Consider the following 288,358-nt stretch of genomic DNA (forward strand, 5'->3'; position numbering starts at 1 on the left):
TGTGACCAAAGTGGAGGGAGCCCTATGTCCAATACATATGCAAATAACTGAAATTGCTCATGGAAGATGTAGCAGAAGACCTTCAGAGAGTACGATGCCTCATTCTTCTTGAAGGCACTAACCTAGTACCAAATATCTTTCAAAGTGTGTCATGTAGGGGCTGATTATTGACACAAATCGGAACATGGAGATTCCATTGGCTTGGTAAATCTAAAAATATGGCCACATATCTGTGTCTGCACTAGCAATTTGAACATACCGAGGGAGTCACCCATACTGTTAAATTTTTTAAATGATCCCTTTGTTTCAGACCATGGCAGGGCTGCACTTTTGCAATCAGTTGCTGTGCGTGACGCAGAACCTAGTATAGTCCAGGGATCACTTTCAACAGCAGTTTGTGTGTGGTAACCCTGCTATGAAGACTAAGAGAGCTTAACGGTATGGGAAGATGTTGCTCCATGCCAGATGACTTTAATGTCAGAGGACAGGCATGTTTAAAAGATGAATCCATTTAAGGATGAATCTTAGACTTTGTCTGTGTCCTCTTCTGCAACCTCTGCTGTATTGCAAACAGACTTGAAGCAAGGCACTCCTAAAAGCCAAGCCAGTTTTTATATAGTATGTCCCTCATTAGGGTGGGTGAAAAGATGTAATAGCCAATACTAACTGGTTTTCAATTGACTCAAAGCTTAGGCATCTGCCTGAAAAAGACCAGTGAACATCCCCCAAGGTTTCTCAGGATAATAATTTCTATGGCCTCTTACATGTGAACAACTGTTTCATTCCCCTCTTCACCATGTGCAGTACTGGAATACTCACAGATGTTTCCCATTATTATTTATTGTCTCATAGCTGCTATCGGTTCAGTGCAGCCTCCTGTTGTCTCTCCACCAACGCTTAACACATAAACTCTTTGGACAAGCACATCTCTTTGTCTCTAGGATGTTCACCCTAAAATCTCTGTGGCAATACACATAAAATAATAATAGTAATTGCAATAGTATAAAGGCAGACTTCAGCTGTTGGAGGCAGGAAGCAGAAAATGCACCTTAAATGCATGAATGTGTTTGTGTGTAATACAATATGCAATATTGTATTATATAAAATACATAGCATACAGCTACATATTATCTAACTCATATACAGTAAAATAGTACTTTTGACGGAGAATTTTTGACAAGTCAAAACATATTACAGGATTTTCTTAAAAGGAAGGAAAAGCAGAGAACAAACCATCAGATGAATGGTTTGAATGAACCAAAATTCTTCATAAAATCATAACCTTCTCAAGTTTAACAGAGCAAAGCAAATCAACTGCTCCCTCACATCATTCAAAATATAATCGAAACCCCACAAAACAGTCAAAAAGAAATGTGAAAAAATAACATTTACTTATAAACATATGTATTTTTCTAATGATACCATTTATTACTCCAGTACAGATGACATTACTAGTATTGTTTCAGGGAAATCACAATCTTAATTTCTTGACAAAATGTATGCACATTTTAATCGTAAAATCTATAAATAAAGTGAATTGCAAAAGAAGTTTGGGAAGAAAAAAGGTCAATGAGACTATACTTCATGTTAGCTTTAAAAAAAGGAATATTTAAAAGACCTATCCATCTGATCAATCAAATGATTTACTTGGACAGTCAAGGACTGTGAAAGATGCCAACTGACCTTACGCAATTCTTTAGTAAGTCAAGGGCTGAATGGTACATCATAAATGTTTTTACATGCTGGGACAAAGCTGTATTGCTCTGGAGAAGGCTGTATGAAAAATCAGACAGTGCCTTTGTGTGCTCCTGGTGGGATGCAGGAGTGTGTCCAATAGTGAAGGACTGGCACAGGATGCCCAGAGAAGCGGTGGATCCTCCATCCCTGGGAACATTCAAGGTCAGTCTGGACAGAGCTCTGGCAGCCTGATCTAGATAAAGATGTCCTTGCTCACTGCACGGGTTTGGACCAGATGACCTTTAAAAGTCCCAACCCAAACTATTCTATGGTTCTAATGCACTGCATGTCTGCAGGACATCTGCACATCTTCTAGCCAGTCCTGGTGAGTAATGTGAAGAGGAGACAGAGCAGTAGCCCCACAGCCTCTGGACAGCTGGTGTGTGTGACTTGTGTTATGCTTGCCAACCCTTCATGCTAAATGGAAAGGACACAGTGAGCATAGGGATCTACTGGCTGAAAATCTGAAGCCACCAGCATTCCCCTGAGCCTGCTTTACAGATACACATTCACAAAGACATGTGCATGTGGGCTGAGCACAGTCTAACCCTAAACCTACATTAGAATGCAAAGCTGGAGGTCAACTCATAGTCCTTAAATACTCAAAAAGTCCACTGAAATCAATGTTATTAATTTCTGGGATAGTGAAATGCATGTAGAGAGGAGGCAGTAAGTGCAACCCCTTCTCCTAGAGCTGGTGGAAGCTGGTCCTGCCTTGTACACTAGCTTAACTCCTACCATGTGAAGACCAGCCAGGGATCACAAGTAAAAAAACACAGTATTTTCTCCACTCAGGTTTTCAGAGAAGAGATGAAAGGGTATGCTAAGTGACTTTATAATACAGAGGAGCCACAGGGCAACCATGAACTGGGCCTTCAAGGAGCTACTTCTGCATGAAGGCTGAAGGGAAAAAACTCCAGGACCTACTCTGGAAGATGCTATGTCAATGATGCCTTTTTGAACTGCTCTGGGTCACTGTGGTCAGCTCCTGTTGGGTGGCTCACAGGGAACTGCCATCAGGTTGTACTTCCCTTTTTTTTCTTCAGGGATCCCTTCAGTTTCTGCCACAGACTATCTTTCCTCCTTATCCTCTTCTCCACCAGTGAGCACTCTTTCCTTCGTATTTCCCTCACTAGTCCATGAAAGACATCATCAATGTAGAAGCGGAGGGCAGCTGAAGTCTCGAAAAAGGAGCAGGAGTACTCTCTGGCTAAGCTCATTCCTTCTTCAGTCGAGACCTAGAGAGAAAAGTCCATAAGTATTGCCTAATGCACACAGCATGAAGCAACATGAGAACGTTACAGTAGACATAGTCTGACTTTCTGGATTTGCAAATCACAAGCCTTTAATTTTAAAGGAAAATATTCCAAGAGAGAAGATTCAAGACTGAAAGGATCAGAATGACATGAAATGTTTGAACAGAATATATTGACAATATTCATGTGCTCAGGTATATTATTCCCCTAATTCTAAGGCATCATTTTCTTCATGTATTTCCTCTTTTTAATGCAGATCCTATAGTTTGATAATGCTGGTACCTTTATTCCACAGACTGGAACAGGTGGCCAGAAAGACTTACATAGACAATACCTATTCAGTATTAACCTAATCCTGAAGGCAACTTGACTCAAACACACTAGCTTTCATACCTCAAGATTTCTCAGTCACATTAATTTCTGACCACACCTTTAAGTGTTTTGGTTTTGGTAAACCTGTAATCCTGTCACTGAGCTAATGCTTGGTCTGTAAGAAGATCCAAAACCTATTTGTTTTTCAGTTCATCTTCCTTAAGTGACCTCATGTACTTACTGTTCTCAGAGAACATGAAGAAATATGTCTGTATTTTGACAAACTGTAGGGGGTGGAATCATCACCAATCTAGAGGGAACCAAAGCAGATCTTTCTCTAATTTGCTTGGATTTTGAAACAGGGATCTTTCTCCTAAAATTTCTATACTGATTACCTCTTGGCATTTGACCTACCACCTTGCTAAATGGAAGGCTGTTCAGCATACTGACCAATGTGTGGTTCAAACAGACGTTAAATGTTTACTGTAAGGACTGCCACCACCTACAATTTAGAGTACTTTTTGCACTTTGGGAGCTCTTCCAGTAACATGTAACAAGTCAGCAGGAAGACAATGAGCAAACCCTATGAGCTTCTAAATGTTAAGCTATCTTTCCAGCCAATAGACTATCATTTGTTTTCAGTATTTAAACAACACTGGAATGTGGTCATGGATGGCTATGTCCTTTTTAGGAAAGATAGGTCAGCAAAGCGAGGTGGTGGAGTTGCTCTTTACGTGAGAGAGCAACTAGAATGTGTTGAGTTCTGTCCGGGGTCGGATGAGGAGCAAGTGGAATGTCTGTGGGTACGAATTAAGGGACAGACTGGCACGGGTGATACAGTTGTGGGGGTCTATTACAGACCTCCTGATCAGGACGAAGGAGTTGATGAGGCTTTCTACAGCCAACTGGAAGTAGCCTCGCGACTACATGCCTTAGTCGTCGTGGGGGACTTTAACTACCCCGATATTTGCTGGAAGACTCACACAGCCAGTCATTCACAGTCTAGGAGGTTCCTCAAGTGCATTGATGATAATTTCTTAATGCAAATGGTGGACGTACCAACTAGGAGAGCAGCGCTGCTAGATTTAGTACTTGCCAACAAGGAGGGTTTGGTCGAAGTGGTGACGGTCAACGGCAGCCTTGGCTGCAGTGACCATGAGATGGTGGAGTTTAGGATCCTGTGTGGGAGGAATAGAATACCTAGCAAAGCCACAGTTCTGGATTTCCGAAGGGCCAACTTTGGCCTCTTCAGTCAACTGCTAAGGGAAGTCTCATGGGAAAGGGTACTAGGCGGTAAAGGGGCTCAAGATAGTTGGTTAGCATTCAAGGACCGCTGCTTCCAAGCTCAGGATCGGAGCGTCCCAATGAGTAGGAAATCAAGTAAGGGATCTAGGAGACCGGCGTGGTTAAACAAGGAGCTGCTGGGCAAACTCAAGTGGAAAAGGAGAATCTATGGATTATGTAAGGAGGGGCTGGCCACTTGGGAGGAATATAGGACAGTTGTTAGAGGATGTAGGGAGGCAATTAGGACAGCTAAGGCCTCCTTGGAACTCAATCTTGCTAGTCGGGTTAATGACAATAGAAAGGGCTTCTTCAAATACATAGCAAATAAAACTAACACAAGAGGCAATATAGGCCCACTGCTGAACGAAGTGGGTGCCCTGGAGACAGAGGATATAAAGAAGGCAGAGGTGCTGAATGCCTTCTTTGCCTCTGTCTTTACTCCTGCAGACTCTCCCCGAGGGCCCCGGATTTCTATAGCCCCAGAAGGAGTCAGGACAAAGGAGGAGTTTGATTTGGTAGATGAGGATTGGGTTAGGGATCAGCTATGCAAACTGGACATCTGTAAATCGATGGGTCCGGATGGAATGCACCCACGGGTGCTGAGGGAGCTGGCGGAGGTCATTGCTAGGCCACTCTCCATCATCTTTGGTAAGTCGTGGGAAACGGGAGAGGTGCCTGAGGATTGGCGGATGGCAAAGGTCACACCAGTCTATAAGATGGGCAAGAAGGAGGACCCGGCTAATTATAGACCGGTCAGCCTTACCTCCATCCCTGGAAAGATGATGGAACAACTTATTCTTGACTCCATCACTAGGCATATCAAGGATGAGGGGGTCATTAAGAACAGCCAACATGGTTTTATGAGGGGGAAGTCATGTATGACCAACCTTATAGCCTTCTATGAGGAAGTGACTAGGTGGAGGGATGATGGTAGAGTGGTAGATGTAGTTTTTCTTGATTTCAGTAAGGCATTTGATACTGTCTCCCACAGCATCCTCATAGATAAGCTAAGGAAGTGTGGGCTTGACGATCAAGTAGTGAGGTGGATCGAGAACTGGTTGAAAGGAAGAAGGCAGAGAGTTGTGGTCAATGGCGCAGAATCTAGCTGGAGGTCTGTGACTAGTGGAGTTCCTCAGGGGTCGGTGCTGGGACCGGTGCTGTTTAATATTTTCATCAATGACCTGGATGAGGGAACTGAGTGCACCCTCAGCAAGTTTGCTGATGACACAAAACTGGGAGGAGTGGCTGACACACCAGAGGACTGAGCTGCCATTCAGCGAGACCTGGACAGGCTGGAGAGTTGGGCGGGGAGAAACTTGATGAAATTTAACAAGGGCAAGTGTAGAGTCTTGCATCTGGGGAAGAACAACCCCATGTACCAGTACAGGTTGGGGGTTGACCTGATGGAAAGTAGCGAAGGGGAAAGGGACCTGGGGGTCCTGGTGGATAGGAGGATGACCATGAGCCAGCAATGTGCTCGTGCGGCCAAGAAGGCAAATGGCATCTTAGGGTGCATTAGAAAGGGAGTGGTTAGTAGGTCAAGAGAGGTTCTCCTCCCCCTCTACTCAGCCTTGGTGAGGCCGCATCTGGAATATTGCGTCCAGTTCTGGGCCCCTCTGTTCAAGAAGGACAGGGAATTGCTTGAAGGAGTCCAGCGCAGAGCCGCAAAGATGATTAAGGGAGTGGAACATCTCCCTTATGAGGAGAGGCTGAGGGAGCTGGGTCTCTTTAGCTTGCAAAAGAGGAGACTGAGGGGTGACCTCATCAATGTTTACAAATATGTGAAGGGTAGGTGTCAGGATGATGGAGCTAGGCTTTTTTCAGTGATATCCAGTGATAGGACAAGGGGCAATGGGTGTAAACTGGAGCATAGGAAGTTCCATGTTAACATCAGGAAGAACTTCTTTACTGTAAGAGTGACAGAGCACTGGAACAGGTTGCCCAGGGGAGTTGTGGAGTCTCCTACACTGGAGATATTCAAGGCCCGCCTGGACAAGTTCCTGTGTGATGTACTGTAGGTTACCCTGCTCTTGCAGGGGGGTTGGACTAGATGATCTTTTGAGGTCCCTTCCAACCCTTGGGATTCTGTGATTCTGTGAACAAGCTAAGTGAATGAACCATATGAATGACAGGTATGGTGTATATTCAAGTTCTAGGTCAGAAATTCCAGCCCTTATTTTCACTTGTATTTGGATATCATGATTTATTCAAGTAACTTTCCAACCATTGGGTAAAAAGGCAAAAAAGTTACTTTTAGACAGCCTTGCGAAAGGCTACAAAATCAGCTATGAAAAGTCTTAATTTCTACTACCACAAGACTGATCTTGGTTGTTTTTCATATTTCTACCTTCATGCACCCAAAGTGCCATTTACATTTATTAGGGAAACAAACACTGGTATTAAAATACAAACATGAGCAAAATGCCCTTTATATTAAAGTTGTGACATCACCTCACTGCATTTTTTGGCATCTACATATAAAGCTGGACACAGTGATAAACAGGACTTGGGATGAAACAGAAAGTCACTTCGTTCCAGCCTGGAGATAAATCTGCACCAAGAAAGTACCTGCATAACACAGACCACAAAACCCCTCCCCATCACCTTTGCATTGAGTCACGAATGTTGTAACATTACTAGGATTATTCCTCTACGTTACAGCTATAATCTTAATTAAGAATATTGTAAGGGTAAGCAGGGAGGTTGTACGCCAACCTGAACAATACTCTCTGACACAATGAAAAATTGTTACTACTTTCCAACTGCTATAATTGCCAACCTTTAGCAAAAAGGAGAAGGGTAGCAATATGGTCCATGTTTGTCTCTGGGCAGCTGTGTAAGCAAAATGTGTGATTCAATATGTCTATAGGGCACCATTGAGAAATTGATTGTCTGGATAGAAGACTATTTTGGTCTATTTTGGACTTTATAATATTTTTTTCTTTGCTATGCCTTGTTTGAGTTGAAGGAGGATTTTTTTTTTTATTTTATTTTGCTAAAGACACTGCAGTTCTGTGCAAATGGTTACACAGAGCTGCAGTTTCAGCGAAGATTTCATACATTCATTACCTAAAGCAAAAAAACCCCTGAAACACATAAATTCAAATATCCTTATGTTAAAGAATTGTAAGTTCATAAATGGAATTAGGGTGCAAACACAGCAATACTCAAATATAAAATACTACCATTCCTTTTGCTCAATGACTATCTAGTCTATGGCCATCTAATTCCTCCTTTATTCCACTTTTTATTTTATTTTTTGTCTTTTTTAGGATCAAAACTATGTTTTATTCCACCTGCAAGGAAGAACAACTGCAGGGAAGACATGCTACACTTCGTAATGAAACAAGACTGCAAAGAGCTGTGAGAAGTGGAGAATACTCAGGGGAAATAAATTGTTCAGTAAAACTTCCTCCCAGCTTCTGTGTGGCTGGAGGCTTGTAACGTGGCCAAAATTGGCTGGGTTTCCATAAAAAGCAGCAAAAAGTTTGGGTTTGGACTCCAGATTCCTTCCATATTACGGAGACAACATTAAAGTTATTAATGGAAATAGCTTGTTTAAAAGGATGGTATTGTTCTTAAATCTTACCCTGAGGAACTGATTAACTGCTTTGGGGAAATTTTATTAACTAATTCAGCACTTGGAGGACACCTGGCACAAACAATTTCAGGATGTTTAGCTGAAGCTTTTCAGCTTCAAGGCTGAAAACAGGCTTCTCTGAAATCTAATGTTGTCATAATTACCATTACTGCTTCCAGCACCAATGAATATATAGCTATGGTAATTTAATTAATCTTCATGCTGAAGGAACTCTAAATACAGAGGAATGTCTTGAGGAAAAATACACATTTTTTTTTGCTCATAATCTGGTCAAAAGGCTAGACACCTATGGAATGAGAAACAAGGGATAAAACCCTTGATGAGGTCGCTGACACCCACATAATTCCAGGGATTTACCTTGTTCCCATCTTATTGCCAGAAGAGAAACTCTATCACAGAAATCCATCCCAGATCCGCAGAGCTCAGGGAAGTGTTGACAAATTGCAGCTTCCATGGGTCTGTATCAGCAGAAGATATGATCTGTCTGTCAGCATGACATGGACAGACAGGTCAAGCAGCAAAGTCATTCTATTGAATATATATCTAGGAAGCAGAGCTTTATATCTCATCTTCAGAGTAACTCTCCATGATTGAACCTGGCATTGTTTCTCAGAGTATAATTCTGGATATATTGATTGCAATTTAGCTCGTTCCTTTTCAGGTAAAGCTTAAGAAAGGAATGAAGGTGGAAGACTGGTGTAGAGAAGATAATGAAAAATGAAAATTTGAGAGCTGGCAGAAGCTTCCTGAGTTTGATCCAAGCTTTAAAAACTCTGATTGTCTCGGCAGAGTTTGGATCAGGGCTTACAGAAGCAGGGCATGAAGCTTGCTGTATAACAAAAGAGCAAGAGAAGTCCATAAAATGGGCAATGAAACTTCATGGACATGATATGTGAGCACCAGGAAAACAGTCTCTTCACATCTTCCTTGCAAAATGCATGGTTCTGAGGGCCCATTTAAGCACATATGAGTTGAGAGGAAAGACATACCAGTTAGAACAGTATGTGGACCATGGGACTTCAGGCTGAATTTGGGAGTTTTTCATCTCAGGATATTTCAGTGCAGCTGGAATGCAGCAAAGCTTCATACAGACAGGAAGTATCCACTGTCTACAAACTGCATTTTATAGCATTAAGATTCTGTTTGTGGCTTTTGCAAACCTCCCTTGGAAAATTACAACTGAGATTAAATGCAATGCTGACAGCCTGTGAAAGCCGTGATGAATGAGCTGTCATCTTTAAGACAGCCAGTTCTCTACTAAGGTCAGTTCCTGTACAACCAAAAGGAGAGCACAAAACTAGTGGTGCTGGATGGTGGGAGGCGGGGGGGCACTGGCAATCACTGGACCCTATAGGCAGAACATAAAAATTTCTGTATCTGAGAAACAAAGTGCAAAGAAAGTAAACAGATCAATAGCCTACCTCTGTCCTTGGACTGTCATTAGCTGGAAAATCTCCATCAAGATCAGACTATTTTCTATACAGCTTTGTCTCTCCTTTGGTCTAGGCAGCAACAGAAGCATCCCAAAGTAGACTTCATCTACAGAGATGATACTAGCAGACTGGGTAGTCCTGGGGCCCTCACTACAAGGGGGGTTGGACTAGATGATCTTTTTAGGTCCCTTCCAACCCTTGGGATTCTGTGATTCTGTGATTCTGTGCTTGAGAGGGTCCAGAGAAGGGCAGCAGAGCTGGTGAAGGTTCTGGAGCACAAGTGTGATGAGAAACGGGTGAGGGACCTGTGGGGGGGTTTAGTCTGGAGAAGAGAAGGCTCAGGGGGGACCTTATCACTCTCTACAACTGCCTGACAGGAGGCTGTACTGAGGTCAGGTCAGACTCTTTTCCCAAGTAACAAGTGATAAAAAAGAGAAAACAGCCTTAAGCTGTGCCAGGGAGATTTACACTGAAATAATTCCTTCCCCAAAGGGTGCTCAGGCATTGGAACAGGTTGCCCAGGGCAGTGGTGGAGTTACTGTCCCTGGAAGTGTTCACTAACAGTGTAGATGGGGCCCTTAGTGACATGGGTTAATGGTGGTCTTGGCAGTGTTGGGTAATGTTTGGACTTGATGATCTTAAAAGGTGTTCTCCAAACTAGTTGATTCTATGATTCTGACTCGACAGCATGATCTCAGGTGAGTAGCGGTGGTCCTCGTGCAGGAAAGCAATGCATTTACTCTTGTGCCTCTCCTCCCTGCAACAGCATGGTCTATCTGAGATGGCTTTTTGCAGTTTCTCCCCTGTGATTGGGAGCTGCAGTTTGCCATGAAGAGTCCTGGAGCCTGCAGGCAGAGTGCAAGGTTGCAAAGATTCTCCCAAATTTATGATAAGAGATTTCTACCCTGGCAGTCGTCATTAATTTTGAAATGGCAAACAGAGTGATAATTATAGATCCAAAAGCTTCATTTTGTGAATTATCTTTGTTGAAGACATGGATCTTGATCACTAATCAGAGACAGAAGGGGACACATGTTGTTCTACAGAGTGCTCATCTAAAACCTACTGAGGCTAACAGGAGGAATTCCAGTGGTTTTTGATCAAGCTTTATATTTTTGACAGGCAATAATTTATGTCAGCTGTAAACAAAGGATAACTCTTTAAGAACACAGGGAGGCAAGCAGCACTTTGAGCAGCCTTGTCTGAGCAGCACCACAGCAAATAATAAAAGGAGTAGGAAAAGCCATGAGTACTCTGAATAATGTGTAGGAAAGTTCCATGTCCTTTCCCTCCAGCTCTGCTGGGGTTTTGATGTTTCCCAACAGGCCCCATTCAGAAAACAAGAACCAGATGCCAGGTTGTGTATTAACACCTGGATATCAGTTTAGAGACACGCAGACAATCCATAAGAATCCACACAAACATTTGGGTCTCTTCCCATCACAGTCCATTACCTGAGGATATCAGAACAAACATAATAAGCTCTTGGTACAGAAGCAACCCTATAATATACTACAGGAAAAAGCTAAAGAGATCAAAGGTATTCATAACTTCCTCATTCTCTTATAATCAAATCTGCCAAGTGAAAAAGAGAAAAGTTATCTTATGGGTAAAGAAAGTGAATGCCATTCTGGAAAACAGCAAGCCAAAAATAGCTACTGTCTATATGAAATGAACGATATTTATTTTTAATCACAGCTCTGACCACTGGATTTATGCTGAATGCATTCCTTCACAGCACCTGTGAGTTTTCTTATTCATGAATAACAACCTGGACTGGCCAACTGTCACTAGTCTTAGTTCATCACTCCATGTCTAAGGTACCAGAAATAAACTAGGTGGTCCCTGGCCACCCAGCACTGACAAACATCAGGGACCTATACAGTAATCTGGACAAGGACAAGCTCTGTATTTTGATAGATGGGACTAGGGCTACTGAACACTGAGCTCTGTTCCTATATTGCCACCTGCCTTTCTTAGAGCCAAAGGCTCTCACTGTAAGCATTTGATTCCCATGTTGAGAAGTATGCAATCCAATCCACTAAACTGAAAACAGGTCTATTATACCCATGTCATTTTTGACAGTTATTAATTTTTTCCTTGGGCAAGTGTTGTATCAACAGGCATGGTGGCAGAGACTTTTTAGAGGCTGGTATAAAGATCTTTCCAAGCGTGAAATTCCATTGTTCAGGTCAAAGCTCAAATACTTGGATATTACAGCTCAAATACTTGGATATTACATCAGTGGCTGGGGTTAAAAGCCTGAGCAGAACCAGATAAAACAGAAAAATCAATCTTTCTGTCTTTTTAAGACAAGCACCACTGTTCTTATTTGTTCACATTATACTTGTCATGAAATATTTTTTTAAAAGAAGAGAAAAACATTCTAAGTCCATCTACCCTTTCTCTCTTTCCTCAGATATTTACATTTATAAACTGCCCATCATGGTCTTGCCACTGAGCAATGACATCCCTGAAAGGAGGAGAAAAAACAAGATTAAGTGGAAATCAATTCAGGTGGAAAGAAATGTTGAATACTAGCCTTTGTGAGGAACCAGTGTTTCCTCTATGGCCAGACATTCAATATGACTATGCTTTAAGTCTAAACAAATGCATAGTAAATGCCAAAGTAAAACAAAAATCCTTGGTGTTAAAATCTCGTTTCCATCTCTTTCAACACAAATATTCTGCTTTGTTTCAGAATTTTAAATTAATTTTGAAGTAAATTATTTCTTAAAAACATAATGTTGAAACTTTTCTTTCTGCAAGCACAAATATTTTAGCCATTATGTATTATCCCATTCTCAAATGTACACATTACAGCTACCAATTCAATCTGGCCAAGATTCCACTAGAATTCACAACTGGTTTCCGCTGACACAAACCAGCATTTTTCATTCAACCAAACATGTACACCTTATTTTTTTTCCTCAGCCCCTGGTGAAGCAGACACCTCTTTTCAGCAGCCTGAGCAGTAAATGAGCAACGTGCTGCAGAAATGTGAGAAGAGAATTTCATGTCAGCACCATTACTCTTAAAACCATTTGGAAGTCTTCAGAAATAATTAGTTGAACAAACCTTACTCTGACTTCATGGCAAGCAATTTTGCAGGCTCAGCTTTGCTGGCTTTCCAAATTACAAGGCTAGATGAGATAAAAGCTGCCATACAATTAATCACTGTTGTGAGGGTATTGCAATCAGTTTTGTTCCTTCCCCTTCCCAGAGTTACATGAAAGCTAGTGTCTTATAAGGTTTTTCCATGTTTTCCTTCCTGCCTTGCCACTCTGCAGTGCTTTTTGCTGGGTTCACACTTAAGAATTATTGGTGACCAGGATGGAGTCTAGCCATGGGTGTAGATAGGATTAGAAGACTGGGCCATGGAGAAGATGTGGTTTTGCTGTGTGAATTTACACCCTGACAGACTGGTTGTCATGAAAATGTCATGGCCCAGTACTATGCTCCTCATGTCCTCAGCTGTTCCAACCTCTGCATTACAGAGGCTAAGATATTCTTTCCCTTCCCCTCATAACCTGGCCTTTGCATTTGGACAGGAAGGAAAATGTAGTTTTAGCAATGCAGAAAATAATAGGCTTGCCTGGGGCTTCTGTGATGAGCTTTATATATTATTTTTAGGGGATGGAGAATGGAGATTGTGGAATTGTAAAACTAATTTGCTATTTTTTAAAGGAAACTTTACAATAGTCTCGAGAAAAAAAATTCCAGGAAAATAAAAGAGATTTTTCTGTCCCAAATTATGCAGTTCTTGCCTGGTTAATCAGTGAGGCAGGATACAAAACACAGCTTAAACTTTCTGTTCTGAGCCAGGAAGAATCATACTCTCATTTGATCCTAGGGAACTGCAAATTGTTAGGGACTGAGAAAGTAAACTCATGAAGCATCAACAAACACTTCTTATGCTTTTCACCATTGACCACTGTTAGACTAGAGTGACATTTTCTCTGACCTGCTAAGGTCATTGCTACACTCTTATATAAAAACTCTAAACTATTACTAGCTATTTTGTGAAATATATCTGTCTCACTTTTTTTCTTGTGAAAAAAAATCTTAATGCAAGGCTAATTCATACTTGCATAATAATTACTGGAGGTTTTTAGCATCTTTTGTGATAGATATTACTGCTCAGCACTGATGTCTGCCTAGTCTTTTTCTGCCTTTTGTTTTTTTTTATTTTCCTCAAACTTTGGATCCACAATATCCTTGTAACACAGGATCTATGCCTCCAGGAAATTTCATTTCTGCTTGTATAAAATGTTTTGAATAAAGCGAAACATTCTCCATGCAGTTGCTAGTTGCAAAGCAAGCAAAACACATGATGCTCCTAGATTTATTGTTTTCAACTTCTGCTAATGTTACTTCATTGTTTCACAGATGTAATGCTAAATACTTAATGTCTCATTTAATGCAAAAATCACTATGGAGTCAGGGTGCTGTCTGCAGGTTAGACTCTGAAGTTGTTCTTCTCTACTACAGACTGCACTCGGCTTTACCTTGTCAAAAGCAAGACTGATGAGTGGGTAAAAGCATCTTTATACCAGGAAATGTTCCTAGAGTGATGGCCTCAGGATCTGACTGAATTGGATACTCGGAGCCACATGATCTTGCATCTGTCAGCAATAGCTCTAGGTCTAATTTGAAGAGAATGTGGAAGTGTTAAATCCTTAGCATCAGTCTTCAAGATGAACAAGTATGGGTCAATTGCTCAAAGCATTTTTTAGAGATCTGACAATTTTCTAAATTGTCCATCATCTTTAAAGGTACTTTGATTGCAACGCTCTGCTGTAGATGGCCATAAGATAGTTGCAAAAAGCAGTTTCTGCGTCAGTTCAGGTTGGAATACCTAAATGAAGAGTATGGATTTTTGTATGGAAAAAAAAAAAAGAATTGCAATTTTAGGTTCACAAGAAAGGAAAATCTTTTCAATCTTTTGTAAGCAACAGCAACAACAACAAAAAAAAAAACAATTATAACCTGCTAATGACAGATGCTTATTAAAGGGTTTCCATGTGAAAGAAGCTGCAAATGTGCCTTTCAGTCTTTTTTTTAAGCAAATAAAAAGTTAGTAGGTTGAACTCTTAACAATGCAAGTGATTTCTATGGTTTTGTGAGCACAAGTTAACTATCAGTACAGCACAGCCACCCCCATATCTTTTATCTATATGTGGACCAATGTAGCCTATTTTGATTTATGTGTTAGAAATTAAAATTCTAATCGTCAATTGAATTAAGTTCTTCATTAGGACTCAGGCACTATGCAGACGGGGTACTAAGTAAATCCACTTAATACCTGGTAACCTATTCAATTATCTGTGTCATTATATTACTTTGAAGATGTAACACAGCCTCTTAACAGCAATATTTTGTCCTGAAAACACTCCACTGACATGAGGAGATAAGAAAAGAGGGCAGGAGTCAGTGAGGAGGAGACCAGGACTCTGCTTTCAGTGTCCTATTTTCCAGTTGTCTGCTGAACACTGGAAAATGTCATTCAAGAAATCTGAAGGAAAACAGAAAGAAATCCGAAGAGCTAAACAGAAAACAAGAAAGAGGCAGAAACAGCTGTACATTTATTTGTGTATGTTTTTATGTATAGTCACAAAGAACTACAAATGTAAATAAAAAACTCACACACAACCAAATAAAAATACTGGTGATTCACAGAACTGAAATAGTCTTTTGAGCCTAAGTTTGTGTTCAGTTAAATGTCTCATTTTTATCCATATAATAAATAGACTACTGGAATTAAGCTCTGGAAGTTCAACCTTTGCTTAAGCTGAATGCGAGTTTCCAACACTGGAATAAAAAGGTCACAAAAAATGTCTGTTCCAAATTCAACAGTCCTGTGTGTCCTGACACCACACACTGCTTCACACCATGAGGAGTGCAATACACATTTATTCTAGCATACAGTTTTCACATTTAAACATATTCCCAGACAAAGCTTACAGACAGACAGAGAACACCATGCTAGACTCCTGGCAGTAAAAAGAAAATTGCAACAAATCTCTCCCTCCTCCCTTCATCTTCACGCATTTATCATCTGCAGGGATTCAGGGATTCTGTCCATGCTGCTGAACTGGGTATTCAAAAGGAGTGAGATAGAGGGAGAATTTATAATGGATTTACAGAGATTTGGACTGCAATGGAATAATTTAGGTTTTGGATTCTTTTTCAGAAGTTTACTGAAGCAAGCACGTGTTGAAGTGTATGAGGCACCAAAGCACTTTATGAACAATTTACAGAATGTTTCACTTTTCCACTTATTACTTGGGTTGCTTTTGAAACAAAAAGTTTCTCAATGCAACGAGACAGGGATGTTATACCAGGAAATGGGAGTGGTGAGCTGGGTTGTTTGTTGTTTTTTTTTTTTTTCCTGGAAAATGTAATTAATTTTGAGCATTTAGTAATTTTGAAGTTTATTGGGAAAGTTTGTCAAACAGTCTCATTATGGGAAATACTTACATACTATCTTTATTAAACTAATGGCATTGATCTTCCCCATGTCAATATCACTTCAGGCAGAATGTTACACTTTTATAGAACATGAATTGACTAAAAAAATCATGGGATCTTCACTGAAGTTTTCCTTTTCAGCTCCTCTCTAACGTGCTGAAAGGAGAGCTCATGGGTGAGCAAAGAGTCTTTTCTTTGTCAGAGGAGCGCTGAAAGAGAGAGGTCCACGACATAGGAAACTTAAAACAGGAATGATGGTTGCATAAGGAGCATATACTTAGCTCCATTGTGTATTGTCATCCACCAGTGTGGACACTGTATAATAAAATACTGAGTCTGAAGAACTGCATGTGAAGGGGATAACAATGAGAAATGAATGTGCTGAGGGAGAAAAATTAAAAATCTTAAATGGCCGGTGGGTAGGAAGAGCTGTAAGAATGCATTTAGCTAATTAGCCATAACAAGCTCTTCATTGCCTGCTAACCTCACTCAAATTACCTCACTTCTGCTGCAGGCTAAGAACATGCACTTGGATAGTTTCCGTGGTAACTTGCTCATACATCTGTGGTTAGCATGCCCTGTTGGCAAAGCTCCCTGTTTGGCAGGCAGTATCTTTGGATAACCCTTCTGCATTTGCTGCCTGTGGGCTCTGATTTTTACTCAGAAGACTGAGCACCTTAAAGTAAGCAAAAGCAATAGCAAGCAGCTGGCAGAATCTTAACTTTGTTGCATACATCCCCAAACTCTCTTGCATACATCTCCAAGACATTTTGGATACTGTGCTAACAGAAACTTAAGCAATGATGATGCTCAAGGATTAATTAGTAGGCTTTTTAACAGAATCTGAATTTTTTACTAAGGACAGAGAGCTTAGCTGGGATGCTCATTCTTGTTTATTGTCACAAAGGAAAGGGTATAGCGAAGAGAAAGGAAGAAGAAGCAGAAGGGTGAAAGTGGAAGGAAAGAGGAGGGGAGGAAGGTAGATTAGATCTTTATTCTGCTAGCTTGGGGACAGAATGAGACAACAGACTTTAAGCAAACAGAATGGCAGAAACTCCTTGCTGGAAGCATCTGTTTAACCTCCTCTGTCCACCATGTATCCATCCAATTATGCAGATATTCTTTTGATGTGCACAACATGCTGTATTAATACACCCTGGGAGCCCAAGTCATAACTATGGCTGATAAATTTATATTCTAATCCAGGGTAATAAACTTTTCAGTCCACCACTGATAAAGCTGTGGCTCATTTTACCTAGGGCATGTGTGAATGTGCATTTCTTAAATACATAAATAAGCCTAGGTCTGAGGAATAAAATTGCTGGTAATAAAAGCAACATCTGGTGAAAAGCAGTAAGTGCTTGAAGCCTTAACAGTTACTGTCACTAACAATTCAGGACATGTTATCACCCCATTATTTTTTTACCCTCGGAAATAAAAAGAGTGTTATTAAATGGTTTAGAAAATGACAGCTGCCTGTGGTAAAGTTTTGTTGTACTCGATGGAAGGAATATTAACAAGAGGGTAAGTATGGTACCTTTGAGAAAAGGATTTGGAAAAATAAATGTAGATCACATTTCAGAGAGAAGAGGGAGTTGTTATGGCTGACAATTTTTTTCAGGCTGGAATTCAATATATTCTACTAAGAGATACATAGAAATCAGACATTCATAGCATGCTTTAGGATGGAAGAGTGGGTCCACCTACAGCAGATTACTAATATGTTCAGTAGAGTTTTGACCACTTCCAAGGAAGGAAATCTCACAGCCTCCCTAGGCATTTGTTCCACAGTTAAACCACTCTTATGGTGCAAAAAATCCCTCATTGTTAATATGACTTTCTTGTGCTGCAATATTTTTTTCTTTTCTCCTCATCCTTTCATTGTACACCTCCAAGAAAAATCTGGTTTTCTCTTCAATCTATTGATTATTAGGTGGCTGAAGACAGCAAGAGGATTCATCAGGCTGAAAAAAAATCACCTTTTGAGGTCTCTCAACCTCTCCTGTTACTTTTTGTCCTCTACCCTCAAGACTTTCTTGGGGATTTCTGCTGAATTCCCTTCAGCACAGCAAGTTATTTCTTGAACTGTGAAGCCCAAAATAGCCTCAAAATTCCAGATAAATTCCCAAAAGTGCCGAATAAAGGTCCAAGGATCACTTTCTTGGACCTGCTAGCTACACTTTTACTAATACAACTCAGAACATGTCTGGCCACCTTCGCTGTAAAGGCACATTGTTGGTTCAAGGTCAGCTCATCCACAACTTCCCTGTCCTCTTCTTTTCTCTCAAGTGGTACTGCCTGCATGATGCTGTCCATCCCAGGTGCAGGCGTAGCGTTTGCTTTTGATGAACTTCATGCAGTGTCTGTTAGACCATTTCCCCTGTCTGACAATGTCCTCCCTGCCAGTGTATCAACCACACCATTCAAGTAGGTACCTCTCATGAAGGTACTTTCCATCCCAGAGTCTACTTGTTAGTGGATATTCAGAATGCTGCCTTGCAATCGACATCTGAGGAATGTTACTAGTAATTCGCTGTTAGGTGGACTTCGTACTTCTCATCACAGCCCTTTGACCTTGGTGGTCCAGCTAATTCCCCTCCACTTTGTAATCTATTTATCCAAACCATGTCTCAGTTGTTTGGCTACAAGTACAGTACGAGAGACTGAGCTGAAAGTTTTTTAAGAGTCAAGGTAAACATAATTATCCACAGAGTCAGTCTTCTGAAAGACACTACAGAACTCAGTCATCTTGTGAGGCATTATTTGCCATTGGTAAATCTATGCTAGCTGTTCCTGGGCACGTTCTTATCCTCCATGTGCCAGGGCATGGCTTTTTGGGATCATTTGCTTCATAAACAAATCATCAATTTCTTTTAAGGCAACTGAGATTTAAAAAATTCAGTGACACAATTGATTTAACTTTGAATTTCTTATCTCAGGTGTTGATACTTACAAATACAGACATCAGCAAAGGCTGTGTACTGTCCTATCCAGGAACTGGAGTGTACGCTCACCAACTGAGCCGCCTTTTATTTTGGCCTCACTGAAGCTTCTTCTGAAGCTATTCAAAGAACCTAAATGAAAATGTAACTGCTGAATTGAGATAAACATAATAAAACATAACTCTGTCCCACGTAAGTAAAGATAAGTGGAGCTTTTTTGATAATTACAGATTTTGGGTCACAACAATTTTTCTGCCTTTGCCTCTTTTTGGTTTTTGTTTCATGTTTGAAAAGCTTGATTAGATACTTCTGACCATTTTTCTTTCTCTTACTAATATTTGAAAAAAGTGCAGAATGAAAGTACACCACATATTATCAAAGAGAGCAGCATACAGCCTCACAGGCTATGCAGTGAAAAAGGGAGTAGAACTATTCAATTCTCATGCCATATGGGCAAGAGGGTTGAGCAAATGAAACAGAATTACTGAAGTAAATGAAAAAAAATCCTATTACACCTTGTTTCAGGCCTTAATGAAAGAGTCTGGAAAAAAGCAGTCATCCATCTCTGACCAGGTGGTATACCTGAGTACACAAAAACTGGGGGAAAGAGGGCAGCGAGAGAAGGGAACAGCTTAAACCACAGATGGCTTAAAATGATCCAAGAGGATATTTGTCTTTAATCCAGAATTGCTGCATCTTTTCATATACAGCTGGACACCGAGACCTATCCGTGAAAAAAATGGTTTGTTTCCTTATGTAGATTTGATATTTATGGCAATGGTTATTTTTCTATGATGTTTCTAGTGACAGATGAGCTTTTTTGATCTATATCTGCTATTCAATACTGCTTTCAATCTGGAACACATGCTGAACTTTGCACTTCGTAATCTGATGGTGGGGCACACTGCAGACTGCATAAAAGCCGTACCGATGGGATGAGTAAATAGCTTAAATGAATATTACACTATAGCTCATCCACAATAGGGTTTAACAGTTTTCAATTTCTTTGGTCTTTTAGGGATTAAGTGTACAATATTGACTCACTTTCTTTTCTGTTACTAGTGTTTGGTGCATTGGTAAATCATGTAATCCTGTGAAATCAACAAGGTTACTCTTAGAAAATACAATTATTTAACTGTCTATGAGTTGTAACAGTTCTCTTGGCTTGCGTAAGGATCTCTGTCCTTCTGTATTTCTTGGGTACAACCAAAAAAGTTTGCTGATCTGGGTGTCATCAGGTTGAGTGCACTGGTAACAGGAGACCACAAGATGTATCTCAGTGACATTCCACCTGCCTGAATGTACTGGCCTCTTGCGTGAGCAAACAGATGGACTGGAGACATTACAGTTGGGTAGCACATAGCGACAGATAAAATATTAACACTCCAGAATTTATAGGTATTTTCAATGCCCAGTTAAAGTATTCAAGTATAGTATGCCAAATATAGCATCTTTTCCTACCTTTCTCTTCCTCTGTTACTTAAGTTTGTAGCTTAATTGTTCTAGAGCAACAATTTCAAATGTTTTAGAAGTTTTTCTCAAAGTTAGCCAAAAAAATTAGAAGACAAACCAGAAAATAACAAGAATAAACCCCAAATATACTTACTGAAGGTAATTATTCTTTTGAAGATAACCCTACAAGGGCTGGTGGTTACGGGCATATGAAAAGCTATATTTAGAACTCTATTTTAACACTCACTGGTACAGTCCAAGAAGCAATCGAGATGTAGGAATTTATCTGCCAAATCAATTAATATAACTGGGAAAAAAAACCCAAAAAAACAAAACATAGGGAAACATTAAGCTGTACAATCTGGGTTGTGGGTCTGAAGCTGATTAAGGGCAATTGCTCTAATTTTAACTTAATGAAATCAATTATTCACACTCTACAGATAAATAAGTACCATAGCACCTGCGGAGGATGCTCAGAAGAATGACACAGACCCTTAAGTGATCCTGGTGATTATATCAGTTCTCAGTATTTCTGGCAATGACACTGTGTACCCCATTCAAAAGAGGAAGGGAGGGGAGGAGAAAGGAGAAGAAGAAAGGGGGATGGAGGGGAAGGGAGGGGAGGTAGCTTTTGCACTGTCAAGAAATGATCAGTAACAATCGCCTAACTTCTAGGCAGAAAGTGTTCCATGCCACTTAATAATACCCATTAGATATTTTCACATAATTTTTCTTTACTTTAAATGGCCCTTCCTCACAATTTCTCACAATGTCCATTTGTTCCTTATCGATATAGCCTGGTACTTATCTACTTTCATTTACTCAGGCTAGCACAATTAAGCTGCCTTTAATTTCCTCTTGATAGGACCAAACTGATACACATTGTCTGCACCTATCCAAATTTGGATTTGTCATCATCATCCATAAACAAGTACAGGTAATCTTTACAAAGATTTACTTATACTTTTATAATACCTTCGATGTTTCCATGCCATTGATAAACATATTACTCTGAATACCTCTTGAAGTGACATTTATTTTATGCACAGTTGCATGACATTTGTGGCTTATAATCACCCTGCAAGTGGCTGATATATCCAAGATTTTCTCTCCTGCCTTCCTGCTGATGTGTTATAGTAAACTGTCTTGGTATTAGTCCTTAAGGGCATGGCCTTGCACTTTTTACAATTTCATTTAATTCCACTTCTATCACTCCTCTGGGTCATACAGCTTTTCCTCTACAATAATCCTGTCTCTTGTAGGTAGAAAATGCTCCCACTTTGTGTTATCAGCAAACTGTGTTAGTATACTCCTGCATTTTTATGCCTAGGTCATTAATGAAAATGTTAAAGATCAGCACATGGAAAGGTAATACCTAATATTCTTAGGTAGTTGATGCTGTTCCAACTGCTATTCCCTGGTGGGGTCAGAACCAAACCCTTCCTTTCTGAAAAGGTACTTAAATTTAACAGTGTGTGTGGTTGTATGTGTGGGCAATCCAGCTGTCATAATTTTTTTGCCAGTAAATCACCCATCTCTGTTGGCCCATCTCAACTAACCCATCTGTTACGGGTATAGAGAACACAGTGGAGAAAAGGCTGATTTATGAAATGCTGGATGATTGTCCTTATTTTTATTAATGTATGATTATGACTTCTCAGCTATATTGGGTGAAAACTGTCAATTTCCATGCGAAAATACTGGGCTGGCAGACACTAAACACTCCATGGCAAGGAGCCATGAAGCTGTGCTGCTCCAGACATCCCACTCTGCAAATAGCCCTTTGTGCAGCTCCAAGCGCAATGAGGGAGGCCTGGTTCATGACCCACGATGGTCGGCGACACAGTTTTAATTCCAATAATCCAACGCCTCAAGGCTTCTGTATGAATTAACTGCACAGGCTTGCTTCTAAGTGCCATTTTTTGGAGACAGGGATAGAGCAGATGGGGATTTGTACAGGCCAAACTGTTGAAATCCAGTGATAAGGAGGGGGAAAAAGAGGAAAACAAAAAAAAAAAAAGAGAAAAGCCGTGAAAGACAACCCTTTCGTTTGTGTGCTTTGCATTGCCACCTGCCAACCTCAGGCCTTCTGATCTTGTCTCAGTGAACCGTGGAGACAGCAGTTGGAAAGATCAGATATATGCTCAGGGCAATCTGTCAGAAACTGCTTTATCACATTCCCCAACACTAAAACCTGAGGAACAAAAATCTATGTGTTTAAAACTGTAACTGTCCCATATATGGGAGAACTCTTCTTTTAACACAGAAATAAAGCACTGAACATGGATCCTGCCCTGACATTATTGGTGTTCTTTTATCATCAGTAAAATATTATCTTTTTTTTTTTTTAACTCCCTTAAGTACCTGTACCTTGTTTGTTAGCCTCTGGCAACACAGTTGTAATGTCATTCTCAAGAGAGTATGTTGAATTCCATTATACAACAAACAAAAGAGAAAATGGCAGAAGAAAAAAAACAGATACAACTAACAATAATTAATTTTAAAATATTTTCTATTTCTATTTATCATCTGCATCAGCCCTATTCAATCCCCTACTGGGGTATACACTTTTTCTAAGAGATGAGACACATAAACGATGTGTGATTTTAATTTTTTTTTTAACAAAGTGCTCACTGTTTTTTTTTAATTAAAAAAGTAAAATTAAGTATGCATAGACTGCTTTTGCTTGAAGAGACAAGAATTTGTGAGTAAATCTGTACTTTTTCTTTCATCCTATAATACTTCTATATACCGTCTAGTATATGCTATATAGCATACCTTCTTTCAAGTTCAAAGCACTCTGCAGATATCCAATTAACTTTTATATCAATCTGCTACATGGTATAATCTTACAATACCTGTCAAATCCAGTGCTAGGTATCCAAAGCAGATTTGGATAATGAGGAATAGATGGAAGGAAATAAAATATTTTTCGATCTGTACTGTCATCCTTAAAATAATTAATAAGCTGTATTGAATTGAATATAAAGCACAGTATAATGTCATACCTGTTTACCTGTAGAGTGAATAGATTTCCCATTATTTTTATTTAGTCTATGGGGTGGATAGTTTATCTACCATACCATGTACTAAGGGGGCTGTTGGAGTATTGTCTTTTCATTCAAACTTCATTTCATATGGGTGCCACACAGGAATAAGCTTGGCATCTTCTCTGAGTCTGTACAGTGAAAAACCCATGTACTGGCAGAATCTGGCAGACTTGGACAGTTTTTGCTGGAAAAAAAGCTAGATGTTATAATGACAATGGGTCTGAATTGCACTGGCAAGACTCTATGTTGGGATGTTTTCACAGCTTTTCTTCAAACAGTTCTTCAGTACAGACATTCCAGTGAGTTTCAGTACCTCCATGATGCCTAAACGTGCTCACATCTTTTGAAAGATAAGTTTAAAAACAATTAAGCACTTACCCAGGCAATATAATTTCTTTGGCAGTCCTTGTTATACAGTGTTCTTCCACAGTGCTGACAGGTACTGACTGACCAGTCTGCCCAATACAGTCTCATTAACAGAATTTCTTTAATTTTGTGCTAGAAAATAGCAGGTTGTTTAAACACTTATCAAGTCTAGCCATCCTTGAGAATACCATAGCCTACTTTCACTCACATTTATGAAAGGTGAATTCAGATCTGTGAACATATAGCTGCAATGCCCATTCATTACTGAAGCAAAATTTAGCATATATTTTGAGAGTGTTATCTTCCTTTTTCTTTGATCTCCATGTCTTATCAAAGCTTTCAAAATTAGATACCTATTTTGAGGAAACTTTTGTTTGGTTTATGGTTGGAGAACTGCTGACTTGTCCTAATTTTCAAAGCTCAGGTTATACAGTCTTTTCTAAATAAGAGATGCTTTCTAAATATCCCCTGAAAAAAAATATCCCCAAATCTACTGTACATGTACTTTTTTTCTTTCATTTACTCATCAGTAGCTTAACTTTGCTCTCACTACAATTGTATTACTGACCTATAATACTTACAGTGAGGCCAAGAAGAAGTGCTTTTGAAAATCAAGCCACATATCACTCATACATCATCATCAGAGTCACTTTAAAATCAATGACAGTCATCAGTCACCCAAAGAAAACCTAATCAACCAAACAAAGGTCAAAAATACACTCACTTGTATCTGGCCATTTCCATGTGGTGTCATGCATATTGTTAAAAAAAAAACTAACACAAAACCTGACAGAGGCAATTAGGTAGCATGATTAAATCTTTTATCAGAAAAGATTTAATCTTTGCCATATTTTCTTTTCATTTGGTGCATTGTTTGTAATGCATTCTGCAGAAGAGTGTTTTCAACCGCCCATTCTCCCTCCCCCCATCTTTTCAGAGAGAAGCATGTAGCACAAGAAAAGAAAGAAAAGTAGCTTATTTTAGAGGTAATGTAAATCATCTCTGGATCTGGTGAACTGTCTTAACATAAAAAAATGTCTCCCTCCATTTCCCATTATAAGTAATTGTGGTTTTAGGATAACACAGTCATCAAAAGGTGTTTTATGAACCATTCTGCTTCTACAAAGCAAGCTGCTGCTTTGTCACTGGAAGAAATTCACAATCACCCATTTTACAAAACCAGTCAGAATAAGTTTCTTCACAGCCTGTAGATCTGCTTTCTAAGACTTGCAGACAGCTCCCTCAAAGCAAAAGCCTCTTTCCCACAAAGCAAATATGGTGAATTTTGACTTCTAGGACTGCAATTGCGTCAACAGCTATAATGATACCAGTAAGCAGCTTCTTCCACTGCACACTTCACACAGTTTTGGCCTCATTAAGCCTCAGATTGTAGCTATTTATTTATTGTGGATGCCTCTATTTGAAGATTAAGGAATAAAGGTGCCAAGAGGCATATAACCTGCTTCTGTATTTTTCTCATTACCACCGTCTAAAGTGCATATAATACGTAGACATAATATACAATATTTATAGACTTCAAGGTACAATTAATTAATTAGACCTCCTCAAGAGTAACAAAGGCTATAGAGTTTCAGTTGTATTAGTACCTTGTGTTAAAAATCATCTGAAATGGGAGGCATCTAACCTTGCTAGGAAGGAGACAAGAAGGAGAAGCTTTTGGGGTGGCATGCTGTAATGGTGAAGCATTGCTGAAAATATATACAGACTTTAACTGAAATTGAATTTAGCTACCAGCCATGGCTGCTTGTTTCAATGTGGGCTACAGTGAATTTTGCCCCCATCTCTATCTCCTCTGGGGTATTTAAACTCTACAATCAAGTTGCTTCTCAACATCCTGTTACTAAGGCAAACAGACTGAGCTCTTTAAGTCTTTCACAGTAATGACTGTCCTGAAGGCCTCGTCCCTGCAATAATATATATATTTTATGAAATGAAAAAAAGTTGTTTTCCTTACCCACTCTGGTTCAATAGCAGTGTAATACAGAAGTCGTTCTAACAGTCAAAAAAATAGGGACGGAGTAGTACAGGAAAACTGGACTCAAGACAGCTTGATTCTAAAGTAAACCACAATGTGAAAATTGGTGGATTTTTTATTATAGCAGTATCTAGAGACTGTAGCCAGTGTTGAGCTAGATTTCATACTCCACAATCAGACACAGCCTAGGGATTGGTGAACTTAGTCTACAGAGACCCATGAAAAGAGAGGTGAGCTGTAATAACACACAAAGTCTTTTGTGTGATCTTGCTTACTCACAGGAAAGGTCTAAAAATGGGCTGACTCCTGATTCCTTGTAGATTGTCTCTCTTGCTTCCCTTTTGCTTTAAATAAATTTATGAATGTGTTCTATAAACACTGATACCTGAGAACGTGATCTCTTTTGCTCAGTCAGTCTGCTGGTGTATAGCCTTTTGGCTTTTTCTAGTGGATATGTCTGATTTTACCCTGAGAGCTGCACCCTTTGACTGGTATTGAACACATTCATGATACCTTTCTGAAGCACAAATAAGGACAGCACAGAAAGAGCAGTGCTGGTTGAATCTCCTTACTCAAAAAGGTCAGGATCTTCTCTCCAGGAGTAGCCAGCTGCTATCAGAAAAGGGCTTGGAATCCCTACATTGAACAGGCTTGATGCATTAAATCATGCTGATGGAGGGGCTTTTTTGTTCTTTTTTCTATGTACTACATAGAATCATAGAATCATAGAATAGTTAGGGTTGGAAAGGACCTCAAGATCATCTAGTCCCAACCCCCCTGCCATCGGCAGGGACACCTCACACTAAACCATCCCACACAAGGCTTCATCCAACCTGGCTTTGAACACCGACAGGGATGGAGCACTCACAACCGATTCCAGTGTCTCACCACCCTAACAGGAAAGAATTTCCTCCTTATATCCAATCTAACTTCCCCTGGTTAACTTTTAACCTGTTCCCCCTTGTCCTGTCACTACAGTCCCTGATGAAGAGTCCCTCCCCAGCATCCCTATAGGCCCCCTTCAGGTACTGGAAGGCTGCTATTAGGTCCCCACGCAGCCTTCTCTTCTCCAGGCTGAACAGCCCCAACTTCCTCAGCCTGTCTTCATACGGGAGGTGCTCCAGTCCCCTGATCATCCTCGTGGCCCTCCTCTGGACTTGTTCCAGCAGTTCCATGTCCTTTTTATGTTGAGGACACCAGAACTGCACACAGTACTCCAGGTGAGGTCTCACAAGAGCAGAGCAGAGGGGCAGGATCACCTCCTTCAACCTGCTGGTCACGCTCCTTTTGATGCAGCCCAGGATACGGTTGGTTTTCTGGGCTGCGAGCGCACACTGCCGGCTCATGTTCATTTTCTCATCGATCAGCACCCCCAAGTCCTTCTCCGCAGGGCTGCTCTGAATCTCTTCTTTGCCCAGTCTGTAGCTGTGCCTGGGATTGCTCCGATCCAGGTGTAGGACCTTGCACTTGTCGTGGTTGAACTTTATAAGGTTGGTATCAGCCCACCTCACAAGCGTATCAAGGTCCCTCTGGATGGCATCCCTTCCTTCCAGCGTATCAACCGGACTACACAGCTTGGTGTCATTGGCAAACTTGCTGAGGGCGCACTCAATCCCACTGTCCATGTCAGCGATGAAGATGTTAAACAAGACCAGTCCCAACACTGATCCCGATATACAGATTGCTCTTGACACCTATACTGGTGCTTTACTGCCTTTAATCTCCTCTCCAAATTAGGCCCTACTTTATGGGTGTGGAAAAACAGCTGGAAGGCAAAAGAGTAGTTCACTTTTTCCCAGCAAACATAATTAAGAGTAATATTTGTTTTGCAAACTAACTGTCAACATACTCTTTCTAAGGATGATTAGCAAGCGAATCTATACAGCTAAACTCTGTATCCCAAGGAAAAGTCCCCTTCCCTATACTGCCTAGCAAAAATAGCTTGTAGCCTTACCACCCTCCAAATCACCTGTGGACATCATACAGGGAGCTGCTACTTCCTATAAACCAGTACCTCTGAGTGAGCATCCTGACTATTAAACAGCAGAAATAACTATGGATCAGTGCTTGAGACCACTCCTTGGCCCTAACTGTAGTCGGAAGAGATCTTAGACCAATCTCTGCATCATTAGGCTTATCTGAGACACACTTTGTTTATAAAGAGGGCTCACACAAACTTGGATACAGAGACACCTGAAATATTTACTTAATTACTCCAGGATTGTGCTACAATTAGTAGACACAGTGTTAAACCACCCTCTGGAGATGCCTTCCCCAAGTGTGAAGAGTCTGAGGCTGCCTCCCAGCCTCAGTTATCTCACTAAACATAGAACGAATGACCAAGTGTGATGTGTGCCATGGAACACCTTGGATTGTTGTGGCAGGTGTCTCGGTGGACCTTCTTTAGTTACTATACTTGTTGTTCAGGACTGCTACTAGGGGAGAGAGGGCAAATGAGAGATGCAGACACAGGGATGATACATCGTGGTGTGCAAACTCACTTGTTAGTCCATGCAGAGATCTCTGAGCATTTCCCAAGAGTGTCTTCCACTCCAGAGACCTAGTGCTAGTATTTATTGCTATTATTGCTATTACTGTCATTATTGCTACTCATTTACTCTAGTTAAAAGCAGACTGGCATTCACTGTTGTGGACTTAATTGTGGACACTACCATGGACTTTTGTTTCTGTAAAGGCGGTTTTTGTTCCTGGTATTTGCAATTCTAAAGCACATCCTTGCTTTAGGTCTAGAGCATTTTTCCTCATTCTTCTCTGCTGTATCAGCTGTTGCCCCTGCTTGGTCTTCTCACAATTCAATTCTGTCTTATTCTTACCTTCTCACATAAAAACAGGTGCTGAGGGCTTAGGGATGTGTATTTTACAGCTATACTGGATTGGATGGGTGCTGTAAGATATCTGCTTAACATACGAGTCTGAGCAACTCTAGTAACAACCAATATCCAATAAAGCTGATAGAATTATTATTTGTTGCTCTTTTACTACAGTAAAATCTTTCACAATGTGTGATATACCCTGATTCATATCCTGTCATTTATCAAGAGACATCTTCTTATTAGACCTTGTTAACCAGAAAATAAACCTTTTTTTCCACTTTATGAGGTCTAAAAGATGATAAATAATAATGGGAGAAATAACTGTCAAGCACTTCACAAATTATATGTTGTGAAAATATGGCACCTTGATGTTTTCTCCTAGGAAAACATATGCTAAAGCAATACCATGATTCAGAAGGTGCTTTGCTTGTTATGGATAAATTGAATGTGGATGGACAAATACCAGCTTCAAGTTCAAGTTCAAGGTGAATGTGTCTAATGTCAAACGTGGTATTAAAATCTTGTGCTAGATAGCCAAGAAAGGTTAGGCAGAGATGAGTCAGCAGATGACTGTTGGCAGCATTGAGCTGGATAAAGCAAGTACCTGTGTAGCCTAAAGATATCTGAATGCTTCAGTATGCAAAAGCCACCTCAGACTCTTCTGTGTGCCACAAAACTGCCCCCCATTTCAATGTATTCTCACTGACTGACTGGTGCTTGCCCAGTCCCTTTGGGTTTGCACAGTGCTCGGGAAGCAATATTAAACATTTTCCTCAAGATCAGAAAAGAAATGTTTTGGTTCACGCAAGCTTTTTTTTTTTTTTTTTTTTTATAACACATCCATCCTTACTTTTACCCCTAAGAGCTATAGTGAGCCAGAATAAGAACCTTTTTTCAGACACCTAATCAAACTGTACAGTTTTTATTAGCTAAATAATAGTGAGGAAAATAATTAAAATAACTAAATCACATGAAGAATGTCAAGAAAGATGTAAATTTAGGCTCTGTTTTGGATTATAGGGACAATGATTCAAATATTAAAAGTCTTAGATAGGTCATTTAAATATAACCTGCAGCATTCTCTAAGAATTCTTCAAACATCCTTACTACAAAAAGGCAATCTGCTGGTGTTATTCAAACTTTTATATACAAACACACAATTTTATAAGGATTTCCCTTCTTTTTTGGAGAGAGGGAGGGAAGGAGAATAAAAAGATGAAAAGCAAGGCAAGGAAAAAATAAATTTGTGAAAAATTAACCAAAAAGAAAGCAATTTGGACCTTGCTAAAATGTGGGAGGTTTGTATCTCTTGATTAGTTCCATAGTATCTAAGTAGAATATAAAAAATAGCTTTTCTTTTATCTTGTTTAGTGGTAATTTTCAAGCCACACTGAAGAAAACTTGAGTTTCCCAAAGTACAGGATGATGCTGACAATTTACCCTTACAAGAAAACTCTATGACCTGAAAGCATAACAACAGAATTAGAATCTTATTACAGGCTTGGGACCAGTTTGGGGTGTAATGCTATTATACCAATTCTCTTCTCTGCAGGATAAGATTGATCTAAGAACATATTATCTATTGTCTTCAAGACTGCAGTACAGTAGAAAGGAGAAAAAATTAGCAAAAAAATATGGCTACAGCTTTACTAGAAAGTAAGAGTTCATGTAGCTCTGATTACCTGTAATTTAACATATAGAGTAAAAAATACTTAGATGGTAAAGAAAAAAAAAAACATTCCAATATCTGAATCATCAGCCTTGTATTTAAGTTTTAATTTTAATTGATGCAATTGCTTTGTTTTCCTCTGTTTTTTCATAGGATGTCGTTTTCATTTTATGTTTGAACTTCAGTATTTCTGTCTTAGAGTATGCGAGTTTTTTTCTATGATTTAGAGTTCATCACAAATTGAACCTCAGAGATCTTCTGAAAAAGAGAATGTTTATATTAAGTCTTAGCGGGGGACCCAAAACTGAGAATATGTTTGATTCAGAATACATACTGAATACAAAAAGCTGTTCTGACTCTATGACCTTTAAGCGCTTAACTAGGTTAATGGCATAATCACCTCTTGCTGCCTGTACAGCTGAAAACAGGCAACAGTCAGTTCTTCTAACATCTGAACAGCTCTTCAAAGAAGATAGGCTTTCCCTCTAGTGGTGAGGAAACCACAATGACTTCATCCTTAAACAATATTTTAATTATCTAAAAAAATGATCTATTCTAGACTGAAGCTCATCTTTATTTACACCTTTCTGAACACTCATGAAAATAGCTACTGTGATGAGATTATCATGAAGTTTGGACACACAGCCTCTGAATTACTATCATAAATCCTGAATATCAGATGATACATACAGATGGTTTTCTGTGGACTTTGGGGAACAAATTATGATGGTTTTAAAGAGATTTCAGTAGAATTTCTTTACTTTCATGGTGTGTGAAAAAGTCACCTTCTAAAGTATTCCTCTAATTCTTTTCTAAAATTGCTCGAAACATTGTGACCAGGTATTTGGAATTTTTTTTACAAATGAGCTAATCAGTAGTGAGAAATAGAAAGCTTGAGTCATAAGCCAAAATCAAGTGTCTTCATTTAGGTCATAAGTAAGTGGCTATACATTTCTTAGATCATTATCTGAAAAGGGGAATTCCTATGTTCTACTGGAGTAAGTTGCCCACAAAACTGTGGACTCTGCCCTTGGAGACATTCAAAACTGGACACGACCCCACACAAACTGCTCTGCTTGACTCTGCTTTGAAGAGGATGTTGGATTTGGCCATTTCCAGAGGTGCCTCCAAGCCTCAAGTAGTCTCTATCTGTGATTTTATGATTCTATGACTAAAATTTCTTTTAATTAAATTGGTCAGTTGTTTAGAAAAAGATATTTTATAGCAGCTCATAGTGCTGCAATAAAATTTCACATACATAAGTCATAATGGTAAGTCATAATGGTAAATCACTGCAAGGCTAATGTGGAAAAGGACAAACTTCTCCATAACAATTTCAGCTGAGAACAACTTGTTTAAGTTGTATCTGGACACAGAGAAGTCAAATGTTTTTTTCACAGTAACAAGACTCAAACCTCCTGGACTACAGTGATTCCCATGTTCTGAGTTTATCTGCGTGGGGATTTTTTGCACCATGTAAATTTGCTTTGATTCTGAAGACAAAAGTTAAGTACAGACAGAACGAGAGACCAATACGTATTTGGATGAAGACAGCTCTTCAAGTCTCAAGGTAGACTTGAAAACAAAATCCCAGAGGACATCCCACTGATCTGCTGCCTTGGAAATCTACAGCCTGGAATTATTCATAATTTCAAAGAATGTAAAATTAGGAATGAGCTACTTGCAAAGGGTAAAATTTGGACTATCTGGAGCTCAGATAGTCTTTTCGTCAATTGTCCAGGACACAGGGGAGGACATAAAAAAAAGCTAGGAGGATTGGCCAGTTTAATAAATGGTTAAAAGGGTGGTGTCATAGTCAGGGGTTTGGGTGTCTTGAACATGGGACTGAAGTTTGTAGGCCAGGTCTATAAGGGGGCTGGCCTGATAAAGAAGGGGAAGAACAGTTTTGGTAGGAGGCTTGCCAGACTGGTCAAGGAGGCTTTAAACTAGATGTGTTGGGGGAGGGGTGCATCATTACATCCCAACACACCCAGTCAGTTGCCAACACCTATAATAAATGCTCGGAACAATGTAGATATATTCCAGCTGCTCCAGCCAACGAGCCAGCTTCATTTGGAGCTTGGCTCAGATGCCTCTATACAAACGCCCGTAGCATGGGGAACAAACAAGAGGATTTAGAGATGTGTGCATGTCTACGTCACAGAAACATGGTGGGATGGCTCCTATGACTGCAGTGTTGGAATGGAAGGTTACAGGCTCTTTAAAAAAGACAGGCCCGGCAGGTGGGGAGGGGGAGTTGCCCTTTATGTTAGGGATAAGCTGGAGAGTATGGAACTCTGTCTGGTGAAACAAGGGGGACAGAAAATCACAAAATGGAATATATCAACCTTTAGAATCAGTTTTAAGTAATGTTAAGTTTGATGGCTTTGTAACATTAGCAATGGAAAATTACTAAAGTGCATGATACATAGAAAAAAAAAATAGAGTGCAGCTAGAGAATACACTGAGCATTTTTGTACAAGATAAATTGTTATAGTTGACAGAGTTTTAAGAAAAACAGTCTAGAGGAACAGGACACAGGGATAAGGAGTATCTGGGAATGGCAGGTGTCCAGGATGGGCTACAGTTAAACTAACTGATAAGTAGGAGGATAGGAGGATTATTATGTCTCCGGTGCTAACAAACCAATTAAATTGGTATGAGCATCTACCGCGCGTGCTCAAAAGGCTGCCAGAAGTGATGAAGATTGTTGGAAGAAGTAAACGACCCTCAGAGACCACCACCACAATTCTGTACGCATGCGGGGAACTTTCTGGAAAATGACATAATGTACGTATGACCAGGGATTATATAAGGACAGCTTGTGGAGCGACAGAGAGACACAAGTTAGGAGGAGCTATCCCCCGTGTCTCCCGGCGCCACAATAAAGAATACCTGCTTGTCAGCTTGAAAACTTTGTTGGCAAGTTTGTTCCTGGAGTTTTCTCCGAATCACTGGGGACAGGTGAGCAGTTTACGGAGACTTTGTGAGTCAGGGTTAAAGGGAAAACAGCCATGGGAGACATTACTGTGGGGATCTGTTACAGACTGCCTGATCAAGGAGAACCTGTGGATGAAGCACTCTACAGACAGATAGGAAAAGCCTCACGCTCGCAGGCCCTTGTTCTCATGGGGGACTTCAACCACCCTGACATCCATTGGAACGATGGTACTGCACGGCACAAGCAATCCAGGAGGTTCCTCGATTGTGTGGAAGACAGTTTCCTTCTGCAAGTAATAGAGGAGCCGATAAGTAGAGGTGCCATGCTTGACCCTGTCCTCTCCAACAAGGGAAGGGCTTGTTGAGAATGTGGTACTCCAGGGCAGCCTTGGATGCAGCGATCACGAGATGGTCGAATTTGAGATCCCCAGGACAGTGAGAAGAGTGTGCAGCAAGCTCACTGCCCTGGACTTCAAAAGAGCAGACTTTGGCCTCTTCAGGAACCTGCTTAGTCAGGTTCCATGGGATATAGCCCTGGAGGGCAGGGGGCCCCAAGACTGTTGGTTGATATTCAAGGATCACCTGCTACAAGCTCAGGAGTGCTGCATCCCAACTAGAAGGAAGTGCAGCAGGAGGGACCAGGAGACCTCCTTTGATGGATAAGGAATTGCTGAGGAAAATTCAAAGGAAAAAAGAGGCTTATAAAAAGTGGAAGCAAGGACAGGTGGCCTGGGAAGAATACAGGGATGTTGTTCGGGAAGCTAGGGACCAGGTTAGGAAGGCTAAGGCCCAGTTAGAATTAAACTTGGCTAGGGATGTTAAGGATAACAGAAGGGATTCTACAGGTACATAGCAAACAAAAAACAGACTAGGGACAACATAGGCCCCCTGAGGAAGCTTTCGGGAGAACTGGGTACGCAGGATTTGGAGAAGGCTGAGGTTCTGAATGACTTCTTTGCCTCGGTCTTCACTGACAAAGTCTCTGACTGCACCACCCAAGTCTTAGAAGGTAGATGCAGGGACTGTGAGAATGAAGACCTTGGGCCCACTGTAGGAGAGGATCTGGTTTGAGATCATCTTAAAAATCTGAACATGCAGAAGTCCATGGGACCTGATGGAATCCATCCGCGGGTCCTGAAGGAGCTGGCAAATGAAATTGCTAAGCCACTGGCCATCATATTTGAAAAATCATGGCAGTCAGGTGAAGTTCCCTATGACTGGAAAAAGGGAAATATAACCCCCATTTTCAAGAAGGGGAAAATGGAAGACCCGGGGAATTACAGACCAGTCAGTCTCACCTCTGTGCCTGGCAAAATCTTGGAGCACATTCTCCTGGAAGCATGTTAAGGCACATGAAAAACAACAAGGTGGTTGGTGACAGCCAGCATGGCTTCACTAAGGGGAAGTCCTGCCTGACCAATTTGGTGGCCTTCTATGATGGGGCTGCAGAACTGATGGACAAGGGTAAAGCAGTTGATGTCATCTACCTGGACTTGTGCAAAGCGTTTGACACTGTCCTACACGACATCCTTCTCTCTAAATTGGAGAGATATCAATTTGATGGATGGACCACCCGGTGGATAAAGACCTGGCTGGGTGGCCGCACACAAAGAGTTGTGGTCAGTGGCTCAATGTCCAGCTGGAGACCGGTAACGAGTGGTGTCCCTCAGGGATCGGTGTTGGGACCGGTCTTAACATTTTCATCACTGACATGGACAGTGAGATTAAGTTAGCCCTCAGCAAGTTTGTCGATGACGCCAAGCTGTGTGGTCCAGTTGATATGCTGGAGGGAAGGGATGCCATCCAGAGGGACCTTGACATGCTTGTGAGGTGGGCTGATGCCAACCTTATGAAGTTCAACCATGCCAAGTGCAAGGTCCTACACCTGGGTCAGAGCAATCCCAGGCACAGCTACAGACTGGGCAAAGAAGAGATTCAGAGCGGCCCTGCAGAGAAGGACTTGGGGGTGTTGCTCAATGAGAAAATGAACATGAGCCGGCAGTGTGCACTCCCAGCCCAGAAAGCCAACTGTATCCTGGGCTGCATCAAAAGGAGTGTGACCATCAGGTTGAAAGAGGTGATCCTGCCCCTCTACTCTGCTCTTGTGAGACCTCACCTGGAGTATTGTGTGCAGTTCTGGTGTCCTCAACATAAAAAGGACATGGAACTGTTGGAACAAGTCCAGAGGAGGGCCACGAGGATGATCAGGGGACTGGAGCACCTCCCGTATGAAGATAGGCTGAGGAAGTTGGGGCTGTTCAGCCTGGAGAAGAGAAGGCTGCATGGAGACCTCACAGCAGCCTTCCAGTACCTGAAGGGGGCCTATAGGGATGCTGGGGAGGGACTCTTCGTCAGGGACTGTAGTGACAGGACAAGGGGTAACGCGTTCAAACTTCAACAGGGGAAGTTTAGATTGGATATAAGGAGGAAGTTCTTTCCTGTTAGGGTGGTGAGACACTGGAATGGGTTGCCCAGGGAGGTTGTGAGTGCTCCATCCCTGGCAGTGTTCAAGGCCAGGTTGGATGAAGCCTTGTGTGGGATGGTTTAGTGTGAAGTGTCCCTGCCGATGGCAGGGGGGTTGGAGCTAGATGATCTTGAGGTCCTTTCCAACCCTAACTATTCTATGATTCCATAATTCTAAATTAACCTGGTGTGAAAAAAGAGATGGATTTCTTGGGTTCACAAGGTAAGAAGAAATCTCCCACTAATCTTGTTAATTTACTGCAGTAGCAATCATCATGCATCTCAGTTCATTTCTACAGAGATTATGGGTATGTATGGCTTTGACATATCCAATTTAATTTGCCTGTATAAAACAAAAAATGTAGTTCAGATATAAACAGTGAGTTAAACATGGCAGTCACACAAGTACACAAATTACAGATAAATCAAATTATACAAGACCTGAAGAGCTGTGTCCTGGTTTCCAGCAACAGATGTGCAACATTGCAGAAAAAGCCTAGTGACCTCAATTCAAGTAACAGAACAAGAATATACCAAAAAAGAAATCTCTGACATCAAAAGGTTTATCTTTCAAATCTTTCAAATGGCTATAATTATTGACAATGTATAACACAACAGTTAACAGTGATGTGCAGATGCACGATTTGACCGAATTTTCTACCCTGTGCGGGCCACATAGAGAATTTACACAGAGCGAATGAAGGAATGAAACAGAAAGTAAGGAAATGAGATTAAGGAAATGCTCTACTAAGTGACTTTTTAAAAGGTCTACTGCATAAGCTTTCCTGTTCTTGTTATTGTCATCGAGTGGAAAAATACCAAGGTGAACACAGAAAATTTATTCAATAAGAATATCTTTGTTATTGCTTTTCTCTTAGATAATCCATTTCCCTGTGTAATACCACAATTTATCTCGTTCAGGTCAATTCTGAAACCTGTTTTCTCTTATATGTTGCTTCTGAGTTCATTCACTAAATCTCTCTTCATCCTTTATTTTATGTAAATGAGGGGTTTACATTAGCTCAGTTGTCTTCAGCACTGTTCGCTAGCAACCCCACTTTTCTTGTCATTTGTTTTCTGTGAAGCAAAACAGAGCTGTCAGGATATTACAAGTACTGTTGCAAGCCTTATTTTGTATAATTACCACAGTTTAGTGTTTTTAAGTACTTACAAAGTAGCTGGTACTACACGAGCTACATATAGAAGAGAAAAATAAATAAGTCTGTCAACTATTTCTTAGAACTATCTGAAAAGTACATTTAGTTATCAACTATAATAAATCAAAACAGGAGTGTATCTCCTTTATGAAAAAAAAATAATATGTATTTTGGTCAAAAAACATTTACAAAAAAGTACACCTATTTAGCTGTAAAAAATGTGGTTTTATTTATGATTCCCCTCCCTGTTCCCCTAAAAGTTGCAAGTGCTAATATCAATGGTCAGCCTGGCTCTATGCAGGCACCTTAAGTTACACAGTCCCTGTCAGTGTTCAAGGCCAGGTTGGACGAAGCCTTGGGTGGCATGGTTTCGTGTGAGGTGTCCCTGCCCATGGCAGGGGGGTTGGAACTAGATGATATTAAGGTCCTTTCCAACCCTAACTATTCTATGATTGTATGATTCTAAGTGGAGATGCTTAGTGATGGACGATACTAACATAAATTATTTGATTCTAAGCTCAAATTTCAAGTCCAACATGTGCTTTTGTTGCAAGATTTAATTGGCTGGCACCACCTTTGTGAATAAGCCCCATTTTCTGAAATAAGATGCTTTGGCCTATGCTATTTCAGTGAGCACCATTTTCATGCCGTGAAGATAGAACTCAAGTAACTTCTCATTAACAGTTATTATCACTCTTCCATCTCCTATGTTGTACATTTCCTGCTGTTCTTTTTGTTCTACAAATACTTCAGACTTTTCTCTTTGCACACACACACCCAAGCCTTACAATCTGTTTTCCTCTTATACTGTACTACTCTTTTCGTTCTGTGAAACCATTGGCTCCTTTTTCTAATGTTTTCTACTAACAACCAGTCACATTATTTAATGCAATTTAAGTGTTTGATGCACGTAGCCCGGCAAGCACATGCCGAGCACAGTCATAATTTGCCACTGTACACCAGCAATCTGCAGCTGTCAATTTGAGAGGTAAGTTTTGCTGCTGAATTGTTTATCTCAGCAGTTGCATACTTCAAATTCAAGAAGTGTAATTTCTAACTCAAAGGAAAGCAACTGAGTTCCAGGAGGAAAAGTTGTGGGGCCTTGGCCTAGGAATCTGATTCTCAGGTCTCTTTCTAGGATAAGGGGAGATTTTGCTGCTGCTATGTACCTTTCTCCTTAGTCAAATCAGCTTGGCTGAGCATCTTTTATACTGAATATTGTTTGAGACAAGGTATCAGTGATTTTTATTTGAGCAGTGTCAGGAGAATTAACAGTACCTGGTTTTCTATGTTTGTGTGAACTATCTGTAGAAAAAAAAACTAAAAATTGGGTTTTGAACATTAATGTTTTTCTTTTTGAACTTAAAAGCTTTTAAAGCCTAAAATTGGAATTGAAATTCCTAAGCCAGGAATTCATATACCTGGAGTTCAGACCACCATTTAATACGAGCGGCTCCTGTGACTGAAATAGTGTTAAATTCTGACCATACTCCTATCAAGTAATTTTCTGTAAAGAAGGCCTGTTTGGAGAGCATGTAGATATGATGAAAATGGTATCAACTTTCTCTTTCCAACCCTAACTGTTCTGTTATCCAATGATTCTATTCTGTTTTCTTCCCCTTTTTGTAGGACACATTGCGAGAAGAAAAGATACACCAAAAACCCCAAACAACCAAATCTGTAAGTCAATAAATCATCTGGCAAAAAATAAAACCTTATCAAAATGATTTAAATTGTTTTTAATTTTTGTTCCAATAAAATAATTCACAGTATTATTTTGTTACATGACTAAAGGTCAACCTTGAGCAGTTAAAAGTCATGAGGTATGTAAGCTGTATACCCAAAGCATATGTTAATTGTGCTATAAAAGAAAATCTTGTCTCAAAGCTCAAAGACTTGCTACCATCAAAATTTTTGAGTCAAATCACTCATGAACTATAGTCTGTGGTGGGATTATTTTGATCAAAAGTTATTCTCTCTAATGAGGACCTCAACATCAAAACGTGCTTATAGGACTCCCCTGTCTATTAGAAGAGAGAAATAAGCCCTTCTAAGATGGGTTTTAACCCATCATAAGATAAATGTCTAAAACAGTAAAATAAAAGGATGTGCAATACCATCCCTTTTTTTGCCAATAAACTACTTTAAAAATTCCCCCTAACCTTTTAAACCCCTAAGTTATGTGGGTTATGTAATCGGCAATGCTTGGTTGTACAGCAATTTTGATATGTAGTCAAATAAGATTATTGCTCATTCCTATTGCAAACAGAGATAAAGTTATCATCTCACTTTTCCTTTCTTTGCTGTATAGTACTATTCGTTATGGCACTACATTGAACTGAAGTTTTTAGCCTTGTTTCAGTTCTCTAATTTTGGGTTTGGTTTTGGTTTCTGGGGGGGTTTTATTGGTTGCTTGGGGTTCCTTAAGAAATACCAAGTAACTAAAATTTCAGAAGCTCCCTCCTGCACAAAGGGGTTCTGACACAATTTGACACAAAACCTGTGGTGAAAACAAATATGTTAACAAACAGATCTGGATCAGACTTTATGCAGAAACTGTTTTTTGGTTTCGTTTTTTTTTTTAGTATCATACTGTAATAAAAATGGTGGTAAATAAAAATCATGTATTTCATGTTCAGACCCATATATATACACACCCCTTATATATTTACATTTTATCTCTCAATTACTCATGTAAACAGTACTTAGTAGAACAATCAGATGTGTCCTGACAGGAAAAAAAAAGAGAGATTTTAGTTCTACAATGCTATCAGGCTTCTCTGATGAACTTCTAAAGTAATCTAGGAAAGACATGTTCATTAGAGTCTCATTACTTGCCTGGGTAATTGCTGTTCTTATCAGAAACACAAATCACAAGAAAGGCTTATTAAAACAACCTATTAAAAATCTCAGACAGACTTACTGATCTGCAGTATCTGCAACTAAGTCATGTAAACTGTACCAAGGAAGTTACAAAATTGAAAGCCGTGTTAAGGTTACTTTGTCGTGTTTCTGCTTGTGAGAGCAGGATTTTTTTCTCCTACTATTGTCTGCTTGTGAATACCTTATCCCATCTAGTGTGCAGCGAGTCAAGAAACAGAGTATCATTCACTACAGCAGATAATTTCATATACTAATAGACTTTAGTTCTAGGAACTTTATTCTTTCTGTCGAGTCTTGCTTTTTACCTGTTTCATCCTCCCACTTATTAACTCTTTTTATTCTTTCCTATCTGCTTGCTTTAAATGCATCATTCATGACCACAGCTGATCACTGCCCAACACCTGTCCTCCTACTGACCTAACCAATTCTCCTTCCTTATGCTTCTAATATGTGCATAGATAACAACTATTGTTCTGCTTCAGCAAAGCAGATAAACAGTGCTGAATATTAAGGAATACTCATTATATTCCTTAATATTAAGAGATGTTAGGTATTGTGATGCTTGCTTTAATATTAATGACATACTTTTGTCATTGTCATATCATCATCATTGGAGTACTAAAGCAAGTGTCAGTAATCATACAACGCAAACAATCCTCCTAACCAGTAGTCCCCAGCAACACCCCAATACGCAATAGTGGGCGGAGAAGAGACCTGGTACTTGTGAAATTGTTGAATTTTTATTTCAACAACCCAGAATACCTGTCCAGACAAAGCCAGAAGGACCTTTGCCTCTTTTTCTCTTGCATAGGAATGGGTTTTGCTGAATGGCAAGATTTGTACGCAATGTAAGGACTTTGCAGTCAAACTTATAAATATACCACTGTTGACAGCTTTTAAATGTTTGATCAGTTACATACTAAGATGATGTAGAAGGACACAGTTGGTAAATATTTAATGAATGTCATCAAGGGCAGAGTTACATCTCTAAGAACTTTAAAATTAATAAAAGAAACCTGTAGGATTTTTTTTTCTTTCCTAAGCACCAAGCTTCTATTTCTTAAAATGTCCTTAGGAGTACCCTAACTCATGCTTTTAATTTAGGAAAGAAAATGCTGTTATTTTTACCTCACTGGACACTTTAATGCAATTTAAAATGGATGAAGTAATAGATACTCTTCATAATTTTAGGATAAAAGGTTTGCATGGCATTATGCTTTTCAGAAGTGAAGAGGCAGAATTATACTAACAGACTGTTACTGTCCTGGTGAAAAACAGTAATAGCCAAAAATTCAGAACTTTTTTGTCATTTAAAAAGAACCTTTTCCCTCTGCAACAAATTAGGGCTCTGATATGTAAATAATAGATCTTTGCACTTGCTAACAACAATCATTATTTGTAGATAAAAATAATTTTTAAAATTGCTATAAGATTACAATAAATCAGTAAAATAATAATAATAAAAAAGAGTAAATACAGTAAAATCCAAATAAAGTTAAGGATCAATAAAATAAAAGATACAAATTGCTATCCTTACTTTATAGCTTATATTCATATATTCCACCAGGCTTACAGTCCTCTTTCCCACCATCTCTGACCATAAATTAAGTTCGATTTTATGCATATAATACAAAGAAATTACAAAGGATATTCTTATCTAAAAAATTGTCACTGATAAAAACCTTGTTCTCATACGTTCACTTTTGATTATATTTATATATAATCAATAATTTATAATGAAATAATTATAAAATAATTAAAATAATTTATATATAATCAATATTTATATTTATATTTATATTTATATATATCATATTCTCCATGCAATCTTAATTATGACCATCTGTGCAATCTCACTATAGAAATCAGCAGTATTTTCTTAGCTAGACCATCTAAACTTTTACTAAGCATACTTGACTTGGCTTTAATGATGCCTGTACTTGTGTTCAATTACTCTTCTTTTAGCTTTACATTCCCAATACTTGTGGCATTGAATAGAATAGGGTTCTCCATCTAACAGTCAAGACAGAAGATCTCCTCTGTCATCCTTACTTGTCTGATCCTTTCTCCCATCATCCATAAAAAACAGAGAGGGTGGCTACTGACAGTGATCCTTATTCTGTATGAAGAAAGGAAACCTGCCCAAGAAAATGTTATGCCGTTCATTTTGACTCCTCTACCTGCTTTCAACAGTGAGCAAGCTAGGAAAGGGAACATGCCCAGGAGATTCATCACAACTGACAGAGGTATGGTTTCTGCTTTTGAAGACAGGCAGATTGGTCTCCAGGGTAGAGGAAAATAGGGCCATGGCTGTGGGAAGTTAGGTTGTTGGAGGGAGACATATCTCCTCGAGAATCATCTCTATCAATGCAGTCATAAAAGGACAGCTTTAAACTTTACTTCTTCAGTCCCTGACTTGGAAGAGGATCGAAGGATCTTTGCACTGCACTTTGAACCCATGACTAAAATGGAAGAGCACTTGAAAGGTATCACAGCAAAAGACACACAAAATGTTAGGAAGGATGAATGCTCTGTGACACTACACGGATCTGCTTTGGGCAATTTTTGAAGAAAGTTCATTTGAATTGTCTCTGTATCTGACTGCAGAGAAAAAAAACCCCTGTTATCTGTAAGTTGTTTTTTAGTAGCTAGACATTAAATTTCACCACAAATGGTATTTTGCAATAATTATTTGACTAACTTGAGCAGTTACTGCATATAGTGCCCAGGGTTGAAATTAAAAAGAGAAAAATTGAAATGAAAAGCTGACTCTTAGCCAAAGCTGAAGGGATGCTGCTGATACCATCTGCTAGTACAGCCCACAGGAACCAGGAAACCACAGAATTAGCTTTATGTGAGGAATTATGTTTCATCTACTTTTTAGGGAAGATTAACTGGAGCCTGTTGTCCAATTGCAATATTAGTACCCGTTTAATATGGCTTCTAAGTTTGCTACGAGTTATTCTAAATCTCTGTTGAGAAGTGTAAATGCTTTAGCCAAATAACACAACTTTTGCTGCATTGAAAAACCAGGTGAAATCATAGCCATAACTGGTTTTCTTGTGCATTTTCCAGATGTGTAACTAACAAACCAGTCCTAAGATACCAAAACATGCATTTTAAAAATTATTTTTATTTTGCAGTTACAAAAGCGGCTCTTTCTTTAGTAAGCAGCATCCTTATGCGGAGAGAAGTCTTGAGTATTCTGAAGACTGTTACATATGAGAATGAATGAGTGAAAGTTCTGAGGGATTTTTTTATGTCCTAGTCCAAATTATTTTGTTAGATATGAGACTATTAAAACATTCAAAAGACAAATTTAAATATTTTTTCATAGACTTCATTCAGCAGTGAAGAAACCTAAATCCCAGAAAAGTTCCAGTATAAAGAAAATCACAAAACCACAGAAACACCTAGGTTGGAAAAGACCTTTAAGATCAGTGAGTCCAGCTGATAATCAAGCACTGTTCAGGCCACCACTGAAGCACCACATCTACACAACTTTTAAATGGTTCCAGGGATGGTGACTCCACCACTGCCCTGGCCAGCCTGATCCAAGCCTGTTTACCATTTTGGTGAAGAAATTTTTCCCAATATCCAATCTAACCCCTGTCCCGCAGCACATTTCTTCTTGTCCTCTCATTTGTTATGCAGAATAGACCAGCCACCTCCTGGCTCCTGTCAGGTAGCTGTAGAGAGCGATAAGGTCCCCCCTGAGCCTTCTCTTCTCCAGGGTAAATCCCCCAGATCCCTCAGATGTTCCTCATCACACTTGGGCTCCAGGCCCTGCACCAGTTCCATTGCCCTTCTCTGGACCCGCTCCAGCACCTCAATGTCTCTCTTACAGTGTGGGGCCCAGAGCTGAACACAGGATTTGAGGTGCAGCCTCACCATTGCCTAGCACAGGGGGGTGATCACTGCCCTGGTCCTGCTCTCATGCTAGTGTTGATACAGGCCAGGATGATGTTGGCTTCTTGGCCACCTGGGCACAAACTCCTCACGTTCAACTCCATCAATCAGCACCCCCAGGTCTTTTTCCGTGAGCAGCTTTCCAGCCACTCTTCCCCAAGCCTGGAGCATTCATCAGGGTTGTTGTGATCCAAGTTAAAGGACTGGTACTTTGCCTTGTTCGAACTTCATGTAATCAGCCTCAGGCCATCAATCCAGCCTGTCCAGATCCCTCTGTAGATTCTTACTACCCTGAAGCAAGAAGATGCACTCCCAGTGCCCAACTTAGTGTTGTCTGCAATCTGAGGGTGCGCTTAATCCCCTCATCCAGATTACTGATGAACAGAATCAGCCCTAGTACTGTGCTGGAACACCACTTGTGACCAGCTGCCAACTGGATTTAATTCCATTCGCCACCACTCTTTGGGCTTGGACATCCGAACAGTTTTTTATGGCTCAACTCCAAGATTTGGGGGTTCAGATGTGGCACCCTGTGCTGGATGCAGACAGAGTAACAATATTCTGAGAGGGAATAGAAGATACTCTCCAGCAGAATATTAATATAAAAAGGATATCAAAAGGAGTGTGACCAATAGGTCAAAGGAGGGGATCCTGCCCCTCTACTCTGCTCTTGTGAGACCTCACTTGGAGTATTGTGTGCAGTTCTGGTGTCCTCAACATCAAAAGGACATGGAACTGCTGGAACAAGTCCAGAGGAGGGCCACAAGGATGATCAGGGGACTGGAGCATCTCCTGTATGAAGATAGGCTGAGGAAGTTGGGGCTGTTCACCCTGGAGAAGAGAAGGCTGCATGGAGACCTCATAGCAGCCTTCCAGTACCTGAAGGGGGCCTATAGGGATGCTGGGGAGGGACTCTTCATCAGGGACTGTAGTGACAGGACAAGGGGTAATGGGTTAAAACTTAAACAGGGGAAGTTTAAATTGGATATAAGGAGGAAATTCTTTCCTGTTAGGGTGGTGAGACACTGGAATTGGTTGCCCAGGGAGGTTGTGAGTGCTCCATCCCTGGCGGTGTTCAAGGCCAGGTTGGATGAAGCCTTGTGTTGGATGGTTTAGTGAGAGGTGTCCCTGTCCATGGCAGGGGGGCTGGAACTAGATGATCTTGAGGTCCTTTCCAACCCTAACGATTCTATGATTCTATGATTCTATGATTCTATGATTCTATGATTCTATGATTCTATGATTCTATGATATGATATAAATCAGAGCCTTGGGTGACATGGTCTTGTGTGAGGCATCCCAGCCAATGGCAGGGGGCCTTTAACTACGTGATCTTAAGGTCTTTTCCAACCCTAACTGTTCTGTGATTCTATGATTCTGTGATTCTAAATAGAACGAAAATAGCTCTAGCCATATCTGAGAAAAGAGTAGTAGCAGTAACTGGAAAAGTTTTTTTTTAGTGTTATTGTTGAAGATGTAAAATGAACTGTGTATGAGCAGAACATTTCCAGTTACATACCTTATGTTGAGCTTGAACTCCATATTGGATTCTCTGTTTGATGGCTCAGTGATCTAAAATGGATCCTGAATAAGGAGCAAAGTTAGCTATTGTCCCTGGGCTTAACAGCTACAGAGAAGCTTCTATGTAGTTTGACTCTACTGATGTGCATGGAGTGAGGGAGGTATGTAACATTCAGCACTGAGATTTATGTTTTCCTAACTGTGTTAATACCATGCAGTTACCAAAAAAAGCAAAAGCAACTGACACAATGTAAAGTGAGGGCTAGGCTTTTTTTATCAGTTATTGCCAGATGCGGGCTTCTCAGCTAAATATGAGTTCTTGCTAGCTCCACAGCTGATTTTGCTAACTGCAACAGCACTATGCACGTGCTCTCCTTCCAGAGATAGTCTTATTTTGATAATAAGCTTTTTCTTCAAAATTAAAATCCCTATTTAAAGGTAACCTTACTTCTTTGTGTGTAAGGTGGGAAAGGTTTTAAAAAACATATTTCATGGTGTTTTCCACCAGGTTATGCCCTGTGTCCTTAAGCACTATAGGATAAAGAAGCCACATCCGCTCTGTGCTATTCATCTCGAACTGGATGTAAAAAAAAACAGTGGTGTTGGTATGGGAGAAAATAGTTTTCAGCAGTGAACACTGTCATGGTTTGCAGAATCATTTTCTGCTTATCTAATAAATTTTACACATAGAAATCCCATTAGGAATTAATGAATTTTATACACAAGGGCTGTTTTCCCAGCAGACTATATTTTAGAGCAAAGCAGGACAGGTATTGAATGAGAATATCTTCACTAAAGGAAATGAGGTTTAAAAGAAAGTGTTATGTCAAGAATAGGATAAATTCAGAGCTCCAATGAAGTCAGTTGTCAAATTTTTTAAATTATGAATTAACCAGCAGAGCAGAGATTTCTCTGCTCATTCTCAGTATCAAAGAATTTCTAGGAATAAGAGGCAGGCTTCCTGACTTTCATGTTGCATGAAGATTCTCATGCTGTATGCTCCAGTAATTACTAACCCCATCATCCATCACTACAAAAAAAAACACTGCCAGTGATTTTGTTCTCATTGCCCAGCATCAGGTCAAGATTTTGTTGCTATCCACAATGTATTTTTACTTACTGTACAGCCTTTAGGATTAGCATCTTTGTGCTTTTATATGGACAATAGGTAGTTTTCAATTCATTTATTAGAAGAATACGCACTACAATGACTAAAACTCCTGCTGAAATAAAGTCTTTGTATTATAAACTATTTCTGATGTACCCAGTTCCTGGATTTCCATTAAACAAGAAATTACTCTTGTAAATGAAATTATTTACCATACCAATCACTAACTAACACTATGATATCTTCTTTTAGATTATGTTAATCAGAGAAAATTTAACCTTGAGTGTTATTCTCTGGTCTGAAAATGTAATTGAAATGGTGTCTAGAAAATCTTTATTTCTGTTCCTTTTGCTCCTATTATAGAAGCTGCATAAAATTCTATAACAATCTAAGCATTAAGTAGGCAGATAATAACTGGCATTTCAGATCTACTAATACATAGATATAAATCAGATAATTTTATATCTCAGCAGATTTATTAATCTGAAAAAATATCTTTTGAAGCAGTGGAATTTTAATAATTACATTCATGTTAAATTACTTTCTGAGGTTAACCTCTTGCTAACTCTGCTCTTCATCTTTTTTATTTTTTTTAGTAAGTACAAAAGCTACACAGGACTTTTATTCCACCCCCCCCAAAAAATAACCTCTTTAAGAACATCACATAATTACAATGTCACCATTTTTATGAATAAGGTACATCTTTGCTTTGATAGGCTGTCAGTGTTATTTTAAGCCATGAAATATTTGGAACAGATACTTCACGTCACACTGTGCAAATGCCAGGTGTGAAATATAAGTTCAATTTGAGTCAGTGAGACTCTTCACTGACTTCAGTGGGGCTAGGATTTCTCCCTATGAATTCAGCTTTCGGTATCTTGTTGTTCTCACTTCATATACAGCCAAAAGCAAGGGTTGATGTACGAGTGGAAGTTAGCTAGGAGTAGCCCTAGGAAGTACCATACCATATCTAAATCATATCACCTTTTCTATTTCTTCTTTGCTTTCAGGGGCTGTAATTTGCTGGTCATCTACAACAATATCAAATTGCTTTACGTTTCCCACACACGCACTGCAGCTCCAGTTGTTTAGCTTGAATTGCGGAGACATAGACTAGTTTTAAACTTATTTCTAACCTATTCCATATGAGTCTTTGTGCTGTCTGGAAAAAGCATAATTGAGCTCTACTTGCTTTGTGCTGTAGAGACATAAACGAAATTCCTACTGTTTCTCAGTGAATGCCTTGATAAGACATGGAGCCTGATCAGTCTCCCTCAACAAAGCTGGAAGTGTGAAGTACCCTTTACCATAAAAAAAGCAGTATGACTTACAAGTAAAAATATTTTGCCTTTTAATTCTTGCTGAAATTTTTCACTCAGGCTCTTTTTCCGACTTTTTTTTTTTCTTTTCTCCTGATATGTTTTACAGGTATAGAGAAAGGATGGAAGATAACAGGATTTCTAATCAAACTTTGGGTTTAAGGGTTCATATTAAATTTCTTAGTGTTTGTTTTCTTCAAATTGTTATTGCTGAAAATAGCCAGGTTAGCATCCCTAGAGCTAAATTTGGTAAGGAATCTGACTAAAAGGGAGCTGGAATTCCCTTCAAAAGCTTTTTTTTTTTTTTTTTTCCCTGATACACTAAGATGAAAAATTATCAGTTTCAGAATATCAGGTTCCTAATTTAGTGTCTGAATCTAAGGTAGGTAATTAGGATCAATAGGACTTATCAAGGCTGATGAACATGAAGGGGTCTGTCTTATTTCAATCTTTTTGAATCTGAAACCTTTCAAATTTTGAGGAATCATGATAGGGCTTAACACATTACCTACACTTATGTGTTTTGTTCAATATTGTAACAGCCAAAGCCACATTGCAGAGAAATATTTTATTTAATTTTGAAGAGAGGGAGCTTATTTTAGTGTTGTATTTATTGAATACAATGAGCTAAAGAGTAGAGTAGCAAACACACAACCTGAAGCCAGCGTTGAAGGTACCCATCCATTCAACAGAAAAGTAGCTAGAAGAGCATATGATTTTGGAGAATGATGTGGTGCTTCAAACATAAGGAAAGTCTTAGAGGCATTGCCCTACAAACTGACCTAGCATTCCTCAAACTGCTTTCAATGGCATGGTTTTATTACATGCTTTGGTACCTAGGACTACACTGACAATAAATTCTTCTATTGTTTTATGAAGGTATCAGGATAGCTGAAAAGATAAACTTCATCTTCTTCATCCCCTGTATTATGGAAATGATCCTTCCATTGTCAGTGAGAGGTAGACATGCATCTTGGTGTGAACTGAGCACCTAACACAATCTGATATTTTAAACAATATGCATTTTTGATACTTTTAAATAACTGCTATACTTGGCAAAAACCTCTGGGCTGGGAGCCTGAATCTTGCTGTATGGTAAGTTTTTACAAATAATGCTGAGCATTTAGGTCCCTTCAGTGTTCTTGCAAATATTTACAATGTCTAAAAATCCAGGGACAGCCTGAGTGAAATAATTCACACCTGAGTAATTAACACCTTATTGGGATACAACACCAAACTTCTTGACAATGATCACAACATTATAAATGCCACATGAATTATCCTATAAATGCCACACATTCTTTTTATGCTAGATTACAAATTCTCACTGGGTTTTGTCTTCTCCCTACTGGAATGGGACAAGAAAATTAAGTTATATGGCTTTGCCCATAAGATAAAACTGAGATGAGGGATGCTGAAAAACAGGAAATTATAGCAAGTTCTCAAGAAAATCCAGTTTGTACATTGAAGTCCTGCATGTCTTTCCTGCTGGTGGATTTTCTTAGTAAGAATGCCTCAGGCCTCATAGATACGTTTACTACTTTGCTCACTTAGGTATGCAGCTGCGTATTGAACAGCAACTATCTGATGCCATACTGGATGCAGTACATCTGAAAAAACACTCTTGACATGTTTGACATAAATTACTCATATAAAAGGCATCATTGCTAAACTGTCTGAACATAAAACAAAGTTCACTTAATATTGCTGAATGAGCTGATCACGTAAGAGTCCTCTAGCTGTCCTTATTCCATCAGTAAACACAACCAGAAGAAGAATTATAGGGCGAGATCAGGCAAAATGCCTTTCAGCTAAGCAGGACTTAGTGGCCCTAATGTAGGGTATGATGCTTCATTTTTAAGAATGCTTAAAATCAATGGCAGTTTTATCAGACTCCTTAGTATTTAACTGTACAAAATTCACAGTTAGGCTGAACAGATATATTTACTAATCAAAATCTAGATTTTCAGAAGTGTGATTATTGTAGTCTGATAGAAAATCCTAAAAGGAACAGGACTCTATTTCACACCTGCAATAAGAGATAACATGAAATCAGTTCAACTGGGGAAAAAAACGGATGAGTATTTAAAAAATACATCACAGATTGAATAATGTCTCTTAAGTCTAGCCACCTGCAAGTTACGAATCAATTCTCAACTCATTCTCTAGCCTTTTTTTTTATACTCAAGAAAAGACGAAAATGCTGCTGGGCTACTACTTGCCTTGGATTTCTACTTTGGGAATGGTTGGGCTGTTCTCCGAATACGCTTATTGACTACAGAAAAGGTCTGAAAACAACAAATTTGTTTAGAAACTTATTTTTAACATTCTTATGTGTAGCAGAATGAATCCCACCTCGAGCATTTTAAAATTGCTTTCCTGATATCGCAGAAGTGTAAACTAATTTGCCTAATGAAATCCATGTGGTGAAACTGCATTTTGCAAATACCCAAAGAGCTGGTCACCACTGCAAGCTGGTTTGGGTTTTTTTTTCAAAACCACTTAAAGAGCTGAGACACATTCCACTTTGTAGCTCAGCCCTAATCCTAAGAGAAGTTACTAACCGCTGACCTCAGCCACATTGGGTGATTCTCAGCACTTTTCAAAAATTCCTAGTCAGGATGTCAGCTGACATCATATACAAGCACAGTAACTGGAAGACATTTTCAGTGTAATAAACTCTCTTTTATTTTATAGTAGACATTTTCTTCTCCTGAGTAGCCCTGTTAGCATGCACTCATTCATCTATGTCCAATTTTTACACTTTTTTAACTACATTTCTGAAATTTCTGCTTTTGTCCTTTCTTTTGAGGACTCATATCACCTTCCTTAGAGCTCGTCAAGGCCTTAAAACTCAAGTAGCAGCACCTGACTATTGGGCAAAATCGAAAAGTCTCATCCTGCCATGCCACATTAAACCGTGTGTTATCTCTGGCCCATGTATTTAATACCAGAAATAATTCTATTTTCTGCAAAACATTCCACAGGCATGTTTGGATTGTCTTCACAGGACAATGTTATGTGACAACAGACAGGGCATATTCAGACAGATAGTTAATGAAAGGAGTCATACCCTTTCTTTGAAATACCAAGGCTCACATCAGTTCTGGTCTGGAAAACCTAGCTGTGGGCAAAATTTCAAGTTAATGTGCTCTTTGAAGAGGAGCTGGGCTGTTCTTTACTAGCAAAAATCACCTGCCTGTCTCTGGTACTATACCTACCACCCAGGGGATCAGGAAAGTGCCTCCTCATGCATAGCTGTTTCATGGCACAACTATTTGTAGATAAGTAAATCATAGGCAGATCAAATAGCGCAGTTTCATCTTAGGACTAGAAGAACTCATCTATATGAGACTCTAATGCATCATGATTTGTTTTTCTTGTTTTGTACATAGTACCAGCAGTAAACACTTGAAGTCACTTTCATAGCTTTTCTAAGAGACTAAAAGACATTCTGGCCTTCCTGAAGAAATGGCTTCTCCTGTGATTTGTCATGTCCAAAAGATTCACATAAGTCATGACATGGTCTTAAAGGACAAATTAGAAAGAGCTCAGTTTGATGGACAAGAGGAAAGCAGCTTTTGTCTGCCTGATCCATGTCAAGTATGGACAACAAGCCAGTGTAAAGGTCAGTGTGAACAACAGCCATGGGGAATTTCAGAATTCCAAAGACAAAGCAGCATAGCCAGTAGCTGTGAAGTCTGTAAAGCCCGAAATGAACAAAACACTTTCTGAAACTCATTTTACACTTAGCAAAGAATCAGGTGTCTGACATGTTTCAACTCATTTTCTACAAACCTTCTGAGTTTGCATCACTAACAACATTTTAGATCAAAGTATACTTACTAACAAAATTATATGCTTCATTTTCCTCTACGTGGCAGGCAGATATATTTTACAATGGATAATTATAGAAGTGTATCTCCTAATTTACAGAGATGGATTCAATGTTCCACAAACATGTCCTAACTGCTTAGTCACTCATTAAGCCATCAATATTATTGCTATGAACTGCCTGGGGAAGGAGACAATTAAAATTCCATTTGTTTCAGAACTTACGTGAACAGATTCAGAGCATACATCTAAAGGCAATCCAGAGAAGAAAAAAGAAAAAAAAAAGAGGAAAAAAAAAAGTTTGGGGTGATGCAAGCAGGTTTGGGTGAATTTTCAGATATGTATGTGTCATGAAATGCTAAGGTCTTTTGTATGTGTAAGCATGAAAATAGACTTAAACACACAAGTCTATAAAAAACCAAAATACTAGCTGATTAGCTTTACTGCCTCCAAAACTGTCTGCTTGAATGTCACTCACATTTGTTGCAATTTGATGACCGAATAAACTCTATTACTGCTTATCGTAACTTCTGAGGCTGTGTCATCTCAAAGACAAACTCTGTGATGATCAGACCCTTGGGGTGCTAGGTTCTGTGAAAGTGGATTGGGAGATATGACCTCTCCATGGAACAACTCAAGATTTGATTTCAGACATAGCAGACAAGTGTATCAAACAACAGCCCCATCTCACAGATTTATCTCTAATTATCTGCTAGCAGAGTGCAATAATTCCTTGTGGATCCACACTTCAGTAGTAAAGTAATACTCCCACTCCCTGTGCTGGCTCAGCTATTGTGACTGTAAGACCAGAATTAAAGTTCTGTGACACATTTTCAGACGTACTTCCACACTACTCACACGCCAGTAACTTCTACAAGAAGGTAAATTCATTATGCATTCTGAAGAGGAGATGCAATCCAAGTAACAGTCCACCAGTGTCCCAAAGAAAAAACAAATAAAACCAATCTTTCTGAGTATGTTGCATTTTTTTACACTAATTATTCCCACTTTACATTTTATGCAGAAAATGCGTATCATATTCTTAAAGACTAGCATATAGTAGCAGCAGAAATAAATATTCCTTAGACAACTGATAAAGTTGAAGGTTCTTTGCAGCTCGTAAACAACCTATATATTGCATGGCCTGTAAAAAGGCACAAAAAAAGGAAATCGATTCCAAAACTGAAAATGAGAAAAACAAAATCCCAATAAACTAGATTAACAAAAATCAAGAAGGGCAAGTTTGTACCAGTGACCTTAGGTGACCTACATTAGAGAGCAATTACTACCCAATCAATAGTCCTTATGAATAACTACAGACACAAATGGTCAATGGAAAGTGATAAAAGAATGATAATCAATAAACATTATGGTCCAGCATAACATCGTCCAAGAAGTGGGGGAAAATACATTACCTTTTGACTTTGAAAAACCAGTATACAAACTGTGATTCACAGAAGTTTGGGATTTAAGTAGTTTCCACAATATACTACATCACTATTCTCTTTTAAATCCTTGGTATACAACTGAGTTTAATGACCTGGATATAATGTGTTTGCTTAATGACCAGCTTCCGTATAATTCCATTTTGTTGGTATATGGATTGCCACCATTCCTGAAGAACCCCTACGAAACTTGCATGGTGCTTGAGAAAATAAACATGCTCCACTGAGCTATTTGGGATCAGAATCAAATCACAATTTTGTTTCTTTGCCAGGACTACGGAAAAGAGGAAAGCAAGGCCCTAAGCTTGAGAGCTTTTGCTGAGATGCTGTACCTCCTGATGATGGATATACAATTCTAGGGGACTAAACAAGAGTACAGTGAAATATCTGATGACGGGAAGAAAGGAACTCTTTTACTGAATCCAAGCAGTCTTGAATCTAGCCCTTAATGAAGACCCAACTGCAAAAAATAATTTAGCTTTATCCTCTGATTACTGCTAGTAAATCAGTCATGAGCAGACTTTCAGAGTTGTACTTTGTCTTACAGAAAATGTTCCTGATTTCTAATTTTTGCAGTTTAATTTGCATTCACTGAGACAGCAGTCAGTCAGCTGTATAATACAAACCGCATTTACTGAAGCTTCACACGTACACATTCCTCCTCTTGCAGTCAAAGAATGATAATGAAAATTATCCCTGGGACATGGTTTCTACAGGCAGCACACGGATTTTTATACAGGCAATATTCAACTACTCCTTGTGATCCTGGCTAGGATCCACTCCTAAGTGTGTGGATGGTCAGAATAAAAAATAGAATCCAAAAGTAATCATGCAAAAGGACTATGTTTTCAGTAATATAAAATTGGATTAAGAATCTCTTCCCCACAAAGACAACAGACTTACTGTTGTAGGAATATGGCAATAGATGTGACAGATCTTCCTAACATCAGTTCATGTACACTGTCTTGAAAGGTGCTTAGATGTTTTCAAAGTAAATTAAAAGAATGTGCAAGTTCTTGATTCCCTCAAAAATTAATTTTTAGACTTTTACCTATTCTAATATTAACCACAAACAGCAGAATAAATTAAGTTACAATTCTATTGCTAATATTGCTTTAGAGCTCATCCTTCTGGATGCCAAGAGCATATTACCCTGATTCTTTAGGTATATACCAATCACATATTCCTTGTTCAATTTGGTAAGTGCTTATAACCCATTGTGGTTTGAAAAACTTAATCAAGATCAGTTGCCCGAATAAAAGTTATGAACTAAAGGTTACAATGTCCAATATCAAAAAAGGCTATTATGAATAGTCAGTTTACCTCTGGACATGAAGCTTGGAGTGACACCAGTTTGAATCATTTTACCCTGTGGTAGTGCTATCGTCTGTTCCAGCATTACCCACATTACCTAAATTGATTGAACATGTTTATGCGCAGCTAATGGATTGTATTGTAAGGAATAATGTTTTGGCTAGACATAAATCTGGTATTAGACCTCATTTAATGATAAATATGCTAATAGACTTTACATATGATTTGTTTGTACCTCTACACAGCGCTCAGAGGCAGGCAGTATTGATGGTGAATGATAGCATCTTCGTAACATTAGATTCAGATGACTATGGCCTTTGAATAAAATGCATTAAACTTTCTGCCTGCGCTGTTTCCTTGTTGGGGATTGATTAAAGAGATTATGATGTGCTTTATTGGGTAGGGCTGCATGACTAGTTGCTGGTGGTTCTCTTTCGAACAGCCATATTCATGAAACTGACTGACCACAGTTTATGGACCTCAGTCCTTCAACTTTTACTCAGTAAAGCAGAAATTAGTCCCACAAAGCCTACAGAACTACTCCCATGAGCAGCTTCTGATAGCTCATCCATCAATTTACTCTCTGCAGTTAAAAACTAACAAAGTTTTGTGTCCGAGCAATATATGCATTTCATGTCCTTTAAATACTTCAACAAAGGATCTGCAACTCTTTAAGGAAAAAATCCTCTTTGTTTGCTACTCCTCATGAAGGTAAACAGTCCTTATAGTGCCTGCAAGATTCTTCACTGCATTAGCTCAGTCAGGACCTATCAATTCTTCAGATGAAGTCCTTCTTGAGTAAAAGGAACAAGTTTGTATGAACCATGCCAGCTGGCCTCAAAGCCAGCGATCAGAGCATGACCTCCACTAAATTTATTAATTAAAATTACATATGCATATATTTATGTATATACATTCCACTATATATTTACTTCACCTTGAATTTCACATCTGTGTTATGTTGGAATAGCAGCTGAAACCTCTTGCAGTTCCTCAGACAGACAGGGAGCTTACGCATTGTCTTTCACATGGACTTGCAAAGCCATGTTAAGGTGATATTACCTGCTACCCTCCAAGCATTGGTAGATTCTACATAAATAACTGTCGTGGTTTAAACCCAACCACAAACCTCGTCCATTCACTCCCCCCCCCTTCTTGCCCTCCCCCTGCTCCTGGAGGGACGGAGAGGAGAATCGAAAAGAATGCAACTCCCACGGGTTGAGATAAGAACAGTTTAGTAACTAAGGTATAACACAAATTACCGCTGCTACCACCAATAATAATAGTGCTAAAGGAAATAACAAGAGGAAAGAATACAACACCTCAATACCAGCTGACCAATAACTCGCCCCCACTCCCCCCAGCCGAGCACCGACCAATACCTCGTCCAACCCTGTCGACCCAACCCTTCCGGGTCACTCCAAGTTACATCCTGGGCATGACGTGCTGTGGTATGGAATACCTCTTTGGCTAGTTTGGGTCAGGTGTCCTGTCTCTGCTTCCTCCCGGCCTCCCCTCCTCCCTGGCAGAGCATGAGGCTCAGAAAGTCCTTGGCCAGACCAAACATTCGAGCAGCAACTGAAAACATCGGCGTTATCAGCACTGTTCCAAGGCCAAAAGATCAAAACACAGCACTGTACTAGCTCCTAAGAAGGAGAAAAATGACTGCTGCTGCTCAAAACCAGGACAATAACAAAGTTCCAGATCTTCCTAGAACAGCTTGCCCTAGGAAGCTGTGGATGCTCCATCCCTGGCAGTGTTCAAGGCCAGGTTGGATGGGGTTTGGAGCAACCTGGTCTAGCAGAAGGTGTCCCTGCCTCTGGCAGGGGGGTGGAACTGGATGAGCTTTAAGGTCCCTTCCAACACAAACCATTCTATGATGCTATGTGGGTTTACTGAGGAGCCAACACGGCTTCAACTTCCTCTGTTAGCACTGACTGGTATAGTGCACTTCTATTACACTTCTAAGACTTTGCAACTTTACAGTGTCTTCATTCATATCAGGACAGCTTGCTTCCCATCTGTCCTGTAACTTGGTTATGAGCAATATATATCTATGACTTACATGTATATCAAGTGGAGAACCTTAATGTAATGGCCATTACTATCATTAGTGGTAGTATCACAGGAAGGAATTTCCTGTAATATGACTGTATGTGTAATGTGTGACATAAAGAACTGTGTGTTCCCTGAATATCTATAAGGTAAAATCAATCCTTCTTTCCCCACTCCTCACATATTAAATATAGTAATCCTAGCTGCCGGCAAATGATAGGAGAAAATCATAATCTACAGGTTGTTAAAATGTTCTGCTTTCTGTTGACCTTCTTTCCCAGTTATTGTAATTGGGAAAGGTTCTGAGATGTATCCTGGTAATATCAGAAAAATAGAACATAATGGTCCTCTTGACATATGATCTCATTAACAAGTATTATTCTTGTTGAGAAACAGTGTCATTTGATGGTCTTCTAATATTTTCAACACAGAGATAAAGGACCAAATGCACTGCAGAGAAACAACATCCTGGAGCTCAGAACTCAGGCAACATAAAAGCAAATGATTTCATAGGCAAAAGTTTTAACTATGCTAAGCCCTTCTGCTACCATGGCTTGTGGCCTTAGTTTTTCTTTAATTTTACAAGATTGCTGCACAGGGATAACATTGCCTGATCCTGATGTGCTCTTAAATGTGATCCAATTTTATTCCTTGCTCTGTTGAAAAGAGTCAGCTTTGACTTTGTATGCAAAGAATAAGGCACTGAATTCCCATGTACTACTTTCTATGCCCAAGAACAGTCAGTCAATCAAGCCATACAATACTAAAAGAGGGTAAATGTCCTCTGCACACTGTCATAATTCACCAAATACATCAGGCAATAAAATCCCGTGATAACTCACTTTTCATGACAAGCCTTGTAATGAGAAGTGAAAATGGGACAAATTCATCTATTCGTTTGACATAGATTGCAACTAGAAGAAGAAAAACTAGCTGAGAATTAACCCATTCAAGTATCAAGTATTCAAGATCACACAGCTGAAAACAGATATTTCTCCTTGGCATTGTTCTTGGTGGTGGTTCTTGATTTTGTTTACCTTCTTTTCTCTCAAGTACCTCTCCAGCAGCTTGACTAGAGACCAGAAGCTACAAATGAGCAAAAAGAAACTTTTCGAAGTGTCTACGCAGCTCATACCTATTTCCATGGAAGAGAAGAATAATAATCCACACTTCCATTGAATTTGGATGCATAATTGAACAACTGCCTAATAGCTATTTCTCCTTTAAAGAAACCTGACTTCCCATTTTAGAATTTTTAACTCACTAAATTCATATATGCTCAGCTGTCACAAACAGATAACTCCTCCCCATTATGGAAACATTATAGGTACAAAACACGACACATTTAGTGATGAACTGCAAGGTAATAAGAAAATGAAGGGAATTAATCCCATTTTCAAAAAGATGGTGCCACGATCCAAGTGCCTATACACACATCCAAAGATTAATTCAGTTTTACTTCTTGGGCAGATGATGGGATAGAAAGCTGGAAATCAAGAGATATGAGTAATGCAAATTCTCTGCATATTTGCAAGAAGCTATGCAGGATACTGTTGAAAGAAGGCCGATTCTGAAACCTTTGCTGTTTCCAGTATTTAAAGACTCTCTTGCAGAGTCTCAAGTGAAAGGAGGGGCTTCTGTACCTTGATTTTTATAAATAAGAAGCCTAAATATCTTAGAAATCAGGAGAATAGTGTGGAATGGTGGCTCAACTACATAAAAAATATATATAAAAGCAGACAGCTTTTAATAAAAAGCCTAATAAAAATATTAAGAATATGACATTGCTGACATGTTCTGGAAAACTACATCATGTAGTATCAAAGTGACCTCTGCCCATCTTGTCACACTACATCAGCTTTTCTTTTGTTACTGTGTCTGTTGACAGCACATGGTGTGATGAAGTACGACATAATATGAAGGACAATACGAAATGAAAAGGGAACCTTTTGTGACATGTATTGCATTAAAATGCCAATAATACAAGGAACCAATAACATTTTGATCTCTGTGGAATTCTAGAATGAATGCCTCGTATTGTTACACAGAAACATGTGTTTACAGATTTGAGTTAAAATGCGTTTTCAAGTAAATGGACCAGTATCGTATTATTCTGAATGAAAGTGAGATTGTCTTACATTGAGGATCATTTTCTCTCACAATATATGTCATTCTGTTCTCTTGTATGGTGTCAGTAGTGAGATCTATTCCCTGGTTAGGCCCTTGTCAGGAGAGAATGAAAGTGATTCGATATCTATTGTGATACGTACAAGAAACTTCTGAGAGAAAACCACAGGAAAAAGTCTCCCACTCTCTGGGGAGCTGGAGTTCTCAGAGGAGGAAAGCAAGCCACTTTCACATACAGTTTAACAGGAGTCCTTAGTTGGGAAGGAGTATGGACATAAGAATAAAAATAAAGAAGAAAAGAAGATGGCAGAGGAAGCAGTACGTAAAAAAGGGAAGGAAAAGGTAGACGGCAAAGCAGCAATAAGAAGAATGAAAAAAGATTAAGATATACTAGTAAAAATCATAAATAATAATGAAAGAATATATGATGGAGGTGGGAAACCATGGGAAACGTGGTTGGAAGCAGAAAGTTCACACAAAAGCACTTATGAATTAAAAATAAAGAAGAAAAAGGTGGAAAACAAAGAGGAACTGGAAAGATGGAATATTCATAAGATAAAAAAGGACTCTGGTGACATACAGCCCAGTGGTTACTATTTCAGCTGATACAATTCATCACATCTCTGTAACAGCAAGGAATACATGATTTTTAATTTCTGTGTTTCTTGACTATGAAACAGAACACTGGGACAGAATATTCTGTCATTAAATACTACATTTATTACTAGTAGAATTTTTTTTCTAGATTTTCCTGACACAGTCCACCAGAAAACTGGGGGGTTTGTTTATTTTGTTGGGGTGGGGGGTGTTTGTTTGGTTTATTTTTTTCTTTATATAACATCTCTTCTAGATATGGCCATCTAACTTTTATTCCTAATGTTACACTATAAAATAAACAACGATACTTACTATGTGGCACAACTGAACATCAAGTGTTAAAAAGCTTACTTTAGCCTATAAAGACACTGAGTAAGTTCCTAGGAGAAAAATTCACTCAGGACTAGTAAGCACAAAAATGTCACCTCTGGCTCAAGAAGCTTTTAGGCCAGAAGCTGCTTGAGGCTTAGACTGCGTCCTAAAGAAAAGGTCATTATCTGTTTTCCTGACCTCCCTTGGCTGTCCTGGTGGGCACTGTCAAAGACCAAATGCTGGAGGAACGTGATCTGCCTCACAAAGCCACATCACTGGGGCTCTGTCACAGGAAGAAACAGCTGACACTGTTTAAAACTAAGACACGTGCCTCACAATGAAAACACCCATCACAGATCCTAGGAGCTAGCTCCAGAACTGGAAACAGTATGGCTGTATCAATGCAGTTAAGAATGAAGTCTAAATAATCAAGGCTACTCAGTGCTTTGAACTGCTTAGTCTTAGAGGAGAGACTAAACTTTTTCTGGCCTACAAATTATCTCTGTATTTCTCATCTGCACAGTTTTGTTTATTTTATGTCAGGTCTGAGATCTCTATATTATGATATGTAGAGATACCCACAGTATCCTTCTTATGACTTCTATTTTTTATATTTTTCCACCACTGTTTGAAAAAAATGAAGAAGGAATTAATTTAAAATTGTATTTCTCTCTATTTTACTTTATATGTGCACTTAACATTATCTTGCATATATTCCTCTTCAGGCAACTTTCCAACTGCATTAACTAAAACTGTCATCTTTATATATAAAACATTTTTCAGAAGTTCTTTCATATTTGCAGCATCAGTCAAACTATTTATCAAACCAAGAATGGATCCCTTTCATGTCAATGAAATTGGCATTAATTTCTTTTTAACAGACTTGCTGAGCAACCAAAGTAATAATTTTTCAGAAAATGGATTTTCTGTAAATTGTTTTCTAAGTTTCAGTTTCAGGCAATAGACTTATTCATGTGATATTTTTTCATTTCCTTTGTTGAAAGATTTCTTTTTATCAATCAATTATTATTTATTTAATAATTCATTTGACCTAGGCAGGCATGATCTAAAAATCATTCCTCTTCCAATTAAGCAACTAGTTATGATTTGGAAGTACACTCACTTTTACTTTCTGGATTCTTTAATTCTTCATAAAGGAAACAAAGATGTTACTAATAGGGCATTTCATAATGAATTTGGCAATATCTTTTGACAAGTCGTAACTGTAGTTCTGTAGTTTTATTTTTGCTTTGTGAATCAATCTTCTCTAGATGAACAAGAAGTGAAGGTGACGAAAATATATCAGTCACGGAAAAGGTACTATGGAGAAGTAGAACATGCTTTTGCTGCGATGTTTCCTTAGAGGAAGGCACCTTTATTTTGCACTTCAAAGCAAAATGATGTGGACTATTGTAACTTCACACTTTGAAGAAAAAAGAAATGGTTCTGGAGAAGAGGAAAGAACATATTTATTCTTGTGAGTTCTGCTCCTCAAATGTTTAAAAGGTATCCTGAGCAGTGTGATAGATCTCTACTCCTACTTTCCCTAAAAAGTCAGACTTTCCCTGCAGCTGTAGTTTTCAAACCAAAGCATTGGTAGCTTTCTTAGCATGCACAAATCCCCTCCAATGACTGAGAATTATGTTTCTACCAAATACACTGAGTTAAAAGCACCCAGAAGCAAATAAACTCACACTGAATGAAAGAACTGGAGAACAGCCAGTCTATTCAACTTCTAATAAGGAAACAGCACTGCACTAGCATCTGCTGGGCCCAACCCAAGCCAAAGGGTTTTTTTCACCTTAGGTCCTTTAAGCACATATTGTATGCTAACCTGTGTATGTTATTTCAATTCTTATTGTTTAACGTGCAGTGAAATAATGAATTATTATACACACTTTCAAAGTTGTATGATGGAGAAAAACAAATTACCTATGGCTGCTGAACAGGTTAAGTGGTAGAAAGGAGAATAAATAATGCTCCCTAATCATGTAATCAAAATATTACAGTTTTTACTTTAATACTTTCCTCTAATGCTTATCTTCACTGAATTGCCTGTACAGTCTCTTTCTCTAAATACAGCAGGAATAGTTTCTTGTTTTTCTCTCTCTTCTTTCCTTCATATTACAATAATGAAGCAACATTATTGCTGGCCTCAAGCTGCAAAAAGACAGGGATATATACAGGCCCTATGAGCACAATGATTTTTAAAAATACAATTTAGTTTTGTGGCTCCCATTTTGCATCATTAAGAACTAGCGCTTGGGTGGCATCATCTAATCAATGTCCCTCTCCAAATTGTAATTAGTGTTATAACTGAAAGAAGCAAACTCAAGTGATCATAAAACTCAATCATCCAAGATCCCATTTTTGTAAAGCTACAAAATAGATGGTTGTTTTTCTTCTATATGAAGGTTTCAGATGAAACTTCAGTAAGAGCCTTTAGGTACTTTGAGCAGCTCATTTTCCTCTTTTTAAAGGAGCCTTTTGTTTTTGCACTTTTTCAAAATTAGAGTGACAATGAAGGCTGTCAGGTCGACCAGCCTGGAATCTGATTTTCCTTCTGTAATTGCCCCCCATCAGCAGTTCTTCCACAGAAGGCAACAGAAGTGCTCCCAAGTCTTTACAGGGGAAGAATCAGGCCTTTCATTTTTTGTGCCATTATAGCATATCCAGTGAAATTTCCTCTTGCTGCCTCAAATCACTGTTTCAGAGCTATGAGGTAGTGAATGGCTGCCCTGACTTTGCTGTTTACTTCCCTCTTTGTTTATCTGGCCTTTTGGATTCTCTGAGGACAAGTGAGCTTGCAAGAATGATTTCTATACAGCCAATCTGTTAAAAGGGACTCCCTTAAAACTTTGATGGTACTATCATCCCATTTCAGATTAGTTAATGATGCACCATCAAATTCTTTTCTGTGGCATTACAGAGTTCAGTGATCTCGAAGCATCCTATCCTATTTTCTTTTAATTCTTTTTTGATTAAGTGGGATATAATTTCAAATTTTTAAATGCTATTTTTGTGGACTTTAGGGTATTTTGTTTTTTTTATATTTTGGTTTTTGCGGGGGTTTTTTTGTTTTTGTTTTTTTGCTGTAGTTACACACAGACACAAGCATTATACCTATTAAAGTATATACAGCTAATAGCATATCAAAATCTGTGAGATCTCATCTGATGTCCATTGTACACAGAGGAAATGTTCTCTGCTACTGCAGCAGCAGATAAGCAAAAATGTGTTGATTAGAAAAGCCTACATATATTGAAGCACTTTGAAAGGACATTATAGATTTCAATCTAAACCGGGGATGGTGAAAAAAAAAACAGCTAATCACAACAAGTTTCATAGCTCAACCAGACATGGAAACAGCAAACTTGACCATGGTATAATTAACTAATTGTTGTAACATATTTGAGCTTGACTGTGAAGCTGTTTACTACGAGACACAGGGTATGACGAAAGTCAGTGTAATTCCTTTCATTTACTTTGATGAGCTTTCTGTCAAGTTCATAATATTTAGAGTGTTTGAAATTACATGATGTAGACATAACTATAGCCAATCAGAAAATATGACTTTGTTTCCGAGTAAATGTCAAGAGCAATGTTTTTTGGTAAAAGCTGTTTGTGGAAAATTCAATTTATCAAAATAATAGAATTGTTTTCACATTTTGATGTACAATTTTGTAAGTAACAATATTGTGAAAGGAAATGAGCAGTTTAAAAGAAGCTATTTGAAACCTCAGTGAAAGTAAAATAATTCAGCTCAAGTAGGAATATATCAATGATACTTGCTCATTGTAACAGGCAGCAAACTATCAAATAAGCATATTGGCAGGACATGGTCCCAAACGAACTATTAATATCCAAGGGAACATTTGTTATGGGGTTAGATAGCTTTTAAAATGATCTCTGAGCTTTTCACTTATTCTCTGGCCTATACTGTGTGAATAGATATTGCTTCTTCTCAAACCAATTGTGTTTTTCTGGCTGTCACTCCCTAAAGACACCCTTTGTCTTAAACCATCTGCAGTTGCAAAGGGAAACAGACGTGTCTGTGTAGGTGCACAGCTAGTAGGAGCTGTTAATGGGATTTTCAATTTCCTTTTCAATTTTTTCTTTTTCCACTTTAGGAATATAAATAATTGAAAAACTTTTGTGAATTACAAATCCCATTGAAATCCCTGTATACAATAATCATTTAATTATTCAAGCCTTTCTACTGTTATCATTAATGTAGTAGCTGGAATTTATTTTGCACTGTGTATACTGATTATATTCCTAAGAGAAGGAAAATACTTTTTTTTTTTCACATTTTTGCTGCACTTTTCTATTATGTTTTTTCAAACAGAAGAGTAGTTAGATTCTTCCTCCTCAAGATTTCAGAAGAGCTAACCCGTATCATTATCCATAAAGCTAAGCCTACTCAGCAAAGTTCAGTTATTTAGAAATGTGGCAGTTAGGGGTGCTGTTAGTGCTTGCTTTCTGAGGATCAGGGAATAGAGTGTCACAGGGTGCAGTTTTTCAACTGATACAACTTCTTCAGTTGGCAAATGTTGTCCACATATGGCAAAAAAGTGACAACGAAGGAAAAGGCGTCCTCTGAGTCAGAGGGTATGTTTGTACTTCTTAGGACAGTGTTTTTTCACATCTTTGTCACATCACAGCTTTGCTCAGTGGTAGTATGTGGGCAGGTCTGTCATAGCTGTGAGCAGAGGGAAGAGGCCTTGGACAGAACTTGTGCTCCTTTGATTGAAATAAAGAGAGCTTGGGCCTTAACATAACCAGAGCGTCTGGGGAGGCATATTAGGGAAGTAAGATTGCTGACACTGTATAGTCTTACAGCTAGAAACAGGATGCGAAACCGCAGAATTAAGATGTTGAAAAGTTGTGGTCAGCAAGCAATGTTTAGCAAGTCAATATTGTTAACTTTTGAATGTTAAAACGTTAGCCAATGGAATTGTTGTTGCTAGGCTTGTATCATAGAATCATAGAATCATAGAATCATAGAATCATAGAATCATAGAATAGTTAGGGTTGGAAAGGACCTCAAGATCATCTAGTTCCAACCCCCCTGCAATCAGCAGGGACACCTCACACTAAACCATCCCACACAAGGCTTCATCCAACCTGGCCTTGAACAATGCCAGGGATGCAGCACTCACAACCTCCCTCGGCAACCGATTCCAGTGTCTCACCACCCTAACAGGAAAGAATTTCCTCCTTATATCCAATCTAAACTTCCCCTGTTTAAGTTTTAACCCGTTACCCCTTGTGCTGTCACTACAGTCCCTGATGAAGAGTCCCTCCCCAGCATCCCTATAGGCCCCCTTCAGGTACCGGAAGGCTGCTATGAGGTATCCATGCAGCCTTCTCTTCTCCAGGCTGAACAGCCCCAACTTCCTCAGCCTGTATTCATACAGGAGGTGCTCCAGTCCCCTGGTTATCCTCGTGGTCCTCCTCTGGACTTGTTCCAGCAGTTCCATGTCCTTTTTATGTTGAGGACACCAGAACTGCACACAATGCTCCAGGTGAGGTCTCACAAGAGCAGAGTACAGGGGCAGGATCACCTCCTTCGACCTGTTGGTCACACTCCTTTTGATGCAGCCCAGGATACGGTTGGCTTTCTGGGCTGCGAGCGCACACTGCCGGCTCATGTTCATTTTCTCATGGACCAGCACCCCCAAGTCCTTCCCCGCAGGGCCGCTCTGAATCTCTTCTTTGCCCAATCTGTAGCTGCGCCTGAGAGTTAGCCTTTGAATGTTAGACAATGGAATTGCTGTATCTAAGGATATGACGCAAGCTGGAAGAACGAGATTGATATATAACCCAGTGTATGGGCAATAAACTTTGGAAATTGCTTGATCACATTGATCGTTTCTGCATTGTCCGTGACTCTCGCGTCAACAGTAGTATCATAGCCAATGAGGTTAATCTGAGACTTGATTACTGCTAATTGAGAACTTACCCATTTTGGGTTCAAACGTAAACAGGAGAAGTTTAGATTGGATGTAAGGAGGAGGTTCTTTACTGTAAGGGTGGTGATGCACTGGAATGGGCAGCCCAAGGAAGTTGTGAATGCTCCATCCCTGGCGGTGTTCAAGGCCAGGCTGGATGGAGTCTTGGGTGATGTGGTTTAGTGTGAAGTGTCCCTGCCTATGGCACGGGGGTTGGAACTAGATGATCTTACGGTCCTTTCCAACCCTACATATTCTGTGATTCTATGATTGTATGATTTTATCTTTCCAGCGATGTATTTCCCCTTACACTTGATTCCATAAGAGGTCTGGAACCTGTAAACAACTACAGATGAGAAAGGAATTCAAAAAGCACATTTGCAATGTGAAATGTTTTTTTCTCTAAAACACTAGATGCATACCATGCTACTGAGCTCCCTGAACTGGCATTTTAATTAGCCATTTGTATTTACATATAGTCATCTTCCATTTACATGGGAGTCCTGTAGCACAGTGATCAATGAAGCAAAAGTTGATTGTAAAATGAGAAAGACAGGGAAAGGCTATATACACACAAAAGATGATATTGTGCTAATTTGATTATTGTTACATAGTAATACCATTGGCACTGACTGTCTGCATGGAAACATCTGCCATACGCAATGGAGCCCAGAATGTATTTACCATTTATCACAAAACCAAAAAACAGTTGGGTTACATGTCCATGGTCTCTGCCTGATTTAGTCATCCCATTCACTGAAAACTAAGCAACATGCTCTGCAAAACCCAGGTAATTATCTTGGTTCCATGTTGCACCAAGTCCATGGTTATGCTAGCTTAAACTCATGCACTTACAGAGACCTCTGACCAACATGTAAGTGTACAGTGGACACAGCATGTTCTGGAAGCATCATTCTGTAGTTACAACAAACAATATTCACAGTGGTGACACACAGCAGATAATTTTATTATGACTAGCTAACTGAATGTGAGTGGGGTTTTAAGAAAGTAGTTCTTTTGTGAGAAATATTAACTTCATGAGCTGGTTGAGGGGGGAAAAGCTTTAAAATTAAACTCTATCTATAGGACTGACTGATAAAACCTGAAATACTTTACATTCTAAATAGAAAGAGTATCCAGCTGAGGGTGGATATTAAATTAGGGACTGTAGTGGTAGGACAAGGGGTAACAGGTTAAAACTTCAACAAAGGAAGTTTAGACTGGATATAAGGAGGAAGTTCTTTATTGTAAGGGTGGTGAGGCATTGGAACGGGTTGCCCAGGGAACCTGTGAATGATCCATCCCTGGCGATGTTCAAGGCCAAGTTGGATGGCTTCTTGTGTGACACAGTTTAGTGTGAGGTGGCCCTAGCAATGAGGGGGTTGTAACTGGATGATCTTAAGGTCCTTTCCAACCCTAACTGTTCTATGATTCTATGATTAAATGATGGTGAATTAAAACCACTTAAAACATTGCAAGATTCTATTCATTTGTGAAAAGTAAAACCTTAGTGAAAGAATAAGGAAATCCCATTGCCAGAACTACATGACATGTTCTTCATCTCCCAGTGGTCCTGGAGAGAGGTTTACGTAAAGAACCAAAACCAAAGGAAAACAGAAAAGGCACCTTGCTTCTTTGATACATAAAACATCTAAGATACTTAGTTTTACAAAACAGAAAAAAATTGAAGCCAACTGTGTTTTCCAGATCATCAAATTATGTATCTTCAGTCAATTCACTTATAGAACTTCTCATTCAAAATACTGTTTTCTTTTATATAGTATTATTCTTCAAGCATACAGAACCTACTCCTTTGTCTTTTTTCTTAAGCACAGACACCATGCTTGTTATCCTTTTCAAGATATTTACTAAAACCCCCTTTGCACCAGACCTGCAGTTCTTCCATTTCATTCTGAATTCTAGGATGTACTTTGTCCAATTCTCCTGATTTAAGCATATTTTAGTTTTTAAGATTTAAGACTATGACAACTTTCACTTCTACTCCATCACCTCCTGCAAACATCTTGCTATGGCTCATTTTCAACACAATCTCCTTTAAAACATAAACAAGACCTAAGTTTAACTTCAGGGCCACAATTCAACAGCATATTGTGTCAGACACAGCCTCTGTGAATGGCTGATCCCCTTCATCCTTTCACATTCTCCTGTCATCTATCTTGGGTTTGTATTTTTTTTTCCTATTTGATTTCTTTTTTTAAGATCTAACAAATACAGCTTTTGGTGATTCTCCTGCTATTTGCTTCTTGGCCTCTTCTTGCTGATTCCAGAATAGATTCTCATTTCTGAATTAGTTTTGTAATTAGGAATGTCTCTCTTTCCCTCTGAGCAACCTCTGTTGCTCCTTTTTGAGCCTGCAGAAATCCCAAGCTTTCCCCATGTCTTTTAGGCAGCTAGGTTTGATGTTTGGCTCTCTCAGTATTAAGCTTTTTCTGACAAACCTGGTAAATACATATGGCTGATGTCAAAACTTCACAGAGACAGTATGGATGCAGAAGCATTATGGTTATTTAGACTCCTACTGATACATGCGTGCACCTCATTTTTCAACACTCACGTAACCAGATGTTCAAGAATAACTATCTACAGATAAAATAACTATCTACAGCTAAAACCTAAGGGACTTGTCTATTCAAGACTTAGGTGATGACCCACTAAGTGTACAGTCATCTGTAACAGCTGCCCATCAAAGGCTTCAGAGCCCATCTCAGATGCTAAATTTAAAAGATCAGGCTACCTGTTAAACAAACCTGTGCAATTTCTGATGGGCCATGCACAGTGTTCATTGAGGAAACCAGAGATGGGTTTTTATACCTGAAACTCATGTCCCCACTTCCTGCTTATGATGCGGTAAACTCTGGCATGAAGTCATCCAACATCATGCTCTGATAGGTATGCATCTTGTTCCAGGATTACATTAGATCTGGTTCCTAGCACATGACATCACCTTGTCAGAGATACTCACAATCTCTGATATTATACTCAAGGTGTTTAATGACACAGATTAAACACATTGGAATATCTAAATTAAATACAATAAACACTTTGGGTATAATATCTGAAGCATTACCTGAAGTGCCTGAATAAAGACTATGATAGATAACTTTACTTTTCAAATGAAATAAGGATTTTTGAACCACCATTAAGATCTTCTCTAGCAACAATGAAGCTTTATCCAAAGCTTTCTTAAAACCAGCTATAGAAATAACTTTTTTTTTAAGGATCTAAAACTGAAATCTCATGTTTCATCCAAGACCAAGATTAGTTTTCTTTAAACTACTTTTTCTAAGATAAATATACAGCAGAATGTATTTAAAAAATCAAACAAAACAGAACATTGACAAAACAAAACAGAACACTTAGCTGATCATATATCACTCCTCCTATGCTAAGCATGAGCCACGTGTGACAGATGGTGAACATTTTGCTTATTGTACTACAGGAAACCACTCAGACAATACATCAGTAACTCATGTAAATATGTACTTGGAAAGGAGCAAAATGAAATAATATATTAAATAAATAAATTATTATGGAATAACCCTTTTCCTATGATTATTAAAGAGTACATGTAGCTTCAGATTCCTACAATAATTACTCTGAGCCTCATCTCAAGGCTCACAATGTATCTTGGTAGTAGATCAAACCCTGTAACCATTTTGTCCTGTAGAAACTGAAATTTTTAGGTCTTCTGAATTGAGAGTTAAAAAAAAAGAAACTGCATATAGATCATCCGTATTTCATATAGTAATCCTACAAGGATGGCTAGCAACAAAGGGGTAAGTGGGAGGTTCATACAATTCCGATATGTCTGTACCTTCAAAGTTTTTGGAAGTGCCGTAAAACACTTTTCACTTTGGTCAGAATGTGTCATTTGATGTACACTTTCAGTTGTATATAATCTTTAATAAATGCATTGATTTGAAGTCATTCTAAATAATTTATTCACCTTTGCTTTGGACACTGAATAAAAGGACATCTTGCACAACATCAAAAGCAGTTCAGAGAAGAGCAAACTCTCCCTTGGATCAAGGTTCTCTCTCACTAGACCCATCTGATTAGAATCCCATGGAAAACTCAGACAGTTCAAGGGTCACTTTAAGTACGAACAGAGAAGTATAATGTTTTTTCTGCTTGACCCACAGGATTTCCTAGTTCTATAAGACAACTACCTTACTATAGTTTTGAGAATCTTCACTGTATTTACAAAATGCTCCTGAGTTCCAAATGTTAGACTCAGTGTAAGTATGCAAAGTTCTTATTAATAGAATCATTGAATCAACTAGGTTGGAAAAGATCTTTAAGATCATCAGTTACCCCAGGACTGATAATTACCCAACTGTTACCCCAGCACAGCCAATTCCACCACTAAACCACATTACTGAGGGCCTCATCTACATGTTTCTTTTAATACTTCCAGGGATGGTGACTCCACCACTGCCCTGGGCAGCCTGTTCCAATGCCTGACCACCCTTTCAGTGAAGAAATTTTTCCTACTATCCAGTCTAAACCTCACCTGTCACAACGTCAGGCCATTTCCCCTGCACATGTACTTGCTACATGGGAGAAGATACCAGACACCTCTTTGCTCTGTCCTTCTCAAGGGGGACCTTATCGCTCTCTACAGCTACCTGAAAAGAGGTGTAGTGAGATGGAGGTTGCTTGTCTGGTTGCCCACTAGACCAAGACTGCTGATAGATGATGGAGAGTGGCTTGGCAAGCTCCTCTCTGCCAGCTCCTCTCTGCCAGCTCCTGCAGCACTTTTGGGTGGAACCCATCCAGCTCCATAAACCTGTGTATGTCTAAGTGGAGCAGGAGTTCGCTAACTATTTCTTCCTGAATTATGGTTACTTCAATCAGCTCCCCATCTCTGCCATCCAGCTCAGGGAGCTGAGTACCCTGAGGATGGCTGGTGTGACTATCAGAGACTGAGGCAAAGGCAGCATTAAGTACCTCAGTCTTTTCTTCATCCTTGGTTACTAAGTTTCCTGTAGTATCCAGTAAAGGATGAAGGCTCCCTTTGGCCCTCCTTTTATTGCTAATATATTTGTAAAAATATTATTCATTGTACGTTATAGCAGTGGCCAGGTTAAGTTCCAGGTGTGCCTTCACCTTTCTAATTTTCTCCCTGCTTAGCCTAACAATTAATATTACCAACATCTGTGGAACTTCTCCTGAAACCTAACTGTGTCTCCAGATGACAAAAGACTCTTCAAGAAAGTTCTGTAGGAAACAATTAATGAACAGCATTTTCATCACTGTCCTTCTTTAACCACAGGTGCACGTGGCAGGAAATGAGCAACAAAGGATTTCCACTTTATCATTTTATTATTTCTGATCACATTTAACAGATTGTTTCTGTATACCACTCAGACTCTCCCTAATGTATCTCTATTACAGATGCTCCTGATTAAACACTTACTGTGCTGTGTTCTTACAATTGCTTTGTTTAAACACTCCATACACTCTCCAAAAATGGTGTGTATGGACAACAAACACAAAACCTCATGAGGAATAACAGAGCAGTTTCTACCTGTAGACTCTGACAGAGGGGCTGCTGTGAATTTCGTTTTCACTGGGATGTTGAAAACAAGATCCAGCACAGCACCTCTCCTTATTGGTCTTTCCTTGCAGAAAGAAGTTATCATCAACTCATTCCAGATTGCTTGTGCCCTATTGTGTTGTCCCTCCAACAGATATTTGGGTGGCTGAAGTCCCCTATGAGGAACAAGGCTTGTGAATGCAAGGCTGCTCCTGTCTGTAGAGGGCCTCATCCACTCGGTCTTACTGGCTGTGAAGCTCAAAGGCAGCCTTGGCTGCAGTGACCATGAAATGGTGCAGCTCAAGAGATCCTGAAGGCAGCAAGGACCATCTTTAAAGTCCCTTCCAATCCATAATTCCATATGATATTATGATTAGTCCAAACCCTAATGAGGTTACTGATGTGAATTTAAGATTTAATTGTGAGCACAGTATCGGGGATATGGCTACTTGGGTAGGCATCAGCTTCTTTCTGTATGCTGCCAGATGCATGTAGTCAGGGAATAATAAAGATTCACCTGGAATCTAAATACAGGCGTTAACAAAGCAGGACACAGTGTCATACAGACGAAACTATACAATTCCCACACAAGAGCTTGCAAATAGGCAAAGTCAGATAAGTTTCTTGGAACCACACAGCTAGACATGTTCTGTTAATGTATTAGCATTCAAAAGAAGAGAGGGGAAACCCTCATTCAGTAAATGGTACGAACACTTGTTATATACATGCATACATAAATAGATTACTCTAGCTGATTATAGCCTTACAGATTATCACTTCTACAGAAGATATATAAAAAAGAGAGAAGACTATACAGCAGACCCAGACCTCTCCTGTTGAAAAAGCAAAGATCTTCTGTGTCTTTAATAAAAGTAAATGGCTCCTTGTTACTAATTTCCTGGTGGAAGATCTATAATACTAATTTCACAAACCTGAACTGAATTTTATGGAACAAACTACTAGTTCTACTGGGGTGAAAAACCCTTAATCTGCAATACAGACTGCAGGATTTTCTTCATACTTTTTGTCCTTTGTTTTAATTCTTAAATGATATGAGAAGTGACTTTCCTCTGGAAAAAAAAAACTGTATTCCTCTGAGCCTATGTCATACCGGATGTACCTACAAGTCTAATGGACTCCCTTCTAAGGTAATTGCAATGAGCCAGCAATGTGCTCTTGTGGCCAAGAAGGCAAATGGCATCTTAGGGTGCATTAGAAAGGGAGTGGTTAGTAGGTCAAGAGAGGTTCTCCTCCCCCTCTACTCAGCCTTGGTGAGGCCGCATCTGGAATATTGCGTCCAGTTCTGGGCCCCTCTGTTCAAGAAGGACAGGGAATTGCTTGAAGGAGTCCAGCGCAGAGCCGCAAAGATGATTAAGGGAGTGGAACATCTCCCTTATGAGGAGAGGCTGAGGGAGCTGGGTCTCTTTAGCTTGGAGAAGAGGAGACTGAGGGGTGACCTCATCAATGTTTACAAATATGTGAAGGGTAGGTGTCAGGATGATGGAGCTAGGCTTTTTTCAGTGATATCCAGTGATAGGACAAGGGGCAATGGGTGTAAACTGGAGCATAGGAAGTTCCACGTTAACATCAGGAAGAACTTCTTTACTGTAAGAGTGACAGAGCACTGGAACAGGTTGCCCAGGGGGGTTGTGGAGTCTCCTACACTGGAGATATTCAAGGCCCGCCTGGACAAGTTCCTGTGTGATGTACTGTAGGTTACCCTGCTCTTGCAGGGGGGTTGGACTAGATGATCTTTTGAGGTCCCTTCCAACCCTTGGGATTCTGTGATTCTGTGATTCTGTAATAGTTATTAATTCAGATCTGTTTCTAAATTCCATTTCTACTGTCCTAAAAAAAACCCAGAATCTACATATTATTGAGCCACAGACACATCGATCTCAATAGCTGTCTTTAAAATATAAATATTGATGATGTTTGTATTGTGTTAATCAACAGGACAGAACTGTGAAGGAAACTTGAAGCGAAGAAGAGGAAAAAATCCCTCTGAATGTTTTTTCATAGTTCCAGCAAAGTATCACTCTCACAGTATATAGCAGAATTAAAATAAGATCATCATGATATACATAACAGAAGCTACAGCTTCTTTGCACAGATTTTGATTCAGATGTAGGTTTTAATTGCCATTAAAAATGGAAGCAATCAAACCCCCTACAAATGTGCAAAACATAACCCTAAACAAATGTCTGTCTTCCACAGACTTGCTTAGCATTCAACCCAGTGCCTCACAGGCACAGTCTAGATGGCAGTTTATTGTAACTGTAATGTAACAACTTGTATCATTCACATTCTAGTATATCAAATAATTTTGAAAACAGAGGAGAAAAAGATAATTTAACTTCACATGTCCAAGATCCTTCTCCCAGCTTCTATAACATTTTATGACATCTGACGGCAACCCTGCTGGTTACAAAGGGCTCTGAGAAGTTTACTCACTAACACCACCTACACATTAGAAACTTTCGTAAACTGAATGCAGATATGTTAAGGTTCTAAGATCTACTACAAAGTTCGGATTCTTCAAAGAGCTGGAAAATTTAAAGAATTGATCAGAATGAAAGGGTCGAAATATTCCTCATCTGAACACGGTTTTATCTATAACTTATCCATAAGATGTTGATGCAAGTTTTGTTAGATAATTTCATATATGAAAAGGCCTCATCTTTATGGACTTGCCTCATCACAGAATCCCAGACTGGTCTGGGTTGGGAGGGACCTTAATGCTCATCCAGTTCCAACCCCCTGCCACAGGCAGGGACACCTTCCACTAGATCAGGCTGCTCCAAGTCCCATCCAACCTGGGCTTGAACTCTGCCAGGATGGGGCAGCCACAGCTTCTCTGGGCACCCTGTGCCACTGCCTCACCACCTTCACAGGGAAGAATTTCTTCCTAATATCCAATCTGTATATCTATATCTAATATATCCAGTCTATATCCCATATCTTAGCTGATGATCCCTGAGGCTGTGGCTGATGCCAGCTGTCATCACCAGACTTCATCCTGACCCTGACTTTGCAGTTCCTATTCCTGGCTTTTTCTCCTTGGCTTTGCCTCTTCGCCACAACTCATTTCAGGATCTGTATCCAGCCAACCCTCATTCCCATATCTGGATAGGCTCTGCTCACTTCACTCAGGTGCTGTGTGAGTTGTACGTGTTGACAAAGCCAGGTGCCATGTTTACAATGCTCCTGATTCCTAACTCCTGGCTCCCCTGCCCTTACAGAGCAGCCAGCCCATCCTGCCCTCCAGCAGTTACACCAGTTAACTAGCCCAGTGCTGCTTTTTACACTGAACTCAGAGATGCATGTAATGATTTTTCATTTACTTCAACAACAAGAATTTCTGCATGGATGAATAGTTTCCTTGCTTGTAGAAAACTTATTATCTGGATCCTCATCAGCTTAGGAAAATGGTGGGAATTTACTGGTAATCTCCACTGTGAGACTTCTCAAAATGAGATAGGAGCCCAGAAGGACAGTATCTCCCTAGCTCCCAGAAGTGAGGACATGTACGTCTGATTCTGCTTCAGCTCATTCTTATAGGTCTCTTAATGGGGAAATAAATAAGAAGCACAACCAGAAACTTGTGAATGATGCAATCCATTAAGCAGCATGAATTGAAAATTATGATGAGCCAGTATTCATTGTAATAGTCTTGGAGCAAAATTGATGGACAATCTTTAAAATAAACAGTATTCTTAACTTTATAAAGATTTTTAATAATAAAGAGATTCATGCAAGGAAAAGCATGTTCACTGGTAAATAACAATGAGAAAGAGCGATAAATTTGCTGAAAACTCCACTGTTGATAAAAACTCCTTGAGAAAGTTTTTTGTTGTAAAAATTATATGGGAAATAAATTTACATGCTCAGTCAAAGCCACAATTAAACTACAAAGACAGGTTCTGTTAGTTTCTGCCTGTGGATGGGGCAGAGATCTTTGCACAATGGTCCTTTTAGGAACCATTTCCTTTGGGCAAAATTTTCCCCAAAACAAACTGTTTTGTCCACTAAACCTATATAATTTGCAGAACATACAATGCTCTCAAGTATCAGAAGCCCTCCACAGCTAATAAACACCAGAACAGACTTGTGTTCCATAAATATTTTTAGTTTGATTTAATTTTCCCTCCACTGATTACGTTAGATTCAGAGCAGCCCAGCGGAGAAGGACTTGGTGGTGCTGGTTGATGAGAAAACGAACGTGAGCCGGCAGTGTGCGCTCACAGCCCAGAAAGCCAACCATACTCTGGGCTGCATCAAAAGAAGCATGACCAGCAGGTCAAAGGAGGTGATCCTGCCGCTCTACTCTGCTCTTGTGAGACCTCACCTGGAGTATTGTGTGCAGTTCTGGTGTCCTCAACATAAAAAGGACATGGAACTGCTGGAACAAGTCCAGAGGAGGGCCACAAGGATGATCAGGGGACTGGAGCACCTCCCGTATGAAGATAGGCTGAGGAAGTTGGGGCTGTTCAGCCTGGAGAAGAGAAGGTTGCTTGGACACCTCATAGCAGCCTTCCAGTATCTGAAGGGGGCCTATAGGGATGCTGGGGATGGACTCTTCATTAGGGACTGTAGTGACAGGACAAGGAGTAACAGGTTAAAACTTAAACAGGGGAAGTTTAGATTGGATATAAGGAAGAAATTCTTTACTGTTAGGGTGGTGAGACACTGGAATCGGTTGCCCAGGGAGGCTGCGAATGCTCCATCCCTGGCAGTGTTCAAGAACAGGCTGAACAAAGCCTTGTGTGGGATGGTTTAGTGTGAGGTGTCCCTGCTGATTGCAGGGGGGTTGGAACTAGATGATCTTAAGTTCCTTTCCAACCCTAACTATTCTATGATTCTATTTCCAGCATCATAAGCCAGAAAGAAAACTGAGGTCCAGTATACCTTGCCAGCCTGTTTTTTTTTTTTTTATATTCGGATGCCAAATGCAGGCTCCTTATAGCTTGGTGTAATCTGGATGTTCTCACATAAAGAGCCATATGAACAAGTCTTCCTACTAATTCTTTTGACTCCTCTAACCCACGATTTTGGCTTACACCAGTGATGAACTGAGTGGGTAACCTTTCTGCCTCCTCTTAAACATGTGATATTCCATACAGGAAGATGTATTGCATAAAGTGTTTAAAAGCCTTTGAAACAAAACCAGTCATAAATGGTTTAGAATCATCAGAACGAAATTATTAGTACCAGATAGGCATTTACCACATCCCACAGAAAGATGATTAACTGATTGCACAGAACATTTGTTTCTCCTCTTGAACAACATGGGAATGAGTGACCAGATGAGGAGAATCCTACCCAATAATGGTATACTCATAATGGTGCCTTTTATGTTGGTGTTGATGTGCTAATGTAACAAATCCCAGCTCTTTCCCCGTTGTTTCTTGCGTGTGCCTGGAAATTTTCCTAAAGTTCACAGCTGAGAATAAGCTTGCATTCAAACAGCTTGCAAATGAAGTAAGTAAGTTTGCACTGAAGACTAGTGTCAAGTTTGCGCTCAGAATATAATTGTATCCATCCACTGCTTCTCCCTGGTAATGTCTAGTTTCATAGGGATCATTTTTTCAGTCATTCTTGCATTATGAGATACACGGAATACAAATTTGCTTAACATTACTCACACTATAAAACCTAGAATAAATGCAGGGACTTTGTGCCATTGCTTTTCATAATCTAGCAACATTTTTTTTTTATTTCTAAATAAAACTTAACTAACTGCCTCTTTGAGGGGTATGGTCTTTTACTGAAATACAAATGATCTTATTGCTTCATGGAAGCACAATGACAATGTAGCAGTTAGTCTATACTAAAAGTCCACCAGAACAAATAATTTTGGTTTCAGCCAATCATCTCTGTATTACTAGCTATAGGATAATTAGAATACAACCAATCTTAGTATTATAATTACTTGCCTCTTAATTCTCACATTGACCTGATATTGCACACCACTATGGCTCATTACACTTGTTTTATTAATGCCGTGTATAAAAATTATGTTAACATTCTTGCTAGGTACAACATAATCTTCTTGTTCACTCACACACAAAATAGCCTTCATTAAATGTGAAATAGTAATAATAAAAATACCACATTAGAACTTAAATGCTTGGTAGACTCTGCTTTCCAAGAATCACAACAATTTTACATAATTGTTCAGACATTTTTCACTGCATATTCCTAACCATTCTATTTGGTGTAGAAAATTATATTTATATATGCTTCTGCAACATGCAAAGATACTGTATTGTATGACAGCAGGAATTGAAATAAAATGAGTTCATAAAATCAGTGATGCCAGTGTATTAGCAGTTTGCCCTCAATATTCTGCTATAATAGTTATCAAAACTGCATTAATCTTTCTTACTGAAAACTATTTATATACCCCTGATTATCATTAAAATGTTATTTTGTCTTCAGCACAACAAATTAATCTTCTTTGCTATTGCAGATAAATAATCAGATTTTTTCCAGGCTTTGCCTGTTAATGATGCTTCTGTGAAGCAAACACATGAGAAATCTCAAAGTAGAAGAATTAAATGAAAAAAAATGAAAGGAAGAACTAGAAACTTGTTAACAGAAATTACAGACTAGTTTTATCAGTTTCCACATTAATGGTTTACTGTTGCTGAAGGCTTTTTTAAGTGTATCTTTTCAAGTGAAACACCCACAGTTATTTATTGATTCTTAACAGAATTTATTAGAATGCAGGCCACAAAACCAAAATCTGTGGCTCAGTCATGGAAAAATCCACACTACCCACATGTCTGAGTAAACCAGGACTCAGGCAACAGCCATGCAAGAGACTCCAACACAACCAGTCTAAAAGAGCATGTATTAGTTATTACTGACATCTGACAGTTTCCAGTTCATCATTTTGGCAAGAATTAAGAGACTGAAATAAAGTAACCCTCCAAAAAACCTGGCCTAACCTGGAGTGACACCTAAGACTTGAGAGAAACACCTTCTTAGGAAGGAAGGCTTTCTGGAGTTGTATGAATGGTGTATCTCATGATTTCTTTTGAACAAAGTTGTATAGATTTCTGCTTTTTCCAAAACATGTGAGATCTAGAAAACGGGGTTATAGGTGCAGTTCTCACATGGGATCCAAAATATGAGTGAATTCAAAGAAAACCAATTCACTTGTGAGATATTTGGAGGAGAAGGGAATGTTACAAACAGTTATTGCTGCTGCCAGTTCATAGGCACCTCATTTGTATTGACCAGAAGACCATTCTGATATAGATACCACAGAAACACTTCATGAAAGACTGATCTCAGAACACAGAGTCTCAGAAACAGCATTAAATTCAGTGATACTAGATTAGACTTATTTTTTAGGCCTAAATCATCATTCTTAATCTAGATTTCAAGCCTTTATTTTGAACAGGTAAAGCTAAAACAGTGAGACAGAATATCATATATATGACAGTACATCTTGTGAATGCCTGCAATTATTTAGCATAGCTAGCAACTTCCAAAATTTTGTGTTGGATTTCAATAACCAAATAAATACTGCAATATACATCTGGATTTTATCTGACAAAAAGTTTACAGGATTATAAGTATTAGGAACAGAAACTACATAGAAAAACAGGTAGCCACAGTAGAATAACCATCTCAGCTTTGCCTGAAATATTAGTATTGATTCAGCAAAACTACTCTGCTTTTAAAAATGCAGTATTTCATATCAGATTAATGACTCAAATCATACAGACTCTTCATGAAAAATCAAATTCAGTGGTGCTGTTTGCAGCTTTGGGAAATGAGAACAAAGTGACAATATGTCTCTGTAGTTGAAGGTGCAGCTCAAAGGCAATAGAACATTAATGTCTTTTAATCTGATGACTAGGTAGAGACTGCTATGCATTACAATACTGAAGATTCAGTTCTTGTGATTTTGAATTATTCCTCCAGACTGAAGGAGCAAACAACTGGTGCTGTAGCAAACAACTCAAACCACTTCTGACTTGATGAAGCTCCGCCTTTAAGTATACTGAAGCAAAAGGAAAGCCCTGCATGAATTTCACTGTCTTTGAAGAATGACCTCCAGAAAGTAGCAATATTAAAAATACTATACAGACTATGAATAGACCATACAATTTATTAGAAAGAAAATCTGATCATAGCAGGATACTGTTCTTCATTTATTTCTAGCTGTGCACAATGGTCAAGTACTTCACATTAAGGGGAGTATAAGCTTGAACTTACAAGGTTTTCCATTCAAGAATGTTGGCTCTGAAAGCTCCGATCACTTCTTCACACCCAACAGAAATTAAGGGTTTAAGGTTATTTAGTTTGGACCAGATGATCCTTGAGGTCCCTTCCAACCTGGTGTTCTATGATTCTATGATTTTTTCCTTAAAGTAAACACAAGCCTAATCTTTTAAGAATGTCATCGAATAGAATCATAGAATAGTTAGGGTTGGAAAGGACCTCAAGATCATCTAGTTCCAATCCCCCTGCCATGGGCAGGGACACCTCACATTAAACTATTTCACCCAAAGCTATGTCCAACCTGGCCTTGAACACTGCCAGGAATGGAGCATTCACAACCCCCCTGGGCAATCTATTCCAGTGCCTCACCACCCTAACAGGAAAGAACTTCTTCCTTATATGCAATCTAAACTTCCCCTGTTTAAGTTTTAACCCATTACCCCTTGTCCTGTCACTACAGTCCCTGATGAAAAGTCCCTCCCCAGCATCCCTATAGGGATCATCCCATCCCTAAACATCCAGTTTCAAAGGCAGTCTTATTCTTCTTGGGAGAAAGGTGAATGTAATACTAAGAGCATAGAAAATATGTTTGATTTGTCTTTCCTGGCACACCAGATAATTGGGATAACAGCTCTGCCCATGGACCTACTGCTTTCCCCACACTGCTATAAATGTCTTATGTCTGTGCTATAGAAAAACACTTTCTATGTTTCCTTGGATTAGCCCTTGGATTCCAATTTGTCCCCCACTTTATTAGACAAATGGGGTCATGCAGATCCTTCGCCTTCTATTTGACTAGTCTTAATTATTTATTTTCTGTCATTCAGGTTTATGACTATGCAATAAAAGACAGGTTTAATGGGCCAGTAATCCAGGATGGGAAATCATCCAGCTACTAAGGCACTGAGGACATCAAATTAGTGGCACTGTTGATCAGTTTTTTCCCCAGCTTGACATCTGTTTGCAAGCACTCATAGCCAAAATTGTTTTGAAAGGCAATGTAAGCCTTAGGCTTCTAGCTTGCCTCCTCAGATGCATCAGTGAATCTCTCTACCCCTTACTACTTGTTACTTTCTGCCGTGAAATGACACAAAGCATGCACAAGGGAGACAACATTTTCCTGTGTTTGAGCTGATGAGTAGAAGTCAGGATGCCTGGGCTCTGCCTCTGACACCATTCCTGATTCTCTTGTGACTCTTGTCTTATGTGCATAGTTAATATGTACATTACATTAAAATAGAGGACACGTCTACACATGTGAGAAAAGTTTCTGGAAACCTTTAGTTTGAATTGAATTTCCTGTCATCATGTGATCATTCTTTGATTTTCCTTTCCAGAAACTATTCTAGTAAATGTGACTACTGTTCAGAATCTCCCTACATTTAAAGATAAAAGAATATTAAAAGATGCATAGACTCCTGGGGAAAAAAAAAAAAAAAAAAAAAAAAAGGGACTCTTGAGACTATTGTTCTGGACTGTTTTATAATATAGACAAAACATCTTTATCCAGTGATTTCTGCTTTAGGCTAACATTTCCTTGGAAAAATAGAGTACCTTAGAAAAAGAAACAAACTAAAAATAAAAAGAGCCCCAGTGGAAACCAAATACCAATCATCATTATCAGTAATCATCACATCATATCAATGCTTACATAATAAGCATACGATCACAAGTACAGTGATTATATTAACACTATGCTAATATTGCTGTACACATTAATGTATAATATTTGAGTGTATGCAAATGTAAATATTTATGTAAATGAATGCTTTCATAAGACCTTTGTGTGTTTGTCTTATCATATTTAATTATTATGGTCCATTTTTTTAATATACATTACAGTAGATGGGCCGTGACACCAAGTAAACCAGCCCATAGTCTGTCTTGCCCCCCATGCTACCTCCAACAGCAGCAACTTGCTTACGGACAAGACCTCAAAGTAGTCCAAGCATAGAGAATCTTCTTCTGCTATATCCTCACAACTTTTAGAAACCCAAGGCTCAGGCACTTCCTAAGCTAGAAATGTCATGTTTTATTTTAACAGTCATTGCATGGCTGGTTGAATTACTATTTTAATATATAAGAAAAAAGCTTTTATATTTAAAATCCTGCAGCAGTGAGTTCCGTAATTCACTTATGCACTGTGTGGTAAAGCACTTGCATTTGTTTACCACATAATGTGGTTAATCAAGTCTAATTTAATTCTTCCCAATTCTTGCATTGTTGAGATCAATGAATATTCTTTATTTTTTTCATCTTTTCTATGACTTTTTCTCCCCATGTTTAAATTCTCCCAGTTTCCTGACTAAAACATCAACATTTGTTTGATATAGCCACATATGGAAGCTGTTTAGTGCCCCAATTCTCTCTGGCTACCAACTTTTATATTTTCAAATTCTACTAGACCACTTTTCAGAAGAATGGACGACAGTACCACTTTTTATGGTATTTAAGAGCAAATGCTATTTTTATGGTATTTAAGCAATGCTTAAATACCATAAAAATAGCATTTGCTCTGTTCTGCTCTGCTCTATATTCCCTCGATAACATTCCAGTTTGGTTTTTTGTTCCTACAAAGCACTGAGCTGACAGAATCAGTGAACTCTAATTCTCAGCTGGCAATTTTCAGTGGTGATTTTTCTACAGACATTTGCCATGTATTTGTTATCATGGCTGTCCCTTTACTACTTTACAACATTCTGCACTGAATTTAATCTTGTGATCCAGATTTTTAATACATTAAGAATTAATCTTAAACCTCACCATGGTCAGCTGTCATTTTTACTACCCAAATACTTAAACAGCATTGAAAATGTTTCATCTTATTGCCCAGTTGCAGGTGGATATATTTAAACCAAGAAAATCAGTATCTACATGAAGTAACAATGATAATCTCTGTTCATCACTGACCATGTTTTCCTGCGTTTGCTTCTGCTTTTGACACTTACTAACAATTGACAAACCTTCCTTCCATTTTATTTTTGTTAGGCACATAACCACTTTGCAAATTTAAAGAAAATATGTATCAACTGGAAACTGTTCCTTGTATGTTTGTTGCCTTCATCAAAGAAATCTAGAAGACCTTCTAGGCATGAGTAACCTCTGTGAAAACCATAATGGTTTTTGCCTGTAAACACATAATTATTCATGTACCTGTTATTTCTGTTCTTAAGGTAACTATCAATTTGCTCAGCAAACCTCAGATTTACTGGTCTGTAGCTCTCTGGTCCGTTATGAACTTGTCATCTTCCATTTCTGTGGTGCTGATTCCATTTTAACCACAGTTAATAGTTCAGTGATTTTATACTTAAATTCTTTGGAATTCTTGGGTGAATACCAACTGTTCCTGATGATTTGTTACCATTAATATTATTAGCAAGTTCTAAACCCTTCCATTTCTAGCATTTTATAAACAGCCCAAGTATCGAATTCAGTCATCTGAGAAACCCTCTAGACTGAAGTCCTAATTCTTAAAATTTGTGAAGCTTATGTTCAGACTGCAGATAGTCTATAACCATCAGTCTGATATAAATAATGAATGAAAGTAAATGTCATCATGCCATTTTTCAGTTTTAGGTACCCACATTTCTATCATTCAGCATTCTCCATTTTTCCTGTAATTGTTCAAAATATAAGTATCACAAAACCCTTTCATTTAGGTACACTATTCATCAAGATAAAACCACAAATATGGAGGCATATAAAGGCAGAACATAACTTACTTTGTTTAGAGCTTAGAATTCCCATAAGAATCATGAACAGGGGAAAAAAAAAAAAAGAAAAAGAAAGATATGACACAGGCACCACTGATACTCTCAGCAATGTAGAAAATGAGATATCCTAAATTATCTATTTTCAATACTTGACAAACATAATAAACACTATGACAAATACTAGACAAATAAAACCATACACTGCAGAAGCAGAAGGCTTAATACGTTTTAATGGATAATGGCATTGTGGAGTTTCTGAAAAACAGCTATTACTTAATTTCAGGTAACATGGGACTTCTTTTTCATTACTGCATTGTGTTAATTTTCTCTCTGAATATCACTGTTTTTTTACAAAACTATTTTCTGCCAGATATGTCAACTATGAAGCTTTCTGCTTCTTGTTTCTGGTTTTACTTTTTGAAGGAAAATAGTCATTCCAATCCTATTTTTCTTTGATGAGTCTTCCAAAGAACAGCAGACTTTCTAGTCACAAGGTTAAGGAAATTGCTAATTACAAAAGTAAAGATTTTTATACTAATGTTTAAGTTTGGCATAACAGTAAGCCTTTAATTTATGTGCACAAAATAGGAAATACAAAATTCCTATCAGAACTATTCTATCATTCTTAATTTTTTTTTTTATTAATTATCTTCTTTTTCCCTTATGGCCTTTTAAACTTGTGTTCCATAAAAAAGCAATTTCTCTTTTACAGATGACCCTTATCGGAAATGTCATGTAATCAGGATAAATACAAAATTATTTTTATGTGCTATAGTTCCAAAATTGGTAAAAGCAGTTTTTTATTTCTTTTTTTTTTCTTTTTAATTTAAATGACATGATGCTATGATGACAGCCCTGGAGAATGAAACACTCTTCCTGTCCACTCTTTCTTTCCACAAAACAGTGGTTTCTTTAGCAGTGGGATTTCTCCAGCAGGTTCTGAAAAACTAAATGCACCTCAGATAGACCAACCATGGGCACAGATGAAAATTCAATTATTACCTTTAAGCTTTTCACCCCTGTTACTATGAAAATGACAGGACAGATTTTCAGAAGAGACTACAAGGGCATTTTTACTATTGTGCCGTCTAACCACGGTTTCATACTCCAGATCCCACAGAGTTTGAAGAATAAAATACAACTGACTCCCCTGGATTTTTGACTACTTATATGAACACTCTTCATCTGGGAATTATCCTTACACATAATTCTCTGGGACTGGTTCCCACCCAGTAAAACACAAAGGACTGAAGCATATGCTGTCAGCAAGGAAGTCAGTAATTAACTGAGACATCTGAGTCTTCCCCACATTTCACTGTTTCCTTCTCACAGGCTCAAATGGTTATCAAATGAGGTATGAAACCTAGGAAGAGCAAAGACATCAGATGAAGCAGTATGATACTCATCTCAAAATTCACAAGTATAGCAACATTATATATTTTTAAAGTTTTATACTGCAATTTTTCAGGAGCTCAAGAATTTCTTTTTTTTTTTTTTTTTTTGAGCCACCAGTGCATCTGAAGTCCTGCCTGATATTTCCCAAAGGACTTTCAGTCTCACTGATGACAAAGCGTTACACACTCATCCTTGATCTCTATAACTCTCCTGTTCCTCCTTTTTTCCTGAGAGATGTCAAAGATTCTCACAATTGCAGATCCTCATTATCAAATTAAACTAATTCTCAAGTTCTAATCCCCTCCTGGTTTTGAGAGCATTATAATCCCGAAAAGGTTTACTGGCATGACCAGTCGTCCTGTGGCTGCAGACAATCATGAAGGAAGTCATCTCCTTGATGATTAAAAAGGAGTACAGCTTCTTCATAAGCAACATTTCTTTAGTGTGGTACACTGAGAAATAAGCTACATAGGTCTGCAGCCCAAATGAACTCAGATGCAGCTAGGTCTGATGAGTGCTCAATGCATATTTTACTTGAATGAATCTATAGATCATCTTCTCTACTCCCTCTTCCTACCTCCAGCTCTCCCACCTTCTCCTCTGACTCCAGCAAACACACAGCCACCTGGAATCCCTTCCCAACTTATAAGAAACAAACTATTAACAAAAACTACCAAAAAAAAAAAAAATCAACCCTCCATTTTTAATTAAATATGGAAAATCCATACAATTTTCTTCTTACTATATGTTAAGAAATAGATCAAAAGAGATCAGGAATACCACCTCAAGCCCACATTACTGCATCAATTCAGAATTAAGCAAAAATACCTAGATAATTCTGAGACTCTGGCTATACCTCCTAGCCTGATCATCTGCAGCCAGCATAAACCTCCTTTTTGACTTAGATGGAAATAAACCTATGTGGCAATAGCTCATGTGTGGCTTGAAGCAACTTCTACGGTTTGACACAATGACAGGAAGGTGACTAGGTTTGGTATCAGTGGGATAGGACTAAGCACATCTAGGGTAATATCACTCAGATTTCAAAGGGTGAAAAAACCCAACAAAACTTCTGTCTCTCATCTCATGCATTCCTCAGGTTTAAAAATATATAAAAAAAAATTGTGTGCTGCAGAAATGGAGTCTCAGAAACAAAGGCAAGTTCTACTGCTTTAATAATGACAGAGTGTATGATTCCTAGCTAGGAAAATAAAGAATTATCCATGGTTTTGGTAATGATAAATGTCACTGGATGTAAAGATGTAAAAGATGTAAAGCTATTGTCTCCCCCACCACCTCAGAGGAGGTATAACGCCAATTCAAAATTTCAGTGGGTGACTGTATTTGACAGGAATACCCAAAAGGTGGCCTGTGGTGCTAATAAATATCCTACAATGTGCACATTGCTGGTGTTTGATTACACTGTTAAAGCATGCAGATAGACACAAGCATGCACAACCCCCCCATGCATTTATGAGCCAAACATGGAAAGTGCTTGTACCAAACGCTTTAAAAAAGATGACAAGACAGATTGTTTTTCTCCTTATTAACCTTTCTGGATTGTAGGAGGTGGTAAAAATGACATAGATGGGGAAAAAAAGGAAAGAACATTCCTTGAGCAACACAGGAAATAAATGCAGCAGTAACAAAGGGGAAAACCATCCTTTTTTCTTTTTGAAATAGTAGGCATCAGGACAAGGTAGATGAAGATACTAACCTGTATTAACTCCAACACTGACAAATTTCAAATAAAAAACATACCATACTGTCGTGGTTTAAACCCAACCACAAACCTCGTCCACTCACTCCCCCCCCCTTCTTGCCCTCCCCCTGCTCCTGGAGGGACAGAGAGGAGAATCGAAAAGAATGCAACTCCCACGGGTTGAGATAAGAACAGTTTAGTAACTGAGGTATAACACAGATCACTACTGCTACCACCCATTGGTAATAATGCTAAAGGAAATAACAAGGGAAGAGAATACAACGCCTCAGCACCAGCCGACCAATAACTCGCTCCACTCCCCACAGCCGAGCACCGACCGATACCTCGTCCAACCCTACCGTTCCCACCCTTCCGGGCTAACTCCCCGTTACCTCCTGGGCATGACGTGCTATGGTATGGAATACCTCTTTTGCTAGCTTGGGTCAGGGGTCCTGTCTCTGCTTCCGCCCAGCCTCCCCTCCTCCCTGGCAGAGCAGGAGGCTCAGAAAGTCCTTGGCCAGGCCAAACATTCAAGCAGCAACTGAAAACATCAGCATTATCAGCACTGTTCCCAGGCCAAAAGATCAAAACACAGCACTGCACTAGCTCCTAAGAAGGATAAAAATGACTGCTGCTGCTGAACCCAGGACACATACCCTGACTCCAAGACTGGCTCTGGGCTTCTGATCAGTAAAACTGTGTGATTAATACTGTAAATAGCTAGCACTGAAGGCTGAATTGTGACATTTTATAGACACTTAACATGTTGAGTTTCAGCTGTGGCAATGTGCTTTGATGTCGTTTTATCACAGGTAACTTTCAGGATATTCTGAATTAACTATGCTATATCAAACAATTTGCTCAGAGATTTAAAAGCGGCCATTATAGAAAGATTTCATAGTGTAAAATTTGGACACGTATAGATGACAGATAGGAAGTTTCCAGAATGGATATAACACACAGATATTTCCCCCTTCAATTTATTTTTCAGATTTTCAGATTGGTTTGTTTGGGTAAAGTTTTTTTGGGAATTCTTGTTATCATTACTGCACTGCTTAAACAGCACTGCAGTGTGTGAAGCTGATACGCTGCTATCCTTAGCCAAGTTAAATCTGGATGAAAGGAAATCTCTGTAACTTTCTAATTCACCAGGAAGGGGAAAAAAAATAAAGTCATCAAAACAAGCATACAATCAAATCTTCAAAACCCAAAAATTATTAAACTGATTAATCTTCTTTTCTTTAAATGTTAGGTGCTGCTCTTATTGTTTGTGACACCATGATGAGTTGTAATTAAATTGTGGCAACATGTCTTTCAATTTGAGCTGCTTATGAAAAAAACACACAGAAACTATCTTTTCTACCAGGAACTCACATTTTATATAAACATTTTTTTTTATACTCACAGTTTATATAAACATTGTATGTTGTCTCCAATACTAATCTGCTACTTCGCCGAGGTACTTTTGTTTTTACAAAGTTGATCATTACTGCCTCACTTTCAGGACAGCTTTTTTGCTCAAGTGCAGGCCCCTCTGTTCAAGAAGGACAGGGAATTGCTTGAAGGAGTCCAGCGCAGAGCCACAAAGATGATTAAGGGAGTGGAACATCTCCCTTATGAGGAGAGGCTGAGGGAGCTGGGTCTCTTTAGCTTGGAGAAGAGGAGACTGAGGGGTGACCTCATCAATGTTTACAAATATGTAAAGGGTAAGTGTCAGGATGATGGAGCTAGGCTTTTTTCAGTGATATCCAGTGATAGGACAAGGGGCAATGGGTGTAAACTGGAGCATAGGAAGTTCCACGTTAACATCAGGAAGAACTTCTTTACTGTAAGAGTGACAGAGCACTGGAACAGGTTGCCCAGGGGGGTTGTGGAGTCTCCTACACTGGAGATATTCAAGGCCCGCCTGGACAAGTTCCTGTGTGATGTACTGTAGGTTACTCTGCTCTTGCAGGGGGGTTGGACTAGATGATCTTTTTAGGTCCCTTCCAACCCTTGGGATTCTGTGATTCTGTAATGTGAAGAACATGTATTAGTTCCACTCTAATTTAGCACACACTTGAATAGTTTCTGGAACTGGAACTGTGGTAAATAATATATAAGAGTTAGCCTGAAACCTTGATTCTGCTGATACAAAAATAGCTGCATGCATATAAGAAAATATGTTCCCATTGCACACTATTCTATTTCACATACATGTGCCCCAGTGGAGAAAATGAGAGAATAAATCTTGAGAGATGGGAGGTCATACTGCTTCAGGCATAAAGGTGGAGAGGCAGAACTGTGCCCCAGTTAGTACTGCCTGATGTGGTACTTTCATGCCTCTCTCCTCTCTGCCTGGCTTGTGCCCAGTGGGTAAAGTAAAAGATTCACAGACAGGACAACGAAGATTTCAGCAACTAAGTTCAAAAATGATAAAATGGAATTTTGCAACCAGATTTTTTGGAGCAATGACTCATGAGAAGGGCAGGAACCGTAGTGAAAGTCACACACAGCTCCTTCCTTATACCTTTCTTTGCTGGCAAAAAAAGTGAACTATGGAAGTCCTTCAGAGATAGCTTTCTTGAAAATTTTGCTTTCCAGTACAGGAATCAGGCTGCTGACTAAGCCCTAGTCACTCAATGAATTATACCACTGTGCTTTTCTTAGCAAACTGTACCTCTTTGTGTGGTCACTGTGTAACCAATGGGTTTCTCTCTGAGAATCTTCGAGGAAAGCAACAGCATCGTGAACTTACAAACAAGTCCTACATGAGGCTATTTTGCAGACAGCATGTGTGGGTAGTTTTGCTACAGGACTTGCTAGCTTTAATAAAGAAGAAAGATCCTGCTGGCACAGCTGACAAATGAGAAGTGCTTTAAAGTCTTCTTTAGTGTCTAATCTCCCAGTTTGCAGGCCAAACAGACAAATCTCAGAGTCCAAGTTCAACTTGAGAAGCAATCTAGATCAAGAAAAGAGGTGACAGAGTATCTCTGCCTCTTCTCCAAAGCACTGAAGAGAGTATCTCTTCACACCTCTTCTCCAAAGCATTCTCCTGCTGAAGTCAAACACAGAATCATAGAATCATAGAATAGTTAGGCTTGGAAAGAACCTTTCAAGATCATCCAGTTCCAACACCCCTGCCATAGGCAGGGACACCTCACACTAAACCATCCCACCCAAGGCTCTGTCCAACCTGGCCTTGAACGCCACCAGGGATGGACCATTCACAACTTCCCTGTGCAACCGATTCTAGTGCCTCACCACCCTCACAGTAAAGAACATTCTCCTTGTATTCAATCTAAACTTCCTTTGCTTAAGTTTTAACCCAATACCCCTTGTGCTAGCACTACAGTCCCTAATAAATAGTCCTTCCCCAGCATTCTCTGATAGGCTGCTATGAGGTCTCCATGCAGCCTTCTCTTCTCCAGGCTTAACAGCCTCAACTTTCTCAGCCTGTCTTCATACAAGAGGTGCTCTGGTCCGCTGATCATCCTTGTGGCCCTCCTCTGGACTTGTTCCAACAGTTCCATGTCCTTTTTATGTTGAGGACACCAGAACTGCACACAATACTCCAAGTGAGGCCTCCCAACAGCAGAGTAGAGCAGCAGGATCACCTCCTTCAAGCTGCTGGTCACGGTTCTTTTGATGCAGCCCAGAATACAGTTGGCCACACCAGATTAGGACCCTGGCACATGGGGAGGAGAAAGCCTCTGCAGGGGAGGGTGAAGATAAAGCAGGTAGACATCAGGAACCTTTCAAAACAATATGAAGTGTGTTGCTGGTTAATTTCCCCAGCTATGAAATGACCTTTTAGCAACCATTCCTAGTGTATACTCCTTGCTGCATTGTCCTGCTTTAACTACATGCAATTAGCTGTCTTTATTTATATCTCTGAGTATCCAGCTTTTCTGTTAGAAACATTTTTGATCTGCACTTCAGCTACTCTTTCTCTGTTGTTTCTTCTCTTAAAGAACAGCTTGTTTTCTGCATCTTAGTTCCCTTTAAAAGTCTTCTGCTCTCTGTCAGGGTTTACTGGATGGTTCACTGCAGGTTAACACAATTATAAAATGAGAAATACACCAACAATTTCATTACATTTGTCTGTGTGTCTGATTACGTTTACAGAGCCTGAGTAATATGAACTTGTGGTGTGGGCAGTTTTGTGGAAATATGAAAGCTTTGTAAAAACAAAGAGGTTGCTGAGGTGAGTAGCTCGAGAGAGGACGCCTTTAACACCGGAGTGGGGGAGAGATCAGCATCCAGGAGCCGCAACTCAGAGCGGCCAGAGCTACCGAGGGAGCTTCAAGTCCTCGACAGGACCTGCCCAGGAGCCGGCAGCTCCGCGGACGCGAGCAGGGACTCACAGGGGGCGGAGCCAGGAGCAGCGGCACCAGCCCTGAGCGGTTAAAAACCTGCCCCTGGGAGCGAGAGCGACCAGGAGCGCGGCAAACAGAGCGGGACGAGGCAGTTCGCGCGGGCAGGCGAGCGGGATGGTGAGCACCCGTCGTATGGGCAGGGCCCGCGCTGGGAGCTCTGCTCTGGCTGCCCCGGCGGTGGCCAGCGTAGGCACCCAGACAGAGCCGATGAGAGGGGAGGCTGCAGTGCAGAGCTTGGAGTGTAGAGGGTGCCTGCACTGGGCTTGTGAGGGAAAGGTGCACGATGGGCAGGGCTGCACTCGGTGCTCCCTGGTGGAGGTCCTCCTGCAGCAGGGGCTGAGCTGTGGAACGCTATTAGCGGGCTTCAAGATGTCAGGATAGCTGAGAGGAAGCAGGGCTGCTTGCTCCAGCCCCATACTGTGCGGGGGCTTCAAGCTTCCCCTCCAGCTCATGAGGGAAAGAAGGAGACCACCAACCCGGGAAGTTGGGAATTAGTGACAAAATAAAATAACAAAAGAAGGAGGAAAGGGACAATTAAAAGCAAGGAGCTTCCTCCTAAATCTGTTGTCCCCACGCAGAACCGCTTTGCTGTCCTACAGGAGGCTGATGAGGAAACGCACTTGCACCACAAACAGCCGGATTATGCATGGGTAAAGATCTCTACTGGCGCTACAAAGTGGCAGGTCATAGTAATAGGGGACTCTACTTTGAAAGGGATGGAAGCACTCGTCTGTCGGCCTGACCCCGTCTTGAGGGAGGTGTGCTGCCTACCAGGGGCACGGATCAGGGATGTTACAGAGAGGCTACCTGCTCTAATAAGTTCCACGGACTATTACCCGCTCCTGGTGATCTATGTGGGTGCTAGGGATATAGGTAGTAGTAGACTGGGGACCATAAAGAAAGACTACAGAGCCCTGGGAGAGGTGGTTAGGGGCTCCGGTGCTCACATAGTCTCTTTGTCAATTCTCCAGGACACAGGGGAGGACCAAGAAAAAGCTAGGAGGATTGGCCAGGTCAATAAATGGTTAAAAGGGTGGTGTCATAGTCAGGGCTTTGGGTGTCTTGAACATAGGACTGAAGTTAGTAGGCCAGGTCTACTGGGGGCTGGTGGAGCTGCTCTGGTAAAGAAGGGGAAGAACAGTTTTGGTAGGCTCATGGTCATCCTCCTATCCACTAGGACCCCCAGGTCCCTTTCCCCTTCACTACTTTCCAGCAGGTCAACCCCCAACCTGTACTGGTACATGGGGTTGTTCTTCCCCAGATGCAAGACTCTACACTTGCCCTTGTTAAATTTCATCAAGTTTCTCCCCGCCCAACTCTCCAGCCTGTCCAGGTCTCGCTGAATGGCAGCACAGTCCTCTGGTGTGTCAGCCACTCCTCCCAGTTTTGTGTCATCAGCAAACTTGCTGAGGGTGCACTCAGTTCCCCCATCCAGGTCATTGATGATAATATTAAACAGCACCGGTCCCAGCACCGACCCCTGAGGAACTCCACTAGTCACAGACCTCCAGCTAGATTCTGCGCCATTGACCACAACTCTCTGCCTTCTTCCTTTCAACCAGTTCTCGATCCACCTTACTACTTGATCGTCAAGCCCACACTTCTTTAGCTTATCTATGAGGATGCTGTGGGAGACAGTATCAAATGCCTTACTGAAATCAAGAAAAACTACATCTACCGCTCTACCATCATCCCTCCACCTAGTCACTTCCTCATAGAAGGCTATAAGGTTGGTCATACATGACTTCCCCCTCATAAAACCATGTTGGCTGTTCTTAATGACCCCCTCATCCTTGATATGCCTAGTGATGGAGTCAAGAATAAGTTGTTCCATCATCTTTCCAGGGATGGAGGTAAGGCTGACCGGTCTATAATTACCCGGGTCCTCCTTCTTGCCCTTCTTATAGATTGGTGTGACCTTTGCCATCCGCCAATCCTCAGGCACCTCACCCGTTTCCCACGACTTACCAAAGATAATGGAAAGTGGCCTAGCAATGAGCTAGCTCCCTCAGCACCCGTGGGTGCATTCCATCCGGACCCATCGATTTACAGATGTCCAGTTTGCATAGCTGATCCCTAACCCAATCCTCATCTACCAAAGCAAACTCCTCCTTTGTCCTGACTCCTTCTGGGGCTATAGAAATCCAGGGCCCTCGGGGAGAGTCTGCAGGAGTAAAGACAGAGGCAAAGAAGGCATTCAGCACCTCTGCCTTCTTTATATCCTCTGTCTCCAGGGTACCCACTTCGTTCAGCAGTGGGCCTATATTGCCTCTTGTGTTAGTTTTATTTGCTATGTATTTGAAGAAGCCCTTTCTATTGTCTTTAACCCGACTAGCAAGATTGAGTTCCAATAGGAGGATGACCATGAGCCAGCAATGTGCTCTTGTGGCCAAGAAGGCAAATGGCATCTTAGGGTGCATTAGAAAGGGAGTGGTTAGTAGGTCAAGAGAGGTTCTCCTCCCCCTCTACTCAGCCTTGGTGAGGCCGCATCTGGAATATTGCGTCCAGTTCTGGGCCCCTCTGTTCAAGAAGGACAGGGAATTGCTTGAAGGAGTCCAGCGCAGAGCCACAAAGATGATTAAGGGAGTGGAACATCTCCCTTATGAGGAGAGGCTGAGGGAGCTGGGTCTCTTTAGCTTGGAGAAGAGGAGACTGAGGGGTGACCTCATCAATGTTTACAAATATGTAAAGGGTAGTTGTCAGGATGATGGAGCTAGGCTTTTTTCAGTGATATCCAGTGATAGGACAAGGGGCAATGGGTGTAAACTGGAGCATAGGAGGTTCCACGTTAACGTTAACATCAGGAGGCTTGCCAGACTGGTCAAGGAGGCTTTAAACTAGATGTGTTGGGGGAGGGGGGCATCATTCCATCCCAACACACCCAGTCAGTTGCCAACACCTATAATAAATGCTCAGAACAATGTAGAGTTATTCCAGCCGCTCCAGCCAACGAGCCGGCTTCAATTGGATCTCGTCTCAGATGCCTCTATACAAACGCCCGTAGCATGGGGAACAAACGAGGAATTAGAGATGTGTGCACATCTATGGGGGTATGATATAATAGGCATCACAGAAACATGGTGGGATGGCTCCTATGACTGGAGTGTTGGAATGGAAGGTTACAGGCTCTTTAGAAAGGACAGGCCTGGCAGGTGAGGAGGGAGAGTTGCCCTTTATGTTAGGGATAGGCTGGAGAGTATGGAACTCTGTCTGGGGACAGATGAGCAGTTTACAGAGAGTTTGTGGGTCAGGGTTAAAGGGAAAACAGCTGTGGGAGACACTACTGTGGGAATCTGTTACAGGCCCTCTGATCAAGGAGAACCTGTGGATGAAGCGCTCTACAGACAGATAGGAAAAGTCTCACGCTCACAGGCCCTTGTTCTCATGGGGGATTTCAACCACCCTGACATCTGTTGGAACGATGGCACTGCATGGCACAAGCAATCCAGGAGGTTCCTCGATTGTGTGGAAGACAACTTCCTTCTGCAAGTAATAGATGAGCCGACAAGGAGAGGTGCCATGCTTGACCTTGTGCTCACCAACAGGGAAGGGCTTGTTGAGAATGTGGTACTCCAGGGCAGCCTTGGATGCAGCGATCACGAGATGGTCAAATTTGAGATCCCCAGGACAGTGAGAAGAGCGTGCAGCAAGCTCACTGCCCTGGACTTCAAAACAGCAGTTTGGCCTCTTCAGGAGCCTGCTTAGTAAGGTTCCATGGGATATAGCCCTGGAGGGCAGGGGGCCCCAAGACTGTTGGTTGATATTCAAGGATCACCTGCTACAAGCTCAGGAGTGCTGCATCCCAACTAGAAGGAAGTGCAGCAGGAGGGCCAGGAGACCTCCTTGGATGGATAAGGAGCTGCTGAGGAAAATTCAAAGGAAAAAAGAGGCTTATAAAAAATGGAAGCAAGGACAGGCGGCCTGGGTACAGTACAGGGATGTTGTCCAGGAAGCTAGGGACCAGGTTAGGAAGGCTAAGGCCCAGTTAGAATTAAAATTGGCTAGGGATGTTAAGGATAATAGGAAAGGATTCTACAGGTACATAGCAAACAAAAAACAGACTAGGGTCAAAATAGGCCCCCTGAGGAAGCTTTCGGGAGAACTGGCTATTTGGAGAAGGCTGAGGTTCTAAATGACTTCTTTGCCTCGGTCTTCACTGGCAAAGGCTCTGACTGCACCACCCAGTTCTTAGAAGGTAGACGCAGGGACTGTGAGAATGAAGACCTTGGGTCCACTGTAGGAGAGGATCTGGTTCGAGACCATCTTCAAAATCTGAACGTGCAGAAGTCCATGGGACCTGATGGAATCCATCCGTGGGTCCTGAAGGAGCTGGCAAATGAAGTTGCTAAGCCACTGGCCATCGTATTTGAAAAATCATGGCAGTCAGGTGAAGTTCCCGACAACTGGAAAAAGGGAAATATAACCCTCATTTTCAAGAAGGGGAAAATGGAAGACCTGGGGAATTACAGACCAGTCAGTCTCACCTCTGTGCCTGGTAAAATCTTGGAGCACATTCTCCTGGATGGCATGCTAAAGCACATGAAAAACAACAAGGTGGTTGGTGACAGCCAGCATGGCTTCACTAAGGGGAAATCCTGCCTGACCCATTTGGTGGCCTTCTATGATGGGGCTACAGAATTGATGGACAAGGGTAAAGAAGCTGATGTCATCTACCTGGACTTATGCAAAGCGTTTGACACTGTCCCACACGACATCCTTCTCTCTAAATTGGAGAGATATCAATTTGATGGATGGACCACTTGGTGGATAAAGAACTGGCTGGATGGCCGCACACAAAGAGTTGTGGTCAATGGCTCGATATCCGGCTGGAGACCGGTAATGAGTGGTGTCCCTCAGGGATTGGTGTTGGGACCGGTCTTGTTTAACATCTTCGTCGCTGACATGGACAGTGGGATTGAGTGCGCCCTCAGCAAGTTTGCCGATGACACCAAGCTGTGTGGTCCGGTTGATATGCTGGAGGGAAGGGATGCCATCCAGAGGGACCTTGACATGCATTGTGAGGTGGGCTGATGCCAACCTTATGAAGTTCAACCACGACAAGTGCAAGGTCCTACACCTGGGTCAGAGCAATCCCAGGCACAGCTACAGACTAGGCAAAGAAGAGATTCAGAGCGGCCCTGCAGAGAAGGACTTGGGGGTGCTGATCGATGAGAAAATGAACATGAGCCGGCAGTGTGCACTCCCAGCCCAGAAAGCCAACCGTATCCTGGGCTGCATCAAAAGGAGCAAGACCAGCAGGTCGAAGGAGGTGATCCTGCCCCCTACTCTGCTCTTGTGAGACCTCACCTGGACTATTGTGTGCAGTTCTGGTGTCCTCAACATAAAAAGGACATGGAACTGCTGGAACAAGTCCAGAGGAGGGCCATGAGGATGATCAGGGGACTGGAGCACCTCCCGTATGAAGATAGGCTGAGGAAGTTGGGGCTGTTCAGCCTGGAGAAGAGAAGGCTGCGTGGAGACCTAATAGCAGCCTTTCAGTATCTGAAGGGGGCCTATAGGGATGCTGGGGAGGGACTCTTCATCAGGGACTGTAGTGACAGGACGAGGGGTAACGGGTTAAAACTTAAGCAGGGGAAGTTTAAATTGGATATAAAGAGGAAATTCTTTGCTGTTAGGGTGGTGAGACACTGGAATGGGTTGCCCAGGGAGGTTGTGAGTGCTCCATCCCTGGCAGTGTTCAAGGCCAGGTTGGATGAAGCCTTGTGTGGGATGGTTTAGTGTGAGGTGACCCTGCTGATGGCAGAGGGGTTGTAACTAGATGATCTTGAGGTCCTTTCCAACCCTAACTATTCTATGATTCTATGATGATTCTACGATTCTTGGTAAACTAGATAGAAATGTGCGTTTGCTAGAAAAAGTTAATAGAATTTCCTTTCAAGAGACTACAACTGCCAAATTGAGTCTTATAATGCCATTGGCATAAAATGGCACACATTGGGGGCGGGGGGGGGGAGCAGGGAAGCAAATACTAATATACTAAATACTAAGCAAATGTTTATTTTATTTAAAATATAGTAAGAAGAATTCTGAGTATGGTGAACAGTGTGGAAGAAAGGTTGAAAATTCAAAATAAATTAAAAATAAATAGAAATTAGAGGTGTAAATGAACATGACAGAATCCAGACATGTATTTTGGTAATGTAGGAAAGTGATTATCAAAGGTTTGACAGTTTTCTAAGATAATAAAGCATCATGACAACTTTCACTAGATTCTCTTCCAAATATTCAATCAACTGTCATAGCTCCATCAAAAAAGTAAAAATGGCTTATTTTATTCAGAATTTGAAGAGCTAACAAAGAGTATGATGTGGGATAGGCAATACGTAGGCAAGTAAATATAAATTATGATGGCAACTCCTTGCAAGTATAATTCGTTTTCTGCAAGCATTCATGCTAGCAAAGCGGAACTGCATGGATGTCCATGGAAAATGAACAGCTGAGCTGACATCAAGATGTGTGAATGAATCAATTTAAAAAATCAGTGCAACACTCAAATCAACAGTTTTAAATAATTTGTTCTTCTGCACCATGTTCTCCTTTGGCTTTTTTTTATTATGGATACCATTATGCTTTTTGTAGTTATTATTAGGTTAAGCCTGCCTGAATGCATCAGAAGTATTTTAAGATCACAGCTCACACTAATACTTGGAAGGGATTACCACCTAGGAATGGCTATTTAACAGATTTTATTAGTTCAAAACCCAAAGGCAAGCTGAGCATTTTTCAGAAGTTGTCTGTAGTTAGCAGCAACAATAACGGAATGAATCAGTAAGTACAGATTCTCAGCTGAAAGGACTTCATAAACAATTTTGTTAGCATTCATCTCACTCAAGTATTGCTGCATAAAGGCTGGGAACTTAGTTGTCTGTGTCTTCCTCTACAGTCAACAAAAAGCCAGATATCCTTATAGGCATCCTTATACAGATATCTTTATAGGTACATCTCATTTTATGATACACCTCAATGATATGTGATATATCCTGTTTTTCTGGATGGATTTTATAGAGAATCTCTCCAACAAATTGTGTCTAATCACCTTACCAGGTCTACAGTTAATTCAAATGTATACTATTTGTCATAAATGGCAGAAAAAGCATTTCCTTTGAGATGCAGTTAGAAAGTTCAGAGCAATGAAATCTTTTCATTCTGTGTGTATGGCACTGTCCTGATAAGTGGGGAATAAGAGTCTTCAGTAGACAAATTCTTCCACCCAAATATTTTTAAAAGAAAATGGAACTGGTGCATCTAGTAAATAGCACTTCATAGTCATGCACTGGAAAATGAAAATAAAATAATGTCATATTCTTTAAGTATTTTCGTGCCTCAGACAGTCACCAGAAGGTATAGACTGACAACATTTGAAATATACTAAACAGTCATACATACAAAAGAAACTCAAACAAGGGCTCCTGGTTTTTGTGTTTGTTGGGTTTTTTTTTTTAAAGAAGAAGAAAAAAAAATCAAACAAAAAACATTAACTTTCTCAAACTCGACAGACACTTCAAGGTTTTAGAAGCCAGAATGAAAACAGTGCAACTGTCAAAATGAGAAATATGAAAGTTGGTGCTCACAACATCTGATAACCAATCAGCTCATCTTGAATGAATGCCAGAGAAAAAAAAAAAAACAGAAAAATCTCATCAAAGTGAGAATGTTAAGTGGGCAGCTGGTTCAGATCATGAGAAAGCATTAAACCATTGTAATCTTGGTCTGAGAATTATTTTATGGCATAATAAGACTTTAGAAAGCAAATATAATGAAGCCCCTGTAATTAATTTGCACTCCAAGTAAGATACTATCCTATGTTAAAGACAAATTTCATATTGATTTTGCATTTCCTACTGAAGGAGGAAGGCTGTACAGGGAGAGAGAAGCAAGGAAATGTTTTCAAAAGCACTGCTTGTGCTCAGATTTCTGCTTGAAGCCAATAAGACAACTCATGTGTGGAAGGGTAAACAACTGCATAATTCTTTGTAAGACCAAAACTGTACTGGCAAAACTTACAACTTCGATGACAGGCTTCCCAGAGAGGCCAAGAGCTGAACGAAGCGTGAGCTGACCTCATAACCTTGGACTCAATGGACATCAACCTGTTATCCATGGACTCAGCCAAGCCTGTAGCTTATTCCTCTGGGGTCAAACAAAAATGTATAGGAAAAACTGCCTCATGCTAGATAGGAAGAATTTCCAGTGGGCTTCTCACATGTGAATTAAAAGTTTGAAAAACCTGCTAGAAAGTATCTATTCTTTCCAACTCAGAGCTACAGCACATTGTTCAAAGGAACTTACATAGCCAGTTCACCTCTGAACTGCTGAATATAATCTATTGTAATGATCAATAGGCAAAGTCTTATGGGTATTTTTTTCAAACAATATTTCAGCAGTGCCACATGTCTTTAGTATGAAATACCTTAATTTAAAGATGCATTTAGAATGGTACAAGCTCAAACAGAATTAGTTTTTTATTGTATTTTTAAAGATTAATATGTTTTAATCAGATATTTCTCTTTCATGAAGATTTTAAACTTCAGTAAGAACCAGACATTCATCTGGGGAAAAGATGCAAAGCTTACCTGAGGTAAAAGTATCTACTGTACTTCATGTCATCTGGTTCTAGAAGTTTCTGAAACTCTAATTACATTAAAAATTACATTAAAATGGCATGATAGCTTTATTAATCTAATGACTTTAATGTTCAAAAATACTGAAATTAAAAAGGTATCTAATCAAACACATAGGGATCTGGTTTTCACATCAAACAGTTGTGTGATAAAATACATGTAATACTTGAATATTTCTTTAGGTCAATGGCTAAAAATCAAGGAGCAGACACAGATGCATAAACCACGCATGCCCACTCACCTTCACAGTTAATCTTTGAACACAAAACAGAACAATGTCAGAAAGGATCGGGCACAGCTGCAGTAAAAATGGGTAGAAGGGAATGGAGGATATAGGAGGCCTTGCCACTAGAGTGGATATGCACATTCAGATAATGAGTTATTGTTTTTTTTTTCCCTACAGTTTTTTACACAGTTGTTCCCCCACATTGTTTCAGAGAAAATGGAAAGTGTTTATTCTTTAGGCTCATGAATATAATTAAAATTTGTTTTAAGGAGAGCAGACAAACCCATTTCTTAAGACATTAAAAATGAGAGGAATATTTAAAGACAACAATAATTTCACTGAAGCCATCAGAAAATAAAACCATTATTTAAAAAATAATAAGCTTGTTGGTTTTGTTTTTTAGTAATGTGTCTCCTAGCACAAAATTTTAATTGCAGATTAGTTTTATTTTTGCAGTCTTCTTGATAAATTTGAGGCAAGCCACATATATCATTAATTGTATTATGTAGGGGACCACATTTCAAACAACAGTTTTGTCTGACCGAGCTACTATAGCCTGTCTGATTGTTGCAGAATTGTCATTAAAGGGAAATGATGCTCACGAATGTTGAACTAAATGTTATGTTTCTAAATACAATGAATAACATTACAGTAGCTTTAATGAATTTCATAGGGGAAAATTGTTGTTAAACAGAGCAACAATATTAGCCCTGCTGCCCTGGCCAAATTCCAATCCAGATAATTGCATTCTGACACCTATTCTTTCTCAGTTGTTTAAATTGGGTATATTTGTGTACCTCAATGTCTGGATTGAAGCATATTTGAGAAAGCACTTTGGACATTGCTATACCTGTTGACAGCTGTAGAGGGTTAATGGAGGAAAAAATTCTGAAGACCTAAATCCTGGCTCATGGAAAGCTTCTAAAAAAACTATAGGATCATAATTTGGAATTGCCTTGATCCACATTCAAGGCAGAATCTTCAGTGACAACCTTGTTTAACACTTTTTCATGCGTCTGTTGCATCTCAAAGACATAATTTCTATCATTTCCAGAGCCTCACCATGCCCTTTGAACTTGAGTACTCTTGGTGGTATCCAATTCACACACTGTTGCATACTAATTATCCTGCTTGGGAGACCAGACGAGATCATCAAGGAGCATGTAAAACACTTAAATCAGGCATATATTTTCATATGCACTGACAGCGATTAAAATAGAAAAGCCTGACAAAACATAAGATCAGAAAGAGGTAGTGCCAAATATCACTTACTGAATAGAATATTCGTGGAAACCTCATCTATAGGTAACTGCAGGTAATCAATCATATCCTGTTTCTGTTGGGATTAGATGAAATGTCCTGTTCTCTCAGCAGAACAACTGAATCCACATTCCTCCTCTCTGGTATGTAAGTATCCCAGAAGCTGTACAGATTGTACTGCATGATACACACGGCGTTGTTGTTTGAAGGCTCAAGCTGCATGTTAAACTGCAGCTGGATTGTTACCATTAAGGTTTTGTCACAGTGATTTAGGGAGAAAGTCAATGATCTGGAAACAGATGTGATGTTTTAAATGTATATCATCACATCTTCTGGGCTAATTTCAGTCTTAACATTGCAATGGATTTTCTTCAGAAGAAAAGAAGACAAAGAAATGGTGAGAAGTGTGACAGGATAAGTGGAAAAGAGTAGACAGGATCATGTGAGCACAGATGCTAATGAACTGAAAAACATAATTTGCTTTAACTGTTACATATATCTGCACAGAAGTCAGTCATTTGAAAGAAATCATAGTGTGTATAAAGAACCTCTTAAGAGACCCATATAGGAAAATTGGGTCTTTCACTTTTTTAAAGCTTAAGGATATTTTCCATACAGTACTGGCTCACAGACCAACCCATTCAAAGATGGTGTCTCTCCAACTCATTCCCTTGCACACACATACACATAAGTACAAACAGCAAGGAAGAAGCAGAGAGGAAGCAAAAGGAAAAGAGTGAGTAAAGACTGCTAAAGACCGTGAGAGAGCCACAGTCAGTGCTCTCATGGTGAAAGAAATCTATTGCTCTATGGGTGGTAGTAGCTCAAATCTTGTATGCAAATCAAAGTGAATTCAAGGCTTGTGTTTTCCCATCTTATCTGCAAATCCTGATGGTTTTTCAGGCAAAGATAATTCCATAGATTATAATTTCTCTATTTTAACTAGAATTCTTTTCAATCTGAGATTGAAAAAGCTTTAATTCAAACTAGTAATTTCCAAAGAAAACATTTTTTTTTTTTGCCACAAAGATCCTGATTGAATCTTTTTCCACTTTGAACATACATATAGCTTCCAACAAAAATAACAGGATTTTTTTCAAAGTAAAAACAAAGAACGTCTGAATGCTATGAAAGCTACTTTAACATCCATACCATATAATTGAAGTACTGATAAGTTCATCATTTATTACCAATCCTACTGTGTTGCCCTTTGATTAAACCTCATCTTGTGCTAATAATTCTCAGTTGCACTCTTCAACATATGCTACAGAAACCTCTGAGGTAGCCAAGGAAAACCAAGACAAAAGCAACAGGAAAGTTGCTTACCTGCCTGAATTCTTCAAGATCTATTTTGTTTCCCACCAGCACCAGGGGGATGTCATAGGTGTGCCGGACACGATAAATGAGTTCCTTAAACTCAGCAGCTTCTTGAAAGGACTGGCGGTCTGTGATGGAATAGCAGATAATGAAGCCTTCTCCACCTCGCATGTACTGGTCCCTCATGGCTGTGAATTCTGCCTGTAGAATAGGAAGAAGAAACTCAATAATTCAGCCGACAAAATGACCCATTTGCAAACAACAAGCTTGTTGAAAACTTCCCTCATTCCCCATATAATTTCACATTGTTTGTTTTACTGTTTTAAATACTGCTATCTGAAACTTGTGCATCCTTCTGGGGTCATCATCATGGATAATACACCACCAGGATGTCTCTTAGGATCCTTTTCTTTCCTTTTCTCATCAAGGGAACTTTGTCCTTGAAGAATATGAACTTCGTATGCCAGTGCCTGCATACAGAAAATACTGTCTCACATATTTCTAAAACCTTCTGTAGCACTTTCGGTACATACTTGCCATTGAATGAATACTAACAGGTGTAAGAGAAAAGCTCTATTGTTATCTAGAGATTGAAGACAGGTACAAATTCCTTATTATGAGCTCAATTCAAAAGCTCAGTAATATCAAAAAGACATTTATTGTCTCCCACCAGCTTTGGAATATGCCTCATAAAACAGGAATACAATCTGCAAAAAATTCTGCTTTTTCAAATGTCATGAAAGAAATCAGGGTGTTCAGTTCAGTGTGTGATAACACCATTAAATGAAAATGGACAATTTCAAATAGTTCAAGAATTGGCCCAACCTTCTCCTCCTGCATTTTTCTCTGTTTATGTATGTATATATTGAAGCAGCAACATTTCTGGTCACAGGTATGGGGTTTTTTAGAAGTATTTAACAACTGCCAAATTGTATAAAAAAATTAAGATTTAGTTTTCAAAAACTAGTCTCAGGCACTGTGGCTTGAGAATATGCTTTAAAGTCAGTTTCTTTTTCAAGTTTGTTTGCTCTTCTTGATCACAGCCCAGAATAACCCAATACCATGGCAACAGTCAAGATCAGAATCCTCCAGTCAGAATCAGTTCTCCAGAGATATTAAGATTCAGGAAGGTCTGATAAAGTAAGGAATACACATATCAACATCTGACCATTTCTATAAGCAGCAGGATGCAATATCAAGTCTTCTATTTTTTAGTCTGCTGAGAATTTAGGCTAGGATTTTAAAACAGATTAGGCTATATATATATATATCCTCAGTTCTTGCTGAAAATTCGAGGGAAATGGATTGCTTATGCTCTTTTAAAAGTCTCAGCCTTAAATCTCTCTCAGTAGTCACTCATATTGATTGATAATACTTCCTGTGAATAGACTTTCGTGTTGACCATTATCATTTATTCATGATGTATCTTTTACCCAAGGGCTTTCTTATATATCACTCAAAATATTTCACCTGCTACATGAAAAAGTTCATAGACTAAGCTCCAAAATAGCAGACTAATAGGCAATTTAAGGGTAGGATTCTGCTATGAGACTTACTCAGAATTTCATAATCTCTAAACTATCACCACTGGCATACCAAGAGTTTATTAACTATCAAACTACAGCATAGAGTGGATCAAGCTTCTATCCCACCCTCTCTCAACTGGATGTGTACGAAGTACGCCAGTGGTAGGGAGAAACACAGATGTCAAACAAAAGGGATTTTACACTCCGCTGGTTTGGGCAAGACAGTGAGGGGAGTTCTGTCTCTGCTCCCAGGTCTTTGCCTGCCATCTGCATGAGAGTCACTGGATTAATAACCAGTGCAATACCAAGGTCTCCAAGTTGTGAGCGGGAGTATTAATAACTAAACACACAGACATAATCCTTCTCCCTTACTGACCCTCAGATCCCAGGCTTTCCTGACAGAACAACGATCTTTCCAAGCCCCTCATCCTTTGTGCCCCTGATTTTCTTCTCTTTGCATTGTTCACCTAGAACTACCCATGATTAGAAGAGTAGCCTCCTTTGTAGAAGGAGCTGAACAAGGCCTTCATCCCTTCAGGCTGAGCAGAAAATGGAAACCTTATGCAGAGTTAAACTGAATTTAGCTGCCTGTGCAGCTGCAGGCCACTATCTAAGCCCCCATTATAGATAATAGTAAGCTAGTCAATGCAATTAATGGACTACAGATTGAGTCTGTTCATGAAAAATAGTTATTCCCTTAGGTCCCTAATTACCTATTTTTTGTTTATATATTTTAGAACCAGCTGAATGTTTACACAACTGAATGAACCTGTTAGCTCCTATTCAAACTCCCAAAAGTAGAGGTTTTTGGTATGGAACTAAAATCTCAGCCCAGACAACCTGTCTTCCTGGGTTAAAGATTTCATAAATCTGGTACTGTAACACTGTATGATTATTTTACACAGACTTTTACAAAGAATGAGCTCCGCTTAAGTGAGATGGTTCACTTCCAGGAAGTGCTCAGAACATTCTTGTACAGTCATTTATGGCAAACTAAGAAGGAATTAGGTCACATAGCCCTGTTTAAGTTACTCACAGTAAGTGACGTTCTTCAATGTGAGGACTCCCAGAACCAGTCCCCTGGAATGCTTAACAGCTCTTCTTGACGGCCAGGATACTCTGGGTTCCTAATTTTACATTGAATCATTCCAAAGGGATGAAGTATTCAGCTTTTAGGCACTGCCGTTCTTGAGGCTGAGTCATCTACCTACACATTCTGGTTCATGCCTGGGCATAGACATGACTTTAAGGATTTGAATGAACCTACTTCTGCAATATTTTATTATGACGTGTTATTGCTGCTGATTTATTCGACTAAACAGCCAAAATACTTCAGTGTCAAGTTTGCAGTGATCCATCTTCAGAGGCATTAATTATTCTGTGTAAACCAGACTGGGCACATCCACTTGGTTTTCTGTTGTTAACTCAGTCATTTCCATTCTTATTTTTCTGATGTTGACTTTCACTTCTCAGCTTTTTTCCCTTGGCATAATTGCTCATTACAGAGTCAAGGACTCCAAGGTCAAACATGAAAAAGACTTTTCTTGGATTTCAACAAAAATGTGTTTACTTCTCTGTTCACCAGGAAACACAATATAATACTAATATACACTAAGACAAGGAATTAGAACCATTTCCAATAAACATACTATACCCCTTCCCATAATGTATGGATATTACATATAGATGAGGAAGGACTAACATGCAATTGAATTCTTTAGGGTTTTTTTGAGTCCTACTCCTATTTCACAGTCTTCATGTATCTCTACAGCAAGCAGAACAAAAATCTAATTTGACCTGGGTTTTTTTGATGTTCAGAGGTATATGGAGATAGACCCAAAATTTTCACAGACTTTTCAGTGCTTTTTTCATATTTGGGTTGGTTCTCTTATAAAATACGCAACGGTATATCTGTGCAGCTGGCAAACTAATTGTTTCCTGCTGTAAAAGTGGCTTTTTAAAATAATATTCAGGAATAATACTTGATGTAACTCAGTAAGGGGGCAATATGAAACGTTCCCAAGTCAGTAAGTACCAAAGGGAAGAGACAGAAGGAGATCACACCTCCTCAAAAGGAAATCAATCCTGAGACTTAAAGTGAAGATTTGTCATGCTTATAGCACTTTGCAGCTTGACATCAGTCTCTGATACTCTCTTGTGTATTATGACTAAGACTTTAACTGAAAAGCGTGGTAAGAAATCTTTCGAAACAAAATCACCATTCATCTTGGGAGATGTTATATTTGAGAATAAGCATCAAGTCTGGATAGAAACAAAATAAAAGTTTTCTAAAAGTTGAAAGAATGCAGAATAACTTTTTCCTTTACTTTTCCATTATAAATGAGTGCTGCAAAAACCCTGATTATAATTCTCATGTGATTATATATGTCTACCTGTCGTTGAAGAAAGTTAGCAAGAAAATATCTCAATGACTGTTCTAAACAGATGTCACATTTGCCTTTTATCAGTTATCAGGCATATGCCATGATTTCTCAAAGACAGAATGGGCCTACAATGACATAAAGCAGCTCCATCAGCATGGTCAAATACATCAAATCCTCTTGTATCAAACTTATAGAATCATAGAATAGCTAGGGTTGGAAAGGACTTTAAGATCATCTAGTTCCAACCCCCCTGCCATGGGCAGGGACACCTCACACTAAACCATCCCACACAAGGCTCTTTCCAAACCTGCCTTGAACACTGCCAGGAATGGAGCATTCACAAACTCCCTGGGCAACCCATTCCAGTGTCCCACCACCCTTACAGTAAAGAACTTCTTCCTTATATCCAATCTGAACTTCCCCTCTTTAAGTTTTAAACCAATACCACTTGTGCTAGCACTATAGTCCCTGATGGAGAGTCCCTCCCCAGCATCCTTATAGGCCCCCTTCAGGTACTGGAAGGCTGCTATGAGGTCTCCACACAGCCTTCCCTTCTCCAGGCTGAATAGCCCCAACTTTCTCAGCCTGTCTTCATATGTAGGTGCTCCAGTCCCCTGATCATACTCGTGGCCCTCCTCTGGACTTGTTCCAACAGTTCCATGTCCTTTTTATGTTGAGGACACCAAAACTGCACACAATACTCCAAGTTAGGTCTCACAAGAGCAGAGCAGGGGGTAGGATCACCTCCTTCGACCTGCTGGTCATGCTGCTTTTGATGCAGCCCAGGATACGGTTGGCTTTCTGGGCTGTGAGCGCACACTGAAGCCAGATCATGTTCATTTTCTCATCGACCAGCACCTCCAAGTCCTTCTCCACAGGGATGCACTGAATCTCTTCTCCGCCCAACCTGTAGCTGTGCCTGGGATTGCTCCGACCCAGGTGTAGGACCTTGCACTTGTCATGGTTGAACTTTATAAGGTTGGCATCAGCCCACCTCACAAGCATGTCAAGGTCCCTCTGGATGGCATTCTTTCCCTGCAGTGTATCAACCGAACCACACAGCTTGGTGTCATCGGCAAACTTGCTGAGAGCGCACCCCATCCCATTGTCCATGTCACCAACAAAGATGTTGAATAAGACCACTCCCAACATCGATCCCTGAGGGACACCACTCATTACTGGTCTCCAGCCAGATGTTGAGCCATTGACCACATGTCTTTTGCTTGTGACCATCCAGCCAGTTCTTTATGCACCGAGTGGTCCACCTATCAAATTGATGTCTCTCCAACTTAGAGACAAGGATGTCATGTGGGACAGTGTCAAATGCCTTGCGTAAATCCAGGTAGATGACATCAACTGCTCTAGCCCCGTCCAACAGTTCCGTATCCCCATCATAGAAGGCCACCAAATTGGTCAGGAAGGACTCCCCCTTAGTGAAGCCATGCTGGCTGTCACCAACCAGCTCATTGGTTTTCATGTGCCTTAGCATGTCTTCCAGGAGAATCTGCTCCAAGATTTTGCCAGGCACAGAGGTGAGACTGACTGGTCTGTAATTCCCTGTGTCACCCATTTTCCCCTTCTTGAAAATAGGGGTTATATTTCCCTTTTTCCAGTTGTTGGGATCTTCACATGACTGCCATGATTTATCAAATATGATGAACAGTGGCTTAGCAAGTTTATTTGCCAGCTCCTTCAGGATCCGTGGATGGATTTCATCAGGTTCAATGGGCCTGTGTACGTTCAGATTCTTAAGATTGTCTCAGACCAGGTCCTCTCCTACAATGGGCCTAGGGTCTTCATTCTCACAGTCCCTGCATCTACATTCCAAGACTTGGGGGGGGGGGGGGGGGGGGGGGTGTCATCAGAACATTTGAACATTTGCAAGTGAAGCCCTCTCATTGGCTGGAGTGGCTGCAATACCTCTACATTGCTCCAAGCATTTATTATAGGTGCTGTCAACTGACTGGGTGTGTTGAAATGTAATGATGCCCCCCTCCCCCAACACATCTAGTTTAAAGCCTCCTTGACCAGTCTGGCAAGCCTCCTATCACAATCCCTCTTGCCCTTGTCAAATCTGCTCCACCACCCTGCAGCAGACCTGGCCTCCCAAATTGAGTCCCATATTCTAGATACCCAAACCCCTGACTATGGCACCACCCTTCTAACCATTTATTAACCTGCCCAATCCTCCTAGCTTTTTTAAGGTCCTTCCCTGTATTCTGGAGAATTGACGAAAAGACTTTCTGACCTCCAGAGCCCCTAATCACCTCTCCCAGTGCTCTGTAGTCCTTCTTTATGTTCTCCGGGCTTCTGCTATCTATATCACTAGCACCCCCGTTGTCACCAGAAGTGTGTAATAGTCCGTGGGACTTACTAGAGCAGGCAGCCTCTCTGCACCATCCCTGATCCATGCCCCTGTTAGCAACACACCTCCCTCAAGACTGGGTCAGGCCGACAGATGGGTGCCTCTGTTCCTTTCAAAGTAGAGTCCCCTACTACTGTGACCCGCTGCTTTTTCCTGGCAGCACCCATAGTGACCTTCTTTACCAGTGCATCAGCCAGTCATGCATGGTATGAGTGTGTTTCCTCATCAGCCCCCTGTAGGACAGCAAAGCGGTTCTGGGTGGGGACAACAGATTTAGGAGGAAGCCCCTTGCTTTTAATTGTCCTCTTCCTCCTTTATTGTTGTTGGTTTTTGTTACTCGTTCCCAGCTTCCTGCGTTAACGGCCTCCCTTCCTCTATGAGCTACAATGGACGCTCGAGGCCCCTGCACAGTTTGGGCCTGGAGCAAGCAGCCCTGCTTCCTCTCAGCTTCCCTGACACCTTGCAGCCCATTGACAGCGTCCCGCGGCTCAGCCCCTGCTGCAGGAGGACCTCCACCAGGGAGCACCGAGTGCAGCCCTGCCCATTGTGCCTCTCTGTGCCCCTCACCAGACCAGTGCAGGCACCCTCTACACTCCGAGCTCTGTGCTGCAGCCTCCTCTCTCATTGGCTCTGTCTGGGTGCCTACGCTGGCCACCGTGGGGGCAGCCAGAGCAGAGCTCCCAGACTGGACCCTGGTTATAAAGTGAGTGCTCACCATCCTATTCGCCTGCCCATGCAAAGTGCCTCAACCCATCCTCTTTGCCTGCCCTGGTCACATTCGCTCCCTGGGGCAGGTTTTTAACCTCTCAGGGCTGGTGCCGCCCCTCCTGGCTCCGCCCCCTGTGAGTCCCTGCTCGCGTCAGCGGAGCTGCCGGCTCCTGGGCAGGTCCTGTCGAGGACTTGAGGCTCCCTCAGTGGCTCTCGCCGCTCTGTGTTGGGGCTCCTGGACACTGAGCTTCCCCTGCTCTGGTGTTGAAGGCGTCCTGTTTCGAGGTACTCAACTCAGCAATTGACCCAAGCTTACTAACACAGTTTACTTAACTTGTTTACACCCAGTTTAGCTAACTTGTCCCTTGTTGATCCCCCTCTACTAAACACAGCTTGTCTGTAAAGGCTGGGATAAAGTCCTAAGAGTGTTAGCCTGTCCTGGGTTCAGCAGTAGCAGTCATTTTTCCGGGCCTTCTTAGTAGCTGGTGCAGTGCTTTGGTTTTGACTTTCAGCTGGGGAAGAGTGCTAATAACACTGATGTTTGTAGTTACTGGTCAAATGTTTGGTCTGACCAAGGACTTTGTGAGTCTCATGATCTGCCAGGGAGGAGGGGAAGCCGGGAGGAAGCAGAGATGGGACACCTGACCCAAACTAGCCAAAGAGGTATTCCGTACCACAGCAAGTCATGCCCAGGATGTAACAGAGAGTTACCTGGAAGGGCTAGTTCACTGTGGGGTGGGGTGAGTTATCGGTCAGCAGGTGGTGAGCAGTTGTATTCTCTTCCCTTGTTATTTCTTTTATCATTATTATTATTGGGGGTAGCAGTAGTGATTTGTGTTATACCTTAGTTACTAAACTGTTCTTATCTCAACCCGTGGGAGTTGAATTCTTTTGATTCTCCTCCCCCCCCCACTCCGGGAGCAGGGCGAGGGCAAGATAGGGTGGGGAGAGAAACTGCGTGGCTGACTTGCCAACAGGGCTTAAATCACGACATAGTCCTTTCCGTGTTCTTCATCATTATGCCACTCAGCAGCAGCCCTACATTTTTCCTGGCCTTCAATTAGTTACCAGTGTGCCTGCAGAAACCTCTCCTTGTCTTTTATATCTCTCAAAAGTTTCAACTCAAGCAGCACTTCAGCTTTCACAATCCAATCCACTCATGCCCAAGAAATACTTCCATACTTATCCTTCGGAGACTGTCCCCAGATTTCATCATACTGTACATGTTAGCTTTTCTATTAGCTTTCAGGAGGGCAGCTTAGCAATGAAGAAAATATTTAACCTCTGTTTTCCTGCTTTCATCTTCATTCATTCTCCTTTATCCCGCTTTTCATAATGAGCAGAGGAAAGCTTTTCATAAAGATCAATATTTTTAATTAATTTTAAATTATTTTTTTAAATATAAATAGGATGTGCATGTCTTCTTTTCTGTTGTTGTTGTTGGACATTAGGATCCTTTCCAAATAAGATCAGTAACTTAATGTCTTCAGAACACAAAACAAAAGCATTGAGCAGCAAATTCAAAGCACGCTTAGATACCTAAATCTTTATGAAGGATTAGTTTATGGGCTGCTATCAGACATAACATTCTGGATCTAATGTTCAGCTCAGGACAACCATACCTTGCTGACTGAAAGATCTTAGGAAAGTGTATCACAAAGTTCACTGAAGCCAAGCCTGGTTCTTTGCTGTTTCCTAAGTATTTTCTCCTGAACAATGACGGAGAAAGAGTGCTGGGCTAGAAAAGCTTCTATTACCCAACTCAGAATAGAAATTGTTAAGAAGCAACCTCTTCCCCATCACCATTTTACATCAGCAAAACTCAAATCTGAAGCCATTTTTCCTATGTTACACATTGCTAATAGACAACCATGGCATCCTCCAAAAGAGAAAAAGGGAGAGGGGAAAGGGGGAAAGAAGAACAACAAAAAATTACACAGGCAATGAGCAGCGGGTCACCATATCTTTTTCATTGTGTGGTGATGTGTTTGAGGAGTAAACACAGTGCAAAGCTTAGAAGTGTGGTCCTCCTCCACACTCCTCAGATGTGTAGTGCTTAGAAATTTAAAGATGCAGCACCCCAGAAACAAAGGTGTCATGTTTTCAAACTAAATACACACACCACACATTTTGATGTCTCTTCTTTTTTATGATCTCGGCTTGTATCTCTGGAAGAGGTCAGAGTCTCCCCAGGGAGACCAGCCTCACAGTTTGAAAATGCCATTTTCTATATCTTCTTGTCTTCTGCTTGACTTTAAAACAGGGAATCTGCTAACAGATGTTCTTAATCAAAGCTGTCTCCCTGATTACCACAGCGGTCATTCTTATTATAAAAGGGTTTTTTACATTTCTAGTGAACACTTGGGGTGTGTATAGTATATGTTCTCGGAAATGGGCAGGTTATTGTTCATCTATGACAACGAACAAACAAGGGTAAAATGAACAAAAAGGACGGGGGGGGGAATCTTTCAAATAGTGAATGAGAGAATCGAAAGCAAAGACTACACTACCTAAAAGATATGAAAATGCACTGTTCACTTAAAATAAAAAAAATTCAGTTGTCAACAAAAAAGTTGAGAATTTCTTCTGTCCTAGGAAAGCTTTTTCCAATATGGTCAAAGATTATTTTTTAGCAACAGGTTATTTTTAAAGCCAAAGTGCAACCCTCCAATATCTCTCTGTTAATAAATTATCTTACACACATAAACACCAGAGTTAACTCCACTGAGATTATGTATCATTCACCTGGCACTGCTTGTCATAAAGTGCACTTTGCTTTTCTTTTACTACCTGAAATAGATTTCCCTAAGAAAGTAGACTGGTGAGAAGTACTGTGGTAATTATTTGATTTTTCACTATTTTTTTTATCTTTGGGGTAGTGTATGTGTGTGTAAAAGCAAGTAGCTTTTAAAAGCTTATTCACAGTGTGAGCAGCAAGAAATCTGCAGCAGTTACATTTCAAATGAGAAAGCATGCAGATAGGAAGTTGGCTGGATATTATATCTTATAGCCACCATAATACTGTTAATCTAGAAGCACAGGATGTGACTCATTTAATCTCAGTTTTCCCACTAAAAAAGTATTCACCTACTCTACATTATTCTTCAAGTCTCTCTACAGTCAGGAGAGAGACACGATCCTCAGAGAAATGCTTCTCTGAGTGTACCTCTCTCACTACTTCAACAGATACTAAATACCAGTCCCAGCCTCTGAAGTTCACAATATCAACCACAGTCCCCGCCTGCTCATATCCTTCATGCATTTGGATGATAAGGCTTGTCCTCATCTCCATTTTAAGCTTTAATTTATTTTCTACAAGGCTGTTTTATTTCCAGTGGAGTTCAGAAGGTCAAGAGGATGTAACATCTAGTTGTCTAAAACCAATAGAGTGTTTTTCAATTCACAGCACTCAGCAGTAGGAAATGTTATCCCTCAGCATGGGTTAAGTTACAGTAGGAGATAATAAACAGATAGATTTTTTCCATCACAGAAGTCAAAGTTCCAAAACTGCTCGCAGCACTCCAGCAGGCACCAGTTAGAGGTTCCCAGTAATGACACAACAGAAAACAAGAAAGCACTGAACAATATCAGCATCACTTTCATGCTCTCTTTTTGCTTCTTTCCTGTCTCTAGTCTTCCTTTGCAAACAGCAACAACAAAAGGCGTTATACAGCAAAAGATATGGAAAAAGCTGCAGCAGGTGGTACTCAGCCACCTGTGCCAGCCTAAACCATCTGCCACATCACTGGGAGGAAGGAAGAGAGCTGCGTATCAGCTCAGACACAGACCAAAGAAAATGCAGGAGCTCTGGCTTAAATACCGGAGGACAGGGATTGATTCTTCTCTGCACCAAGTCTCTACACCATTCTGGTTGTACATCAAACCCCTGTCTGATGACCCTTTTTGCCTACTCTAATAATGATCCAGCAGCAGCTCAAAATGGGATTAATATAAATGAGAATTAGTCTGTAAACCTGCAGTGGAAGTGGATTATTATTCTAATGAGTCCCTTGATTAATGATCAGCCAGTGTCTCACGCCTTATAATTACAGGAAGAAATCCTTGCTTCTGTTATAAAACAGCAATATCCCTTTCCTTCTTTGAATTTGTACTGGGGACAAAATGCACATCAGTGATGATGGGAACGGTATAAAGATAACATAAGTATGCATGCCATGTTTCTAGCAGATTAATGTCTTTCTGAACTTAATCTGACTGCTTTCTGAGGCAATATTATGAACTCCACATTGTACAAAATCAATAGCATTTTCTTAACTCTGGGAATGTACAAGTAAAAAGCTGAAACAGATACAGAACTTAATCCATAACATAGAAGACAACCAGGCAACAATATCAACCCTATTGAAATCAGTGCCTATTTGACTGTCCACTCCTCCCCCGTTTAAGCTAATTCATTTACCTGGAAAGAGAAACGTTTAGGAAGGAGGAGAATATTCGTGACAAGTCATCTTTGCCAGGAGACACAGGTATGATTTTCACTTTTGTGACAAACAGCAGCATTACTTCTTACATGCCAATTTCCAGGGTCAGCGTACACTCTGGAAATGGAGGAGATAAGCTCAGCTTGGTTGAAGTGAATGCCAGGGAGTGCCACAAAACCTTGCCTATGGGCAAGAAGATGGTCCAAGATGAGTGAGTCAACTAAATGGATGGCTGGCAATTTAAGAAACATGGTAAGACTCACACTGGACAGGAAACTCAAGCACAGTCTTATATCCATAATTTTCACAAAATTTTGGCTGAAAACTCTCTAAGATAATTTCCCTATCCTACACTTATGTTCTTCAACATCAACCTGTTTCCTCCAGAAACAGGTCTGCAGTCCCAGACAGGATTTGGTATATCACTAGACCCCAGTTCAGGATTCTTTCTGAAGACTAATGTATGTTCATGAAAAAAAAAGGATTATTTCATATCAGTTAATACATCTTTAAATCTCTGATTACTGGAGATACTTCGTGAAACTCTGAAGTCAATATAGAGAATGAAATAATGAAAAATAAAGACTTTTGTTTCTTAACCTATTATATCAGGTTAATTCATGAAGACATTAGTCTCATCTTCATTCAGGTGAGTCTGAGACTTTGAACTGGTATGTCTAAATTTTCACCCTTTCTGAAAATCACTGGTTTGTGAGGTTAGTGTGGTTACTGACTTATTTAAATCAATATGTGACACAATCTGTTTTTCCTCATCTGTGAATTCATGTGATTTCCCACATGTGGGCTTAAAGATTCAGGCTCCCCTTCTTGTTTCAGCAATGATACGTCTTTCCATCGTATCTGGTATTGCTCACAGTCACAGACAGTGCAGGATTAATTCTCACGGAAAGTAGGTGTAGGTGTTCCTTCACACCCTGAACACTGATTGATCACTTGCACTGGCCCATTCCCTGACTGCAGAACATTTTGTATGAGGTTGCTACTCTGTTATTCACATGATACTTTGCATCACTGCTGGCTTTTGAAGTAAGACTGAACCACATCAGGCTGGTAGAAAAAAAATAAGTAAAGAAAAATAAATAAGGGAAAAAAGACAAATGAGAACAACTTCCAGCAAAATAACTCAGGACTTCAAGGAATAACATCACATAGTGACCCTTCTTTCCCACTTGGGAATTACCAAATAACCTGCACTGGCACTCCAACCCTCCCTGCAGAAGCAGCTTCTCTGCAGTGATGTTCCAAATGTTCCCACTCTAATTGCCCTCTGCCTTCAGGTGATAATGTGTTTGCCAGTTTGCTGCAACTGTGCTTTTGTTAACTTTATTAATCTTGCTCTTCCAAAGATGGTCTGTCATATACAGTAATGAAAATATGTAGTCTATCATCTGGGAGATGATATCTACTTTTCATTCACCCCACAATATGGATGAAATCACTGTATCAATTCTCCAAAACACCACTAAAAATTGCCTCTGTGCCATACTTCCTAACTCAGAGAACTTTTTCTTTCATATTAATGCTAATGGTTTCTCTCTTAGGGATAAACACCTTCATAATTTTCTCCTAAATGCAGGCACTGAAGCAATCTTCACTGTTAACTACCTCTAAACCCACCAGCTGCATTTGGTTCCTCATGCGCCATATAATGCTTCCTCCCCACCCCCCCCACCCCCCCCCATTGACATGCAAGAAAGAATAACACCGATTTTCATCTTTTATCACAAATGCATCATAAATGGTAAAGGGAAAGAATAGTTTAGTAATTACATTTTAGTAAACAATGGTGTAAAAAAATGAAGACAATGACCTACTAGTGAAGAGGTAATGACTGCAGCTGCAAGCAAGGGCTCAACAGGGATTCAGACAAACTCTTGTCAGCTTACATGAGCATGGCAGAGTTGCCATCTTCCCCAGTGAGGCTTGTGCAGCCTTGCAGAAGTGAAGCTGTGAGGCTGTGGAGTCAGACACCTCATTGCTCTGATAAATGACTGCAAATGATATTCTGGCTTGCATATTCTCTCACGATGGCTTCCATAACAAGCATGCTTATCTTAAAAATTACATAACATAGGTACTTTTCTCCCCTATGCCCTACTCATCACCAGAGATATAATTTGAGCTAAGAATCTGCGAAGGGGGGAGAAGCAAACAATCTGCAGTGTAGCTATTTTATCCTTTCGTATTATTTAATCAATTGTGCCCTCATTTCTGCCACTGAAATTTAGCTCAGTGTTTATCTGAGGGATGTGCTCCTTGGGGACTGCATAAATCATCACCAATGTGAATGCAAAATAGCTATGTTATAGCTGCACTGATTTTCTGTTTCTCAGAATATTAAAATCTGCAACATAAAAAGACTGTTGCTATGTCCCTGTGACATTCAGCATTAAGGGCATCCTACCATTCTGTTTTCTTTGCATTTGCACAAGTGTTTCTAGAGTAAGTGATGTGGCTAGGTAACATTATGTGCACAGTAATGGTCACTGGAGTGGCATCTATATAGAGAGTCCTGCAACGCTGATCCTAATGACCTTCTGAGGACATGTGGGAATAGAAAGAGCAGGAACTTCTGTTACTTCCACTGTGAGCAGCTCACAGAATGTCTCTAAGGTACCTTCACAAACAATGCAGCCATCCCACACTAAGGGATAATCACTGGGACCAATTCTTCTCTGACATTTCAAACAGATGTCTAACTTTTTAAGGAGCTGATCATCACTTCGTACCTTTAACATACAACGAAGATTTCATCCAGATGCATTATTGCATTGTCTAGGCTTTCAAGAAAATCAGGAATAGTTTGACTGAAGCTAATTGACTTCTGGTCGGGTAAATGACACCCATTGTCAGATCCACAGCCTTTGTGTCTGCCTATAAAATGGGGATAGTTTTCATTTCTTTAGAAAAAAGCTGTGAGGACAGACAGAGCTCCAAAACTTAGGTCATAAGGTATATATGTTAGATCAATAGATCCTAGAAAGATGCTGAGTAGCTTCTGAGATATGCCAAGACTGTCCAACACAAGGACACAAATCATCTACAATTCTGAAAGTTAGTGGAGTGTGACTTCTTCAGCTTGCTTCACAATTGTTAGTCAGTTACATCTATGTAAGCTATGCAGTCTTCCTCCAATGGAAGTCAGAAAAGTATATACCTGAAATATTTTCACTTTGAAAAAGAAAACAGAAAACTTTCCATATATGTGCTAATTATTTTCTTGAATTTCTACTTTGCTTTCTATTTCCTTTTTAAAAATTCTGGATAAATGACCTAATATTCCTCAGATTATAAAGAAGCAGTGACAATGAATGCAAGTAAAATTTACTGATGCTTACTTTTTCTGTTCTGTTTTGGGCTTTTTTGATGGAAGGAGATGCCACTTCTTGGGGGAGAACTATGGAACTTCAGCTGTGAAAGATGTCTTATGCTTTGAGGCTTTTCCATACCCTCTTGCTAGTGTGGAATGAAAATAACATTAGAAAGCATCTCCAAGACAAAAATCTTATGCAGTTTTGTAATTCAAAGGTTTGGGTGATTCAGGTAAGACCGTGCAACTTTTTGCAGTCTTGTTTTTGTCTCTAGCCACTACCATTTGATACATTGATATAATATCCAGCATCTATAGAATAGCATAAAAAACAAGTAAGTTTTGAAAATTATGGTTCTCTGGGACAATCCACTTCTTCTGAGAAGCATTAACACCCTGCTCTGCAAAAGACCCTTCTCCTGGTCATTTGTTACTGTTAGGTCAACTGGCAGCAGGAGATGCTTTTGCACATTATTGTTTTCTTAGCACGCAAAACAAGTTTTCAGTCCTGAAAATACTTTTTTGATGTGCATTTTGTGAAAATGCATACAGGTAGAAAACACTTTTCTGCCCACTGGTCCCTGGTCTGTGTGCAGCTGCTTGGTAACAAGTAGCTTATGATTGACAAACCTCTGTAAAATGGAATTCCGGGTGAGATTATCTAGGACAGTTGCATATATATAAGGAAATACGGACACACTTAGAACATATCTAATGTCTGCTGGAAGTAACTTCAAAGGGCTTAAGTGCCATTCAGTACTGGAAAGAAGAAGTGCACAATACAGTTTGTAATGATAGAAGAAAAGACAAACTTACATAATCAGAGTCTTCAGAGACCTGGATACAGTTTTATCATACAGCATATGTTTATATAGTTGTTTTTCATAGAGTGTATATCAGAACAGAAAAAAAAAAAAAAAAAGAAAAATCAAAACTAAACCCAAAAACATAACCCAAGGAATACTGCCAGGAAAGATTTGGAAAAAATGAAAAAGAATTTTGCTACATTATCAGAATTCATAATAAGGTATTTTCTTCTTTTAAATGTTCTCACTTGATTTCAAAACATCATAAATCATTCAGCAGTATCACTGTATATTTATTTTTGGAAGTTATTCATCAAAGAAAGACAAAGAACAGCAAAAGAGAAAGCATTTCAAGATTAAAAAAAAGAAGGATTTATTGAAAAAGAACAGACAACACCAGAAAATTTTCCTCCATTTGCAGTATGGAACCACTAACACTGACTTTACTAAGCAGAATGGTGGCAAGGGGCAGGAAATCAGTCTCACTATACTCAATAACCTTCGACGTCCATCCTAAATGTCTGCTCCCTGCAACGTCTTATTGCACCTGTTTGTCAGAAAGATAAATGCAGACCTAGAAACACAAACTGTTCTATCCTTTATTGCATCATGATTCACTTGTTGACAGGGACACAAAAAGAAGCTGGGAATTTTAGTTGCTAGTTGCCTGTTCTTGCTAAACTAATATATTCCTTTTTTGACAATATGTGCCTACACCTTTCCCCACTGAAGCCAAAGAATGTTTTGCCTATAATATGAAGGAAACTGGAATCAGGTCTGCAATTTCATCTGTGATTCACTGGAACATTTTTATTCACTGAAACTTTTTTTCACTCATTATCTGTGCCAAATAAATGTTTCTTCAAAATCTGTCCACTCCCAAATAAAATGACTTGGTCATGGGAGAGATTTTAGTTCTTCCTAGAAAGTGCAGAACAAGCTGTCTTAAGAACCCATCAAATTTTCAGTGCTATGGTTTGATTAAGTATGTCATCATCAGCCTGTGAAACAACATATGAAGAAAATGAAATTAATGGTCTTCACTTAATATACTGTGTTAATGGTTGCTACTTATTTCGTTACCACTATGCTTTAGAAACAAGGAGGATTTCATTTACTGACTGCAGCAAGTAGCAGAAAGTGCACTAAAATTATTTTCCCCTTAAAAGAACATGCGGTAAAGGCCCATTAAAATATAATTACTGACAAAAGGCATTTTAAATTTCCTTGAGATAAGCTGCAGTAGTGTAGTTTGAAATTCCACTTCCATTGATTCAGGATTAGAGCAGCATGTTTAGATAATAAACCGAAGAATCTCAGTTAACAGCCTGAGTGAATCATTGGATGATAGTGTTTAGTCTGAGAAAGTGAGTTTATCTCAAGGGCTCTTGGGACTAATATGGTTCCTCTTCAAAGCCTGAAGAAGGGGGCAAAAATCACAGTACTGGAGGTTGGCAGGATAAACATGCCCTGTGATTTGCTAGCAATCTGAGAGATGGATTTCACTGGAGAGACCACTGTTGTCAGGTTGAAAAGTGTGTGCCTGGAAATGAATTCATGTGCATACAGCTCCAGACAAAGGAAAATCTCCCCTAAAATGGCTTGCCATCACATTTAAGGCCAATTCTTCAAGTCTCCAACTCACACCTGAGAAATATACTAGTGCACTAAGTTTATCACAAAAATCTCACATTTTAACAAGCAAAAATGGGTGCAATAATCTTGAAATGTACTCTCACTGACAGGCACAGAAATCCATTTTCCTGCATATTTCCCTCCTTGTCTGAAAAAACAATTTAGCCTTTTCTACATAGGGTCATCTCAGATTTGTTCTTTCAGTGAAGGGAAATCTGATGCTCTTTTAACGTTCAGCATGAGGTCTAAACAACGAGGTTCAGCAATGTGTCACCAGGAGGAAAACTGTGGCAAGAATAAAACCTCCTGTGTCAGCCAACAGTTTGCAAATACAGCAGGAGAGATAACTGCTGTGTATGCTCCACGAGGAGGAACTCAAACTGGGCTCCAGAAGTAGCAACGAATTCTTAAGTCAGAAAACAGAGCAAGAAATCACAAATGAGTAAGCAGAAGGTTTCTGTATCTCTGTGTGGAAGCTATTTTTGCACGGCTGGAGTAGTTAGTGGTTGTCACTCAGAATAATTGTGTAGAGAACTGAATACAGAATAAAGAAATTTCTCCCCTATATCCATATATAGAATTTCATATATCCATATAAAGAATTTCTCCCCTATATCCAACCTAAATCTACCCTGTTTAACTTTGAAACCATTGCCCCTTATCCAATGTACTTTTGGCTTTGTTTTAATTGAAATGTAGATGAAAAATAAAACTTTAGATTTAAGAAGAGAACTTTTAGTTAAAGAATAGCCAAAGGCGCACCATTGATAGCTTCTTCTAACAGCAAATGCAAGTCTAAGGGTACACTGAGTCTTAGATTCAGTTGTGCCATTGAAAGAGAAAGCCAACATCAATTTTTTATCAATTTCTTGCTGCACACCACGTTTTCCAGCCTAACGGTAGGAACTGCTCAAATAAGAACTATTTATGACAGTTCTGCTACAAGCAGCTACTCCAGCAATACCTGCTCTTAAAACTCTCTGAGGTAAACGTAACCTTATTCTGTCTGAAGTTGATTGTGGTGAGCAAAGACAGGCCACCCTGCTGGCAGGTGGTGGGAAGCAGGGGTAGTGAGTTCAGTGAAGCGTAACTCCTTATGCTAGCCCTACATACTTTACGAATGTGCCTCCCATTGTATCTTCTGCAGGAAAACAGCATTGAAAGAGCACTAGAGGAGAAATGATGATGTAGAAAATATGTATCCAGAGCTCATGAAACATTAGTCTCCTTCCTGATAGAAGCAAGCTGTTGCATTTAATAGTGTCTACATATACACATGGGAAGAGGATGAGCAATATTACCAGTTTATACATGTTTTTGGTTTTCAATTCGTTTGACTGGTTTTTTCAACTTCAGAAAGTCGAGAACCAGAAATATATTTCTGAAGAACACCTATGCTTTTGGTGCTCCAAACTGTATCTATGAGTTAAAATAGAAAAGAGTTTTATCCAGTTTCAGGTATGAAATTAGATGTGGATTTTTAACTCTGGGCTTGACAGTAATGATCTGTATTAAGTATTACTAAATCACAGTATTTGGCCAATGTTGAAGTGTTCAATCATTACATAGGTACAGCAGGGAACACAGAAGCATATTTGGTGAAATATATTCTCCAGAACAATAAAATACATTAACTTCAGTCTGTTTCTCTATTGATATCCTTTGTTTCCCAAATATTGAAAAAATACAATTTTAGCTCCTTGATCTTCTGAAGTGATTAAAGACATTATTCGAAGTTGATGGTGAAGTATTTATGACTGTGAGGCCACCCGGGGAGAAACGATATTTCCACTACATGATTTAGATGTAACACCATCTCTGCTTGGACATGAAACTCGTGGGTCACCATCAGAGCACACCATCATCAGCATGACTGGGTGCTTTCAATTTTTATCCTTAGTCACCAAAGACACACCAGGATTCCAGTCTCAACTTCATCAAGTACCTTCAAGCCTTCTCTGAGGAGGGAGGCTATTTTAGCTGTTGATTTCAGTGGGAGTTGGGTTCGGTCTTGATTTACTCTGGAGCTATGAAGTGCAGGTAGAATCACAGAATCATAGAACTGTTTAGGTTGGAAATGATCTTTGAGTTCATCTAGTTCCAATCTCCTGCTATGGCCAGGGATACCTTGCATTTGATCAGGCTGCTTGAGCACTGCCAGGGATGGGGCAGCCACAGCTTCTCTGGGCAACCTATGCCAGCGCCTCAGGACCCTCACAGGGAAGAATTTCTCCCTTATATCCAATCTACATCTACCCTATTTAACTTTGAATCCATTGCCCCTTATCCAATGTACTTTTGGCTTTAATTGAAATGTAGATGCAAAAATAAAACTTTAGATTTGAGAAAAGAACTTTTAGTTAAAAAATAGCCAACAACATATTCATAGAATCATAGAATCATAGAATAATTAGGGCTGGAAAGGACCTCAAGATCATCTAGTTCCAACCCCCCTGACATGGACAGGGATACCTCACACTAAACCATCCAACACAAGGCTTCATCCAACCTGGCCTTGAACACTGCCAGGGATGGAACACTCACAACCTCCCTGGGCAACCGATTCCAGTGTCTCACCACCCTAACAGCAAAGAATTTCCTCCTTATATCCAATCTAAACTTCCCCTGTTGAAGTTTTAACCCATTACCCCTTGTCACTACAGTCCCTGATAAAGAGACCCTCCCCAGCATCCCTATAGGCCCCCTTCAGGTACTGGAAGGCTGCTATTAGGTCCCCACGCAGCCTTCTCTTCTCCAGGCTGAACAGACACAACTTCCTCAGCCTGTCTTCATATGGGAGGTGCTCCAGTCCCCTGATCATCCTTGTGGCCCTCCTCTGGACTTGTTCCAGCAGTTCCATGTCCTTTTTATGTTGAGGACACCAGAACTGCACACAATACTCCAGGTGAGGTCTCACAAGAGCAGAGTAGAGGGGCAGGATCACCTCCTTCGACCTGTTGGTCACGCTCCTTTTGATGCAGCCCAGGATACGGTTGGCTTTCTGGGCTGCAAGTGCACACTGCCGGCTCATGTTCATTTTCTCATCGACCAGCACCCCCAAGTCCTTCTCTGCAGGGCTGCTCTGAATCTCTTCTTTGCCCAGTCTGTAGCTGTGCCTGGGATTGCTCTGACCCAGGTGTAGGACCTTGCACTTGTCATGGTTGATCGAGTCCAGCCACTAATCCAGCACTGCCAAATCCACCACTAAACCATTGTTGAGGTTTTGTTCTACTTTTTTTGTATGATCAAAAATAAAAACAAATAATGTAAAAATTGTACAGTTTTGTGGGGATTTTTTTTCCTAAAAAGTGAACATTGTTGACAAAAGATGAGGTTTCTTTAATTTGGAAAACCTCTTTTCAGATACTTAGAAGTTCAGTACATAGGAAAATTTTTTCCTTTAATAAAAAAAAATCTTTCAATGAGATTGAAAATTGGGCTTAATTTTCTTTTTTTATTTTCATTTTAAAAGACATTAACAGAACATAAAACCTCATTTAAAAATATTTGTTCTATTAAAAAAAAAAAAAGGAGGCTTTGGTTTTGGTATTGGTTAGGAAGATAAATATATTTCCAATACCTGATTGTATCTTTCATTTATCAGCACCAAAACCTTTAATTTTTATAATAAAAAAAATGCAAAAAAGAAATGAAAAAGCAAAATACATTTTTCTTCTTGGGTTTTTTACATCATATTAAAAGAAATCCTGTATAGCATTTTGCCCCTATTTGCATTAGCAAAAATCAGGACACGCAAACTCTAATGCATCATTCATCTTTAGCTCTGGTTAAGAAAGTGTTTTACTTCATAGCATAAATCTACAAAATAGGACTAAAGTAAATTTAAAGTCAATTAAATTCACAGCTTTGGAGACATGCCTTGAAATTCAGCTTACATTTTCTGGGGAATCAAACACTTTGACAGGAGACTCAGCAGCAAGTCACTGGTTAACTGCTGAGACTGTATAGTTTTGGGTCAAGGAAGAATAATTCAGGGCATCTTTTGATTCCTAAAACTGGGTTGAGCTCTCTTTGAAATTGGCCTATATTTAATTCCCATGTAAAACTCACACCACAATCCCCCTGAACTACATTAAACTTATACAACCTGATGCCATTTTAATTCCCGGCATCAGACCATTTCCCACCATTTGCAATGCCCAGCTAAGGTGCATTTAGATGTTTGGGGAACCTGAGATCAAGGTTTCCAGGCTTATACTTCCTAAATCTTTTTGTTTGTTTGTTTATTTTAGGAATTTACTGTTCTTGCTGACTGACTCAGTACAAGGTGTGCACGCACTATGGAAACTCGCAAAGCTACCAAAGCCTTCAAACAGGACCTGACTTATGCCTCAGGAAAAGACCAACCAGCTGCAATATTTTGATTAAATAATAAATACGTTTTGAGATGGAAGGGGAATGAACTGAGTCACGTTCTTGCATTTAAACTCCTCCTTTTGCCTTGCTGGATATGAAACTTAATTCCCTGACAGATGCTTACACATGCATAAACATATTACATGTACACTGTTTTACACTTTCAGCATTAAGATCTTTTCTATATGGGTGAGCATTTGATGCTTAAATATAATGGGGCAATGAGAAGAATGGTAACAAAATACTTGAACTACAAGCAGATTTCTGTAATATATAGAAAAACAGAAATGATGAACACCTAAGACAAATCAACAACAGTATTTTTTCATTCCATGATTGTGACAGATCTTTCTGCATACAGAGGAAAAAAAAAAAACAAACAGCTTTTCATCTTCTACTCAATTACATTTTTCTGTCTCTTCTGGTCAGATTTCGAAGTTATAGTATACCACTGAAGCACTCCTTTAATCTTCTCCTTTGTTAATTCCTCTGTGCTATTCTGCCACTGCTCCTTTTATGTTTAAATAGCAAGGATTGTTTCTAGCTTTGTGATCCATATACCTGAGGTTAAACTGTTTGGTTTAGTCTCTGATTGAACGATTCACATTGGAAAACTACTCACCTGTCCAGCAGTGTCCAGAATGTCCAAATAGGCTGGTTCATCATCAATTCGGACTTGAGTTTTATAGGCATCCTCTGAAAAACACAGTGCAGTATGGCTTAAGCACAGGAGTGGCTCAGAGAATGGAAAATGACATAGTTTTGCTTGTTTGGAGTAGGCTTTTCAAAAGGTCTCCAGTCTGACATAATTTTGCTTTCTTTCAAGTTAAAAAGACATGTTTTAAAATCACTGCAAAGTATTAGCAAAAGGGAGGGATCTAGTATTTTCTATTACACTACCTCAAAAACCTAAAGTAAATATGCTTCTCTTTAAAAGTATAGCAGACCATAGGTGTTGTTTAAGTCACAATGATTCAGAGGTGGTGTGTTGGTACTATGCAGCAGAATGGTTTTACTTGCCACAGTGACACTTCCTCACTAGAAAAGCTAGAGCTTTTCTAGCAAATAGTTGCAAGCTGAAGATTGACTAAACTACTGCGATAGTCTCCCTGTGGCTGAAGTGGGCTGCTGGCTCAGATATGTCAGAGCAATTAATCAGAGCACTCTGTATCTCCGGAGAGGATGCAAATGGATTGTTATAATTAATTCTGTAATCAGGGTCCTCACATTCATCATGGCTGGGGTGGAGGAGGAAAAACCTGTGCTTGGTGGACTGTTCCCTTAGCTCGTGATTTTGTCAACCTAAATTTGTAAGATAAAGAAAAAACAGGTGAACTACTATTTGCATGAATAATTTTCCTCACATGTTGACTTCATTCCCCTCTCAATACTTGCACATTCTTTCTAAAATTAAACAAAGCTTTGATACCAGGCCATGTTTATACTTGAAACAGTATTTGAAATTTTCTGTGTTGTTTAATTAAACTATGATGCGTAGCGGCCTGAACGATTTTCGTGACTGATAACATGCTTTGGCTGTGCATTTAGACAAGATGTGTGAAGACAAGAGAAAAGCATTTAATGCATCTGAGAAGTGTCATTAACCATACAATGGTTTTGGGTTGGAAGGGACCTTAAAGCTCATCCAGTTCCAACCCCTGCCACGTGCAGAGGCACCTTTTACTAGACCAGGTTGCTCAAATTATCATGGCCATATGGTTGTCCCTGTCCAAAGACTCAATCTTGCTAGCCCTGGCTGTCAAAGACCCTCAGGACTATGCTCTCAATGATTACTGAGATAATACTGGAATCATGAGTTTATATTGCACGTAGCTGGAATTCTCAGGATAATTGAATTTCTGTGATAATATATATATGACATCATATGACACTTCATAATAGCATGTAAAAAACTACCTTCTGCCAACACAATGAAAATCTAAAGCATTTGTCTGTGAAGGATTTTGGATGGCTTTACCTCAGGCCACTCCTACACAGTCAGCGGCAAACTGGTTTTAATGACATAATCACATAGAGTAATTTCCATGAATCCTGCTTCTTTTAGGCCTCGGTTCAGCAAATTACTTAGCCACACGCCTTGTTTTAAACAAATACCTAATCCCATTGATATTAGGATGACCCAGAGGCTTAATTAATTGTATGATACATTGCCTTGCTTAGAAAGCCAGAACACTCCAACCAACACGTTTCTGTCAATAGATCTCTTTCTAGGGATTGCTAAATAAAAAATTCATCTCCAAAGAGGGATCATAGAGTGAATTAGGCTACTCACAGTATAAGTAATCTATTCTGGCACAACAATACTATCTGCAGCAGAATTTTTTTAATTTTTATTTTTTCTCTTTTTTATTAACTAAAAATGAAAAGCAAGATATGCAAATATGTAAATTAAACATATTTCCATCATATTAATACTATTAATAATATGAAGCATTATTAATATATTTCCATGCAGGTGGGTGCCCATTTGCATTACATTCATGCAGATATATTAACTTTGGGCCTGCATAAATTTAGCTTGCACTCTTGACTTTGCAGCTGGATACTCTAAAGACAGTATATTGTGGTCCTGTTTTTCTCTTCACTTAGACTAATGTGAGTTTTAAGGCACTAGCTTTAAAACAGTTAATGCAGAAACATTTGCGTACTTGAATTCAACTTGGATAAACATGAAGCTGAAACCTAGATAAATCCTACTCTGTCTGCTAAAAATGCATTAGGTTTTCAGAGTTAGTTATAACTAAAAGACCTACCGGCCTTTGGACATGTCATAGCTTTCAGTAAGCAAATGTAAAATATTTACAACTAATATCCTGCTGAGCTACTCCAGGTGAACTCCAATATCCTGTCCCTGTAATCAGTAAAGTTTCAACTGTTAAAAACTATGTTTATAACCCTTGTACTTTTTAAAGATAACACTGAACATGCAAATCCATTCCATTTAATTTTTTTTTTTTCTCAAACTATTAACCTTAAAACACTTCACAAAGATGTGCCAGAATCACTGAGCCATTTTCATTCTTAATATACGCTAAAATCTTCTGTTGGTGGTATTTAAACATACTCTGTGAGCACTGACCAAGCACATGAATCTAAATGCTTTTCTAGGCAATTGTATTTGTAGGATTTGCCTTTGCACCAAGAAATGTAGACATGAAACATGAAGGAGATATGACTTGTCTTTGTAATATTCTCTCCCTGCATATCTGAAAAAAAAAAAAAAAAAAAAGGAAAAAAAAAAAAAAAGCATAGAGTAGATAATTGAGAAAAGCTTAAAAATACCCTTACTTGAGGTGTGATAAGAGATACCTGGGGTATTATCAACACATATTTGAATAAAAAATAAATGGGAGACTTAATGCCAGCGTTTCTTAGGACATTTATTTTAGAGGAAGTCCTGAAGCCCACACTATCAAGGGAATTGCTATCTTGAGCTGACGCCCTCACATCAGAGGTGAGAGCATAGCATCCACTTATGAACTATCAGCTTCTTAATGTTCAAGCACAACCAGTCCGTTGAGAGGTACTATCTTCCACTTACCCTTTGTACCTACTGATCTCCTGGGCTACCAGGGAAATGAATTTTTCCAGCACAGGAGGTAGAAGGAAGTTGCATAAATTGAAAACCCTATTTCCCATCTCATGACATTTGGACCAAGAAGACAAACTAAGAGTGGAGAAGCTGTATCACTTAGCTCTGACCTACAGTTAACACTTTCAAACTGTGATTTCATCTCACGAAGTAATAGAAATAGAGCTGAGTGAGGGATTACATAGACAAACATCTTCATTTTACTCAGTAGGGCTACAAGATAGAGGCATTAACCTGTAAAGAAACAACCTCCTACAGGTCAAGAGTTTGATGTCTGTTACGTTAGACCCAAGTAAACTCTTTATTTTTATTAGTAGCTATGATGCTAAGCAGAAACCCTGGTGTCTTTGCATGCTTCCTAAAGGATTTCGGAAGGGACTACTCTGTGGCTAATCTCTTTAGTCCAGGCAACGTAATATGCATTATCATCACATAAAGGAAACAGAAACCCTGAGATCTGAGAGGAACATGCTGTTTATATGTGGACTGAGAAGAGCAGAAGTGAAGATGTTCCACGGAAATAGCATCTGAGTATATATATAAAACAAAGCTGGAAATTCTTCATCAGGAGCACTAGCAAACTCACTGCCTAATCTCCTTTCTTTGAAAATTATTCACATTATTACAAATGTTGTCTGGTATATTTACTATTCACCATGTTTCGGTATATTACATTTTATTTCACCTAATTAATATAACGTAATGGTCCCTTCAAAGTTAATTGGGAGCTGCCAAACCACATTCTTCTGGACTTCACATCCGACAGCCCTAAGGAGTGATATTTATTAAAAGACCAAACTCCAGCCACTGTTTCAGTAAATCATTAAGATAACATACAAAAAAGAGACAAGAATAATAGTCAGACACAAGACAATAAAGCAGATAATAACTGTATTTCTTATTTTAAGATCAGTATTAGCCTTTTTCTGTGAGGTTAACTGTAAAGTCCCAGGTTTTGGTTTAGGTAAAATGCAGCAGAAAGATAGGGTATTATAAGTGAAAAACCTGTGGATGAAGTTTGATATTGCTTTGAGATAAAACCATGATTCAAACAGAAACTGAAAGATTAAAAATTTTGTAGGGCACCAAATTGAAAAATTAAATAAAAAAAATCCTCATTCTTATAATCTATATAATACGTGAGTATATGACTATATGAACTGGATAGATAAAATATCTGGTAAACTTACTTTTTAAAGAGAATTATTCTCTTTTTTTCTTCCATATAGAATATAAACTTCTTTAAGAATTTTATTTTTAACAAACATTAAAAATAAAAATTAAAATAGATACAAATTGCAGCTAAAAAATAATATACAACTTTGTTCGAATTATTACTGAACATTTACTCTTTTCCTGGTTGGGGAAAAAAAATAAAAATAGAGCTTCAGTTGTTTTCTGAATGCCACTTATTCTTTTTTATTCTTAATTCTTTGCTCCTTTACTGAGTAGTTCATCTAAACAAGGAAAACATATTTTCTCAAAAGATGTTTTTAACATCTTTTTTCTTAATTGTTCAATTGTCCTTTGCAGTACTATGAAAGAAAAAATATATTCTTCCTTAAGCTTTTTGTTTTTCTTGCAAAATGAGCACATCCTCTTTTTTCAGATTTCCTTTTTTATAGGACATCATCCTGGAGACAGAATTACAATAATTAATGCAAGGCTGTGTTGCCATCAGTTATCTTAGCACCAGAGAAGCTAGATTCATAAAAAATATATCAAAGCAATTTTTTAACTATGAGCAGGTAACTGCTTCGTGCCAAATAGATTTGGATGGCGTACAACTTAAAGGCGAGTTGGAATGTGTTTTTCATCTGCATTACAGACATGTTCCAGTCCCTGAAATATTCCATTTTGTTAATTCTGATGATATTTCTTCTAAACAAATAGGCTCTCTTCTTCTTTGATTTATATACTATAAATTGCAGTTAAAAGCAACCAGATTCAGATGTATAGATGAGCCAAAAGATATTTTGATGTATAGATGAGCCAAAAGATATTTTATCTGTCTAAGTAGATGACAATGCAACAGAAGGAAGTCCAAGCTCCATCAGCCACACCTGGAGTTCTGCCTCTTGTTGTTCTGCCTGCGTGCCAAAAAGACAGCAGGATAACCAGCTCTTGGCGTGCTTAATTATCTACTACATATGCGTTTTAATCCAGAGATGCTCCTAAATGCAGGATGATCTTGAGCCCTTGGCTGGATGGGTGCTGTCTATATTTACACCAAGGCATTTTTAAATAAAAAGAGAGTGGATGAACAGGCACTTAAACCACTGTACAACTACTACACATAACCTCCTTCTATGGAAGATAAAAATATGCATGTCATAGGAATTGCCCATCAAAATACATCAGTCTCACAATTTCCCTTAGCATGCAATTATTTTACTGGAGTATGAGTTTTATAATTTGGGTGAGCATTGTTATGAGTATTTTGCAGACAAGGACACCAAGTTACAGAGGCTGCCTTCTTATGAGCTATGCACACGTGATAAGCAATGAATGGCCTAGAATAGTAGAACTGACAGATTTGATTGCTTTGTATTCTGTAAATACTCATGTAGGTAGAATCCTTTAAGACAAGGCAAGCAGGAAAATTAATACTAGACTAGTATCTAGGATACTTAAATATCCCACTTCCAGTTCTGTCTAGTGCTACATAATTCTACATTATACCAGCAATTAAGAATACTTCAGATTATTACTTACAGGGCTGCTGCTTTTGATTTCTTAGCATTGAACTGACTTTGTCATTGCGCCATCATTTTTTTGGATTTGTCAGGTCTTTGCCAGCTCTTTCAGGTTTTGCTCAATTTTATGTTAACAGCATAAGTCGCCTGCTCCTGCCTGTATAATGCTAGTAACAGACAGCATCATTCCAGGCAGAATAATCTTGATGTTGTTTTGCAGAGCAGAGAAAAAATGACTGCTGCCTTCCAAACCCACAGGAAAAAAAAACTTCTTTCAGTAAACACACACTTTGAATATCTCTGCTGTTTCTATGAAAAAGCAGGTAAGTAATTCAGCGTTTAATGCAGACAGAATCTCTCTGCTAGCTTTATTCGTATATAAAGGCTATATTGTAGGCCTTGAGAAAATTAAAATAATCTGAGAAAAAACAAAAGCATTAGTCATCTTAAGTACTTATCATAAAAGGAATTCATACATTTATTCATTGTACGTTCAGTAGTACAACTAGAAACACAGCACTTTTTATCTTACAGTTTTCATTTTAGCATTCAAATTACCATACACATATTTTCAGGCAAGATACTAAACTGTGGTCTTTGCCACATAAGTCTTTAGAAAAGATTCTGCAATGTTTTCAAATGGCCTTGCTAAATTTGAATGCATACTACTGTTGTGCATTCTAGCTTTCCTTACTCTAGAATCATAGAATCACAGAATCATAGGATAGTTAGGGATGGAAAGGACCTTAAGATCAAGTTCCAACCCCCCTGCCATGGGCAGGGACACCTCACACTAAACCATCTCAACCAAGGCTCTGTCCAACCCGGCCTTGAGCACCACCAGGTATGGAGCATTCACAACTTCCTTAGGCAACCCATTCCAGTGCCTCACCACCCTCACAGTAAATTTCTTCCTTATATCCAATCTAAACTTCCCCTGGTTAAGTTTGAACCCATTACCCCTTGTCCTATCACTACAGTCCCTAATGAATAGTCCCTCCCCAGCATCCTATAAGGCCCCCTTCAGACACTGGAAGGCTGCTGTGAGGTCTCCACGCAGCCTTCTCTTCTCAAGGCTGAAAAGCCCCAACTTTCTCAGCCTGTCAAATTAAGCCTGTATTAATTTCAATTCAGGATGCAATTCCTTGTTTCTTTTATTTAGCTTTTGTTCAGCGTTACGACATGCTCTTAACTAACTAGTGCTCTGGTTCCTGTGTCTACAGTGGCACATAAAACCAAATCCTGTTGTGTTCATAAGATAATCCACAATTTCAAGGAGTAAAGATGCAAACAGACATACAACAATGTATTTCTAAGTCTGAAAACAAGAACAGAACAACTCATAACTATTAGTTGATTTCATCCTTCTGAAATAAGCACTGTTAATATCTTCAGTGGAAAGCAGCAGCATAGCTAGACTATACTCAAATAAACCTCTCTGCTTAATCCTGCTACCATTAATGAAAAGTGGTGCCTAAATACCTGGAGGGGGACAGGGCCTAAATTACCTGCTAAGCATCCAGAATTGCAGCAGAATAAAGATTTGAGTTTAGGTCCAGTCAGCCCCATGCAGTCTGACCATTTGTCATTAGTAGTTTTTAATTGAGCCATCTCCATTGTCATATTCTCATCTCCCTCTTTTAACTTTGGCTCTGGCTGACATTGACTGTACGCTGCCTGCACCTGGTTACAGTAATCAAACTAAAAGCCTCCTCAGCCTAATGGGCATTCTGCTGGTTCTCACCTCACCACAGAGCTCCTCTTTCAATGCCATTATGTATCTGTCTTAAAACAGCTGCTCCCAAATTAACTTTCTCCCCCTTGTTGGGCTGCCTAGTATTTCAGATTTGTGCTCTGCAGGGCAAGCCCAGTAACACACAGCTGCTGAAGGAGCCTGATTGATTTTCCGCTTTAGGTACTCACATGGCAGCTGTCATGGTGACCTGAAATGCACTCAGTGCCTTCCAAATTGGAAAATGGGCTATCCATTGCACTGTCTTTTGTATTTTCCTTCCTCCCCCCATTTTACCTATAGATACATACAAGCACCTCTTCTTCAATGATGTCAGCTTGCAGTTTCATTGTTGTGTTACCCTTTTATTCTCTGCTGAAAAGCAAGGGAAGGAAAGGCAACTTCATCTCACTTTGTGGTAAGCGCAAGAAAAGAAGCATTATCTGTGCTCTAAAAGGTTTTGTGTGAACAGAAATCTGAGTGAATTGAACTCTTAGTGAGTTAAATATGGTTCGTCTTCTCCTTTTGGGCCCTCATGAACATGATGTTTACTAACAAAACTGTTGGAAAAGGAGACAATGGTCTGGGTAGCTTTCAAGAAGAACCAAAATTATAAGCAATTTTGTTGAACAATGTACAACAGAAAATTTAAAGCAAGATACCATTTTCAGGCAAAGTAGGTCAAAAAAAGTAAAAGCTAAGCAGCCAGCAAGGCAAATTCCCTTCTGTGTTCCCTGGTTATGCAGCACCTTGCACAGAGTCAGATCTCTACCATCCTGGCTTTAAGTATTTATACAGTGCAAATAAATGGTAACAGTTTATGTGCACTTAACACCTTCAGTCTGCATCCATGGTAAGCAAATTCTCCACAGAAATCAATCCAAGCCACCCACCATTCATAACCATACTGACTAAAAAAACCCCACTTTCTCCACTACTTGCCCTTCACACAGTGAACACTTTAACACTGATTTGGAAGCATTGTGGTTCTTTTACTTCAGTTCTGACTCAATATCCTGATGCAACAAGTCAAAAGAACCTTCTAAACTGAAGTTTACACTGAGTATTGACATTTATCCATTCCCTGTGCAATAACTATCAGTCCTGATCCAAATGCTGGTATCCACAAAGACACCATTTATGACTCTATCTGCAAACATGTACAGATACGACTGATTTGTATAAGCAGTTATACAGGATAGGGCCTGATGCCAAAAAATCTCACTCAGCTCTTCTTCTTGTACTGCAGCCCTTCATCAGGAGAAATTTTGCTTATACAGTGTCCCACCCATGTGAATAAGACTATTTGGGTGACAAATATTTACCTCAGAAGCAGCTCTCAGAGAGAAAATATGATTTCTTACAACTGTTAGCAATTTTGCAAATCAAGGCTAAAGTAACTCAGGCAAACCTTTACTGTAGCACTTGTTTTTCTGCTAGAAACCACTTGCAATATAGATAATGCTACTAATATTTAATAAAGGGATATCATTACTTTTGCTGCTTCCAGAAAAATGTCATTTAACTCAAAGATGTACATGAACAAAGTGAACAAAGTGATCCTGTTTAATCAAAACATGATAATTAACAGGAGTCCAAGTACCCTTATCTTGGGGAAGAAGAATAGCAGGTAGCAATTTCACTACTCTTTCAAGTCCATGATTGTGCTGCTGAGTAGGAGGATCTGACAGCTACGAATTCACTTCTTGTCATTTCAGGGGGAGCAATTAACAAGTTGACTACATCTGTATGGCTATTAGCTTGCATGGTGCCTTGGATTTAGTAAGGTGTAGATGGCTGCTGGCTTACTTGAAAGAAAGGTTAATGGGGACATTTGTCCTGTGACGAAGAATTTTGAATTGAGCATGATGAATCATCCATATCTAGGAAACCATAGCATTAGTGTCTCTTCCAACTTAAAGTATCATTAAAGGAGTACTTTTACAAATCAAGATATACAGGGAACGGGCAATCAAGTTTCCACTGGTGACCCCATTTAAGGGTCACAAATCTCACTTCAGCTCCTTCAAAGTTTAAGATCCTAATCGTAATTATTATAAGAGGTTAGTGATACTTAGAACCACTGCACTAAACCCACAGAGTGACTTATGTCCAATGTCAGTCACTAACTTCATGCTGTCAGTCACCTAATTCCCAGGACTTCTCAACCTCCTCAGTCGCCACATAACATGACATTTCACCCTGCTTTAGCCCTAAGAACCTAGACTTTCTTTATAGTATTTCACAATTGATACCATTATTGATTTGACTAACTTGACATGAAGATATTAGGGTGAGATAAATCACACTCTCAGACTTTGGTACATTTATGTTATGAATTAGAAACCACAACCCACATGCGAGTTCACTGTGGTTTATAGTTCTGATGAACAAACTCTTCTGCTTTAATGTCACCAGCCAGATGGACACTTTACTCGCCCTTAAACTTCATCAGGATCTACAGACTAGGAGTTGAGTTCCCCAGATTATATGAGCGGCTCAATCCAATGGAAGTGTGTGTATGAACCTCTACTAAAGAAAAACTACATTAGCTAAGAACCTAAGAAGGAGATGCTGTCCCGATTTTCTATGATAGGTTGATGTTTAGAGTATCACTGTAATCCTGGAGAGAGGTTGGAAGAGGTCAGAACTGAGAATAAGCTATACTGTTATGAGAAGAAGCACCCTTCATCTCCTTTTCGCCACTTCAGCTTATTAGATGGTTGAATCAGAGAACTGGTGAATCAATGCAGGGCAAAGAGGATTGTCAGACTGAGTCAAATCAAAACCACCAGTTGCTGAGATAGAGGTCTTCTGCCTGAATAAAGCTGATAAAAAAAAAAAAAAAAAGAAAAAAAAGAAAAATAATAATAGCCTATTATGAGTAGAACAGACAAAAATATTTGAACAATCTTTTCTATTCTTGGTTGACTCTAGATTCTAAATATAGTAGATACATAAGAATTATAATAAAATTGTTTCATTATTATCTTTATTACTAATATTACTGTTATAAAAATATACCACAGAAATGTTTTCATACTGTCAGTTACGAGAAAAGGCTTTTTTTCCCTCCCAAGTTTTAATCAGTGTTATCATAACAACCACAAGGTCACACTTGTATACATTTTTGGCTAGCTTTCTTCTCTCTGTTTAGCAAATATGCAATTAAACTCAGGGGTATCTAAGAGGAATAGAAAGGTTGTATACTACGCTTGATCCACAATTGACACTTTATTCAGTGAGATGGTAAGATGGCCAAGGCAGGAATATATCTTGTTTCTAGCACAAAGAGAGATAATGGCTGATACATAACTATGAACCATTTAGGGGTAGTAGCGTTTTTTTTCACGTGAACATGCAGCATAGGTCTCTCACTGCAACACAATGGAGAAACGATTTTCTTTCCTGTTCCTACCATGGTAAGCAGACATTAAAGCAGAGATTCTGTGATTCCATGTTTGACAAAAAAATAGAATTGTTCATCTACTTGCTTGCTTTCTGAAACAAGGGAGAAAGGGAAGACAGATCACCAGCTAGTTTATTAGTTAAAGTAATTCAGATTAGGTAAATGCTCTAAATGAGAATATAAGGAATAGAGCAATAAAAGATCAACAGTCAATCTAATCTATTTTTCACTTTTGCAGAGTGACCCAAGGAATCCCACACAACGATTTTTGCTTGGCATATTTTCTCAGCTTCCAGTTATTTGCAACTCAAAGGCCTTTCTAAGTCAAGCAGAGTTTGTTCTTAACAACCCTTGATGGCTATTTTTCCCTCTAGTAGTCTACCCAAATGGTTTTTGAATCCATCTACATTTTTGGCACAGATACTTGGTTATCAATATTCTTTTTGATAACAGAGATCAACTTGGGAAGGAATTCTGGCTCACAGACTGGTGTTTGAGAGCAACTCTGCATGAGACGGTGATTCAGTTTTTACATCTTGCTTGTCCCAGAAATAAAAGGAACTCTTTTCTTCTCTTTCATTCCCACCTACACTCACATTTCCCCATACCTGGTTCCATACTATCCCTTTTGCCACTTTTGGGGATTACAGAACTGTTTTTACTAAGGTGATTAAGCTCACTAATGTGGTATACAACTGTTATGTGTTGGGGTGGTTTAGTATTCTTCTGGACTGCTGTTGCAAGGTCCTACACCTGGGTTGGAGCAATCCCAGGCACAGCTACAGACTGGGCAAAGAAGAGATTCAGAGCGGCCCTGCAGAGAAGGACTTGGGGGTGATGGTCAATGAGAAAATGAACATGGGCTGGCAGTGTGCACTTGCAGCCCAGAAAGCCAGCTGTATCCTGGGCTGCATCAAAAGGAGCGTGACCAACAGGTCAAAAGAGGTGATTCTGCCCCTCTACTCTGCTCTTGTGAGACCTTGCCTGGAGTATTGTATGCAGTTCTGGTGTCCTCAACATAAAAAGGACATGGAACTGCTGGAACAAGTCCAGAGGAGGCCACGAGGATGCTCAGGGGCTGGAGCACCTCCCGTATGAAGACAGGCTGAGGAAGTTGGGGCTGTTCAGCCTGGAGAAGAGAAGGCTGCGTGGGGACCTCATAGCAGCCTTCCAGTACCTGAAGGGGGCCTATAGGGATGCTGGGGAGGGACTCTTCGTCAGGACAAGGACTGTAGTGACAGGACAAGGGGTAACGGGTTAAAACTTAAACAGGGGAAGTTTAAATTGGATATAAGGAGGAAATTCTTTGCTGTTAGGGTGGCGAGACACTGGAATGGGTTGCCCAGGGAGGTTGTGAGTGCTCCATCCCTGGCAGTGTTCAAGGCCAGGTTGGATGAAGCCTTGTGTGGGATGGTTTAGTGTGAGGTGTCCCTGCCTATGGCAGGGGGGTTGGAACTAGATGATCTTGAGGTCCTTTCCAACCCTAACTCTTCTATGATTCTATGATTCTATGAATCAGCTTTTCCAATGAACGCCAGAGCACCAGTAAGGGTGAGAGAAGGGCAGAGATGAAGAGTGGGAATTCTTCCTTTACCACACAAATTAGCTGTTAGAGTTGGCTCATCTTACCTCACAAAACTAGAGTTGCTGCAGAGCCTCCAAAATCTGTTCCTGGCAGGTGACAGGCCCTTTATTATTCCTTCTTCACAATTTAGGGTACAGAAATTAAGATAGCTCTACACTGAGTCTTCTCTATACACTATTTCATAGAATCACAGAATCCCAGGTTGGAAGGGACATCAAGGAACATATGATCCAAGCTTTCTTGGCAAAGCATGATCTAGACTCAATGTCCCAGCACCCTGTCCAGCTGAATCTTAAACTCTGGGGGATCCATCACTTCCCTGGGGAGATTATTCCAATGGCTAATTGTTATCACTGCAAAAAAGTTTCCTCCAGTGTTCAACCAGAATCTCCCTAGCAGTAACTTGTGTCCATTGCCAGATGTCTTTTCCATGTGATTCCTTGTATAAAGGGTGTCTTTATCTTCTTTGTAGCCACCCTTTAAATACTGGAACATGGTGGTATATTCTACCCTCAACCCTCTCAAACTAAACCCAGCTGTCTCAGTCTTTAGTTCCCTGAGACCTCACAGGTCTCAAGAGGTTTGTTACCTGTAGCTGCTGTCTGCTACCACTGTGGCTAAAGTGGTTCTGAAAGCATAGCTGCTGTGTCAAGTTATCTAAGGGTGTGTGGAATGATGGACACAGCCAGCCAATTGCATTTCCAAGACTAAACTGCAAGCCTAAACGCTATTCAAGGTGTTCTGTTTAATATCCAGCCTTTGAGCAGGTGTTTGATAAAATGGTAAGGGAAAAAATGACAAGTGTAGGAACACCTCTCTGGGCCACCTACTCCCTGGAAAGACACAGACTGCATCTGCGGGTCTGCTATGGTTTATATCAGTTTATATCAGAGATATTAGCAAAGGAAAATTACTACTTTAAGCACTGCTTCCTAGTCTTTGAAAATGCTATGTGACAGCGAGTTGTCACTTAGTGTAAACAGCCCTCAAATAATTACATGATGAGTTGCATTTGTAAGAAAATATGGATGTGACAGAGCAGTAGCAGACATTAGGTGTTTATCCAGGATGTCAGAGGTGATTCATCTTGAGAATGGACAGGAAAATGCAACTGGTTCCTTTGGTTATTTCTTGCAGGAAGTCTGCAAACCTTTTAGGACTGAATAATTGGCTTATCAAAACAAAATCCCAAGAAAAAGTTTAACAGCAGAGATAGAGAATGTTTCACATGTTTAGAACAGGGCCAAACTGTTTCTCTGAGGAAAATATGATGTTCTCAATACAGGAAGGGGAAAGAACCAAAGGTCATCTTGAGCTTAGAATGCATCTAAGTTAAGAGGATATAGCTCAGACTGAAATGCTGAGAGAAGGTCCAACTATCATCAATCTGCTCTTTACAGGGAAGTACCACCTTTTAAAAAAATCCTTTTCAAGATAAATAGGATTCTTTTTTTTTTTTAATCATATTGTTTCCATCACATTGAGAACAATCTACTATGATTTTCTAATCTCCACTCTTCATGGCTTCAAACAATTTGTATTTCCCTTCATGGCAAGTTATCATAACAACACTAAGCATAAGGTATTTTGTTGCCTCACTGGAATCTAAACTAGTTGAGCAGATTAGGCACTTTTTGCATTCTTAATTTCTTAATACTACTCCCTCCTTTTTTATTCATGAGGGGTTTTTTTTTTAATCTTACAGTAGCAGCACCAATGCTACCAGATACATGTCAGTGGTCTCCTTTCTTTTCGCTGCTTTCAAAAAAGATACTGGATGGCAAGTCGCACTCTGCTATTTCCTCCCTTCACTGCAGGACATCTACCCAAGCACTCTGGGAGATTTCACTATGATCTGTGAAAGCCCTTGTTCTGACAAGTTGTCAGAGAAGGTACTGCAACTCACCTTCAGGCACTTGCATTTAGACAGCTACAAAATATGTGTCTACATTCAAGGTAGGTATCTAAAATCACCTTACACTTAGTAGAAGTACAGATGCTGTTCATTCCCACACATGACTATTGCTGTTTGATAAACTCTCAGGAATCTTGCCTGGCTTTCCCCCACTGAATTAGGAGGGCTCTGGTGCTCCATAGGTCCTATGTCACATCCACAGTGTTACAGATGATGACAACACAAGACCTGTGGGAGATCCACAGCCTTCTGGATCACGATCCTGAACCAAAGCAGCATAGTGCAGCACGTATCGAATGGCTCTTGAAGCCTGTGGTAAGGGAAGTGAGCAAAAATCAACCTCCACTCATCTTTACTCCTGAATGTCCCTGAATTCTACATAACTGGCACTTAGATACACAGCTCATATGTAAATATTTTAAGTTTTGGAATATGATGTTTAACCCTAACATAGTAAGCATAATCTCTATTTTCCTCTTGCACATAAATCAAAACCCTTTATACCAAAGTGAGTATTAATCTCCTAACCTGATTAGGAGATTATGATACAGATATCAACCTATAGAAAAATTAAAACTAATCATAAAACATAGGTTTAAGGATATGGTTCAAATGCATACACCAATTTTCTTCTATATTCATTTCTCATTTTAAACAATGATGAGTATGGAACATAAACATAGGCATGTCTACACAATCAGACTGAATACACTTAGAGACAGTCTTTGGAAACAAATTGTTCTGGTTCCAGATCATTTTACGCAAGACGTTTACCCAGTCACGAGTAAGGCTATCAAAAGTATACAGAATGATGAATGAAAGGTGGTCCTCACTATTTATCTACTGAACACAATTATATTTTTTTAAATAACAATTTTAAAGCTCAAATCCAGTTGTGGCTTGTTCAGTCCAATCCATGTATTTTATCTTCTATAGAAAAATAAGAATGAGGCTGAAATTAGGGATGAAATAGATGCATATACATGCTTTAGGTAAGAGTAGAAAATATCTAGAAACACTCTGTACCCTAAAAATAGCACTTTTCTGGCAGGACACCCCTCTCCCAATCTAATAGATGTGTCCCATCTTTGTCTTTTTTCACTCTGTCATTACTAATGAATACCTAATGAATAATCATTTCCCATGATTTACCCTTTTCCATTATTGTACCTTGAAAACAGATACAGTATTCTTTGTAACACAGACGTTTCACATTATATAGCCTTAATGAATTTTAAGTCACATTTTGTATTTTTTCTCAAATTCACCCCCACGTTTCCACTATCTTATTCAAGATGAGTTTAACTGTGTTTTATCTGATGCTTTGGTGAATGCATTACTTCGTTAGGAAACCTTATGGAAATTCATACGCTTAATGCTAGAGTGCCTCCCATCCCACACCCATTTCAATTAAAGTCTGACATTGACTCAGCCTTAATGCCCTCAACTGCTCATTTGACACAATCTCATGCAGTGATATCTCACCAAAACAGGAAGCTGCTTTCACATCTCGTTTGCATTATGTATTCACTTTAAGATTAGTCACATGTTTAATGAGCATCTTGGAGGCTGTCCAGTTTGCTACACTATGTCATGCTTCCTTCCCTGCCACTCTGCTTGCATTAACTCTGTGATATTGCCAAAGACTACAGAGTGTAAATTGCTCTTACCCATTTGTTTCAGAAAATGATCACATCCACTGCCACTTGGAAATTGTACCCATTGTTGACTTCCATTAAATATTAAATGTGTGCTGAAATAATTTTTTCAAGACATGATAAGCTCTGAAATTTTGCCTAGGCACAGTCTAATACTAAAAAAAAAAAAAAAAAAAAAAATTGTCCTTCCTCTCCCCATTTATTTAAAAAAATAAATCAATTATGACTCAAAATTTTGGACTGCAATATTTGCAGCAGAACTAAAACGTAACTGTTATTCCCACTTAGCATTAAATTCAAATTGACAGGATTAAAATTAGCAATTCAGGTAGCTTTTAAGTTTTTAATCAATGTTTACATTTTAAACAAATACTGATACATGTATTTGTGTATTTATGTGTATGCATGTTTATTTGTAACTGTTTCTAATGCCTACAGCTTGTGTTTCTTGACATCAGGTTTTCAGACTAAGACAATCAGCTAAAATAAAGGACAGTTTCATACATCAGAAGGGATCGTTTATTGTGATCATTTATTTTGACACCATACGTCTAATGTCTGTAACACACTGTACTTCTCAGAATAAATTCCTATTGGAACAAAAATGTATTTGGAAGGAGTATAGGTACTGTTTCTATAAACTATATACACAGAAAGAAAACCATGCAAATTTAGTCTGAATCTATTTGCATAGTTGGTTTAGGATCAGATTTGCTCACTTGAAATGTATGTATGATGTACAAATCTATAAGCACATGCATTATGTAATGTAGCAACTGAAATATGCTTTGAACAAAAATTCTGCATCATCCTACAGTAGCAGCAGCTTTCAGTGATGAAGATCCCATGTAATATTTCAAAAACATCACTGGATAACAGAAAAAAATTGTAAGTACAAAGCACCATTAGATTTGAATTGTATATAGCTACTATATTGTTAGAGATTAAGTCACTGTAGAAACACTGGCAACACAATGCTGAGCCACAATGAAAAGGAATGACAGAGAAAATCTATGTTCCTAGGGCTGGCACAAAAAAGGGAAAAATAATGCTCTGGAATTTTAAACTATATGATTACTACTGCACAATGTTTAGGGTAAATTCCTAACTGTGTGTTTGGAGGGAACAAAAATTGGAAAGAGAAGCACATTTGGGAGCTTATTACACTGGAAAAACACTTCCGTATTCTCTGGTCAGTAACAGCAATTTTTTACCATAGCCTCATGTTGGACTAGACAAAAGAGAAATATGTTCTCATCTTTACACTCCCTTTAAACCTCACTGTTTTATCAGTTTACAGATGATGAATAAAATTAAAATAACAAGAAAAAAAAGTCTAAAACCTTCAAAAACCAATTGCCCATGGGTATTCTTCTATGAAGCAAGAAATAGGTCAGAACATAAAATACATTCTTTATACCAAAAGAATCGAACTTCAGAACATTTCTCAAGGATTTGGGCTTTTATGAAATAGAACATGAAAACCAGTTGGCAGCCCTTTATTTTAAAGTTAAAGGAAAAACTGTTGTAGATTCCTTGTTTCAGGTATTTCATGTATTGTTAGCTGATCATACAAGATGAGTTTGTGGATCTGTGTTCAGAGAAGTTCAGGACAGCTCATGAGCTCCATAAATAGGATACAAATTACTGAGGAATGAAAGTGGTCTAAAATGCATAACACAAAGCATCTGTTTGTGGCTAGCTCCTTGTGACCTTTGAAGAATAACCTCTTATTTGACAAAACGCTCAATCCCTGGCAATGTTCAAGGCCAGGTTAGACAGAGTCTTGCATGACAGTCTAGTGTGAGGTGTCCCTGCCCATGGCAGGGAGTTGGAACTAGATGATCTTAAGTATTCTAAGGCTAACTATTCTATGATTCATGATTCTATGAAATCCTGTCATCGCATAGTCTTGGCCCTGAATATGCTCATTCTGGATCACCTAATATTCTTTTAGACAGATGGAAAATAGTTAAAATATGCCTACTAGTGGATGTACAACAACAACAAAAAAAGATAAATTCTGTGATTTGCAACCAGGGGATCGAAAGTAGCAAGCACAATCTCAACAGTATAACATTTTTGAGTGTAGTGAGATTTTGAAAATGTATTTGTTATTACAGGTCAGATAACAAATTATTCCTTCTCTTTGTCTGGGGGATTTATGTCCGATTTTGAGGGGTCATATGACAAATTTACCCAAAAAAGAAATGCACGCATGTAGCCCAAGATTATAATCTCTTGTTTAGTATGTGCTTCAGAGCATAAATAGAATTAGGCCTTTCTCAGGATGTCCTCAGCATGTTCCAAGGGACAGAAGTGCTGAATAGATAAAACTCAGAGCTGTACTTCCAGTCCTGCCTCCACCCAGCTGTGTGAGTTTGAATTCAGTATTTTAATTCGCTGTTCTGTCTCTCCCTCTCTTTTCACCTATTAAGAGTGTTGGTTTTACAGAGTAGAAGCTGTCTCTTACTCAAGGAGACCTTCATGCTGATTAGGTCCTCTAGGCATTCCTGCATTATGTACTTACAATGCATCATAAGCTTTCCTTCTCTTTATGATTATCTATTATTCATATTGTGGTAGTGTCTAGAGACCAATAACTTAAAGATTATGACAGGATACAATATATGGATAAATACAGGTGACAGATGGATAGTTAATAATAAAGATGGGTGTATGTACACAACTTAATGGTGTCAGTAACTACTAATGTTCCTTTTTTCTAATTAGATCTAATGATTACATTTTTTTCTGCATGCAACAAGTGAATTTGTAGCAACTGCATAGTAGTTTTGTCTTCCTTAGAGCTGACACATCACGTTCTTATTTTCTAATATTTTCAATGGTTATAGAATTAGTAGTGGCATGAAGAGTTTATGCATCTTTTTTTTTTTGTCATTAAAATACCACAATTCACCACGAATTAATAACCAGGAAATGTGCAATTCTGTAGAAATAACAAATTAAAAGAAATACTACAATTAGTAGTATTATTTATCATTAAATGGTAAAGATAAATATTAACCATTTGATGCTTTACCTAAAAATGGAGTAATTTTATAGAGGTCAAACCTGTGTTTGAATTATCTGAATATTTCAAAGATAACAAAAAATTTTTCTTCTTTTATTCTTTTTAAAAAAAAAAAATATTTTTCAAGGCAATCTTTGTGAATTTTAATATTACCTCCCACTTATAAGACCAAGATTCTGCCATCTTTTGTCTTTTGCTTAGTATAACTAAATATTACATACGGATGGATAGTCCTTATAAATGCAAGGACTTTTTCCTGTAAGCAAAAATAACTAAGACATTATTAAATGAATAAATGTTCACTTCTGCTGATTTCTGTCTCAATGTCACAAACTTTTTATTACATACATTTATATTAATAATTGTTATAGTGCCCACAAGATGCTTAACAGCAAGAAGTTTTTTGACAACTCTTCACAACACGAAGTATTGCTCAGGTTGTCAGGGACCTCTGGAGATCATCTGGTCTAAACCCCTGCTTAAAGCAGGCCCCCCTTAGAGCTGGATGCCCAGGACTATGTCTATACAGTTTTGACTATCTACAAGGATGGAGACTCCACAACCTTTCTGGCCAAACTGTGCCTGGGAGCCCATGGCCAGACACAATACTCCAGGTGTGGCCTCCATAGTACTGAGTAGAGAAAGGAAGGATCACCTCTCTCAACCTACTGTCAACACACCTCATAATGCAGTCCAGCATACCATGACCCTTCTTTGCCACAAAGCTATACTGGGGGCACATGCTCAGTTTGGTGTTAGCTAGGTGTCTGACAGGATGTGCACAGATGATACCCAATACAAAAAAAGGAATCTGGGTTGCTCCAGGCATTAAATTACTTGGTTTACACTCTGAAAATATCTTCCCAACTTGTACACAGCTTAGATGGCTGGGGGGGGGGGGGGGGATTTTTAAACATTTTAATGAGACACAACTTTTACCACAGTTTTTGGAGTTAACTGTTTTAGAAACAGAAAATAACTCACACAGAATTCATCCCAGATCTCTCTTCCATATCAGACTACCCCCTTATACTCCAACTAAACAGACATGTAATGGTCACCATTTAAAGTGTATTTCAGTGTATTAGAGTTACATGTGAGTATTTATCATTACTGAAGTTTACAATGCACTTAAGCTCACTGGAGTTAATAGTGCATGTGATCCAAGAGCACAACTCTTATTATATTAAATTTAATAGAATCATAGAATCACAGAATAGTTAGGGTTGGAAAGGACCTCAAGATCATCTAGTTCCAACCCCCCTGCCATGGGCAGGGACACCTCACACTAAACCATACCACCCAAGGCTCTGTCCAACCTGGCCTTGAACATCGCCAGGGATGGAGCATTCACAACTTCCTTGGGCAACCGATTCCAGTGCCTCACAACCCTAACAGGAAAGAACTTCCTTACATCCAATCTAACTTCCCCTGGTTAAGTTTTAACCCATTACCCTTGTGCTACCACTACAGTCCCTAACAAAGAGTCCCTCCCCAGCATCCCTATAGGCCCCCTTCAGATACCAAAAGGCTGCCGTGAGGTCTACACGCAGCCTTTTCTTCTCCAGGCTGAACAGCCCCAACTTTCTCAGCCTGTCTTCATACAAGAGGTGCTACGATCCCCTGATCATCCTCATGGATGGACTTGTTCCAGCAGTTCCATGTCCTGTCTATGTTGAGGTCACCAGAACTGCACACAATAGTCCAGGTGGGGTCTCACGAGAGCACAGTAGAGGGGCAGGGTCACCTCCTTCGACCTACTGGTCATGATCCTTTTGATGCAGCCCAGGATACAGCTGGCTTTCTGGGCTGAAGGTGCACACTGAAGCCACCTCATGCTCATTTTCTCATTGACCAACAGCCCCAAGTCCTTCTCCACAGGGATGCTCTAGATCTCTTCTCTGTCCAATCTGTAGCTGTACCTGGGATTGCTCCAACCCAGTTGTAGGACCTTGCACTTGGCATGGTTAAACTTCATAGCACTGGCATCACCCCACCTCCAAGTGTGTCAAGGTCCCTCTGGATGGCATCCCTTCCCTCCAGCGTTTCAACCGAACCACACAGCTTGGTGTCATCGGCAAACTTGCTGAGGGCGCACTCAATCCCACCGTCCAGGTCAGCGACAAAGATGCTGAACAAGACCACTCCCAACACCGATCCCTGAAAGACACCACTCGTTACCGGTCTCCAGCCAGACACTGAGCCATTGACCACAACTCTTTGTGTGCGGCCATCCTGTCAGTTCTTTGTTCACCGAGTGGTCTGCCTATCAAATTGATATCTCTCCAATTTAGAGACAAGGATGTTATGTGGGATGGCATCGAATGTTTTGCATAAGTCCAGGAAGGTGACCTTAACTGCTCTACCCTTGTCCATCAGTTCTGTAGCCCCATCATAGAAGGCTACCAAATTGGTCATGAAGGACTTCCCCTTAGTGAAGCCATGCTGGCTGTCACCAAGCACCTTGTTGTTTTTCATGTGCTTTAGCATACCTTCCAACAGAATCTACTTAAAGATTTTGGGAGGCACATAGGTAAGACTGACTGGTCTATAATTCCCCAGGTCATCCATTTTCCCCTTCTTAAAAATAGGGGTTATATTTCCCTTTTTCCAGTCATCAGGAACTTCACCTGAATGCCATGATTTTTCAAATATGATGGCCAGTGGCTTAGCAACTTCATCTGCCACCTCCTTCAGGACCGGCAGATGAATTTCATCAGGTCCCACGGACATGCGTACGTTTAGGTTCTTAAGATGGTCTCGATTCAGATCCTCTCCTACAGTGGGCCTATGGTCTTCATTCTCACAGTCCCTGCCTCTGCCTTCCAGGACTTGGTTGGTGTGGTCAGAGCATTTGCAAGTGAAGACTGAGGCAAAGAAGTCATTAAGAACCTCAGCCTTCTCTAAATCTCGGGTAGTCAGTTCTCCTGATAGCTTCTGGAGAGGGCCCACGTTGTCCCTACTCTGCCTTTTATTTGCAATGTACCTATAGAATCCCTTCCTGTTATCTGTTTAGTTCTAACTGGGCCTTAGCTTTCCTCTTTTCGCTTTTGAATTTTACTCAGCAGCTCCTTATCCATCCAAGGAAGTGACTCCTAGCCTTTATGCTGCACTTCCTTCTAGTTAGGACACAACACTCCTGAGCTTGCAGTAGGTGATCCTTGAATATCAACCCACAGTCTTGGGCCACCCTGCCCTCTAGGGCTATAGCCCATGGAACCTTACTAAGCAGGTTCCTGAAGAGGCCAAACTCTGCTCTTTTGAAGTGCAGGGCAGTGAGCTTGCTACACGCTCCCCTCACCGCCCTAAGGATCTCAAATTTGACTGTCTCATGATTATTGCAACCAAGGCTGCCCTGGAGCATCACATTTCCAATAAGCCCTTCCCCGTCGGTGAGCACGACGTCAAGCATGGCACCTCTCCTTGTTGGCTCCTCTATTACTTGCAGAAGGAAGTTGTCTTCCACACAATTGAGGAGCCTCCTGGATTGCCTGTGCCAGGCCGTACGGTTCCTCCGACACATATCAGGGTGGCTTAAGTCCCTCATGAGAACAAGGGCCTGCGAGCCAGAGGCTGTTCATATTTGTCTATAGAGTGTTTCATCTACAGAGTCCTCTTGGTCAGGCTGTCAGTAATAGATCCCCACAGTAATGTCTCCCATCACTGTTGTCCCTTAGCCATAACCCACAAACTCTCTGTTCACTGCTCACCTGTCCCCAGACAGAGTTTATACTGTCCAGCCTATCCCTAACATAAATAGCAACTCCCACTCTCCATCTGCCTGGTATGTCTTTTCTTAAGAGCCTATAGCCTTCCATTTCAACACTCCAGTCATTGGAGCCATCCCACCATGTTTTTGTGATGCCTATTATATTATACCCTCATAGACATGCATACAACTCTAATTCCTCTTGGCTGTTCCCCATGCTGCAGGTGTTTGTGTAGAGGCATCTGAGTCGAGCTCCAAATGAAGCCGGCTCATTGTCTGGAGTGGCTGGAATATCCCTGCATTGCTCTGAGCATTTATTAGAGGTGCTGGCAACTGAGTGGGTGTGTTGGGATGGAATGATGCCCCCTTCCCCCAACATATCTAGTTTAAAGCTTTCTTGACCAGTCTGGCAAGCCTCCTATCAAAATTCTGCTTGTCGAACCAGCTCCACCAGCTCCCAGTAGACCTGGCCTCCCAAATCGAGTCCCATATTCTAGATACCCAAACCCCCAACTATGGCATCACAGTTCTAACCATTTGCTAACCTGCCAAATCCTCCTAGCCTTTTTGGGGGCCTCCCCTGTATCCTGGAGAATTGATGAAAAGACTATCTGAGCTCCAGAGCCCCTAAGCACCTCTTCCAGGGCCCCTATCCACCTCCTCCAGGGCTTTTTAGTCCTTCTTTATGTTCTCCGGGCTACTGCTATCTATGTCCCTAGCACACACATGGATCATTAGTAGTGGATAACAGTCAGTGAGACTTACTAGATCAGGCATCCTCTCTGCAGCATCGCTGATCTGTGCACCTGGTAGGCTACACACCTCCCTTGAGACTGGGTCAGGCCAACAAATAGGTGCCTGTCCTGGGTTCAGCAGCAGCAGTCATTTTTCTCCTTCTTAGTAGCTGGTGCAGTGCTGTGTTTTTGACTTTCAGCCTGGGAATAGCGCTGATAACACCTATGTTTTCAGTTGCTGCTTAGCAACATTTACTCTGACCAAGGACTTTTTGAGTCTCATGCTCTGTCAGGGAGGAGGGGAAGCCAGGAGGAAGCACAGACAAGACACCTGACCCAAACTAGCCAAAGAGGTATTCCATACCACAGCACGTCATGCCCAGGATGTAGAACTGGGGGCAGTTACCCAGAAGGGCTGGTTCACTGCTGGGGTTGGGCTGGGTATCAGTCATCAGGTGGTGAGCGGTTATGTTCTCTTCCTTTGTTATTTCTCTTATTATTATTATTATTATCAGTGGTAGCAGTAGTGATTTGTGTTATACCTTAGTTACTAAACTGTTCTTATCTCAACTCGTCGGAGTTACATTCATTTGATTCTCCTCCCCCTCCCTCCGGGTGTGGAGGGAGGAAGTGGGGCAGGGAGTGAGAGAGTGGGCTGTGTGGCTGAGTTGCTGACTGGGCTTAAACCACAACAGTGCCTCTGTGCCTTTCAAAGTAGAGTCCCCTACTACTATGACCCGTCGCTTTTTCCTGGCAGCACCAGTAGTAATCTTCTTTACCAGTGCATCAGCCAGTTGTGCATGGTGCAAGTGTGTTTTCCTCATTAGTCCCCTGCAGGACAGCAAAGCAGTTCTGCATGGGGACAACAGATTTAGGAGGAAGCCCCTTGCTTTTAATTGTCCTCTTCCTCTTTTTTTTTTTTTTTTTTTTTTTTTTTGTTGTTACTATTTCCCAGCTTCCTGGATTAAACGCCTCTGTCTTTCCTCCATGAACTACAGTGGATGCTTGAGGCCCTTGCACAGATCAGGCCTGGAGCAAGCAGCCCTGCTTCCTCTCAGCTCCCCTGACACCTTGCAGCCCATTGACAGCGTCCCGCAGCTCAGCCCCTGCTGCAGGAGGGCCTCCACCAGGGTGCACCTTTCCCTCATGAGACCAGGGCAGGCACTCTCTATACTCTGAGCCTGCACGGCAGCCTCCTCTCTCATTGGCTCTGTCTGGGTGCCTACGCTGGCCACCGTCGGGGCAGCCAGAGCTGAGCTCCCAGATCAGACCCTGGTTATAAAGTGAGTGCTCACCATCCCATTCGCCTGCCCATGCAAAGTGCCTCAACCCGTCCTGTTTGCCTGCCCTGGTTGCTCTCACTTCCTGGGGCAGGTTTTTAAGCCCTCAGGGCTGGTGCCGCCCCTCCTGGCTCCGCCCCCTGTGAGTCCCTGCTCGCATCAGCGGAGCTGCTGGCTCCTGGGCAGGTCCTGTCGAGAACTTGAGGCTCCCTCAGTGGCTCTCGCCGCTCTGTGTTGGGGCTCCTGGACACTGAGCTTCCCCTGCTCTGGTGTTGAAGGCGTCCTGTTTCGAGGTACTCAACTCAGCAATTGACCCAAGCTTACTAACACAGTTTAGTTAACTTGTTTACACCCAGTTTAGCTAACTTGTCCTTTGCTGATCCCCCTCCACTAAACACAGCTTGTCTGTAAAGGCTGGGATAAAGTCCTAAGAGTGTTAGTCCCTTCCATGTTCCTCATCATTATGCTACTCAGCAGCAGTCCTACATTTTTCCTGGCCTTCAGTTATTTACCAGTGTGCCTGTAGAAACCTCTCCTTGTCTTTTACATCTCTCAAAATTTTCAACTCAAGCAGCACTTTGGCTTTCACAATCCAATCCACTCATGCCCAAGAAATACTTCCATACTGATCCTTGGGAGACTGTCCCCAGATTTCATCATGCTGCATATGTTGTTAGCTTTTCTATTAGCTTCTCATGGAGGTCTCCTGGCCCTTCTGCTGCACTTTCCTCTAGTCAGCACGCAACACTCCTGAGCTTGTAGCAGGTGATCCTTGAATACCAACCAGCAGTCTTGGGCCCGCTCTGCCCTCTAAGGCTATATCCCATGGAATAATAGCCACTCGATTTTTCTAGAAAAAGTTAACTAAGCGTTTAATAGTGAAAAACAGTACTAAAATAACAGAACTTTCAAAAAAACACATTTCAGACTGGAGTTTATATATTATTTTAATATTTGAAATATTTTTTCTATCTTGTAACATTTTTGGTTTGTATTTTGTGATTATAATTGCATGGACATAAGTAGCTATACGGCATGAAGCCACAAATCTGTTGGAAGAGATTTTGTACAAAACATTTCAGGTAGAAATAGCTATGGTATAATACAACCATGAAACAATGTCATTGTTACCACAAAATTGAGGATTAGTTTAAAGTTTACAGATCTTATTTCTATCTAATGTTATTTAGGAGGAATTTCTCATAAGTGGCAATCTCAAATAAGCAGAGATTGAAAGGGATGAAGAAGAGAATAATCTCTACTCACCTATAGTTGGATCATGATAGTCAGGGAACCGATGACTTATGAACTGCATTGTCATTGCTGCAAAAGAGAGAGGGAAGAAAAAAGAATATTGCTGTCTTTAAATCACAACAAGGAGAATAACAGAAAGTGAGTCAAAAGCCTTTTTTGTGTCTACAGCTGCAAGAACACATTGGTATTACAGTGGTAACTAAGAACTGATAAATAGAAAAATAATAATTTTTTATTGATTTTAGTTTCTTTTTGAAATGTATTTTATCAATTGTTGTATTAAAATGGTTCATCTTTTTAAAACTTGATAAATGCTTTTAAGATGATTTTGTACACAGATTAAAATTACCACGAAGAAAACATAGAAAATAATTTATAAACGTTATTTGTAAAAGTTTTCATGATGTTGCAAAATGCCACTAACTGCAGAATCTGATTTGACATCTGGTGCATTTTAGGAATACCCTAGTCATAAAATTTGATGTATCAGACAAATAATTTGTTAACCATCTAGAACGTGGTTTCTTCTGAACAGACTGATTTATGACTGAGTAGTACCTATTTTCCAAATTTTTAGAAAAGTTACACAAGTCTTCAGAAAATTGCTGTGCATAATTTAGTACAACTGATATTCCGGAAATTACATCCCAATTTATACAGAAAACCAGAAGCATTCATACCCTGTCCAACCACAAGTTTCCAGTATGACATCTAAAGTGAATGGATCCTGAATAAGCATGAAAGCAGGCTGGGGTATTCAGCGGTCTCAGTAATATCACATTATTAGAACAACATGGGAAGTTATGCTACCTTTGTTGTTTTCCTTCAGGAATTTAAATCTCATCTAATTTGAAAAGAGAAGTTGTCTGCCTAAGTCTGAGAGCTGTGAAAAATCCTTCAGAAGTTAAATAGGTGAATTCCAATTGAACAGTAGGGAAAAAAAAAGGGGGGGAAGGGGCGGAAAGGACCTTCTTTTTTTTTTAAATATTGCTTGATTTTTAATCCAATTCCACTATTTTAATTTTTTATGGTTTTGTTGTGTGTTTTCTTTTTTAATGCCTGCATTAAAATGACTCTTTAGCTGCTTTGTGGATGGTTGTTTAAGAAGTATCCCACCTAGATGATAACTACCAGTCATACCACCTTAAATCAAACATGAGATTCTGCCCCATGTCTTGAACATCTCAGTTACCTTCAGTAGCAGAAGTTATGAACAAGAAGTGCAACTTCTAAAAATTCTGCGTGCAAATATACCCATATTTAAACCAGCACGGTTTTAGTTTAATGTTTGTCCTCCTTATCTTTTCCATAATCAAGGGGTTACGGTTATAGTTTTATAAAATAATACAGCCAAGGAGTATTAAACATTTACTACCATGTTAATAAATTATTACATCTTTAGTGCAGACAAATATAAATGTTAAGAAGCAGCATTATAAATTCATAGTAACTCAAGAGAGGGTAACTGTGTAAAAGAAGCTCATTCAGTCCACACATACTATAGAGGAATAAATCTACATGCAGTGACACTCCTGTCTTCTGTGTTTGTTATCTGTTATCAGTTGCACTACTTTTAAGTACTGTGTATGTTCCGACACTTTCATTTCCAGGACACCTGATTTTTTAATCACAACAGAGTTTTAGGCTCCTCCATCTGATAACTGTTAGTGGTTTATGAAGAATAAATTGATGTCTAATGTAAACTGCCTAGTTTCTTCTAAGCAGAGGCAGCTAGCAGAGCTACTCTTCATGTGGTTTATGCCCACAAATTCTGAGCTTTCCAAGGGCCTGTACCACAAATGACTTTGATTTGTATCACTACCTGCTGCTTTTTCTTGCCAAGCATTTCATTTTTTTAAAAAGCAAGTTACTCTGTTTCTGATCTAATTCTGTTTCCTTTTGGAGCTACGCCTGCATCACCTGCATCACACCATGTCACAACTGAAACAGAAATTCTCAGAGGACACCCAGAACTCATGGTAGGTATTTTTCCTGTCTCCTAAGACAGACTCAAATCATAGGTCAAAACATCATTCATACTCTCATCAAATCCACAGGATCTAAGAGGGCTAAAATTATTTGGAAGCATCAGACTGACTTTCTACTGTAAGGAGCAAATGTTAGCCACTAGGACATGTTAAATTAGATGTTTTGGGGGAGGTGGGCATCATTCCATCCCAACACACTCAGTCAGTTGCCAACACCTATAATAAATGAGCAGAACAATGTAGAGATATTCCAGCTGCTCCAGCCAACGAGCCAGCTTCATTTGGAGCTCGGCTCAGATGCCTCTGTACAAACGCCTGTAGCATGGGGAACAAACAAGAGGAATTAGAGATGTGTGCACGTCTACGGGGGTACGATATAATAGGCACACAGAAACATGGTGGGATGGCTCCTATGACTGCAGTGTTGGAATGGAAGGTTACAGGCTCTTTAGAAAAGACAGGCCCGGCAGGCGGGGAGGGGGAGTTGCCCTTTATGTTAGGGATAGGCTGGAGAGTATGGAACTCTGGGGGCAGGTGAGCAGTTTACAGAGAGTTTGTGGATCAGGGTTAAAGGGAAAACAGCTGTGGGAGACACTACTGTGGGAATCTGTTACAGGCCCTCTGATCAAGGAGAACCTGTGGATGAAGCACTCTACAGACAGATAGGAAAAGTCTCACGCTCACAGGCCCTTGTTCTCATGGGGGATTTCGACCACCCTGATATCTGTTGGAACGATGGCACTGCATGGCACAAGCAATCCAGGAGGTTCCTCGATTGTGTGGAAGACAACTTCCTTGTGCAAGTAATAGAGGAGCCAACAAGGAGAGGAGCCGTGCCTGACCTCGTGCTCACCAAGGGTGAAGGGCTGGCTGGAAACGTGATGATCCAGGGCAGCCTTAGTTGCAGCGATCATGAGATTGTCAAGTTCAAGATCCTCAGGACAGTGAGAAGAGTGTGCAGCAAGCTCACTGCCCTGGACTTCAAAACAGCAGAGTTTGGCCTCTTCAGGAACCTCCCTAGTAAGGTTCCATGGGATATAGCCCTGGAGGGCAGGGGGGCCCAAGACTGTTGGTTGATATTCAAGGATCACCTGCTACAAGCTCAGGAGTGCTGCATCCCAACTAGAAGGAAGTGCAGCAGGAGGGCCAGGAGACCTCCTTGGATGGATAAGGAGCTGCTGAGGAAAATTCAAAGGAAAAAAGAGGCTTATAAAAGGTGGAAGCAAGGACAGGTGGCCTGGGTAGAATACAGGGATGTTGTCCAGGAAGCTAGGGACCAGGTTAGAAAGGCTAAGGCCCAGTTAGAATTAAAATTGGCTAGGGATGTTAAGGATAACAGGAAGGGATTCTACAGTTACGTAGCAAATAAAAAACAGACTAGGGACAAAACAGGCCCCCTGAGGAAGCTTTCGGGAGAACTGGCTGCACAGGATTTGGAGAAGGCTGAGATTCTGAACGACTTCTTCACCTCAGTCTTCACTGGCAAAGGCTCTGACTGCACCACCCAGTTCTTAGAAGGCAGACACAGGGACTGTGAGAATGAAGACCTTGGGTCCACTGTAGGAGAGGATCAGGTTCGAGAACATCTTAAAAATCTGAACACGCACAAGTCCTTGGGACCCGTTGAAATCCATCCGCGGGTCCTGAAGGAGCTGGCGAATGAAGTTGCTAAGCCACTGGCCATCATATTTGAAAAATAATGGCAGTCAGGTGAAGTTCCCGACGACTGGAAAAAGGGAAATATAACCCCCATTTTCAAGAAGGGGAAAATGGAAGACCCAGGGCATTACAGACCAATCAGTCTCACCTCTGTGCCTCGTAAAATCTTGGAGCACATTCTCCTGGATGGCAGGCTAAGGCACATGAAAAACAACAAGATGGTTGATGACAGCCAGCATGGCTTCACTAAGGGGAAGTCCTGCCTGACCAATTTGGTGGCCTTCCATGATGGGGCTACAGAATTGATGGACAAGGGTAAAGCAGTTGATGTCATCTACCTGGACTTGTGCAAAGCATTTGACACTGTCCCACACAACATCCTTGTCTCTAAATTGGAGAGACATCAATTTGATGGATGGACCACTCGGTACATAAAGAACTGTCTGGTCAATGGCTGGATGTCCGGCTGGAGACTGGTAATGAGTGGTGTCCCTCAGGGGTTGGTGTTGGGACTGGTCTTGTTCAACATCTTTGTCGGTGACATGGACAGTGGGATTGAGTGCGCCCTCAGCAAGTTTGCCGATGACACCAAGCTGTGTGGTCCGGTTGACATGCTGGAGGGAAGGAATACCATCCGGAGGGACCTTGAAACGCTTGTGAGGTGGGCTGATGCCAACCTTATGGAGTTTAACCATAACAAGTGCAAGGTCCTACACCTGGGTCGGAGCAATCCCAGGCACGGTTACAGACTGGGCAAAGAAGGGATTCAGAGCAGCCCTGCAGAGAAGGACTTGGGTGCTGGCTGATGAGAAAATGAACATGAGCCGGTAGCGTGTGCTCACAGCCCAGAAAGCCAACCGTATCCTGGGCTGCATCAAAAGGAGAGTGACCAGCAGGTCGAAGGAGGTGATCCTGCCCCTCTACTCTGCTCTGCTGAGACCTCACCTGGAGTATTTTGCGCAGTTTTGGTGACCTCAACATAAAAAGGACATGGAACTGTTGGAACAAGTCCAGAGGAGGGCCACGAGGATGATCGGGGACTGGAGCACATCCCCTGTGAAGATAGGCTGAGGAAGTTGGGGCTGTTCAGCCTGGAGAAGAGAAGGCTGCGTGGAGACCTAATAGCAACCTCCCAGTACCTGAAGGGGGCCTATAGGGATGCTGGGGAGGGACTCTTCGTCAGGGACTGTAGTGACAGGACAAGGGGTAACAGGTTAAAACTTAAACAGGGGAAGTTTAGATTGGATATAAGGAGGAAATTCTTTCCTGTTAGGGTGGTGAGGCACTGGAATCGGTTGCCCAGGGAGGCTGTGAGTGTTCCATTCCCGGCAGTGTTCAAGGCCAGGTTGGATGAAGCCTTGTGTGGGATGGTTTAGTGTGAGGTGTCCCTGTCCATGGCAGGGGGGTTGGAGCTAGATGATCTTGAGGTCCTTTCCAACCCTAACTATTCTATGATTCTATGATTCTATGTAAAATTAATTTCTTACGAACTACACCATGTGTGTGAATACGCAGCATCAAAACTTTAACAAGGCTGCAAACAGTGCTTTAGAAGAAGATCATAACAGGAACTTATCTTGTAATGTTGAGTGCAGCAATACGGACTGATCACAGTCTCAGCCCACAGCTCTACATGATCTGACTTGGTTATACATAAAGTTAATCCGAAGGGGTACAGAATCTGTGAACAGTGTTCAGAGAAGTACTTCTACATAATGACTGAAAACACCTTACAGTCAGCTGGCCAGGGAAATGGTGAATAAAACTTTCTTTTTGCATGTGTTTTGTTCCACAACTTTGTTAAGAGCTCCTCCTAATCACTAGGGCAGGGAACCTCTTTGGTGCTTGTCACCACATGCACCACCTAATTAAATTAGTAACATAACCAAACCAGGTTATGTTTTTTTCCTCAGACAGAAGGAACTGAGGTACATTGTTCTTTTTAATCACTGAATTACAGCATAAAATAAGGAAACTGGCGTATAAGAGGTGGGAATTGCAACTCATCTTTCTCTGTGTGTGCTTTGAAACAAGAATTTGCATTTTCTGTTAAATCCTATTGCACATCACTGCAGCAAGAATTTTCAGAGCAGGCTAAAAGGCCACCTCCTATAAGGGAACAGAACAATTAACTTTGGGCTTCAAATAACAGACCCCTTATTCCATGAGAATGGAGGACAATGAAGTCTCAAAACATCAGTTCTAAGGTATAACACCAGTTGTGTCTAGATTTACCAGATATTCCAGTCTTGGCTCCTTGACATGCAGAAACTAGTTCTGAATGATAGTTGAAAGCTGGTGGAACACTTCCCAGAGCAAAAGAAGGAGCTATGGCATGAAACCACACAGCTGAAACCTTGGGAATAAGACCTGTTTATAACAAGCTTTGTCCGGGCTCCCCAGCAGGACAGAAGCCTCAGTGGAATATAATGTCTTCTTCATCAGCAGTAATTTTCCAGAGCAAATTGATTTTAGAAACTAATACCAAAATGGTATGGGTATTCCATGCTGCTGTATGAAAATATTCTCCCTGCTTCCTCCTCTTTTCCTTACCCATTATCCTTTCTTCTATGTAAATTAACACTCCCAACTAACAAATGCAGACCATCATCAGCTATTATTGTGACCATTTTCCTTTGGAAAACCAAATAATACTGCTTCAAATTTTTATAGATGTCTGAATCAGAGAATTTAAACTTTAATTTATGCCACACACAAAGCACTGCATCAAAATGTGGCTTTAAAGCAGGGTATTAAAACAGAATAAATGGATAAAAAAGGTATTTGAATAAATACATGTAAAAGAAGAATCAGGAAAAAAAAGGGTAAAAAATCAAACCAAAACAAAACCTTTTGATCCATAGCAGACATTGTGAAACATTTTGAATTTCAAGTTGCCTGAAAATTTTTAATGAATATTTTATAACACCATGAAGATCATTCCATTTCCATGGGACATGCACATCACAGGGTGACTATGATAAGTAAAAGGATCATTGTTTCAGATGAATAGTATCTTCTTTATATGCATCTGTGGCTAAGCAAATGCAGATTGCCTACGCTGGCACTGAAATGTACGTTTTCTTTGAATAATAAACTTAAGTCGTGTCTGCTACTTTCAATATAATTTCTACTCCCTTTCTGATAATATTTTTTTTTGCCTCCCAGTATGAAATACCTTTCTTAGGAAAGGGCTGAGGCTGTATTTTCATTCTGAAGCACTCTTTTTATCAGTGAAACAATGTTAAATTTTATGTATAGAAGGTATCAACTTTTTAGAACGTATGTGTTTGTACAGGCCCACAGGCCAACAGAGAAAATGCTTAGATACCCATACAGTTTTGAGAAAAGTTAAGAGTAGAATCCTACTGTCCTTCTCATTTGTTCTGAATTTGATTTATACCAACAACTTTGAAAATAGTCCTATAACTGTTTTTCAAAGCCAGAGAGTACGTTGTGAGCCAACACAACGCTCTTCATGGTAACAGTATCCATGACATGAATATCTTGTCCTGAGCTTCCTATCTGTCTTTATTCTACCAAGAACTTCCACATATTCATACTCTCCTGTTTCCAAAAGAATCTTCACCCTCATCACAAAATCCTACACTGAAATAGTCTAGGAAAATTAACACGGTGGTTGCAAATCAGGGATCTGTGATTCCGTATGGCTGATTCAATTTAGTACAGATTCACTATTCCAGTGGATCTTTAACTTTTGTTGTTATAAACATTGAGGTTTTGAATGTACCAGCACAGAAGATGGACTTAAAAATAATATAGTATGATAAAGTCAGTAGTCTTACAGACTAGTTGATGAGGTTCATGAGAAAAGAAGCAAGCACACACATCTCATTAGCATAGAGAAGGGAGCAAAGAAGTTACGGAGTCTAAGAACAGTATAACATGTTCATAGGAAAAGACTGGCACAAAAGAGAAAAAGCAATAAATACATTAAAAGTTTAAGTGACATCCTTGTCTCTATCAATCTGTAAAATCAAACATATTTCTAAGAACATGCCCAGGACATGTTAAACATACCTGATTTTATTCTTTTGATAAAGTGTTTATATATCTATGAATAAGTAAAAATGTTACAATATCAAAATCAGAGTATTTCAGCAACCAGACAGGCATTTTATCACTACTATTTTATCTCTAAAAAATTCTGTATAGTTTTAACAGGTCTGGTCTTTCTGGTGGTTTCAAATCCTGAAGACTCAAGGTATTATCTAAAATGTATGATCTTTTCAAATGTTCATGCCCAAAAATCGGAATGTTGACTTCTGTTGCACTGGCTTGGAAAAATGACAAAACATCCTTACAAGCAACTCCTTCACAGCTCATTCTTGAATTTTTAGATTGACTTGTCAAGTAAAGAGTAATCTGTAATCATTCTTCTGCCCACTGAATCTTATCAAATAGACTTTGTAATACCAATGTGCAAACATATACATGATGAACAGCAAGAGGTGAAGACAGTAGTTTTTTTCCAAAATCTTATCCACTCTCTGACTTGCATTAATACTCACAGCAACTTTGAGTAGCTGGAAACACCAATAATGCCAGAATACCTTAAGTAGGAGAGTGGAAGGAAAAGAAAAAGTTGGAAAAAATCTAAATACAATCTGAGGAAGATTTCATGTATGTTCAGTTTCTGAAAGTTTCATAAATCATGGTAAAAGAGCAAGAACAACAAAAGCTATTAAAGTTAAATGGAAATTTTGCTGTGAAATAAATGTGGGATGCTAGCTATGGACAAGTTCAGGCTACAAATGAGAAAATATTTCTAGCCACCAGATGAGGGATTTTCTGAAACATAATTCAAACATGGATGGAAGACGCAAGAAACCTCTTTGATTTTAAGATGCTTTCTATGTGAAAGGACTGCCTTGAATCACTGACACACAGGCTCAGAGAATTTCCTCTGTATTCTCAGTTTCAGGTGGGGATAACATTAATTTAATACATGACATTGTAAAATAGATAGCATCTATAATCAGGTCTTCAAATAATATCACTGCTGGAAATGAATGTTTACTTTCCTAAAGTACTGCATGCTTTTGATCTCAAACATTTTATAAAGAAACTCTTGCTTTCCAGGGATAAGTTTCTATGTAAGATACCGCTTTGTAATGATGAGGGATAACTTAAATGATCCAGTGCTTACGATACACTTGTTTACAGGAGGGTATCTGAGAGATCTTCATATACAATTATAGAATCATAGAATGGTTAGGCTTGGAAAGGACCTTAAGATCATCTAGTTCCAACCTACCTGCCATGGGCAGGGACACCTCACACTAAACCATCCCACACAAGGCTCTGTCCAACCTGGCCTTGAACACTGCCAGGGACGGAGCACTCACAACTTCCTTGGGCAACCCATTCCAGTGCCTCACCAACCTCAAAGTAAAGAACTTCCTTACATCCAATCTAAATTTCCCCTCTTTAAGTTTTAACCCCTTACCCCTTGTGCTACCACTACAGTCCCTAACAAATAGTCCCTCCCCAGCATCCTTATAAGCCCCCTTCAAATACCAGAAGGCTGCTGTGAGGTCTACACACAGCCTTTTCTTCTCCAGGCTGAACAGACACAACTTTCTCAGCCTGTCTTCATACAGGAGGTGCTCCAATCCCCTGATCATCCTTGTGGCCCTCCTCTGGACTTGTTCCAAAAGTTCCACGTCATTCTTATGTTGAGGACAATCCATGCAGTCAAAGCCAGCCCATCTTGCTGTTCTGAACAAGATGTGTTGCACTGTTATCTCTTCTCCTACCCCTTACTGAGAAGTCTGACAAAACTGCAGACATTTGTATCCGACGACAGCTTTCCATGTCACAAGGTTAATGTGATTTGAGTACACAGTATATTTCTTCTGCTTATTGGTATTATCTTTCTATATGTATGCTGCATTTACATCATAGTACATTTTAGAAGAAATCACTGACACCAGCAGTCACTTGAACCAAAAAAATAATTTTGTTACATGTGTTTCACATAAGTGTGAACCAAAATCATCAAACAATACCTATAAGGTCAAAGGTGTGAGAGGTTGGCTGTTGTCAGTGGAGAGAAGGTCACCCAAAACAGCAGTCTTCTATGATGACATGTAGCTAACCTGAGTAGATGGGAGACCAAAACCGTTATCTGGAAGAGCATGTGAATGACCTGCCTCATGCTGAAATCAATGAGATTATCCATTTCACATTGTTGAGCTATGTGTTGTGTTACATGTGTTGTGTTACATCTGATCACTAAACATTCAGAGTGGTTGAACATTCTGTCTACAGAAGGAATAAGATGAATTTATGATGAGTATCTCCTTTGGTCAAAGAGACAAATAATAAGAAGAATGATATCTCATGCAGGTTATTGCAGAATTTTATGACATTTTAAGAGTACAGGGAACCTAAATACAGATACAAGGCAATAATATCTAGCAATAAAATATTTTTGCAAATTGAGTAGACTTGATTCTATGATTGTCCTATGACATGGTAAATGGCAAAGTGTATTGCTGGATTAACACTTGGATTTTTTAAAAACTCATTCTAATAAACTCAACAATCTCCCTCCATGATAAGATACTCTTATCTTCATGCTGCTGGAGGATATAAAGACATTTTAGCAGAAGTATTTGTATTTTTTATTTTGTTCATATATTCTTCCCAAAGTAACCACTACCAGTTAGATTTACTAATAGGATACCAGCCTAAAGGCACCTTTATTCTAATTCAGTGTAGCCACTTTTTACATTGTTATTCCCTGTAAGAAACAGGATGAGAGCTTTACCACGCCATTTCAGGAAGGAATGCTGCAAAGACTGTGAGCAGCAATTATTAATTTTTTAGGTGTTACAGTGTATTATTTATTGAGCTTTGGCTATGAAACGAAGGCAAGCCAAATTCTATTTCTCTGTCTTGAGTTAATTCTGGCATACTAGTAAAATGCAGATGCTTGCTGTACAACAATCTATTGGATAAGTAGGCTACTGATACAGCATTGCTTTTTATACTGTTTTTTGCTGAAGTGATAGGTGTTCTGTTCACCTGTCAAAGCTGAAGGTCACAGTAAAGAGTAGTAAGCATCAGAAGGCACAGTCTTAAAAGCCAAAAGACATTTATATTAAGTCTGTCTTACTAGACAGGGTGTTGATGTGCTGGAGGTTCTGCAGTGGGATCTGGACAGGCTGAATCAATGAGCTGCTGCCAACAGTACAAGGTCCAACAAAGTGCCGGGTCCTGCACTTGTGCCACAACTACCCCATGCACCGCTCCAGGCCTGGGGAAGAGTGGCTGGAAAACTGCTCATGGAAAAGGACGTGGGGGTGCTGACTGAAGGAGCTGAACATGAGCAGCTTGTGCCTAGGTGACCAAAGATGCCAAAAGCATCTTGGCCTGTATCAGCACCAGTGTGGCAGCAGGGCCAGGGCAGTGGTTGTCCCCCTGCACTGGGCACTGGTTAGGCCGTGCCTTGAATCCTGTGTTCAGCTCTGGGCCCCTCACTACAAGAGAGACATTGAGGTGCTAGAGCAGGGCCAGAGAGTAGCAATGGAGCTGGTGCTCGGCCTGGAGCCCAAGTGTGATGGGGAACAGCTGAGGGATCTGGAGAGTTTAGCCTGGAGAACAGAAGGCTCAGGGAGGACCTTCTCGCTCTCTACAACTACCTGAAAGAAAGATGGAACCAGGAGGTGGCTGGTCTCTTCTCCTAAGTGAAAAGAGATAGGACAAGGAGTAATGGCCTCGAGCTGCACCAGGGGAGGTTTAGACTGGATATTAGGAACAATTTCATCGCTGAAATGGCTGTCAAGCTGCATTTCCTTTTAAAAAAAAAAAGCGTAACACACAAAACTACATGGGAAGCATGCTGAAGTAAGCTTCAAGGTAACAACAAAACAAAATATACTTTAACATTTATAGTGATTGAAGTAGGAGAGCTAGTCGTGTTGTTCAGACTGCAGAACAAAAGACTTGTTCATGCCGTTTTGTACCTGCTTTGTTTTTGGAACGAACTTAATGATTAAAAATCACTAATCTCAGAATATCTCTCAGCTGTTTTTTCTCAAAAGCATTAGATACAAAGATATGAGTTACCACTACTTCTCTTTAAAGTGTGATCAGTAGAACAAAGACAATTACTAGGTACTGGTAACAGCTTTCCAGCAGGTACTGAAAGACAAAAAGAGAAACTTCAGAGAAATTCATCCAGGACTTGAAAAACTCTCCATGAACCTCCAGCAAACATGTTCTCACTGCCAAAAGGCTCCATGTCTTCTGAATCAGCATAATTCTAGTGTGAAGTGGTTGTACTAAAAACTTCTGGCTAACATTAATACCTACATCCATACTCAGGTCCTGGTGTAATATAGGAAAGCAGAATGCACTGTGTTGTAAAATTCATGTTAAAACTCTGGTCAGTGTTTAAGGAACCAAGGAAGCAGACAAGAGTTGCATTTATTCCCCATATAAGAGACATCATCATAATGTGATATAAATTAACTATAATGACAAAGTATATTGTTACCACTTATGCACCGTTTCCCCCATAGCGTATCCCTGACCTCTACCGGAAAGGTCTCCCACAAAAATACTGAACAGTCCATACCCAGCTTAGCTTATATGACTTGACAAGATGCATCAATAAACAGAAATTACTTCTGGTAAATGCTGCTATTAGCACATTTTCCCACTGTGCTTCTTCCATCAAGTTAAAATCGGTGAGATAAAATAATGTGTCTTCTACTGTACTTCAGCAAGAAAATCCAGTGGTAACTTAAGCCTTCCGTTAGTCAGCAATCCAAAATATAATGACATAAATAGGTTCTAAACCAGACTCTAATATAATGTGATTTTTAAAGCAGAATACATTAAATAGAGCTAGAAAGACTCAATCTTCACATATTACTTCTGAGAACAATACAGTCTATGTTGAACCATTACAAATAGACATGTTTCAATTAAAGTCAGTGGATAAACACGCTAATTTTACAAAGGAACTACAGCAAATGAGAAAAATACAGGGTAGGGTGTTTTATAAGTGAGCCCTTGCAGCTACCAGTCTCAAGCATATTTAGCTCACTGTGAAAAAGACTTTAAAGAAAGGATAAAGTTATTTAAATCCATGGAAAGAAACCCCTCAGCAACCACCATTTATGTCTCCCTCCCTTTTTTTTTTAGTTGCTGACATGTTTCCATGTAATGATAACTTGAGATGCTCTGACTTGGTTTACTGCTGTTTCAGGAAGTGGTAAATTGACATTGTAGGTTTCCTAACATAAATTAGTGGTTAGTTCCTGTGATACCTTCCATGCAAAATTATACCCCATACAGCAAGCAGTGATGAAATGGCAGTGACAGCAACTGTATTTTCTTGAGAGTGGGAGAATAGTTGTTCTGTAATGTGACATCAACTTTTCTGTACTTTAAACCTATGGTCTGGAAAATTGATGGCACATCAAAGAGGATGATACAACTCTTCCATTTAATCCCTCACAGAAGTCTTATTCAGGGTTAAAACACAGCCTAGCTTTTTGTTGTTGTTGCCATTACAAATGCAAGGGTTATCCAATATATCCGCTACAGTGAAGCAGAGGATAACATCCAGGTTCACAGACATTGAAGGCAACCAAGTCCCTTCAACTTAGCAGGGTTTATGTGCCTATCTGTCCTTGTTGATCTGAACAATAACGGTCTATGTCACAACACGGGAAACCTCACCTGGTGCGGACATGGACAGGATTGACAGACTGAGAGCTCTTTCTCGATTCCATGGGTGGTAGTGCATGACCACTCTTAGTTGGTGGAGTGATTTGTCTGGTTAATTCCTATAACGAATGAGACTCTGGCATGCTAACTAGTTATGTAACCCCCAAGCGGTCGGCGTCCAACTTCTTAGAGGGACAAGTGGCGTTCAGCCATCAGAGATAGAGCAATAACAGGTCTGTGATGCCCTTAGATGTCCGGGGCCGCAAGCATGCTACACTGACGGGCTCAGCTTGTGCCTACCTTCCGCCAGCAGGCGTGGGTAACCCACTAAACCCCATCCGTGATGGGGATAGGGAACTGCAATTCTTCCCAGTGAACAAGGAATTCCCAGTAAGTGCGGGTCATAAGCTCTTGTTGATTTAGTCCCTGTCGTTTGGACACACTACAGGTAAACCCAGGACACACTATCCGTCACTACTACCAATTGGATAGTTTAGTAAGGTCCTCAGATAAGCCCCAGCCAGGATGGCCATGGCCCTGAAGGAGTGTTGAGAATTCAGTGAAACTTGACTATCTAAAGGAAGATAAAATTTTTTGCCCAACTGACTATTATCCACTTCTACTGACCCATGTAGGGGCTAGTGGTATAGATAGCAGTAGCCTGGAGAACATAAAGAAGGACTACAGAGCCCAGGGAGAGGTGGTTAGGGGCTCTGGAGCTCAGACAGTCTTTTCGCCAATTCTCCAGGATACAGGGGAGGACCCAAAAAGGCTAGGACGATTGGGCAGGTTAATAAATGGTTAGAACTGTGGTGCCATAGTCAGGGGTTTGGGTATCTAGTATATGGGACTCAATTTGGGAGGCCAGGTCTACTGGAGGCTGGTGGAGCTGGTTTGACAAGGGGAAGAGCAGTTTTGGTAGGAGGCTTGCCAAACTGGTCAAGAAAGCTTTAAACTAGATGTGTTGGGGGAAAGGGGCATCATTGCATCCCAACACACCCAGTCAGTTGCCAGCACCTATAATAAATGCTCGGAGCAATGTAGAAGATATTCCAGCTGCTCCAGCCAATGAGCCGGCTTCATTTGGAGCTCGGCTCAGATGCCTCTATACAAACGCCCTTGGGATAGGGAACAAACGAGGAATTAGAGTTGTGTGCACGTCTATGAGGGTATGATATAATAGGCATCACAAAAACATGGTGGGATGGCTCCTATGACTGCAGTGTTGGAATGGAAGGTTACAGGCTGTTTACAAAAGACAGGCGTGACAGGCAGGGAGGGGGAGTTGCCCTTTATGTTAGGGATAGGCTGGAAAGAATGGAACTCTGTCTGGGGACAGGTGAGCAGTCAACAGAGAGTTTGTGGGTCAGGGTTAATGGGACAACAGTGATGGTAAAAATTACTGTGTGGATCTATTACAGACCGCCTAATCAAGAGGAATCTGTGGATGAAGCACTCTACAGACAGATAGGAGCAGCCTCACGCTCCCAGACCCTTGCTCTCATGGGGGACTTCAACCATCCTGACATCTGCTGGACAGACGGTACGGCCTGGCACAAGCAATCCAGGAGGTTCCTTGATTGTGTGGAAGACAACTTCCTTCTGCAAGTAATAGAGGAGCCAACAAGGAGAGGTGCCATGCTTCACCTCATGCTCACCAACAGGGAAGGGCTCATTGGAAGAGTTGGTTGCAGCTGTCATTAGATGGTTGAATTCGAGATCTTCAGGGCAGTGAGGGGAGCGTGCAGCAAGCTCACTGCCCTGCACTTCAAAAGAGCAGAGTTTGGCCTCTTCAGGAACCTGCTTAGTAAGGTTCCATGGGCTGTAGCCCTAGAGGGCAGGGTGGCCCAAGACTGTGGGTTGATATTCAAGGATCACCTACTGCAAGCTCAGGAGTGTTCTGTCCTGACTAGAGGGAAGTGCAGCGGGAGGTCCAGGAGTCACCTCCTTGGATGGATAAGGAGCTGCTGAGGAAAATTCAAAGGCAAAAAGGCTTATAAAGGGTAGAAGAAGGACAGGCGGCCTGGGAAGAATACAGGGATGTTGTCCGGAAAACTAGGGACCAGGTTAAGAAAGCTAAGGCCCAGTTAGAATTAAACTTGGCTAGGGATGTGAAAGATAACAGGAAGGGATGCTATAGGTACATTGCAAATAAAAGGCAGAGTAGGGACAACGTGGGCCCTCTACAGAAGCTATCAGGAGAACTGACTACCCTGGATTTAGAGAAGGCTGAGGTTCTTAATGACTTCTTTGCCTCAGTCTTCACTGGCAAATGCTCTGACCACACCAACCAAGTCTTGGAAGGCAGACACAGGGACTGTGAGAATGAAGACCCTAGGCCCACTGTAGGAGAGGATCTGGTTCAAGACCATCTTAGGAAACTGAATGTATGCAAGTCCACGGGACCTGATGAAATCCATCCGTGGTTCCTGAAGGAGCTGGCAAATGAAGTTGCTAAAAATGATAAATTTACTGCTTTGGATTGATGGTATAAGCATTATCCAAAGTACAGAACTGATTTGTTGATTTTACTGTTATATATTTCCTAGCGTATTACCTATACTTACAATTCTATTATGAATTATATGATTTCTAGATAATTTTTCATCACATCCATGATCTTTTTCAAAATTTCTATTTATTAATGTAGCTAATAAGTTAGCTTTCTTTCAATGCAAAAATGTAACAAAAATCTAAAATATTGCCTTTTGCTCAGAAATTCTTTGACTCATTATTTTGATACTTTACACATTTTTTCTAGAAATAACAATGATGCTGAAATCATATTTAAAAGAAATAGACTAGAAAAATTGAAGCATTTCTGAAGATAGATCTATAGATAGGAAACTGACATCAGGACATTGCTAAAATCCCAATAAAAATATAATAAATCAAAGACATTTGGTTATTCCCAGAATGCTGTCCTCAACAATATATTTCCTATTCATATATCTAAATTTATATTTATCTTTGTGGAATTATTTATCTCAGTGGAGCTAAATACCACATAATTTGCATCATATGAGTTGAAAAGTGTTCTTCACCACCAACATGATTTTGAACTAAACATATTTTCCTTGTCAAATCTCAGAGATGTTTCTCAGCTAATTAGGCAACACTGCAGTGAAGTCAAATCTGACACATTATTGCTTATACCAACATGAGTTCCTAATGTCTTTTCTACTGTATTAAAAGGATTTCCATAAGGTCGGGGAAGGGTGAGGCTTTTCAGTTGTTTACTCCCTTCACATACCCACAAATCAAAAAGCCTGGTAATTATGAGCCATTATCCAAAATGCAAATCAAGCAGTTGAGAAATCCTTGAACTGAGGATAATAAGGTATTCTGGATGGGAAGAAGTAGTTCTTTTTGCTACCAGTGCCACTTTGAATATGGCTACGCAGGTAACATAAAACTCACAAGGGTAACAGTACTGAAACGAAACTGTTGAACAAAGACTCAATTTCTGGAGCAAGTCTATTCTGTTGCAAATTAACTCCTAGATTTATCACTGTCATTCAGTACTGTTTCAGCATTAAAATGCACATGCCAGCTGAGATATCATAAATGCATGGAGAAAAACTGTCAGTTTGTACTGGCAGACTATGAAGGGCTGCAGGTTTTGTGTGCAGACTCCAGGTGGCTCCCAACCACGAGTGCTGCCTTTCTGATCCCTCTGTGAGACACCAGACCCCTCCTGCTGACAGCTGATGCATGCGTTTATCACAGGATTCTCAATATTGCTTAGAAGCAAGACACCTGAAAGGCCGTAAATATTCAGCTGTCATGATCTGACCTCTGCAAATTTTAGACACCCTGGAGTAGACATTCTAAACACTGGCTTTTGATATTGAAAGGAATAAATACCTAGAGGCTTCAGATGCTTAAGCTGACTGCGAAGGGAGCTTTTAGATACAGAAAACAATATATAATTTGGAGACAAAACACAGGAAATAATGAGCCAACAGAGAGGACAGTACTGGCCTTAGGCCTTCTATTACTTTTATTTTACAAAGACTTAATAATCCACTAGACCAGATTGCTCCAAGCCCCATCCAACCTAGCCTTGAACACTGAAAGGGATGGGGCAGCCACAGCTTCTCCAGACAACCTGGGCCAGGGTTCCACCACCCTCACAGTACAAGGACAATAAAATAAAATAGCTAAATACACTCTTATCCTCTTTCTCCTCTCACGGTACAAACCTAGCTGGAAGTTCACATCTGCCAAAAGCACAGTCATATTGTTTGACACATGTACATGCTACATTGTGACGATATATCTGCAGTGGGCACATCTGCCAGACATGTTTGAGGGTGAAAGGTAACACTTCAGGCACTAAAAGAGGTGATTTATTACAGCATTACCATGATGCCGAAAAGGTCAGAAAGCTACAAAATACATACAGACGTTCTAGAGGGCTGACTGTATTTCCACAGAGAAAATCCACATCAGCCTATTGAAGTTTGTACCATCAGTGTGAAGAAATGTTAAAGCTATCAATGGTAGCAACATGGAAAGAGTTTACAGTGGATTTTTTTTTATTTGTTTTTCCCTACACCTGGAAAGGGATGGCTTATGACCTGGGAATGAGCTCCAGAATACTTAGGCCTCTAGTGTAAATTAAACCTCAGTCTTTCCTCCTTCTGGGGTAAACTTTCATGTAGTTCATAATGCACTTTCTGCCCTTTGTGTACTTGTCATTTATTCTGGTGTGAACCTAGCTGTCTCAGGGGTTTATGGTGCCGTGGATCACCCTACCTTGATGCGTGACAGAAGCTCTATTTGGTAAAACCAACAGCCTATAAGACAAATCAAACCAAACCAAACCTCCCACCCCCAAAAAAACACATACACCACCCCCCCAAAAAAAAAGAACAAACACCATAGGTTGTCCAGGAGTCACAAAAACTTCAATCACATTAGAGGCAAAATTCTCCTTGGGATTTCTGAAACTTAACTGGAAACACAATATATTGGGGTGGGACTGATAAGTAAAAACAGTCCTTCTAAAAAAAATAATCCTTAAACCCAAAATTATCTTGTTCATAAAAAGCCATAAAAGTCATGGATATATTTAGCCATTTATAGATTTTCCTTTTTACTGTAGAAAGTTGTTCTATAACTAGATCTCCTTAACAGAAATATTTTTCCCCATGTTTAGGAGCTGTACCTATAACAATGGAATTCTGTCTTGGTGATGTAGTGGCATCATAATACAGTTTCCTGACAATAAGGATTTGAGATCTGACTGGAAAACACTAGAGGAACTTTTTCAAGGCCCTGATAAGCTTGTAACTACCTAAAATACAAAGCAACATGCATCAGTCAGATTTAAAAACTGGAAATTTTTCCTCATGTATACTAAAAAGGATTTAGGAGCACTTTTAGGGGCACAGTGAAGAAGACTATACTGAATTACTCCATATCCCAAGAGTGTGATGACACGGCACTATCCTGATTCTGAAATGAGTCAGCTCAGCTTCCAGAAAAGAGGAGAATCAGGTCTTTTTCAAAGGTACTTGCAGTGATGTAGCTGTGACAGAATGACTCATCTGTCATCAGTGTTTTAGTCAGCAAAGTCTTTGGCTCAATGGCAAGTATTTATAACTGGAAAATAAAAGGATGCAGTCAAAATGAAGTAAGCAAAAAAAAAAAAAAAAAAAATCTGAATGTTAAGCCTGTTTTGTAATATCCAACTAAGAGTTCATTACATCCGTAACCCCAAACACCATTCTAATGCTAATATCTGTCCAAGTACAATCCACTGTGCAATGTACTTTATGTATTTCTGTCTGCTCCTGGTTCAGAGTTACTGAAACAAAATTCTAGTTATCATCTGTGTGTGTATTTCAAAATGTATATATTTTATAATGCATGTTCATTGCTACCTCCAAGCATATATGCTTTTGAAGTCAAAACTGGAACACCTACTTTAAAGGCAATGAGACTATTTGTGTATTTAAAGATAAAATTTTGCTCACATCAATCGTCAGAATCATTAATCTGCAAAACTCAACAATCTTCAGTGAGTTCCTTTCTTACTATTTTGAATTAATAAAAATGTGCACTGTTGAAAATCAAATTAAATCAAACAAGAAATTATTCCTGATAGAGTAAGATATTTAGAGAAATTGTTACAAAAAAAAAAAAAAAGGAGTAAAATCTATTTAATTCTGTATTTTAAAATGTTTATATATTCAATATTTTTCTTTTTACAGAAATTAAACTTTTAATGAATCTAAATACTGTAATATACTACCAGCCTCATATAGTGTTTTGATAAATGGCTAACATGGTGCCACAACTAAAGTGTGAGGTTTCTTACTTATTGTACCTGGAACAAACTGGGTAAAATAAGTCATGAAACAAAACAGAATCTTGTAAAATCCCCAGTCAAGATAAGAATTTACACCTCAGGAAGACTTCTATGTGGTGTCTGAATGTTCTCTGAATTGGTGTATGGAGGCCAGTGGTCCTTCGGGGCATTAGTTGAAGAGCTAAATCCACCACAGTATGCAAAAAAACCCAAATGTACCTCCCCACATACAGGGCTCCTTTTCAGCTGTGTCAAAAGCAAATGCCCGCACAGCTGTATAGGAGATAGTTTTGCCTTCTTGGCAGTTTGAGTGCTCTGAGCAAAACAACTTTTTTTTCCTTACCGCAACAGAGGTCAGACAAACCGAAGGTCTGACTAATCAAAGAAAGATAAATAACCTAGGAAGTGGAATGAGGAGGAAAGCTTTATTATTAGTTTAAAGACTTCTGGAGCAGAGTTTATGGGGAAGCCAACTAACAAGTAGCAAACAACATGAAATGTTTATGCATGTCTATAGTACACAGTCTTCTCTTTCTGTCTTGCCCTAATTTACCGTTCTAATCAACAGACCTATTTTCTGCTCTTTTGGATACTACCATCCCCCTTATGGGTTGATGTAAATAACAAACAGCTCTAGCCCTTCGCTTCGCCAATATGAAACACTATATACAAAATGAGTTACTGTAAATAAGGCAAGGGCTAGTGTTGTAAAGCTGTCACCTTTACCTCCAGGATTTTCCTTCCTAATAGACTTACACACTTTCTTGCTACCGTCCACAGTAATTTTTTTTTTTTCTAAAATGCTGAAGTTGCTATTAACCAGATACAAAATCATTTAGGGGCACCAAGCAAAGGCATGTGTCCTTAATAAACAACAGTGTAGACAATAGCTGCTGGGGTTATTTCTGCCAAAAAGAGAGCTTGATTCTACACTCCTGAGTGCTAAAGATAATACTGAATTCTGGGAATCTGGGGAGGACCTGACTAAAGTCTTTATTAAATACTTTTCGGTCATTAGGATGCTGAAGCAATTGTATTCTAAACTACTACTGGGGATTGTTCTAGATTGGGTGTATCTCAGCTGCCACCCTACTTTGTTTTTAAATTACAGTTTGAATCCAATTTACCAGCTATAAATAACACCAACATTAAAGAACTAAAGCATGTGGTACAGTTTAATATGGACAGTATAGCATTTTGAAGCATTTGATTTAGTAAGGGGGAAATCTCAGGTGATTTTTGAGGTCTGGTTGCACAGAACAATCAAAAGTTCAAAGACATTAAGTGTGGCATTCAAAATCTCTTACATTACAGTTGATGTGACCAAACCAAAATTTCATGCAACATATGAAAGTAGAGTTAAAAAATCATCTACTTATGCGGAATACCATCTGCATAGTCCACAAGCTGCCATTTGTTCATTTCAGAGACACGCTGAAATCATGAGTCCATGAAATAGATAGAAAAAAAAAAAAAAAACCCACCCTCACAATAACTACATTTTGTATTTGAATTAGACATTTTTAGCATTTTAGTGGCCTTGGAACAGTGGTGTACTGCTTATATTTCATGCTCAGTCCCAGTGCAGGTACATTGTCTCTAATTGTGTCTGGTTTTAATGGTAATTACAGTCATATCAACACAGTTATAAAGATCAGCAACTAAAGAATAAGGTACATTTTTGCAGTCTGAAATTACAGAACTTGCCAGAGTAGCTTCTTAGTAGCTAGTAATACAGGCCTTCTAAGCCAACATGATTTATTTTCTTGGAGTGATGTGTCAAGGTACTAACTGCTATAAACAATAATGGACGTGCAGTGATTTTATAGTTTGTGTACCATTAAGTTTCACAGAATCACAGCATCATAAACTGGTCTGAGTTGGAAGGGACTTTTACAGATCGAGTCCAAATCCCTGCCACGAGTAAGGACATCTTTGTCTAGGCGAGTTTTCTCAAAGCTTCGTCCAAACTGGCCTTGAACACTTCCAGGGGTGGGGCAGGCACAGCAATCTGGGCAATCTGTGCTCATACTGCCTCATGACCCTCCTGGGCTGCATCAAAAGAAGCGTGACCAGCAGGTCGAAGGAGGTGATCCTGCCCCTCTACTCTGCTCTTGTGAGACCTCACCTGGAGTATTGTGAGCAGTTCTGGTGTCCTCAACATAAAAAGGACATGGAACTGCTGGAACAAGTCCAGAGGAGGGCCACGAGGATGATCAGGGGACTGGAGCACCTCCCGTGTGAAGACAGGCTGAGGAAGTTGGGGCTGTTCAGCCTGGAGAAGAGAAGGCTGCGTGGGGACCTAATAGCAGCCTTCCAGTACCTGAAGGGGGCCTATAGGGATGCTGGGGAGGGACCCTTCGACAGGGACTGTAGTGACAGGACGAGGGGTAACGGGTTAAAACTTAAACAGGGGAAGTTTAAATTGGATATAAGGAGGAAATTCTTTCCTGTTAGGGTGGTGAGACACTGGAATCGGTTGCCCAGGGAAGTTGTGAGTGCTCCATCCCTGGCGGTGTTCAAGGCCAGGTTGGATGAAGCCTTGTGTGGGATGGTTTAGTGGGAGGTGTCCCTGTCCATGGCAGGGGGGTTGGAACTAGATGATCTTGAGGTCCTTTCCAACCCTAACTATTCTATGATTCTATGATTCTATGAAATCTAAATACACCCTTTCAGTTTAAAACTGTTACTCTTTTTTATTTTCCGTTTTCTTAGGAAGCATTATGGCAATCTCTTACAATCGTCTTCACAAGACAACTGATGAGCAAAAGAGATTTTCTTAACTTAGAAGAGACAACGAAAACTTTCTGACTTGTCATATACATCATTGTATCAAAACATTATCTGGGAAGAGGATATACTAGCTGCAAATTTTTGTTGTATGTTTTCTAGAATATAGTACCCAGTTTGGTTCCTGTTCATTTTCTCACACTACTCGCTTGGCAAATAAACACTAATGCTGGCATTGATAGCTACAAAATGCCTGTTACTAAATATACTTATTTCCTGGTTTTAATGAATTGAGAGTAAGTGTGAATGTCTATTAAATACTGCTGCAGTGACATATAAAGAAAAGATAATTACTGATATTTTTTGTATATGTCACAAAATAGAGGATACTGTACTTTAATTCCCATGTACAAGCAAGACTGAAGTCACACTTTTAACAGTAGGATGCTGATCATCTGCAACAAAAAAGCACAAACTACAAATATCACCTTTCCTTTCAAAGGAGGAGTAGGTGGTAGACACTGGACAGGTTTCTCCTCCTAAGGAAAAACGTAAAGGAAACCTATTCCTAAAGAATATTTGTAAGGGGACTTACCATACAGAAGCTGTAATTTTCCAAGTATATTTTCAATATCTTTTGGACATACTTCTGTAGTTGGGTTCTCCCAGCAAAGAGAGCTGGCAAAGATGTAGTGCTATTCCCTTATGTCAGGGTTTCAGTTTCCTGAGAGTGACTGGTATAAATTTAGAAGAATTATCAGGTTCTTATGCTGTGATGGAGGCTAAGTTGTTAACACAAGTTTAGTGAGGATAAAAAGAGTTCCTTTTACTTCTCTCAAATTATTTGTTGAAAATAAGAGATACAGCTGTTGCCAAGTGCTGGTGCAGTTGTTTAAGCCAGAAAGAACAAGAAGAGCTAGAACTGAAAAGCACATTAGTGAGGTAGATGAGTTAAAAACTGCCAACACAAAACTGAAGCTTTAAAGAAAAATATGTTTTAGGTGATTTTCTGTCACATTCTCACTGAAAGTATTTAATTATTTGTCCTCCAGACATCAGACGTAAGCAACATTGTCATAAATCTGTGGTATAAATGTAAAAACTGGCTGAATTGTGGATCTTGGCAAGCCATAAGCCTTCAAAGAGTCTTTACCATATGGACTATTCAGCAAAACATCTAAAAATTAAATTATACAAGTATTCCTTAAGTACTTAAGAAATTGTTTCCAGCAGCATTTAGGCATACACTTGTAGCTAACTGTATGTTTAAGTGTTTTAGAGTCTGCTCTGAAGCAAGAAGAATTCATCCCATAAGAAAGTTTGTAAGACAGTTTTAAACCAAAACCAGGATCATATCAGATTTTTCATTTTAAGGTCATTATTTTCAATCATTAAATACTGAACTGGACAAAATTTGAAGGCATATATACTGAAAATTCAAATCCAGCCTTTTCAGGGTGAATTCATTGTTCAAAAAGGTCTTTCTGGACAATATTATTCTTCTTTCCACTGCTGCAGCATTTCCAGATAATTCCAGATAATGTGCACTTATTTTGTAGATAACAATCTTTTCTTAGCTCCCATTGCTAAATGGTGCCATTTTACTCAGCATAACATGTGAGTTAAATAACAAGACATAATTTCAGAAAGAATACTTGGCATCATCAAATCTGATAGCACTGCACCTCTTTAAGCATTTAAAGAATATAGGTACCGGATCCTTGGAGAAATTGCTTTTCCTACTTCAGTGCTCACTTCAGTGCTGAAACAGATTTCAAAATAAAGAACTCACTGAATTAAGAAAATTGTACATCTGCATGCTATTTTGTTTTTATTTCTAACATAATCATATCATGGGTGTTTATAAGACTAATATTTCACACGCATATAACAATTTTCATACTAAAATATTTCCAGAAACATTAGAGATGATGATGCACAAACTCACAGTAAAGAAAAACCCAGGCACGTTCTTTGTTGGTCACGTAATCAGATAGTAAATTTGGATGGTTAGCCTAATATTAGTAGGAAATTGCTTCCAGAGTACATGGATCTCTGCAAATCTGACAATTTAGCCATTCAATACAATCTAGTAGTTCAGTATTTCAATGGAATGGCTGGACTCATGTTTGCTGACAATTCAATATACATCTGAGGATCTTCTAGTGCTGTGACGCAGATGATTCAGCTCACATGCAGAACAAACATATGTATGACTGTGTTCATATAGGTACCAGTGATAACTTTCCGGTAGGCTCCATGAGCAGTGCAGTGAGACAAGTATTTCTCTCTGCCTGCTAGTTTCACGACTGTGTACATGTGAATATGTGTGTGTTTTTGATGTAATCTTTCTTCATTAATACCTTTTTCTGTCCAGGAAAGAAACAAGATGACTCCTAGTCTGTAAGATGACTACTTTGACTAGAGTTTACAAAACAAAGAGCAAAAATCCTGTTTTCTTCTTCAAGGAGCCTACTGCCCAAGAATAGGTTAACACAGAGTGCACAGTAAGTTGAATTTCAGGTGGAAGCAATGAGGAAATAACAGGTTTTTAATGCCAACAATATTTCATCATACACCAGGAACCAGGTATGTCTCAGTTTTATATATGCAAGATCTTGTGGCCATAAACCTGATTGTGAAAATTATGTTCCATTTCAAATTTGTCTTTAAGAACAAAGTGATAAATAAATGCCAAAATATATGACAACATGGCAAGTCTTTTGATGAATATCCTCAATATTTAAAGTAGCAATACAAGATGACATATGCCGATGCTGATTCACTTTATCCTCTGTCATTACTCTGTCATGATGTAGCACATCAGTCAAGGGAAAAAAAAATACGTAAGACCATTTTACAGATGATCCAACTGATCCAATTGATTGGCATATACAGAATTATTGACCATGTTATATCTGGTGGGTCAGCATTTGCCTGCCTGTCAGTTTTATTGTGTATGCTATCGACGTGATTGAATTACAGGGCTATCTGAATTACAGTGAACATAGTGTGCAATACTATAAGAAGACAAAATTGAAAGACAAAGCAATGAAAAGACAAAATAAGAAAATATTTTCCCTGTATATTAGCAGCTCAGTGTATGCAAAGATAGATGGCATGTGTCTTGGGTAAGTGCCCAAGCTGAAAATATGCCATTCTGGAGTTCTAGCAGTATAAGCAGCGAAGTGCAAGAAGTAAATTAAGAAATAAGAGTTACACAGTCCAAACGCACACCAGCATATATAATAGTTACTGTTCCTGGACTGTTCCTAACAATCAGCTATCTATTTGGGAAAGGTTACTAGGAATTACTGAACTAATCTGTGTACTGCACATAGCTGGGATACCTTCCTTCCCTCTCCTGCAAGAACTGATGAATTTCCCCTTTCTGAATGAACAAAACTAACACATTCCTTCCATACTTGGAGAGGAACTCAGCTCTCTGTAAGCTGGTCTACTTTATATTTTCCGCTCAGTTATGCCTCACTGCGTAATTGTAGTTTGTCCCTGTCTTAGCACATTATTAATCTGGGTTAGTGATGCTTCTTCAGAATATCTCAGAAAGAACAAAATGGCGTGAAAAATTCATGAGCCTATAGAATAACAACAATTTTACACAATTATTCCTGTCTGATCCATCTAGGTTTTGATCTTGTTATTAAAAATTACATGACCATTTTCATTAGAAGACAAGCTATGCAACATCAAAGACTTAAAACCTTCAGGCCCACTGAGCCAAACAAGAGGAGGATAATTGCAGTTGTAGACGGCCAAGACTTGAAAATGTGAGATAGATACCTCAGTTTTAGGATTTATATCATAAGATAGCTAAAGACATCATAAGATACCTAAGAAAGATCAGTTTCTGAAATAAAGAAATTGCCAATTATAAAAGTGCTGGAAAAGAGGGACATTTTGACTCATTTGCAATATGAGGAAATGATAACCATGTACATACCTTCCACAAATGAATCAGCTAAGACAATTTGTATAAGCCCCATTTTATTTAAAAAATTAAGACTTCCTAAAATTGATAGATTAATTACATTAATAAAGACTTACTAGTTTCTTCTTAACAATCTACTATGAACATACACAGCACATTTCTCTTGAGAGTTGGAAGATCCACAGACAAGTTTTCACACCTTTATTTTACTTTCTTTCCCATGAGATAACTGAGTATTTTAGTGTACATAACGCACCTTCACTATAAGAGGTACATCCAAAGAGAAGACCATCTAGCAGCAAAACATACGGGCTAGGATAAACTAGATTCCTAAATTTCTTTATAGTCTTTGGATATGGTATATTAGATATATGGCTCTGTTTTCCTTACATAGGGTATATTGAGAGTTAGAAACCATATAATCGTTCACTTTAGAGATGTCTCAAGAAGAAGCCCAGTTCAACATTCTGCTTAAAAAAGTAGCATAGTATAATTGTACAAATTTTATAGACAATTGATTATAAATAATGCAGTCTATTTCCCAAGCACTGTTCTTGAGTATTATAGGTGTGTCCCTTTAACAATTATTGTGATAATTCCTGTTATAACTAATTTCTAGTTACACAGAGTTTCGCTGAAAACAAAGTTGGAGAAATTATGACTCTGGAAAAGTAGAAACATCACGTAAAGACAGAAACTACTGTATACTTTTCACCCCAATATACAAAGTTAGGACACTTCAGAAGAAAAGCGTAATTAAAAATACATACAAGCAATGTAGTCATTTGACGACAACACAAGCGGCTCGGTCACTGTTTCAATAGATCTGCGTACTGAAGGCAGATCACCAAAGTCTTCAAGCACCAAGCAACAGAGCCTCTAAGTCTGCTTTTGAACACCAGGACCTTACAGCTGTCCACAGGTATGCTATGGGCCAAAAGGTCCCAGATACTAGTCACAACATTAATGAGCCCTGTGTGTTTATCCGTGCCAGAAGCTAAGACGTTCCCATCAGCAAGCTAAATTACCAATGAGAAGATAAAACAAGTGGAACACACAACATCATCCTTTCCCTCGTAAAAAAAAAAAAAAAAAAAAAAAAAGTAAGGAAAAATGTTTTCACTTCCATAATGAAAAAATTAAGTTTTAAAGTGGATCTGATCAAGAGATGGTCTAGAGCTTCTGTCACACTATTAAAATGTTTATCAAAAAAGACAAAGGCTTTGTGGAAAAGCAATTAGCAAATCCTTAACTTTTACAGCAGTCATTTTCATCTCTGATAAACCTGAATCAAAAGAAGAAAATGTGACCATGACATAGCTGGCTAGGAACAAAAGCATGAGTAAGCCATAAGAAAGGAAATTATTGTTTTTTCTTGGTTTCAAGGGTTGGTCACTGTCAATAATGTAGTATCAGTCTAGCTGTGGGTTTGCTTCTTAATCAAATCCTTCTCTAACTCTCTATGGAGTGTTAAAGAGGCTTTCTCTCCAACAGGGGCTTGAAATCAGCTGAAAATAATGATTGCTCCTGGCTCACACAGAGCAGATTTATATTTGAAGGATGAGCTGGTCCTGAGAGTACAGTAATAGCTATCACTGACCATTTTATTTACAGAAAGATGATTCCATTTTTGTTAATCATTACTTATTAAATATATCAGTGATTAGCTAATGTGTCCCTTACCTTGCAACATTAAGACAAAGCACGCCTTCCAAAATCACCAAATACTCCTTTGTATAATACTGTAAAAAAAAAAAAAAAGATAAAATCACCTAGCAAACCTGAAGTTTATTTTGCTTGATTTTATTCCATTTACTGTGTTGAGTACCTTACAGTAGGTACCTTTTTGTTTACTGTCATATGTACTTGGACAACTATCACTTTCTTTAAATGCAGATTTGCATTTTTTCTCAGTTTAGATGCTGAGCTGATTTAACAGAGACAGTTTCAGCTGTCACGTTATTTTAACTGATGGGTTGCCTGTCCAAAGCTCTTCCTTAATTTAGGATCTCCTCCATATTCATTAAAGTCTATGGATTTTTTTTCCACTGAGCAGCAGATCAAAAATACTATAAATAATTTCGTATTTTAGTTGTTGGATTTCTTGAGTTCTTGGTCTGATGATGAGTTCTTGGTAGAATACAAGGTGTGCATGACCAGCTGTGCATGAACATTCATGCACAGAGCATACAGCATATGTTTAAAAGTGCATTATGTTTATTCCCATAAAGCACTCACTGAGAACAAACTTAAGTAGGAATCATCACCTTGACCTGCAGAGAATTTAGGCCTGAATGCCACTTTAAGTGGCTGTGCCCAAAATTCCAGTTTTCCAAACCCTATCTCAGTTGCCCTGAGAAACCCATTCCCAATACCTGATCTTCTTTTTCATTCAATTTCCCTTTTAATGTAGCTGCTCAAACACAGCTGCCTCTCGACTTTCTCAGACATGACTGAGAAACTTAGGACTACCTTAGCAAAGTACTACCTTAGCAAAGGACATCCTCAAGAGAATTTTAAAAGTCATACTTTTCCAACTCTTAACCCAAGTAAGAGGAAGTAGCAGTGTTCTTTTAACTACTTAGTTACAAACCTCCCTGAAATCGAAACAATCTTTCAGCTGATTTCAAATTACTTGAATCAGATCTCTTGGGGGGAAGAGTCAAGAGAGGCACTGTTTCTGCCTCAGAAAAATGTCTCTTGAGATTCTTCATTAGGGTGCACCTCCAACACTTCCAAATGGGACAGAGGCACGGTTTACACCGTGTATACTCAAACAACATTCAGTGACTGAAAAGCCTAAAATCTAGTTAGCTTGATTATTTTCAGGTAGGAAAGTCCTGATACTCCTGATAACCTTGGTACGTCACAGAGCAGATTCTTCAAATATTTTCACTGTAGCTTCATGCATAAAGAACTGGCTGGATGGCCGCACACAAAGAGTTGTGGTCAATGGCTCAATGGCTGGCTGGAGACCAGTAACGAGTGGTGTCCCTCAGGGATCGGTGTTGGAACCGGTCTTGTTTAACATCTTCGTCGCTGACATGGACAGTGGGATTGAGTGCGCCCTCAGCAAGTTTGCTGATGACATCAAGCTGTGTGGTCCGGTTGATATGCTGGAGGGAAGGGATGCCATCCAGAGGGACCTTGACAGGCTTGTGAGGTGGGTTGATGCCAACCTTATGAAGTTCAACCACAACAAGTGCAAGGTCCTGCACCTGGGTCGGAGCAATCCCAGGCACAGCTACAGACTGGGCAAAGAACAGATTCAGAGCAGCCCTTCAGAGAAGGACTTGGGGGTGCTGGTCAATGAGAAAATGAACATGAGCCGGCAGTGTGCGCTCGCAGCCCAGAAAGCCAACCGTATCCTGGGCTGCATCAAAAGGAGAGTGACCAGCAGGGCGAAGGAGGTGCCCCTGCCCCTCTGCTCTGCTCTTGTGAGACCTCACCTGGAGTATTGTGAGCAGTTCTGGTGTCCTCAACACAAAAAGGACATGAAACTGCTGGAACAAGTCCAGAGGAGGGCCACGAGGATGATCGGGGACTGGAGCACCTCCCGTATGAAGACAGGCTAAGGAAGTTGTGTCTGTTCAGCCTGGAGAAGAGAAGGCTGCGTGGGGACCTAATAGCAGCCTTCCAGTACCTGAAGGGGGCCTATAGGGATGCTGGGGAGGGACTCTTCGTCAGGGACTGTAGTGACAGGACAAGGGCTAACAGGTTAAAGCTTAAACAGGGGAAGTTTAAATTGGATATAAGGAGGAAATTCTTTCCTGTTAGGGTGGTGAGACACTGGAATCAGTTGCCCAGGGAGGTTGTGAGTGCTCCATCCCTGGCAGTGTTCAAGGCCAGGTTGGATGAAGCCTTGTGTGGGATGGTTTAGTGGGAGGTGTCCCTGTCCATGGCAGGGGGGTTGGAACTAGATGATCTTGAGGTCCTTTCCAACCCTAACTATTCTATGATTCTATGATTCTATGATTTTATGTGTTAGAACCTAGTCATTTTAAACTGCCTCATGAAGAATGGTCCCATACCAGTCCAGAGAGGACTACACTTGGACTTAGGAGATAGATGTTAGTTACTTTTCAGCAGATACCTTAGGTAAATAAATTCCTTTCTTCCTCACTCCTTACTGGGTTTACCTACATACGAAGTGTATAAATATCAATAATTATTATAAAAAATAAATTTAAATGTACTTTAAATAGAAAAGGGAGTGAATCCTCTATTAGCTATTCCTTATCACTGCCATTTTTCATTTGTCTTTCTTCTCTCTGGCGCTCTTTTTTTAAATACAATTTGTTAGAAAAGTATGTTCATATAAAAGAACAGATCTTTCAGAAAAATTACCTGGATTGTTTCTTTTAAGTAACTCATGCTTCTTATTCAGCTTTTTCCTTCTAATACTCATCCTGATTTACATTTTTATTATTGTATGAGAATTAGCAGGATGCCAAAATCAGAATTAACATGGATGATCTGCTATATTTATGTGCTGATAAGGTGAAACATTTCCCCAGCACTTTGGTAAGCAAATCTGTGTATAAAGACAAAAGAGAAAAAATACTAAATATTAAATAACCTTTTCAGGGCAAAGAGTAGTTCATCAAACTATTTGTAGCTGAAATGTTTAAATGCTATTACAGACAAGTTAGGCTAGTTAGTCTTTAGAAAGATTAAAAAAGAGCAAGTATTAGAAACTCAATTTGTCTACTGCAAATAAATTATTTCCCCCCCCCCCCCTTTTTTTTCTTCACCATGTAATTGCTGTTTTTTCTTTCTTATGTTAAGAACAGAGATGCCTGTCCAGGTCTTTATTCAGATACAAGGGTAACCATTGATTTAGGTATTGGACACGGGTCATCTTTTCCACCCAGGGCAGTACCTGCACAGAGGTCCCTTAAGTCCTTAATTTAAATGGACTCTAACCAGCATAAAATATACCTGAATAGAGATCAGTCCTTTTCCAAACCAGGAAAGACTTCTTAATCTGAACCTAAAACCTTTTGAAGGTATTAAATGGACTTCATCATGTTGTTTCAAAATGAATTCTCAGTGACTGAGTTGTCATTTTGCTGTGTTGTTGTATTCTCACACTGGACAATTTTACTAGTTTTAGTTCCAAAAACTTATACTAAGCTGGGATTCTTCAACATTTTTGCATCACCCGTAAAGAAACAAATGATAAATGAGTCTTTTGAATATCACCAAATTTCACATGAACCTGAAACTCACTTCTTATCTGGTGTCACTATGCAAAGGACAGGAACAAAATCCTGTACTATTTCTGCTGTATATTTATCACTGCATGAGAAAAACTCTTGAGAACTGAGGAAAGATTAAGAGTAGTTACACATATAAAGAGACTAGTAAAACTTACAGTGCATTTAAATAGAGAGAAGGTGAGTGTCACATCTTTGTTCACAGCCCAGGGAAGTCAACATAAATCTTGTCACTATCTTTAGCTGGCTTTGGAAGACTGACAGGTTAACCACAGCTTCATGTAACGGAAAGGAAAATTAACCAAATAGCTTTTTAGACATTCAGTCAGACTCATCCAGCCACTCACATAATACTCAGAAGAAGACAGTCATCTTTTCTATTTAGTTAACATGGAGTGTCATATTATTGATCCTTCAGATTATTGCTTTAGAAGAATTACTCTAAAAGTTTGTTTCTTTTTGCCTTCCTTTGAAAGTCTGATATTCCCAAGTGGGTAACGCTAATACATGTGCACAGTGTATTTTTATGCGTTTTGCCATTACTGAATTGATTTTTGCAAAGAGCTGGTTTGGGAGCAACTGTCCATCAGTTTTGAAATGTAGAGTATTTACCAGAGATCCCGATACAGTTTACTTTTATACATTTCAAGACAGTGGACAGTAGTATTCTGTGTCTCACAAAGGAATCTTCTTGACCATAATGTCGTTCACAAGTTTTTTAGCTGTATCGACATGCTATTAAATGGGATTTACAGCAGCTTTGAGACTGGATACTTTCAAGGCTAGGTAGTTTTCATTTTTCTTCTCTGGAGCCTTCAGGAAACTCACGTAGTCACTCTGTGTGTAACAGCACACACATCTGATCTCATTTAGGCTATTTTCTTCCTAGGTAGCTTTAGCTGGTGACAACAGTCAAGAAGAAATTTTGATACTTTCTTAATACTACTCTCATTTTAGAGGGCTTCAGTTTTTCCATGTTTTTTCATGAGCTCTGGCTATGCACTGAATGTCAGGGTCTGATATGGTTGGCCAGGAATAGATAGAGAAAACTAGCAAGGGAATTCCCTATGATTGGTCCAATAGTTGCTGCAGAGCAAGAAATTCAGCAAATTGCTACTTAAATTCTTTTTTTTATTATTTATAAGATGGGATGTAGTGCAGCAATACAGATTGAATTCTTGACACTATAAAATAATCCCTTTTGGCTGACTCTCTCAAGGGATGAGAAGCCTTGAAGAGGGGGCTATACAGTCTGGAGTACTGGGCATTCATCAGTGGCATGGATGTTAACAACAAAAGCCAGGTTCTGTACCTGGGGCAAAGTAATCCTGAACACAAGTATGGGAGAGGAGTGGCTGGAGCTCTGCGTAAAGGAATCTGGGGTGCTGGTTGGCAATAAGCTCAATTCAAGCAAAGAGGACAAACTGCATCCTTTGATGGGTCCAACACAGTGAAGAAATTTATTTACAGTACTGACCTGTCTTTGAGAACTTAAGCAGAGAAAATGTATCTTCAGATACAGGTTAGACCTTCAGATACAGGTCCTCATAAAGAAATCTGAATCTGTATGACTCATTTTACTGGTATGGCTAAGGATATTCCTTTTTGGAGGCTTTCACAGGAAAGAAAGTAACAGGCATTGTCATCATATCATTCTGCGTTGAAAATGTAGTCAGCTGGTGAAGTTCCCATTTACATCTGACTACAAATGGGTTTATATAGGAAAAAAAAAAAAATCCTGACAAGATTTATCTGTTTTACCTGAATATATTGAGACAGAGAAAAGCATTGACAAAGAGATGAAGTAATGAGAGTCTAGGAACAAGCAGGTGTGTGATTTGGGCTCCCCACCTCAGTTATGCACCACATGTTCAGCTCTGACACATGTGCACTAGCTGTTTACTGATACTGCACCAGATGACTCCGCCACTTGTTTTCATGAAAGTAATTTGTTCAACTCAATTACTGTAGTCAGCCACTAGATAGTTTAAATTACGTTATCATCTGTCTCTTATGCAAAGTTCTCACTTCATTTGTCTCTGATTGTTTCAGATGCCAATTTGTCTTACAGAAGAGAACATAAAAGGCATCAGACAGCATTTATCAAATACCACAATTTTTAGGTCTGATGATGTACAAATTGGACTCCCATTCTGAGAGAGGAAAAGTAATCTTGGAGTTAAGACTGTCCTGTGACTTGCGAGCTCTACATTCATTTCTTGGACCTAATAATGGCTGATTGTACAGTTTGCATTTCAGATTCTCCAAAGTATCTAAGGCCATAACGCTACCTCAGTTCTTTTAGTTGAAAACTGATGAAAAGCAAAAGAATCTCAATTGCAAGATTAGAGAGGCATACACATTACATACTCATTTAGCTTGTGGAAGATTTTAATGTAGATGAGTAGGTATCTTAATAAATAAAGGGGCAGCGACACCACAACAGGCTGGAATTTATTTACCCATGTAAGATAAGTAATTTAAGATGGGAATTTTCTTAAAAACAATATTGGTGTTGATACAGGCCTATATATCTTTCTGGAAATTTAGTTCATAATACTAAGTAGTACTTACTGTTAGGGCAGAAATAAGTTCCTATGCACAAACCATTTCATTATATGAATTACTTTTTGCCATTATTTAAATAATTCAGCATTGTAACACATATTTATTCTTGCATGGGAGAATGGACACATACAATTGTACTTGTTCTCACCACAGAAACGCCAGAACAGCAATAAACAGTAAGTTTTCTGCTCTCTGGAGGAATTAATTTTCTTGACTCCAGAAGAAAAGAAATATCATAAACTACAAAGTATTTGTTGTCTTGGTATAAATTTTTCATGGCCTTGGATCACTGACCGTGATGAATCTAGTGCAGGGAACAAGAGATCAATCATTAACAAGTGCCAGTGGAAGTGAGAAGCACAGCAGACAAAGTGATATCAACGTCAGAAGATCTGTCTGCTCCATGAAGCACTGACTCATCTTTCACCAGACTCTCTAAACATGGTGATACCATTTTGAAACTGTTGACTTAACTTGCTCCAGTGAAATTATGAATATCAAGTACCTGTCTGGTAAGAATCCTCTACCTGAATGCAGGCAAAGCAAAGTCTCGCTGTCATCTACCTACACTCCTACATTTCTAGAAAACTTAGCTACCTTGTGATTAAAAATATTCCTTACAGTGATGTAGTTTGTGACGATGCTTCTCATTTATGAAATCCTTAAAGGAATTTGCAATAACATACATTTTGTAAAGTATTATTAAAAATCAAAGGTACCCACTGCGGACAAAATTAGCACTCAAAATAACCGATTCACAGTTTTGTCATGGATAGAAGTTGAATTGTTTCAGTTAGAAAATGGATGAAAAGAAAATTTCATGAAGCCAGCAATTGCTTACTGTTTGCCTCACTGAAAATAAAAAAGTCATAAAGCTAATTTGCTTTAATAAAAGTAAAACATATCTGAAAGCTTCACCTCTGGTCATGTTGAAGGCTACTGTATTAGAATAGGAACTCCAAGGTTAAATTAATAAGTTTACATGAGCAAAAAGAAATTACGTCTTTAAACTGGAACCTGAAAAAGGCTCACATACTTAATAAATTAAGGTCTCAAGAAGATACACATCACGCTGACCACCACATTACACATTTGCAGTTTAAAGGGGAGTATTATAGATGGTTTTAATAAATGAGAAAGATCTTCAAAACAAATTTAAATGAAGCCATTATAGGCACCTTATATAAAAAAGAGGAAGCACTGATAAAACCTGCAATAATAGGAACTGGTACTGAATACCACAATTTATTATTATGTTCAAGAACTCTGCACATCAATTACAGACACACCATCATCTGAATTCTGGCTATTTCCACCCATCCTTTGACAACTAGTTGTCCCAATTGCCTAGTCACCCAGGCTTCTCTCAAATAATGGAAAGCATTAATTATCTAAGATTGTGCACCTTGTTCCACCACAGCACCTACAGATCTAGATTCAAATAACATTTTCAGTAGCTGAAATTAGGCAAGATTAATTTCAGCACTAGCACCTGAATTTCTCCCTGGATGCTTCTTTGGCAAATCCCAGAGCTGCCTGAATCTTGCATAGTTAATTAGCTGCTTCAATAATATTCAAATAAATTCAAATAATATTCAAATATTCAAAAAATTCAATAATTTGCTAAAACACTGATCTCCCTGTACAAAAGCAGGGATAAACACATAAGACGAGAAGACCCTGTGGAACTTTAAAATCAATAGCTACCCCAATACCCAACTCAAACCTACCAGGCCCACCACTCAAAGTCACTGGCTAATATTTTTAGGTTGGGGCGACCCTGGAGAAAAACAAATCCTACAAAATCAAGCCCATAAACCCCTTAACCAAGAGCCACCCCTCAACGTGCTAAAAGCACACAGACCCAATAAAATTGACTAATGAACCAAGCTACCCCAGGGATAACAGCGCAATCCCCCCCAAGAGCCCCTTTTGACGGGGGGGTTTACGACCTTGATGTTGGATCAGGACATCCTAGTGGTGCAACTGATACCAAGGGTTCGTTTGTTCAACGGTTAATAGTCCTATGTGATCTGAGTTCAGACCAGAGCAATCCAGGTCAGTTTCTATCTATGACTGACCTTCCCTAGTACGAAAGGACCAGAAATGTAGGGCCAATACCTCAAGCATGCCCTCACCATAAGTGATGCCTACAACTAAACCACCAGAGGATCACACACTTTCCTCCCCAGAAAAGGGTTGCTAGTGTAGCAGAGCCTGGCAAATGCAAAAGACTTAAACTCTTTACTTCAGAGGTTCAAATCCTCTCTCTAGCTCCCACTATGACCTGACCAACTATCCCCCCAGCACACCTCATCATAATACTAGCCTACATACTCCCAATTCTAATAGCCATAGAATTCCTCACACTAATCGAATGAAAAATCCTAAACTATATACAATCCCGAAAAGGGCCAAACACTGTAGGCCCTTTCGGACTACTACAATCTGTGGCTGACGGAATTAAACTATTTATCAAAGAACCCATTTGCCCCTCCACAGCCTCACCACTCCTATTCATCAAGGGCCAAACACTGTAGGCACCTGAATTTCTCCCTGGATGCTTCTTTTGCAAATCCCAGAGCTGCCTGAATCTTGAATAGTCAATTAGCTGCTTCACATTTAAGTTTATAAGGGTTGAAAACAAACCATTATTTTGTCTTCTGGAGTTTCAGTTTGGGAGGAATTCTTGGAGAAGAGGAACAATACTGGGCCCTGCTCAAAATAAGGCTAAGAAAAAGCTGGCTGTGCCTCCCCATGTGCTCAGTAATTCAGTAGATATAGAGGTAAGCATTCACAGTTTCCCTTCTGTTTGATGAGATAGACACTAATTTCACTGATTGCTTAGTTTACCAAAATGTATTACAGATTCTCTTTCCTTGAATCACTGTGTCTAGTTGTAACATCTTCATAGAATTTATCTTAATGTTTATCATATTTGTCTTAATTCACTTGTTGAGATGACATTGACTTTAAAGGAACTGCTGCATAAAGCTCAAAGTCCTTTTCACTTGGTACTGGTCACAGAACTATACTGCACATGATGATCCTTTGTGCCTTAAGTATCTACTGAGATGTACAATATGACAGCTTTCAAGAAGTGTTTTCCATTTGAAGATCAGAAAGCTTATTACATACAAAAGAAGACAATTATCTCTGGTCTCATTTCACAGATGGGAAACAGAGCAGAGAAATGGGGTGTACACTAGACCACAAAGTACAGTATCAAATATGGAAATCAGATAAAGGGCTAAGATTCTGTTTTTCAATGCAAGTTTTTGCCATTTGATAATCAGTAGCAACTTGGCCCCATGCTCCAGTGTCAGGGGATTAGGAAGTTTAGGCCGGAAAGATGTTTACATTTACCCATGTATTATGTTTCTAATATCTTTCTGACTTCCAGCAGCATATTCATTACCTGCCACAGTAAAAATGTCAGTGATTTGATTGCTACACATCATGCAGCTATAAATAAATTTTTATTTACTTATAAATAAATTGTGAGATACTTAATCACACAGATTTATGTATTTAAAAACTGAAAATCTGAATCCAGTCACAGATTAAGGCTGGCTGTGGACTACAGGTTCACTCAAACTTCGTATTTTTTCAGTGCCCAACACCTGACAAATAGATATGCAGTTTTTTGAAAGTGTGTATGAACCAAGACATTGACAGGTGAAACAACACAGATATACACAGCCTTGATCTATAGTCATATTACATTAGATCAGATGAAATAATTTTTTCTTTTATATTTGTATTTTCACTGCATTTATGTCTATCAAATTAACATTAGAGACAGGAGGGACAAAACCTAATCTGTCTTTAATACATGGCACTACAGTCAGACTTGTCCACTATATGCTTCAATACTGCCTTCTCGAACGGGTAAGAACCTTTGGGAACACCATTCAGAACTGGCCATTCCCTGCCACAAACAGCATCTAGAGATTTGCCAAGAATCCTGGTGAGGCCAAGAAACTACCAGGCCTTGAAAAATACCACCTGGGCATTAAGAACTGCAACCAGTAACACCCAACACACCAACTCAGTTACCAACACCTATAATAAATGTTTGGAGCAATGTAGAGATAATCCAGCTGCTCCAGCCAATGAGCCAGCTTCATCTGGAGCTTGGCTCAGATGGCTCTATACAAACACCTGTAGCAAGGGGAACAAACAAGAGGAATTAAGAGGTGTGTGCATGTGTACGGGGGTATGATATAATAGGCATCACAAAAACATGGTGGGATGGCTCCTATGACTGCAGTATTGGAATGGAAGGTTACAGTCTCTCTACAAAAGACAGGCCCGACAGGTGGGGAGGGGGAGTTGCTATTTATGTTAGGGATAGGCTGGAAAGAATGGAACTCTGTCTGGGGACAGGCGATCAGTCGAAAGCTTGTGGGTCAGGGTCAAAGGGAGAACTGCAATGGGAGACATTATTGTGGAAATCTATTCAAGAACACCTGATCAAGAGGAATCTATGGATGAAGCACTCTACAGACAGATAGGAACAGCCTCACGCTCCCAGACCCTTGCTCTCATGGGGGACTTCAACCATCCTGACATCTGTTGAACAGACGGTACGGCCTGGCACAAGCAATCCAGGAGGTTCCTCGATTGTGTGGAAGACAACTTCCTTCTGCAAGTAATAGAGGAGCCAACAAGGAGAGGTGCCATGCTTCACCTCATGCTCACCAACAGGGAAGGGCTCGTTGAAAGAGTTGGTTGCAGCTGTCATTAGATGGTTGAATTCCAGATCCTCAGGACAGTGAGAAGCGTGTGCAGCAAGCTCACTGCCCTGGACTTCAAGACAGCAGAGTTTGGCCTCTTCAGGAACCTGCTGAGTAAGGTTCCATGGGATATAGCCCTAGAGAGCAAGGGGGGCCCAAGACTGTGGGTTGATATTCAAGGATCACCTACTGCAAGCTCAGGAGTGTTCTGTCCTGACTAGAAGGAAGTGCTGCAGAAAGGCCAGGAGTCACCTCCTTGGATGGATAAGGAGCTGCTGAGGAAAATTCAAATGAAAAAGGAGGCTTATAAAAGGTGGAAGTAAGGACAGGCAGCCTGGGAAGAATACAGGGATGTTGTCCGGGAAGCTAGGGACCAGGTTAAGAAAGCTAAGGCCCAGTTAGAGTTAAACTTGTCTAGGGGTGTTAAGGACAACAGGAAGGGATTCTATAGGTATGTAGCGAATAAAAAACAGACTACGGACAATGTAGGCCCCCTCCAGAAGCTCTCAGGAGAACTGGCTACACAGGATTTGGAGAAGGATGAGATTCTTAATGACTTCTTTGCCTCGGTTTTCACTGGCAAATGCTCTGACCACACCAACCAAGTCTTGGAAGGCAGACACAGGCACTGTGAGAATGAACACCATAGGCCCACTGTAGGAGAGGATCTGAATCAAGACCATCTTAAGAACCTGAACATACACAAGTCCATGGGACCTGAGGAGATCTATCTGTAGATCCCGAAGGAGCTGGCAAATGAAGTTGCTAAGCCACTGGCCATCGTATTTGAAAACTGTGGCAGTCAGGTGAAGTTCCCTATGACTGGAAAAAGGGTAATGTAACCCCCGTTTTCAAGAAGGGGAAAATGGATGACCTGGGGAGTTACAGACCAGTCAGTCTCACCTCTGTGCCTGGCAAAATCTTGGAGCAGATTCTCCTGGAAGGTATCCTAAGACACATGAAAACCGATGAGCTGCTTGGTGACAGCCAGCATGGCTTCACTAAGGGGAAATCCTGCCTGACCAATTTGGCAGCCTTCCATGATGGGGCTACGGAACTGATGGACAAGGGTAGAGCAGTTCATGACATCTACCTGGATTTATGCAAGGAGTTTGACACTGTCCCACACGACATCCTTCTCTCTGAATTGGAGAGACATCAATTTGATAGGTGGACCACTCGGTGCATAAAGAACTGGCTGGATGGCCGCACACAAAGAGTTGTGGTCAGTGGCTCAATGTCCAGCTGGAGACCAGTAACGAGTGGTGTCCCTCAGGGATCGGTGTTGGGACCGGTCTTGTTCAACATCTTTGGTGATGACGGACAATGGGATGGGGTGCGCCCTCAGCAAGTTTGCCGATGACACCACGCTGTGTGGTCCGGTTGATATGCTAGATGGAAGAGATGCCATCCAGAGGGACACTGACACACTTGTGAAGTGGGCTGATGCCGGCCTCACGAAGCTGAACTAAGACAAGTGCAAGGTCCTACGCCTGGGTCGGAGCAATCCCAGGCACAGCTACAGGTTAGGCAGAGAAGAGATTCAGAGCATCCCTGCGGAAAAAGACTTTGGGGTGTTGGTTGATGAGAAAATTAACATGAGCCAGCTTCAGTATGCACTCGCAGCCCAGAAAGCCAACTGTATCCTGGGCTGCATCAAAAGGCCCATGCCTAGCACGTCGAAGGAGGTGATCCTGCTCCTCTACTCTGCTCTTGTGAGACCTCACCCGGAGTATTGTGTGCAGTTCTGGTGTCGTCAACATAAAAAGCACATGGAACTGCTGGAACAAGTCCAGAGGAGGGCCACGAGGATGATCAGGGGACTGGAGCACCTCTTGTATGAAGATAGGCTGAGAAAGTTGGGGCTGTTCAGCCTGGAGAAGAGAAGGCTGCGTGGAGACCTCAGAGCAGCCTTCCAGTACCTGAAGTGAGGTTACAGTGTTTGTGGGGAGGGACTCTTCATCAGGGACTGTAGTGATGGGACAAGGGGTAACAGGTTAAAACTTAAAAAGGGTAAGTTTAAATTGGATATAAGGAGGAAGTTCTTTCCTGTAAGGGTGGTGAGGCACTGGAATGGGCTGCCTAAGGAAACTGTGTGTGCTCCATCACTGGCGGTGTTCAAGACCAGTTTGGATGGAGCTTTGGGTGGCATGGTTTAGTGGGAGGTGATCTAGATGATCTTCACGTCCTTTCCAACCCTAACTATTCTATGATTCTAAGAGATGACCAGAGCTGCAGTATGAAGGCAGAACTGCTGTCCTGCTCTCACGTCTGTCCTGCATGGACCAAAATTGCCTGAGAGACTGATGCTGACCCATTCCACCATCTCAGTTGTCCTGCACTGTGTCTGATTTCTGCGTGTGGGTGATACTGGCTCAGAGTCACTGAGCCGCAATAGATCAGCTGAATTAAATAGTCTTAGACTGCAAAAGCAGCTTGGCTTCCCAGGCTGACTTTCAAATACTGTGCGGTGCGGATGTCTTGGTTTAAACATAGCCGACAGTTTTAAGTACAGTACTGGTGGATTGTTCACTCCCACTCCACTCCACAGGTGGATGGTAGGGAGGATCAGGAAAAATGTAGACTTCCATGGGTTGAGATATGAACAGTTTAATAATAGAAATTACAATTAAATCTAACAATTACAATAATAACATAATCACAGAATCCAAGACTGGTTTGGGTTGGAAGGGACCTTAAATCTCACCCAGTTCCAATCCCTGCAACAGGCAGAGACACTTTCCACTAGACCAAGTTGTTCCAAGCCCTGTCCAGCCTGGCCCTGAACACTGCCCAGGATGGGGCAGCCACAGCTTCTCCGGGCACCCTGTGCCAGTGCCTCAGCACCCTCAGAGGGAAGGAATAACAACAACAACAATGATAAAAGGAAATATACAGAGAGGAAAGCAGAAATTCTGCACACACACACACACACACCAGGGGGGATAAATAAACACAAGTGATGCACAGTGCAATTGCTCACCACCCACCAACTGATGTCCAGACTGACTCAAGCAGTGATCTGCCCTTCTGGGTAAGTCCCCCAGGTTTCTGTCCTGGGCATGATGTGCTGGGGTATGGAATACCCCTTTGCCTAGTTTGGGTCAGGTGTCCTGTCTCTGCTTCCTCCTGGCTTCTTGTGCCCCTCTTCACTGGAAGAGCATGAGAAACTGGATAGTCGTTGATCAGAGTAAGTACTACTTTTCTCTCTTTCCCTTCAGAGAAGGGAGCCAGCAAGTGGCTGGGTGGGTGTTTGGCTGTTGGCTGCAGTCAGTCCACCATAATTACCCACACAAAGACTGAAGTCTTAAACTTCAGAAACTTTTGTGTAGTCCAGAAATATTGATCCTGTTGGCTATTCTCCTCCATAACATATCAAACCTGAAACATGCCAGATGTTCTTTGTCCTTTGAATTTTTAATTGCTACAATATTTCCTGGATACATGAGTATTTCATATTATGAAACCCACTTAAATTACCCAAGTAATTCCTATGTATTTGTCCCTCTCTGTTCCATCCCATTTAACCACACACTTCAACCATTTTAATGCAGACATTCTAGAGGGTAGAGCAGAAAAGAGGAGTCAAGGCATTCTATGGTCATTTCAAAGACATAGTGAGGAAGAAATGCAGGTTTATTTTTTCAGCTGCATAATTTTTCCCAGTTTTTCCCCTCTCCCCATACACCAGTATGAGTGGCTTCTCCATTAAGAATCATTCATTGAACAGAACTCTCATTACAAGAAAAAAAGTGCTGTGTTCCTCCTGCTTTACTGCTAAGGTCAAGCAAAGAGTCTGCATTAAGCTGCCAAGTTTTCTTTGTGATATGTGAGGCAGCACAGAACACAAATTGCACTTCTATTATCTCTTCAGCTCTTCTTTTAAATACCACAATGCTGACAGTAATCACTGAGCTGAACAGATAAGACACAGAAGGCCCTGATAGAACAAATAAGGCCCATCCTATCTTGGTTTTCCAGTGCTAAAGTAAACAAACATGTATTTGGTTATCAGTTTAGCTAGAGATGGTTCTGAAAATAGGTAAGCTTTTAACACTGTGCCATTGTGGGAAACTCATCACATGTTAAACATTCTGAAATTAATGTAAATAAATAAATGAGAAAAAATATATTTAAAAAAATCAAATGGAAACAGAAAATCTATTTCACAATAGATTATCAGTCTAAGCCCTTCAACACTGCCATATTCCTGGAATATTTCATTAGTGGGAAATACACTTTAAGTAAGTTAATGAGAAAGATAAGAAGAATTTTGAAAGATACCATGGGCTCTACACACTGTACTAACATAAACAGGTGGTATTTTTACATTGCACACATCCCTCATAAATTCTACCATATGCTTGAAGAGAAAGACTGCAAGAAAAAAGAGAAAAAAAGTGGGAGGAAGGAATTAGAACTCAGAAGCAAGTAACTCTATCACCAAACTGCTAATGATTTTTTAGCAACCTGTGATACACTAAACCTGAAAAGAATTATTCATTGAATTTATCTCCTGCATTGAACTTGAACTGTGAGCCAGGGAAACCTTTGATTCCCTCAGGAATTTCATCACAGTGCAAGCTGGTATTCTGTCTACCTAGGTCATTTCCTGAGCAACCACGTCTACTACAGCCTATCTAATCTGTTCCCAATCCACATCCTGCTATTTGTTGTGACTAAATTAACAGCAGTGGTGCCAAAGATATTCCCATGAGTTCCAACCCTGTGAAGTATTCACTGCCTGCAATTTTTAACAACTTCATTTGAGATACTCAGAGTCAGGAAGGGAACTGTTAAAAATGTCTTGGAACAAAAATTTCAACTTACACATTTTTCCTGCTTATAGACAAGCAGAAACATACTTAATTCACAAGCTTATCCATGTCTTTGAATTACATCACTCTAAATTATCCCAACACACAAAACTGACCTAACCAGTATCTGAAACTTAACATACTAACACTCATCCAGTAGGTACAGTGATGCTTTAGAAACATATGATGCAGCTTTGCAAATCGGTTTGATCCATAGCTCTTTGGCTTTCGATCACCAAATACTTCTGTTCTTTAAAGGCACTGTCACTGTCAATCAGTAGAAGTGGTTATCTCACTCGGTTTTGCAGCGCTTTCTATAATTCCTTGAATAACATGTTGGCAGTAGCAACTATTTTCTGTTAAGTGTGTGTTACATTTAAATAAGTCTTACATGACTGTGTTTCAATGACGTGTATTTAAATCTGTTTATAGTCACTGACATTTTGTTTTGGTTTTTCCTCCTACTGCCAATTGTCCACATTTGATTATAGGGAGATAGCTGTTTGTTTACAGGCAAGTGTGATGAGCAGTAGAAGCTAGAGAATGAGAGTTAAGGTAACAGCTGAGTCACAAAGAATAAGAGAAAACACACAGAAATAAATACATTTTTGTTTTGCATCTTGACATTTTTCCCAGATTGAGCAAAAACAGAACTTCCCCCTCCTACCGCACCCCCACACACACCCTCCAAGTGAAATATATCTCTAGTACCATTGTAATCCATTATTTTATTTGATACTTTGGTGTGTGGATGGATCCAATTCTTCAAATTTTGACAAACGCTGGGCCTCCCACTGATTTCACTAGGTGCTAGATATTGCTAAGGCAGGGGCCCACAAACTCCTCTGAGTCCTGGAAGACTGTCAGAACATCACAAACCAGAAGCACCGCTTTGCCCAGCAGCCCACAAATTTCTATTAATGTTAGATTTACATAGCCTTGTCTATGGCTGAACAAGCTTTTAATGCAAATGAAGTGCTGGGAAAAAAGAGCCAAGAAGATTTGTGCTGCTGTCTCTCCAGCTTCCTTTTCTAGAAAGCCAGTGAGATTGAATCATGGGGCAGTAAGTCACAGAGGCAGCAGAAAGATGCAATAACACATCTCCCGTATGAAGACAGGCTGAGGAAGTTGGGGCTGTTCAGCCTGGAGAAGAGAAGGCTGCGTGGGGACCTAATAGCAGCCTCCCAGTACCTGAAGGGGGCCTATAGGGATGCTGGGGAGGGACTCTTCATCAGGGACTGTAGTGACAGGACAAGGGGTAACGGGTTAAAACTTAAACAGGGGAAGTTTAAATTGGATATAAGGAGGAAATTCTTTCCTGTTAGGGTGGTGAGGCACTGGAATCGGTTGCCCAGGGAGGTTGTGAGTGCTCCATCACTGGCGGTGTTCAAGGCCAGGTTGGATGAAGCCTTGTGTGGGATGGTTTAGTGTGAGGTGACCCTGTCCATGGCAGGGGGGGTTGGAACTAGACGATCTTGAGGTCCTTTCCAACCCTAACTATTCTATGATTCTATGATTCTGCGTACTTTTTGGTCACCAAAACCTGCAGAAGTTTTTGGGGTATAACCATGGCCCAGGAGCATCTAGTAGGATAAGCATAATAAAAAGCATCTGAAACCAATGTTCTTTGAGCACAGGAACTGCTACCCATCCTCTCAATCCTCTTCCATTGCTTTTACCCATCTTTGTCTAGGTTTTATGTTTTCTCAGTCTTTTTCCTCTTTTTTTCTTCTGATTTCTTGTTCGCTGCTCTTAGTTGTCCACCTCTGTTAGATTTCCCCCTCCCACTGCCCTGTTTATTCCTTCTGTATCTTCTGGCTTGTTTTTTTCTCTAACACTTCTCCACCCTCAAATATAACATTGTTATTTTGAGCATTTAACCTGAGAAAAAGTGGAAGCTTATGATTTGCTGCTTCCTGTTGTGTCAGACATTTAATTACTTTGAAGTATCTTGGTCAATTTTCATGGAGGAAAGATTTTTTTAAATGGGTCTTTCAGCTTCCATTGTAAAAACAGATCAGTTAACAGATTAACCACTGAGACTATGACGAAAATTCACAGCTATTATTAAGACACTGGAAAATCCATTGAAACTGCTGTAAGTGAAAGAAAAGCATAGGAAACCAGATTTCTGCAGCTCAGGGCGGGGCTCCTTGATGACTATGATAGATTGCTCTTCCTCCTCCTCTATTCCCAGTGGAGAAATACAGTGTCTCTAGAGCATATCTACAAACACAAAGAGACCTCCTGAGGCCCAGAAATACATTCTCTGACTGTATTCGGTGGCATATAGCATATGAAGCAGACCTCTGCCATAGTGTGTGCTATGAGTGAACAGATGACCCTGTCACTAAGTAAGATTATTCACTATATAGAAAATGTCTAATGATTACTTTGTATTTAAATTGAGAAAGGAACATGATTTCTACTTAAGAAAGTTCCAGACAAGATTTTAGAGAAGGGAGAACTTTACAGCCTGCATGGCATTCTGGCATATTTAGGAAGGCAGAGGTCTGCTGATTTGAAACAATTGAGAATTTTACAACACTTGGGTTCAGTTTTGAACAATCTGAGTGAAAATCTGAAACAATGGTACGCATTTTGCAAGCTGCTAAAGAGACATTTCTGTAAAGACACTGCAGATCCTGTTCAGAAAGGTCGTAGGCTAGCAAAGTCACTAAAGAAGTCACAGGACCTGTCAGTATGAATTTCAACTAGGGTTCCTCAATTTTGTGCATGCAAAAATACACAAGAACTTCAGAATCAGAAAATGCGTAACACTTCAGTGAGATTGCAAGGAAAGAAATTGAACAACAGCTCTTCTCATGACTGTAGTCAGTGTGAGCTAAAGAAATACACGCATCCATCTCTCAGCATATTACAGCTTTTACTTTGTGGGATCTTATCAAATTAACTTTTAAAACTTACAACAATTTGTGGGTTCATCCTTGAGACTCTGAAATAACTAGTTTAGGTTTTTTTTTGGTTTTTTTTTTATCTGGATGAGAAACTAAACCACTGCTTTACAACTGGTAAAGAAGTTGAGAACCTATGTCTTTTGGAGGTCAGAACAACAACAGTTGCCCAACTTGCCAACCCCTGACATAGTCTTTTAGTGTACACACAGAGACCCAGACACACATTTCTTCGGGATATTTTTCACACAACTTGAAACAAAGCTGGTTCTAGCCAGTGTCTCCACTGCGATTCAGTCAGTGGCAGGTAATGCGTTAGCAAATCACTATAACTTGCAGCACAGTGTCATTCTGAGACAGCAAGACCTCTGAAACAGTGACCCTGTCCAATGCTTTGGTAACACTTGATACCTGTCAGTAGAGCTGTGTGAGCATCATGAGTCTTTTAGCATCTAGGAAAGCAAATTAGAAAGGCTTACAAGCACAAAGGGAGAATAGCTAAAGCCAATGAACAAATTAAGTGGAAAAGGAATGGAAGGAAGTAAAATGGAAAGTATGGAAGAGATGAAAGCAACAGCAGAAGGGGGGGAAAAGGTCTTTCCTAATTCTGCTTTCAAGAATGACCCTAATGGATTTAATCTCATCCAAATTCTAGTAGATAGCATGTGCTGAAAATGCTGCAGATGGCTTATCTTAGCAGCAGGGATGGCTTGGAAAGCGAACAGTTCCTGTGGCTGCCTCAACAGATTGTTTACTGCAAAGATACTGACAGTGCCCAGCCATTGTCATGAAACAGTGCTTGTTCCCTTATTTGAGACTTCAGTCTGGGCATTTCAAATGGCAGATTTGTGTGTGGTTGAAAACAGGAGGGTCCTTGATAGTTCAATTCCTGTCACTGAGGAACAGCCTAGACAGCGTCTTGACTCTTAATAGCGAGAAGTATGAATGGGAAAAGTTGAACTGTATACATCTCAATGAAATCTTCATTGTGTAAGTGAAGCCCCCCTGCAGTAAGTCACACCATGAAAATCAGGTTCACTGATACAATCTTCCATGAGTTCTGATCTCTTCACATCATTGTTCATTCAGAAGAGGTTTAGAGGAAGGTGTCAAACCAGTGAATCCCATTTCCATCAGCAGAACAGAGAATAGTTTTTTTAAGTGGTGAGCTAACAGATCTACTGACCTTCCATCTGCACCACTACGGCGACCAGGAGCGCGGCGAACAGAGCCGGCAAACAGAGAGCATCGAGGCAGAGGGTCGAGGCAGTTTGCGCGGCAGTGCAAACAGAGAGCGTCGAGGCAGAGGGTCGAGGCAGTTTGCGCGGCAGTTCGCGCGGGCAGGCGAGCGGGCAGGGGAGCGGGCAGGGAAGCGTTCCAACCGCCTCATCGAGAGGACTCGCCTGGAGTACAGGAGGGGGAAGGAGTGCTGAGAGACGTAGACGGACTGATTGACCAGATAGATCATGGTTACAACACGATCGAAAGCTGTAGTGAGTACTAATGTGGGTATCCAGACTGAGCCTTCCTGCAGACATGCAGCTGTGCAGGTCTCTGGCTGCAGCGAATGCCTGAGCCTGGCACTTGTATTGGAGGGAGCCAGTGACACTGCTTGTGTTCGCTGTGAGCAAATAAATGACCTGCTCAGGCAGGTGGCTGAACTGAGGGAGGAGGTAGAAAGGTTGAGAGCCATTAGAGAGTGTGAAAGTGAAATAGATTGGTGGAACCACACCCTAAGGCAAGGGCAGAGGGAAGTGGTTCAACAAGATATGGATCCCCTTCCCTCCTACCATCAGACAGAAGGAGAGAGCTTAATGGACAAGGATGGATGGAGGGAGGTTCCTCCTCAGAGAGGTAAGCGAAAACCCTCACAATCCCTTCCTCCCTCCCAATTGCCCTTGAATAACAGGTACGAGGTCTTGGAAATTCAGGGCCAGGTGAATGGAGATGGTGAGGCAAATTTATCTGGTGAGTCACCCAGGGCTAGTCACTCACCCACATGCCTCAGAACTTCTCCAACCAAGAAGAAAAGAAGAGTAATTGTGGTGGGTGACTCCCTTCTGAGGGGAACAGAAGGGCCCATTTGTCGACCGGATCCACCCCACAGGGAGGTCTGCTGCCTGCCTGGGGCTCGGATTAGAGATGTTAAAAAGAAACTCTCTGAACTGGTGCAGCCGTCTGACTACTATCCGCTGCTGGTTTTTCAGGTTGGCAGTGACGAAATTATTACGAGGAACGTAAGGGCAATGAAGAGAGACTTCAGGGCCCTGGGACGGCTGGTTAAAGGGTCTGGAGCGCAAGTGGTGTTTGCCTCCATACCTGTTGCAAGCGAGGGTGAAGGGATATATAAGAAGACTCTGCAGGTTAATGTATGGCTACGTGACTGGTGCCAAAGGCAGGGGTTTGGGTTTTTCAGTCACGGGCTGCTGTATGGGACACCTGGTTTGCTGGTGACAGGCGGGATACACCAGTCCCAGAGAAGAAAAAGGATTTTGGGGCAGGAGTTAGCAGGGCTTATTGACGGGGCTTTAAACTAGTTATGAAGGGGGGAGGGGATTTAACTGGGCCTGTTGGGGACAAGCCCAAGAGGAACATGCTAGGGATTGAAGGATGGCGGGCTAAGGAGGACTATCAATCTCTTGTTTCACTTCTGGGAAAGGATAGCTTTTTAGACCCTGTCCCGCAGGGGAAAAAGGGTACTAGGACTGGCTCCCTGAAATGCCTGTACACCAATGCACGCAGCATGGGGAATAAACAGGAGGAGTTAGAAGTCTGTGTGCGGGCTAAAGGTTATGATCTAGTGGCAATTACAGAGACATGGTGGGACAGTTCACATGACTGGAATGTGGTCATGGATGGCTATGTCCTTTTTAGGAAAGATAGGTCAGCGAAGCGAGGTGGTGGAGTTGCTCTTTACGTGAGAGAGCAAATAGAATGCATTGAGTTCTGTCCGGGGTCGGATGAGGAGCAAGTGGAATGTCTGTGGGTACGAATCAAGGGACAGACTGGCACGGGTGATACAGTTGTGGGGGTCTATTACAGACCTCCTGATCAGGACGAAGGAGTTGATGAGGCTTTCTACAGGCAACTGGAAGTAGCCTCGCAACTACATGCCTTAGTCGTCGTGGGAGACTTTAACTATCCCGCTATTTGCTGGAAGACTCACACAGCCAGTCATTCACAGTCTAGGAGGTTCCTCAAGTGCATTGATGATAATTTCTTAATGCAAATGGTGGACGTACCAACTAGGAGAGCAGCGCTGCTAGATTTAGTACTCGCCAACAAGGAGGGTTTGGTCGAAGTGGTGACGGTCAACGGCAGCCTTGGCTGCAGTGACCATGAGATGGTGGAGTTTAGGATCCTGTGTGGGAGGAATAGAATACCTAGCAAAGCCACAGTTCTGGATTTCCGAAGGGCCAACTTTGGCCTCTTCAGTCAACTGCTAAGGGAAGTCTCATGGGAAAGTGTACTAGGCGGTAAAGGGGCTCAAGATAGTTGGTTAGCATTCAAGGACCGCTTCTTCCAAGCTCAGGATCGGAGCGTCCCAATGAGTAGGAAATCAAGTAAGGGATCTAGGAGACCGGCGTGGTTAAACAAGGAGCTGCTGGGCAAACTCAAGTGGAAAAGGAGAATCTATGGATTATGGAAGGAGGGGCTGGCCGCTTGGGAGAAATATAGGACAGTTGTTAGAGGATGTAGGGAGGCAATTAGGACAGCTAAGGCCTCCTTGGAGCTCAATCTTGCTAGTCGGGTTAAAGACAATAGAAAGGGCTTCTTCAAATACATAGCAAATAAAACTAACACAAGAGGCAATATAGGCCCACTGCTGAACGAAGTGGGTGCCCTGGAGACAGAGGATATAAAGAAGGCAGAGGTGCTGAATGCCTTCTTTGCCTCTGTCTTTACTCCTGCAGACTCTCCCTGAGGGCCCCGGATTTCTATAGCCCCAGAAGGAGTCAGGACAAAGGAGGAGTTTGCTTTGGTAGATGAGGATTGGGTTAGGGATCAGCTATGCAAAATGGACATCCGTAAATCGATGGGTCCGGATGGAATGCACCCACGGGTGCTGAGGGAGCTGGCGGAGGTCATTGCTAGGCCACTTTCCATCATCTTTGGTAAGTCGTGGGAAACGGGCGAGGTGCCTGAGGATTGGCGGATGGCAAAGGTCACACCAATCTATAAGAAGGGCAAGAAGGAGGACCCGGGTAATTATAGACCGGTCAGCCTTACCTCCGTCCCTGGAAAGATGATGGAACAACTTATTCTTGACTCCATCACTAGGCATATCAAGGATGAGGGGGTCATTAAGAACAGCCAACATGGCTTTATGAGGGGGAAGTCATGTATGACCAACCTGATAGCCTTCTATGAGGAAGTGACTAGGTGGAGGGATGATGGTAGAGCGGTAGATGTAGTTTTTCTTGATTTCAGTAAGGCATTTGATACTGTCTCCCACAGCATCCTCATAGATAAGCTAAAGAAGTGTGGGCTTGACGATCAAGTAGTGAGGTGGATCGAGAACTAGTTGAAAGGAAGAAAGCAGAGAGTTGTGGTCAATGGCGCAGAATCTAGCTGGAGGTCTGTGACTAGTGGAGTTCCTCAGGGGTCGGTGCTGGGACCGGTGCTGTTTAATATTTTCATCAATGACCTGGATGAGGGAACTGAGTGCACCCTCAGCAAGTTTGCTGATGACACAAAACTGGGAGGAGAGGCTGACACACCAGAAGGCTGTGCTGCCATTCAGCGAGACCTGGACAGGCTGGAGAGTTGGGCGGGGAGAAACTTGATGAAATTTAACAAGGGCAAGTGTAGAGTCTTGCATCTGGGGAAGAACAACCCCATGTACCAGTACAGGTTGGGGGTTGACCTGCTGGAAAGTAGCGAAGGGGAAAGGGACCTGGGGGTCCTGGTGGATAGGAGGATGACCATGAGCCAGCAATGTGCTCTTGTGGCCAAGAAGGCAAATGGCATCTTAGGGTGCACTAGAAAGGGAGTGGTTAGTAGGTCAAGAGAGGTTCTCCTCCCCCTCTACTCAGCCTTGGTGAGGCCGCATCTGGAATACTGCGTCCAGTTCTGGGCCCCTCTGTTCAAGAAGGACAGGGAATTGCTTGAAGGAGTCCAGCGCAGAGCCACAAAGATGATTAAGGGAGTGGAACATCTCCCTTATGAGGAGAGGCTGAGGGAGCTGGGTCTCTTTAGCTTGGAGAAGAGGAGACTGAGGGGTGACCTCATCAATGTTTACAAATATGTGAAGGGTAGGTGTCAGGATGATGGAGCTAGGCTTTTTTCAGTGATATCCAGTGATAGGACAAGGGGCAATGGGTGTAAACTGGAACATAGGAAGTTCCACGTTAACATCAGGAAGAACTTCTTTACTGTAAGAGTGACAGAGCACTGGAACAGGTTGCCCAGGGGGGTTGTGGAGTCTCCTACACTGGAGATATTCAAGGCCCGCCTGGACAAGTTCCTGTGTGATGTACTGTAGGTTACCCTGCTCTTGCAGGGGGGTTGGACTAGATGATCTTTTGAGGTCCCTTCCAACCCTTGGGATTCTGTGATTCTGTGATTCTGTGATTAGGTGGCCATTACTACTAGGGTGCCACCTCAGCATGTTTCCAGTCATACGGGAACCTTTATTCTCTTAAGGATGCAGTTTAGCATGAGGCTAAATGACGTTTTTAAATGACATAAAAGACTTTATGGTACATAACAAACAAGTCCATTCTTGAGACAAGCCTTAGGATCTCTTTTAAGCAGTCTGAACAAAAAGAAAGATATTGGATACACACATTATTAATGTCTTATCAGCCACAAGTCTTGCTGACTTTCAGCACATTTCTCAATTTTGAAGATGACAGTATTACTTTACTATTAGCAAGTTGGAAGACCTCATAGCAGCCTTCCAGTACCTGAAGGGGGCCTATAGGGATGCTGGGGAGGGACTCTTTGTCAGGGACTGTAGTGACAGGACAAGGGGTAATGGGTTAAAACTTAAACAGGGGAAGTTTAGATTGGATATAAGGAGGAAATTCTTTCCTGTTAGGGTGGTGAGGCACTGGAATCGGTTGCCCAGGGAGGTTGTGAATGCTCCATCCCTGGCAGTGTTCAAGGCCAGGTTGGATGAAGCCTTGTGTTGGATGGCTTAGTGTGAGGTGTCCCTGTCCATGGCAGGGGGGTTGGAACTAGATGATCTTGAGGTCCTTTCCAACCCTAACCATTCTATGATTCTATGATTCTATGATTCTAACTGCTTTTTCTGTTCAGGAATATTTCTACAATGTAGTCTTCTATCTTGAAGCCAATTAGATTAATGAAACTTTCACCAACCTGTTCCTTTCAAAGACTATTCCACAATCTTCTCTATCTTGCTTCCCGACAAATGGTTAAGGATATGTACTGCTCTTATTGACCAAAGGTCTGAAGATCTCATACACCTGTAATTATACATGTTTTAATTCTGATTTTGCCACTTCACTGATTACTCTCCATTAAGGATTCTGACACCTTTCCTTCTCAAATTTTGGAAAATGTGCTTTCTTTTCCTGATATTATCTTCAAATACGGTGAATTTGCTGAAGTGGCACAGATTGTGAACATCCCACTCACTAGCCTTTTCCAAGTGGGTGATCATCATCTGGATGTTATGATGAGAGAAGCTGAACAGATCAACCTATTCACATTACAACTGCATCCAGCCCCTTTTACATTAAAGCACTGTATATATATGCAAGTTTCATGATAAAGAGTCACAGACTACTGGGTGACAGAGCTATTCGAATATAGCTGTGGTCATTTATCATCATAAATCATATTCAGTCAACCCTTTTATCATCTCTGTTGGTCTTTTCTGAACTCTCTCCTACTTATTAGATGGCTTCTGGTGTTGAAGAAACCAGAACTGCAGGCAGCTTTCTCAGTGGCAAACTGGTATCTCACATGCAGAAACCACCCTATTAAATGAAGGAACTCTAATTGAATCCCCCACCTCTCCAGCCATTGAATTATGTGATCGAGCAAAATAATGAAAACATCCTTAACTCATTTGCCCAAGGCAAACAATTCTGGCCCCAAGGTCTGCCCATAGTCAAGAAAATTAATGAATAAGCAACGTGTTTAATCTTTTCAAGTGGATAACAAACACACTTGAAGATAAATGAGAAATACTGAATACAGGTCCAGAATTATTTGAATCATCAGCTTCAGTGGTCACAACTCAGCAAAATACTTCTAAAATAGGATAACACATATGGAAATGCAGAATTCAGGTCATCACTAGATATACGATAGCACGGGTGACTGCGATAAGGGAATGTGCAAGTACCTTAAGGGTTAGTGTGGATGTTTCTCTCTATGTGACCTCTGTGGACTATACCTGAATAAAAGAATTCATTATTCTCAGAGGAACAAAAAAGGACTGTCAAGAGGAAATCAGTAAGCAATATTGCATTCAGTAAGACCACTGACAGAATAGCATGCAAATTTTTTGAAATCATATTCAGAAAATGATGTGGAAATACTAGGGCATTCAAATTAAGGATGTAAAATGTTCTCAGCAAGAAAATAAACTTCTACAAGTGAGGCTTCAGATGCTCAATGTATTGAACAGAAATAAGGTCAAGACGTGAACTAAAGACTGTCTATAGGTATTAACTTATGGGAAAATAAGAGAAAAAAGCTTTTCAAACTTGTTAACAAAGAAGTAATAAGATAAAATTGATAGAAGTTGTAACTACACACAGTCGAGCTTGAAACAAATCCAGTAACCTAGCTGTGAAGAAAATTGAAAAATAAGAACAGCTTTATTGTCAGAGATCGGTGTTGGGGCTGGTCTTGTTCAACATCTTTGTTGATGACATGGAGAGTGGAATAGAATGTGCCCTCAGCAAGTCTGCCGATGACACCAAGCTGTGTGGTTCGGTTGATATGCTGGAGGGAAGGGATGCCATCCAGAGGGACACTGACACACTTGTAAAGTGGGCTGATGCCAGCCTCACGAAGCTGAACTAAGACAAGTGCAAGGTCCTACACCTGAGTCGCAGCAATCCCTGGCACAGCTACAGGTTAGGCAGAGAAGAGATTCAGAGCATCCCTGAGGAAAAGGACTTTGGGATGTTGGTTGATGAGAAAATGAACATGAGCCGGCTTCAGTGTGCGCTCGCAGCCCAGAAAGCCAACCGTATCCTGAGCTGCATCAAAAGAAGCATGCCTAGCAGGTCGAAGGATGCTATCATACTCCTCTACTCCGCTCTTGTGAGACCTCACCTGGAGTATTGTGTGCAGTTCTGGTGTCCTCAACATAAAAAGCACATGGAACTGTTGGAACAAGCCCATAGGAGGGCCGCGAGGATGATCAGGGGACTGGAGCACCTCCTGTATGAAGACAGGCTGAGGAAGTTGGGGCTGTTCAGCCTGAAGAGAAGGCTGCGTGGAGACCTCAGAGCAGCCTTCCAGTATCTGAAGGGGGCCTATAGGGATGCTGGGGACGGACTCTTCGTCAGGGACTGTAGTGACAGGACAATGGGTAACGGCTTAAAATTTAAACAGGGGAAGTTTAGATTGGATATAAGGAGGAAATTCTTTCCTGTTAGGGTGGTGAGGCACTGGATTGGGTTGCCCAGGGAGGTTATGAATGCTCCATCCCTGGCAGTGTCCAAGGCCAGGTTAGACGTATACTTGGATGGTATGGTTTAGTGTGTGATGTCCCTGCCCACGGCAGGGGGGTTGGAACTAGATGATCTTGAGGTCCTTTCCAACCCTAACTATTCTAAGATTCTATTGGGATGCTGGAGCAGGACTCCTCATTAGGGACTGTAGTGACAGGACAAGGAGTAACGGGTTAAAACTTACTTAAACAGGGGAAGTTTAGGTTGGATATAAGGAAGAAATTCTTTGCTGTTAGGGTGGTGAGGCACTGGAATGGGTTGCCCAAGGAAGTTGTGAATGCTCCATCCCTGGCGGTGTTCAAGGCCGGGCTGGATAGAGCCTTAGGTGGTATGGTTTAGTGGGATGTGTCCTGCCCATGGCAGGGGGGTTGGAACTAGATGATCTTAAGGTCATTTCCAACCCTAACTACTCTATGATTCTATGATTCTATGATCAAAGATCACAAATATATTAAAAATACATAATTCAGCCTGGAGAACAGAAGGCTTCAGGAAGACCTTATTGGGGCCTTTCAGTTCTTAAAAGAGGCCTGTAAGAAAGATGGGGAAAGACTTTTTATCAGGGCCTGCTGGGTGATGGCTTTAAATTAATAAAAGGGAGATTCAGGGTGGATGTGAGGAAAAAGTTCTTTACAATGAGGGTGGCAGAACACTGCACAGGTTTCCCAGAGAGGTGGTGGATACCCCATCCCTGGATACACTCAAGGCCAGGCTGATGTGGTTCTGAGCAACCTGATCTGGCTGAAGGTGTCCCTGATCATTGCAAAGGGATTGGACTAGATTACCTTTGAATGTCCCTTCCAACCTAAACATCAAAACTCTGCAGTTATAAAGTCTTTGCTGCTTAATCTGATTTATGGGGAAAGACAGAAGCTGCCCATGCTCAAAGATGCATGTCTGTAGAAATATGGCATTTGTTCAACACTGACTCAAAAAAAGGAAAAAAAAAGTCTATCAACAGAGTAAGCATTCCTCCCCTGACCAAACCAGACTGAGAAATACAATTCACTTCTCTACAATCCTCCTCCTCTAAGAACCCTAAGACAATCTGTTCTTTATTTGACAATCCCTTCAATATTTTTAGGGTGGTAACAAATAAACTGGCAATCAAATCAGTCTGATAAATAAATATTGAAAAATGCACATTTTCTCTAAGACAAAAACAAACTTACTAGCAACAAATATTTATTAAATTTTTTACATTTTAGTAATTCCTCTTCTTACCTGAAATGCAACAGGTGGCATTAAATTTACTTTGCATCTATGATATACCCATTCTATAGTTGACCATGTATTCCATTTACCATGAACAGTAGATATCTTCGCCCATAAACAAATCTAATTGAACTAGCATTAGGGAAAAAAAAAAAAACAAAAAAAACCCAAGAAACAAGCAATGAAACAAGAATAGCATTTTCATTTGGCTAAAAAGAGTTAGATTACAGTGCAATCTGTTCAGCATTTGAAGGATGCCTGGGTAGTAACAATTTTTTATTAAACAGACAGTGTCTGGTTTTATTCAGTTGTACAGGTACATCAATTTGTTCTTTTTGGTAGCTACTGCTCAACCCCTCAGCTAATTATTGCTAATGTTTTGCAGAATATGCAGCAGTTAATTATTGTTATTAGTGTAATTAGTTTGCTAAATATAAACCTCATTGCATGGTCTCAGGATTTAGAGGGTCTTTTGTGTGTAATTTTTGTAACACTGAAAAAAAGAGCTAAACCCAGAGGTCTGAGCTGCAACATACTAGAGACCATGAGAGTGCTTGGTTGACTGTCCTGATGCAGATCTCTGAAGGTATTTATAAAGTATATTAGCAAGACCTCTATCAAGAGTCTTACCTCAGTAAGACTCTTAGGGTTTAAAACCTCTGTCAGGCAGCCTGAAGTAGGTTTGAACAGTACTTTCTGAGTGCCTGGAACCTCTGAGCCTACCCGAAACTTCTGATTGAACCAAAGACTGAATGTCCAAATCTTAGAAATGTGTAATTCCAGTTGGGATTATATTCAAATGAGAGTCAGTAAAAATTTACTTTTAAGTCATTTCAGTTTAATTTCTGGTTCTAGCATAATTTTGGCCTTTACTTGCAGGAGAGTGTGTAGCTCTTCTTGATGTCTGACACAACCTACACAAAGTTATAAATCAGCATATTGCTCTGTAAACAAAAAAAGTTTATTTTCAGAAGCCTTAGAAGGGATAACTCATTATAAGGAATCTAAGTTGGGGCTGTTGAGCCTGGAGAAGAGAAGGCTGCGTGGGGACCTAATAGCAGCCTTCCAGTACCTGAAGGGGGCCTATAGGGATGCTGGGGAGGGACTCTTTGTCAGGGACTGTAGTGACAGGACAAGGGGCAACGGGTTAAAACTGAAAAGGGGAAGTTTAGATTGGATATAAGGAGGAAATTCTTTCCTGTTAGGGTGGTGAGGCACTGGAATCGGTTGCCCAGGGAGGTTGTGAGTGCTCCATCCCTGGCGGTGTTCAAGGCCAGGTTGGATGAAGCCTTGTGTGGGGTGGTGTAGTGTGAGGTGTCCCTGCCCATGGCAGAGGGGTTGGAACTAAATGACCTTGAGGTCCTTTCCAACCCTAACTATTCTATGATTCTATGATTCTATGAGACATCATAGCAGCCTTCCAGTATCTGAAGGGGGGCTATAGGGATGCTGGGGATGGACTGTTCATTATGGACTGTAGTGATAGGACAAGAGGTTAACGGGCTAAAACTTAACCAGGGGAAGTTTAAATTGGATATAAGGAAGAAATTCTTTACTGTGAGGGTGGTGAGGCACTGGAATGGGTTGCCCAAGGAAGTTGTGAATGCTTCATCACTGGCGGTGTTCAAGGCCAGGTTGGACAGAGCCTTGGGTGGCATGGTTTAGTGTAAGGTGTCCTTGCCCATGGCACGGGGGCTGTAACTAGATGATCTTAAGGTCCTTTCCAACCCTAACTATTCTATGATTCTATTCTATGATTACAATGCAGAAATCAACTGCTAGAAATACATATAGCTTTACACATTTAGTTAAACTGAACTCTGTTTTTGGGTTGGTGCTTTTCCCCCCCTATCAAATAGTGGCAAAGATTTACATTTTTGCCACTGATTATGAAATGTGGGGACCCTAAAGTAACGATTTTTAAACTATTTGCAGTTTAAACATCATTACTCTGAATGTGGTGGGTATCAGGCTTGGATGTGGTGACTATGTTCTATTACCAATTCTTACGAAATTTCTACTACACTGAACAGTCCAAATAACAGGAGGCTGGCTGTCCTCCTGCCATCTCAAGAGAACAGAACTCAAGAGACAAAAGAAAGCAAATATTCTATAAGCAGCAATGTCAAAAGAACATCCACCTTTCGTGTCCTCTTCCTCATTCCTCCCTGTTCACACATGTGGTCACAACACTTAGCCCCTTGTAATGAGCACGCAATTCTGAGTGCAAAGACCTCCATACATACAATCTGAAGTGGAACAGTAAGAAGAGCACAAAAGGGTTGGAAACAGAAGATCAAAATGCCCACGGGATCTCGAAAAGTGAACTGTGTTCAGGGCAAAAGAAATATTTTAACATTTCTGCAGCTTGTTTCCTAAGAAAAACTCCAAATCTGAATTATTTAATATTGAGCAAAATGAGGCTTTCATCAGAGAGAGGTTTCCACTCAGCAACTCACCACTGATGCTAAAGCTTTTATCATGACTTAAAAGCAAAGAAAGTGAGCAAAGAAGGGGAAAGAAGCCAGAATATTATCAATATACCATCCCATATATCACTTATCTGTCAGAGTATAAACTGGAAATTGAACTTCTGAGGTTTTTTAATCTCTGATCTTTATTCTACAGAATACTTTGTATTCTGAAACTTCTTTTATGGTTAAATTCGTAACTTACTCAACAGAGTGAATCTAGGTCATGAGGGGAAAGCAGAGCTCATCTTGGAGAATGAAACTAGTCACTCAGGCCTTTTTCTGCTTTTAATACAGTGTAAATTAATCCTGCCTACATAACAGTATGTATGATATATGGATTGACATCAATCCTTCCTTATCTCTAACAGAATTCTATCAGACTATCTCTCATGATTCTACTGAAATATCCCATGTCCTTTCCATGCTGGAAGTTCATAGCCAGTAAACTATGAATTGCTCAACTCCCTTCTTCTGTATTTTTAATTCCTAGTTGCCGTTTTTTCCCCCAGAAACTTTTTTTCTGAAACAACAGGTTTTCACACTCCCATTAAATGTCCTAACTACACATTTTGTCCTATTTTCATTTCTCTAGACCACACAGACACCCAGTTCTTGAATACTCACGTGGTCCTCAGGCTTGGAGGTGAATCATTACCTTGTATTACGGATTTGAAGGCTTTATTCTCATGAAATCAACAGCTAATGTTTTCTGAATGAGAAGATTTGAATAAACATCATTTGTGCTTTAAAACTCTAACAATAAATGGGAACTCTAAAAATTTCTCAATGTGTATGTAAAATTTGGCTTTCATGATTAAGTTTTACTATGATTATGGTATCGTTTGTAGTATCCTTTGTTTTGGTGAGTGAGTATTTAAAATTACATCGTTCTCACAATAATATCCTTAGGAAAAATTGCTGCCATCTTTTGGAAGCACTCAGGGAAAGAAAAAAAAAAAAAGGTGACATTTTACTGAAAGTTCCAGCTGACACATCCCAGATACCTGCTTTACCATTGAAAATCGCATGAAGTTACTCTGAGAAAAACAATGTTTTCTTCTTTCCCATTTTATACAGTGATCATAGCATAACATCTGGCCAAGATTTGTTTGCTTGGTTAAGCAATACTGATGAGAGCTAGCCTTTATTGGCAGATGCACAACTGAAGTTGAAGCCAAACATAACAAGAAAAGAGATACAGAGAGGAAATTATATCCACTCTGAGTAATATTTTTTTTCTGCATCTATACCTTGTCTTGCTGTTTGAATGGGAAATAATCTTGTCTGAGCTACATAATTATTACAGTTTAGTTTCACAGCTTACTTATCCTGCAATTTCTTTAAAATCTAGCCTGGATATACTGTATTATCCTTTTTCTGTTGTCTGTTTTCTTCTTCCCTTTTTCTTTTGAATTTACACAAGATGTAATCAAATGCTTGTTGCGTGGCCAGCTCAATACACTGGCTTCTAAGACAAACACTGCACGTTCAGCAAAGTCTTTTCAAGAACAGAGAATGCTAGTGTCAGTGAGAATAAATCAAAGGTGATAATATCTGGGAAAAATAAAACATTTTCTGGAGAAAATAATGACTCCTCTGAAGAGATACCTTTGTCAGACACTAGCATATCTTGCCAGCGCTGGATGGTGATATTAAAATATGCTGCAAATCTACCTTATCATCTGGAGTGAGACTCAAACATGCACTCTGTAACAGTCCGTGAAGGAGAGGAGACTAACACCAGCTAAGCCACAACGACACTCAGCAAAAAACTCAAAAGGAGATACGGGGAAGGGAAGAGAGTCACTGTATGCATCCCCCAACTCTGCACTATACAGCTGACTTACTTTGCAGCTAGTTCCATTCCTGACCCAGCACAAGGACAGGCAGGCCAACAAGTTACATCCACACTGTTCATCACACCATCACCCCTCACCAAATGTCAGAGGGCTATGACCGCTTGCTGCTAAACTAACAGCAGCAAGCTCCTCAGTGGACCCAAGGTTAGTTTTACAGAACCATCCAATTAAAAAGGCTTATAACATTTCAGTCTGCAACAAATTAAGCTGATTCACTGTCCCAGTCATGAACTGTTATAAAACAAGTCTTTTATCCAAGCCATGTGCAAGAGAAAGAGGAATGAAACCTCTCCTTAAACAATGTTCTTGTTCTGTGAACTTTAGACTCCCAATCCACCCCTCCTCCCCAGATATGGTGTTGCTGAAACTTACCGCTTTTGCCAACTCCCCCCGCTCCGAGCATCACTACCTTGTACTCTCTGGAGCCTGCTGAAGAATTGCTGGAAGAGCTGATCATTTCATTTTCTAGCTCCATCTTGCACGAGGCAGAAGAAGGGAGCAAAAGGGAAGAAAAAGCAACTGGCAGGTGCTTTCTCTGATCTTAAACAACTATAAAAGCTGTGTTAGAGGAAAAAAAAGGTGGCAAAAAGGAAAGGTATAATGCAAGAGGTACGATTTATCAGCCTCACACTCGCTGCTGTGTCTGTGTAGCTGGAGAAGGTCTCATAGCAACCACTTTAACAGCTTCCAATAAAAATCTCTCTCTGCCCCCTCCCAGCTCCGTATCATTCTCTCTGTTTCTCTTCCTGGACAGAAGCAGTTTTGTGAGGCTCAAGAGCCCTGGCACCTCTGGGTGTTGCTGTGTCATTGGAATCAAACTGAGCAGACCCTCCAGGAAAAGAAACTGGATCAAATTCCTTAATTATGATGCTTGTTATTCCATGTAGCGCTTGTTCAAACCTTAAACAAAACAAAACAGACCAGTCAACCTTCTTGTCACCTTGGAGTTTAACATTCATGCTATGTTCATCAAGTTTGTTAGATTTACATTACATATGAAATAAGCAATAACTTTCAAGAGTCTTTGTTCCTCGTGAAGCTTACTGTAGAGCACAGAAATTTTTTAAGGTTAGTTTTGCCCCCACATCAATTCTGTTTTAGTTCAGTTTGCAACCATTACTTGCAGAAATAAGCCAGGTATTTTTTAAACAAGACTTATTCTTTTTCTTTTTTCCCCACAGAACTTCAGATAGAGATTTAAGAGAGGGGAAAAGATAAATAGGTTTATGCAGAAAACATCCTTGTAGGCAAAGAAGAAAACCAAAAACCAAATTGTTCTAAGTATTTAATACTAATATCACACAATTTAGCTAACCAACTTGGTGAGCACAAATAAATAAGAATAGAATAAAACTAAAAGTTTGTGAATGACATTCAGTGTGAAAAATCCCCAGTAGAATTATTCAGCGAAAACTTAACCACAAAAGACTGCAGCGCTTCATTGATTTCTAATGTCCTTAATAGATCTGATGCATTTAAAGAATGTAATAAGTAACAAAATATTTGCTCAGCTTTAACCATTATATAGTGGTTTTGAGGACCAAAAAGCATCTACTGAAAAAGGGGTAGGAGGCAAAAACTTGCACTCCTCTGAGTAATGTTGGGCCTTCATGATAGATGGAATTATTAAGGTGACAGGGAAATGGAAGTAGGAGAGGCAACTAGTAAAGTATCTTGGAAGCCTTCATCTGTCTGCTTCTCCAGTTACTTCACAGAGAGTAAATGTGTACAATTACACAGGAATACAAAAATTAAAAGTTGAAAGGAAAAGAAAAAAAGCTGGAAAATCGTAGCCTGATGAAGGATGTTAATTTAGAGAAAATTAGGAAGAGGAAAAGGTATAGAAAGGCCTGTGTATGAAAGACAGTTTAATGGACTAAAAAAATGAATGAATAAACAGAAGAGATAGAATACTGTTTAGAATAGAGAAAGTGAACAGAACATGAATACTCATTTTCCCTCATAACAACAAATTAGGAAATATCAATGAAACACAAAGTAGCTGGGATCAACACTTGTGAAGAGTCATGCCTAACTTAAGGAACTTGCCACTTAATGTTTTGGGCAGTAAAAATGAACTTTTAATGAAAAAGAATTTAAATGCAAGGAAATACAAAATCCACTAGGGGCTATTAAAATCACCACCTCTTGCTTAAGAAGTACTCAATTTACATCAACAGGTGCTGAGAAAACACTGAAGAATCAGATTACAGTAGTCTGTTTTCAGACTGAGAGCAGAAGAGAGCAGAGGGAGAGCATTCTGAGAACCTCCAGAATCAGGATGTGCTACTGTTGTCCTACATGTTTTCTGTAATAACCATGCTGTGAGCAGCTTTGTCCTGTCAGGGGTGGGTGGCTGTATCGCTGTATTGATGCCTGCATACAAACCTCGTAACTCTGAATGACTTGGTCATCAGAGCATAAAATAGGACTTAGGCAGGAGCTTCTGAATATAATAATGTGATGTCTAAATATTGAATTTCAGAGGAAAGAGACAGGTAGGTCAGTAAATCCCTGTTGGTAGATCAGTAAATCCCTGTTGTGACTGAAATTCCATTTTCATTAAAATCATTCTCAAGTGCTTAGTATCGACACATTAGATAAAACTAGCAATGACACCAAAATGATGGCTTAGAATAACTGGGTTTTCTTGGTAATCTCCCATCAACACAGCAACCTGCTTCTCAGGAGAGTGTAAATTCATAACAGCTGCATTTGGCTAAAATTAAAACATTAGGAAAGTGAGTGGCTGTGCAAAATATTCCAAAAGCAAAATATTAAAAAAAAAAAAAAAAACAGTGAAAAACAGTGATTATAATGTATATAGAACAGGTAAGAACAAATCAGATTATTTTTTTTTTTCCAGCTGTTGGTGTCTACTAGAGAAAAGTGGCAAGTCATTTTTTCTTTGGTTTAGAAATGGAACATGGGGAAGGGATACAAGAAATGGAAGGGGCTACATATGTGAATTATGTTAGAACAGGAAGGAGAGTAAGACAGAACTAAACGGAAAGCCACTTCCTCATCTAGAAAAACAAGAACAGTATTTTTATGGCAGAAAGAGTGGAATTAAAACATATTTTAGCAGTTGAATGAGGATTAACCATTTAAAATATCTCTTTAAAGACAGATACATGTTTATTAAACAGTTAATAGGTATTATGGCATTATATAAATACTTGGACAAATATATCCTCCTAATTTTCACACAGATGTGTCCATAGCCTTACGAGATGATATTTCATTCCCATTTATAATGCGGGACTTGTTCTAAATGGTTTTCATCCTAACTTCCTATTGACAAACAGCCTACTCTGCCCTAATTTCATTCAGTTCAGTAGTAGAGAACAAGTATTTCTCTTCATTCTTATGTACAACAACATCAATTAGTCTTCCTGCTCCCACCTGAGCAGAAAAGTACAAGATTTTGCTTTCAGACTGCTGCCAAGAAAATGAATACTGAGATGATTTGAAATGACTCAGCCTGAAACACATAATACAGGGGGAAAATCACCCACATAAATGCATTACGGACAAGAGGAAGAAAGAGTAAAAGATGCAACAACGGAACCTGAGATACTAACAATTTTTAGTTATTTATTCCACAACAAATTCCAATCCTCTATTTTATTTGCTTCCCTCTGCTTTTCCATTTAAAAAATTCAAACTTTGAAGTCATATTTTGTCATTTAATATTGAAATAGCTGTGTGCTCAGATATTTAATGTCTTAAGCAAAAGACAACATACAAATAGGTATGTTAAAAGTAGATGAGTTTTTTTCTAGAGAAAATGTCATTAGAAAACACATTCCATTCATCCTACATCCCCACTTGCTCTGGGGGTGTTGAATAAAATAATGAGATGTTAATACAACATGTAAATGTTCTGAATTGTTTCCTAGGGCACTTTATGTCAAGGAGATTTTATCAATTAACCTGGGTAAATATTCTTGTCATTAGGCAGGGAGCTTATGAGTTTAAAAACTAGAAGAGCAAGCAAAATGCAAATCTTGACGTATTTGTGCTCCATTAAGTGATGGGTTAAAGGCATGTGAACCATTTAATAATAAGCAAATATGCATGAGCCTACTAGGGTCCATGCCATTATGGAAACACTGACCACTCTTTTGCCCCTCATGTTTACATATTAGGCACAGCAGAGAGAGGAAACGCAAAAAACATTCTTTATAAAAAGTGATATAAACCCACCTTGTTGAATTGCTGAAGTGCTGCTATGGCAAGAAAGAGTGCTAATGCAGAAATCATTGCACCTGAGAAAAAAAAATGCATTTGGCACACTATCTTAACTTGACTATTTCTGCGCAGCCTAATAAAGTAATTGCTAGGGGACTTGTAAAAAATTTTAAACAAATTTTACATTAAAAGATTTAACATATTCGTTCTTAAATATGCTGAACACCTCTGAATCATATTGTTAAGGGACCTCCAGAACACCACAGATGTAGCTGAGCATTTGTGGAATTTAGATTCCTACTACAAATACCCAGTAGTTCAATCACCCATCTGTCACCAGCACCTTGGCTTCCTTAGGTAATCCCCATGCTTTTTTTATTCTTCAAATTACTCATCTGTAGGATGGCTCACTGTGTCACATACAGTATACTTGATGGGACACTTGACAACCTCCCACCTTGAAGCTGGCTCTTCAGCTCAAGCTGTTGAGGCATATATGCCTTTTGTTCTGAAGTTCGTATTTCTGTCCCTAGTGTCAGTCAACATACTGTCCCCTGCCTCTGCTGCAATGGATTTTAATCTAAGCCTTATTAGTATGTCAAGTGGGGAAAAAAAAAAAAAAAAAAAAAAAAAAAAAGGAGAGAAGATGCAAGACTGACTATTGTCCTCGGTTCAGCAGGAGCAGTCATTTTTCTTCTTCATAATAGCTGGTGCAGTGATGTGTTTTTGACTTTCAGCCTGGGAACAGCACTTATAACATCAATGTTTTTAGTTGCTGCTTAGTAATGTTTACTCTGCCCAAGGACTTTCTGAGTCTCATGCTCTGCCAAGGAGGAGAGGAAGCCAAGAGGTAGCAGAGACAGAACACCTGACCCAAACTAACCAAAGAGGTATTCCATACCACAGCATGTCGTGCTCACTACATAAACTGGGGGCAGTTACCCGGAAGGCTGAGATCACTGCTAGGTTGGGTGGGGTATCAGTCGGCAGGTGGTGAGCAGTTGTATTCTCTTCCCTTGTTATTTCCCTTATCATTATTATTGGTGGCAGTAGTGGTTTGTGTTATACCTTAAGTTACTGGACTGCTCTTATCTCAACCCGTGGGAGCTACATTCTTTTGATTCTCCTCCCCCTCATCCCTCCAGGAGGAGGGAGAGGAAGGTGGGGAGTGAGAGAGAGACTGCATGGTTCTGAGTTATGGCTGGGCTTAAACCACGACAACTATTAACAAAAAACGTGAAACTACTTCAGAGTCCACAGAGCAAAGAAACATTGTGGTTTCTCTCTTGTCAAAGAAGGGAGGTTTAGCATGAACAGCATCTACCTTTTGATTATTCCCAGTCAAACAACACAACTAATGTACCTGCTGTGCAGAGGTTTGAGATATAGGGGCAGTTTATCACATTTTTGAGAACACTCAACTGGTATTAACTTTAAATTTTTTACAAGCGTCTACTCAAACTTTTTATAGAACAGAAGCACTGAAGATCATATCCTAGACTTCCTCAAAGGGAAAAGCTATTTTCTCTGGGTTTCCAGTAAGGTTTCACAAATTATTTATAATCTTACTGTCAAGAAGCACTAACGATGGCAGGTCATTTATGGATTTTTGTTGAATCTTAATCACATTCATAGATAAAACTTTTATACATTCAAATGCAACACTGATATTCGAAATGTGAAAATATTAAAAGATCTCAAAGCCTTAACTGCACATAAACATGCTATCTGTGATCATGAATATATGTTTATTCTAAATTCATTCACTTTCCCATGCTTTTGGTAGGAAAGAAAATTATAAGCACAGATACAATATGAAATACTGTAAAAATAGCATTAGAAGAGCTCTGAAGAGGTCATCTTTTTCATCCCTGTCTCACTCCATAAATCCACTTAAGTAAATTGAACAATATTTGCTTAACCTTATTTTAAAGTCTTCCAAGAGAGAAATTAATTCCCATTTTTCAAATGCTGAAATAAATTTTCTCATTATCCTGTAAGAAATGTCTTTGAAACCCAAATGTCTTTCATTACACAGTAAGATATATCACTTTTCATCCTACCTGCTATAGGTATTGTGAAAAGGCATACTGAATATACCGAACATATACTTAAATAGTTAGTGAATCAAATTAACACAGTGAATATAGAGAACGTTGTTCTCAGCCTTCCTTTTTCGTTCATACTTCCTCTTTTTCACCAGAAAAAAAAAAAAAATTATTATCAATCCCCCTTCATAGGTCATTTATTAGCCTTTTATGCTGCTTTTTCCCCAAAGACTCTCTACTGTCTGTTTTGAAGTGCGCTTCCCAAATCTGGCCACACTGTTGTTTCAAGACTTCATACAATATGGATTTACAGCTACTGCTGGTGCATATCCAGCTTAGTACAGTTACAACAAACACAGGCAATCAATAATGGAAGTTGTGAAGTTTGTTGGGGGTTTTACTTATTTATTTATTTTGTAATCTGTGTTTGAATGGTATCAGTGACAAATCACAACCTACTGGGATTGTATCAGTTTCTGAATTTTAGCTTTTTCCTACTCTCTTCTTTTTCAAGTCATCTTCATCATATTTATTTCTAGGAAAAAAAAAAAAAAAAGATTATTTCAGTTTTGATTGCTACAAAAAAGAAGATTTTGTCATTTTGACTGTTACCCTGAAAGCATTTATAGATGATGATAATGGCCACATCCCAGAAGCCCCTGCACTTGAAAACAGCTTTCTGAACTTCACTTCAAGCATGTGAATTTTAACACTGAACTATGTCAAATGGTGCATCAATAGGGGAAAAAAAAAGCAGTAGACAGACTCTTGAATTTGATCTGGTATCAGTCATTCACTTTTCAATTCGCTGTCCGTATCAGGTAAACCTACAGACTAGTTTCAGCTTCATCATGGAAACACCAAACATGATAAATCTGAATTTTTCAGATTTACCTTTTCAGATTTTTTATTACCTTGGACTTTCCTACTATCACAGATTATTTTCCATGTTGAGATAATTTTATTCTAGAAATCCATTTGTTTATTGGTATTCTGTTAGTTGAACAGAAGTGAGTACTTCTGCAGCTTTTATCTGTTGCAATTAACAATAATTTTCTAAGTGCATAATTAAGATGAATGACTGTACCATTAACAAGAAAAACAAAGTCAGTTCCTTTAAAATCATCGGTAAAAAAGGTTTCTTCCAGAAAATTCAGACTTCTGGTTAGCTAAATCTCCCAACGGACATATTGTTTCCTATGTTGAACACAGGAATATTTACCAAGTTTTGAGTAACAAAAGCTTGGTCTCAGCTATCTCATGGGCTGAACGATGGATTACAATAATGACACAAAAAGGAATATACGTATACTGTGGTGGGGTTTTTTTCAGCAGTAGGAGTTCAATCACTTCTTAACCAGATTTCTGATGTCACTTTGTATATACATACCTGTGCTTGAATTCTGATGAATCTACTTGTTTTGATAACTTCCATTCTGTTTAAAGAGACTGGTTTTGTATGCAAAAAATAGCATTGAAATCGCTAGTAATCCTGCATGAAAGATATCACTACATTTTACAAATCTGACATAAACTCTTCCATTTAAGCTCTTGTCAAGAGGATTATAAGCTAGGTAAATATGTAAATGTGTTTATTTGGGAAGTGTGTTTGTAGATTAAAAATATCCCACTTGTGATTTCCACTGCAATCGATTCAAGACTTGCTTCTACTAAAGACACTAGACCCTGCAGTCTGTCACTAGTTAGCCTGTTAATCAGTTTAAAGATGCTATTCTTACAAAATATTGTAAGATCAATAAGCTTACATGTTAGGAAATGAGCTAATCTAGCCTCTGCATAACACAAAAAACAAAAAAGTGCAGTAATTTTATAATGTTAATGAACCGTAAGTGAAAAAATCCATCACTTCAGGCTTCCTTGTTTCACTAACTGTTTAAATCTATAAAGCTCAGCTTTAGCAAGCAAACAAACAAAATCAGAAAACTGGTGAAAAATCAAAACCCCAGATCTTTGCTACTTTGTTAAAGTCAAATTTGTTAAAGAATCGTCAAAGACAATATTGTGTATTATGCTGATCTTCCATGATTTAATGTCTGTTTTCATATTGCAGAATGATAAAATTTAGGTTGAAAAAGACCGTGAAGATCATTGAGTCCAACTCTTAACCCAGCACTATGAAACCATGTCCCTGAGCACTTCTACATGTCTTGTACAATCACTTGAACAAATCAAAAAAAGACTTGGTGGTACGTAGCGCTTGATTGTGATTCAGCTGAATCACATGGGAAAGAATGCCATCCAGAGGTACCTTGACACACGTGAGCTGGGCCAGTGTCAACCTTATGAAGTTTAACCAAGTCAAGTGGAAGGTCCTACACATGGGTCGGAGCAATCCCAGGCAAGCTACAGGTTGGGCAGAGAAGAGATTCAGAGCAGCCCTTCAGAGAAGGACTTGGGGAGCTGGCTGATGAGAAAATGAACATGAGCCAGCTTCAGTGTGCGCTCACAGCCCAGAAAGCCAACTGGGCCCTGGGCTGCATCAAAAGGACCATGCCTAGCAGGTTGAAGGAGGTGATCCTGCCCCTCTACTCTGCTCTCCGGAGACCTCACTTGGAGTACTGCATGCAGTTCTGGTGCCCTCAACATAAAAAGGACATGGAACTGTTGGAACAAGTCCAGAGGAGGGCCATGAGGATGATCAGGGGACTGGAGCACCTCCCGTATGAAGATAGGCTGAGAAAGCTGGGGCTGTCCAGCCTGGAGAAGAGAAGGCTGCGTGGAGACCTCAGAGCAGTCTTCCAGTATCTGAAGGGGGCCTACAAGGATGCTGGGAATGGACTCTTCATTAGGGACTGTAGTGACAAGACAAGGGGTAACAGGTTAAAACTGAAACAGAGGAAGTTTAGATTGGATATAAGGAAGAAGTTCTCTACTGTGAGGGTGGTGAGGCACTGGAATGGGTTGCCCAAGGAAGTTGTGAATGCTCTGCCCTTGGCGGTGTTCAAGGCCAGGTTGGACAGAGCCTTGTGTGACATGGTTTAGTGGGAGGTGTCCCTGCCCATGTCAGGAGGATTGGACATATTTGATCTTAATGTCTTTTCCAACCCTATGTATTCTATGATTCTATGATTAATCTGTAATTAGTGATGGAGAAGCATCCCATGGCCTGGTCCATAACCAAATTCTTTCAAGCAACTGAGCTCCGAGTTTTGAGATGAAGAACCATATGTCTCCATCCAAAATAAATCTATTTTATGCATTAATCGTGATGACAACTAAAATTAAAATGCTAACAAATACATCCACCTCCCATAATCTATCCTATTATGTCCACAAATTTCTATTAATGCATTTTTCCTTCTGATTTTTATTTGGAATCATATATATATACACACACATATATGTATATATATATATATATATATATATATACACATTAAACTTAAAAAGGGTATTTTAAAACAAGACCTAAAACATTACTCAACAACGTTATTTCCAAGCATGCATTCAACTTACGTGGAATTTTACCATTTTCTTACCGGCCATGTTGTTCCATGGCTCCAAGAGATGAGAATGATATTAACTGAGAAGCCCTTTAACTTGCTGCCTGCAAGAACACAGTAGCTCATACAAACGTCCTACCCAATTTTCTCATGAGAAAAACTTGAATGGGAGCCACATCTGGTCAGATCTTAAGTTCCAAGTACTTTTTCCTTTCATAAGATAAGGTTTAGAGTTCTGACACAAAAGCCCTGAGGATCAGAACACCTGTGTTAGACTCGATTTTAGAGGCAAACAGAATTCTATATGTACCCATGAGACAGTTTTCAGTTACTTCTTGCTGTCTGTGGATACTGATGTGCCTGGAAGACACATTAGTATAGCTATGGTCATTCATGAAAAGGGCTAGACTTGCAAAATCTATTAGTTTTGCTGCAGCTGTTTGCAGTAGAGGAATCTTGGTAACATAACAAAAGGAAAAGGGTGAGACAGTAACGAGACTTTAATGGGAAGGAGTACACAAATACCATGTTAGACAGAGGCTAACAAATTGCTCAAAGGAACTTATGTTCTTCCTATTAACTACAGACCATAAAGGATTCTTGAACACTGGCAACCACCCAAGGCCCTGATACATGACAGGTGAAAAACACAGCTCTTCCAGAACCCTGAGTGGATTTGAGGAATCCTGTACTACCTGAGTAGCATCTCAGGTTATCCCTTGCAACATCTTCATTTTGCACACATTGAGTAGGCTGCTCAGTGTTGCATTTCTATTATCTATGCATATCTTTCAACCTTTGGGAAAGGAAGTTTACAAAACTTAATTGGAAAATCAAACTCTAATTTTTATGTAGGCTGTTTTTCAAGGCATCCTTTACTGCCATGCAGTCTTAAGGAGAATTTCAGGTCTATTTCAAATCAACACAAACAATTTTATTTTTTTTTCTTTCAGCTCACATTTGCATTTTCATTCATACGTAAATGACTTTAAAGACTTGCACATTCCAATGTTACTAGAATGCATTGCCTTGTCTCTCCTACCACACCTGGAAAGGGCTTCTTTCTTTGTTGTACCATGCCTCCCATTTTTCATTAAGTTCCTCAAAAACATACTCATACTTTCTTTTTCTAAGGCAACAATTATTTTTTTAACCACACTACTCAAGTTTTTAATAAACCATACACATCTCAATAACAGTACAGCAACTCATGCTCTCATCTAAGGGAGTACTCTTACACCAGTATTGTTAGAAAATCTCTCTTTGACCATCTTCATCACCTGATGAGAAGCAGACTATGGCACAGATGTAACTATTGTCTGTCACCCACCAATATTCTTTACAGCATTTAAGCCACTCATGCTTCAGAAAGATTATGAGACACATGGGCTTTAATGGGAGAATCTGTATGTAAATTTAAAAAGGATGGCTTACTTTTTTCTCAGAGAACTGGAAAAGGCGACCTCTTTCATGACACACCACTCTGATTACCCTGAAATCAGATTATCTTCTACCCTGAAGAGCACATTCTTACATTTTTATTAAATCAGCTTCTAAGATAAAGACCATTGCTATGTCTTACATTTTTTATATACAGGAATAGATGTTCCGCTCTTTTAGAGGTGGTCTAGTTCCAAGTTTGCCTGAATTGAATGGTATCTAGATTTATTAAGCACCTCATTAAATACAGTTAAATTCTTTCATGAATTAAGTATTATTTCTCTGTGAAATAATGACATGGAAAAAAGTTACAAGTTAGAAAAAAAAAAAAGGAGAGCAAAATACCATGTTAAGGATTCACTGACTGTGAAGATGGATTTGAGATATTGTAAATACACTTACAGGTAAGTAAGAAAGATATTGTTCATTTGCAGTTATAGTAAATGCTACGTAACTTAGCTACATGACTTAGTTTAGAAATTCCTTAATTATCTTTGACATCTTTTTCATTTGGCTATTTGTAACATAAATTTATTTTATCATATAGAAAGCATAGCTGACAATAGGCCTATTACATATACGAGTCAAAATAAATTTAATTACAACTCATACTGTATTCTTCTCCACTCACAGTAATGCATAAGCATCACTAAAATTTTCTCAAACTTTTTATTTTGCAAAAAGGAATCACTGCTATGTTTGCCTTTCCAGCTATTTTCTTCTATTTGTGTTCAATGTCACTATTCATTTGTATGACGGAGTGAATGACAGGATTATCTCATTTAAATATTCTTATAACTCCTATTCATATAAACAGGTGCTACACAACTTTATTCTAACTAACAGAAGTTTTAATGGCCAAACTCATACAGACAATCAAGAAAGCCCTCTGGAGAAAGTTCCTTCCTTGCACCCTCAGAATCCCAAAGAAAACACTCCCAAAGCAAATCTCGAATACAGAATATGCCAGCCTACATTTCTTTATCTTCTCATGTATATGCAATAGTGATTCATCTGGCAGGTATGGGCCATGAACCACGCTAAAGAATCTTCCAATTGCAGCAGAAATGTAGTTTAATGAGTCCCATAAAAATCACCAAGTCTGACATTTGGAGGACATTGGGAATATTAAAATTGAGATTCAGGTGTCTGGAGAGCATGGGTGCACATTACCATACATTTTGTAAGCCTGTAAACTATTCTTGTCCTGCTACAATGTGCACAGTATAGCAATTAATTGTGGATTATCTTTATAGGATAACGGTGAATGTAATCAGTCAAATTTAATTGACAGCCCACTGGAACTTAAGGAGATTTGATTTTCTAGAGTCCCAAATCTTTGGAAACCTCAAATTAAATGCAGACAATTAAGACTGATACTGTCAAAGACTGTCCAATTAATCACAATTTGTTTACGAATGCATTTTACAAGGCAGTGATTGCCTCACACCTTGTACTGAAGAAAATAATGTCAAACATGTTTTTTTACCACATTTTGTCTTTCAGATGGGCTTTCATTTTCTTTCCTAAACCACTGGTAATGTAAGTCGTTCCTTATGACTTTCTATTCTTTTTCACTCATGTGCAAAGCTTTATCTATTTTTTCTTTTTCTTAATACACTTTATGTAGATATCATATGTAATAATTGTAAAATTTATTACACAAACATTCCTAATGTTCTATCCACAGAATTTTATCCAGTTTATGACTGAATTTACATCTTCGTTTCATCTACTACCCTGGTATTTGCTTGCACAGGATTCCCTGAAGCATGCAGAAGGATATCTAATTTGCTGTTGCTTGTTACTTGCCTAGTCTTTGGGGAGGATTATTCAGTCACTTAAATTTTAGTACCAAAATATCCAGGTTTTCTTTTTTCCCCATACTTTCGATTTGGTTTGGAGGTAAGAATAATAACGAACTGGGAAAACTGGAAGTTTGAGCTTCTTCTGTCTACCTACTTCTCTTCAAATTGATAAACAGTCACTAAGATATATCTGATTAATTAATATCCTCCAGAACAATCACTGGCACCACATTTCTTCCTCAGAAACATTCACAATCACAGGAGACTTTTACACTGATATTTTTCCCAATATACTCTTCAACACAGTTATGAGATGTGTGCGTGCTTGTGCATGTATGCACTTATCTCTGGTATGGAAAAAGATAATAGTGGGTCTTCAAGGTATTTCCATAAGCTACACAAAGGTTTTCTGAGAGGGCATCATATATTTGACAATAATAATTTTGCAGAATGATTATTTTTATTCAAACTGAAGTCTCAATCCACAGCAGTCAGGTTTTAATGAGACCTTAATACAAGCATCACACTGCTCTGGATTTCCTTCTTCTTCCCTTTGGCACTATTACCAGAATGGCTGGAGACCGGTAACGAGTGGTGTCCCTCAGGGATAGGTGTTGGGACCGGTCTTGTTTAACATCTTCATTGCTGACATGGACAGTGGGATTGAGTGTGCCCTCAGCAAGTTTGCCGATGACACCAAGCTGTGTGGTCCGGTTGATATGCTGGAGGGAAGGGATGCCCTCCAGAGGGACCCTGACACGCTTCTGAGGTGGGCTGATGCCAACCTTATGAAGTTCAACCACAACAAGTGCAAGGTCCTACACCTGGGTCGGAGCAATCCCAGGCACAGCTACAGACTGGGCAAAGAAGAGATTCAGAGCAGCCCTGCAGAGAAGGACTTTGTGGTGCTGGTCGATGAGAAAATGAACATGAGCTGGCAGTGCACACTCGCAGCCCAGAAAGTCAACCGTATCCTGGGCTGCATCAAAAGGAGCGTGACCAGCAGGTCGAAAGAGGTGATCCTGCCCCTCTACTCTGCTCTTGTGAGACCTCACCTGGAGTATTGTGTGCAGTTCTGGTGTCCTCAACATAAAAAGGACATGGAACTGCTGGAACAAGTCCAGAGGAGGGCCACGAGGATGATCAGGGGACTGGAGCACCTCCCGTATGAAGACAGGCCGAGGAAGTTGGGGCTGTTCAGCCTGGAGAAGAGAAGGCTGCGTGGGGACCTAATAGCAGCCTTCCAGTACCTGAAGGGGGCCTATAGGGATGCTGGGGAGGGACTTTTCATCAGGGACTGTAGTGACAGGACAAGGGGTAACGGGTTAAAACTTAAACAGGGGAAGTTTAGATTGGGTATAAGGAAGAAATTCCTTGCTGTTAGTGTGATGAGGCACTGGAATGGGTTGCCCAGGGAGGTTGTGAGTGCTCCATCCCTGGCGGTGTTCAAGGCCAGGTTGGATGATGCCTTGTGTGGGATGGTTTAGTGGGAGGTGTCCCTGTCCATGGCAGGGGGTTTGGAACTAGATGATCTTGAGGTCCTTTCCAACCCTAACTATTCTATGATTCTATGATTCTATAGGTTCAAATCCTCAACCCAATAAAAAACATTTTTGTTTACAACTTGGATCCAGCTGAAGCTTTTGTACCAGCTTTCCCATATTACTTGTTGAGGGCAAAGGGAGAGACCCTTTCCACTTAAATATTGCATGGGATGGACAGCTGCATTTGTGATGTGCTATAGGACTACACCTGTCACGCAGATTTTAGATCTGGATAGCTCATCCAAATCTGCCTATACACCAGTTAATCAACCTAGTGGAAAATCTTTTACCAATACAAATAAGCTAGTAGTGAGTCCTGTAGTAATATCTACTGTATTTTGGTCTCTAGAAAAGGAAAAATCACATAGGTTTTTCTTAACCCTCCCCATAGCTGCCTGACATTGTACCAACTGTATTTAAGAAGTATTTTGTTTTAGTGAAACCCCCAAACTGGAGACATCTACTTCAGGAAGCCAGTCAGAAAAGCTCTTCAAAATCTGTATGGCTCTTAAACTAGCGTGAAACCCCTTTTACCCTCATTTTCCTTTGTTTCCTTTACCAGCCAGAACAGTACAAGCCATTGCTTGTTACAAGAGGAAACTATTAACAATTCACAGTCACTTCCTTCATAAGAAAATATGTCTCAGTACCCATAAACAATTAGTTCCAAATTTATGGCATGTTTACTTCAAGTACCTAAAAACTCCTGGTAAAGATGAGAATCAGACACATCCATAAATCATAAACCTGTACAGCACTTTCAAAGTCTAAAACTGGTTTTAAGGATTTCTAGAGAACAGGTGTCTCTGGAACTACCTGAAGTGCTCAGGGACCCAAAAACATGAGAACATGACAGGTATAGATTTCAAACTGGAGTTTCATTTTACGTCTGACACTAGAGGCCATGCACTGATGCTGAACGTTATCCACAGAGCAGTCAGAGCATATGGCCTAACATAATGTATGACAAGCCCTTATTTTAAAAAAACATCCCTCAAGGGCTGAAAAGTGTGCCTTATAGCAACACTCCTATAATGTTTCATTGCCGCTCCTCTTGGTCATACAAGTCTATGTTTATATCTATTAATCAACACAACAGTAGTGGCAATAATAACTAGAATTTGCAAAAGAATTTGAGAACTACTTGCAGAACAAGCATTATGGTAAACTAATACTAGAGTAGCACTGTGTTTCTCAGCTAGCTGCAGTGTAAATGGCAACAATCCCTCCAAATAACCCAATTTTAGCTGAAGGCAAAAGCAGTTTGGCTTACTAAGGAAAATACATGGACGGAGGTAAGTGTCGTGGTTTAAGCCCAGTCGGCAACTCAGCCATGCAGCCCGCTCTCTCACTCCCCACTCTTTCCTCCCACCCCGCTCCCAGAGGGATGGGGAGGAGAATCAAAAGAATGTAACTCCCACGGGTTTAGGTAAGAACAGTCCAGTAACTAAGGTATAACACAAAACCACTACTGCTACCACCAATAATAATAATGATAAGGGAAATAACAAGGGAAGAGAATACAACTGCTCACCACCCACCGACCAATAACCCGCCCGACCAGCAGCGATCTCACCCTTCCAGGTAACTGTCCCCAGTTCTACATCCTGGGCATGGCGTGCTACGGTATGGAATACTTCTTTGGCTAGTTTGCGTTAGGTGTCCTGTCTCTGCTTCCTCCTGGCTTTCCCCCCTCCCTGGCAGAGCACGAGACTCACAAAGTCCTTGGTCAGACTAAATATTACTTAGCAACAGCTAAAAACACTGGTGTTATCAGCGTTTTTCCCAGGCTGAAAATCAAAAACACAGCTACTATGAAGGAGAAAAGTGACTGCTACTGCTGAACCCAGGACAGTAAGATAGTAAGAGAGGGAGAAAAAGGGATGCAAAGTAGAAAGGAAAAATAAGATAGGAAGACAGAAAACTAGAAAAAGATGGATAAGAAAGAAGAGAGGGTTGATTTTGCATCCTTCATAGCTAAAAATTCAGATTGTCTAGATGCCACAGTTACACACATGCCAGAAAAATCTATACCAAACACTACCTATTCCCAGGGCAAAATAAAAGTAATTGCTTCTGTGGCCTGTTCAGCAATTTCCCATAGTGCTTATCATGCCCGGAAACACTGTGGTCTGCACAAGGTAATCTGAAAATTCCACAGTTGTGTTTCACTCCAGGTATTTCTGTTCAGTTTCTCCATGCAATCAGCATGCTAAATGCAGGTATCTAACACACCAAAAGAAGTGATTTGTTTTAAAAATTTCATTATAGCTACAACTCATTTTGTTCAAAGAGCCTTTTTTCCATTACAGTTCTGCACCTCTTTGAAATCACATTTCCTATACCAGAGAAGAAGCCCTTTACTTTCATTCCATAAGCAATTCAGGGAAAAGAGGCAGAGGTCATTTTCACTTATGCTGCCAGCACTCAACACCATCAAAAATGCAAAAGAAAAAGAACCAGAACTGTCATTCCAGGTTCACAGCTCTATTTAAAGAATTTAGGAACTCAATCACATAACTCAGATCTTGGAGGGGAACATACTAAACCAGCAAATACTGGCTGTTAGGACAGATCCCTTTTGCCTTTCTGCAACTTTTCTACCATGCAGACAAATAGGATTGATTGGGAAGCACTGTAAGAACACAGCTCCGACCTATTTGTTGGGTCAGCCAGCTAAGGATGAGACCTGGATTCCAGCTGATGGTTTCTGAAGAATTCATATTAGTAATATCAGAAGCAGCAGTATCTTACTGAGAACTGGCAGCGTCAGAAAGTGCCTGCTTTCAGAATTGGTGGATACTTCAGGCAGCTGCCACCTAACCCTGGCAGCACGTAAACGCAGCATTTCATCAACTCAGCAACCTCCAAAACTTCACCCAGCAATTATACTCCATTTTATTAGCATATTTACTTAACTTCTGTAGAAATAATCACCACTCCTGACACAGTATTTTACTGGGTTTACATAGCTACTCATGCCTTTCCACCTGCATTTCACTGAAAGGCACATTTACACTCACTATAACCATTTTAGATAATCATAATGATACTGCACTTCTTAAACACTGTGTTCTAGGCTCCCACTCCTCATTCCCCTTTTTCCTGAGATAACATAGAGCTGTCAGGAAGTCTAGATTTTCATTATCATTGGTGACATGGATATGAATGATACTGATTTGATAAGCTGGACATCACGTTCAGCATTATTTCCTCGTGTAGAGTACACGCATTAAATATCATGACGACAGAAGGTGCAAAATGTGATGTACACTTGCAGCAAAAATCCTTTGGTGACTGGCATTCAAGCAGAATAAATGGATTTCACTTAACCAGCTGAAAGCAAGCATTCCCCCACCACAAAGGAAACAGGCATCAAATGACTCTTGAATCTCTTCAGTCATATAAGAAAATGAGTTCCAGAAAGCTGCATTCCTTCCTTCCTTTCATTAAGCATAATGACAAATATAAAGTGAATATTCAGGGCCTAACTATTCCTCATCTAATAGTTTGTGGGTTTGGTACAGAAAGATTTTCAGAAGCCAGGTGTCAGGCACAGTCTAAAACTATTGAAAATCATGATATCCCAAATTATCAGTAGCCACAGAAGTCTGGGTCAGCCTTCACCCTTGTGACTTCCAGTTCTCCCTGCATATCATTTTTAATAGCACAAAACAACAACAGGACAAGACAACATGCAGTTCAGCAGATACTTAGGCAGTAAATTTTTACTACAGCTCTGAGCAAATAACTGAATCAATACTATAATGTGTTGTTCTCCCATCTCCTAGCATATGCACACTGCTAGTGAGTAAGTATTTCCTTTTGGAAGATTCCTGTCTGGGTGTCCACATAATGTTTCCCTGCACACAGGGAAACAATAACTACAAAATACTCAGTTCAGTGCCATATACAGTACTCCTGTATCTTGAGATTATCCACCCAAAAATCAAACAACAGAAACGGAAGTCAAAATGTTTTACAGGATCTGTAAGAGAGTACTCACTATTACTGTTACTTACAATACACACTTGACTAATTTTCTTGGACGTACACCTACAGGAAATGTGGAATGTATACAGAATACAACTGTGTAAAAGATAAGAATAAAATACTGTTCCTTATATAGGTGGAAAGCTGAGAGTTTGCTACGAGAATCAGAGAGAATTGGATTTAAAATGTACAGATGAAGGAAAACACTAGTATAACAATGCATAACAACAAGTACATAAATCAAGTAATGACTGTTACTGCCCAAGAGAGGTGACTGGTACTAAATGTTAGTGGGAATGATCTTTTCTTTCTCCTGTAAATCTGTACCCCTAATTAACACAAACTCAAAGCGTAGCAAAAACTTGACTTTGTTCTTGTAAACCATTGTAGCAAGATCTTTCAGTCCCTGACAAACACGCTTATTTTCTTTACAGCAGCTTCCATTATAAACAATAACTGCACAGATTTAGAGGCCTAATTTCATTTGGAGGAGAGACAGTTTCATAGCCTTTTCTTCCTGAAAGATTAAGCAGATGAAGCGAGGGTGAGAAGTACCAGACACTGCAGCTACTTATATTTTGGTATTATGTCCTACAATAGCAGTCTAAAACTGCTGTAGGAATCAGCAGCAGTTGGAATATGATCCCCCAATATACAGGCTAGTACAGAAGAGCTGGAAAGAAGGAGCACCCTCTGCCACACGCATGTGTAATTTTGCAATATACACTATGGGTGGAAAGAGAAAGGAGTTATTTATCTGCAGTTACGACACATCAATGGAAAGAGGGCTGTGCTCTCTTCCAGTCCCAGACCTGGTTTTTATGTGGCATCTTGTCTTCAGTTGTGACATGGTTGGTTGCCACATGGATGGTGGTGTTCTGAAGCACCATTTAGAAACATGAACATAAGGCAGGATTCCTTTTACTTGTAGGTTATAAAAGGAGATCAGGAGACTAATTCCTGCAGATATTTACAATTAATAAAACATGTCCATATGCCTTATTTTATGATTCTCAGTTGTTTTTGTTTTCCCAGTGACTATGAACACAACTTTTTCAGATGGGGCCAAATACATCTGTAGGGATTTGTTCTTAATCTTATCTGAGAATCCATTCAATGTTAACTGCAGGCACTCACTGGGAATGTCCCTAACCCTCAACTTGCTTTTTACTATTTTATTTGGTGGCGGAGCACTGGAACAAGCTGCTCACAGGGATTATGGAGTCTCCCTCCCTGGAGACATCCAAAACCTGCCTGGACACATTCTTCTGTAACCTGCTCTAGGTGGCCATGCCTTGGCAGGGGCTTGGACTGGATGACCTCTAGAGGTCCCTTCCAGCCTTAACGATGCTGTGATTCTGTGATTCTGTCTCAGCCTGTAGCTCATTTAGTCAAAAGGAATTATCTGAAAAGGTTATAAACGCTAGAGAAAAAACTGTTATAAACTATATAGTGGTGATGCTATGGCCAATCTGTCAAACAAACCTGGTGACATTTAGCAAGGCTATAACTAGCCATTGAAAAATGTATCATCAGCCAGATGTGCTAAATTACATGTTCAGGTGTTTAGCTGTGGGATAGCTACTTGTTTTTTGGAATGCTGATTTACAAATTATGAAGCTATAGAATTGGGGTTGGATGCATCCATGACATACAGGACAAGCACAGAAGCATGGCAAGTCATTTGCCATGTGAGATTCCCTGAACAATGCTTACAGACATCCTTCTCATTACTTTCATACTAACTCTCCCAAGGAATCCTCCGATGAACTCTGGAAGAACCGGCACACTACAGAACCAAAACCCACTAAACATGTGCAAGAACAGAGTCTTTCCATGTCAGATTTTTTTAATTTTTTTTTTCCTAGAATAACAGCAATAATAAAAAACACTGGCAGAACAGATTGGAGAACAACAGGTAACAGAATTTCCCTCTTTCATAAAGGAATAAGGTACATGAAAAACAACAAGGTGCTTGGTGGCAGATAGCATGGCTTCACTAAGGGAAAATCCTGCCTGACCAATTTGGTGGCCTTCTACGATGGGGCTACAGAATTGATGGATAAGGGTAAAGCAGTTGATCTCATCTACCTGGACTTGTGCAAAGCGTTCGACACTGTCCCACACGACATCCTTCTCTCTAAATTGGAGAGATATCAATTTGATGGATGAACCACTCGGTGGATAAAGAACTGGCTGGATGGCCGCACACAAAGAGTTGTGGTCAATGGCTCGATGTCCGGCTGGAGACCAGGAACGAGTGGTGTCCCTCAGGGATCGGTGTTGGAACCGGTCTTGTTTAACATCTTCATCGCTGACATGGACAGTGGGATTGAGTGCGCCCTCAGCAAGTTTGCCGGTGACACCAAGCTGTGTGGTCTGGTTGATATGCTGGAGGGAAGGGATGCCATCCAGAGGGACCTTGACACGCTTCTGAGGTGGGCTGATGCCAACCTTATGAAGTTCAACCATGACAAGTGCAAGGTCCTACACCTGGGTCGGAGCAATCCCAGGCACAGCTACAGACTGGGCAAAGAAGAGATTCAGAGCACCCCTGCAGAGAAGGACTTGGGGGTGCTGGTCCATGAGAAAATGAACATGAGCTGGTAGTGCACACTCGCAGCCCAGAAAGTCAACCATATCCTGGGCCTCATCAAAAGGAGCGTGACCAGCAGGTCGAAGGAGGTGATCCTGCCCCTCTACTCTGCTCTTGTGAGACCTCACCTGGAGTATTGTGTGCAGTTCTGGTGTCCTCAACATAGACAGGACATGGAACTGCTGGAACAAGTCCAGAGGAGGGCCACGAGGATGATCAGGGGACTGGAGCACCTCCCGTATGAAGACAGGCTGAGGAAGTTGGGGCTGTTCAGCCTGGAGAAGAGAAGGCTGCGTGGGGACCTAATAGCAGCCTTCCAGTACCTGAAGGGGGCCTATAGGGATGCTGGGGAGGGACGCTTCGTCAGGGACTGTAGTGACAGGACAAGGGTTAATGGGTTAAAACTTAAACAGGGGAAGTTTAGGTTGGATATAAGGAGGAAATTCTTTCCTGTTAGGGTGGTGGGACACTGGAATGGGTTGCCCAGGGAGGTTGTGAGTGCTGCACCCCTGGCAGTGTTCAAGGCCAGGTTGGATGAAGCCTTGTGTGGGATGGTTTAGTGTGAGGTGTCCCTGCCCATGGCAGGGGGCTTGGAGCTAGATGATCTTGAGGTCCTTTCCAACCCTAACTATTCTATGACTCTATTCTATGATTCTATGATCTTCATAAGTGGGTATCACTACTTCACTTTGTTGTTTTCTAATGGAAAAGTTTCTTATAACCTAGGAATTATGATATAGTTTTCATATGTACCGTACCTGTTCTTGAAACACCCTTTCAATAACAAAATCCTTCCTCATATGTCAAGGAAAAGCACTTGTCACTTCTGCTTTTAATCTCTCTATTCTTCTCTTCCTCACTGAAATATCTGTGAGTTTTCCTATAACAGATTTTTTGGGGATGCTGCCTGGAAAAGATACGCTGTTCATAAGTGGCCTACTCACGGCACAGGAATTTTCTTTCACTGTCAGCTTCAGACAGGTCTAGATAAGAACTGCATTTTCAAAGCATGGTCTGTAGATACACAGCAATCTGATTGACTGTTAGGATTCGTATGAATAAGACCCATATACACTGATTTGAAAAATTAGGGCTAGCTCATCAATTTTGGTTTTTTGCAGGCTTGGTTTATAAACTGCCATAGGGTTTCAGCACTCCATGTCAAGCCTTATGATGCTTTAGTATTAGCATATTTTTCTGTCCTTTGTTAAATCAAATAGATTTTTTAGGCTACCTAGCTGATTTAAATTAAAGCTACTATTCCCTCACAGACTTCAGCTTGCTATGCTGACAGCCTCTTTTGCTCTGCAGGGATGACCTTAGGCAAGATAAGATTACCTTTGCACAGACAAATCACCTATATTATCTGAACATCAGCCCAGGATTATCTGCAAACTGCACTTGGTAAACCCCAAGTGTTTTCAGTTTGTTCTGGACAACAGACAGAAAATGTTCTATTTCCTCTCAGCTATGTAAGAATTATTATAGTTTGAAATGAACAACAGGTTTTGCGTTTGGTTTGGGGGTTTTCAACTGTTTCTCCAAATGATCTATGATGTGACAAAAAAGCCCCAATTTTATCTATGTTCAGTTCATTAAAAATTCTTAAATCTGGGAGGTTTTGAATGATTTCCAGATTTGAGTCTGGTATTCTGGGGAAGGATCCTTATTGCACAGATGTGCTATAAACAGAGATGCTAATAATAATATCAACTGACAAAGTAATCCTGGATTTGAATAACAAAGCATCTTACTCTAGCAGCAAGAGACTGCTCACTCAACTTTGCAGAGAATGCTGCAAAGGAAATGTAGTCCATCCATCCCAAACATTATAACACTAAAAACTGTGACACCAAGGGGAAGTTTTGCTCAATCACAGAAAATTTATATTATATGCAATGATACTTGCAACTGAAAACCAAATTTGGCAGAGACTATACAGGATTCTCTTGATTCCTTATGTGCTAACATATCTACATCTCAGCAATGCCATAACACAGATCTACATAATTTATTTTTTTTTTTAGTTTGGAGGCCAAATCTACAAACCATGCAAAAGGTACCAGTTAAAAAAAATCCAAATACTAGTGTGAGAATAGTTGAATTTTGTTTAAAACTGTAAATATATTTAGACTGGCTGAAACGATTTTTTTCAACAATAAATGACATAGCCATAAACATTATTAGCTGACCAGAAGCAAAATATGTCTGAAAGCCATGCATTCAGCTTTAGTTAACACGTGCATGACCTTATACGACTTCATTTCATAATCAGTGCATCCGATATTATGGATTTATTTGTTTATTTATTTATTTATTTATTTAATTTAGCTGGTCTTTGGGATTTTTTTTATAGAGGCCCTCATTTGGCTTTGCTTAAAATACACATCTGGCGAAGCTGAAGTATGGCCTGTTCTTGGTATTTGCTGAAGATGGAAGCAAAATCCTTACATAATGGCAATGTGCATCACTGCTAACATTGATAAACACTGTCTATGCATAAAGATATTCTAAGCATAACAGAGTGGACAAATCACAGGTCGTGAAATGCTTTCAACTTCTTAAAAAGTATAAAAAAATCCCCTGCAAAAGGAAGATTATTAAAGAATACAAGCCAAAAGCAGTCATTTTAGCCTTCCGGGTTTTCACCTGTCTTGATTTATTTTGCATCAAGCCACACTAAAAAAAATGTAAATTCCAACAAGTATATGTTTATTCCAAACTTCTGCGGAGTTTTTTTACGTTTCAAATGATTTGAAAAAAAAAGGACTTAAATCACCCATTCAAATTGAACTGAATAACAAAACATTAGTGATACGGCAGCTACGAACTAGTAAAAAAGGGCCCTATTTTTAGAGGATCAGTGATGAAAAGCTGAACTGTATTAACCTTTATAACATTGATTCAAGCACCTAGCACTTTTTTGTGCACTATTTCACAACTGGAAAATATGTTCTCTTGATTGAATACAGATAATAAAAATCCCCTCATTCCAGAAAAAAAAAAAAAAAAAAAAATATGGTTCAGAAGCCAGATAGTACTTGCAATCTGTTCATATAAAAATACATTATTCTGGCAAATGGCATATTTACAGAACATATTTTCTTAATATCCTACAAGAAATTAGTAAGACTTTTTTTCCTAAATAACTACTGTGTTTAAGTTGGAGAAAGCAATCATGGATCTAAACCTTGTAAATAAGAGCTCTAACATTAAAATCAGTTTGTCCTAGACTCAAAGGACATTGAGATTGGTAGTGAAATGCAGAAAAGACCCTGGCACTACTTGAACTCAAAGTACAACTAGTGTCATTTGGCTAAAAGTATAAGTAAGTCGGAAGGTTACAGAATTCCTTTATAGCATTTTACACTGCAACTGGAAAACTGCGTGATGGTTTCTGGCAAAGCATCACTGGAAACAAATCAAATTATAAAGGTGGAACAAAAGTCTTTGCAACTTCTTATTTTCACAAAGATCCTAAGTAGAGAGGTGAAAAGGAGAAAGAGAAAACATACAGATAGCCTCACCACCCCGTGGATACAGCGACGTCTTCTCGGTCAGAGAGCTTAAATCCCTCCAATTGCAGCCCTTTTTATTTGCAGTCCTCGGAGCCGGCGAGTCAGAGTCCAGACAAAGGCCGGTTGCCTTTATAGGGTCAGGGTATCTCCGAGCCTTCTCACGGATGAGACGCATCCGCAGGGCGATCAGGTAAACCCGCACACCGAGTACGTCGTGCTCGGGCGCCGCAGTGTCTGCAGCGATGTCTCTGGGCAGTTTGTTGCCGGGGCAATTGATGTTCACGGCCTCAGGGCAGGCAGCACAGGAAAACCATTCCCCCTCTTCCCCACCCTCCCACCCCCGCCCTTGTGCAACAGGATGCCAGCTCTGTACCCCCCAGACCTAAACCAAGTTGCTGGTCACCAGCAGGCACTCAGCCTCCCACAGTTCATTCTGGTTTTGGGGTTGAGACACACACAAAAAGTGTCTCCTGATCATCACACGCGGGGCGCTGACAGGCAACATGAGATGTCCTCTACACTGTTTAGAAAGGTATTGCTCCTTTTGGAAAGGCCTCTGCGCTTCAACTCACTGCCTGATGGGTGACTATTCATACTGATAAATGCAGTATTTAGAAGATCTGTGTGTAGATGAGCACCTAGCGACATGGTCTACTGCTGGAGTTGGCAGTGCTGGGTTAGTGGATGGATTTGGTGATTTTAAAGGTCCGTTCCAACCTAAATGATTCTATAAAAGAATCCTGGGGAAACCAAGTCCAAGCAGTGTCTGTAGAGCAAAAATTATAGTTTGACAACTCATGAAAATCTCCACTCTTCAAAGCACCCGATCGTCCATGGATTATGTAAAATTGAGTCATAGAATCGAAGAAAGACAACCATAAACTTTGACCAACATTGCTATCAAGACATTCCATTCAGTGATCAATGATACCTGGGAAAACAGATGAGGTTAATGAACAATTGTTTACAGACTTAAGTGGTTCCTGATCATGCTGCTGTCAAAACCATCATTAGCTAGAACATATAATACAGCTGGCCAGTAACAAAAATACAGACCATATTGTTAAAACAGACTGAATAAAATGACAGGAAGAAGCAAAGTTTGTTATTTGGGGATATTTTTGCTATCATTTTTCTGTTTAACTTTTGCAATAATTTAAAAATTGTTTCTCAAGCCTTTTTTCACATTCATATTTGCCAGTTGGATTAGTCCACTGTTACCAAATTAGCAAATTAGGCTTACCTTTGGAAGAATCCCCTGTTCCCAGTCTATTTCTATGAGTTAGAAGTATCCCTAGTAGATACGGATAACTATTAATTTGCAATTTTAGGGTAGAATGACTGTTACTTCAAGTAACATAAGCAGAATTGGCAAATTATTATCTATCATAAATAGAGTAACCTTGGAAAGTTGTAGAGCCACAAAATGCACATCACAAAGACAACCCCCTGGATGAAAAAGGACCTGGTATTAATAAGCAGCAGAGCACCATCAGTCTTCCTGTTAGATGGACATAGATTAATTTGCTGTTCAGTGGTTCATGCCAAATCATGTCTGTCTTTCTTTACACTAAAAATGCTACTCCCTTTACTTGTCAGTTTTTTCTCTAAAACACAGATTAATCCTTTCCTTCCTGTGGTCATAAACTCAGTCTAGCTTTGCTGGACTCTAATAACTACCTCCAAATTTTATTCTACGGTATTTTGTGTTAAACGTTATCCCAAGTCAAATGTTGGTGAATTGGTCTGCTATGTATTTTAAATGAATTAAGTGAGGAAAGCAGGGCTGTTACTGGATTTTGGTAAGAAGCAGTGGCAATTACATTAAAAAAAAAAATCATGTGGTCGCCTTTTCAAAATACCTTCTCTTTATTTAATTTTTCAACCTACATCTTCTATGTCACATGTCAATCAGACCCTGAACACAAGTTTTAAACGTAACCATAAAAAAGCTTATACTTTACATTTAAGTCCCAGAATATAACTGAAGCTTTCAAACTGCTGTTTATCAGTTAATCTTGGGTTCTGTACAATACTGCCCATTTGGAGTTTGAATTTCTGCAGGGCATTCATTGATTTTCTACTGGCAATTAGAAAGTCCTGTATAACTTTTCTAAAAATTAAATTTAAGCTAGCCAAATTTTATTTGGCTTATTTTAGTCTTATGTTTATGTTTACCTTATTAGCCCTCTACTTGTACTGACCAGTCTAAGTTGTATGCGTGCACACATAACACTGGAAACACTGATGAACTACACTTGCCAAGGTGCAAGATGAAAGTAAACTTATGTTCTATTGCTTTTTGTTATCTGCTGACACCCAGCAATGTTTTGTGCATGGTTCCTTCCTTACTGCAAGCCTAGTTCAGAGAATGTTCCCTATATATTTAACAAGTTTCATGTATCTACTGCAACACTGATCTGTTTGTAACTTAAAAACTATTTGAGCCTAATCAATGCAATCATTTGGGAAGGTGTATATGTTCATACCTGAGGAACGATTAATGCCTTAGCAAACATTGACGTTCATTGCAAGTTACATGCTGATTCGGAGAAAACTCCAGGAACAGACTCGCCAACAAAGTTTCAAGTTGACAATCCCGAGTAAGAAAACCAGATTGAGGTTTGGCTTTCCTTCAAAACACATGGAGTTTTTGCTTTGGTTTGGGGTTTTTTGTTAGGTTTGTTTGTTTTTTTCTTTTTCAAATAAAAGTTGTCTTTTAAACAAGTGTTTTATTTTGTTCTGTTTTTATTTGTTTTGAAGGGGGAAAGATATCTCTCTCCCAAATAGACTTGAATATCTAAAGAAGATATTTCAAAAACTGAACAGTCCTAACTCTGAGGTGACAAATCCATACCAAAGAGAAAAACAGGAAGGTAAAAGGAGGAATTTAAAAAAAAAAAAAAAAAAGACAGAATATGACAGAAATTAATTTTTCATACTGGCTTCCCAGTTTGTAAGTCAACATCCTGAAGGATTTTCCCTACTTTCCTTTTGGTTTCAAAGGTGAAGTAGAGTTTCTGTGACTATATAGATGAATAGAGTAATAATTTTGTGTCATTGTTTTCCACTTTTTTTTTTCTTTTCTGACTTTACCTGCTTTAGGCATTTGTGAGAAAGATTATTTTTTCCATACAAAGTTCTATCATGCATGATAATTTTGTCTTTCTTACAGTTTAACTCTTCTATTTTATATCATGCCTTAAGGACAATTATCATAGCAATACAATTGATAACTTAAGCAGAAAACACAATTAAATTACATTAAAAGGAGATGGAATGTTTTGCACTCTTGCAGTCCTTGTATTTAGAATCTGAAATGTCCAACTAAGATTGAGAGACATGATAACCTTCAATAACAGCACAATTGAACTGTATTTATGGTACTTACTTAAGAATGCTTAAAGTACTGATCTGACAGGAAGAATCTGTGGTTCTGTCACAGAATTCTTGCATAGCTTCTTAATATCATTGCTTCTTTTCTCTAACAGTAAGTGTAGCACTATTATAAATCACATTGCAAAACTAAAATTATGGCCTTTTTCAAACGTTGATTTGACTTTAGTCAAGCCCAGAACCATTTGGCATTTGCCCAGGGAGGTTGTGAGTGCTCCATCCCTGGCGGTGTTCAAGGCCAGGTTGGATGAAGCCTTGTGTGGGATGGTTTAGTGTGAGGTGTCCCTGTCCATGGCAGGGGGGTTGGAACTAGATGATCTTGAGGTCCTTTCCAGCCCTAACTATGTTACGATTTTCTATGATTTTCTACCTGAGGTGTTAAGTCCCAGTATCACATCTAAATGTTGACATGATAGTGTAATCATGCTCTATTGACATGATACTATAATCATGCTCTCTGAAATCATTAATGCTATCGAATGGTTGATCAGAGTACCTTAAAAGCATTTATGTAGAATTCTATTCCTACAGTATAGTTAATGTGAACAAAGGGCCAGAAGTGCAGTAGAGATTTGAAGAATATTTGAAAATAACAGGGAAAAAAAGTGGAATAATAGAAAACCACATGATAGGAATTACCTGTTCTATCTAACGATAAGTTGCCTATTCTATCAATTGTACAATTGAGAATTTTTTTGATTTGAGAGGACATGGTTGAAAACTACAGAGTTTAAAGAATTATAAGCATTAACACTTTCTGATTTTCTTTATGCTTACCAAGGCAAAAGAAGGCAGTTGTTTTGTTTGTTTTTTTCCTGGCAACCAGGGGGGAAAAAAAAACAACTAAAATCTTATGTTCTAAACCATAAGAAAATGCAACAGGGAGGGAGAGAATCTGTTAATTTCCAGTTGTTAAGTAAAAATAAGATTAAAAACATGCTCAATTAAAAAAAAAAAAAAAGAAAATTTGTCAAAAACTTTCTGCATGAAAATAATCCCCCATATTCAAATATAGTATTAGGGTGCACTTAGTTACGTGATGCTGTGAGTTCCATACAGTTCCCATAAGACCCTTAGAGTCTTATAATGCCTTCCCATTATAGTCCTATGCATAAAATTCTGATAAGAATTTCTTTGCTGCATAGCTCTGCAGCAAACCATAGTGAAAAGATGTTTAAAGCTGTATACCACCTCTCAGAAAAGCTCCACCAAGCTTCTACTGTTTCTTCTTGTTGCGATCCAAACTGCTATGCATTACATAGAGTTTGATGGACTCCCTACACTTTAAGCATTTCAACGAGTAATTTCTCCACGCACCGCAACAGGAATACCTGTTAAAATATTTATATAACTTTACTGCTTTAGTGATAGAGGCAAGATTGTTACTCTAACTGTTAATACAACAGCACATTTGACAGACCAGCGTTTCACTTCCACGGAGTCTCGTAATGCTTTCTTGCAATGGATTAGAATGACTTTTGTTTTATTTATATTCTGAAGTAAAATATGCTTCACATTGATAGCACAGTTAGAGTTCTAGCAGCCAAAGGTTCTTGCCAGTAATTTAAACCCTAGAAACAATCCTTTTCTAGGCTTTAAAGCCCATGAATGGACTATTCATTGCTCGCATGAGTAACAACACTGCTAAAGATCACAAAATTCTGACTGTTGTACTAAAGCACTCCTGACATCAACCACTAGAGCAGCAAATAACCTCAAATTTGCCAAACTCTCTAGACCTGCAGATTTTACAGGAATCACTTTGTCACCTATATGCTTGTGGATGACAAATAATTTGGAAATGAATTTTATTTTTGCTTAGTATAGCGGTAGCTGAGAGCTGGGGATTTTGGAGAACCCTGCCACCCAATACTCTGCAGCCTTACAAACATCAGTGAATGTAAGAGAAATCAGCCTGTTTTTTTCTGGGGAAAAAAAAAACCTCAAATATTGATTCTCTGCCTTGCTTTTTTTTTTTTTTTTTTTTTTTTTGTGTGTGTTCTTTAATTTTAATATTACAGACAGATTAACTGTCTCTTCTTCTCTCCTCCTCACCTCTCTTAACAAGAACATCTTGTCAAAACCTGCATCAAGATATAAGGGCCCATTCTGTCCCTAGCATGTCTTAAGACATGGGGCTATTTCTGCCCCCAGCCCAGGACTTCATATCTGACTGCGGAAACTTCTGATAGCTGTCAACCCAATCCTCCAGTTTGTTGAACTCCCTCTCACCAGCAAGCCTGAGTTACTCACATTGGCAGCCAGTTAGACTTTCAGTCAGTGACACCTGCACTTAAAGCTCTACAGTCCTGCCAATTTTTCACCTGCTTCCTAATTCTCCAATGTAGTTCGTATCTCGTCAGTTTGATTTGGAAAGTTAGTATGTCAGGCTGTCAGAAGCCTTGCTAGTGTCAAGGTAAGCCAGTTTCTCTGCTTTCCTCTTGTCCACAAAGCTAGTAACTTCAAAATAAAAAGGCAATCATCTCTGTCTAGCATAATTTAATCTTGGTAAATGTATGCTGGCTGTGCTCAGTCACATTCCTGTACTTCATGTGCCTGGAAATTTGTTCTCAGGGAGGGAGATGAAACTGACCAGCCTCTAGTTCCCTGAATCATTCTTTGCCTTTTTGAGATATTGCTGAGAAAAAGATCTGGTGACTTTCTATCACCAGGGTTACCTTAACTCTTCAAATGACAGAAAGCCTCACAATGCATCTCCTTCAACCCATTCTGTCTGATCTCAAGGACTTCTGTATATCCAGGTTAACTAAGTCATCACTTACTTGATTCTCCTCTACTGTGGGTAGTTCCCTGAGATTTGCAATTAAGAGTAAAGGTAGTTCCAGAAGCAGACCTGATCTAATAAAGAGGCAAAAAAGTCACTGACTACCTCAACCATGTGTTTTACATGTAGAAGTCCTCTAATTTTTTTCATCCATACCCTTCTCCCATGTCAGCACTCACATAGCTTTGACATTTCTTAATTCTACCCCAACATGTCAAGTGACAATTATATATTTCCCTTTGGTTGTCTTTCCCTATTTCCACTTCCGTTATGCTCACTTTTTTGTGTTTGATAGCAATCTGGAATACCTTGGTTGAACAAGCTGGTTTCTTGTCATGCTTCTTTGCCAGCAAATAAAGATGGAAATCTTGGGCTTGGAAATAGTTGTCCCTGACAATCAGGACTCTTCTGGACTTTTCTTCAGATGCTCTGAAAGACTCTGCTGTCCTTCAGAGAATCTTCCCTATGGAACCTGTCTACACATCCACTTAGCAAGACAAAGTTTAATTCTCTCAGTTGCTGGGTCTTTAGTCATCTACTTGTCTCTCTTACTTCCTTCAAGTTCTGAAATTCTTCTCTTCCTTTGTCACTTGGTCCTTATTTATGAATAGAAAATCCATCAGAGCACATTCTCTTGTCACCCATTCCAGGTTCTGCATTACTGGCAATGTCCTGACTATTCATAAATCGCGTCATTCAGTGTCCCCATCATGTGACCCTTACAGCAGAGGCTGCAGTAGTTGAATTCACTCATGAGAATCAGGAACTGCAACGAGGAAATTTCTGCCACCTGTAGGAAGAAACCGTCAAGGAGCTTCTTGAGCAGAGTCCATTGCCTCTTGGTTGACCTCATCTCAGATCCTAACTCGTTATCTCTGTAATGTACATATCATCCCTTCCACAATGCAGCCTAATGGTCTCACAGCTGCTTCTTGGCAGTCAAAGTACATCTCCCTTGGCTCATATTCCCTACCTGTCTTTTCTAACAGAGCCTATATCATAGCATCATAGAATCATAGAATAGTTAGGGTTGGAAAGGACCTCAAGATCATCTAATTCCAGCCCCCCTGACATGGACAGGGACACCTCACACTAAACCATCCCACACAAGGCTTCATCCAACCTGGCCTTGAACACCGCCAGGGATGGAGCACTCACAACCTCCCTGGGCAACCGATTCCAGTGCCTCACCACCCTAACAGGAAAGAATTTCCTCCCTATATCCAATCTAAACTTCCCCTGGTTCAGCTTTAACCCATTGCCCCTTGTCCTGTCACTACAGTCCCTGACGAAGAGTCCCTCCCCAGCATCCCTATAGGCCCCCTTCACATACTGGAAGGCTGCTATTAGGTCCTCACGCAGCCTTCTCTTCTCCAGGCTGAACAGCCCCAACTTCCTCAGCCTGTCTTCATACGGGAGGTGCTCCAGTCCCCTGATCATCCTCGTGGCCCTCCTCTGGACTTGTTCCAGCAGTTCCTTGTCCTGTCTATGTTGAGGACACCAGAACTGCACACAATACTCCAGGTGAGGTCTCACAAGAGCAGAGTAGAGGGGCAGGATCACCTCCTTCGACCTGTTGGTCACGCTCCTTTTGATGCAGCCCAGGATACCGTTGGCTTTCTGGGCTGCGAGCGCACACTGCCGGCTCATGTTCATTTTCTCATGGACCAGCACCCCCAAGTCCTTCTCTGCAGGGGTGCTCTGAATCTCTTCTTTGCCCAGTCTGTAGCTGTGCCTGGGATTGCTCCGACCCAGGTGTAGGACCTTGCACTTGTTGTGGTTGAACTTCATAAGGTTGGCATCAGCCCACCTTACAAGCGTATCAAGGTCCCTCTGGATGGCATCCCTTCCCTCCAGCATATCAGCCGGACCACACAGCTTGGTGTCATCGGCAAACTTGCTGAGGGCGCACTCAATCCCACTGTCCATGTCAGCGACAAAGATGTTAAACAAGACCGATCCCAACACCGATCCCTGAGGGACACCACTCGTTACCGGTCTCCAACCAGACATCGAGCCATTGACCACATCTCTTTGTGTGCTGCCATCCAGCCAGTTCTTTATGCACTGAGTGGTCCATCCATCAAATTGATATCTCTCCAATTTAGAGAGAAGGATGTTGTGTGGGACAGGGTCAAACGCTTTGCACAAGTCCAGGTAGATGACATCAACTGCTTTACCCTTATCCATCAATTCTGTAGCCCCATCGTAGAAGGCCACCAAATTGGTCAGGCAGGACTTCCCCTTAGTGAAGCCATGCTGGCTATCACCAAACACCTTGTTGTTTTTCATGTGCCTTAGCATGCCTTCCAGGAGAATGTGCTCCAAAATTTTACCAGGCACAGAGGTGAGACTGACTGGTCTGTAATTCCCCAGGTCTTCCATTTTCCCCTTCTTGAAAATGGGGGCTATATTTCCCTTTTTCCAGTCATAGGGAACTTCACCTGACTGCCATGATTTTTCAAATACAATGGCCAGTGGCTCAGCAACTTCATTTGCAGCTCCTTCAGGACCCACGGATGGATTTCATCAGGTCCCATGGACTTGTGCACGTTCAGATTTTGAAGATGGTCTCGAACCAGATCCTCTCCTACAGTGGGCCCAACGTCTTCATTCTCACAGTCCCTGCGTCTACCTTCTAAGAACTGGGTGGTGCAGTCAGAGCCTTTGCCAGTGAAGACCAAGGCGAAGAAGTCGTTCAGAATCTCAGCCTTCTCCAAATCCTGTGTTGCCAGTTCTCCTGAGAGCTTCCTCAGGGGCCTATTTTGTCCCTAGTCTGTTTTTTATTTGCTATGTACCTGTAGAATCCCTTCCTGTTATCCTTAACATCCCTGGCTAGGTTTAATTCTAACCGGGCCTTAGCTTTCCTAACCTGGTCCCTAGCTTCCCGAACAACATCCATGTACTCTACCCAGGCCGCCTGTCCTTGCTTCCATTTTTATAAGCCTCTTTTTTCCTTTGAATTTTCCTCAGCAGCTCCTTATCCATCCAAGGAGGTCTCCTGGCCCTCCTGCTGCACTTCCTTCTAGTTGGGATGCAGCACTCCTGAGCTTGCAGTAGGTGATCCTTGAACATCAACCAAGAGTCTTGGGCCCCCCTGCCCTCCAGGGCTATATCCCATGGAACCTTACTAAGCAGGCTTCTGAAGAGGCCAAAGTCTGCTCTTTTGAAGTCCAGGGCAGTGAGCTTGCTACACGCTCTTCTCACTGTCCTGGGGATCTAAAATTCGACCATCTCGTGATCACTACATCCAAGGCTGCCCTGGAGTACCACATTCTCAACAAGCCCTTCCCTGTTGGTGAGCACAAGGTCAAGCATGGCACCTCTCCTTGTTGGCTCCTCTATTACTTGCAGAAGAAAGTTGTCTTCCACACAATCGAGGAACCTCCTGGATTGCTTGTGCCGTGCAGTGCCATCGTTCCAATGGATGTCAGGGTGGTTGAAATCCCCCATGAGAACAAGGGCCTGCGAGCGTGAGGCTTTTCCTATCTGTCTGTAGAGCGCTTCATCCACAGGTTCTCCTTGATCAGGAGGCCTTTAACAGATCCCCACAGTAATGTCTCCCACAGCTGTTTTCCCTTTAACCCTGACCCACAAACTCTCTGTAAACTGCTCACCTGCCCCCAGACAGAGTTCCATACTCTCCAGCCTAACATAAAGGGCAACTCCCCCTCCCTGCCTGCCAGGCCTGTCTTTTCTAAAGAACCTGTAACCTTCCATTCCAACACTCCAGTCATAGGAGCCATCTCACCATGTTTCTGTGATGCCTATTATATCATACCCCCGTAGATGTGCACACATCTCTAATTCCTCTTGTTTGTTCCCCATGCTACGGGTGTTTGTATAGCGGCATCTGAAACGAGCTCCAATTGAAGCCGGCTCGTTGGCTGGAGCAGCTGGAATATCTCTACATTGTTCTGAGCATTTATTATAGGTGCTGGCAACTGACTGGGTGTGTTGGGATGGAATGATGCCCCCCTCCCCCAACACATCTAGTTTAATGCCTCCTTGACCAGTCTGGCAAGCCTCCTACCAAAACTATTCTTCCCCTTCTTTACCAGAGCAGCTCCACCAGCCCCCAGTAGACCTGGCCTACTAACTTCAGTCCTATGTTCAAGACACCCAAAGCCCTGACTATGACACCACCCTTTTAACCATTTATTGACCTGGCCAATCCTCCTAGCTTTTTCTTGGTCCTCCCCTGTGTCCTGGAGAAATGACGAAAAGACTATGTGAGCACCGGAGCCCCTAACCACCTCTCCCAGGGCTCTGTAGTCTTTCTTTATGGTCCCCAGTCTACTACTACCTATATCCCTAGCACCCACATGGATCACCAGGAGCGGGTAATAGTCTGTGGAACTTACTAGAGCAGGCAGCCTCTCTGTAATATCCCTGATCCGTGACCCTGGTAGGCAGCACACCTCCCTCGAGACAGGGTCAGGCCGACAGACGAGTGCTTCCATCCGTTTCCACTGCAGTAGCAGTACCATAGCGTAAGCTATCCCACAACATATCTGCATTTCCACAGCTCAGTAACTACACAAAACCTTTTCTTTACATACATTTTTGTTTACTTCTTTTGTTTTGTGTTCTACCAGCTGCATTTATTTGTGACAGGCAATGCGATAGGCATCTGTCACCCTGCTTGTCAATGGAAATGTGAAAGGTCCCTGTTGCTTGTCCTGTACACTGTTCTGCCTTATCTTTTGTTCTGCTTTTCTGTGTACTTTTGTCTCCATCCTCCAGTAAACACAGTTTAAAAAGTTTATCTCTAGGTTACTAAGCCTATTAAAAACGATGGTCTTGGTATCATAGAAGCATAGCATAGTTGGAAAAGGGTTGGAAAAGACCATCAAAGGTGATCTAGTCCAAGCCCTTGCAATGAGCAGGGACATCTTCAACTAGATCAAGTTGCTAAGAACCCTGTCCAGCCTAACCTTGTTTCCAGGGATGTGGCATCTAGCATCTCCATGGACAACCTGTTCCAGTGCCTCGCCACCCTCATTGTAAAAGATTTCTTCCTTATATCTGGTCTAAATCTCCACTTTTTTAGTTTGAAAACATTATCTCATGTCCTTTTACAACAAGGCCTCCTAAAAAGTGTGTCCCCATATATTTTTTAAGCCTCCTTTAAGTACTAAAAGGACGAAATAAGGTTTCACCGGAGCCTTCTCTTCTTCAGGCTAAACAGCCCCAACTCTCTCAGCCTTTCAAATCCTTTCAGTTTGGTTCGTTCTGTGTTATGTCCAAAGAAGCAATTTTGAAATTCTAACCTTATTGGTAAGATAAGTGAAAACTCAGTTTCTTTGCTGTTGACACTCTGAATGCTTTACTTTATATGTCTTACTCTAGTCTTTCCAGCCTTGAAGCTGCTACTTATGGGCAGAAGACACAAATATTAATCCTGCCAGTTTCACTGCTGCAGTAGAAGCCTGGTGTCAAAGCAGAAAACTATGCCATATATTCTTGACAGAAGGAGCTTATCAGCCTGTGGTAATATACAAATAATTCCTTGGAATTTACCCATAACAACTGACTCAAAACAAAAATTTCTGAAAAGATAATATGTACCTTGAATTGTTACAAGGCAAGGGATGGGTTAAAGGTTTTGGGGAATATATTTTGGAAATGTTTCTTCTGACACATCATGTTATGATATTACACATCTTTTGGCATTAGTCACATCATCACTTCTCACATGGAGATGCATGTTCAACACAATATGAAGTGACATGTCCAAAGTAATATATCATCTGTAAAATAAGACTTGTAGGCGCTTTCTGATCTTAGAAACACAGCTTCTTCCTTTTGATTTTAAAAACTTCTGTTTTTCTGGATGTATTCCTCCTTGACATTCCCTTTTTAAGTGAATACAGTTCCCCATATGTTTCTCAGATTACTGGTAATTCAGCAAAGTAGGATGAATATATTCACTGTCTCAGTGGCAATAGGGAAGACAATTTTGTGAGACAGAAAGTGGGGCTTGTGTCCTGGGTTCAGCAGTACCAGTTATTTTTCTCAGCTTGTTTTCTTACTTATTTTATATGGCTGAAGTACTTTGTAGCTTTTGGACAATCTCAGTATGAACAGTTCTTCCATCTTCAGACTTTAAAAAACTTTAAATACAGGTGAAAGCTGGGAACATTTGTAGTTTTATTTGTTTTTTGCACTGAATAGAAGGGCCTAAAAGTTATATTTTCAATCTTCTGCTCTTGCATGGCTGAAATTGGACCTTATCCTGGTGATACTTCTTGCAGTGACAGAGGCAGAAAGAAAACAAATTTTAGTATATCTGCTGGGCAATGGCTGATCATCTGCTGGAAGTCTTTTGAAGGGCAACTGAGCCCCACTATCCAATCAGCATAGGTAAGTAAAATCCTGTCCACATATCTTGGTAATAAGACTCATCAAAAGTCCACAGTGGGAAGCACCTAGACAATAATAGATGGCCTGATTTTTGGTTTGTTTTTTTTTTTCAGATTCATAGGAATACAATGTATAATGTGACAACTTAACTCACCTGAAGAGACACCCTGAGTCTGTCCTTTACTTTGCAGAATGATTAATACTTTCTTGGAAATAAAAACACGCATAAAAGTTACTCAAACCAACAAACAGTTCCTGGTGTGATACCACTTATGTGAAGATGTAAGAGCAAACATGCACTTTGATATTAATGCAGAGTGAAAATGATTTCCATTGTAAATCACATCTTCATAATAACAGGTAAGATTCAATTTGTCTAGGAAAGATAAATCCGTAATTTAAGAATACAGCTAAAATACTCCATCCTAGTGCATTATCTGAGAACATGACTATGTTATTATCATGTTCAGTGGTATTTTAAATGGGTATTAAGAAAGAAAATGCAGATACAGCATTTGCTGTCACAGCCTCCTGGAGTATAATACAGCAAGCTAGTATTTTCTTAAGTATTTTCTTACTTCAAAAGAAAATGATGCTCAATTTAAGAAAGCAGGAAAAATAATAAAATATGAGGGAGAAAGAAAGGTGTACTGCTTGGGGGGAAAAACAGGATTCTAAAAAGTGATGAGAAAGTGTTCCCATTTTTCATCAACTTTATTTTGGACTTACTCCAGCTTTATGGTAATGTGTATGAGAATCATACCCAAGAGCTTGATTTTAAAGTGGAATACTTAAAACAGCCTAGTTCATGCCTTTTTCTGCCTGAGGCTTGTAGGGGGCTGTGTGGGTATAACAGGACCTAAGAGGCACAAATATTTCAGAAAACATGTTTCTATATTGCAGAGGTTGATTAATGCTTATTGAGTAGAGACTACTTCAGTGAATGTGATAATAATGTATTCCTTGGTGGCTAGGAAGAAGGAGGAAAAAAGGTATCATAAACAAGTAAGCAAGCACCCAGTTTGGTAACACAAGATATCATCTCAGTTTATGAAATTACACTGACATCCACTTCTGCAATAAAGAAAAAAAAAAAGTCTTTTCCAATCCATGTAATAATATTGATATTTTTTCCCTTTTTTCTTATGGGAAGCTGGCTCTTCAAAAATATAGCAACATACAATATCACTCATCTGAACCAGCTAGAGAATATAACCATTTGGAATAAACCCAAATCATATGAAAAAAATCCAGTTTATTTACCTAAACAAAGAAGTTCTGGAACACCTTGAGTAAAAAAAAAAAAAAAAAACCAAAAAGAAGATAAATAGACAAACAAAATAGACCCTTCAACAGCTTTCTGTGTTATTCACACTGTATAGCATAGAATCATAGAATCATAGAGTAGTTAGGGTTGGAAAGGACCTTAAGATCATCTACTTCCAATCCTCCTGCCATGGGCAGAGACACCTCACACTAAACCATGCCACCCAAGGCTCTGACCAACCTGGCCTTGAACACTGCCAGGGATGGAGCATTCACAGCTTCCCTGAGCAACCTATTCAAGTGCCTCACCACCATAACAGTAAAGAATTTCTTTCTTATATCCAATCTAAACTTCCCTTGTTTAAGTTTGAACCCATTACCCCTTGTCCTGTCACTACAGTCCCTAGTGAATAGTCCATCCCCAGCAACATTATAACCCCCCTTCAGATACTGGAAGGCTGCTATGACATCTCCATGCAGCCTTCTCTTCTCCAGGTTGAACAGCCCCAACTTTCTCAGCCTATCTTCATAGGGGAAGTGCTCCAGTCACCTGATCATCCTCGTGGCCCTCCTCTGGACTTGTTCCAGCAGTTCCATGTCCTTTTTATGTTGAGGACACCAGAACTGCACACAATACTCCAAGTGAGTTCTCTCAAGAGCAGAGTAGACGAGCAGGATCACTTCCTTAGACCTGCTGGTCATGCTCCTTTTGATGCATCCCAGTATGCGCTTGGCTTTCTGGGCTGCGAATGTACACTACCAGCTCATGTTCATTTTCTCATCGACCAACACCACAAAGTCATTCTCCGCAGGGCCGCGATGAATCTCTTCTTTGCCCAGTCTGTAGCTGTGCCTGGGATTGCTCCGACCCAGGTGTAGGACCTTGCACTTGTCGTGGTTAAACTTCATGAGGCTGGCATCTGCCCACCTCACAAGCGTGTCAAGGTCCCTCTGGATGGCATCCCTTCCCTCCAGGGTATTAACCGGACCACACAGCTTGGTGTCATCGGTAAACTTGCTGAGGGTGCACTCAATCCCATTGTCCATGTCATCATCAAAGATATTGAACAAGAGCAGTCCCAACACCTATCCCGGAGGGACACCACTCATTACTGGTCTTCAGCTGGACATTGAGCCATTGACCACAACTCTTTGCATGCAGCCATCCAGCCAGTTCTTTATGCACCGAGTGGTCCACCTATCTAATTGATGTCTTTCCAATTTAGAGACAAGGATGTCGTGTGGCACAGTGTCGAACGCTTTGCACAAGTCCAGCTAGATGACATCAACTGCTTTACCCCTGTCTATCAGTTCTGTGGCCCCATCGTAGAAGGCTGCCAAATTGGTCAGGAAGGATTTCCCCTTAGTGAAGCCATGCTGGGTATCACCAACCACCTTGTTGTTTTTCATGTGCCTTAGCATGCCTTCCAGGAGAATCTTCTCCAAGATTTTGCCAGGCACACAGGTGAGACTGACTGGTCTGTGATTCCCTGGGTCATCCATTTTCCCCTTCTTGAAAATGGGGGTTATATTTCCCTTTTTCCAGTCGTTGGGAGCTTCACCTGACTGCCATGATTTTTCAAATATGATGGTCAGTGGCGTAACAACTTCAGTTGCTAGCTCCTTCAGGATCTGTGAATGGATTTCATCGGGTCCCATGGACTTGCGCACGTTCAGATTTTGAAGATGGTCTCGAACCAGATCCTCTCCTACAGTGGGCCCAAGGTCTTCATTCTCACAGTCCCTGTGTCTGCCTTCCAAGACTTGGTTGGTGTGGTCAGAGCCTTTGCCAGTGAAGACCGAGGCGAAGAAGTCATTCAGAATCTCAGCCTTCTCCAAATCCTGTGTAGCCAGTTCTCCTGAGAGCTTCCTCAGGGGGCCTATTTTGTCCCTAGTCTGTTTTTTGTTTGCTATGTACCTGTAGAATCCCTTCCTGTTATCCTTAACATCCCTGGCTAGGTTTAATTCTAACTGGGCCTTAGCCTTCCTAACCTGGTCCCTAGCTTACTGGACAACATCCCTGTACTCTTCCCAGGCCACCTGTCCTTGCTTCCACCTTTTATAAGCCTCTTTTTTCCTTTTAATTTTCCTCAGCAGCTCCTTATCCATCCAAGGAGGTCTCCTGGCCCTCCTGCTGCACTTCCTTCTAGTTGGGATGCAGCACTCCTGAGCTTGCAGTAGGTGATCCTTGAATATCAACCTGCACACTCTTCTCACTGTCCTGAGGATCTTGAACTCAACAATCTCATGATCGCTGCAAACAAGGCTGACCTGGAGCATCACATTTCCAACCAGCCCTTTGCCCTTGGTAAGCACGAGGTCAGGCATGGCACCTCTCCTTGTTGGCTCCTCTATTACTTGCAGAAGGAAGTTGTCTTCCACACAATCAAGGAACCTCCTGGATTGCTTGTGCCAGGCCGTACTGTCCCTCCAACAGATGTCAGGGTGGTTGAAGTCCCCCATAAGCACAAGGGCCTGGGAGCATGAGGCTTTTCCTATCTGTCTGTAGAGTGCTTCATCCACAGATTCCTCTTGATCAGGCTGTCTGTAACAGATCCTCACAGTAGTGTCTTCCACGACTGTTCTCCCTTTAACCCTGACCCACAAACTCTCTGTTGACTGCTCACCTGTCCCCAGACAGAGTTCCATACTCTCTAGACTCTCCCAAATATAAATAGTAGCTCCCCCTCTCTGCCTGCCGGGCTTGTCCTTTCTAAAGATCCTGTAACCTTCCATTCCAACACTGCAGTCATAGGAGCCATCCCACCATGTTTCTGTGATGCTTATTATATCATACCCTCATAGACATGCACACATCTAATTCCTCTTGTTTGTTCCCCATCCCAAGGGCGTTTGTACAGAGGCATCTGGGCCGAGCTCCAAATGAAGCCGGCTCATTGGCTGGAGCAGCTGTAATATCTCTACATTGCTCCGAGCATCTATTATAGGTGCTGTCAATTGACTGGGTGTGTTGGGATGGAATGATGCCCCCCTCCCCCAACACATCTTGTTTAAAGCATCCTTCTACCTTCTCCTCTAAACTGTACCACTAGGAGTGTTACATTTTTCTCCTTCTTTACTTCTACCTTTAGGAAAACTAGTCAAAAGCTTCATGCCCCAGCTCTCACCCAGGCACTTGTAACTGTCCTGGGACAACTGCCGGGTAATCACCTTTTACTTCCTGTAAAATAAAACTCCTACACACAGAGATGTGACTTCAAAAAACTTCATAGGGTATTTCTTTTGTGTTGTCAGAAGCACTCACACAGTGTATATACATGGACCTAATAACAAAAAGTTATGTTTCTGGAAAGTGTTTGCTCAATCTAGAATTGCCTTGCAAGGCTTTGCCTCAGGCACATTGATTGCCTCAGATTTGCAATATTTTCTCAGCTGCAGAACTATCTTTCAATTGCAAGACCATCGAAAATGTTTCTTGATTGATTGGGGTTTTTTTAAAGTAAAAGCCAGGATCACAGTTTTCTTTACTAAGGTCATCATATTCTGCTGGTTCCTGATGTGCTAGCTGTTTTACAGGCAATCCACTGAGATCACTTCAATGATTCAAAGCCATCTATGTGGAGAATGATATTAACAGGCCAGTTTAAGAATGCAGTCTTAACTTCTGCTAAGTAACACATCTGCCATGCCATACCGGGCTGCTATCAACTGTACCCCTGTTCCTACAACTTGGTCAAGCATTTAGCAGCCAAGGGTCACAGCTACCAGGACTAGCAGTTGCACAGTCATTCATCAGGGAATAGAACCATACAGCACTGAGTAACAGGAAAGCCTGACATTTTGACTCTCCACTTGATTGGCAAACTCTACTGGGTGATTCATGGGAATCATTTAAGGTTTGAAAGTGCAAAGGAGAAAGCTTAGTTACTGCAGTCAGAAAAGGAAATATGTCTTAGGGAAGAAGGCATACTGTATAATAAAACAGAAGGGGTGATTTGGAGGTCTGCCAGATAGTGTGGAAAATGCTAAATAAGAAGACAGCAGAGGAATATTGATGTCAAGAAAACTTTCAAGAGAGAGGAGGGTATTAAACAGGATTCTTTTGACTAATTCTCACCATTCTTTCACTGGAGTTATAATACAGAAGTCCTGCAACAGAGTTGGGGAGCCAATTATGTATGTCAGACAAACAAGTCACTTCTGTTCAGCTGCTTTGCTGTTGCTGTATAGGTTTAAGTAGGTTGACTTATCTCTGAGGGTGAAACAGCCCCAGGGGTGGAAACACAGCCCTACCATTTGCCATGGACTGATCCAGACTGCACTGGAACAGGGGCAAGCTCCAGAACACCTGCAATACATTGATGACATTATTGTGTGGGGCAATACAGTGGAAGAAGCCTTTGAGAAAGGGAGGAAAATAATCCAAATCCTGCTGAAAGCCGATTTTGCCATAAAACAGAGTAAGGTCAAGGGGCCTTGTCGTAGTTTAAACGCAACCACAAAAACTCATTCACTCACTCCCCCCGCTCCCTTTTCTTTTTCCCCCTCTTTCTTTCCTTCCCCACCCCCCACCCCGACCCTCCCCGCTCCCGGAGGAATGGGGAGGAGAATCGAAAGAATGCAACTCCCACGGGTTGAGATAAGAACAGTTTAGTAACTAAGGTATAACACAGATCACTACTGCTACCACCAATAATAACGACAAAAGAAATAACAAGAGGAAAGAATACAACACCTCAACACCAGCAGACCAATGACTCGCCCCACTCCCCCCCGGCCGAGCACCGACCTATACCTCGTCCAACCCTGCAGTCTTAGCCCTTCCGGGTAACTCCAGTTACATCCTGGGCATGACGTGCTATGGTATGGAATACCTCTGGCTAGTTTGTCTCAGGTGTCCTGTCTCTGCTTCCTCCCAGCTTTCCCTCCTCCCTGGCAAAGCACGAGGCTCAGAAAGTTCTTGGCCAGACCAAACATTTGAGCAGCAACTAAAAACATCAGCGTTATCAGCACTGTTCCCAGGCCAAAAAATCAAAACATAGCACTGCACTAGCCACTAAGAAGGAGAAAAATGACAACTGCTGCTGAATCCAGGACAGGCCTTCACAGGAGATTCAATTTTTGGGAATAAAATGGCAAGATGGACGTTGCCAGATCCCCACAGATGTGATCAACAATATAGCAGCAATGTCTCCACCAACTAATAAGAAAGAAACACAAACTTTCTTGGGTGCTGTGGGGTTCTGGAAAATGCATGTCCCAAATTACAGTTCGATTTTAAGCCCTCTCTATCATGTGTCCTGGAAGAAGAATGATTTTAAATGGGCCCCTGAGCAACAACAAGCCTTTGAACAAATTAAACGTGAGATAGTTCATGTAGCAGCTCTTGGACCAGTCTGGACCAGGCCAGATGTAAAAAAATGTACTCTACACCGCAGCTGGGGAAAATGGTCCTACGTGGAGCCTCTGGCAGAAAGCTCCAGGGGAGACTCGAGGTCTACCCGTCGGCTTTTGGAGTCAGGGATACAAATGATCTAAGACCAGCTATTCCCCAACTGAGAAAGAGATACTGGCAGCCTATGAAGGGGTTGGAACTGCTTCGAAAGTGATTGGCACTGAAGCACAGCTCCTCCTGGCACCCTGGTTGCCCATGCCGGGCTGGATGTTCAAAGGCAGGGTCTCCTCTACACATCATGCAGCCGACGCTACATGGAGTAAATGGGCTGTACTAAATGCACAACGAGCTCGAATAGGAAATCTCAGTCGTCCAGGCATTCTAGAAGTCATCATGGATTTGCCAGAGGGCAAAGATTTTGGAATGTCACCAGAGGAGGAGGTGATGCGTGCTGAAGAGGCCCCACCATATAATAAACTGCCAGAAAGTGAAAACCAGTATGCCTTGTTTACTGATGGGTCCTGCCGTACTGTGGGAAAGCATCGGAGACGGAAGGCAGCCGTATGGAGTCCTCAGTGACAAGTTGCAGAAACTGCTAAAGGAGAGGGTGAATTGAGTCAGTTTGCCGAGGTGAAAGCCATCCAGCTGGCCCTGGACGTTGCTGAATGAGATAAGTGGCCAGTACTTTATTTCTACACTGACTTATGGATGGTGGCAAATGCCCTTTGGGGGTGGCCGCAGCAATGGAAACAGAGCAACCGGCAATGCAGAGGTAAACCCATCTGGGCTGCTGCACTGTTGCAACATATCTCTGCCCATGTGCAGAACCTGGTGGTGAAGGTACGCCATGTAGATGCTCATGTGCCCAAGAGTCAGGCCACTGAGGAGCACCAGAACAACCAACAAGTGGATAAAGCTGCTAAGATTGAAGTGGCTCAGATGGACTTAGACTGGCAGCATAAAGGTGAATTATTTTTGGCCTGGTGGGCCCATGACACTTCAGGCCATAAGGGCAGAGATGCAACATATAGATGGCGTTGTGATTGAGGGGTGGACTTAACAATAGACACTATCGCCCAGGCTATTCACGAGCACGGAACATACGCTGCAATTATGCAAGCTAACCGGTTAAAGCCTCTTTGGTATGGAGGAAGATGGCTGAAGTACAAATATGGGGAGGCCTGGCAGATTCATTATATCACCCTCCCACCAACCCACCAAGGCGAGTGCTATGTGCTTACCATGGTGGAAGCAACCACCGGAAGGCTGGAAAGATATGCTGTGCCCAAGCCACTACGCGGAACACTATCCTGGGCCTGGAAAAGCAGATTTTGTGGTGACACGGCACCCCAGAGAGAACTGAGTCAGACAATGGGACTCATTTCCAGAACAACCTTATAGGCACTTGGGCCAAAGAGCATGGCATTGAGTGGGTATATCACATTCCCTACCACGCACCAGCCTTTGGGAAAATCGAACGGTACAATGGGCTGTTAAAAACCAAACTGAGAACAATGGGTGGGGAAACTTTCAAGCATTGGGATACACACTTACCAAAGCCCACATGTTTGGTCAACACCAGAGGATCTGCCAACAGGGCTGCTCCAGCCCTGTCAGAACTTTTACATACTATAGAAAGGGACAAACTTCCTGTGCTGCACATAAAGAATTTGCTGGGGAAGACAGTCTGGGTTATTCCTGCATCAGGTAAAAGCAAACCCACTCGTGGGATTGCATTTGCTCAGGGATCCAGATATACTTGCTGGGTAATATGGGAAGATGGGGAAATCCAATATGTACCTCAAGGGGATTTGATTTTAGGTGAAAACAGCCAATGAACTCAATTGTATGCTGTTGCTTGCTATGTAATACTTGTATAGCCCACCAACTAGGTGTCGTCAGGTCACCAGAAACTGGCCCTGACTTCCCTCAAACCGTCATCCCAGCAAAGAATGAACTTTGGTAGAACCAGAGGAGTTCTGCAGTAAAGGAACGATCAGCATCAGCAGGCAACGATGAATCATAGAATCATAGAATAGCTAGGGTTGGAAAGGACCTCAAGATCATCTAGTTCCAACCACCCTGCCACAGGCAGGGACACCTCACACTAAACCATCCCACACAAGGCTTCATCCAACCTGGCCTTGAACACTGCCAGGGATGGAGCCCTCACAAGCTCCCTGGGCAACCCATTCCAGTGCCTCACCACCCTAACAGGAAAGAATTTCCTCCTTATATCCAATCTAAACTTCCCCTGTTTAGGTTTTAACCCATTACCCCTTGTCCTGTCACTACAGTCCCTGATGAAGAGTCCCTCCCCAGCATCCCTATAGGCCCCCTTCAGGTACTGGGAGGCTGCTATTAGGTCTCCACGCAGCCTTCTCTTCTCCAGGCTGAACAGCCCCAACTTCCTCAGCCTGTCTTCATACGGGAGGTGCTCCAGTCCCCTGATCATCCTCGTGGCCTCCTCTGGACTTGTTCCAGCAGTTCCATGTCCCTTTTATGTTGAGGACACCAGAACTGCACACAATACTCCAGGTGAGGTCTCACAAGAGCAGAGTAGAGGGGCAGGATCACCTCCTTCGACCTGTTGGTCACGCTCCTTCTGATGCAGCCCAGGATACGGTTGGCTTTCTGGGCTGCGAGCGCACACTGCCGGCTCATGTTCATTTTCTCATGGACCAGCACCCCCAAGTCCTTCTCTGCAGGGGTGCTCTGAATCTCTTCTTTGCCCAGTCTGTAGCTGTGCCTGGGGTTGCTCTGACCCAGGTGTAGGACCTTGCACTTGTCGTGGTTGAACTTCGTAATGTTGGCATCTGCCCACCTCAGAAGCGTGTCAAGGTCCCTCTGGATGGCATCCCTTCCCTCCAGCATATCAACCAGACCACATAGCTTGGTGTCATCGGCAAACTTGCTGAGGGCGCACTCAATCCCACTGTCCATGTCAGCAATTAAGATGTTAAACAAGACTGCTCCCAACACCGATCCCTGAAGGACACAACTCGTTACCGGTCTCCAGCCGGACATCGAGCCATTGACCACAACTCTTTGTGTGCGGCCATCCAGCCGTTTCTTTATCCTCCGAGTGGTCCATCCATCAAATTGATATCTCTGCAATTTAGATCCAACACTGCACACAGCCTTTCCTGCCCTGAAAGACTGTTGCAAAAGATGGAACCTGACATCATGGACCAAATGGACTCAGCAGCTTTATAAGGATTGGTCCATGCACTAAGGAATGATCTCTTTCTCTCTGTCTGTGTCTGTGTGTGTATGTGTATATATATATATATATATATGAGTTATGGCATATTGAAAATGTGGGATCTGAGCATGACATGAATGGTATGGAATAAGGGGTGGATACTGTTCTAAGTGCAGCAGCAGCAGTCATTTTTTCTCCTTCTTAGTAGCTGGTGCAGCACTGTGTTTTTGACTTTTCAACCTGGGAACAGCGCTGATAACACCAGTGGTTTTAGTTGTTGCTAAGCACTGTTTAGTCTGACCAAGGACTTTGTGAGCCTCGTGCTCTGCCAGGGAGGAGAGAAAGCCAGGAGGAAGCAGAGACAGGACACCTGACCTAAACTAGCCACAGAATTATTCCATACCACAGCATGTCATGCCCAGGATGTAAACTGAGTGTTACCTGGAAGGGCTAGTTCACTGCTCGGTTGTGCTGGGTATCAGGGTGTGATGAGCGGTTATATTCTCTTCCCTTGTTATTCCCCTTATCATTATTATTATTGGTGGTAGCAGTAGTGGTTTGTGTTATCCCTTAGTTACTGGACTGCTCTTATCTCAGCCCATGGGAGTTACATCCTTTCGATTCTCCTCTCCATCCCTCCAGGAATAGGAGGGGAGGAAGGGCGGGGAGTGAGCAAGCGGGCTGTGTGGGTCTGAGTTCCTGACTTCACTTAAAACGCGACAGATGTCGTCCTTATGCTGCTCAAAACTCAGTGACAGGCAGGAGCTTGTACCCTCCAAAGTTGCAATAGGCTGTGACTTTCATATGACCTCTTCAACAGTACAGTGTTCAGTGCTTTCTCTATTGCAAGGACTGGGTGTGCGCCTTTGAATCCCTGTGAACTATGACTCTCCCAATCCTTTTTCCCCTGCCTCCATCATTTTTCTTGTTCACAAACCACAGTGTGTGATATACTTAAAAGGAGATTGCCTGGACAATTAGGGAACCAGAATCTTCCCCCAGGTGCCCTGCATTATGCATCATATGGCTAGAAGAAATTCTTATCTAATCTCGAATAGAAGCTGCTCCACATGGATAGAAAATACTTCCACACGGGAGATACAGAGTATTGTGAATTAGTGCTTCAGTATTCCAGGCTCTTGTGGAGTGAGAAAAGAAAGCTGAAATTGTCACTGATTCACACGTCTGTGTGCTACACTTATCCCTGACAGATGCAGCACACAGCAGTTAACCCTCCCAATGAGGTTTATGTGTGGTAATGGCTGATTGCAAGGGAATGAGCTTCTAATTCTTCAAGGGCTTTTTGTCATAAGGCTTGTTTCCACCAAACAATCACAAAACCAGCAACTGAAAAGAAACTGACCAGTAATTTATAAGTTTCTCAGCAGGAAAGAAATATATATATATTAAAAAAGGAAAAAAAAACCTCCATAAAACATAAAACTGATCTTTCAGGTTCTCTAGAACTTGTTTTATTTCCCAGGGTGTTCCTACCAGCTGAGCAGTGAGATCTGTTAACCATCTGTAAGTTGCTTTTTGACTTTTTTGTCTCAGTCTGTGAAGGACAGCTATTTCAAACCAAGAAATCACACAAGACAGGTCCGTAGCATGCAGCTGCTGCTGAACAGATCACATACATTCACTCACCAACAAACATTAGCTACATTTAGTTAGTTTCATGGAGAAGATAAAAAAGATAATCTGTATTCCTTCAAAGAAATATTACACAAATCTTCTCACTGGAATAATACATTTTAATATGCAAAACACAAGAGACTCAAAAATCAGATCTTCCCCCTAGTCCAGAAGTCAGCTACCAATCTGTTGTGGTCTTTAAGATATTTATCCAGTATTGACAAATGAAGAATGCAGAAGCTGTAATTCCAACCTACTTGAAATCTTGAGATAAATTAAAATTATCTTTAAATATAAGTTTTCCCTATTGAGTGTTAATCATGAGAGAGAACATTTGCAGTATCTCAAGTTCTTCTCTGTAAGATGAGAGCTTAAAATTTTTCCTCGAAATAACACAAAAAATAATGCGGGTGTGCTCCATGAGAAACCTTTCATCCTCAACGTGTGGAACTTCAGGAAGAAAACAGCAGGTAGCATAAAAATCGTAAAACATATTTTTTTTATCATTTCCTAAGATTAAAGCATTAGAAATGCACGTGTTAAAACACAAGACAGAGGTACTTATTTCTCGTGAAGTTTTTACTAAAAAGTAAACTGCTGCATAATCAGAGAAATGAGAAAAGAGAGAGCAAACAATAAAACCCAAACAGACAAACCAAACCAAACTCTGAACAAATAAACAATAAAAAAACCCACCCCAAATCAGCAAAACAAACCACAAGCCTTCAGTTGAAATTCTTCACAGCTAATGGATTTCTGCTTTCTGAGTTTGGTAGGCTTTGAGTTGGGCTTCGGAAGACGATTGTAATCTAATTTTTCTTTTTCTTTTTTTTTTTTTTTCAAAAAGATAAAGATTTTTTTGCAGGATCCCCTCTTCCTGCACATCAGATTTGACATTTCCCATCAATACATTTTGACTTCGAATGTTACGAAAATCAGACTAATTTTCAACTTCAGTAGCAATTTGCATTCAAACATGTATGTCAGAATCTTTCACTTAGGTGAACAGAATTATGTTATCAGCATATGAGGTGTTATAATTTTATTTCTTAAGAACTTCTTTGAAACTTCAGTGCCAATGCTTTGATGAGGATTTGTGTAGTGTAGCTGCCAGGCAAAGAAGACACAGGTGAACTACAAACTCTAACTGATTTGCCATATATTTTAGCAAGTAATAAAAAATTGTGGCACATACATGAAGAGACAAAATGTATTATTCAACAGCTGTTGTCATTTACACTTTTATCCAACACTGAGGTTTAGAAAATAAGAATTCTATGTTTAAATCCTATCGAACAAAGAAGGGGATTTTGTATTTTACTACTATTTTTAAATAACTTATAAATGAGTAATTTACTCTGTGAAGCTGAGGAAAAGAGCAACTGAGTGAGACCTTCTGCAGGAATGATCAGCCTCCATTTTTCCCCTGCTTTCCTGAAATAAGTTTCAAAGGTAATGGATCAGTTTCCTACTTTTTGAGCAGAGTTTCATTGAGAATATTCAACATAATAGTTTGAAGCAATCCACTTACCACAGAAGGCAGACTTAAAGCACACTTCTATTCCTATTGTTTACTTCGCAAATAGCTAAAACAGTCTACACTCAGCATCCGTTATTGTACGTTTCACTCTGATTCACAGAACTTTCCCTGTGTAGTGCCTGAAGAGTTTAAATAGGACTTTAGGTCTCTAAATTAATTTTTTAAAATATTAATCTGTACATGAAAACCTTTCTATGGCTCAAGTAGAAGTAGAAAACAGAACTTTTTGATGTTAAGGAGCCATGAAACCACATTCTTCTTTTCTTTAAGAGAGACCTTAGACCCCTTCTTTGCTTTTCCAAGGATGATGAAATTCACAAGCAATAATTAATCAGAAACAAATATGTGACTCATGAGTATTCAGATTTACCAGCAGTATCAGAATGAAAGGCCCAGTGGATCTTTATCACTTTCTAGTATTCTGACAAATGTCTCTGAGCAATAAGAACAGATGCGGAGCAGTTTTAGCATGAGTGCCAGGTACCTCAATATCTAGAAATCTGTGTATAAATGTTGAAACATGAATATCATCTCAAAAGAGGGAAACTCTTATGATGGTCTAAGCTCTTTGGGAATCTATTGCTATAATTCCCACTAACTTCCGAGCTGCCTACCTGATTAAAGAAGACCTGATGAACTGAAGACTTCCCAGCTGCTCAGCTCAACCACAAAGTCACTGATGACTTAAACAGATGGTCCTGCTTTTTGGCCATTGAGAACTTTATGAGCCATTTATCCTCCTTCAGGCAACTCATCATCTGAAATAAGGAACAGAACAATGTACTAATGTGTTTTGTAACCAAATGCTCTGGGATATGTCTTTCCTGAGTGGTATCCAAACACCACCATGTCCTGGTTTTGCTAGCATACAGTTGATTTTTTTTTTCTCAGTAGCTTATACAGTGACTTAGAACACAATACCTACAGAAAAAATAGAGTTAAATAAAAAAAATGGTTAAGCAGTTTGAACAGTAATGCAGATACAGTAAGAGTAATTGTAATCTCACCTGAACCAAAGCTATGTTTGGGTATTTTTTATGAAAGGGAATTTATAGAGATTGTGAGGGAGCCAGCTGTCTTTTTCCACTCTATTCTGCAAGTGCTGAGGTACTCAGGTTGCCCAGAGAAGCTGTGGTTGCCCCATCCCTGGCAGTGCCCCAACCCTGGCAGGCTGGACAGAGTTTGGAGCAACCTAGTCTAGTGGAAGGTGTCCCCATCCATGGCAGGGGCTTGGAACTAGAGAGTCTTCAGGTTCCTTTACAATCCAAACCATTCTATGATTCTATGGTTCTCTTTGTTTAATTTCATAGCAACGACATAACTATTCAGTAAACACAGTCTCACTTCAAAAGCATTGTCCTGGGTTTACCAGGAGCCATTTTACTCCTTCTTAGTAACTGGTGCAAGCTCTGTGTTTTGACTTCCAGCCTGGGCAGAGAGCTGATAACACCGATTGTTTTTAATTGTTGCTAAGTAATGTTTATTCTGGCCAAGGACTCTGTGAGTCTCATGCTCTGCTGGGGACGAGGGGAGGCCCGGAGGAAGCAGAGACAGGACACCTGACCCAAACTAGCCAAAGAGGTATTCCATACCACAGCACGTCATGCCCAGGGAGGTAACTGGGAGTTACCCGGAAGGGCACGGTCTCTCTCTTCGGGGGGGTCAAACTTGTTCGGCAGTGGTATCATATTCTCTTGTTATTTTCTCTTATTAATATTATCATTGGTGGTAGCAGCAGTGATTTGTGTTATACCTTAGTTACTGGGCTGTTCTTATCTCAACCCGTGGGAGTTACATTCTCCTGATTCTCCTCCCAATCCCTTCAGGAGTGGGGAGGGTCGGGGGGTGTGGGGGTGAGTGGATGACCTGTGTGGATTGGTTTAAACCACGACAAGCATTCCCTGGGTTTGAGAGTAACTACAGTTGTTCTTGCCTAGAGTCAAGTGACAAGACAGTAACCTGACAAAACCTTCCCATGCAGTTTTTCTCAATACACATTTTTTTGGCTGACAGAAGACAAACTTAATAAGATAAAGAACAAACTTAAATAGCGTGTACTGTAAAAATTGCTTCTTTGTGAAGAATTTGCTTTCTTTCTGAATAAAAAACCCACAAATCTACCCAAAACAAGGCCACTGTATCTTTAGTCCAGTAATATCTGAAAATACTTTTGTCATATGAATATAATATATGTTCTAGAAAAATCTATTTGATCACACCTAGTCTTATTTCTACCAAAGAGTTCAGTGATGTTCCCCAGACAGGATATTTCAATTAAGTACTTGTTTCTACAAAATGTATCTTAGTCTTTATGAGCAGTAAATCTCTTCAGTGCACAGAAAGGAGGCCTCCATGTGTTCTGAGATCACAATAATTAGGAAGGTTTGTCTAAACTAGCACTAAAGGGTTGCTAAAAGAAAACTGAAGATGGGGGAAAAAACCCTAATTAATTGAGTTGTTATTTGTCACTGTTTTTAACCCAATTACAGTATTAAATAGTAGTAAGGAATGCAATTGGTTTATCCCTACACACTTACTTTTATCACGTTACTTACTTGGACAACTGAGCAATAAAAAATACTCTATGTCTCATACAAGATAATACTTTTGTTATCTTCTTTCAATCAGGTCTTAATTTATCCTTCTAACTCTAAAAAGGTTATTCATCTAAGAAGAAGCTTCAAGCTCATAGAGCAGTACCAGAGAATCTAACTTATTGTCTATGTTTTTTTCAGGCATTTAAAATGCGTTATTAGAATTATTTTAGTTTAGCATGATTATCCTATAATCCTATTGCAAAAGCACGTGTTGTAAACATCCACATCTATATTGTCCATTGTTTTGTTGTGCTTATTATTATGGCCTTTGCTGAACCTGTCACAGTAGCTAACGGTTGATACAGACACATCAAAAACTATCAATAGAAAAAGTCTGTGACCTTCAGGGAAAACACAAGAGCTTGTTAGTTGTGGGTAGGAACATCACTGATTTGTAATATTATACTGAAGTTGCAGGTCAGCACTTCAAGTCTCTATTTTCATAAACCATTCATGTCTTGTTATTGAGCATTTATGAAAAAAGGAAGAAAAATGAAATCAACAGGGAAGAATGGCAGTGTGGTCAGGTCTTGGATGAAAAAATCCCAAATATTATTCTCTGTTTCTCAAGTATTTTTGTAACAGTGTAACCCTAATCAAACTTGCTATGAGGCTTCTGACAAGCTATTTATTGCTTAACTCTTCTTCCTTTCAGCACCAATAAAAAATATATTCTAAACATTTGCTATTAAACAATAGAAACCTGCTGTGAGATCATTCCCACTGATCAAAGCTTGATTATTTTCCTACAGGAGGTGCCAATAGGTATTCCACATACTTAAGCTCTATCATTACAGAAGACTCGGAGATCCATTTCTGACTCTCATGGCATTCTGGTGACTGTTAAGCTGTTGAGCTAATTTTCTGCAGAAATAAAGTGCAAGCTCAGCTTAACAAATGACAATTTTGTTTAATTTCTAACAGTATTTAGGTGGATAGACAAAGGTTATATGTCCTAACATTGTATTCCATATTTCCTTATGGGATTAGCCCCTTGGAAAGAGAGGCGTATAGCTATCAAGTCTTTATTTCAATGAAAGACCATTATCATGCCATTTAGTTCATTTGATTGGATGACATTTAGTAGGTCTTGCATTCTGTACTTAAAATTTCTTGGCTTGGACTATCCTTCCTGTACTTGATTACTCTTGTAAACATTCTGGTATAAAAATAATCACTAATAATAACTTACTATAAAAATATAAAAGTGATTTCTAACCACTGTACATGAATACACTAATATATCTATTAACAGGCTATAAGATGTGTCAGCAGATTACCTGTTGTTATAGCTACTACAGTAAAGAATTTCTGGTTCAATAGAAGTATACACCTTATAAATCCTCATGTAGGTGGGAAAAAAAAATGCTTCTGTGAAATTATTCTTTCTCAGTTCTGCAGGAAAGTGTCAATATACCTCTTCAAAATGGTAATGACGATGCATAGCCCATTTTAACAATGATAGATAGGTGTATACATGCTATGGAAAAAATCTCAGAAATTGCGAAGTGTATACTATGTTACTTCGCTTAGCCGATATCTGAACCAGAGCACCAAGAACACCTATACAACTTTTCTGAGGTCTTTGTTGATTCAGCAAGCAGTCTAGGTGAGAAGAGCAACAAAGAAAGAATGTCTCAGCCACAACACTGGTTATAGTGGGATTGTTGAGAATCCATATGGCAACAGCACAGTGTCTGTCTAGCTAGAGATGCATTTGTATATCCTTTCCTCCAATCAGTTATGTAGGACTGTAGCTTCCAGAGTTCTTTATTTGCAAACATTAAAACCATTCAAAAACATCCTCTGCTAAAACTCCTTTTGTGTTTCTTCATCTATCCCAGTAGAGACAACGGCATTAAGCCAAACACATAATCTTTAATGTGTTAGTTTAATGCCAGGCACAATTTAAGCCATTTTACAGTTTGGTTCCATTTGAATGCAACACAAACATAGCTGCTCTTTGGCAGTGAAATGATATGCTTGGCTGTAGTGCAGAGGAACATTATAGCTCCATGAGCCTCAAAACAAACAAACAAGCAAAAAAAAAAAAATCTTTACATAATTAATTAAAACATAGAATATTTCTCTTTACAAATTTGACACTCACCTCAGTCCTTAAGATGCAAAGTTGTTATGTTTGTTTCATGTTGCTGTGGCTTTTTAACCTTGGAACATAAACTAATGGTATCCACTTTAAAATCGCTAAAATATTAAGACTGATCCATAAAGTTATGGTAATAATGTTTTCTCTCTGCATGTTAGAATGGGGTTTTGAGCAGTGCAGAGTGTTCTGTATTTTCCTTTTGCACATTTCCAGTTTTTATTTTTATAAATCATTCTCAGTATTGGCATGGATGAATAAATCAGATCATTACATTAATACCTGCCTGAGCATATAAATATGAGCCTCTGATGCTGCAGTAAAATCTGAGAATTGGATTATACAGCCTTCCAGATTTCCTGTTAAAGGTCATACTTGCACCAGTTTTGTTTCTCTCCAGAGACTTCTGAGCTTTCTTTCAGATTACCCTCATGTCTTCTGTTGTAGTCTGATAATTACAAGTAAAGGGATGGGTTTTTTGGAGGGTAGGTGGTGGTAAGTTAGGCCTGTAAGTAAAGTCAGGAATTAGAATCCTCATTTAGTTGTAGAAATCCATCTCGGGAATCACCTTCTGTAATAAGTTTCCTGCATATCATGTCGCTGCTACAGAGAAGCCACTATGAACCTGTTATTGCAGAATCACAGAATGGTTTGAGTTGGAAGGGACCTTAAAGTTTATCTAGTTCCAGCCCCCCTCCATGGGCAGGGACACCCTCTGCTACATCAGGTTGCTCAAAGCCAACTCCAACCTGCTTTTAATGAATCTGTATAAGCTCAGCAATTTCAAATTTCATTATTTTATTACTGACATGTCTTTTCAGAGCGAAAATATTGGTAAAATCAACAGAAATTTCAAGCACCAGTAATGTTTCTGTGTAATTTTTGAGAATAATTTCTCCAGTCAAGTTATACTTCAATTACCTCTCCTTTGATCTTCCCTGGATCTAAGGGCTGGAAGGCCCTTCTTGAGTCACTGAATGTCACTTCCCATCAAAGGCATCCCATACTGGATATGGGATATATATGGATATGGAGCACTTCCCGTATGAAGACAGGCTGAAGAAGTTGTATGGTTTGTCCTGATTCTTCAGCTGCTTGCCTTTTATTTTGTTTATACCAACTAAATAGTGTACATTGGAAGTTCAATGACTGTTCATAGAAGAAAAGCCTAATATAATTTTATATTAGCTTATCACATTTATATGTCAATCTCTGGGAGAACATTTTGAAAACTTTTCTTCTTGAGAAGTTTCTAAATACCTTTCCTTATAAACCTGTAGATCTTCAACCTCTGCTGAATTCTTCACTGTTATTTTGTCTAGCTTGTGCAGTCTTGGAGGGTTACAACAGAAAACTAGAAGTAGAAACCTATCTAAACCCATCCAGTTGGAAAACATAACAGATACTTTTATGAAGGAAAAGTTTGAACTACATTCTGTCTTTTGTTATCCCAGTTACAGAAGGAGGATCTAGTCATCCTTAGGATAGTGCAGACTGTTCTATGGCAACTTGCTTTTTAATAAAAGGAAGACTGCTTCATACCTCTCAACTGTCCTTGCTGCAGTATCCTTTTTCCTTGTGGGTACAGCTAGAGTGCAAAATGAGGTTTCTATTCGATTAAAATATCAAGTGTAATTTCTCATACTGAATGGCACCCAGTGTATCCTCTATCTGTCTAGCAAATGAAAAAGAAGTTTTGTTCGAGATGCAAAAGCAAAAAGATTTTGTCTTACTTTCCTGATACATTATGTAGACAACAACCATAGCTATTCTGTCTGAAGTCCGTGACTGGGTTATAGTCAAATTCCTTCTCTAGGCAGGGGATAAAGAATGAATGAGCTTGTAAGAGAACTTAATTTTCAAACGGGCATTGGCTTAGTCTCCTGTGATTCTTAGGAACACTTCAAATATACAGACTCCTATAAATTCAGGCAGAAAGCCAGCAGAGGAAGTTGAGAAGTTCGTCATTTCATTTTAATACTATACTTGTGTTTAAGTGATAACGAGCTACAGAAAGTGAGTAAGTGTGTTACGATCATGAATGCTTCTTGAAAATAGAAGGTTTCCTACAATCTTTGCCACTGATGTGCAATAACTGTCAGGCTCACAGTTGCCTAATGCATTATTCTTTTAAGGATCTGTTCTGATATTAAAGGTGAGCAGTGTCCATATATTTGTGGTAAATTTCAGAGATGCTGCGTTTTAATAAATGCGGGCTAATAAATTTTAAATTATCAGATAGATCAAGAGAAACCACTGTTTATGTTGCTTAGTTTACCCTGCAGCACACTTCGAAGCACACTTCCTTTCTTCTATTCAGCTCATGTTATCAAATCTGTAAATGTGGCAATCACAGAATCCCAAGGGTTGGAAGGGACCTCAAAAGATCATCTAGTCCAACCCCCCCACAAGAGCAGGGTAACCTACAGTACATCACACAGGAACTTGTCCAGGCGGGCCTTGAATATCTCCAGTGCAGGAGACTCCACAACCCCCCTGGGCAACCTGTTCCAGTGCTCTGTCACTCTTACAGTAAAGAAGTTCTTCCTGATGTTAACGTGGAACTTCCTATGCTCCAGTTTACACCCATTGCCCCTTGTCCTATCACTGGGTATCACTGAAAAAAGCCTAGCTCCATCATCCTGACACCTACCCTTTACATATTTGTAAACATTGATGAGGTCACCCCTCAGTCTCCTCTTCTCCAAGCTAAAGAGACCCAGCTCCCTCAGCCTCTCCTCATAAGGGAGATGTTCCACTCCCTTAATCATCTTTGTGGCTCTGCGCTGGACTCCTTCAAGCAATTCCCTGTCCTTCTTGAACAGAGGGGCCCAGAACTGGACGCAATATTCCAGATGCGGCCTCACCAAGGCTGAGTAGAGGGGGAGGAGAACCTCTCTTGACCTACTAACCACACCCTTTCTAATGCACCCTAAGATGCCATTTGCCTTCTTGGCCACAAGAGCACATTGCTGGCTCATGGTCATCCTCCTATCCACCAGGACCCCCAGGTCCCTTTCCCCTTCGCTACTTTCCAGCAGGTCAACCCCCAACCTGTACTGGTACATGGGGTTGTTCTTCCCCAGATGCAAGACTCTACACTTGCCCTTGTTAAATTTCATCAAGTTTCTCCCCGCCCAACTCTCCAGCCTGTCCAGGTCTTGCTGAATGGCAGCACAGCCTTCTGGTGTGTCAGCCACTCCTCCCAGTTTTGTGTCATCAGCGAACTTGCTGAGGGTGCACTCAGTTCCCTCATCCAGGTCATTGATGAAAATATTAAACAGCATCAGTCCCAGCACCGACCCCTGAGGGACTCCACTAGTCACAGACCTCCAGCTAGATTCTGCGCCATTGACCACAGCTCTCTGCCTTATTCCTTTCAACCAGTTCTCGACCCACCTCACTACTTGATCGTCAAGCCCACACTTCCTTAGCTTATCTATGAGGATGCTGTGGGAGACAGTATCAAATGCCTTACTGAAATCAAGAAAAACTACATCTACCGCTCTACCATCATCCCTCCACCTAGTCACTTCCTCATAGAAGGCTATAAGGTTGCTCATACATGACTTCCCCCTCATAAAACCATGTTGGCTGTTCTTAATGACCCCCTCATCCTTGATATGCCTAGTGATGGAGTCAAGAATAAGTTGTTCCATCACCTTCCCAGGGATGGAGGTAAGGCTGACCGGTCTATAATTACCCGGGTCCTCCTTCTTGCCCTTCTTATAGACTGGTGTGACCTTTGCCATCCGCCAATCCTCAGGCACCTCGCCCGTTTCCCATGACTCACCAAAGATGATGGAGAGTGGCCTAGCAATGACCTCTGCCAGCTCCCTCAGCACCCGTGGGTGCATTCCATCCGGACCCATCGATTTACAGATGTCCAGATTGCATAGCTGATCCCTAACCCAATCCTCATCTACCAAAGCAAACTCCTCCTTTGTCCTGACTCCTTCTGGGGCTATAGAAATCCGGGGCCCTCAGGGAGAGTCTGCAGGAGTAAAGACAGAGGCAAAGAAGGCATTCAGCACCTCTGCCTTCTTTATATCCTCTGTCTCCAGGGCACCCACTTCGTTCAGCAGTGGGCCTATATTGCCTCTTGTGTTAGTTTTATTTGCTATGTATTTGAAGAAGCCCTTTCTATTGTCTTTAACCCGACTAGCAAGATTGAGTTCCAAGGAGGCCTTAGCTGTCCTAATTGCCTCCCTACATCCTCTAACAACTGTCCTATATTCCTCCCAATCGGCCAGCCCCTCCTTACATAATCCATAGATTCTCCTTTTCCACTTGAGTTTGCTCAGCAGCTCCTTGTTTAACCACGCCGGTCTCCTAGATCCCTTACTTGATTTCCTACTCATTGGGACGCTCCGATCCTGAGCTTGGAAGAAGCGGTCCTTGAATGCTAACCAACTATCTTGAGCCCCTTTACCGCCTAGTACATTTTCCCATGAGACCTCCCTTAGCAGTTGACTGAAGAGGCCAAAGTTGGCCCTTCGGAAATCCAGAACTGTGGCTTTGCTAGGTATTCTATTCCTCCCACACAGGATCCTAAACTCTACCATCTCATGGTCACTGCAGCCAAGGCTGCCATTGACCGTCACCACTTCGACCAAACCCTCCTTGTTGGCGAGTACTAAATCTAGCAGCGCTGCTCTCCTAGTTGGTACGTCCACCATTTGCATTAAGAAATTATCATCAATGCACTTGAGGAACCTCCTAGACTGTGAATAACTGGCTGTGTGAGTCTTCCAGCAAATAGCGGGATAGTTAAAGTCCCCCACGACGACTAAGGCATGTAGTTGCGAGGCTACTTCCAGTTGCCTGTAGAAAGCCTCATCAACTCCTTCGTCCTGATCAGGAGGTCTGTAATAGACCCCCACAACTGTATCACCCGTGCCAGTCTGTCCCTTAATTCGTACCCACAGACATTCCACTTGCTCCTTATCCGATCCCGGACAGAACTCAATACATTCTAGTTGCTCTCTCACGTAAAGAGCCACTCCACCACCTCGCTTCGCTGACCTATCTTTCCTAAAAAGGACATAGCCATCCATGACCACATTCCAGTCATGTGAACTGTCCCACCATGTCTCTGTAATTGCCACTAGATCATAACCTTTAGCCTGCACACAGACTTCTAACTCCTCCTGTTTATTCCCCATGCTGCGTGCATTGGTGTACAGGCATTTCAGGGAGCCAGTCCTAGTACCCTTTTTCCCCTGCGGGACAGGGTCTAAAAAGCTATCCTTTCCCACAAGTGAAACAAGAGATTGATAGTCCTCCTTAGCCCGCCATCCTTCAATCCCTAGCATGTTCCTCTTGGGCTTGTCCCCAACAGGCCCAGTTAAATCCCCTCCCCCCTTCATAACTAGTTTAAAGCCCTGTCAATAAGCCCTGCTAACTCCTGCCCCAAAACCCTTTTTTTTCTCTGGGACTGGTGTATCCCGCCTGTCACCAGCAAACCAGGTGTCCCATACAGCAGCCCGTGACTGAAAAACCCAAACCCCTGCCTTTGGCACCAGTCACGTAGCCATACATTAACCTGCAGAGTCTTCTTATATATCCCTTCACCCTCGCTTGCAACAGGTATGGAGGCAAACACCACTTGCGCTCCAGACCCTTTAACCAGCCGTCCCAGGGCCCTGAAGTCTCTCTTCATTGCCCTTACGTTCCTCGTAATAATTTCGTCACTGCCAACCTGAAAAACCAGCAGCGGATAGTAGTCAGACGGCTGCACCAGTTCAGAGAGTTTCTTTTTAACATCTCTAATCCGAGCCCCAGGCAGGCAGCAGACCTCCCTGTGGGGTGGATCCGGTCGACAAATCGGCCCTTCTGTTCCCCTCAGAAGGGAGTCACCCACCACAATTACTCTTCTTTTCTTCTTGGTTGGGGAAGTTCTGAGGCATGGGGGTGAGTGACTAGCCCTGGGTGACTCACTAGATAGATTTGCCTCTCCATCTCCATTCACCTGGCCCTGAATTTCCAAGACCTCGTACCTGTTATTCAAGGGCAATTGGGAGGGAGGAAGGGATTGTGAGGGTTTTCGCTTACCTCTCTGAGGAGGAACCTCCCTCCATCCATCCTTGTCCATTAAGCTCTCTCCTTCTGTCTGATGGTAGGAGGGAAGGGGATCCATAACTTGTGGAACCACTTCCCTCTGCCCTTGCCTTAGGGTGTGGTTCCACCAATCTATTTCACTTTCACACTCTCTAATGGCTCTCAACCTTTCAACATCCTCCCTCAGTTCAGCCACCTGCCTGAGCAGGTCATTTATTTGCTCACAGCGAACACAAGCAGTGTCACTGGCTCCCTCCAATACAAGTGCCAGGCTCAGGCATTCGCTGCAGCCAGAGACCTGCACAGCTGCATGTCTGCAGGAAGGCTCAGTCTGGATACCCACATTAGTACTCACTACAGCTTTCGATCGTGTTGTAACCATGATCTATCTGGTCAATCAATCCGTCTACGTCCCTCAGCACTCCTTCCCCCTCCTGTACTCCAGGCGAGTCCTCTCGATGAGGCGGTTGGAACGCTTCCCTGCCCGCTCCCCTGCCCGCTCGCCTGCCCGCGCGAACTGCCGCGCAAACTGCCTCGACGCTCTCTGTTTGCCGGCTCTGTTCGCCGCGCTCCCTGGGAAGGTTTTTCAGCCACTCCCAGCTGGTGCCACTCCTCCTGGCTCCGCCCCCTGTGAGTCAGCCCCTCGCGGGAGCTGAGCTTCCGAGTCCTGGGCAAGTTCTGTTGCAGACTTGAGGCTCTCTGCTCAGTGGCTCTTGTCGCTCTGAGGTGAGGCTCCTGGACGCTGATCTCTCCCCTCTCCGCTCCGGTGTTGCAGGCGTCCTCTCTCAAACTACTCACCTCAGCAACTGATCAAGAGTGGCTGTTGACGGCCGGTAATGAAGAATGTCTGCACTTTCCTTCTTGTGTAAAGTTTTGTATGTAGTATCAAAATAAACACATTCATGCAGCAATTTGGGAGTCCAGTGTTTTATCAGAATTAACAGTATAACCCTATGTAGCAACATTTCTTTCTGGCAATATGTTGATAGCATACACAAATTGCTAAAATGTAATGCCTGTGAAAACAAACTGTATTCCTACATTTTGAACTCTAAAATGTAGAAAATTACTGACAATCCAAAAGCACTACCTGAAATGTTTTCAGATACCCATCTGGTATAGCTCTGCTGGCTTCTATTAATCTACTTCATGATACAGTGCTAGAAATACATGTGCATTACTTGTCTATTATGTGGAGGAAAGTCACGTGTAACAATTTCGTATTAACTCCTGTCTTGCATCCCCTGAGGCTCTGAGTTCTATTTTGTCACAGTGTTGCAGGGCTGAACAGAATGATAGCATAACATCTTGTTAAGCCACTGGGCTTCAAGTAGTCAGGAGCCTATGTTCAGGAACCCCTGAAGATTTTGCAAAATATTTAACTTTTTAGTCCCCTTGCCCCTAAGGAGAAGATAAAGAAACAGTTAGGTTTCTTAACTACAACAGCAAATCAAGCTTCAGTTCGAAGTCATAAATAAATGGCAGTGTTCCAGCCCAGAAATCTGCAAGAGATCTCTGTGTTGTCGCTAGGAGACACACCCATTAGAAGAGTGGTCTGTGAAAGACAGAGCTATAATCACCTAAAAAACTTGAACTTACCCAGGATTCCTCTATTCTTGTTTTTACTACATACAAGGCAATAGGTAAGAAGGCTGTGAATGCTGCTCTCTTCCCTTCTGGACCATAGTAAGCTAATTTGAAGAGCAAATTGGTTTCAAAAATCCCTGAAAACTAAGAAGTTCCTTCAGGTTCATTCACATATATAGACTGGGTTTATTCTGTCTTGCCTTAAGCATGTTAAAGTTGCAAAATCAAATTCCTAGCAACAAAGATGTGCAGAAAGTGTAACTTCTGTTATACAAGAACAAAAAAGCATTCAAAACCTTTTCATTTAACAATCCAAATTTTCAAAGCTTGTCGTGTGCATCATAAAGACAAGCAAGAAAGTATTTTTTTCAGAAACACTGAAGCAATATTTATATATTGTCAAAATGACAAAGTATATTTCCTACTTACTATATATACAAATACAATATTAAAAATGTTTTAAAACCTTACTAAATGAATCAAAAGGATGAAGTTGGAGCCAAACACCAACACTTCCTCAAACAAATGATTTACATCTTGGCAAATCAAATAGTTTCAACATTATTTAAAAAAAAAAAAAAAAAATCCAACCACTTCTGAAATGTCAGTGGCATGAATTATGCTTCTCAAAACCTATTCTTTTTCATTATTCTTCTTTTAGACAGAATTTATCACTGTCTATTTTGGTTTGCTCTTTATATGGATTCTAGTGTAACTCAGCCTTCCAAGCAAAGGCCTTTTAGGAGATTCCTGATTCCCTCTTACCAAAGACCTTTTAGGAGATTCTCGATTGCCTCTTACTTTCTCACGCAGCACAATGCTAAGTAGAGATCTCTTCCCTTCTGTTATTCAGAGCTGCTCAGCAAATCTCTGAATAGAGATCACCTCCAAATCACTGTAGAAGGTATGGACCGTACACCACAGGACCTCCTCTGGCATGTGTGCTGGCCATGTTCCCTGTTACTTGTATTACTGTATTGTCCCATTAATCAGAGAATATACTTAATCCTTATCATCACGACAACACCCTGGCCTTCCAGTTCTAATTGGTGGATTCATGTATGTTTCTGACACGTACATGAGAAACATGTGTCACAAATTTTCTTAAAGAAAATTTTCAGGTAGCATGAAGTACATCTACTTCATCAACAGCACCTGTATATTTACACCACTGAAAGTGTTTGCTCTCAAAACCCAGATCTGTTTTTTTCCTGAATACCCATTTCCTTCGAATCATAGAATCATTCAGGTTGGAAAAGACCTTTAGGACCAATTCCCTGGGCAACATGTGCCAATGCTTGACAAGCCTCTCAGTGAAGATATTTCCCTGATATCCAATGTAAACCTCCCCTGGAGCAACTTGAGGCTCTTTTCTTCTTGTCCTATTGCTTGATATTTGGAAGAATAGACAGACCCTCACATTGGTACAACATCCTTTCAGGTAGCTGTAGAGAAGGAGGAGGTCTCTTTTACCCTCCTTTTCTCCAAACAACCCCACATCCCTCAGCTGCTCTTCAGAAGACTTGTGCCCCAGGCCCTTCACCTTCTGCCATCTCTTAAACTAGCTGACTGTGTAGTCTACTGAGCACAACTGCTTCTATGCATGTTCAGCAAGTGAACCTGAGTAGCAGCATAGCAGCATATCTCCCCAGCCAGGCAAGGATGTCAGATCAGGCACTGTAGTGGGCAGGTTGCAATGGACAGCAGAAAAATGTCCCTTTCACAATCTGATACATACATGGCTACTTTAGAGACAATTACCTCCAATTACCTCCCACCAAAATGACAAGTATGAAGCACAAATGGGGTAATATAGCATGAATATTGTAGGAGAACATGTTTGTTTTCAGCTTAGAGAGCAGATACAAATTCAGATAATGTGTATTTCATTTAAATTTATTGCACAGAATAAAAGTGACATGAATGCTATATACCATATCATAATTCTCTCATTCACTCACTATTATAGGACAGTTTTGGTATTAAACACAACAGTACCAGAAAAAAACATATTAGGAAATTAATGTTATCAGCCTAAATGACTTACTGTAAATTTTTTATTTGCATTGACTTTGTTTCTGTCGCATATCAATTTTATGGACTATATTTCAGAGAGGATTCATATCAAGCACTTTCTGCTTCATATAAGTACTATACATTGCAGATTTAGGCAAAGGGGAAAGTACAGTTAAGTGCCTGTGGATGAATGCAATTTTTCAGCGCCATGTATGTATAGCAGAGATATCAACAAGTTGATTATAGGACAAGCATTATTTTTGCATCCATTTTTGATGTTGCCTGAAATGATAATAATTTTTTTTTTTTTCCAGTTCTGGGTATCATAACTCTCACATTTCTACATTGCAAATTACGATTGAGAGGGCAAAAAATGTGAAGGAAGCGCAAGTTCTAACCTGACCACTTTTATAGCAATTCTTCACAATCCCCACCTACATATGGTTTGAAAGTGTTCTTTCATTGATCTTCACAATCACACTGAGAACTATATAGCATTGACACTTTCTCTCCACCGAGAGCAAATTGACCAATGCTTCTTTATGAAAACCTCGCTTATTGTCAGAATAAAACAGACATCACCAGATGCATCCATACTGCGCATGTATGAATGCGTGGGATGCGTCCCCATCATTTCTTTGAATACTTTTCCCTGAGGATTCTGCACACAACCAAGTGTAACCAAGAATAAAGTACTAGGATACATGGGGCCAATACTGTTCTTGAGTCTGGAGACATAAAACCTGTTAATTTACACATAGACATGTATAACTTCTTTATGCCACTGCTACCTTTAGAAGATAGGGTATTCAATTTCATGTAGTAGAAACTCCAAGGCCATACTTTGCTTATGCACTGTAAAATTTCCATCCCTAGAATATATTTTTGAAGTTAGTATAATTTTGGTAACTATCTTCTTTCACTCGGAAGATTGGCTCCAGAGAATGCTGTGTGAAGCTTGCCTTGGGCAAGGAACCCAGCCCCTTGAGACGGAGACATGTCCAGCAATGCGATGCTATGCAGCAACTTTTTATCCTGCCTGAATGTGAATATTAAAAGTATCAATTAAAGCATTCTGCTTACAACAAAACTGGTGGGCAAGATACTGCCTCTCTGCTACAAATATTCCTATATCATTATTCAAGAGACAGTCATATGATTACTCCAAGCTGCCTTACTGTGAGATTAGGGGCAAGTTTACTTTCACCTTAATTGCATTTTTATAGTTTTAATCAGAAAAAGATGAACTTTCATTTGTGGAATCTCAGAGCTTCTCCAGCTTTTTGTACCAGGATTTTCCACTGAGTATTGAAGGGTCATTTTTACCTCCATTTCTGACTTTGTAATGTTAGCTTTAGGGAGACAGGGAGAAAACAGAAGCTTACCGTTGAATAAGTTACAGTAAGTAATGTGGCTTTTTTTTTGGAATTTATGTGTTAACTTTGAGGTAACAACATTCATCCAAATTAGGAATAAAGTAATAAGCATCATTCTTCATTCTGGAGAAGACTCTGGGGGGATCTTACTAGTTTAGATCAAAGCTAAAATGTCATCTAATGGTGCCTAACTTTCTCCTTTTTCCAAAAGGCAAGACAAACTAGCTAATCTTTTAATACCAATATCTTGGACACCAAGAATCCTGGTCTAACTCTTGAATCTTAGTTTCTATCCTACAAAAACTTATGAACATGGGAGGAACATAGCAGTTAATGGTAGGACTATAGTCAAAAAATTAGCCAGGGACTAGGTCTTGGCCAGAGGTTTAGCCTACTCAACAGGAAAACTACAGAACATAACTTAAGAAATCGCTGAATGCGACCAACAGTAATGTAAGAAGCTGAGGAAAGCTGCAGGTAGCATTATGAGGGAGGGCTGGAAATCAGAAGTGATTAAGGGGGAGTTAGAGTTAGAAATGGCTACATTTCACTAAGCATTGGAGGGAAGCACTGCATAACTTTGTGTGAGTCAAGTTGTGTAGTGCCAGCTGTGTCCAAGAAAAGGTATAAATAAAAGCATGTAAGGATGATGTTACCTGGGTAACTGTGTCGGAAATTCCAAATTTTGCCGTGGATGTAGCACAACTGGGACTACTGGAAATGGGGTGGAAGGAGTAGCAGAGGTAGATTGTCTGTTTGGGTAGAGACTTAGTCAAAGGACATACCAGGACAGGAGAAACAAGGGTTGACAAGAAAAAAAAAAGAAAAAAAGTAAGTAATGCAAGTACTTATCCACAAAGCCTGAACAGACCAATAAACTAAACCTCTTGTTCTGACCATACCCCACGTCAGAACTCCCCTCTTTTGTCCTCCTGACCAGGAATGAAAGTGCTTTCTGTGATAGCAGAGAAATACCTGAGACAAACAGAGATTTCTGGTATCACCGTATCAGTCCCAACCCAACAGTATTAGCCTTGTCCCAAGCCCTTCCTAAAAGTAAAGCAGTATAGGCAATTTTTGTATAAGCAAAGAAATGCAACACTCAACCCTTGCAGCCCTTGTTTAAAGCAAATTCAACACCAAACACACACAGTGAGCTTATTTAGAACAAGTGTCCATTAACTGATGTGAATCAAAGCAGGCTAAAATAAGGATGTATTGCTTTCATTGAGCGAATAAAGGGGAAAACAACAAACACATATGTGTGTCAGAGGTCAAATACACCTGGTTTTTTGCTTGTTATAAAGAAGCATCAGACTTCTACCTCCTTTCCTCTGTTGACATTTTAGTCATGCACTTTCTTCACACTGAATTACTTATCCAAAACTTTTACTGCTGCCTAATATAACTTCTGATTTTAACCTGGGATAATTCTCTATTGTTACATGCCTACTTGTGATTCAGAGCTGTTTTCTTCTCTGTATATATCCATTGCAAAATACAGCTCTGAGGAATTTATTTCAAGAGAATGTAGTCCCCAGAGCAGCTTTTGAACCCTGGAGAATGATGAAAATAATAATTCATGACAAAAGTGTGTAGCTACTACTGATATTGTTAAGCTTTATCCCATGGTACTTAAAGGAAAATAAAGGTTAGAATACTGTTTATTTGCCCTACAAATCAATGTGCATAGGAACCTCAGATGCAAACATACAGAGGTATCCCTGTGCATCTGTTAGTGTCCAACTAGAAACTTTCATTCTCACAGTCCTAAAGGCAATTTCATTTGGTAGGTATTATTGAAATAGAATCAATATCACTAGTGATACTGTGAAATGCTTCTTAGCTGTTTCCGTAACCCAGTTGTGTTTTCAGAGCCATGTAAAATATTTACAGCAAGTGTGATTGTCTTCAAGACTAAATTATATCTTTCAGCCACCATATATCACCCTTGGCTAGTTAGAAAAAAAGAAATGTAAAAGCAATAGTATTATTTTAAAATTATGTTTCTTCTCTGTTGATTTCAAAAGAAAATAGTCTTAACATGCTTCTTTGTGCATTTTGACCTTTTTGCACCTTGGATTCTGTGCTTTTTTCCTGTATTCAATCTTTTTTGTTAGAACTGGAGCCTTTCACAATGCATTATTTCTGATGTAGTGGAATGACAGGGAACTTTTTGCAACATTAACTTATACTGCAAACACTCTGTTCTAATTTATATTTGATGATTAACTCATTATCCAGAACAGTATGACTCAGAAGTGCTACACATTGCTACTACTACTTCAGCCTTATATCCTGCTACAGCCCTAGTGAAGCTGCTTGCAATAACCCAGCATTACTCACACCCACTGGGACTTTAAATTCCTTCATATTTCTCTTAAACCCAAACTCCCTGCTGCCTCAGCCACTTACAAAAATGCAAAACCACACGTCTTCTTACAGCTCAGTCACCTAAAAAATTCCCCTTTAAGAGACTGCCCAAAGAGGAAGAATAAGATTCAGTAATGAATGAAACCTCCTTTGTCAGAACTAGAGGAAGCTGAGCATTTCCCAGTTAGGCCCAACCTCTTCTTTAATGGCTTATAAGCCTGGTGCTCATTGTCTGTCCAGATCCAGACAGAGCTGGGGAGGAGTCTGGCCTTTGTTGGAGATTGGTTTTTGGAGAGGGGAAAGTTAGAAGCCTGTAACTTCTGGCAGCAGCCAGAAGAGCATGTGTCCGCACTATCAGTGTCAGCTTTCAGCACAAGTACAAGTACCTTGCCCTGAGAATAGAAATCAGGGATTTATTATCAGAGTCAGCTGAACCCAAACTTTGTTCCTTCACAGAGAGTAAAAGGACCGTGGTATTCAGTGGAGATACCCTCCCCCTGGGGATGGAGGCCTAATCTGCTGACCTGCCCTGAAGCTACAGCACCAAGGTCTGGTGCTTGTCATGAGGTTAGGATCCAGGATCTTGCCAGAGTTTGTCTAGCTGTCAGACTATTACACCTCTTCTACCTGGGTACCAACAGTACTGCTATAGGCAATCCAGAGCATTTCAAGGTTGACTGCAGAGTGCTGGGGCAGGGGTAAGCCATGGAGGCCTAACTGGCGTCTCCTGGGATCTGTTACTGAGGTTTTAGCGGTTGAGTAGGAGTCAACTCATCTGTCAGGACAATGCCTGATTGTGTTGCTGGTGGTATAATCACAACATTCACATCTGTGACTGCAGGACACTCTGGTCATGTACAAAGTACTTCAAATGCACAACAGCAAAACTGGCATACCACTGCTGACACGACAGCAACACAGTAAAGACTATAACTTCTCCCTTTTCTCTTCTTACCAACTTTGAATCTTTGTTCTGAAATAGAAATTTCTGCTATGCTGCAACTCCAGTCAGTGCTCCAAAGCTGCCTCCAGACCCAAAGTCATATTAGAATCATAGAATCATAGAATAGTTAGGGTTGGAAAGGACCTTAAGATCGTCTAGTTACAACCCCCCTGCCATGGACAGGGACACCTCTCACTAAACCATCCCACACAAGGCTTCATCCAACCTGGCCTTGAACACCGCCAGGGATGAAGCACACACAACCTCCCTCGGCAACCGATTCCAGTGTCTCACCACCCTAACAGGAAAGAATTTCCTCCTTATATCCAATCTAAACTTCCCCTGTTTAAGTTTTAACCTGTTACCCCGTGTCCTGTCAGTACAGTCCCTGACAAAGAGTCCCTCCCCAGCATCCCTATAGGCCCCCTTCAGGTACTGGAAGACTGCTATTAGGTCTCCACACAGCCTTCTCTTCTCCAGGATGAAAAGCCCTAACTTCCTCAGCCTATCTTCATACGGGAGGTGCTCCAGTCCCCTGATCATCCTCGTGGCCCTCCTCTGGACTTGTTCCAGCAGTTCCATGTCCTTTTTATGTTGAGGACACCAGAACTGCACACAATGCTCCAGGTGAGGTCTCACAAGAGCAGAGTAGAGGGGCAGGATCACCTCCTTCGACCTGTTGGTCACACTCCTTTCGATGCAGCCCAGGATGCGGTTGGCTTTCTGGGCTGCGAGCGCACACTGCCGGCTCATGTTCATTTTCTCATTGACCAGCACCCCCAAGTCCTTCTCTGCAGGGCCGCTCTGAATCTCTTCTTTGCCCAGTCTGTAGCTGTGCCTGGGATTGCTCCGACCCAGGTGTAGGACCTTGCACTTGTTGTGGTTGAACTTCATAAGGTTGGCATCAGCCCACCTTACAAGCGTATCAAGGTCCCTCTGGATGGCATCCCTTCCCTCCAGCGTATCAACTGGACCACACAACACTCAACAACAGCTCTTTAATGGTGGAAGGTTAAAGATATTGTGGAAAAACCTGTGTGAACTGCATAGAACTTTTTGAATTAAGGTAATTATTCAGGAGTCATCAGCAGAGCAATGCAAATGAGTACCAGTTCCAGTCACAGCAGCTGTATGACTGCCATGAGCAGCTTTATGGGACCTCATGAATAAGAGAGCACAGATAAGAAGATAGCAGCTTATGCAGAACATATTTGAATCTCGTTTGAGGAAAAGAAGTGTCCTTCGTGGTCATCTGTGGTTATGTATTATTACTGTGTGTGCAGCGTGTTGCTATCAGTGATGCTGTATAAATACAAAGGTCTTACTGAATAGTGCTACACCTCAGGAATCACATCTCCTACAAAGAGGAGGACATCTGCAAAGACTCTCTTGAGGAGCAATTATCTATAGCGACAATTTGAGGTATAAAAAACAATCATGACAGGAGCCTTCAAACTTCCCTGGTGCATGGTTGGAGAATCTAAAGACATTCTTGATCTCTGTCCTGAAGAAGAGGGTCTGATGTGTAACCCATATGAGTCACTGTTGTTGGAGAACCATAAAATGCAAGGAAGGAAAAAAGAAGTGTCTGCATAGGATGGAAAAGAGCAGTCTCACGCTTGATACCTGTCTGTTTGGAACAGGATATTCACCAGACAGAATATACCAGCTTATACCCATAAAAGATGATCCATTTCATGCATTTGGCTAGTGGATCCTTTCACTTATTTTTGTGACAATGGTCAGGGATCCCTTCCAGATAATTGTTTGTAGTCTCACAATGGCAGTCACTAAATGGCAGTCTGTACCCCAGTTACAACTACCTTCTTCTTTCCCTAGCTTTTGGTTCTGTGCTGGTAAAATACTCTGATAAGGTCAGAGACCACAGCAGCAAAGTTTATACTGGTGTATAGCATCAGAAGGATGTTTTCTCTATCTCATCTTCCAGACTCACCTGACAAGCCAGTGCCTAACATGACTTCCTTACATCAAAGGAAGTAAGTGTGGTACAGTGTGATTGTCCAAGAGATATTTTTTACTTCTGGAAAAAAAATGGAATGTCGCCAGGATTCAAGTTGCAGTATGACTTGCATTTTACTTCTTCCATGCAGTATGCTAGAAATGAGTCTTGTTTACATCTATATACCAGGCCCTGCAGGGCCTCTGTAGCTCTCAGGTTTTGTCATGGGCCATGTCTCAGGTCTTAGCCTGAGAGTACAGTAGCTTTCAAGACAAAGGTAAGTATGCAGCAAGAAACTAGGAATAAAGAACTTGTGATATGCCTGGATAGTATTTGGCAGTACAAGTCTAATCTACCTCTGTGAGAAGACGAAGTGTTTGCAAGTCAAATGTTTTTGGACAGAGACAAGAGAGAGTAAGTCACGAATACAAGGAACAGCAGGAATCTTCTGAAAAGATACATTGATGGGATAATTGTTTTGGGATGGAATGAACAAAAGCAGCAGTTTATTCTTGTCTTACACACATGGCACAACATACAGAACCAGCACAAATAACTTACTTACAAAATCTCATACACCATGCTTCCTCTTGAATAGCTTCTATTAAGTTACAACACCATAACAAATCAGGTATTTAGTTACGACAGATCTCCAGACACGGGTAGTCTCCCATTCAAGGAGTTATTATTTTTGTAAGCTACTTAGACAAACATCATTTTTTACATGTTTAATACAGTACAGTATCCTTAACAGAATTCAAGATATTCACAATGAGAATTTAATACTTTATAAAACAGCAGAATTCCTCATCTCAACACAGTTCCGCATTCACTCCTGCCTTGTCTGGTTTACAGATGTGTTACAAGTCGTCTTTACTCAACTTTCCAAGCTAAGCATTGCTTTATATGAAGCTCTATTTACAGGGTTCTTTTAGATTTAATTAAAATGTATTTTCTTCTCTTTTCAATTCCTATCCCCTATCCCCAACAACAACTGCCATTTAGCTGGTAGAAATATTAACCCTTAAACTGCTATAGAAACTTGGAAAAAAAAAATTGGTGACAACTTGTTGGATGCAAAATGAAAGGTGGTCACAGCCCATCATTAATTCAAAAAGCTGGAGGGTTTTTTTCTCCTAATGTCAGAATGTCCATTGGAGGCATATGACTCCTTTCATCTGTTTTTGAGAGATAACACGCTACTTATGGGCTAACACACAAAACCTCAGGTTTTTTAATTACAAGCTCTACCACTCTTTCATGCAATCACTTTCAGGAGAAAGTTCTTTCCTCACTAGAAATTGTAACTACTCTAGTTGTGTGGTACTGACTTAAGCTTTCCCAGTCTCCATCAGATCAAATAGTGTCAATCCCCTTATTGACATTGGTGGGTTGACTCACAAGAAGAGTTTTGCTCTGTGATTGCACTTCGAACCCTACTGAAACCTGTGAGCATCTTTCCTTTGATTTGGTGGCTTTGGATTAGCTCTGCTTGAACGTGGCTGGTAAACTCTAGCCCTTAAGCAGTTAGTCAGCTTTCTAAAGAAATAATCAAAAAAGATTCCTCTCTTTTATACATACAATACGCAGGGTTTTTTTACATTGAGCATTATCATAAAAAGCATGTTTATGTTATTTTGAAAATGTATTTTTACAGAAATTTATAAACACTGTTATATCAAACACATTCTCAAAAACTGGAGAAAATACCGACACAAAACCTGGAAGATCCTCAATGGAATTCTTCCAGTACTATTTGTCTACTTGCATATTTCATATTTCAGTGTCCTTTCCTGCAAACATAATTTAGCCATATGTGAACAGGTAAAGTTGACAACAAATCCCCAATAGTTCTGAATAGGACATATATCTGTTGTTTAATGAAAGCAATTGGACTTCTGATGTATGTTTTTTTTACCTGGCATGTCCATTCTGTTACTTTTACTCTCATCGAGCAGTACCTTAATTTCCAGATAGTCCCATTCACTTCAGTGGGTTAACGCATTCATACAATAAAATGATGTATGCAAAAATACTGAAAATGGTTTCCCACTTTTTAAATCCTTCTGATGTCAACAATTAGCATCATTATAGTCTTCCTTATGTATATTGTAACTGAAAATTATGTAAGAGTAATGTCTGCAAACAATTCTGTATCAGAAATCAGTGTACAAACTTTAGGAAATAATCTGCTTATACTTGTGCTGTAGTTCTGATAGCCTAAAAATCTATCTGATGGGACCAAGAGTAAATTTCACAGGTCTAAACACTTTATTTATAAACTTATGTTAGACTTGATACTCCCCCAGCCTGATGCAGTTTAAGTTTAAACATATCTATGATGTCACACTAACATGAAATCAGCATGTTATTTTCTCTTACCACCATCAGTTTTCAGTACAATTGAAATGAACATTAATGCATAAAATCTAAGTGAAACACACTTTTCAAGTCTTTTTTCTAACATAATATTGGATAAATTATAATGTGAGCTTGGTATTCTATCCTACGAAACTTTAAAAATATATTAAAAATATATTAAACTTTGTATGTTGGGAATAGTCTTACTGACTGTAATGGTATTAGTCACAGTTTGGAAAGTTAAACAGCAGAGTCAGGTTTCATTCTCTGTCTTACTATTTTGTTTGTTCATTAATGAAACAAAAGAAGAAACAGCTTCTCTTTAAGTATTACTGAATTTCTTAAAATATGATTAATGAAAAGTCATTGACTGTAATATCCTGTATGTTACCTCATCTAAACAGAAATGCTTTCCCATGGCTTGAAATGCTTAGAGTGTAATCCTTGCTAGAGGAAAAAAAAGCAAGCCATATATAAACTCAAATTCTAGCTATACTGTAACATGTACAGTCACCCGTAAAGGAGCCCTTTTAGCAAAACAGTGTGTGTTAACTTACTCAGTGATTTGAAGAATGTATATATTCCATTCACTGTAATAAAAGAAGTTATACATATATATGTGTGTGTTAAAAAATCCAATAGAGTATTTCCACACATAAAACAACTAGTTGCACATAATGTGATATGTAAAGCAAATTGCTAAAAATCTCTTAAGTCTTTGGGATGATCAAAGTATAAGTAACAAAACCTTACAAATAATGATTGAATTTTCATAAAAGAAGGTTTTTGATGGGGTGCCAGAAAGAATTCTCCTCCTGCTCACCCTTATTACCCATGGCTTTTTGGATAGAAAACCAAACTTCCCCAGTAAGCCACAGGTGGTGTTTTAAGATCTAGAGATATATTTTAATGAGGTTATCTCCTGTATAGCAGTATTAATAAGGTTTTCAGTGACTTTTTCATAAAACATAGTCTGATTTTAAGGAGTTTATAGAGATTTGAAAGTTTCAGGCTATTTGAACTCTAGAAGAATACAAATCTGATCCAATTACGTTAAAAACTAATGAAATAGAAATTCCTTTATTTGCTGTGAAAATTTAGTTACCTTCTGTTCTGAAAATTCAATCCAGTTTTTATTCCCCCACTCCTCCCTAAAAAAAGTCTTGTAATTATACATAATAAAGAAAGAAAAATGCTCCTTGCCTATGGATATATGTAGTTCTTCAAGTTCCAACCCCTCTCTAAGCTGCTAACCATCACACAACATATGCCATTTGGCAATTTGTCTCCTAGGATATTCACAAATTTCTTTCCAGTGCTCTCCACCTGTTCCTTCAGCTGAGCATCCCAAGGTTAACCGGCCAATAACCTCGTTCCTTGACCCCCTATCTGAATCTAAGACCAAAAATTCAATGCTGATATCATCAAGGCCCTCACAAGGAATGTCAAACACAAACAATTCATTGAACACTGCATTAGGGGTGCATTTCTTCACGTGCGTTTTCTTTTTAGAAATCCTCTTCTTAGCATGGTACAGGTTCACTTTGACATAAGGGTCTGCAATGAAAAGAAAGAGCACAGATCGACTATTGAACAGTGTTGCTCATAGATTTCTTGATTTAGTTAGTGGTAAATTTCTTAATGTACCAACATAATTACAGAACAGTGAGGAGATGTTTCAAGTTATTAAAGATGATTCACCTCATGTAATAGCCGTGTTTACATCTGAATTAGTCCCTTCAAGCTCCCTTTATGGTCACCAAAGAAGTAATCAAGATAGTCAAGTTTAGGGCATGATTCATTTGACCACCTTTGCATGTAGTAGAGATGTTATTAGGGTTAATTTACTACAGGGCAGGATTTATCTCATGAAGGAGATACCTATGTTTGATCAGATGTGTTGGTGATTCATTTTATTAGGTTTATTAGGAGACCTCAACACCAGTGATCAAGGAACCAGGGAGGTTGTCAGCTTCTGAGTAAAAAAGTTCCCATCTTCCTAAGGAGATTGAGTTATGCAGTTGTTCTGTGGGGTAAATTGTTAGTTTACTCCATAGAAATACCACTTCACACTCCTCCCTGTGCAAGATTTTTGTTGGAAGGAGGGGCAAGTCACAGAGGAAGTAAGGACTTTCAGAATGTTACTGACACCCAAATATCTGTTGAACCTACCCTTGCTGATGAACAGCAAATGGTGAAGAACTGTCTGAATTAACTATATACACCGTCTAGGTGTAGCATGTCTGTCTATATCTCTTAAAAGTATTATATTCCTGTTACAGTTAGCAAGGTTACACTGAGGGAAGCAGAAAAAGCAAACAAACTTTATATTTTTTTTAAGAAGAGATAAGGTAAACAAATATACAGAAGAGATACAGTAAACAAAAATTTGCATGTGCTGTAGGATCCAGGGGGCTGCCGAGACTAGAAGGGCTTTTCTTGTCATGTTATTTTCCCACCTGGGTGAACCTCAGCCAGACTTGGTCTGTTGAGGACAGCCTGCTGTGTTCATGAAACCTCCGCTATCTGCTGTTATGCGGTTGATTATTGAAAGTATGTATACTATCTTATAGTGGACTGAACTGTTGGGCTCCATTTATATCCTTTCACCTTATGATGTGTGAATGAAATTGAGATCAGGAGGACTTTCCCATGTAAAAGGGAGTTGTCTATAGATTTGTTGTATTGGAACCAGGACGTGTTAACTTTCTAGGTAAATGGCAGGATTTCTTGGTATGAGAAGTAGAAGGCCCATATTGTAGTAATTATGATTCAGTGGTTCCCAAAATTACTTCCTATTCAGCTTCTTTCAAAAAACCCTGTGCAGTGAAATTGGTCCCATACAGAATTAACAGACAATGTGATACTACTTGTATAGTCTTTTGCTGTGTAGTGCTTATTACGTGTGGTTTTCCTTTAGTATATTTTACATTAAATTTCATTCTGTTACTATGTTATCTGGCATTAATGTGCATCTAAGTACAATTCTAGCATTAACCTCAAAGGAGGTTCCACAGAATGGCACAAGACCAGGAGAAGGCAGTGCAGAAACTGCTCATTAGTGAACCCCAAATACAACTCATGATTGTTGTTCATGATGTTGAAGCCCAAGTACAGCTCATGATAAAGCATAGGTGTTAAGTTACAACCTATTGCCAGTACTGGCATAGTTCACCTTTTTGTGATGAAAATAAGCTTTAGTGCTCTGTGGGCAAGATTCAGCACAGATCTAACTGGTTGTTTTTCTTGGTGCTAAGCTGAAATAACCCATTGGATGATCTCACTCAACACTGATCTTCTACAAATAAACTATTTTTTTTCTTTTTTTCTTTTTCATAACTAAAAGCCTTTTGTATCTGAAAGCACCATTCCATACTTATGGCAGATGGGTTTTGCTCAAGACAATCACAAAACTCATCCATTTCCACTGTGAACAGATGTCATGTTTTTTTAATGTGATTGAAGAACAAATTTGTAAAATACATACTCTGGAAAATAAAGCATTGACCCAGATATAATAAAATTAATAGACTGCAAATAATAGAGAACATTTCTGAATTTATGGGATATTTTTTGTCTTTGAAATGCCACATTTCAGCTCACTTCTGTCTGTTTGGCTTATGTTCTTAGGGCATATTCATGAGCAAAACCATTACCTGATAATCCTGACACATCAGATTTAGGTAGATGCCTGGCTTTTAAAACAACCACAGTAAGCGTGTTTGTTGTAGACTGATAACAGAGAGAGATCAGCAATTCTCCACGCCCAGATGATTTCTGAAGAAATTAAAAAAGAGAGAAAAAAAACTAGCTATAAGCAATTTCTATTGACCAAGCTTAAAACCAGAATTAAGAAGATTTATGAAATGTCACATCACTGTATTCTCGGAAATGGTGTAAAAGTATAAAGTTTGTGGAGCTATGCTGCTTTACATAGCAAATATAATTTCCCTCAACTGTAGTTATATAACTCTTCTTATAATAGGTTATTAGACTGAACAAAAAATAAATTAGTAAATAAATGAAAATATAGGTTGACATGACATCATTATCTTCAGAG

The 288,358-nt window shown here is 40.3% G+C and overlaps 2 protein-coding genes across 2 annotated transcripts in view; both read right to left on the reverse strand.

The window, feature by feature from the left end:
• Positions 1 to 2,753: 2,753 nt before the first annotated feature.
• On the reverse strand, positions 2,754 to 211,242 carry RIT2 (Ras like without CAAX 2). The gene is made up of 5 exons (XM_065662544.1): positions 211,140 to 211,242; positions 149,958 to 150,014; positions 123,949 to 124,022; positions 101,762 to 101,953; positions 2,754 to 2,975 (listed from the first exon to the last, which is right to left on the reverse strand). Exons 1-5 carry the CDS (start codon positions 211,240 to 211,242, stop codon positions 2,754 to 2,756), a joined length of 648 nt encoding a protein of 215 aa, XP_065518616.1.
• A 74,305-nt stretch (positions 211,243 to 285,547) lies between these two features.
• SYT4 (synaptotagmin 4) overlaps positions 285,548 to 288,358 on the reverse strand; it is a 7,678-nt gene continuing 4,867 nt past the window's right edge. The window contains exons 3-4 of the mRNA XM_065662938.1: positions 287,955 to 288,075; positions 285,548 to 285,855 (exon numbers count right to left, since the gene is read on the reverse strand). Coding sequence (XP_065519010.1) covers positions 285,548 to 285,855; positions 287,955 to 288,075 — 429 coding nt within the window. The remainder of the gene's footprint in view (positions 285,856 to 287,954; positions 288,076 to 288,358) is intronic.

Source organism: Lathamus discolor, chromosome Z (assembly GCF_037157495.1).
Source record: "Lathamus discolor isolate bLatDis1 chromosome Z, bLatDis1.hap1, whole genome shotgun sequence".
NCBI classification, from domain to species: domain Eukaryota; kingdom Metazoa; phylum Chordata; class Aves; order Psittaciformes; family Psittacidae; genus Lathamus; species Lathamus discolor.

Bases quoted from the DNA above. Each gene is read 5' to 3' on its own strand.
- RIT2 (XM_065662544.1), bottom strand. From the start codon at position 211,242: ATGGAGCTAGAAAATGAAATGATCAGCTCTTCCAGCAATTCTTCAGCA. The intron at 150,015-211,139 runs GTAAGTTTCAGC...TCTCTTTTGCAG, and splicing joins GGGGGGAGTTGGCAAAAGCG to CAATGACAATGCAGTTCATA. The intron at 2,976-101,761 runs GTAAGCAACTTT...TTTTCTCTCTAG, and splicing joins ATCTTGAAGAATTCAGGCAG to GTCTCGACTGAAGAAGGAAT.